Genomic DNA, 270,976 nt, shown 5'->3' on the forward strand with positions numbered 1-270,976 from the left:
AACGGCCTAAAAACTGCGCTTAGTGCCAGGCGCAGCGCAGATTAGTGGGTGTGGACCAGCGCACTTGATATTTTGGTGTTGGCGCTACAGGTGGCCTTAAGCATTATAACCACGCCTTTTAAGCATAAAATTATGCACAATCTGCTCATTGGGGAAGTGCAGTAAACAAATCACAAGTTCCCCTTTAAGCTCAAATTCCACAGAGCGATCCAGTCCGGTCAGAAAGCCAAGTGCTCTGCTCCCCCCCTCCCTTTCATCCCCGTCTGTCTGTCTCCATATATAGGCTATTATTCCATATTATTATGCTTCTCAAACCAATCTAACTGCAGTTTAAATACTGCAAGCATGTAAATACGCTACACTATAGCAAGATCAAAGTGAAAAGAATGTTCTAAAGGCATTGGCTAGAAAAATATAGCCTATCCATAATGTCATGATGAGATTAGATTGGTGAAAGTTTGTCCAGAATGATATCGTTTTCTCTCCCATGCTGCACAGGTAGGATGATGCACATAAATATAGCCTACATTATGTAAAGTCATTGCATAAATGTGTTTTTATTGTAAAAGTAAATGTGAAGTAAGGCTAATCTTATTGGAGGGAGCGGACATCACAGGACATCACAGTAGAACCGTGTTATGGCTGTCTCTCATCTAAATCATGTTGTATCTGCAAGGGATATCTATACCACCTGGGGTACATATATGTATATGTTTCACATAGGGTTGTGTTTGGATTTCTATGTTTTATTTTGGCCAATATTGAAATGTTCGAGAATTGCATGTTGTGTGAACAGAAACATTATTTCTATCTACCACTTTAGGCAATTTAGGCTGATTTGGTTGATATTTATTCTCGAAATGTATTAGTCTCAATGCATGCTGGGAGATTTGAGGGAGTGAGAGAGAGAGAGGGGGAGAGAACAGCTTTTTTTCCATTTGTGCTGCGCAGGGAGTGAGAGAGAGAGAGAGGGGGAGAGAACAGCCTCTGAATGACAAGGGCTCAAAACTACGATATAACTACCGGTACTTTTTTTCCATCGCATGAGAGAGAGGGAGAGAGAAAGAGAGGGGGGGGGAGAGTGTGAGATGGCAGAGGAGAGCTGTGCGTAAATACGCACAATATCCGCGGTGCACTGAATAAGGCCTGGTTTTGAAAAGCGCTAAGCGCTAAATTAACGCCAGGTGGGAAGATATCGTTAGGCCGGTATTTAAGGCCGAAACGCCCATTCTGGCACTGCGCCACGCCTCTTTGGCGTAAAGCGCATTTCGGGGCCTAAAACCATGTTGCTATCTTCCCGAGGCAGGCGCAAGGCACGTTTTTTTGCGTTTAACGCCAGTTTTTGCACCTAAGGCCTGTGGGAGAATAGGGCCCATGTTGGAATTAAGTGTTTACACTTTTACATGCTATCCCTTGGATCTTTTATTGTCTCTATATATCCATGAATAAAGTCAGTCAATCAATCAAAATCAATCAATCAAAAGCCTTATTTCCATTGTGGACTTTTTCTTACCATTAACCTAACCAATCATCACTCCTCATGCCTAAACCTAACCAGGCATCAAAGCATGCTCATTTTAGTTTAATCCCAATATGAGGTATGATTGAATGTTGCAGCTCTTAATTTTCTGACCAGGGTAGAGGGTAGGGCTGGGCAATATATCGATTTTATATCGCTATTGTGATATGAGACTACACTACATACAGTATCATCTTAGATTTTGGATATTGTTATATCGTGATATGCCATAAGTCAGTGGTTCCCAACCTGTTGCCTGGAATTCAAATAGGGTCGCCTGAAATTATTTAAAAAATATATAAATATATATATTATATATATATATACTGTATATATATATTTTTTTTTTTACACCAGACACAATTTAATACTACCGAAGATGATTACTGATTAGGATCACTTGCAATTTCTTATTTTATTTTTTTAGTTCTGAGTTTAAAGTGATAATCTCTAAGATTTCAGCTTTGTTCTCTTGGGTGACACCTATGGTGATGAGTGGTAATTGCAGGTGACATCCAAACAGTGTTGTATTATGTCACATTACTAATGTCATAATGTCACTATATACTGCAAAGGCTTCCATCAATGGACCATAGCCTCAATCAACATTGTGAGTGACTCTTAATTCATGTATTTTTATTTAGATCAAAATCTTTGAGATTATAACTTTAAATCAGTATTCTGAGATTAAACTCATTTTTTAGAGATTAAAGTCAGAATTCTGCAGGGGAAAAGAAGCAAAAAAGGTTGGGAATGGGAACCTCTGGCATAAGTGTTTTTTCCTGGTTTTAAAGGCTGCATTACAGTAAAGTGATGTGATTTTCTGAACTTACCAGACTGTTCTAGCTGTTATATTCAGGGATTTCCAATAGGCTAGTAGTGCATACAGTCCAGCTGCTCCACTCACAGCGGAGGGAGGGGGCTGCACTGTGTATGGGAAGCGCTATGATGTTCATCACTTTAACATTTTTATTGTTCCCCATGGTCTGAAAAAGTCAACATCAACATGGTGGACAGGCAGAAAAACAGGAGGCTAGCTTTGCTCATAACAGAGCTATTAACCAGCGCTTGCACTTTCTGAGAAGGCTCAGGGTCCATGGAGTGGAAAAAAACATCATGCTGCTGTTCTACAGGGCAGCCATTGAATCCATCATCCGCTATGGCATCACTACATGGTTTGGTAACCTGTCCGTTAAACTTAAATCACAACTCCAAAACCTAATTAAGAGGGCTGGTAAAATTATCGGTATGCAGCCCCCATCTCCTCTCCAAGAGATCTTTGAGGAGATGGCGAGGAAGCAGGGCCTCAAAATTACCTGCGACCCCAATCACATCCTCCATAAAGAGTATGAGATGCTGCCGTCAGGCAGAAGGTACAGGTTACCAAACTGTAAATTGAACAGGTATACATTTTCCTTTGTCCCACTGTCCATTAAAGCACTCAATAGTAAGAGATAACGCAGACCAACTAGTACAGCTCATCATGTTCTATTCTTAGGGAAGCGGTGCAATACTTAATAAATTTTCATTTCAACATTTTTCTCTTTTTTTGTAGAGGGCTGGTGCAATACTTTACCACTGGGTACGCTTGATGTATATGTACACTGTAGGAATGTAATGTTAATTGTCGTCTGATTGCACTGTCTATATGTCAATATGTATATGTCTAACGCTGTGTCTCTTGATGCCCAAAAAGAATTTCTCCCAAGGGAGACAATAAAGGCTAATTCAATTCAATTCAATTCAATTCAATTTCATAGAAGTTGAATTCACTTGCACACATTGTACTCACAATGGGATGAAAATATCAACATCATTTCAACATGGCGCCCACGATTATAAGAATTTAAAACACAGTTTTGACACATTTTTCTTTTCTTTTCAACAATAGTAAGATTTCAGACCAATCAGCATACCAATACATTAGTTGGTTAAACCAATACAACGAAACGTTAATGTTGTTATTAGCAGTTAGCTTAGACAGTTAATGGCTATTAGCATCCATGGTTTTGCAACTTGAAGCCTGAAACTCGAACGCACCTAGGTTGGAGATGATGCGTTTGCCATTTGCCAGCTCCTACCATAAACAAATGCAGCATAACTCGCAGGGGGGTCTAACTCCCATGGGTCCAGTAGTAGTAGTAGTAGTAGTAGTAGTGGTAGTGGTAGTTAACCTCGCGTCACCAGGCTCTTCTCGGCGAGAAAGAGCCTGGCTCCCGCCCACAATTGATTTTGTCACCCTACTGGTTCCCGCCTAGAGCCCGCCCTAGACCGGATGGCAGCGTTTCTAGCTCGTCAACTTTCACGTTAACTTGACAATTTGACCCAAGTATCAGAATCCTTTTTCACCGTTTTGACCGGTGTGTCAGGCGGTGGTGGCGGAGATGCCATATTGCATAAACGTTTTGTTTTATGTAACGCTAGCTTTGTTTTGATCAGACTCTAGTTTAGGTAACATCACCGCGTCAAGCTAACGGCAACAAAGACGTTGTTAGGCGCATTGCCATCCGGTGTTAATTCTGGGTCCGGGGTTTACGCCCCCATGACAAAAAGCGGGGTGGAAGGTGCCCAGACTAGTGGTAGAAGAAGAAGAAGAAGAAGAAGAAGAAGAAGAAGAAGAAGAAGAAGAAGAAGAAGAAGAAGAAGAAGAAGAAGAAGAAGAAGAAGAAGAAGAAGAAGAAGAAGAAGAAGAAGAAGAAGAAGAAGAAGAAGAAGAAGAAGAAGAAGAAGAAGAAGAAGAAGAAGAAGAAGAAGAAGAAGAAGAAGAAGGTAAACTAAACTAAATATAGAGTCACAGCTAAAAAGAAAGAAAGAAAGAAAGAAAGAAAGAAAGAAAGAAAGAAAGAATAAAAGAAAGAAAATAACTATATACGAGTTGCCAAACCCAGGTATTTCACACTACTCCATTAGGTAGAGAGCCTCAGACAGAGTGTGAGAGTTGTATTCCACTCAGTAAAGTCAATATTTGTACATCCTATTATTTCAGATCCATGTATGGTACGTTTGTTATTGTATGTTATAATGAGATCTTTACGGTCATATGGACAGCTGCTGTCTTGCTTAATGTTTCCATGAAGTACACATTGAGTTGGATTTTTGTATATGCTGTGCCATTTCTGAAGCCCCGTTGCCAGTCCTCTCCTGCCCTGCCCAGATCCACTGGCACATGAAGAAAGGCGGCAGAACTGTGAGGAGACTGAGGACAGAAAGAAGGGTCATACCCAGGAGATGCAGTTTGCACCCATTGCCCTCATTCACTGCAAATGGCATGCTGTGTCTTTGATAGAAAGGAGCTGATGAGGAAATCTCGGGGCCCAAACTCTCGGCATGGGTGCATGTTATTATTAACAAAAATAAATCCAGCCATTCAGAGGAGGACGGAGGGGAACAGATGACAGAAGGAAACATTTAAAACTCAGAGGAGAGGAGGAACACGTGACCATTTGGCTTTCAGAGAACAGCAGCAAACCAGGAATATCATCTCATTTGGTTCAGTTCTAGCAACCATTTTAGAGTTTGATCCTGTTTTTTCTTTTCCCATCTGCTCTACTGTGTTTCTTCACCTTGTCATTTTATTCCGGAAGACTCATTTCTCTGGGCAAGCACCATGGCTCAGCTGTGGCTTTGTGTCTGCATATGCATGCATGTTTGGGTCCACCCATCTGTGGGGCTTCCACCTCAACACCGCGGCTGGATGAGGCTGTGGGAGGAGGGCGAGGGCTGCGGGAAGTGCCAGCATAGTCTCTGCCGCCCGGCACCCGATGACTGTCCCGCGGGACGGGTGCAGGACAACTGTGGGTGCTGTGAGCAGTGTGCCAACGCGGAGGGGCAGCAGTGTGACCCGGACGGGTCTCAGAAGTTCTACGGCCGCTGCGGCGAAGGCCTGGTCTGCCAGAGGAAAATCACAAAGAGGGGGCAGAGGAGGGGTGGGAGACCTGACCCAGAGCCGACGTGCATGTGCCAGGATAAGGGTCCCGTGTGTGGATCCGATGGGTGGAACTACCCCAACCTGTGTCAGCTGAGAGAGGCCGCCAGCCGCAGTAAGGCCACCCTCAAGCTCGCTGGATGGGGACCCTGCTACTCTGGTGACTGCACTCATTTCTTATAAGCCTGTGTAGCCTACCAGTCCAAAGTGAATCCTTACTTTATGATTAATGTGATTTGCTTGAAATTAGATCTTTGCTTTGTGGATTTGTTGTATTTCCTGTTGGGGCTGGACATAATGTAGTGAGGGATCATTCAAAAGTTTAAACCAATGGATGAGTCAAGGAGAGAAAAGCAGTTTCATTTGATTTCATGGTGTGTGGAGGGGCATATAAAAAAAAAATCTGTGCTTTTATTGGTTGGAATTTACTGTATATTTACGCTTAGTGCAGCTGCAGCATGATGTCACTATGAAAATTACTGTTTTCCAGGAAGTAAATGTAATGGGAGTTAATTTCACAGGGACCTTAAATTTTCAGTAGAGAGAGAACAGCAGTGGCCCTAGAATTGATCCTTGAGGTGCTCCTTTCCACTCACTACCACAGCACCCCGCATTCTCAGAGCACCCCGAGATCTGTCCAACTACACAGGAAATGACATCGTGTTTGGCTGCGAGGTCTCAGCTTTCCCTCTTCCAAACCTGAAATGGAAGAAGAGAGGGAATGACAACTTCCTGCCAGGGGATGACCCTCACATCTCTGTCCAGGTTTGATAAGACTTTTATTGATTAGACGTCATTTAGAGATTCAGTAAAGGGATACTTTCACCAAAAAACAGACAAAAAGGAAGAAAATCACATATTATGGGTTATCTCAGCTACCATCAAACAAATGAGCAAATCTACTGTCTAACTGTGCATTACAATTGGCGGCAACTGTGCAATTCTCTAGTCAAGGGCAATGCAAATAGTTTACCATTTAGTGATGAATACAGAAAATATAATAGGCTACTTAGTATTTTTTCTTTTCAATATTTTATTTTTCAATGCTTTTTATAAAACAAAAACAAACAAAATTTAACAGTCTCAGCCAGGAAAAGGAAAACATATACACTACATAATCACATGTTATTATCAGCCACATAAAGTGCTTATGTGCTTGCCAGAGAAGTTTTACATACAGTAGGATCCCACACAAGGGGTCCACGGGGAGCAAGTCACCCGTCACCCCTAGCCTCATCAAGGTAGGCCAGAAATGGGTTCCAAACAGTCGAAAATCTCCCAGGTGAGTTAGTCCTCAGGAACGTGAGTCTCTCCATCCGTACAACCGAGGTCATGTCCACCAACCACAGCTGAAAGGAGGGTGGAGAGAGAGACTTCCATTCCTGCAGTATGAGTTTCTTGGCGACGATCATCCCCTGTGTCAGAGACTGCTGCACAGCCATAGGAAGGATTCAGAGCAGCCGAAGATGGCGAGTTCCGCCTCCGGTTGAAGGGTTATTTTATAGGCCTTAGAGTACCAGTCAAATATTTTCGCCCAGAATCCAGACAATGAAGGGCAAAACCAGAAATCATTGGACAGTGTGCCCTCCCGACACCCGACACCTATCACATAGTGGTGAGACAGAAGGATAAATCTTATATAACATATGCTTGGAATAATGGAGACGGTGAATTACTTTAAATTGGATCAGCTGGTGTCTGCTATTAATTGAGCAGAGTTGAACCATAGACAGAATCCTGTCCCATATAAATTCAGGTAGGTCGACACCAAGTTCCTGCTGCCGCAGACAGACAAACCTAGAGATGAGGTGCTTGGATTGAGGAGGGCTCAACAAAACATAAAAAAAGCATGTTCATCTGGGAGAACCCCAAAGTTATGAATCTTGGATTGAACATAACTTAATTTGGGGCCCGAGCAACTCCTACTGGGTAGACCACCACAATTGCTTCTACAACAAGGGGATAAATACATCTATAGAATCTTAAAAGTAGCAGCACTCAAGCAAATAACAAAAAACTGGCTGAAACCAGAGCTACCACAAATAACGAAATGGAAGAATACAATTAGCGACATTTATAAAATGGAGAGGATTAATCATAACATTAGAAACCTAACGGAATTGTTCGAGACAAGATGGAATATAATAAAAAGAGGGGATATAGAAATATAGAAAAAGGCATATTCTAAGATGCTCCCCGAGTGAAACCCAACTATATACCACTTTTTTTTCTTCTTTTATCTCTTTCTTTACTAGCTTTCTCTTTTTCTTCATTAACTTTAGTTTTTTTGTTTGTTTTTGTTTTGTTTCTTTCCTTGTGCTTACTTTACTATATATATATATATATATATATAGGTATGTGTGTTTCTGTGTGCAGGGCGGATGAATGTGGGTCCGTGAGTGGGTGGAAATGGGTGTATGTATGGATGTGGCATGTGTGTGTATGGATGGATAGCTGTGTATATGGGTGTGACTGTATATGTATGTAGGAATGAGGACAAATAACACTTGTAGAATTGTAAGTAGATATGTATTCTACAATGTCCTATACATATAAGAATGAGGACCTATGTGAGTATGTATATGTATGTGTATGTATGTAGGTATGCACGCATTAATGTATATGGTTTTTGTTTTGATTGCTTTAATTCTGTTTTTAAGGTACTGTAATGTGTTGGGACCGAGGGGTGGGTGGGGGGACATGCAGTAGATATGATGATCATCATAATATGTTTTTGTTGCACCTTTACTCATTATCTGTGAGGACTACTGTAATGGACCATCTTCTATAAATAAAAAGTATTAAAAAACAAAAAAAACAAAACATAATTTGTATGTATCTGTAAAGATGTGTTTGGGGCAACTAAAATTTCCTCTTCAGGAGATCAAAGGATGCAAATTGGACATCAATATAAGTCTCTGATGGAAATGAGGCCCTTCTCACTCCAGGTACGGCAAATTCCGTCTAACCGTGAGGGTAAAAAATAGTGATTAAAACAAATTGGTGTGTGAACAGAAACATCTGGTATATTTAAAACACTCCTAACCTGTTTCAGAATTCTGATAGAGTTTCTCATAACAAAACTTAATTTTTTAAAGGTCTCAGGCTCCTCAGGTTTAGAAAATAACATGGCTGGCAGGGAGGAATTGGCAATAGAGCCGGCCTCCATTTTTAGCCACAGTGGGGCGCTAGGAGTTATATTGCCAGGAGTCCCTTGTCGCCAAAACATCAGAGCCCTAACATTAGCAGCCCAGTAATAGTGTCTGAACACTGGCAAGGCCAGCCCTCCTTCAGATTTGGGTTTTTGCAAGTGAATTTTCGCAATTCTATGGTTCTTATAATTCCAGATGTAGGGCAAAATTATTGAGTCCAGTTCTTTAAAGAAAGCTGATGTGAGAAAGATGGGAATGTTTTGACAAAGATAAAGAAACCTGAGAAGTGAGACCATCTTAATTGAGTTTATACGGCCAATGGACAAAGGGAGGATTTTCCCATTTTCAATACATTGCTTAAGTCTTGAAAAAAAACCTCCAAAATTCAACTTGAATATTAACTTAGGATTTCTGGGTATGGCCAAGCCAAGATAGGTAAGGCGGTCCTTAGCCAGTTTGAATGGGAGACTTTCCAGGAAACCGGGAGTGAAAACATCAGAGAGAGGCATAAAGGAATCGATTTTTCTGAATTATGCAGGTATAATATTACATCGTCAGCATACAAACTGATACGCGTCTCGATACCCGTGACCTCCAGGCCCGCAAGACTTGGGTGACTACGTATTTTCAAGGCAAGGGGCTCGAGTAGGGGTGTCACAATATATCGTCCCACGAAATTTCGCGATAGTAAAACGTCACGATATGTATCGTTGAGATGAAATCTCATATCGTGAAAAAAAAAAAAAAAAAAAAAATCCCCCCCCCCCCCCCCCCCCCCCCCAAAATAGACAAAGAAACGTCTTTGTTTGTTGAAGTTCAATGTGTGGAAAGTAGTTCAGTTGAACAAGTCTCTGAAGAGACACATGAGAAGTTATACAGGAGAGAAACCATTCAATTGAGTTTCTGGCAAAACTGTTTACTTGACAGGAAAAACTGAAGATGCATAAAAAATAGACTAAGAAAAGTCTTGTTGTTTGAGTTTGAAGAAAAACTGAAGATGCATAATGAGAATTTATACTGCTGAGAAACCTTTTAGTTCAAAGTAAATCTAAGTGACGGTGTAACTCATTCTATTTCAAGATAAGCCTTATCTCCAATCTCATGTTTTTTCTAGTTGTTATTGTAATAACAATTTCCCACAACAGCATGTTTTGTATTTGTGCATTTCAAATAAAATACTACTTTTCCAGTCATATATTGTCATTATTCAAGTTTAAAAAAATATTGTTAAAATCGTATCGTATCGTATCGTTATCGTGAACCCAGTATCGTGATACGTATCGTATCGTGAACTGAGTGTATCGTGACACCCCTAGGCTCGAGTGCAATGGCGAAGAGGGCCGGCGAGAGAGGGCAACCCTGCTGAACCGAGCAAAGTAACGGAAACCTGGTTGACTTGTCACCATTGGTTATAACTGAACATGTGGGACTAGTATAAGCTTTACCCAGGATATAAATGAATCGCCAAACCCGAATCTGTGCAGTGATTCGAACATATAGGGCCACTCAACCTGATCGAACGCCTTCTGTGCACCGAGTGATATAATTGCTGCACCATTAGTCTTACTGTGATCTGCGTATATGGTGTTGAGGAGGCATCTGACATTGGAGAAAGATAACGTGTTTGGGATGAACCCTGTCTGGTCAGCATGGATGATGGATGACAAATGTTTATTTAGCCGGGTAGCCAGCGTTTTAGTGATTACCTTTCTGTCAAAGTTTTGTATACTACTATGTATCATACTTTCTGTCAAAGCGCTATGGGTCTGTAGCTGGCCGGGTCTACATCCTCCTTCACCTTTTTTAGAATGAGGGAGATGTTAGCTTCATACAGCGTTTCAGGCAGGACGTTGTCCTTCTTAGAGCTAGATGTCATTCTGAGTGGGGCAAGGATGTTGCAAAATTTCTTATAGAATTCGTCACCAAATCCATCCGGCCCAGCCGCTTTGCCTGATGGGAATGACTTGATGGCGGAGGTTATTTCTTCTAATGTAAAATCAGAGTCTAGGTCCTCTCTGGCAGGCTACTTAGTATTTAACTTGCTCCTGAAACCTGGTACCTCTTAGCACCTCACAAGTGCATCACATTGATTGAAGGACTTCTCAGTGCAATTTTTACACTTCGCAAAGTCATCCTGTGGGCCGGATTGGACCCTTTGGCGGGCCAGATCTGGTCCCCGGGCCGTATGTTTGACACCCATGGTGTACAGTCTTGTGATTACAGTTTTACATGTGTGAGATCATGTGCAAAATAAATCAGCATTGTTTTTTGGTGAAGTGTCCCTTGAAGAGAATAATTGATTGAAATATGATCTGAAAGTTCCCAGAGTATTTACTCTATGTCACTCACAATGTTGTAGATGTTTTTGTTTTAATTGATTGTGAGCTTGAATCCAGGGTCGACAGGTCTAACATTTAGACAATTTACACTCCTACCTTTCTTGTCATAATATATTTATATCACCTGTGTCTGAGGTTATGTCCAGATGTCATGCTTTCCTTTGTCTCAGGTTCGAGGGGGTCCCCAGCGCTATACCGTCTCTACTTGGCTGCAGATACAGGGTGTCCACATCTCTGATGCAGGGGTCTACTCTTGCATCTCCCACAATGCCTTAGGAGAAACACTGGCTTCTGCACAACTCACAGTATTGAGACAGGGTGAGAAAGGGTGACAATTGCGTAGCACTCCTTATCGCCTATAATAATTAATTAAGGAAATAAATGTTTCTGCTAACACAGCTATAAAAGGATTGGTAAACATCATATTTACAAAAATTAAGTTATTCTAAATTTCTTTATCTGTTCATCAGTGGTGAAGATGATGAAGAGCCATCTGGAGGAGGAAGAGGAGTATCGATCCGATACCTCAGAGGAAGATAGTGGTGATGGACAGCCAGAGTCTGGAGAATACCTGGGATAGTCTGGTTTTAAAAGCAGACAGTGAGGACACTTCAGGAAGAAAAGAACATTGAACTAACATAATGTAAATTATGTGACATGATGTTTGTCATTCACCGCTGACTGTTCAGTTATAAGATGAAAAAGTATCTCTCATATATATTCTGCCAATGCCATGTAGGCCCACTCTTGTTGACTGTTTGTATGTTGCTGTTTTTTTTAACATGCCACCTGCTTCCTAATCAATAATACAATATATGTTTATAATAAACAAATTAATAATAACAGTGGGCGTGGCCTGCACTTCCATATCCTCCTCTGCTCCTTCAAGTTTCTCACAAAGTAAAAGGGACATTTTGTTATTTCACTTTTCAACACAAGTGGGCGCTACACCCACACCCCAGAGCCACCCAGAAAACAACAACTCAGGTTCACTTGGAAAATAAATTGGCTCACTAATATTCAAAATAAATTACACCTTTTCATTTGGGTATGCCTCACATGAGATACAAATCAGCATCACAAACGCGGATACAGATCACACAACCACAACAGAGTGCAATGAAGCACACAGTTCTCCCCCACTCCCCCCAGAAAACACACATTGAGACAGGCAGGAAGGAGAGAGTGGAGAGGGTGTGACCAACCTCTGTCTGATTCCCTTCATCTCTCTCCCTGAGTGCCCGTTAATCCTCCTCTCATCCCCAGACTCCCAGCTGGCTGCGGTGGCTCCTTCTGAATGGCAAGTTGCATCAGCACCAAGGAACTTTCCCCCAGCCGCTGTCTGTTAAAGTCAGCTGATTGGAGATTACAGTCCTGCAGTGAAACACAGCCCTATTCTTCCATCTAATCTTAAATCACTCTCTCCCCTATCTCTCCTTCTCTCAATGTCACTTGTTAAGCCCCAACTCTCCTCCTTTAATTTCACCAACTTTGTCATCTACTCAGGGGCGGTTTTAGGATCAGACCTTTATTGGGGCTCAGCCCCCAATTCAAATGTGGCTGACCTCGGACCCTCCAGGGAAGTCAGGGGGCATGCGCACCCCCCCCGCCCTGATGAGAACTTCTGGTGCACTTTGAGAGCAAAATGAAGTGGCTAGATCTATGAAGAACTACACACATCACTTAATATCCTCTTTACTGTTCTGTGGCTTTACAATAATAATGAATGAAAATAATTGTTTCCCTATATATATTCTGCATACAGCTCACTATGGTAGAATACTGCTTGCTTAAATACAATGGTGGCCCATCTATTCCAAAATCACTTCAGGGGAGAACTCAAGTACAAAGTTTTGCTTTGTAGGCATAAACAAAAGTAAAATAATAAAATAACAAAAGGGGAATTTCCTAACTTTGATTGGAATGATGTTCGGCCAAGACAATACCTATATAAGCCATAAAGCAGGAGTTTGCAGTCAACTATTAATCTGTGGCAGTCAAAATCTATTTGTGGTGGTCAAAATCTATTTGTGGTGTACCGCCATAGTGTGTGTGTGTGTGTGTGTGTGTGTGTGTGTGTGTGTGTGTTAGTGTGTGTGTGTGTGTGTGTGTGTGTGTGTGTGTGTGTGTGTGTGTGTGTGTGTGTGTGTGTGTGTGTGTGTGTGTGTGTGTGTGTGTGTGTGTGTGTGTGTGTGTGTGTGTGTGTGATGCTGTATCAGTAACTTTTGAGAATTGGAGATTTGTGCGATTTTGACAATGTTGACGATTGGATGACAAGCACTATTTTCTAGAAATGGCTCAGAAAAACATTTATCTTCAATGTACCTGGACATCCAATACAATTTTATGTATTACATTCTGGGTCTAGACTAGAGAGTTTAACAAGGCTGTGATTATCATAGAGCTCACAATAGGTCATTTTATAGTACAAAAATAAAAGAAAAAAGGCCATATTTCATCACACATTAATGGGATTGGGCTCTTTTAATTCACAAGAGTCTCAGCTTTGTAGCTATACTTCTACAATTCCATGACTGTTTTGGTACCACAGTGTGCAGAAGTAGGGAAACAAAAAAGGCAAGAATAATATTTTCACGGCATGCAGAACACTGTCTTTAGGACCCTGGAATCATATACCCTATGTAGCTGACATGTCAGACATGGCTGTAAAGCTAAGACTCATGTGGTTCTAATTAGCCCAATTTCATTCAGATATCATGATGTGAGAGGTCAAAGGACGCAATTGAGTAGTCATGCCCATTTACATTTGTCAAAAACTTTGCCAAAATTGGAGCTATGTTACACCTGCTTCCCAGCAAGCTAGCATAACATGGCTGGTACCTACGGATTTGTCTGGATGTCTTGTATTTTTTGGGGTGTGCTCAGATTAAATGTAGAGGTGCTCAAGCACCCCTTGGGTCTAAAACCACCTATGCATCAACTTTTACACGCCTCAGAATTTGTTTCTCTCATATCGTAGTCCCCCCCCCTCACCCCGGAATGCCTCTGCGTGCTGTATTCTCAAATACCCTCCTTTTTAATACTTCTTTTGTGTTCTTTTGTCCTGCCTGTCATGTCTTTTCTATTCCATTGAAAATTGCCGTTGTTGTTATTCTGCTTCCCAGTGGGGAAACAGCGCCCTCTCTGCTGTGGCTATGGGTGGAAACCCATAATTACACATCCGGAAGAACAGAAATTACATGCTCTGGCATGACAAAAGTGGCTCGGGATTGTAAACTATGTAACATTTAAGCCTGTTTCGACAGACAACAAATGGGTTTAAGGCAAGTACTGTTTTATTGTGATTGCTACATGTATGAAAAAGTAGGACTTTTGAGAAAGGAGCCCGCAGTGGAATTCCGGGGTTGGGGGTGGGGGGGTGGTGTTGTGTGAGACTACGATATGAGAGTAACATCAGTAGTCTAATTCTGAGGCCAGGTTGTCACTATATTTTTGCCCCTATATGCTTTTCTTGAATGCCATGGGGGAAAAAAAGACAAAGCCTCCCCTGAGTGGAGCCAGAATGATGTTATGGGGGCATTTTGTCCTCCTGGTGTGGAGGCTTCCCTTCCTCTGCTAATTACCTTGTACAAACTAGAATCTGATATGGCGGATATGAGGTCCAAATAGAATTATTGTGGGCTAACAAAGAGATATTGAGATTCGGGGAATGAGGGAGAGACTGCAAGTGAGATAGAATGAAAGGTACACGCACACACACACACATACATACAGGCATGCACACATGCACACCCACACACACACAACCACTTGTCCTTCCCCTCCATTCCCACAGATAGGCTAATGTTATTACTGTGGTAATTATCCTCATTAGTGCCAGCAGCTGTAGAGGGCCCATCGCTTGCTGTTCAAACTCCACCCCAGCCCTCTCCGTCTTCATATCTCCCTTTATATTCCCTCCATCTCATTTGAGGCTTCGTCTCCATCCTCTTTGCATGCTAGGTGGAGGCAGTTGTAAAATATATATCTAATTTGCCTGTGTGACCCCTGTTTTCTAACCCTTTAGAATCCATTCTGTTGATGAGGGTTGCTAATGTGCACTATTGTGCTGTGTAGCACTGGCTCTGTGAATATGCAGGCACATCAGAAGGCTGTGTGGTGGGTGAGTGCACAGAGCAGTGGTGGGGTGGCAGGGGAAGAGGAGTGCAAAATTGTTTAAAAAAGTTAATTGTCTACTAACACGACATGATACAAGGATACATGGCTTTCATTTTCATGTATCAGTTGCATCATCCAGGGTTTCTGAGGTTAACGATGGGACACAAGATGGCACTGTTTTGTCAAGCAATGCCTTGGATGGTCTTCAGTGATTGTGCCATAGGTTTGCATTATAGGTTTTGGTTGATCCTCTAAACTTTGCTCTGTCCTCCCACCTGTTTCATATTGCTCTTTTTACATATCTACAACAAAACAGCATGCTATTCATGAAAAAAGTCCTTCCCTCTGGGCTGCTGTGACACTTTCCCAATGGGACACAGAAGAATAGAGAATATTAATGTTTGTATAACTAAGGCTATTGGCTATTTGTTTGCTTGATGTTTATTAGAAAGCAACATAAAAATGATTCCCTACTTGTTTTTGCCAAACTTTATGCCCTGTCTGCATCCTTACGCAGAAAATATGACATAGGCCGCTTTATACACAGCATCCCCCACTCTTTGAGATTGCATTTTGTTTTATTGCAGACAGACAGTAGGCAACTTGTACACCACTAAGCTCTGCATCAGGTGCTAATGTCATGCATAGCCTGTTTTTATTGTCTGATATGACTGGGGTCTGCCCTTCTCCTTTTCCTGGAAGCCATTGTTAAAGAGCTGGTTGTTAATGCTGGCGACCAGATGGGCTCTCTCTCCCACAGGTCTGACTGAGGGTGTTTACCATGCACTGGCCTGTGGATAACAGGTGAAACTAGCGCTGACTCATCGACCAATCAGAGAGCAGCAGATGTCTGGACTCTGCCTGTAAACCTTTATTTGGCATTTGGGACTGCAATTTATTTTTATTTATTTATTTATTTGTTCCGATCATGATGTTACATACATGATAATACATACATGCAATTCAATATACATTCCATGGCCGGAAAGGAGCAGGAAGAAGAAAAACTTATATTACCTGCCCCCTATTCAAAACTAAAATAAACAAATTAAATGGTCTGCCGATTCCAATTACAACATTTCAATAAGACAGCACATTTATAACTCATATGGGAAGAAATACAAATAAAGTTATGAGCCGCGAGTTTGAAACAAAATTTACAAATATTAGAAATATCTATGACATTTAGGCAACAATTTCATATTGCCTAAATACTCTTTGTTTATACAATTTTTTGAACTGAAAAACACTTAAACTAGCCTTTACATCATTAGGTAATGAATTCCACAGTTTGATACCTGTAACTGAAACACACATCTGTTTTAAGGTGGTCCGTGCATACTGATGCTTAAAATGATATTTCCTTCTATTGTCCTCGTCCATTGAACAAAAAACAAACAATTTTTGCAAATTTACTGGCAAAATACTGCGTTTTGCTTTGTACAAAACTAACAGTGTCTGTAATTCAATTAAATCTTTAAGTTTGATTAATCCAGATTTAATAAACAGTCTGTTGGTATGTTCTCTAAAGTCTACATTATGAATGATTCTAACTGCCCTTTTCTGTAATATAAACAATGGTTTTATGTTGCTTGGATATGTGTTGCCCCACACTTCCACACCATAAGAAAAATAAGGCAAAATAATCGAACAGTACAAAATCCTCATCGCCTTATAATCCAACACGTATTTTGCTCTGTTCAATACAGAAATATTCCTGGACAATGAAAGAGAAAGGGGAGTGGATTTGATATTAATAAGGTGCCAAGTTGTATCATATGGACCATTTGTTCTAATGGTTTATATACTATTTTGGATGTGGATATTGGGATATCTGAAGTGGTCGGTGAAGATATAACAATAGATAATGCCCCCACTCGCACTTCCACCAGCCCTCACCCTCCCCGAGTCCCATATGCTCAATAAACATTTACAGGAGGAAACTACAATACACCAAGTAAGAAAACAACAAAAAACTACGTAGGCCTATTTCATTGTCCCTGCATAAAGCTTAGACATTATTTCCAGAAATACTCCCTTGTACTTTGTGTGACAAAATGTCTCCAGCATCCAGCATTAGGTGAGCAAACAGTGAGCATTCCTTTCCCTTTGCGATATAGGCCATCTTGAATTACTGCAATCTGGTATCATGGCAACCGCGGGGTAAGGATGGGCCAGGGATTTGGTGAGGAGGCGTCTTTTAAAGCTTTGAATCAATCTGCCCTAATGGATGACCTGGGTCTAGCATGCATGTATGGATTAGTTTAGTCGGAGCACCTGTCCCTGTTCTCAGGTTACCAGCCACACAGGCACCTGGCTGACCCAACCTCCTGTGACTGACAATACGCTGGCCTTTGTTGACTAGTGCCCTCAGGTCACGGCTACAGTATATGTTTACTGCCACAACATTTAGCTTTTAGTATATGGCAACTCATGTCATGTGAGATAACAGGCACATATGACACTACACATTTCAGATATAATATCCAATGTAAATTATGTGTAAAACTCACTCTTTGATCAATATGATTTGAAATAGCTTGAGACTAGGGCTGGGCGATATGGAACAAAATTGGTATCAGTATTTTTAGACTTAATGGCGATAGACAATATATATCTGTATTTTATACAAAGTGGGCTAAATGTTCAGTTGTGAGTCAAAGCCACATGTGAGATGTCACAAGCACCTTTATTAAAACAAGACTGTGATCAAAATAAAATGCAAAGACAGGGGTTCCTCCCTGACTCTTGGTGCTTTCACAAAATATTTACACAATGAGATCAAAAAAGAATAAATAACCATCAGTAATGTGGATAGCTAAGGGGGTAAAGGCAAATAATAGAACAGCTAGAACAGTCTACAATATTCAAAATCGAAGACGATATCTAGTCTCATATCATGATATCGATAATCATATTGATATTTTGCCCAACCCTACTTGAGAAAAAGCCCTCCCTCTGAACTCGTATTTCCACAAACGTCCGAATGAAAACTGTGTTCTGCCTCCAAGTCTAGCTCTGGTCCTAATGAGGCCTCTCAGGCTGATTACGGAGTTAAGCTGCCAGAGCAGCCCAGTGGAGTGAGGCTGAGGTTGGGCTTAACAACCTTCGAAGGACAGCTTGTGTCTCACCAGACTCGACGTGGGAAGGAACCACCATCCCCGAGCTTTGCTCCCGAGTATTGAGATTTAGAGATGATCTTTATTCTCATTTCTATTTCCTAATTCAGCCTTTTTTTCTGGTACCCAGTCAGTCAGATATTATGCATGACGCATGTCTGTCTAGAGTGCTGTGATATTTGGAGCTGGGAAAATGGGGAATTAGAGTGGCTGAAAGGATAGCAAGCATGTCTTCTTTGACACTAGACAAGTTTTCATTCTCCTTCTCAGAAGCATATTCTCTATCTCCTCTGACCTTCTGACACCATATTTTGCAGGGGGGAAATGCCCCTTAGAGAGCATGGTGCAGGTTGGAGACCACATTGCATTAATATGTGGTGTAGGGTATATAGCAAAGGGATGGGGGGGGGGGGGGGGGGGGTTAATCACTGCATTTAGACTTGTTTTTGTAAACTGCAGGGGGCACTGTTCCATTTCATGGAAGTCCCTCTTGTGTGGTCACAGGGATGCAAACTAGCCACCTTTAGGTGTTAGGAGGATTTCTGAGTGGTTTTATGTCTGCCTTGGTATCTGTCACCTTTTTCCCACTCTATGACTTTGCATCCCTCTGTCAGCCCCATACAGAACATTCTCCTCTTGTGAGGTCACTCCTCTTGTGATGTCACACGCCCATTTAGAATGCCACCTTTTCCTCCATATTTCTACCCTGGGGGCCCGTGAAATACTAATCATGACCTGCACCACGCTCTTTAGATTCATGTGCGTTTCATTCTGAATTAAGAATTGAGGCAGCTCATCATTTCAAAGCATCCAAGCATCTCCGTCGTACACTCATGTGTAACCATTAACCAGTGTTCAAACAAGAGTCACCGAGCCAAAAGTCACTACCTGCAGGTACCTCCATTAGGGCTAAAATCATTCATGTTTCAATCAGGACTCCAGAGCAGGAAACACCCACTCATTTCACCCAGCTGGCATGACGCACCCTGTGGGCACACATCACCTCGCCTGGTAGCAGGGCCTCACTGTTAGTCTGAATTTGCCGTCATCTCCATTATCTCCCTGATGATGAAACGATTAGCTAGCAACCAACCGTTATAGCAACCACAAAGCCGGGCGGGTGATGGATGGGCTATGTGATAGACTCGGGCGGTTGGTTGGGGTTTTTTGTCCTGCATCTCTGACACCTCCTATCTTCTGATCCATATACACCCACTACTCCCCACTGCCCCTATCCAACCCCCATATCCACCCCAGTTACCCCCACCAGCTGCCTCTGACCCCTCGTCATAGCCCTGCCTCTGCTTGCCATGTGCTGGGAGTCAAAGGGGTCCCCCCTATCACTCATCAGAATGGAACCCCATGGTCCCCCTGCCCCGCACACTAAATCACAATCAATCGCCCGGCAGACAGAGATGGATTGGGACGTCCGCGACCCTGTACCTTTCAGGAAGGCCCCCGCCTTCCAAAGGGTGGCTGTCACTGACGGATAATAGAGGTGATTCCAGTGAGTGAGCGGGTCAAGTCGGCTGCCCCTAGACGGAAGTTATCATAGAGCAACGGATCCCGCACAGCACATATGTAGGTAAAGAGTATGTGGTAAATAAATGACTATGATTTTAAATCTAAGTCCATTCCAACCAAGCACAGTGAACACTACTGAATCATACTTACAAAATCAGGGGGTTTCTGAGATCTACTGTATATATCCATAATATCAATGTTGCTATAAAAGAAGCCAAAGTCTATGGCATTTATAATTAGGTGGCACAGTGGCTCAGTGGTTAGTACTGTCGCCTCACAGCAAGAAGATCGTGGGTTTGAATCTCCAGCCCGTCCTTTCTGTGTGGAGTTTGCATGTTCTCCCCGTGTTGGTGTGGGTTTCCTCCCACAGTCTAAAGACATGCCCTGTTTCTGTAGTATCATATTGTCATCTAGGAAAATGTCTATGTCGATTGATGTTATGTAAAGCCTTTTGAGACATGCTTGTGTGATAAGGGGCTATAAACATAACTGAAGAAGGTGATGCAATTCAAATTTAATTACCGGTATTTAAATCATATATACTACCATAAAGCTGCCTTACTTTCACATCCTGTCTGCTTTCTCCTGGACACCCTCCTTCAAAATAATACAGTCTTGACATTCTGCCTTGCATCATCGTGCATTTAAAGAGTCATTGTCTAGGGCTTTATGATTTACTTCACCACAGACTGAGTGACTGCATCATTCGCATGAGAATTGACAACAAATATGGCTGTTCAGCCATGAAATAAGCCCCCATGATGCCATTACAGGATGATTGGGAGTGAAAGATCGTATTATGTATTCACTGCCGAGGGCTCGAGGAGGATCATTCACATGTAGATTTGTCCTTCTAGAAGTGCCACAGCTATACAATTTCCATTTAGATAAGGTGTATACACAAATAAAGAAAGGACAGCCGATGAGACATTGGGTTCTACATTTGATTAACTAATCATAGTCTTTGTAATTCCACTTGGAAGGCCTTGAAGGGAAGTGCAGGGGTGTGCACCCTGATTAGCCAATGTATGATTGCTGCAACGATGGCACAAATCAATTCAAGTAACTCAAACTCCATAGACTGGCCATCAGCTGTGATTAAACAGACAATTAAGAGATGGTGAGTTGATGTGTGTTTAATCCCTCTGCCCATGCTCTCAATGGATAGCTACAGCGGAGTCCCTGATCAACAATAACTGTGAACAGCAAAAGACTTGCATTGGGAGGTGATTAGGCCTTAAGTCTCCCTCGAGTCTGGAAGCAGGTTGTTGGTAATTAGCTTGAATTTAAAGGTACACTCTGTTCTTATTGCCCATCACTGGAATGGTGAATTCATTATGTGATAGCTTTGGCTGATAGAAAAACATACAGTGTATATGTGACCTGGTCTATCAAAATCAGTCACATTGACCCCCAAAACACATTTTGAGTTGTATACACTGTTGGAAAGAGGAGTATGTAAGTTTTCTGGTGATACCAAAATTATCGTTGTACTCCAAAGATTGAATGAGATCAGGGGCGAATTTTCCACTGGGGACAGGGGGGACATGTCCCCCCCACTTTTCAAAACCTTGATTCTGTCCCCCCCACTTTTTAAACTGAAAAAATCGTGGGTAAACTGAAAAAATCATGCTTAATACGCTACTGTTTGACCAGCCATCATATTATGGCTGAGAATGTTAATTGAGTTGCTAATTATAAGCTATAGGCTACTCCAAAAGATTGCCACGGATTTTCTCGTCTGTAAAAAGTGGCCTCTCCAGACCCTGAATGCATTTCTAATGGCGCTCTGTATGGACTTTCCCCTTTCCAAGCCGTCCCTGAAGGCAGCACTCACAGAGTTTGGCTTTTCTTAAGACTAAATAATGATATCACAACAGTATTGTAACAGCAAATTTAACTTTTGTACTAATATTATTCAGTTTGTGGAGTTATTTTTCTGTGACAAGTATCATCCAAATGTTAATTTAAATTGAGATATTGCTCTAAATCTGGCTAAAAACGTTAAAACTTTTTTGCCAGCCCCTGCCCCTCTAGCATTCTCTGCACGTCCCTGCTGCTGTATAAAGGGTTAGGTGATGAGAGGAAGTGAATGAACATGGTTGAATTTAAAATAAAGCACACTAATAATAATAATAATGATAATAATAATACAACCAACGTCATTTCAATATGGCTCTGGCTTTCACATCAGTATTGTTCTATGCCTTGTTCATGTCACCTGCTTTCATATCAGAGCTCTGATGAGTTGGATGAGGTGGTGTCTAAAAGGCATGTATTTAGTGATGTGTGTAGTTCTTCATAGATCTAGCCTGTTAATCTTCCCCTCAGAGTGCACCAAATTGATGCATTTTACTTTAAAATGTAAAAAACAATCTTCCGGGGGGGCATGCCCCCGGACCCCCCTAGAGGGCCGGCACTCCAGATTTTATTGTGTCCCCCCAACTTGTGAAACCAGGTATTCGCCCTTGAATGAGATACACCGATCAATATTTTTTCATAAAATCTCGTTTCTACACAAACGGGCCAGTGCTACATGTGACTGATTTGGTCAGAGCAGGTCACATACTGTATATTATATTAATCTCCTAGCTAGATGCAATAGGCTACCTTCAAGTTAGGGGTGTAACGGTTCACAAAATGCACGGTTCGGTTCTGTTCAATACCACACGACAGTGGTATCACGGTTTGGTATGTTTTCGATGCAGAAAAAAGTAGAAATGACAGAGAAATTTCCTTGATTGTGATTTTATCTATTTACTTATTTATTTATTTTATTATTTTCACAGTTTAAATTTACGAAAATGTTCTTTTTAACACCTTTTGTCTTTTTGTCTCAGTTTTAGTTTACCATGATACCCTTGTACTGTAGAAGACTTCCACTGTTGCAGAGAAAGATTCATTCGGTTTGCAATGCGTATTGAACCTAAAGCCTCACACCTAAAGGGTTCTATACGAATACGTGTATTGTTACACCCCCACTTCAGTGACCCACAAGTACAATAAACCATTTCACATTTGTGGCATAGCATGCTAAGTGAGGAAGGTTCCCGTTGGTAGCATGCTGGCAAGCCTCACGACACGAGCCCAAAAGGGGATTTAACCCTTTTCCCACTTCAGTGCTAGCCCACTTCATGAGTTCAGGTCAGTGTAGTGCAGGTCAGTGTAGTGCAGCTGTGTGTGTGTATCATCTTCAGTGTGTGTAGTGCAGCAGTGTGTGTGTGTGTGTGTGTGTGTGTGTGTGTGTGTGTGTGTGTGTGTGTGTGTGTGTGTGTGTGTGTGTGTGTGTGTAACATTTTCATGAGTTCCGGTCAGTGTAGTGCAGCAGTGTGTGTGTGTGTGTGTGTGTGTGTGTGTGTGTGTGTGTGTGTGTGTGTGTGTGTGTGTATCATCTTCATGAGTGCAGGTCAGTGTAGTGCAGCCAGTGTGTGTATCATCTTCATGAGTGCAGGTCAGTGTAGTGCAGCCATGTGTGTGTATCATCTTCATGAGTGCAGGTCAGTGTAGTGCAGCAGTGTGTGTGTATCATCTTCATGAGTTCAAGTCAGTGTAGTACATCAGTGAGTGAGTGTGTGTGTGTGTGTGTGTGTGTGTGTGTGTGTGTGTGTGTGTGTGTGTGTGTGTGTGTGTGTGTGTGTGTGTGTGTGTGTGTGTGTGTGTGTGTATCATCTTCATGAGTTCCGGTCAGTGTAGTGCAGCAGTGTGTGTGTGTGTGTGTGTGTGTGTGTGTGTGTGTGTGTGTGTGTGTGTGTGTGTGTGTGTGTGTGTGATCTTCATGAGTGCAGGTCAGTGTAGTGCAGCAGTGTGTGTATCATCTTCATGAGTGCAGGTCAGTGTAGTGCAGCAGTGTGTGTGTATCATCTTCATGAGTTCAAGTCAGTGTAGTGCATCAGTGTGTGTGTGTGTGTGTGTGTGTGTGTGTGTGTGTGTGTGTGTGTGTGTGTGTGTGTGTGTGTGTGTGTGTGTGTGTGCGTGTGCATGTGCATGTGTGTGTGTGTGTGCGTGTGTGTATCATCTTCATGAGTTCAGGTCAGCGTAGTGCAGCAGTGTGTGTATCATCTTCATGAGTTCAGGTCAGCGTAGTGCAGCAGTGTGTGTATCATCTTCATGAGTTCAGGTCAGCGTAGTGCAGCAGTGTGTGTGTGTATCATCTGAAGGGTGTATAGAAACTCTACAGCCCCTCTCCATGACTGATCTCATTTGATAGACCTCATTATGCAAACTGCTCCCAACTCCTGCCGCATAATTAGTGCTTAATTAATTTGAGTGAAATCTTTCATCTGTCTGTGTCCGGCCAGCTCCTTCCTTCCATTTACAACATTATATTAATTTCAGAGGGGGGATGGGAGCCTGGCTGATGAAAAGGCTGATATAATTAATCAAGTATCTTTTTGCCCTCATTTTTTGCAGGAATAATAATAAGTGTGATGAGCAGAGTCTGATTAACCCTATTATACTGCCTAATTAGGATGATCATTTAATAATCAAGGAAGCAGCACGAATTATAAGAGGATGCAAATTATATGCCATCTAATGAAGAGTGTGTCAATTCAGGGAATTCTTTGTTTGGAAAATGTAGCATTCCAAAATGAAAGGTCAAGGAAAGGCCATTTGCTTGATGTACATGCATGAGGATGTATCTACATACTTGAAGTAGAACCAGTACTTCGCTCATTTCTCATGCCATCTTATACTTGTGTGGACAACAACACATCAACAGAACATTAATTGGAAATAGCCTATAGCACATATATATACATGTATATCTGCAGCCAGTTATAACAGTGAAAAAAGATACGCACATCCCAACCCGTTTCAAAGGCAGGTGCTGCCTGGACCTAATAGAAAACGCAGTGAAATAAACAAATAAAGGCCGCACACTGTAGCTCCCGTTTGCTTTTGTTTTATTCTTTCATTGCAGCCAGTTGCCAGCAAACTAATTTGCTCTAAAATAAAACGGAAGCCTTAAAATGAAAGTTAACATAAAACATGACACATTAGTGAGGTTATTGTAGAAATGCATTATCTTGGCCATTATTAAACAAATAGGGAGTGTTATGATCACCCCAGGCTATGACTGTGAAGGCAGCAGCTCCTTATTTCCCACTGGCCCTGTCTGTTTCATGGAGCTGACAGCACAACAAGCTGTACTGTAAACTGAAGGGCAGAGGTTCAGCACCTTGGACAGCAACCGGTCGCCTCAGTTCTCCCATGACAACGCTGATAACACTCAGCAGACAAACTTCAATAGCCCTTCCATTAAGGACAAAGCCTAGTACTGGGGTAGTTATCAAGAACAAATCATTTAGGCCTATTATTTCCGATGCAGCATTATGAATCTGAACTGAAGAAATAGGCTCAGCTTTGCATTTATCAATCACAGTGTTTTTCACATGGGTCTAATGCATCTTTAGATGAATATCTGAGATCAAACCCAATACTAGGTTGTAGCCTATAAGAACGATGACCATTGTGCAGCCCCACGTGTCAACAGATAAAGGATGGGGGCCCATTAGGGTCTGTGAGACTCCATCTCTCATGTTCCTAGATGATACATCTGCTGTCTACACTTCCATCAAGATAATGGTCACCTCATAAGAGTCTGTGAGCAATGGGCCTGATTTCATTTTTCTTATATGGAGTCATTGAAGTCATTATCAATATCATTACAATCTTCAGTGAGCCAATGAGCAGCAGAAGATGGACCTCGTTGTATCACTCTTTTGCTGCCTACTTGTGTGGGAAAGGCATTGACTAGCAAAGTAAATGCCAGTCAATAACCTATTATGCTCTGTACACCGGCTTGTCTGAAGGGATGTGTCTTCTCTTCTTTGTATCCCTGAGGTGTGTGTGTGTGTGTGTGTGTCTACATGAATGTACCTCAATTTACTCCTCTTCACCCCCATAGTGCAGCTGTGCCTCGGAGAACTCTTATGAAGTAATTGAATGAGCTGGGGCAGGCAGGGGGAAACCTGCGGTAGGCAGTGCATGTGGCGCCCGCTGGCCTTATTATCTGTAATACGGCAGCCCGCTCCCGCCTGCGCTTTGTCGTCAACCTCATGAATACAGAAATGGATTTGACGGACGTCAGAGGTTAGCACAGAGGGGAGAGAGAAAGTGCCAGGGACGTTTTAATCATCTCCCAGATAGAACAATCGCTTTATCCACAGAGGTGAATTAGTGTTTAACATTCCAGGGCATGCTTTCTGACAGGGGACCCCACCTCACACCACCAACGGACTGCACAGATTATCGAGAGACACTCGGATGCGTTTGATGAGTAAATTAGGGCTAAACATGCCCCTGGGACTTGAAACTGATAGGCAGGGAAAACGTCATTTTGATAGGATGCTATTAATCACCGTTCTTGGAAAAGAGAAGAATGGGCTACTTAGAAGCCATTGTTTAGATCTTTGCACATGTAAAAAAAAAACACAGATGACGAATAAAACCATCTGTGATTTTCCTTGAAGGGGCTTTTTCTGAACTGATTGATTATACAGGAACCATTTGCAGCTAATGATATTGTCTTTTGTAGCTGTTATGCACTGCATTTGAACCCAGACCATTCTAGTCATATCTTTGACACATTGAGGCTCCACATTCCACCTCCTCCTCTAATTTGTCATAAACATACAGTATATATGAATCCACTCCACTAATTGAGACCAATGTCTAAGCAGCTTTTCAGAAAGATGATGATGCAAGTGACATGGAAACATCTGTCCTTATCCTCATCAATATCATGGTCAAAAGTACAAAACATGTCTGAGGCAGTTCCAGTCGACATCGAGGTCCATTACTGTTTCGCTCGGCCACTCTACAGGGCTTTTTTTTCCTTCTTAGAGAGAGGTCTGCTGGGCATCCTTCTAAAGTAGCCTACACTTTAGACAGTCTAGACAGCAGCCTCTGCATTGCCCTCATAGACAAACAGGCAATTTCCCTGCTCACCTTCTGTGCTTTTCCAACAGCTGGGTACAGAATGCCTTTTGCTTTTACTGGTGCCGGTTCCAAGAGGAGGTCAGCCGCCATCCCAGAGCAACGTGCTGACTTCTCTGAGATTGCCAACAGCTACTTTTCTGGTTCTTCCAGGAGATGGCAGTCACAGAGAACCAAGCTTACTTGATGCAAGAGACTGCAGTGGTTCTCAACGTGGGGGTCAGGACCTCGAGCGGTGTGAGTGAGCAGAATTTTGTTCGGCCACAGCTATGCTATTTTATGTGCGATCCAGCTGAAACTTTCAGGAAGTGTAAAGAGCACCCGTGTGGGTGACCTGACGGAGCCAGATTTTTTAATTAGGTAATTGGCCTAATTACCTAATGATGTGATGTCACGCGAGCAATGATGACATAATCTGGTGACATCATCACTGATGACATCACTCACTGATGACATCATCATTGAGCGCTTGAGTGGCATCACTGGTGACATCACCAATCTAATAAGTGATCATCAGTGCAGAGCAATCTAGTAAGAAAGTGTTGTATTGACAAGGTTAAGGTTGGGACATTGTGCACTAAACAAAACACTGAAAGTAATAGGGAAATATCAGAGGGCATCAGGAGGAGGAGACAGTGGAACATGTGGTTCTGTTCTGAGGTGTATGGGGCGCAGAGAGAGGTGATGAAGGAGGAGGAGTCAGTGGAACATGTGGTTCTGTTCTGAGGTGTATGGGACGCAGAGAGGTGATGAAGGAGGAGGAGTCAGTGGAACATGTGGTTCTGTTCTGAGGTGTATGGGGCGCAGAGAGAGGTGATGAAGGAGGAGGAGTCAGTGGAACATGTGGTTCTGTTCTGAGGTGTATGGGGCGCAGAGAGGTGATGAAGGAGGAGGAGTCAGTGGAACATGTGGTTCTGTTCTGAGGTGTATGGGACGCAGAGAGAGGTGATGAAGGAGGAGGAGTCAGTGGAACATGTGGTTCTGTTCTGAGGTGTATGGGGCGCAGAGAGAGGTGATGAAGGAGGAGGAGTCAGTGGAACATGTGGTTCTGTTCTGAGGTGTATGGGACGCAGAGAGAGGTGATGAAGGAGGAGGAGTCAGTGGAACATGTGGTTCTGTTCTGAGGTGTATGGGGCGCAGAGAGAGGTGATGAAGGAGGAGGAGTCAGTGGAACATGTGGTTCTGTTCTGAGGTGTATGGGGCGCAGAGAGAGGGGATGAAGGAGGAGGAGTCAGTGGAACATGTGGTTCTGTTCTGAGGTGTATGGGGCGCAGAGAGGTGATGAAGGAGGAGGAGTCAGTGGAACATGTGGTTCTGTTCTGAGGTGTATGGGACGCAGAGAGAGGTGATGAAGGAGGAGGAGTCAGTGGAACATGTGGTTCTGTTCTGAGGTGTATGGGGCGCAGAGAGGTGATGAAGGAGGAGGAGTCAGTGGAACATGTGGTTCTGTTCTGAGGTGTATGGGACGCAGAGAGGTGATGAAGGAGGAGGAGTCAGTGGAACATGTGGTTCTGTTCTGAGGTGTATGGGGCGCAGAGAGAGGTGATGAAGGAGGAGGAGTCAGTGGAACATGTGGTTCTGTTCTGAGGTTTATGGGACGCAGAGAGGTGATGAAGGAGGAGGAGTCAGTGGAACATGTGGTTCTGTTCTGAGGTGTATGGGACGCAGAGAGAGGTGATGAAGGAGGAGGAGTCAGTGGAACATGTGGTTCTGTTCTGAGGTGTATGGGGCGCAGAGAGGTGATGAAGGAGGAGGAGTCAGTGGAACATGTGGTTCTGTTCTGAGGTGTATGGGACGCAGAGAGGTGATGAAGGAGGAGGAGTCAGTGGAACATGTGGTTCTGTTCTGAGGTGTATGGGGCGCAGAGAGAGGTGATGAAGGAGGAGGAGTCAGTGGAACATGTGGTTCTGTTCTGAGGTGTATGGGATGCAGAGAGAGGTGATGAAGGAGGAGGAGTCAGTGGAACATGTGGTTCTGTTCTGAGGTGTATGGGGCGCAGAGAGAGGTGATGAAGGAGAATCTGAGGAAGTCAGGGGTGCAGGAAATCACATTAAATGGATTAGTGAGCATGAGAGCGCAGAGCAGGGCTCTGTTAGCTTTTGTATACAGGGGTGTTTAGTAGGGTCTGAGGTAGTTTAGGTGTGTGTGTGTGTGTGTGTGTGTGTGTGTGTGTGTGTGTGTGTGTGTGTGTGTCTGCGTGTGCGTGCGCGCGTGTGTGTGTGTGTGTGTGTGTGTGTGTGTGTAAGGGATACAGGGGTGTTTAGTAGGGTGTGAGGTAGTTTAGGTGTGTGTGTGTGTGTGTGTGTGTGTGCGCGTGTGCGCGCGCGCATGTGTGCGTGCGTGTGTGTGTGTGTGTGTGTGTGTGTGTAAGGGATACAGGGGTGTTTAGTAGGGTGTGAGGTAGTTTAGGTGTGTGTGTGGTTGTGAAGAAGAGGAGGAAGAAGAAGAGACCTAAGAGGACCAGAGGGGCAGGATGGGGGAAAGCAGTGGGTGGATAAATCCAGAAGGAGGAGGTGAGGGGATGGGGGATGTCGGCTGGCATAAAACGCCAAAGACGAAGAAGAGAGCAATCTCTCGGCAGGGAAACAGTGGATGGATGGATCCAGAAGAGGGCGGTAATGCAACATTGAGGATGCCAAATGCCATAAAACACCAAAAAGAAGAAGAAGTAGAAAGAGAGTGGCGTCAGTGGAGGTCCAAAATGCATGACTCAGTACCCAATGAATAGCCAGGAAGGGAGCTCGCTACGTTTGAATGGTAAAATAAAGCTGATAATACACAATTTGATTCTTTAAACATCGGACCCTTTCAAAGTACATCACAAACTGTACATTTTGCTGCAACTCGACAGCGCTGCTTAATGACCCGATTACCCAAGATAATCCACAGACCTAGTTGTGAGCAGCTTCAGGAACTAGCTAGCAGCTAGCGGGTAGCTAGCTAAAGAAAATAGTTCCTCCATGAAACTGCTCATAACAAGGTCTGTGGATTATCTTGAGTAACCGGGTCATGATTTCTGGAAAGAGACATTGCTGTTGAGTTTTTCAAATGTACGTTTTTGCCGTTTTGAGCACCACAAGCCGAGTGCCATCCAGTTCCATTGTATTGGAGAGAAGGCAGACATCTCTAGGGCCGATATCTCCAAAACTCAGGCAACTAACACAAAACAATGTAGATGGATAAATAGCCGTACAGGTGAAAGGAAAAATATGTATTTTGGATTTTAGGGTGAGCTGTCCCTTGAAGTCACCCGCAGGGGAAGATTCCGCCCGATCGCAAGTAAAATAGCATAGCTCTGGCCAAACACAATTCTGCCCCCACACTCACTCTCACACATGCACATCACTTTCTTATTATAGAAGATTTGGTGAATATAGTTTTCAGCATCTAGTCCTCTGATAATTAATCAAATGAAAATGATTCTTTGGTTGAACTGATCACCACTCTTCATATGAACGCCTGTGACGGGCGCTGCCAGTTGGCATTGTTTTGTTTCAAAGGGGTCAAGGGGGCAAAAAGGTTGAGAACCACTGCAATAGACTATATGTGACCCACACAGTGGCATCATGCCATCAGTGTTGAGCGGGAATACAAGGATAGTCAACAGATTGGAAAGATGCGGTAACTTACATCTAAAATGATCATCTGTCTGGACCAAATGTATTTTCTCAGGGCGGAGGGGTCAGCCTGGCAGTAGTCTCTTAAAACAGACTGTCTCATCTACATCCGGCGAATGCAGCTATACACAGTCTGTATGTTACACCCCCAGAACATGCACAGGGAAGTTGGGAAAAAAAACCTTCAGACAGGAAAGAAGTTCGACGGAATCCGACCAATCACGACACGTGTGTCCACGAAAAATGCGGCATATTGGATTCTGATTGGACTAATGAGCGGAAGACCCGCCTTTCTGCGATTCTGATTGGACTAATGAGCGGAAAACCCGCCTTTCTACTTCCCATTCCGGTTGGTGCATGATTCTCCCCCACGAAGTACAGACGGTATGGCGGAAGCATTTGAAAATTGCGGAAGCCAACTCGTCTGTTCTAAGAGACTAGCCTGGCAGCCTCAGTCAGCGGGTCTTTCAGAAAGAAGCATATTTGATATCCAATGGCTTGGACTTGTTGATCTGCCTGGTATACTGTAGCACTGGATGCTTCTGTGATCTGCACACCAGGAGAAAAGTCCATCAAAGCCATGTGTCAAATCAATCTGAGGATACATAGAGGAAATCATACTGCCTATATATAGTGTCTTGATTCAAGTCCACTTTTAAAGGAAATCCATAGCCCTCATGTAATCACACCAAATTCTTCTATATTGTAAAAGGCAGTGAGGAAGAAGTTTCTGAAAGAGATACAGATGATCGTACCACATGGCCATCTTTAGCCCACCCTGTTAGGTTTGCCAGTGCCTCATGCCTTCATTGCAAACAAGAGGAACCTGAAAAAGCAGGTCTTCAAAAATAGCACAAGGAATTTGTTCTGTCATGAGGGACAATTTGTCATGAGTGAGGAGGACACATGCTCTCTGGCCAAGTCAGCACAATAGCATGAGCTGTTCTTTCAAAACAGTGGAAATAAAACATATTTTCAAAATAGCAATAATAAAGAATTAGAATAATAGACTTTCGCCTAGCAACAGTTACACGCTCATGCGCCTTGCTCTTCATTACAACCAAAGATGAGGTCAGTGGGTTTATATGACTGCACTCTGTATTACGTATGCACATTTTAAAACTAAAAGAAGTGTGAAATAAGTGATCAACAAATGGGAATTACAAACAGGTAGGTAGATTCAGAATAGAATAGCCTAACTTCATCAAGACAGCAGTTGGGGTGAAGCTTATGGCTGTTTTTCTCTGTCAAAAATAACAACACATCTGTTTTAGACAAACCCATTTAGAACTATTTAAAAACTGATCACTTCATTAAGCTGTGGCACTTTTGTTCTAACGTGTAATTGTTCTTGTGTCCGTGCCCGCTTGTTTTCAGCCAGGGGACAAAGGCTGGAGCTAGGGCTGTGTGGTGTCCACAGCTAGCCTGATTAAATCTGGGTTCCTCACTGTCTCTCTCCATGGTGCTGAAAGAGCCCTCTATCAGATTACACCCAGCCAGAATAGGACTCAGGCTAATCCATTACAATAATTGATTGACAATGCATTGAGGGTGGTCATGTAGTGAGCACCAATTACAGCCATGTCCTATTGCACTTTCAAATTGGCTAGGGTTGGCAAAACACACGGAGCCAATCATTCATTTTGGCAAATACAGGAGGTTTCTGTACATCTGGCGAAAACGAGGGATGGGTGATCTAATCAGTGTAAAGTGACCAAACTGCTGGAAAACTCACTCTATAGCTGTGACTAATGTGTGGTAGAAATAGCGGGATGAGACCTCTGTGTGTGACTATACCTTATTATGGGAAACTTTCCTACAATATCTTTATTAATCTTTCATCCTGTAGGTGGTGCAATGAAGTAAGAACTGGGCTCTCAGCCCAGAAGCTCTGCAGGTTTCTCTTGAGGTCAAACTCTAAATGCCAGACAGCAAACTACAGGCTAGGCATGTTTAAAATGGTCATCTGCACAAAGGTGTACAAATGTATCAAGACAGTGGTTTTACTAGACACTTTATTGCCTTTTCATATACTTTTTGATTTTATCTTAATTAAATTGACAACATTAAAAGGGTAGGGATGCATGATATATCAGCCATCATATCGGTATCGGACGATGTTAGTATTTTTTTTTATATAGGCCTATCGGATCAGTCCGATGAGCAAAATAACAGCAATGAGTTGACAATTTGTCAAAAAATCTGAATGGGTGCAACACGGGGTGCCTTGTTGGTGATACCCTTGTGAACCATTTAATGTATGCTGATGATCTTGTTGTTTTGAGCCCGAGTAGTGCTGGTCTCCAGCAGCTCTTAGCAATGTGCACTAAGTATGGGTTGGAACATGACATCAAATACAGTGCCAGTAAGAGTGTTGTTTTAATTTGCAGAACCAAAGAGGACAAACGTTTAAAATTTCCTGTGTTTAAATTGTCTGATAATAACCTCACTGTCAGTGATAAGGTTAAATATCTTGGCCATTTGATTTCCGAAACAATTGTCAGATTATTATATCTATAGACAGTGCCGCAAAATGTATGCACAAGCAAATACTCTGTCGCGAAAGTGTGCTCGGATGGAGTTTGGGTGTCTCTGTTTAGAGTTTACTGCACACCACTCTATACTGCCCACTTGTGGTCAGATTACAGGAGGGCGAGCATGCATAGACTGCAGGTGGCATATAATGATGCCATGAGAATATTGCTCAGGAGACCTAGATGGAGCTCTGCAAGTGAGATGTTTGTCACGGCAGGTGTTAACACTTTCCAGGCACTGCTAAGAAATTCGATGTATAGCCTAAATGTATCTGTCGACTTAATGTTTCACAGAATGTCATCATCAGGCTGCTGGCTAATGCCTACTGTAGTGATGTCAGATATCAGTCATCTCTGTGGAGACAATGGTACAGGTCACTTTTATGACTACTGCTCTTATTTATTTCACCCTTGTTTTCTTTCCTACTGTCTTTGTAGGGTGTCTTTTTATTGTTGTATGTAGGCCTATCTTTTTATATGTAGCCTACCTTGAGTCTCTGGATTAAAGTTTTGATTGATTGATTGATTGATTGATTGATTGTCTATATTGCCCCAAATTGTCATATCAAGGAAACAATGCGGTCTATGATTTATGGGCTTTTAAATGTTTTGGAAATAAACAAAGGCATTAGGCTACATTTTCACATTCACAGTGTTTACATGTGTTTTTCAGTAGCTACAAAATGTGATTATCATAGAAACTATTATTGACATCCATAAATAGCCTATCGGTTATTGGCCATAACAGCAATGTTAATTGGTTATAGGTAGGCCTATCGGCCAAAATGTTCATATTGGTGCATCTCTATAAAAGCATTGAAACTCCTATATATAGCTGGTGCCTGGTGCTCGAGGTTAGGGGTTAGCTCAGCCTGCAGTAGCTATACGGGAGAAGCAGCTGTATGCTAATTGGGCGCCGAGCCTTCAGTGCGTAGGGCAGCACCAGCACGCGCCACTGAGCAAACACGCGCATGCGCCCGTCCAGCCAAAGCTAGACGCGCTTCACAGACATTAATGACGGGGAAAGAGGAACTCGTTAAAATGCCATCAAAGCGTGTAGTCCAACAAGCACGACTAATAGATCTGTAAGCTCACACTTTTTATAGCCTACTTTAAGAGAAGCAGGCACGCAGCAGAGACAGAAGTCCTAACGAAAAATAATCCTATAGCCTATAGCCTACCATAATAAAAGTTAGGATATAGCCTATTAGACACCAAAGCAGCATTTTGGTCAACAAACCGGTCACTGGGTGGCAACGGCAATGGAACCCTATGGAGCGTGAGCTTTGGGAGGCTTGAGTGTCTGACTCTAGCCGGCTGACTCTGTTTACATTTTAAAAACTGCTACAGTTCACACAACTTTAACACGACATGCATAGCCTATTAGACATCAAACTCTTGAGCTAATTCTGCTCTCACTCAGAATGTCAAAATATAAGCGATGTCCTATAGTTTTTCAGATAGCCTATTAACGTTTGTTTGTCACTGAACTCATATATAGGCTAGCCTACTAGTTAACTGCCGGGGGGTTCCGCATTTCTGGGTGGCAAGGACGAATCAGCGTGACGTCACTGCCACCCAAGAATGCGTAACCGCGGCAGTTATAGGCTAGGTGTGCATGGCAAACAAACGAAAACTATAGGCTACGTCATCGCTTATATTTTGACATTCTGAGTGAGAGCATTAGCTGAAGAGTTTGATGTAGGCTATAATATAGGCCTATGCATGTCGTGTTAAAGTTGTGTGAACTATCGCAGTTTTTAAATGGTAAACACGGTCAGCCGGCTAGAGTCAGACGTTCAAACTCAGGCTCCGTTCCATTGCCGTTGCCAGTGGCGGTTTGTTTACCAAAATGCTGCTCGGCTGATCCCTCGTATAGCGGCTAGCCCATATGCGAATTTTCGGGTTAATAGCCTATTAGCAGACCTGATGAATTCTCCAAAAAGAAATGTTCACTGAATGATGTAGCCTACATACATAAATATTTCACTCTGACAACTTTTCCCGTTTCTATTCTCTGGTCTGGCTTATGCAAAATAGCCCATTTTCCCACTGAGGAGAACACACATGTTATTAGGCCTATAGCCTATATGAACTATTTCAGCAACTCTGCCAGTTAACAAACCATGCATCCAAACCCAAATCTAATAAAATAACGGTGTGCGTTCAGGCAGGTGAGGAGGCGCCAGGACAGAGAGGCCCATTGAAAGGCGTAGGCCTGCGTCTCAGCTCCGATTGTGTAATTATTTGACTTGGTCATACTGCAGCTTTATGCAAATGAGGGGAACAATGCACGACGATGGAGATTAATTCCTCCCTGGTCTGCGACTGAAAGGAAAAAGAATGCGCCCTCTGCCAAGTGGCGCACGGCAGCCTACATTTAGTGACTATGGGGGGGAAGGGGGGGGGGGGGACAATATTATGCACAATAGGCTACAGTGCAGTGTTGTAGTTTATGCCATGTGTTGTAGTTTATAGCTAAAGATATCAGCTGGAAATTGTTGTCTTATTTATTAATTTGTTTATTGTAGGCAGCTGAAGAATCAAAGCAATTGTGTTTAAACTGATTAAACTGCTTAAGAAATTAAACTTGAAAATCTATTAGGCAGTCCAGATAACAAATAATGCATAATCCAACTGATCCATACTTTGTGGTAGGTCTATGCTGAAGGCCAGTATTTTGTGGAGAACATTCAATCTTACCCCAAAAATTAACACATTCTGAAAGTTATAGCACATCATTTTTACATTATTAAACTGCTCCCACCAGGAGCAGACAACAATGGTAGCTACATTTTTGCTTGTGAAATTTGTGCAGCATTTTACAACACAAGCCTCGGCTGCGGCCTTCTTTGTCTAGCGCACAGATTCCGCCCAGCACGCGTCTAGCTGTGGGCCAGATTGGCCATGAGTCCCGTTTCATAGTGAAGAGGTCAATTTGCCTTTCAAACGAAGAAGGAAAAAAAGATATCCAAGCGTGGGCAGACGTGGCTATTGTGCACAAAGACCAGAGGGCCTTCTTATTACTTATGTATGCAGCGAGATGTCTGATTTATATGTCGAGTTAAACTACCGAGACAGACACGTGCCCCAAAATAAAGAAACACTCTCTCTAAATAGTGTTTATGCAAAACATCATAAAATAAAGCTCTTAAAACAAAATATAGGCTGCTGGGTTCTTTGGTCGGTCTGACGCTGTGTGCGTAAAGGTCATGTGTAAAATGGATAGAATACACACACACACACACACACACACACACACACACACACACACACACACAGAATATACTGTATATATATATATATATATATATATATATATATATATATATATATATATATATATATATATATATATATATATATATCTCGAAGTAAACAATGCAACGTGAACACCGATCTGCACAACAGGCATGGTTGTCAAAACTATAAGTTATAATTCTACAATTGTCTGTTAGGTAAATTGACGCACATGTCACAACGTTAGATGTACGTTGTGAAACTGAGCTGGCATTGTATTAACCAAGCTTCTCTCATCCCCGTCTTAATTCTAAATTGTGATGATTGTGATTGTGGCAGTGACAGACATTTCCTTTTGGCAGCTCCGGGCCCCCCGGAGGAGAACCACAAAGCCGTGGCACGTGTGCATTTGTATAGGGGCCCATCAGACCGTAAAAAGAGGAGGGTCCCGGCGTGTGCCTCTGTCGGGGAGGGGCCCGGCCCAGCGCACACATGAATGTAATAAACCGCAAGTACATCTGCTAAGCTATCTGCACATCCTCCAACGAAATCCACCAAACCCAGGCTTTGAGCCCTCCCACAACTAAATCCACTGGGATCTTGGTTCCATCCGATTGGTCGGGGATGCTACAACAGGGGGGGGGCGAGAACAATAGCATCATTCCGGCATAAAAAGAGTGGAGCTATGCCTTGGAGACGAAAACATTTCAGCAACAGAGGGATCGATAGAGTGGAGAGATAAAGTCCTATAAGCTTCTAGTGTGACCATCATTTCCACAAACCTGGATACTCGAGCCTGCGCCCGCCTCTCCAAAGTGCCTTTCCGCCGCCACTCGCAAAGATGCCCAAAGGATTCCTGGTGAAAAGAAACAAGAAATGTGCACATGTTTCCTATAGGACTCGGTCTGACGAAGATGACCTCCAGGAGCCTCATCCCACCCCAGCTGCCTTGCCAATGGCGAGTCGGGCGGACTCCTCCCCGCTGGTGTCCGTGGCGACGGTGGCGTGCAGCCCGGACCGGCGCGCCGCGGCATCGCCACTGGATTTCGCAACAGCGGCGGCAGACGCGACGGTGCCGCGGCTGGAGAAACCACCCGCGCAGTTCGGCAACCCCGAAGCGGTGTACCAAGCCCTTTACAGTCCCACCCGGCCCATCAGCAAGCCAGAGCACGACAGGGGATATTTCGAGCGAAGTTTCAATCTGGGCTCGCCTATTTCTGCCGAGTCATTCCCGACACCTGCCTCCCTCTCCGGCCTGGACCACCTCCTGTTCGCCCCGGTCGACCTGAAGATTGGCACCAGCAACAGCAATCGCAGCGGCACCACCAGCAGCATTGTCCCGGCCACGACCAACCGGGTCAGCACCAAAAGGCCAGCGGCTGAGGGCGCACCAGAGCGCAAGTCCAAACCCGCCTCCAAGAAACCCAAAGCCATTAGAAAACTCAACTTTGAAGATGAGATGACGACTTCTCCCGTGCTCGGTCTCAAAATCAAAGAGGGACCAGTGGAGGCGAAGCCGAGGGCGCAATCATCCGGAGGGAACAAGCCTTTGGGGGAGTTTGTCTGCCAGCTGTGCAAGGAGGCGTATGCGGACCCCTTTTCCTTGGCCCAGCACAAGTGCTCCCGCATCGTCCGGGTCGAGTACCGCTGTCCCGAGTGCGACAAGATGTTCAGCTGCCCGGCCAACCTCGCCTCTCACCGCCGCTGGCACAAACCCCGGACAAGCAGCACCGGCGCTACACCGGCGATACCACCCGCACAGCAGCAAAGCGTCAAATCTGAAATGGCCAAAATGCCTGGCCCGCTGGGTGTCAAGTCCGTCTCCGAGGAAGCCAAAGACATGAGTGAACGAGACACCCCGAGTCCCGGGCTGTCCGAGTCGGGTTCTGAAGACGGCGCGTACGACTGCCAGTATTGCGGGAAGAGGTTTAAGCGCCAGGCATACCTAAGAAAACACATCATGGGACACCAGGCCCTGCAGAAGAAAGCGCTGGAGGAAGAGCAGGCTCCAGCGCCCTCCTCTTCATCCTCCTCTTCCTCAGAGGAGGCGTCAAACCAAAGCCCCCTCAATCTGAGCCCGGTGGACTGCCTGCTGTGCCCGGTGTGCGGGGAGAGTTTCACCAGCAGGGCCGGTCAGGAGAGACACCTGCGCCTCATGCACTCCTCCCAGGTTTACCCGTGCAAATACTGCCCTGCCACGCTCTACAGCTCGCCGGGACTCACCAGGCACATAAACAAGTGCCACCCCTCGGAGAACAGGCAGGTGATCCTGCTTCAAATGCCTGTGCGCCCTGCCTGCTAGAGACAAGACAAAACTCGTGCCTTTGACAGGGGATTAAAAAAGAAGGAAAATTTAGGCTTTGGGGAGGGGGAAATTGGAAGATTTTGTGATTCTCATCGCCATACTGTAGAGGCCAATGACAGGCTTGATGTTTAAATGGTGTTTAATGAGGTGTCTTTCCATGCCAATCAGTGATTGTTGAATGCTTCTCTCTATCTTTGAATTACATATAGGCCTATTTTGAGATTTTGTCTCAAATTAGTTTATAAAAAAAATACAACAAAGCGTTAGTTTGACTGTTAAAGGGTATTTTTCTAGGACAGCACATGTGCTCAATGATAGCTTCTAGACCTAAGAAATGTTTTGAATTCTCCTAAATCTTTTTCCCCATCAAAGCCTTTTGGATTCACCGACTGTGACTGCTGTATCACACTGTAGCTTTACGCTAGTCTGTGAGTGACAGAACTTATCAACTTTGATGAGAAGAAATAGAGTGAGTGAAGCATTCCTTTTAGTAGAACCACAAATGCCTTTAGTATAAAAATGCCTAGTCCGAAATAGCCTACATACACATCCAAATTCCGCTGTATAACTGCCTTAAAAAGTCAACAGATTGTTTTAATTTTGAATGCTGGCACATATTTTATTATGGAAGATTGTTGCAATATTTTTCATCATAAGTTTATTTATTTATTTATTCTAATTATTATTTTATGTAACTTATTGTTGTGTTTGTTGTGATTATTATGTGAATCGTTCTGGCAGTTTACATGTCGTATAGCCAAAATGTTTTGTCAAATTTACGAGTTGTGATAATTGTCGTGGGTCGGTTTCAATCTCCACAGCTCTTGTAAAAAAGAAAAGAAAAAAGAAAGAAAACAAAAACAAACAAAACGTAAAGCTCTTACCTTAGAGGCAATCTTTTTAAGGACACGTTATTTTTCTTAAATGTTGGCTTTTATAGCGCTTTGATTGTATGTGTATATCGTTGTTGTCTATCAAAATAAAAAATATTTTCAAAAGGACAATTGGTCTCATGAGCAACTTTCTCATTGGGTAAAAACATCCCACATGGTGACCCTAACGAAAATCATTGTGTGTCAGTAATAGGCTGTGTGGCTAGTGTGTTAAAGGGACTTTATTGTTATATTTGTGTATCTTATGGTATGACTATATATTCCATAGTTTTAAGTAGCTCTGCTAAAATTGATCACAGGCACACAGTTTCTTGTATTTCTCCAAGTACTTTTCATTGGGGAATTAGTTGGCTTTAACCTATTTGGGATATATAGCCGACAAACGGGAATACCAAGTCTATATCACACTTGAAAGAAAGTGCATCATTTGAAGAGAAGAAAGAAGAGAGAAACCTGCCAAATTCCTCTTAGCAGTCTCATTATCTGGTCACACCATTCCCACAAAAATAAGCCTAAATAATTAAAACTTGCAATAGATTACCTTTATAATCGATACTTGAAAGCTGTGTGGCTTTAAGATATTATCCCACATTTCATAAAACTATAGGACACATTTTTTGCGATATCCCACACTGAGATTTGAGTCATATTTCACAGGACAAGTGCAGTTCTTATGCAGCTGTTATGGTATATATAAGGTATGACGACTAATTTCACACTATATTTTTCTCCAACAATTTCACTTACTTATTCATCTTCTATGCCCTCTAACAGTCACCGTCCTATCAAACGGTGGCCCGTAGCCTAATGCACATCTATTTAGGGCCATTTGATTGGAAAAACTTTGGCCTATTGCTGGCTTTCGATTCTCCATTTATCAAGCTTTTTTGGGCTACACAGATAAATCACATGAGCTGCAGTGGTTCAATAGACGCTGCTTGGCTGTCGTAGAGAAGCACTTAGGGCCCAATCATAAATCCCCCCCTAATACCATGTCAGGTCCTGACAGGACGACAGAGAGGTGGTGGATTAGAGCTCACCTCTGGAACAGGAAAACATCTGTCTATGGAAGACTCATGCAGCTCGATATAGGCGCTTTCAGCTGCCTCACCTCCAAGACCTGGAAGTATGAGGTCCGCTGGGTCTTTTTCAACTTAAGCCTACGGTAATTCAGAATAATGAAGACAGTGTAAACATTTTTGACTTGATCACAGCATTGCCACTGAATTTAGTACGAGTCTCTGCACTTCAGGATTCAGTTTCTGCTTCAGAACGGATAGCCCTTCCATTCAGTTCAATCTTGACAAATTCAGTAGAGGACACAAAATCATCCTCCCATTGAGCAAAGTCTGAGCAGGAAAATGATCATTTAGATTCTCATAACTATGTTTCACCTGCTATGCCCTGAGAATAACATACATTTCTTTAGGGCCCTTCAAACATAAACAAACATTTTTCTTTTTTACATCTTAAAAGTAATATTTGAGATGGACAATGTACTCTTTTAATTATTGCACCATAACTCAAAACACAAGCCTGTTTTGCCTCAATGTTGACAAACAACACAAATGTAAACAAAGTTTATGGCTTTCAAGTACATCTAAAACTAATTTTTTGCTGTTACAAACTGATATTCCTTGTATCAAGAGCTCTGTCAGAGATAAAATATACTCCAAAATATAAAAACAAGAAGGAAAAAAGTGTTCACGTTTGAAGGGCCCTAAAAAAGCTGCATAGTATACCTTTAAGGCAGTGCTGATATCAAGACAGATATTGGAGTGTGAAATCTGCGGCCAGTTTCTAACACAAAATAATAATAAAGTGTGGGATAGTAATCATAGACATTCTCTGTCATTTTCTATGACAGAGAATGTCAGCCTTGGAGTGCTTCTGGCCGTTCTGTTGCAAACTCTCCCCGCTGATTGAAGCAAATAGTGGTGAGCTGGGTGAAAACAAGGCAACATTAAGGTTCTTTCTCACCCTCATACACAGGAGCGGCTTTAGGGCTGCAATTATGGTCAAGTGCTTTTGTAAAATCTTCAGGCAGCCATGGCAGGGCACCCGTAGGTGCTGCAACCATTGCACCTGTACCTCCTGGTGAGGCTCCATTATGCCGGGCTGAGCAGCAGGGGAGACAGATGGGAGCGGGGTCAGGTTACCCCCGCTGCTGCTAGCATGGCGGGGCCAGGGTCAGGAAGCCCACCATAACAGCACCATCATGTCACCACCCCCTCCCTTACACACTCGTCCTCCATACCCTTTACCAATACGATCCACAGTCCACACCCATTACTCCACAAAATCTCTTCAGTTATACAGTCAGTCTCTAGTCAGAGAGAGGGGGGGGGGCGGCGATGGGAGGGCACAAACACTATGTAGAATTTCAAATTGATTTAATGAAATGTTTCAATTTTCACATTTCTAATAAAGATAGCAGGACTTCGGTTGTTAAAAACAGTTCGATATGTTGACAAGTCATGTTGAAATCTTCAAGCTTTCCCCACCTCTTCCTCTTTTACAAAGATTATATTACAGGCATTAATATATTTATATTCAGAAGGTAGTGGAGCCCTCGATTTGACACAATGTACAAGGATTTCTTAAACCAAGAACAGAAAAGAAAAAGATACTAGAACTAACACTAGCTCTTTTGCTTCACAAGTATAAACAAGTACATAAGACACACAATCCTTATCCTGGTCCAAACTAACGTCTCCAGCTCCCAAAGAGTAACATGGACCCCCGTCCACTAATTTACACCCTGAAATCTTGATCCCTGTTATATCAGCAACAAGGGTAGTTCCTTCAAGTGGCTTTTGGGGGAATATGAAAACGTTAATGTGACCCAGGTCTATGTCTATACATTCTCCAAAAAATAAACGCAAATATAGACTTTGCGCTCCACAAATTCCCACTGTTCGTACGCCCTGTGTTTCACTTTGGGGAGTGAACAGACGAATGAAGGAGAGATAGAACAAAATGACAGGAGAGAACAGGGGGAAAGTATAAGGCATAGTAGTGCAACAGATGGGAATAGTGTTGCAGCTTGGGTGGAGCCCTCGGAGGGTGCGAGTCTATGTATATACATGTGTGGGGAACACCTGGCTACCATGGCTACTCGAGGAGGGGGGGTGGGTTAGGGCAGGTAGAGTGCCAGCCTGGCTGTTGCTACAAGGGCGGGACGATTTCAGCTCTGGCATGCCAGAGAGAGAGAGGGACCACCTGTAATAAAGACTAAACGCAGCACTCCATGATCCAGACAGTGTGTTTTTGTCGTGGGAAGCACAAGACACTGACCTTTTCAGTCACAGGGGAGCAGAACGCTTCTCTCTAGATTGCTAACGAAGAGATGTGATGCAGCTCCGTGGCTTGTCTCACACAATGAAGACGAGAAACAAAAGAAATGTGATTATGGGTGGCGGAGGTGGTGGGGGGCAGGATCTTGGTAGGACAGACATTACACAGGCACTGTGAAATTTTCTTCAGAAACTTGCACTCACTCACTCACTCGCTCACTCACACACACACACACACACACACACACACACACACACACACACACACACCAGTGCATGAGTTAAGATACACCTGAGGCTCCGGCGGCATTTTTCCTCTAAACAGCACATGAATACACAATACAACACAACAGCAACATAATTCAATCAAATAGTAATCTCTATATACACACATCTAGAAAACAGACATCAGCAAATACAATTTTAAAGCAATTTACATCCAAGAACAAAGAGAAACATTCAATGCTAGGTTTATCAATGACAGTGAGTGCAAAAAGACGTCGGTGGGAACATTGGAATGTCATAATCCTGGCTTTGCGGGACAGGGGAAAACGATGGCAGAGGAAAGAGACAGGGGGAACTTATTCAATTACCGGACATGAGCCCAAGTTAACGACATCAGAAAACAATTACAAACGCAGTCTTTTCTCATTCCAGCAGGAGTTGCATAAATCAAAGCATGACAGAATCCATCGGAATTAATTTAAAAAGGAAAATTAGAGTGATAAAAACAACCAAAAAACAAATTTCGATTGGGTTCAAGTTAGAAAGATGTCATTGATTGTCCACTCTGGGTTCACAACAATAAAAAAAGAGCCTCCAGCTGCACATGCAACCAGTGCTCCATAAGCAGGAAGTGTGTGTAGCAGTGTAGTGGGTGCAGATCACCAGTCAGTCTCTTCTCCTCCCTGTGGGAAGATGGTCCAAAAACATGATCCAAACTGGTGCCAACGAGCAGGACATCAGACCGCAACAAAACAAGACATGTCGGCCTGTCACTACGGTTGAGGGCAAAGCAGTGTTTGACGCAGCAGTGAGAGGCCAAAAGGCAGACATATTTATAAATAATCTGTTTTGCACAGTTTTAGCATTATCCCATGTACAGCTATCATTCAGTGCTTTGTTATTTGACTGTAGAGCTACAGAAACACAGGGTAAAACACTCTCCCATTCCTTTACTATTGTATGGAAGTTGTTGCTAGTGCATGAAAACCAGCAGAAAATGAGAATAAAGTCATTTTTTAAATCACATCAGTCAAGAATTCCTATGATGTTAAGATTCTTTAGGTGAATGAACATAAATAGCTTAGTCTCATGTCCATCTCAAGCAGTTAAACATCAGAACAAAATGGAAATGTATGAAAGTAATCAATAATTGCCACTTAAATTAAAAATTGCAATGTGCTCCAGTTAAATGACACAAAAACAAAACAAAGGACGACGATAGACGCCAAATCTCTTGCAGTCACGACAGGGTATATGAGGTTCTTCAAGACTAGATTAAAGGCTGCATTTGGAGGCTGGGGGTTGAGGTGGGGGGGGGGGGGGGGGGGGGGTTATAGAAGAGCTCAGTTGGAGGATTTGCTTATAGCGCTGGCTGATCGGCGGAGTTTTCCGGAAACTCGGTTCTTTGTGGCACGGGGCATGGTGGGGGAGACCTGGTCGACGGAGTCCACCACGACGGTACTGACTTCGGTACTCGTGCTGCCGGTGAAGGAGCCTGGGACAGAGAGACGGGGGGTCGAGAGAGAGCTGGTCAGATGAGGCAGGGGTTCAGATGAGGCGGGGCTTTGTATAGCCATTGTATACCCCGGCATGCTCTGTCATGCATGTTACTCCATCAACAGTCACCAAACTTAAAGGTATAATTCACCCAAAAAAATTACAATTCTGTCATCATCTACTCACCCTCACGTCAGTTCAAACTCAGGTGAAGTTAGTCCATACTGTATATAACACACAGGGTGGTTGTCAGCACAACTCCAGAGCAGCCTTCTCCAAAACAAGTGAAGTCAGTGGGGACTTATATTTACATCATCATTTAGTGCAAATTTTAACTACAGCTGATTGATTTGCAACAAACAAGTTAGAGCATTGGTTCCCAAACTGTGGTCCGGGCTCCAACTGGTGGTCTGTCAGAGCATTGCATGGATTTTAGGAAATATTGCGATATTCAGTAAATATCACGATTAATTTCAGAGGCTGTAGTAGGCTCAGTTCTAAAGCCAGAGTGGAGTCATTGGTATCAAACTAGAAGACTAAAGCATCAATTGGTACCAACCATGTCATGCTAGCTTGTCAGGAAGGTGGCTAAATAACACTCCAAAGTTAGGCAAAATTTTGGCAAGGAAAAAACATTTTCAAAGGGGTCCTCTTTTTCACAGCCTAATATTGGCAGGTGTGTGTGTGTGTTTTGAACCAGTTGCCTTATGTTGTTATTTAGCCTTTCTGATGCTATTGCGTGGTTAAATCAGCAAATTTAATTTTATGGGGCAAAACTATTTTGGTATCCGTAGTGGAAGTGGTCCTTGGGAAATTTGGTTTGGTACATAGTGGCACTTGATCTGAAAAGTTTGGGAACCCGAGTTAGAGTAAAGGTCTTTCTATTGTGATTGTTTGGATGTTTTTGTTTTGTTTTGGAACTCTCCAGTGATTTCAGGTGTTTTGGAGAAGGCTGCTATGAAGTTGTGCTGGCAACCTCCCTGTGTGTTATATGGACTAACACATTTCACCCGTTTCATTTGGCATGAGTAGATGACAGAATTTTGATGACAGAATTTTCATTTTTGTGTTTATTCCTTTAAAGCAATATTACATAGTCTTAACATGGGGGTTATTTGGCACTTGACCATAATAAAAACCAGAATATAAACTACTCAACATTGGATGCAACTGGGATGACTTTGTGGTGTTTGTAGTTTTTGAATGAGGCCACACCAATAGCCTGAAAACTGATATTTAACATGTTTGGGAACAGATTCAACAACAGGTCCTGCTTTTACGACAATAGCAGTCCTAGGTCCATCGTCATTTCGCATATGAATTCTTGGTTTACACACATCTTTTTAAAATAAAAGTAGATTCGGTCTGCAAAACAAACTATCTCTCGTAAATGATATCATTACACTATGGTTGTTTCTACTGTATCAATCAAATTAAATAAATCACCGGAATGATCTTCTAATCTAAAATGTTGGACCCACAGTCCATTGAATATCACAGTAGCGGGATCTGTTGTTGAATCTGTTCTGCCTTAATCAAATGAACGGGAAGTAAAAATCTGAACGGTACAAACTCATCCAGCTGCATACGATCTTGAGTAGTTTATATTCTGGTTTTCATGGTGGTCAACTGCCAAACAAACCCCATGTTAAAACTACGTGGAATACGGCTTTACAACCTGTCAATACAAATACAAGAAACCATGTGAACTATGTTGGACTTGATTCTCTTTCACCCTTGCAATCATGATGTGAGAAAGCGATCAAAACATTTCAGCGTAAAGTGAGTGAATGACATGCCATCTTCACATGCTTTTAGAGAAATAAAGCCTGTTAAGAGATGCTGCTTATTGTCTCAAATAATACAAGCTTCTTCCAGGTGCTTGTATAAAAAAGGGAGGTAGCCCTCACAGCTGCATGCAGCAAAAAAAGAACAACTCTGGGCTATGGGAGAGCAAAATGTTTTTGGTGAAAATAAAAAAATACTTTAAAAAAGTTACTATTGTGAACAAGTGGAGCCTTCCCTTTGTTGAACACCGTCCTTCATCGGAAACCTTCACGTCAATGATTATGAGACGGCAAACAGTGAAAAGCTGGCGAGGACAAACAAATACTCTGGACGTCTCCTCCACTTCCTCGCTATGCCCCCACCCAAACCCAACCCCCCTCCTAACCCCCACCCATCTCAGCCATGCTTCGAGTTTAAACAACTTTCCTGCTTTGTCAAGATGGCATCTGGTTGCCTATTTTATTTCCCCTCCTTTTTCCCCTTCTCACTGCCGTTTTTCAGAGGCATCTCAAGTTGCAGCGGCTAAAAGGGACAGCAGATGGCTGGAGTAACAGACACTCAGCAGCACAGTGGACAGCAGCATCCAGGACCTCTGCTTACTGGGAGGGAGAGGAGGGAACATTGGGTGTGTATTGTACAGGGAGGAGGGGGTGAGGGGGGCTTCTAACATGCATTCTCAACATTTGCATATGAATATAAAAAAAAGGGAATGGGTGTGGCTAACTTTGTGTCGAATGCACAGACCAAATTCAGCATTCCCGCATCCATCTACTCTGCCCATTCCTACACTTGGGGTTGGGCAATATATGAATACTAGGCCGATTCCTAGGCTCGCCCGCTGCGCGGGCTGGCCTCGCCCACCCTGCAGCTCGCTAAGCTGGCACTGTCACAATGCCTATGACACCACTTCCGGGACAAGAATTTAAACAGAGAACATTGCGCACTTGCATGACATCACTGATGATGTCACAATGCCTCTTATGACATCATTGATGATGTCAGAATGCCTCTTATGACATCACTGATATCACAATGCCTATGACATCACTGATGACATCACTTCCGGGCCAAAAATTTAAACAGAGAACATTGCCCACTTGCTCCATTTTATAATAGAGAGATTATATGATGTCATGATATGAGTCTTAGATTTTGCATATTGTAATATCATATGGCACAAGTGTTGTCCTTTCTTGGTTTTTAAAGGCTGCAATGCAGTAAAGTAATGTCTTACCAGACTGTTATAGCTGTTCTATTATTTGCCTTTCCCAGTTAGTCATTATATCACATTACTGATGATTATTTATCAAAAATCTCAATGGGTAAATATTTTGTGAATGAACCAATACAATATCCTCGTAACTCTCTCCTATCCTATACCTTCTGAGCTCCAGCTGCCTCTATACCTTCTGAGCTCCAGCTGCCTCTATACCTTCTGAGCTCCAGTTGCCTCTGTATGCGATAGACAGAAGCCAGGCAGCTGTGGAGTGGGACACCCCAACAAAGATGATCCATCCATAGACAGCAGTGTTGTACAACTCACCAACCACCCATCCCCTTTTCCTTAGTAGCCATTAAAACGTACTATACTATACTGTCACCACTCCCATGGCCACACATCAGCTTCTAAACAATGCTCTATATCGTGCGGCCTTATGTAAGAACTGAACTTTGATAGTAAGTTAGAGTGAAAAAAAAACACACAGATTCAGACAAGACAGAGGCTAATGTGTCATCATTATCGTCATTATAACCCAGCATTTCCGCTCCTTACTCAACCCAAACTGCCTTGTGGTGAAGGCACATTTCACAGAGAGAGAGAGAGAGAGAGACAGAGAGAGAGAGACAAAGAGAGTCTATAAATGGGCCTGCTACCCCATTGGTCCCCTGCAGCAGTTCAAACAAGGCTTTAGACGACAAAGACGTCTTCCAGTGCGGCAGGTGTTAGTCTCAGAGTCTGCCTCAGGCAAACAGGCACACTCCAACAGGAGGAACCAGGGGAGGAGGAGGGGTGGTGGAGGTGGAGGGATGGGAGGGGGGAAAAGGACAGAAAGAAAAGAGAAAAGTGTTTGCCGGGGGAAGAGATAAAGGAGCGCCACATGCAGAAGCGGGGGCCAGAAGTGTTGCCGTATTGTTCATGCTGCTACTTAGTCAGGTGCTAATTGTCCCCACCGTGCATCGCTCTCAATTACCAGCCTGGCCAGTAGGACACCCCCAAATAAACAGCCTGGTATCTCTGTCCCCTTCCCTTTGTCAGAGCGCTGGCTAAATAAAGCTTGGTTAGTACTGAATGAGGAGAGGAGGGGTGGGGGGGAAACCAGCCAGGGTGAGCGAACGAGCCAAGGGCCGGTCGGTAGGCCGCTGGGCGGAAACGACAAGCTTCCGGTCCGACTCGGGGCTTACCTTCGTCAAATACCGTTAGCGGACCTTTAAGATATTTTTAATCTAAAAAGAAAAAACAACAGAGTAGAGCATGTAAGAGAAGAGTTAACACAGACACCATACCACACCCGCAACTTGAACACAACACAGCACTGCTGAAAAGTAGCTAATTAGGGGGGCATTCAGACAGCTTGTGTGGCGTCGTGGTTAGTTGTCACTGGAAGGATCAAAAGTCACACGGGGTTAACAGACATGGGTAATACACGGGATTAACAGACATGGGTAATGACAAGTTAATCCACAGAGATTAAAGATTTTATGCTGCGTTCCAGACAACTCTGAGGTTGGGATTTTATGACCACCTACTAGAAAAAGCACACGGGAACGCCATTCCCATTCCTACTTATAAAATCGGAAATGACACAACAGCGTCGTGCACCGGGAACGCTTGGAGGTCGGAGTTGTCTGGAACGAAGCAATGATGTCTGATGGTACCTGATGAATCTGTCCCATTCATGGTTCCCAGTGATTTTGGGATGTAGAAACTGACCCAAAGCATGAATGGTGGACAGTACATATAGGCACCAGCAGGCGGAGATATGTCCCAGGTATATTTACCACCAAATGCTACAGTTGGAAGCTGAAGGTGAGAGAGTTAAAAGATGCAGGAGTGTCTTCGATGTTCATGAGAAATACTGGAGAAAATTACAGTTTTGACTTATTTTCCACACTCTTGTGCAGACAACAACTGAAAAAGTAGGTTTAGTTTATGAACACAAAAGAGCAAACAATGAAAACGGAGCAAAGCAATGTCGTGTGTCAACAGCGAAGGTCTGTATGGCAGATGGCCTGGCTCATGCGGGACGCTGTGACACGGGACTGGAGGTTGTCAGATGGCCTGGCTCATGCGGGACACTGTGACACGGGACTGGAGGTTGTCAGATGGCCTGGCTCATGCGGGACGCTGTGACACGGGACTGGAGGTTGTCAGATGGCCTGGCTCATGCGGGACGCTGTGACACGGGACTGGAGGTTGTGGGGTGAGAGTGAGGGTGCGTTGGGATCACGGAGGAGGAAGCTGACAAGCCATACAGGTGAAGCGTGGGGCGGTTGACTAAAGCAGACCTGGGGAGCACTTCATTTAGCATGCAGAGTCTGTCCTTAAAGGATAAGTTCACCCAAAAATGAGAATTCAGTCATTATCTACTCACCCCATTGCCGATGGAAAAACGGGTGACGTTTTTTAGTCCACAAAACATTCATGGAGTGAGTTTAACAGCAAAACACTGTTGCAGAATTCTCCTACACAATTGAAGTGAATGGTGACCATCTTTCAAACGCAAAAACAACAACAGAAAAAGACACAAAGAAAAAATTCATCCCTACTGCTCACCTGGGATAATTCAAGTGTCCACAAGCCCTTGAGATGTTAAGTTAACTTGAGAAGACGTCATTTACACCCTGTTTTTAGCTGAAATCTGCACTGTAGCAGGCTACAGTATCTGCAGGCCACCTGGCTACAGTGAAGATTTCAGCTAAAAACAGGGTGTAAATGACGTCTTCTCAAGTTAACTTAACATCTCAAGGGCTTGTGGAGACTTGGAATATGCCAGGTGAGCAGTATGGAAGCATTTGATGTTTTTAGCTGCAAGCAGCAGCTCTATAGGTCGCTCTGTTGGTTGGTCGACAAAATTGGAAATTTGCATTATGGTCGCAGCAATTGCGAATTTGGGCTTTTTCTTATTATTATTTTTACACGTTGAAAGTTGGCTACCATTCACTTCAATTGTGTAAAGAGAATTCTGCAACAGTTTTTTGCTGTGAAACTCCACAAATGTCCTTCCATCGGCATGGGGGTGAGCAGATAATGACTGAATTTTCATTTTGTGGTGAACTTATCCTTTGAAGGAGAAACTTGCTTTACTTTCACAAAAACTGAGGAGCTAAATCAAGTCCCCCCCCCGCAAGTGTTATTCGATGAAGGGGGGATTCCCAGATGACTGAGTGAATGGATGGATGGTGGTGGTCCGTGGCGGGGCGTCATGCCTAGTGTGGAGGAAGCAGGCAAAGAGTCTTACAGTCCAGCCTGGCCCAGGGGTACTCCATGTCCCAAACCATCCCCGGCCAACGCCTGCACGCTGTCATGGAGCATGGGTGACATGTTAGTGGGCGCAATGAGAGCCAGAGCATGAAGGCTGGACACACAGATGGATGGACAGAACTAGCACGCTCACAACACACACACACACACACACACACACACACACACACACACACACACACACACACACACACACACAGATGAAAGGCATGGGAGGGCAATAGCACATTTCAGAAGGGTGAGAATGAGGAGCAGTGTTTTGTAAGCCAGCCAGCACAGCCACATTGAAGCTATGCTTGATGAGACACAATGGATCAGCTATGATAGACCACAGCAATGAGGGGATATTTCTGTGTTATATTTGTGGCCTAAGACCTTAATGACATCAGAACCTATCGTTGTGAAAACAAGCAAAACTGAATTTTAGGCACAAAGTGTGGTCCTTGTACAAAAACAAGACCAAAACCTAGTATATGTCTGGACAGTCAGTCAGTCAGTCAGTCAGTTAGTGACAGACATTCACATTTATAGGGCTGGCCCCACTGTTGCGGTCCAGCCAAAAAGATGTAAACATTTTTCACAGCTGGTATAAATACAAGAAATACAGTTGATAAGAATACATAAAATGGTGGCAGCAAACAGCAGTTGTGTGCGGTGTATGATGTGTGGACACAGTTGGTTTAAACAGCCTCCTTCTCTAGAAGATCGCCCGGCAAAGGGAATTAAAAAAATTGCTCAACAGCATTGTTATAATGGCGAGCACCGGGGAAACGGAGTTACAATATTCTCTAGACGAAAAGAGGCCTAGATACAATATGAATGGACAAACACACGTATTAATCCATTTAAACAAGTCTATTCCGGAGAATTACAAATGGCCGTTCAGAGTGAGTTTCCGCAGCGCTGAGGGTGACAACAGCTTCACAGACTTCATTATGTTATGGCCTCGGCTCTCACAGGGGCCACAGCACATGCCCCACGCTGCCAAACAAATCCTCATTTAGTGGCCAGAGAAATGACTCTCTCCTCAGGCCGGGCTAACCTCTCTCACCTCTCTCCGCCTGGCCACAAAAGAGCCTGCTGGCTGAAATAGCCCCACAACATCAGCTAACAGACATGAATGACTGGGGCTTTGGCTAATTACATGCTTTTCTTCCTTTGCTTTTCCCCCCGATCACACGTTCTCACCTGCTGCCCTTCCTCTCTATCTATTCTCTTCTTTTTGCACTTCTCTTTGAGCTGTCTGGTTCTGTGGAAGAGGAGGAGGAGGCGACTAGAGGTCAGTGCGGGGAGTTTTTACACCTCTGAAGAAGAGATGGGCCAACAGTATGGTAATGTGGCCGGCCACCTCCTGCCTGCCTCCAGCAACCCGAAGATCACACCCGCATCCTGGGAATTTGAAAGTCCTGAACGCCGTACACATAAACAGGCACACGGTCTAAAGAATCCAGACAGTTCATTTTCACATGCCAACATGCCCGATACAAAGACGACATACACTTAAAAAAAACACCTTCAGAAACACACACACTGACAGATTTGAAAATGACAAGCCATCTGTGGAGGGCTTCTGTTAAAGCACAATGCGTGTCCAGAATCAGATCCGATCGAGTGGGAAAGTGCGATGCTGTATTGATTTGGGCCCTGATGCAGATCGACCAGAGCTGCGACAAGTGAGAAGATAAGATATGTTTTATGTCCTATTCATCGTGGACTGATAAGAGTGGTGTGCGGACATCCGCTAGATGGGTTGTGTCAGCATGGCTACATGATCTGATTATCGCACACGTATGTGCACATACTGCAGCCCCCCTTAACAAGGCTGCTTATATTCATAGGAGAGTAATCAGATGGAAAGATGCAGTTTGTGTGAAACAAGGAGGGACGAACGAAGGAGCGCGAGCGAGCGGAGTGTTTGAAGTGGGTCAGACAGAGCCCGGCCTGTCCTTTGATATTCATCAGTGAGCGAGAGCGGGCATGGAAAAGCAGAGAGACTGAGGGGACAGTGGAGGCAAGGAGGGCAAACAGCTGTGCTGTGGAGGAAGAGTGGGGGCGATGTGTAGAAAGAGAGAGAGAGGAAGAGAGGGGGAAGAAGCTGAGGGATGAGAGCGAACGTGATGGAGTGATATGGAGGGAGAGACAGAAGACGCACAGACATGGAGAGGGGAGGGAGGTGCAGAGGCATGGTCCGGGTCTCACCTGTCCCACTCATTGGATAGTAGCTGGGAGAGGGGGAGAAGACCTGCGAGGCGAAGTCCTCAAAGGTCATGACCTCTCTGTGGTTCTGAACGATGGCCTCCAGGTAGAGCGCCCGCTCCTCGTAGCTGATTGGCTGCCGTTAAGGGACAAAATGGAATGACAGGAAACAGAGAAAAACTACAAGGCAACATAATAAATGACAAAATCCATTGTATTTCTATCCCAATAAATGGTGGATAGATTGGGTTTATTTGTATTTAAACAATCACTAAATAATCATTCTCACCAAATACCCAAATCTATCTGTCCATCCTTGTATAACAGCTCCTCAGATAGGAGAAGACATAACAGCAGTTACAAAGCAAATGTTTTCAGTGTAACAGCCACCTACAGTACTTTTGTGCGGGCCATATACAGCGTGATGTGAGAGTGAGCTAGGAGAATGAGCGGCAGCTTCACTGGGCAGAGCAGCACCACTATAGTTAGTTAGTAGTAGACGGACAAGCCCGTCTTTTATTGTCACACGAACACACCCAACACATGCATGCGGCCACAAACACACTCTCATGCTGACGGTGGCCGGTGAAATTTGTCCTCTGCATTTAACCCATCCAGGCTTGTCCTTTCCTCCAGGGGGCAGGCCAGGAGCAGTGGTCGCTTTTTCTTTCCAGCGCCCGGGGACCAACTTCGGATGTTGTCGTCACTGGTCGGATGACGATGACGATCTTCTGCATGTTTTTAGTGGGGGGGTTATGTACGGAGGAACCCCCTGGGGAGCACGGGGAGAACATGCAAACTCCACACAGAAAGGCCCTTTCGACGAGATAACCCACCTGGGCAGTAGGCACTGAAGATATGGGGGGGAACACAACCCCAGCGCCCACAGCGTCCCAGGCGAGAATCGAACTCAGGACCTTCTAGCTGTGAGGCGACAGCGCTACAGACTGCGCCACCATACCCCCTATAACCAGAGAGGAAGCTTCACTGGGCAGAGCAGCATCACTATAACCAGAGAGGAAGCATCACTGGGCAGAGCAGCACCATAACCAGAGAGGAAGCTTCACTGGGCAGAGCAGCACCATAACCAGAGAGGCACCACCATAACCAGAGAGGAAGCTTCACTGGGCAGAGCAGCACCATAACCAGAGAGGAAGCCTCACTGGGCAGAGCAGCACCATAACCAGAGAAGAAGCTTCACTGGGCAGAGAGGCACCACCATAACCAGAGAGGCAGCTTCACTGGGCAGAGCACCACCATAACCAGAGAGGAAGCTTCACTGGGCAGAGCAGCACCACCATAACCAGAGAAGAAGCTTCACTGGGCAGAGAGGCACCACCATAACCAGAGAGGCAGCTTCACTGGGCAGAGCACCACCATAACCAGAGAGGAAGCTTCACTGGGCAGAGCAGCACCATAACCAGAGAGGCAGCTTCACTGGGCAGAGCAGCACCATAACCAGAGAGGCAGCTTCACTGGGCAGAGCAGCACCATAACCAGAGAGGAAGCTTCACTGGGCAGAGAGGCACCACCATAACCAGCCAGGAACAGGCATGGAACAATCAGCCACGCCGCACAGCGCCAAATGAGAAAGCAGTCTCCAAAATAATCATAAAAAGGGGGGGAAATCACCACAGGCGTGACTCTCCCAGATCTCTCCTCTCATCCCTCTCTCCTCTCTAATAGAACCCCTGCTGGAGGCGGTGTGTCTCAGACGCGATGCCTGCCACTTCTCCGTGCCATCAGGGGGAAAATTGGAGCCATTTGAAATTCAGACTGACAAGCAGTGACTGGTGCCTGAGGAGGCAGCATGCAGGACGGATGGTCAGATTGGAAATGGAGAAGCACCCCAAAAAAAGGGGGAAAAAATAAAAGAAAAAATGAATGCTGATCAAAATGGCTGCCGGGCCTAATAGCCGTTATCAAATCATTATCATGGATATATCCTGGTGAGGCTGTTGTGGAATGGAGGCGAGCGCGGGATGAAATGCGGCGAGGGAAACTATGGAGCAAAAGGCTGTTTGAGAATGCATCTGTAATTGTGCTCAAGGCTGTCTGTTGCGGTCATGCTTCCTTGATGGATGACACCTGACAAATTGCCTGACCAACACATGCAACTCCACACTCACTCACACAAACACTCTCCCATCTCATTATGAGTGAGTTGCCAGGGTGGAAGTGGCACGGGGGCTGTTGCTAAGGCCAAAAAGCTGAAGCGGGCTGAGCTGAGATAGGCTGGACTGGGCTGAGGCGTTCTGGTCTGGGTTAGACAGATAGGACGAGACAGCGGCTGGGCAGGGGGCCGGTGGTGGGCAAATGCCGCCACAGCAGGGGCCAAGGCGGCCGTGACCGATGGCTGTGAGGGGGAGCGTGGTGAAGCGGGGGCGACGGGCACCTGAGCCGAGCCGGGACACGCCAGAGGGTCCAGTGGGCAAGCTGCTCACAGGGAGGGACAGGGGGCGGGACAAAGAGAGACAGAGAGAGAGGTAGAGTGTAGGGGTGGTACTGTGTATACTCGGGGGAACCGATTCAATCAGAAGATATTCTAAACTCAAAGCATTTTTGTGCCCCTACATATCCGGTTTAATTGTTACTTATACAGTAACACATTTTATCTTTATAACGACTGTCACCATGGTAACAGCTGAATACACACTAGCGCATTATCAAAGAGTGTCGAAAAGTACCATACTTTAGGTCAAATTAACAAGTAATCCATTGTTTCCCACCCCTAAACCACCAAAAAACAGAAATCTTTATAAAAGCCAAGATCTCCACTCAAGAGATGTCGAGCAGCATGCATCAAAGTCATCTCGTCCTGAGCGTTGCATGTCTCATAACCGGACGTGCAGCGTCACTCGTTCCCGTCGTGGTGCTGGACAAAGACGGGGCATCCCAGGCTCTGCTGCCATTGCACCTTGGGTCACGGCTCTGTGTGGCGGGTAATACCCAGGGTTTCACGGAGGAGAGAGGGAGAGAGAGGATGTTTGTAGACGAGAGGATACAATGTGCCAGGATAAGTATGGCCCGACCGATTAGGGAGTAAAGAAAAAAAAATCGGATATCAATCAGATCAGTCAATCAGATATGAATCAGAACTTCAATTAAGACAAATTATACATAATATACATACAATGCTGCCTATATAACTTAAAAAATTAAATAAAACGAGGCTAGGTGGAAACCTAGCATATGGCCAGTGCGGAAAAAACATTGACGAGCCTGTTTTTTTGTTTTTATTAGTTTATTTGGCAGGGACATATACTAAAACCATTAAACCCCATAGGGGAAGAGATGCTTTGCAACAGATTTAGCCATAGGCTACTTTCCTGGGAGCAGGCAGTGGCGTTGTTAATGTGGAGGGCTGTCAGTGATGTTCAAAGTTCTTTTCAGTTGTTTTCTTCAGATTTTTGTTGAAATCAAATCCATTCAGATAAAGTTAATAAATTGTCATGTCATCACAGAGGCTTCCTAGGTGACTTAGCAGTTAATTTATCAGTCAACATCAGTCACGCGGGAGTAGCCTGCATGGTTCCAGACCTTCGAAGTCCCGCCCACTCCACCGTTGTGGATTTGGCTGTTCTTGGTCTGGCATCGTCACATGCAAGTGCGTTTTCTCCGGTTGAAAATGCTGATTCAGGACCCGCAGGGTTCTCAACGTTAAATTGAAGACTTTTTAAGACCTTTTTAATACCACTTAGAATATAATGTAATGCCAACTTCACTGCCATACTGGCAAAAGTATGAAGGATATAATGGAAAATCAGTATGGTAAGAAAGCCCTAGAAAATAATTACCGTATTTAATTATATACTTGAATTTAATAAACCCTTTTATTATAATACTCACATTCATACACAATAACTTTGTGAGGTGTGTGTATTCTAATAATATAAAAGATGTGTATTTGTCACATTAAAAGGACCCCACCCCTCTATAGCCTCACTGTGCCTTTTCTTCAACTTCTACTGTTCTAATTACATCTCTCCTAGTTAACACTATTCCAACATCATAAGATCATCATGAAATAGCCTACGCTGTCCTCTTAAACATTTTTTAATGTGACCATACATTTTACATTAATCTTATTTTGAAAAAACATTGACAGGAAGTCTTGTCCTGTCCTTGACTGTTTCTTTCTTGACATAAGCCCCTTTCAGACATGAACTCCGGGTCAGGTCAGGGTTGCTTCCCCTGAGCCTCACCCATGCGATACGTGAAGTGTACCCTTTCAGACATGAGGCATGTTGCTTTCATACATGTGGCGCACGTCCGGGTGTAAAGTAAAGAGGGGGTGGGGGTGGGGGGAATTGGGGCATGACGACTGACCACACAGCTGCACTTCATGCATGGAAGACAGCAGTCTAGGCTAGAGCCTTAACGGCACAAAGTGAATCACATTCAACAAACTAGCACGACATGCAGAGTCTGATAACAAGTTGCTAAAAATACATAATGGACGATAATTGCCCACTAACGTTCGCGCATATAATCGTTTGCGCATAGCGCAAATTAATTAAACAACCCTACAACTCACGCCCAGATGCATCGATTTCCTCAAGTCTGATGTGGCGAGAGTTCAGTCCGAAAATGCATCAATCCTGCTAGAAATATACAGAATACAGGAAGCTAGACGTTTTTACCTTCAAAATAAAAGCAATTATTTATTACTTGGTAAACAAAAAAACAGAACAGTCAACTCACTACGGGTTAAAATTGACTTTTTGAAGGCAGCAGATATTCTTCCAGTTTATCTCTGTTCTGTATCTTTCGGATCATACACACAAAAACATTACATGTGCATTTACTTTATTTAATTGCCATTGTTGCGAAGGTTGTACCCGGAAGTTTCCATTTTATACTGACTGACTTGACACTGCTTGGATTTGGTGTTGAAATTTTGTGGTTCTGCTGCACGTATCGTTCACAAACGCTGTGTATAATAAACATGAAATCAAAGGCATGAACGCAACCAGATAACGCAACCAGATCCAGATATCCTACCTAGCGATGTCCAAAACTAGGAAGCAGGATGCCCCTCAAGTCCAAAAATGCTACATTTCGAAGGTGGTGTGCTGCGTGAAGCGTTGCAGAAATAGATCAAACCCAGCATTTCAATCAAGCAACATGTTGGCTGACACAAGGAGCAGCTCCAGCTTCATTTGGAAAAACTGAAACTGCATGATGTTTGTGCACTTGCTCATTCACATCGACTATTTATTTAATAATAATAATCTGTCACGCTGTCTTGTCTCTGTCTCCGCTGCCTCCCCCGCCTCCTCCCACTCACTTAGCTACTTTACAGCATTCTGGAGGGGAGGGGGACCAACCCGCCCATGCGACTAGGTAGAGAGGTTGTCTCAGAGCCGGGTCGTAGGAGCGCGCATAGCTCACCAAAATGTGATCATACATACACCGCCACCCGGGTCCCCTCTAGATAACTCCCGTGTTCCAGGGCATGTCTGAAAGCGGCTATCCAGTAACAGGTTTTATTTTGGAAATCGACAGGATGTTTTGTTTTATTATTCTCATGAATTCCTGCCCAGCTCGATCTGCTCTGTGCTGCTTGACGCAACTCAAAGAGAGAAGCGAAAATACACAGGCCGATTTGTTTAGTGGAGCAGAGCGGAGAGCCGCTTCAGGGACGTGTCTGGTGGACACAGGTGTTCACTAGACAGGCTGCGACCAGTTGCCTCGCGGTCGTAATGCAATGTTTCCTGGTGGAATCTGCTGCTAGAAGTGGGTAGACGCAAAACCATCTGAAAAATAAGTGGGTAGACTCCGTCGTCCTGCGTCTACCCTCCACTACACCACTGGGCCAACTGATATATCGGTCGGGCTCTAAACATAAGTGATAAAAGGAGGAGAAAATAGGGGAAATGAACAGAGGTGAGAGAAGTTAGAGGGAAGGCCTGGAAATGAAAGAGTGAAGGAGAGAGGCAGAGGCAGAGAGAGAGAGAGAAGCTCAGCGTGGGTCAACAGAGCCATATGGCTGTCCATTATCAGAGATGCAGATGACTGCAGGCCTGTTATTGAGATTCCTAAAGCAAATATTGACTCCAGCTGGAGCAGACGCTCTCTCTCACTCTGACACACGCCTCTCCTCCACTACTTCCTTCCGCTGCCCGCTATGCAAGGATGAGAAATGGATTACAGTGGGTGAGAGTTTAAAAAAAATAGAAAAAAGTTGGGAGAATAAAATGAAGGGAGATTTGTAGAATTATAAAAGAGAAGAGGGGGAAATATAATGACGGTAGAGAGAAAGACAGACAGCAAGGGAGGGAGACGGTAATAAAAGGTATTTTGGAGAGGAGTGAAAGAGAGAGCCGTAATCAGCTCACTTAAGTAAATGTACAATGTTATCTGTGTGTAAAAAAAATTGCTGCACAGAAATCAGACCTAATGCACAGTGAGGGGTAATCTTGTCCTCTCTCTCTCTTGTCTCTAATTACTAAGCCATGGGCACAGCTTGTTCCACTGCATATGCACACAGGCTGCGGCCTCCACGCAGTAACTTAATCAAGGGACATGGCCAACAATGACGCAAAGACTATATCCATGTCATGGACACTGAACCCACTGACACATTGACATTGACCTCCTTTTGGGGGGGGGGAATAATAGTTACTACCAGTGATGTGCGTCTGGCCTCTGGCCACGGGTACACGCGTGTGACACGTTTCTCTGGATAGGTGGACCACAGATGCGAGATTTACAGAGACATTCTTATGATAATGTTAATCTCAAATGTAATGTGTGTTTTTAATGAAGTTTCAGATTTCTCCCGTTTTCTCCCCGATAGACCCTTTTCACGGGGGCCATTTTGTGTCGAAAAGGCAGAATAAACACAGGTGCAAGCAAAACACTAATGAGGGTTTCCAAAATCCAATCATGGAAGTTGGAAACCCTCATTAGTGTTTTGCTTGCACCTGTGTTTACCCTGCCTTTTCGACACAAAATGGTCCCCGTGAGAAGGGTCTATTGGACTCGGCCAATTCCCTGTTAGGGTAGTCTCTCAAGCCAGTCTATCCCTTCCACAATCTTCGAATGCTCCAGAGACACACTGTACTTTTTTAGCCCGTTAACATTTGGCCAGAGGGAGAGAAAAAAAAGCTTCAGACCGTTGGAAGTTAGATGATATTCGATCAATCACGACACATTAAAACAAATCTGAGGCAGGTGATTGGAGAAATTAGCGGATGTACCTGCCTTATATCTGTTGGTAACTATTGGCCTCTGATTGGACTAATGCAGGGGTTCCCAAACTTTTCTGTCCAAGTATCACTACGTACCAAACCAAATTTCCCAGGGACCACTTCCACTGCATATAGCAACCCCCCCCCCCAATAAAATAAAATTTGCCATTTTAACCATGCAGCAGAAAGGCTAAATGACAATATAAGGCTACTAGATGGTTCAAAACGGACACACACACACCTGCCAACATTAGGCTGTGAAAAAGAGGACCCCTTTGAAAATGTTTTTTTTCCTCGCCAAAATGTTGTCTAACTTTGGAGTGCTATTTAGCCACTTTCCTGACAAACTAGCATGACATGGTTGGTACAAATCGATTCCGTAGGTCTTCTAGTTTCCTATGATAGCAGAAACTTCACTCTGGCTTTAAAACTGAGCCTGCTGCAGTCTGAAAGTAAATGTTCAAAATTGGGATATTTCTCAAATATCGCGATATTTCTGAAAATCGGCCTAATCTGGTTAATCCCCAGGGTTAATGTGTATGTAAAAACTGTTTTCTGTTAAAAAAAAAAAAAAAAAAACAATTCTCTGGCGGACCACCTGGGAGCCCCACGGACACAGTTTGGGAACCAATGGACTAATGAGTGGATGTCCCGCCTATCCACTCATTAGTCCAATCAGTCCATTATTTTCACCGGAGTTTCCCTTTCCATTTTGACCAAGTTTCCCCTGCAGGAAGTACAGACGGGTAGGTAGGAGATTTTTGCAAATTGCGGGAGCCGACGGGTCTGTTTTAAGAGACTACTGTTAGGGTGTCCCGGTCATTACTCCACCCCCCGCCGATCTAGGGAGAGTTGCAGAGGAGCACATGCTCCCTCTGATACATGTGCAGTCACCAGCCACTTCTTTTCACCTGACAGCGATGAGTTTCACTGGCAGGAGATAGCGCATGGGAGGATCACGCTATTCCACCCAGTTCTGCTCCCCCTGAACAGGCACCCTGACCGACCAGGGTAGGCACTAGTGCAGCGACCAGGAGGACAAATACCCTTAATCCAGCTTCCCAACCGTAGACATGGCCAATTGTGCCTGTATGGATGCCCAACCAAGCCGGAGGTAACACGGGGACTTGAACCTGCAACCTTTGTGTTGGTAGGCAGGGAATCTACTGCTGCACTACCTGGAGGCACAAATGTAATTTAGGTTAATAACTGGGTTATGAGAGCCAAACTGAACCACTGTGCTGAATGGCATCGCCCGCCATCGTATTTGAGCTCAAAAAGAGATTCTCAAGCAGCTCGGGATGATATGTAAGAAGGGAAATGCACAGATAGGCCTACATTTCCTCAGATGGACTGCAACCCAAGTCACCCGTGACATAACTGTCATTTACAGCTGAACTGTGCGGACAAGCAAGAGAAGGCAGTGTGTGGGAGGAGAGCGTGTTGCACCACTTTGGGAATTTCCAAAGAACCCCCTGCGTTCCGAGCGGCTGCATTCCTATTAGGGAGAGAAGAAAACCAATGTAATGTCTATGGAGCGTGTCAACCATTGGGAGAATAAATAATAATAAGAAAAGTCTCCCTGGTCTGAGTTAATGTGAAACAACTTTCAAGGTAGAGTAGCAGGGTTGCTATATAGAGGGGGGGGGGGGGGGGTTAGAGATTTGGCAAAGTGGTTTTAGTAGATAATGGTCGTTTTCTAACCTGTCACTTGCTGGTCCTCCCTCTCTTTCGACAAAGGCAGTATAACTTATGGCTGGGATGTTGGTGTCTGAGTGAGTGTAGCTGTGTGTGCCTACATATATATTTGTGACCACCCGGCGAGACACAATCTCACCAGTCAATTACACACTTATTTTTGCCACGCAAGTTGGCTTGTGTGTTTTTGTGTGTATGTATCTGCACCAGACAGGAGAGTTAAACAACATCATATCTGTATGCACGTCTGTGCATGTGCAAGTCTACATGCATGTACATGCATATGTATCTGTGGGTGCGTGTACGTTATGCATACATATGCATGCGTGTGTGCTGGCCAGATGGCAGGGGGGGTAGCCATGGGGGAACGGTGGGGGTCAAGCATCTTTGTGGATCAAAGCCAAGGTCAGGGCAGCTGCAGTGGCCCATGTTCAAGGTGAATGAAGGCCTCAGATGGCTCTTCATTAGCAGGCTGCTCCATCCCTGCTGGACCCCATCGGCCGAGCGCCACCACCAGCCCTCATCATCATCTCTCTCTCTCTCCACAGGGACCTGTCCTGAAAACGCCCGTCTACTGGGATCTGTTTTGTGCCGCGCGCAGCCCCACCCAAATGCATGCAGACGCACACACACATGCTCTCACACAGGCGTTTGCATAAGTAGGCACGCAGGCACACAACACAAACACCCACCCACATACACTCTGTTCTCCAAAAGAGCCTATGTTGACCTCTGAACTGGTGTCTCTCTGGAGAGCAGCTTCCTGACCGGCCAGCCTCTGCCTTTGTCTCCCTCGGCAGGCCTCACGCCGCCACTGGCCCCTGACCTACAACTCAACATCATTCAAATACGCGCCGCACGCACGCACACACACACGGCAGGGATGTTTATGCATATATGTCCATTAGGATTTAGCCGTGGTTGTATTTGATTTACACCAGGGGTTCCCAACCTTTTTGTGCCAAGGACCGGTAGATACGTGGAAAAAAAAGTCGCGGACCGGTTGTCAATTTTAATGGTTTTAGTTACATATATATTTACTCACCAGGTGGCGACAAAGGGTAAATAACAGTCTTTTGTGTTGTACTGTATGTAGCTTATACAGTATTTATGTTTTTGTTTTAACTACAAACATAAATAAATGTCAACTTGAAACTATGTTTCAACTACCACACACAGCCTATAATATTATAGCCTATGTTTATTTAAAAGAAAAAAAAATGGGGGGACCAGCTCGCGGCCCGGTACCAAATGGCCCGGTACCGGTCCGCGGCTCAGTGGTTGGGGACCACTGATTTACACAACAAGCACAGATCCTGTACGCGTGTCCCTCTAGAGGGAATCCGACAAAGCTCATCACCTAACGTTACCTGACTGACTGAACAACCGGAATTTTAGAGTCCATTTATAATAACACAGAAGTCAATTAGCTCCTAAAGGAATAGTTCACTTAAAAATTTAAATTCTGTCATCATCTTTGTCATGCCAAATTAAACACAGGTGAAATGTGTAAGTCAATATACAGTATCACACAGGGAGGTTGCCAGTACGACTTCATAGCAGCCTTCTCCAAAACAAAAACAGCCAAACAATCACACTGTGAATAGAAAGACCTATACACCATTATGTGTTGCAAATCAATCAGCTGTGAATAGAAAGACCTATACACCATTATGTGTTGCACATCAATCAGCTGTAGTTCAGATTTGCACTAAATTACTTTTTGGATCTCTGAAGAACTGGTCCCCATTGACTTCAGTTGTTTTGGAGAAGGCTGCTATGGAGTTGTGCTGTGTATTACTGTATGGACAAACTGTGTTATATGGACAAACTTCACCCATGTTTCAGCTGGCATGAGGGTGAGTAGATGATGACAGAATTTTCATTTTTGGGCGAACTATACCCTGCCTTAGGCTCTTAAGAAGTAATAGGTCAGTGGAGGAATGCCCTCTACAGACTGATGGGGGCTCTACATTCAGCTAAAGACAAAACTTGAAAACTAAACCTAGTCCCATTCATGATATACTTCGACATGTGTGGGGAGAGTGCCACTCCTGCGGTCCTCAGGCCTCCAAGGCAGCAGCCAAGGTTAATCCTGTTTGTAGAAGCACTGGTGCTAAAAGGGCCTCTCGTGGTGAAGAGGGACAGTTTAGAGATGAGGTGGAGGGTGCCTCTAGGTGCTTGACCCCCTCCTCTCTCAGCCCCACATCTGCCCATTAACCTGGGCCAATCAGCTTGACCTTGGTGAGGAGAGGAGCCCAGGAGTAGCTCACAGTGCCATTGACTCCCAGCAGTCACATAATTGGGTTGTTAAGAGGGAAGGGATGGGGGGTGGGGGGTGCTTAGGGGTGCTGATGAAAGCAGAGGCAGGCTAGGCTACAGCGTGTGGTCATTAATTTTTGTTGAAAGGCATGGTACCCCACCTCATACCCATATGACTAACACACACACACACACACACACACACACACACACACACACACACACACACACACACACACACACACACACACACACACACACACCATCCCTATAGATGCATTCAAGGGTTAAGGCATCTGTTCAGGCTGTGCAGAAGTTGCGAAAAGAAAAGAAAGTGCCTGAATCGGGATGAAGTGAAGGGTGACATAGGCAGGACACATGACACAGACAGTACTATATAAACGAGTCATTGCACACAGCCCGGATGTCACTGCAGGATGTTGGACACCGGAGGCCAGGTGGCAATGGAAGCAGCTTGGTGTAACGTGAAGATGTTTAAATCAGCAGAGCATCAGAATGCCATCTCCAGGAGCTATTGGTATGGAGGAATGGATTAGATGGCATATGGATGAGCTGTCACTCAACATGGAAAAGGCGACAAGAGGCAGAGAAATGTACAGATTGGAGGAAGAGGAGGAGTGGAGACAAGACTATCAAGAAAGTAAGTGGAGATTGGGCAGGGGGGAGTAAGATGGAGAGGGGGTAAAAAAAAGAGACTGTGGAATAGAGCAGAGCAGGTGTTGATTGGAGAGAGGCTGGGCGGTGAGTGCCAGCGGTACCTGTTGTCACAGCGAGGACCGAGGTGCCAAGCTCGTCTCAGCAACGGGCCTCAGAGGTGTGAGGTGATTACGGGAAGCGGGGAGAGAGATTTAGACCCAGAGAAAGAAGGAGAGGGACAGAAAGAGTGAATGTGGCAATAAAGCTGCTTTCAAGAATAATGGCAGAGTGGAAAGGAACAACAGACTAAGGTGGATGAAGTGAACGTGTGCATGACAGAAACAGGTATGTATGTGTGTGTGTGTGTCACGCTGCCATTCTATATGGCAGCCACTCAAACACTGGTGTCTCATTAAACAGCTTCTTCCTGCAGACACGGCGTCAGGACAGGAAATGTCATTACTACGAGTGGAGGTGTTTGCGTGTCTATTCTGAGTGTGTGTCTTATGTGTGTGCATGGGCATACACAGCATCAGATGCTCTGGACTCTAGAGGAATAGCTGGTTTCAGTGAGTCCTAACAAGTAGCCTAATTAGGAGGAGTTCCAGGAAACGGGAGCTCTTGTGCCCCAAAGGAGTAGGGTCAAACTGTAAGCCCAGTTTGAGGGCTCCTGAGGGGTGAGTTTCCCACAGCGCCAGCTTCTAAGCTCCAACCTCCACACCTCACCACCGTCCATCTGGGATTCAGACAGGGGGACGGGGAGTTATGGCCGTGACATCACTCCTAACCTGTGACATCATCACTGCCCGTCAGTGATTTCACACAGGTTTGCCACAGTTGCAGACAAACTCTGATGTCTGCTAGCTGGCATGACCAGGTTATTTACGAGCTGACTGGAGGAAGTAGTCGCCCCATTTTCTCAAGCATGCCAAGTCTCCGGCAGCCCACCGCTCCCCCGGGGGGCACTAAAAATCGATTAGCGCTCCACAGCAAATCATAAGATCAGCACCTACACCAAAGTCAATGTTGACCTCCTCAACTATATGCTGGGGAAGACTGATGATGTCCATCGTTGTAGGTTCACAGACTCGGTTATAAATGTTAAAGCAACAATTCATCCTCACACCTGCAGAGAAACATGACAACATAACCAGAAAAGTTTGTCCCTAGTGACATCATAACCATTTGTTGTGGGATGATTTGTTGAACACAACATGACTGCCATCAAAGGCCACCGGGCTTGTGTATTCAGATGAGCTGTGTCTGTAACCAATCTTTTTTTCAAAGAGCTCTGGTCTCCATTGATGAGCACTAACGGAGCAGCCTTAGATGTGAAACACAATGGATAGACATGATTAATCAAACACAGACCCATTATAGCCAGACTGCCACACAGGCCTCCACCGTGCATTAACAGAAAGTCATAATAAGATGAGCTACAAAAGGCTGATAGGGCTGAAGATTAACAGATACAGTGCTGTGACTGGCTGGGTGAGAGTTTTCTTTGAAGAACTCCTTTGTGGGCTATGATGGCACAGAGTGAGATGAATGCCTCTGCCTTCTGGATACATTATTAGGTCAGGACAAAGGTGGGTATCATAAGAGCTATCTGAGGTAAATATGTATCATCTGTAATAAATACAGGTACATTTCCCCCTCGGTTCCTCCTATTTGAAATGATCAGAATCGGGACATGGAACTCAAGCACCTATCTGTACTCAATTTGAGCTTATTAACTCTTTCCCCGCCATTGACGAGATTTTCCATCATTTATGATACAACGCTTCCCCACCATTGATGGAATTTTCCAGCAATCTGTGTTTTCACTGTTATAAGGTAGGGGCACTGTTCGCACCTTGTGAAATATTACAGAACTTCCAGGTTAAAAAACAAGCAAAGAAGAAGCTCCGCCAGAGACCAGAAGGAGAGGATAGAGCATTTCTCCTATTCACCACGCAAACTTTTTCTCTCTTCCACGTTAGACGCAATTGTATTTCTTCTTCCGGTTCAGCGCTAGTTGGCGGCCAATTTAAAAACAAAATGTCACTATGAATGAAGTTTGGCAACATTCAGAAGCTACACTGCGGCCAACTTCAGTTACATGTTCATAGCGTTACTGCTGCGATGAGCCAATGGCTGTACCCGGTCGGCATTTAACGTTAGTTACAAAAGCACGTCGACAGTGTTTTCTCACTGCCACTCTCACTACAGTACGGTTTGACAGATACTAGCTAGTGCGACCGGTCAGCACAGCCAGTGCTCTCAGTCCTCGCTGCTCGTTAAATATTTCCAAATAGGCGTTATTCTGATAAACTGGTCACATATTTGGAATGTTACGTTCTCACCCGAAAAAATATTAAAACTTTAAAACGGTTTGTTTTTTTGCTTGAAAACAGCTTTTTGGTAAGTCTAAAAATTACTACGGTAGGCGTAATCTACTTCCGTGTCTAAAACGGAAAGACGATTACAACATGACGTCATGCAGAAGCGTCCTTATATGGACAAAGAATAAGGTGAATAGGATATGCTTGCTGGTCAAAGGGCTGGTATCGGCAACATTAAACCACCCGATCATGTTGAATGACCTGGATTTATATAGCGCTTTTATCCAAAGCGCTTTACAATCAGTAGGTAGTCTACATTCACCCATTCATACACCGATGGCGGCAGGCTGCCACGCAGGGTGCCTACACACCATCGGGAGCAAGGAGGGTTAAGTGTCTTGCCCAAGGACACAACGACAGCAGCTGGGAGGGAGCGGGGATCGAGCCGCCAACCCTTGCGTCATTGGCCGACCCGCTCTACCTCCTGAGCTAAAGCCGCCCCCATGTTGACTCGTCCATAAGAACGTGGGCTGGATGACGGCAGAGTGGCCTCTCAACCATTGCGGCTGACGGATGAGCTCTAGACGGCAGATCCTTCGTGAAGCACAGGGAACCAGTCGCCTGCCCCGCTCGACGACAGGGAGGGCTTGAATTGTATTAAGGGTGCTTTTCTCACTCCCCTGCTGGTTAGCTTTCACATTAATGTAATGGAACGGAACACTTGCAGAGTACACTTGCGTCATCAACTACGTCTGTCTGGACTGTATCCTCATCCGTGTGTTGTCTGTGTTGTCTACGTGGTTCAGTACAGTTGGCATTCACATTCGCAAGTTTTCCATCCCTGGGCACGCCCTAGTGTTCCCCAGACCACCTTTTCAAGTGGACCCTGTCACGGTTTCACTGTTCCGCGCCCAGGCACGGAACGCAACGGTCACACTCACTAAATGAACCAGACCTGGGGTCATTTTGGGACACGTGTGCTCAGAAACGGTCCTGGGTCCCCAGTGAGAAAGCACCCAGTGTTGTACTGAAATCTGTGACCGCAGAGGGGTGCACATGTTCTGCAGATTTCGGTGTAACACCGGACATTATCTGCCCCAGAGACATTGGATTCAGGTCAGGATCCTTGAAATCTTTTACAAAAGTCTTTTACAAAGTCATTTACATACTTAAAAAAATGAAAACGACCAACATTCAAGCGTTGATAAAACTAGAATGACCGCACCGCAGGTATATGCCTCCGCCAACAAGTAAGCAGTCGACATCCATGTCTGTCCAGACTTTGACGTTTGAGCAAAATGTGAGGAAACTCTGTCAAGGTGTTACTGAGGTATGGCATTACCAAATTTGAAAATGGTGTTCGTGAGGTCACAGTGACCTACCTTTGACCACCAAAATGTAATCAGTTCATCCTTGAATCCAAGTTGACGTTTGAGCCAAATGTGGTGAAATTCCCTCAAGGCGTTCCTGAGATAACACGTTAACGAGCTAGAAAATGGTGTTCGTGAAGTCACAGTGGCCTTGAACTTTGCCCACCAAAATGCAATCAGTTCATCCTGGAGTCCAAGTGGACGTTTGAGGCAAATTCGAAGAAATTCCATCAAGGCGGTTACTGAGATATCACGTTAACGAGCTTGAAAATGGCTTTTGAGAGGTCACAGTGAGATTGAGGTTTGACCACCAAAATCTAATCAGTTTATCCTTGAGTCCAAGTTGATGTTTGAGCAAAATTGGAAGAAATTCCATCAAGGCGTTCCTGAGATATCGCGTTTACAATCTTGGAAATGGCGTTCATGAGGTCACAGTGACCTTGAACTTTGACCACCAAAATTTAATCAGTTCATCCTTGAGTCCCCGTTGACGTTTGAAGCAAATTTGATTAAATTCCGTCAAGGCGTTCCTCAGATATCGCGTTAACGAACATCAGACGGACAGACGGACAAACGCTATCGCCGGCAGAGGCATAACAATAAGAATGAATGTTTTGGTATAAAAAAATAGAAGCTCTGTTCTTTCTTTTGATATATTCACTGTTTACAAAGAAAATATTCTGTGGGTCTTGAAGGATTAGTGAAAATGGTCAAAAATGTTGGCAGTGGCTGGGAACTTAAAACAAATCTGGCAGGGAAAGAGTTAATGAAAGTCAAGGATGAAAATGGGAAGGACATCCTGGACTCTAGTCTTGGGTTTATCCAGATGATGACCTATGAGGCATGTCGTGTCTTCTTTCTCCCTTCCATCTTTCTTTCATGAGGTCATCTACAGTCTGATAATTACAGCTACTACAGATAAGGTGCACCCACGGCCGGTCCACCTGTACCCATCTCAAAGCACAGCAATCTCACTCAGCACCTTGAAAACCCTTTACCCGTTTGGCATGTCTAAGAAAGAGTCTGACAGCACAATTGCAAGAGGAGCATGCTAATTCTGGCTCGTGCCAAATGTTTCTGATTTTAACCCTATGATGACCTTGTTCAGACAAGCATTGATGAAATATTAAAACAAAAGGAACCATGGCCTCTGCAATTTTAATGACATTTGTGGCATGTGCAGGGGAATGACTGTGATGCGTTAACAGCAGGAATCTTGGTCTGCTTCCCCGCCAAGACACGCTGCCGGCGCAGTCTCTTGTTTCTCCCTTGCCCCCTCTATGAAAGGTTCATCGGGACAATTAAGCTGTCTGGCCTTATGCAAAATGCCAGGCATTTAGTGAGAATGATAATGATTATCATATGATCACAGTTGCCATGAAGGCATGGAGAGGGATAGTTACTTAGGGACGACTTAGGGTGACTTCATTTGCCCTCATATTTGCATTTTGGACATATTTCAATCAGTGCCATTGTGATTATAATGAGGTTTGAGCTCATCTTAAAACTCGCCCGCAGCTTAGCTGCTGCATGGCCTCGTCTGCTCTATTGGCATGCGCAGCGCACAATTTCTCAACTTCGCATCACTGATAACATCACTGTCACTGATGATGTCACAATGCCTATGACATCATCAGTGATGTCATAAGATGATTTTGGTCAACAATGATGTCACTGAAGATGTCATAGACATTGTGGCATCATCAGTGGGACAAAAATTTAAACAGATATTGCCCACTGACTCCCTTTTATATAATAATAAAGGAATTACATGCAGAGGTAGCACTGTTGGACCAATTTGTTCTTTGGATGATTTTGTCAATATGTTGGAAATGACAAGGATAACTAAATAGCTACTGTATGTTGTTAAAGAGCCAAGGAATAAATGACTGTCACTCAAAAGATGTAAAGACGGTTGCAAGATGCAAAGGCCATTTTGTTGTGCTGGGTGTTTCTTCTGTAGTGTGAGGAGACAGATGCCCATAACCCCTGACATAAGCCTGGGATATGAACCCCTGACATGAGCCTGGGATATGAACCCCTGACATAAGCCTGGGATATGAACCCCTGACATGAGCCTGGGATATGAACCCCTGACATAAGCCTGGGATATGAACCCCTGACATGAGCCTGGGATATGAACCCCTGACATAAGCCTGGGATATGAACCCCTGACATAAGCCTGGGTTATGAACCCCTGACATGAGCCTGGGATATGAACCCCTGACATGAGCCTGGGATATGAACCCGACATAAGCCTGGGATATGAACCCCTGACATAAGCCTGGGATATGAACACCTGACATAAGCCTGGGATATGAACCCCTGACATAAGCCTGGGATATGAACCCCTGACATAAGCCTGGGATATGAACCCCTGACATGAGCCTGGGATATGAACCCCTGACATGAGCCTGGGATATGAACCCCTGACATGAGCCTGGGATATGAACCCCTGACATGAGCCTGGGATATGAACCCGACATAAGCCTGGGATATGAACCCCTGACATGAGCCTGGGATATGAACCCGACATAAGCCTGGGATATGAACCCCTGACATAAGCCTGGGATATGAACACCTGACATAAGCCTGGGATATGAACCCCTGACATAAGCCTGGGATATGAACCCCTGACATAAGCCTGGGATATGAACCCCTGACATGAGCCTGGGATATGAACCCCTGACATGAGCCTGGGATATGAACCCCTGACATGAGCCTGGGATATGAACCCCTGACATGAGCCTGGGATATGAACCCGACATAAGCCTGGGATATGAACCCCTGACATGAGCCTGGGATATGAACGCCTGACATGAGCCTGGGATATGAACCCCTGACATGAGCCTGGGATATGAACCCCTGACATGAGCCTGGGATATGAACCCGACATAAGCCTGGGATATGAACCCCTGACATGAGCCTGGGATATGAACCCCTGACATGAGCCTGGGATATGAACCCCTGACATGAGCCTGGGATATGAACCCCTGACATGAGCCTGGGATATGAACCCGACATAAGCCTGGCATATGAACCCCTGACATAAGCCTGGGATATGAACACCTGACATAAGCCTAGGATATGAACCCCTGACATAAGCCTGGGATATGAACGCCTGACATGAGCCTGGGATATGAACCCCTGACATGAGCCTGGGATATGAACCTGACATAAGCCTGGGATATGAACCCCTGACATGAGCCTGGGATATGAACCCCTGACATGAGCCTGGGATATGAACCCCTGACATGAGCCTGGGATATGAACCCGACATAAGCCTGGGATATGAACCCCTGACATGAGCCTGGGATATGAACCCCTGACATGAGCCTGGGATATGAACCCCTGACATAAGCCTGGGATATGAACCCCTGACATAAGCCTGGGTTATGAACCCCCGACATAAGCCTGGGATATGAACCCCTGACATATGCCTGGGACAGGATACCTACTTTCAGGCAAACAGGATTACATAAACCGGTCTAACACCGTTCTCTTCCTTTCATTTATTTCCATCTATCCATTCTTCCCCTTTTTCTTTCCAGATGGTAGAAAACTCAGTCCTCCCCCCTCTTCCCAGTGTGAAAGCAAGCTTATGGTGGGGTCCCCTGGAGTGAATGAGGTGGGTGGGCAAGGGGAGACAGCCAGTGATGGAGGCCCAGCCATCTACCTGGAATAATCTTGAGGGATGAGGATGGCAAAGGGGGACATAGTATACATGTATACACACGTGTGCACGCAAGCACGCACGCACGCACACACACACACACACACACACACACACACACACAAAACCTTGGGTAAGAAAGAAAATGGACTTCTGTGTTGGCAACAGCTTTTCCTAATCCTCGCCCCTGGGCTATATTGTGCAGTCAAGCAGGCTATTACATGGCAACAATTAGGGGGGCTGGAGCCCAACACCTGGTCTTCTCCAATGCTGGCCGTTCAGTGGCAGCTGACTGTACAGTCTCATGGCCAGGTGGCCCTCCTTCAATGACATTAGCTAGTCACTCCAGGGTTAATCAGGACCCTGCCATCACCCAGTGGGCATGTATGGAGCCCATTCAGACCAGGGGGCTTTTATAGGGAACAGGGATGATGGAGACAATGTTGTTCTAAAAACTTGTTCAACTGAAGCTCTCGCAACTGAACTTGAGCGAGGGGCTGAGGGCCTCTTGGATTGGCGGCCTAAGTTCTGTTCTCCGTCCTGATTGGCTGGAGGGGAGCTCGCGGCGCGTCCGCTGTGCATCCTGCAGATTATAATGGACCTTTTCATGGGTGGACAAAAACAGATGGAGGAGCGGGAAGTGCTATACATCCACGCAGACGGGTGACGGTGTGGGGGGGGGACTGGTTTCTGTCAAATTCGGCAGATACAAAAACAAGTGGGTGTAGCTAGAGCGGCCCTGGCTATATCTGCCTTCACAAAGACTCCATTCCAAAGCCCCCTGGCTTGGAGATCTGAGGGTAAATAGCACTCATTAGAATAACAAAAGCTATAGATTTGTACCCAAATCTGCTAGAGTCTCATCAATAGTAATTAGAGGCTATACATAACTAATGAAGATGTGCACACTACATAAAACAAAGGGTGCTAGAGCTGTTGTTTATCTAAACAGAGGTTGCTGGATAAGTGGACGTCTGCGGCAAAAAGCTTTTCCTACATATAAATGACAAAAATGTTGATTTCCTAATCATGTGTTATTTGAATCCTAACTCTAATGTTATGATATTGTAGGACAGAGTTGCACGACTAAGAGTTACGCATCTTGTGCCGATTAGCAGGATCTGTTGAAATACTTGCCGGATTCTACAATCAACAATACTTTCTCTTTGTCTGACATCAAACACTATATTATTGTAGTCATTTGCACTGGACCAATGCAGAAAGACCTGGCCAATATCCCTCAGTGGTCCTCTTTCAGCCACAACCACCACTTGACAATGAAACACAGACTATCAGTATTAACACATCAAAGGGTGCTTCCTGTAAGAAGAGGCTGACAATGCACAGCGATGCACACTTAAATGTGTTGTTTTTGTTATTGCTTTGTTTGCCTTTGTTATTGCCTCGTCTCTCAATGCAGAAAATTCCATTTAGTGCAAAAAATGCAAATGCTGCGAGATACAAGGACATCCTCTAAAAGAGAACAACGGCCACAGGAGAGTGAAGGAGCAGACAGTGCCTTTGAACCATTTAAAGAGGCATTATTGTGCAACTTATAAATAATAAACTAATTCCTTCTTAAAACAGCCAATTAAGTCTGTGACATTAAACGAAATGTGGCCTTGTGTAAAAAAAAGAAAAGAAAAAAAAAAGAGAAAAAAGAAGCACAATCCTAGTCTCATTATAATAAAAAGGAATTGAAAAACTAATGGCCATTTATGGACAAAAGGAACCAATAATGTCATAAGGTGTCCTCACAAAAGAGTCCCCCAAAACCCCGGGCCACATCAGAGAGCGAGAGATTCCGGGGGAGAACTATGAGTGACATTTCGCTGACATTTCCCAGCAGCATTCAACGCAGCGCCGTCTCAAGGCGGAGGTGGAAATATCTATGGATATGGCTGAATGTGACACAGGCGTTAGGGGAGGCGGGGTCTTTCAGGGGACGGCCCTCAGCTCGGGGCCCGCTGATGAGGAGCCTGGACCCTGGGAGATTGAATGGTAATCACTGGAGCACAGATAATGGATGATTGAAGGCTCTTTCCACTGCCGCTGTCGGATTTCAATATCAGAGAGGCCCTAGAACTGGGATTCTTATCAGGGGCGTTGTGTCAAACAAAGGAGAGCCGAGCGTGAAATATGGGCTCCGACTCAGGCACACGACCACGGCCATTAGCACAAGGATAAAAAAGGCCGCGCAAACAAAGGAGGGCAGATTTAGCTGGACAAAGGCCTGTCCGCTGCCTTGTAACGAGAGACATGGAAGGAAGAAGGGGACAGACAGAGAGGAAGGGACAGAGGACTTGGTAGTCGGAGGAGGACAAGACAAGAGTTTTGCTGAGATGGCTGGAAGCTGAATAGTGACAGAGCCAACTGTTAGTGTTCCAAATGCTCTGCTTCTGAAGAGGAATAATGGACCAGCAGGGATGAAATGCTATGTACCCCCTCCCCTACCCCATTCATACACATCCAAACGCACGCACGCACGGTGGCATGAGGCTTCACATCTCTGCCAAGCCCATCACAAAACAAAACAAAATTATCCCCATTCATCCCCGGATTCCAAGTGCTGCAGCTTGCCAGGAAAGCTCATTAACCCTCCCTTCAAGAACCCTGAGACAAAAGAAGGGGGAAACAAAACATAACTAATCAATGAGAAGGCAGCCATTGTGGGGGCAAAGGCAGCCATTGTGGGGGGCAAAACAAGAACACACATCCATTTGGATAACCTGAGAGGACTAACAGCTTTTGCTTTAGTGTTGCACTGGCTGGCTACGGGGCGGAGAAAGAAAGTTCATTAATTAAACAGGGCTAGGGGGAACAGATGGAATGGCTAGCTGGATGCTAATCACTTAAAAGCAGACAGACAGGTTTTTACACCCGTGCTCGAAGCACTGCCACCGCACATCAATCACAATGAACACGTCTTCGCAAACGGAGATGCACTCACTACTACTAGTCCTGTGGTGACACAGGGGTCAGGGAGTTTGGCTGATGGACAGACACAATGACCTTCTATTAGCAAAGATACTTATTATACGCCTTCTTGTTTTGGGGGGCAGGGACATTTGTATTCTTCCCATGTAATTCTTGCCTTGATGCGAGTTAATACCCAGACCCACCCAGCTTTTTCATTATGTATTAGTTAGCCACATTGGGCTGAGTCATCACTGCAAAAAGCTGCCAGTGTACAGTATATGAAATGTGATGAAAAATCTGTGGAATCTTTCTCCAATGTGGTTATTTGACACTAGAGAGCTACAACAGCAATAAATCACCACAAGATGGTTATGAAATATCTCAAAATGGAAATAAATACCCAAAATGTAGCTGAAATAATAAGGATAAAAGCAAGAAATATGGTAGCACCCACCTCTGTGGAAAGACTATTGCTCCACTTCTTGATGTGAATGATTATGAATGATTATGTCTTGATTTCTTTTTCATTCCCAACACCGAATATACTTTTTTTTTTTTTTACCACTCACATTTTTTCAAGAATGTACGTGAAAATATTTTTTTTACAGCAAATTAAATTCTTAGGGCTTTAACATTATAGTAACAACATCAAACTAAGAATAACATGAATGTTATGGTCTGGTTTACGTAATGATACCTGACACCTGCCTCTCTGCTGGGGATGGGAGTTAAAGGGCCATCCCACACAAAACTGGCAATGTCCCTGGCTTTCACTTTGCCGCTCACAAACAGACAGATGTCAGGCATGAAGCATAACAGACGGAGAGAGGAGGGGAGGGGCAGGAGGGCGGGGGTTCAAGTTTAAGAATACTCAGAGCATGACATTCTTTGGGTTACACTATGCTACGCCATTTTTAATGATGATAGCTGAATGTCCAAGGTTTCTCACCAATTCATATACTGGAACGAAACTGTTGTTTCGGCTACTGTTACGACAGTTTCTCGACTTTCAAAATGATAATTTAGCCATGTAAATAATTATTATTAAATGCATCACAATTTTCTAACGTGTCAAATCGTGCCATTATCTAGCTGCTCTCACATTACACTTGTGCACAATGAGGAAAGCACATCCTTCCAATGGGCGAAAGCACAAAGGCTACCCAATTTACTCTGCAATATTCTACAAATGCAGTGAGACGCATAGAGTACAGTACAGTGTGCACAAACACACACAAAAAACACACAGTATGCACAAACACGCACAAAACACACACACAGTATGCACAAACACACACAGTATGCACAAATACACACAAAACACACAGTATGCACAAATACACACAAAACACACAGTATGCACAAACACACACAAAACACACACAGTATGCACAAACACACACAGTATGCACAAATACACACAAAACACACACAGTATGCACAAACACACACAGTATGCACAAACACACAGAAAACACACAGTATGCACAAACACACACAAAACACACAGTATGCACAAACACACACAGTATGCACAAACACATACAAAACACTCTGCTTTTCTGCCAGAGGTGCTACAAAATGAAGGCAATCTCCATACACATAGAAGCAGGGACACAAATGCACACAACAGTTTGACACCAGCAGTGTGTGCACGGTGTCACAGGCGGTGCTCTGGGTCCCTGCTGTTGGCCGTCTGGTTCCACGCCTGCTCTACCTGTGTTTAAGAGGGCCGGCCCCCATCAAGCTCAGAGTGCAGGCTGGGCGGGGCCCCCGGGGCTTTGAATGTGTGGGTGCCGTGCAGCGGACGCCTTTTGTTACAGGCTGGGTGGCGAGAGGAGGAGGAACTGAGGTGGAGGGGGGGGGGGGGGGGGGGGGGGGGACGGGGGGGTTTGGGAAATGAGTAATGCTATGAGTCATTCTGCATTAGCAGCAGGGAAGGGAGATAGGGAGGCGGGGGGGGGAGTCGATGAGAGGGGGCAAAGGGAGAGAATACTTTTGCATGTTGTATGAAGCTAGACGCCATATGCCATCCGAGCCCGGCTGCCTCCTGAGTCAGGGCTCGGGGTTTGACAGGCCTGGGCTTGCCCCCTCCGCACCCCCTCTCCGCTAACTAACCCCCCCACCTCCCTCTAGGCCCTCCTAGGCCCCTGTCTATTGCTGGTTGTGCGCGGACTGTGCTGTGTGTGTGTAGTAGGGGGGGGCACTCAGTGATCTGAACACATCGGACATTGTCGCGAGTCCCGGCAGGAACAGCTGGTCAGCTGGAGAGAGGAGTGGGAGGGGGTAGGGGTGTTGGGGGGGGAGAGGGGAGGCAGTGCGCTACACTGATAATGGGATTAGGTTAAAACATTCAGTGGGGGAACTCGAGACCCCCCCTCCTCCCTTTGTAGCCCCCCCAAATACTGCGTAAACTCTCAACCGCTCCTTCTATCAAAGCCAATGCCAGCCTCCGCCCAATCGGCGCTGGCCAACTCCAAGCAGGCACAGTTCAACTCAGAAATGTCCCCCACCATCCTACCCCACCCAACTACAGCCAACAGCCTCCATGCATCTTCCAACCAAAAGGCTCGCATCCAGAAATACTGATATCCTATTGGACGGTCAATGGCATCCATGGCACTACAACCCTTAAGCTTCTGAAACACCTCCCAACAAGACTTTGAGAACTGCAATTGTTTGGGATTTTATTCAGCAGAGCTTTTAGTTGGTTGACGCCTGCAGCCAACCGCAGCTCTGCTTTCCATAAAGAGGAAGTTGGCTAGTTACACTCAGCTCAGCCCATGATATGAATGCGGGGTGCTTAGCTCCTCACTGTGCCTAGCCAAGCGCTGTGTTCCACAGCGATATGGACTGCTGAGTATTATCCATGAGACTGCCGACAGTTATGGCACAACAGCTGGCAAATTAGACCCCATCAGCCATGCTAAATAATGCATGTGAGACAACACTAACATGGCAGATCCTATTCATGACACCCTATCGTGCGTACAGGCGTGCTTTCATCTCCGCTAGGTGAGGAATCTTACAGTATACAAAAGAACTGGCTGTTGTCGGACAAAGAGGCAATGAGAGAGCGGGACAATGACTCGCCCACAAGGGGTGTGAGAATATGTCATTGTCGATGTGATGACTGTAATGATGATGATGGCGTCCGGGGGAGTGCGGCGACAGCACACAAAAGGAGTGCATACGGGATATCATATCCATTATGTTTTCAGTATAGATCCATTGAAATTGGTATTTACATTTCTCTTTCAGGCGCCGTGGCCATGCGGGCGGCATTGCTGGGGGACTGTAGATATGCTGGCGTGAGGTGGAGAGGGAACACGACAGACTTCACTGGGCTTTCTGGGTGCCACTGAAAGGAGGCCTCCGTCTCCGCCTTCTGCTACTACACACAGACTCGCACACGCACACACACACACGCACGCACACACACGCACGCACACGCACACGCACACACACACACACACCTAAAAGCCTGGCTTGCATGACTGGCGATGGGCAGAAACAGATTATGGTTATTGATCGCTGTCTGGAGATGGATGTGTGTGTGCGCGTGCGTGCGCATGTGAGTGTGTGAGAGAGAAAGAGAGAGCAGAGGATGGGGACTAAGGGCAGCGTGCAAAAGCTATTGATTGTGTCCGGCAGGGAGGCTACGTCTCTGAATCAAGGTCAGCCCTGCTCTGTCTCACCTATTAGAATCTGCTACCCCGCCCCCCCCCCCCCGCCCACACACACGGAGGACATGCACACATCTTTGCTCCTAACAATACCCACTTGACGATGAGTGACGGATGCTACATCAACCCCAAGTGCTTGTTCAAGAGAGAAACAAGTCCTGGTCGCTGGATAAAGACATGATTGTGCGGTGACAGTGTCGGGCGAGGGGATCTTCATGCTAGGTGGCAGCAGACAGCAAGGCCAGGTTCATGTCACTGGGCATGAGACAATAGGGCTCACTCTATCTCTTGCAAGTCAATGTATCAGTCATACATCAGTTGCATGTAATGACAGCTACCACAAACAGAAGCACCGATAAATGGGATTTACTCACGCTTATCTGTTGCTATCGGTTATAAAATAAAATAAAAAGTGGTTACATATGGTACTTTTTGCGCTCACTAATATTCCAAATGCAACTGTGAAGGGGCGGATTGGTCAGAGACAATACACTTAGAACACACCAAGCCAGGCCAGCTGCTTTTTCCATCAGGCGTATTAATAATAGATGGTGCATTATGAGTTGTCTGTGAGAGGCTTGTGATATGATGTCTATGAGGCCATGGTTTGTCTCTTGACAGCCAAAATTGACACAAATTCTAACCAACAGTGAGAGCTTGTCACTGCTCGAGGAAACAGATGCCACAAACACAGAACTGTACAGTGATCTCACAAAACGGAGAAAGGGAGGGAACGAGAGAGGAGAGGTAGAGAGAGAGAGGGAGGGAGAGAGGGAGAGAGAGAGGAGAGGGAGTGCCTGCTATATCTGAAAAACACTCATGTAGCCCATCTGTCTGTGTGTGTGTTTGTGTATTTTCTGGAAATGTGGGCTGGTGGTCATTTTTCAATATCAAATCCTATTAGGCTGAGAGAGGCTGTGAGCATTGCGGCAGGCTGCTGGAGTCCTCTACAGCCTTGTGACGGAGCGGGAGAGGGCCACAGCGCCACACTGGCCTTTTATCTGGACACACGGGGGTCATATAGCTTCTCTTTGAAGAAATATTCAACTCATTAGCTTGGAGAGCGGCCTGGCAGGCAGAGAGCAGATTGTGGATTGTCGAGGCATTGTGAAGGGGTGGACTAAGGATGAGGATTTCATCTTTTGCACAGGAACAGCCGTCGCTAGCAAAAGAAGGCTGGGGTCAAGCAAACGTAAAGGCCCAATTATACTCCATTTTCATCCGTAAATAAGGGCGTCCGTTTCAAACGGTGTAATCGTCACTGCCCACTTACTTCCATGCGGCGTGATTTCTAACCCCACATAGGATAAGCAATAACCACGCCCTGTGGCGCCGGGATTGGCCAGGAGCAACACTGGACCCAGCTGCAGCCCAGCGATTTCATGAACCAACTGAATAGCTCTTGAGAACGGACAGCGATTTCGAGAGCGGACATTGAGAGCGGACATTGAAATGAATTATGGTCACCTACCTTCCTTAGCATAGTAATAATAATAATAATAAGCATAATAATTGTAATCTACACAATGTACACAATCTACAAAAAAACATGCAATAATATAAACGGTGTTGTGTTCACGTTCATAGTTCATATAATATAATGTATCATATCGTTAATTTCAAGCTTAATTCTTACCCAGAGAGAAGGTACTGCACTGAAAATGTAACAAGCAATAGTTTTTTAAACATCTTTATTTTAAAAGATGAAAAACCCCAGGTGCTTTAGTCCCAAGCTTCAATGCTCCTGGCCAATCCCGGCGCCACAGGGCGTGGTTATTGCTTATCCTATGTGGGGTTAGAAATCACGCATTATATTATATGAACTATGAACGTGAACACAACACCGTTTATATTATTGCATGTTTTTGTAGATTGTGTACATTGTGTAGATTACAATTATTATGCTTATTATTATTATTATTACTATGCTAAGGAAGGTAGGTGACCATAATTCATTTCAATGTCCGCTCTCAATGTCCGCTCTCGAAATCGCTGTCCGTTCTCAAGAGCTATTCAGTTGGTTCATGAAATCGCTGGGCTGCAGCTGGGTCCAGTGTTGCTCCTCGCCAATCCCGGCGCCACAGGGCGTGGTTATTGCTTATCCTATGTGGGGTTAGAAATCACGCATAATGCGTCTTTCACGTTGGTATCATGTTAAGCAATACATCCACCAGTGGGCAGTAGAGAGTCAAATGCATGAGTGTGTGTGTGGTTTTCCTCCATTGCATGCGTATCCGTAAGCTTTCAGATGACGGACAGAAAACGGACGAAATTAACGCAGAGTACGGACAGAAGGCTCTGTCCGTCTCCGTCTCCATCTTTAACGTAGAGTATAATTGGGCCTTAAGACGCAGGTATCCCCAGAAGACAAGAGAATGTCGGCAGGAAAGGAAGAGGAAGGTGCAAAAGACCAGGTACTAGTGATGCGCGGGTCACCCAGAACCCGCCGGGTCCCGCGGGCTGGCCCACCCCGGAGGCGGTCTGAGTTGGCAAATTATGAAAATATCGCGGGTGCGGGCGGGGCAGGCTCAGAACATGACAAAGCAACATTATTAAATAATTTAGAGCAGTGAAACACGCAGAGTAATTAACCTTAAAACGTGAACCCTCTCTCACACACACGTAGGCCTACACACAATCAGACAGACTCCTGCTGCACTCTCTATAGCAGACCTGGGCAACTGGTGGCCCGCGGGCCACATGCAGCCCGCGAGTGCCACCTGTGTGGCTCGCGCTGGAATTGCAATTTTTTTTTTTTTTTCAATGCACCTGAACGCAACATGCAAGATACCCGCTGAATAAGTGTCCAAATGTTCATGTTATTCTGGCCAATACTCCACTTCTGTTATAACATTTCAGTCTGGAATATGGAATATCTTTCATTAATCTTTATGACTAAAAGGCTAAAAGTAATCTCATGTGTAAGAAATGACTGTTCTACATTGGAGTAAAAATGTAAATAATTAGCTTCTTGGTTTTGGATTCTTTTTAGCTTCAAGAGTGCATTTTTTGTTCGTATGACCCTCAACACAGGCTTTGAGAATCCCGGGCCACTTACTGATACTTATGCTTAAATTATTATTATTTAAAGAAAAACATTTTGGATAGTGGAAATTCTAATTGGCTGGTAACTTTAAAATCTAGCAGCCATATTGGCAGGTGGTCAAAAAAGTTAATTTCAAGCCCTGCAGGGAGAGCAGGTTATGATATAGGAGTGAGTGAGAAAAGGATCAAATATTGGTGTTTAAGACTGAATAATGACATCACAACTGTTAATTTAAAATGAGTTATTCCTCTAAACCTGACTTCAAATGCCCCAAATTTTTTCGCGCCGGTGCCGTTCGGCCCCCAACCCTCAGCAAAATCTGGGACTCTGGTAGCGAGGACATTTTTTTGTGGTCCTCTCTATCATCAAATTCCTGGGTTACGGCATGACAATATTTGTTCGGCCCCCGGCAACAATCTGGGTTTCTCATGTGGCCCCCCATGAAAAATAATTGCCCACCCCTGCTCTATAGCCTACATGGAGTAAAGAAACGCTTCAATGAGGTAGCATATGTGCTCTCAAAACAAACATTTTGGAAGGATTATTCACTGAAATTATTATTTGAAGTGTCCATAAAACTAATGCCACCGCAGATTTTCTGTTGTGGACTCGACTGTGATCTATTTGTCAACTTTACTGCAACGTGAGTAGGCTACGTGACCAATTGAGAGCATGAGGTAATTAAAAGAAATCAGACAGCGAGTCTGAAGCCATATCTGCAAGCCGTCTGCGCACCTGCTGCACTACTACGTTTAGTACTACTGCAACGACCAATTGAGAGCGCATGAGGTAATGAAAGGAAATGGGGAAGAATAAGAACCGTTTCTGTAGCCTTAGCCTACCTCTACCTGCTACCTCCATTTGAAGACCTTGGATTAATTGAAGACCGACATGAAAGCAGCCGCGCAACTCATCCAGAGCAGTACAACTGTTGTCGTGCACGGCAGCATGTGAGTGTCTGTGTGTATGTGTGTGTGTGTGTGTGTGAGAGAGGGGGGGAGAGAGACAGAGTTATTAGCTACTTTTCACACCTTGGAGAGCTCTGCTGCGCTCCTCCGGAGTCCAGAGACATATTACATTAAATTGGCCATTGCGGGCTGCTGGGTTCAGAATTTTCAGACATTTTAACAGGCTGGGCGGGGCGGGCTGGCTCCAATGACGGGTTGGGTTGGGGCGGGCCTTAAAAAACCCTGACCCGCGCATCACTACCAGGTACAATACAACAGCTACTCCCGTGATGAGAGCAAAGAAAAGAGCGGATGCACTCGCAGGTCAGGCTTTTATGGGTTCATTTTGTTTTGCCATTGCAGTTCTTTGCCACAAAAATAACATTGTAAATTGCGTCAGCTAAAACATTCCTCGATTCTAACTCTTTCCCAAAATACCAAAAAAGTGGCTTCACTCAGATATACCTGACATACATAAAACTTAACATTGATTGCGTTCCCTTCGTTGATTCATTGCCTCTCTCCTCGTCACGTCAGGCTCCTCCAGCCGGGCAGACAAACTGCAGCCACGCTGGCAGTGCGCTCCGTTTGGAGCATCCCTTCATCAGCACTCTTGGAGTGTGTGGGGGCCTGGCAGCCTATCGGTGCCAGAACTCCAGAGGCAGTGCTTATCTCCTCTCTTAGATCATGTGTTTGTGTTGCCGGCGCCTCTGCTAAGGAATGCCAGGTAAGGCTCTTCTGGCCCAGCATAGGCCCAGCAACACCCCCCCCCCCCCTCCCCCACCCGCCCCCCGAGGCAGGCAGAGGCAGGCAGGCCTGTGGCTGGCCCCCCTCCGGCACTGCGAGTCACACCAGGGTAATTCACTTGGCGTTGGGTAACAGACATCTGTCACTCAGGATGCCCCCGGGGACACGCACACAAGGCCTGATACAGGGTGGTGGTGGTGGGGTGGGGGTGGTGGGTGGGGGGGGGGGGGGTGTGATGCACTGCGAAACACATGCAGGCAGATACATACTTACACACTCGACTGTAAACAACACACACTGTTGTGGGACAATTACAGAGATAATACCTGTGTTGTAAATGACTACAATACAAAGGCTTACTGATGTTTATTTTGAAAAAAAATCCTCTCGTTTTCAAACTTGGACCGTGCCGATGTCAGATACTAGACTTCCACTCAAATGAAACCTCCTCGGGGGGAGGTTTCTATAGCAACCGCCAGAGGGGCAGCGTGGTTCTGGTGAGGCGGTGCTGTACATGCTGTCCGAGGCGGAGCGCAGCGTTGAGGGAGATCAGGTTTCTCCCTCCGGGGGCCATCCCCACTCTACCCCCCCGCACCCCCTCCGCCCCCTGCCCCCCAGAGCTGCTGGCATTCACATGCTAATTCATCTCCATTGGTGATTACACTCCCTTTAAACCAACTGACAACTACAGCTGGAGTCAGGCGCTTAACGGCACACTGTTGGATGGACGGGGTGGAGGGATGAGTGCGTGCGTGTGCACGTGTGCGTCTGCTTGCGTGCGTTTGTTGACGCCGTATTTTCGGCTTCTCCTTGTTCCATAAAACATCAGTGACAGATGATGACACATTATCAGTGCTCCTACCCAAAATAGCCCCGCACCCTCACAGGCTGTGAAACAGCCCTGTTCTAATAGCTGTATGTAAATCTGCCAGCCCATAAAGATCAGTGTCAGCACTCAGCCGTGTACGTTGGCTGACGTGACACGCACACCACATGTCTGAATCAATCTACCCAAATGGGCCACTGGTGCTGCTGAAAATCTAAGCTCAGCTAAGCTCTTTGCTGTTTGCAAAATATCGAGGAGCCAAAGATATTAACAAAATCATAAGGCTACAGGAATCATCCGACAAACATTGCTAAATTTATCCTCGCAACCTTTAATGGTCACAGCTGTATGAACCAAAATTGGAAATTGCCGAATTCTTCTGGCGAGCCGCTCCCCGTCTACGACAGCGAACAGTGAACAGAGCAGAAGGCATCGTGGGTAAAGGATACAAGCTCTGGTAGAGAGTCAGACGGGACTTGACAGCTCTGCTGGCATTGATACAGGTGGCCCGCACTAAGCTTGGCAGTAGCATACCAGTGATGATGGCGCCGTTAAACAGAGGCCCAAAGAAAGGGACCTGAGGGAGGGAGGGGGAGAGAAAAAAAGAATAAGAAAATTAGTTAGGCATTTCAAAACAAACACACTGATCCAAACTTAATTTGGTCAGTGTACTCTCATTGTATACTTAACTGCATCCAAAATTGGACAGGGTTGATTAAAAATCTTCTTTTGAGGTACCGTTTCTCCATCTGTTTAGGGCCAGGGTTCAAGTTGAAATTGGATTTTGCCTAACTTTGCATGACAACCACACATATCTAATGTGAATCAATGTTGGGTAAATGAAATTAAAATGACAATCAATACTAGACAATGGTCTCATATTGAGCTACCGAGCAAATACAAAGGGGCAATATGCATTTGAGCGGCAGCGTGTGTGAGTGTGTGTGGGTACACGCGTCTGTTCGGGCATATCGGAGGGGCCCTTAATCACTGGAGCTCAATGGTCGTTGACCTGGAAGTTGACGTGAATGTCAAAGTCTCTCCAAAAGGTCCTGCTGTCTTCAACACAGCAAAACTCATAAAGACTGCTCAGTCGCCAGTATAATAATTACTCATAAGATACAAGGAAATACATGGAGTTAAAGAGAGAAAAAAAGACAGCTAAGATCAATTAACTTAATCAGATGCTAAAAAATTCATTGACATTGTGTCAAGTAAGGTCAGAAACCAGATGGCTTGACGGGTTTTTGGCGATGGTAGGAGTTTCAATGGAAAAAGTGGAGTTTTGGAAAGATGGTGTTGGCCTGGCGCAGGGGGCCCAGCACAGGCTGCGATCACCACACTGGCAGAGGCACATTGGCAGGTTAGTGGAGCGCTAAAGCTGATGTGTGTCCTGGCTATCTTCTGTCCTCCGCCCCACTATGCTAAAGCCCTGCTTTGGCCAGAGAAGCTCTTTTTGCTTTAGATGGGGGCTGTGGCTATTGTTTGTTTCCCCATAAAGCTAAGCTGCCAGAGGGCAAGTCACAGTGACCAAGTCCCTATTGTTTCTTGGAGGTTATTATGTGCTGCTCAGTCATCTCTTGGAAAATGGACATGTTTGAAGGACAATGAAGGACAATCATTGTCTGAACAGTGACGGATACAAACAGCCTCCAGACTATGCAGGGAATCAAATGATTTAGGACAATATCTGTTATCTATGTGTTTAGCTGAAAAATGATCAAGGTGAAAGTACTTTTTCCCTCGAAGTAATGGGGACGTTACACTACATCTGAAGCCAGCCATTCTCAGACAAAGACATTTCAATATCCTCCGGCTGGCCACACACTGAGTGCGGTGCTATGGAGTAGCCAAGATGAAAGCTAACCGAGGCAGGGAGGCTAACCAGCTCTGAGAGCACATGCCCACAGTGTGGGTAATAATGCACTGCTGGAGTGGGCGAAACAGAGCCTTCGGGCCCTATCTTCGCAAAAGCGGTAATTTAGCGTTTGCGCTCGTTTAACGCCGTGCGCAATGCAAATTGGGGGCGGGCACAAGCGCCTGTTATAATTGTATTGGGCATCGGCGTGCCACATGCCAAAGCAGGCGTTTCAGTGCTAAAATGTGGGGATAGATGGCATTATCCTATCATCAGCAGCGCGCAATTACTTTGCGTTAAAAGCTTTGAAAAGGACCTCTTATCCGCTAAAACACTCGCTGTGCTTGAGCGCAGCATAATCTCGGCGCCCCGCATCGCAGAAACGTCATTACGCATGGACGTGGCACACCAGGACATCAAATTCTGCTCTGGTCTAAAATTGGGTAACCAGCAAATTATTCGGTGAGGCAATCAACTATAATTCACTGAGAAACCTTTATCACATTGCAAGGAGGGGTTATGGTAAATTAATTGAGAAAACCTGTACATTGTAGTCTACTTGCAATAGGCTATTCACCTTCACCTGCTATAACCCGGAGGGTCGTTGGCATCACAGCCGATCTGTCACAAGCTCTCTCCATCTCTCTCTGTCCTCAGCACGAGTAAAGTTTTAATTGAGTCCACTGTAAATCCTCCAATCTTTTCTTTTGTCTCCGCCGTTTCTATTGTCCCACCCCAGTCAACAAAATAACCCGAATTGCATCAAAACTCAGATGTTTTTAACAGGTATATGATGTGATGGTGTCGTTATGAGATAGGGATAATATATACAGTCAATAGGCCTACACCTATCCAAATTACAGCATGCCACCATGCCCCCCGCGAGACAGGAATCTGATTGATGTAACATGGAACAATGCTGAAAATAGCCTATGCGTTTTTTGGGTTTAGTGTAGTTAACAGGCACTGCACTAGTCTCAATACAAAAACAGAAAGAAATACTACTAATAATACTAATAATATATGATAATCATAACAACAACAACAACAACAACAACAACAACAATAATAATTTCCCAATTCCTATGAGTTCCTTTATTTCATATGCATATTGCCGAATGCCGACAACAGTTGCAGTGGTGTACCTGTGGTTTCTTCATGATCTGGATGAAATACATGTGGTTCTTCATGGGGTAGATGATGATCAGCACATCTCCAAAGTCCGTGGGGATGATGCCACGCCGGTAGTCCCTGGTGTGCTCCGACCACACGATGTGCACCTCGTCGTTTCCCAGGTGACGCAGCTGCCACACAAACAAAACCAGACCAATCAGGTCACTCTCATCCCTATGGTGATAACGGATGGGAAGGAACGCTGAATAACCTTAGCATAGGGCAGCTATGTCATTGCATTGATCAACTAAGCACCTGCTGTTGCAGATAGTTTCATTGAACCCACAACACCTCCAGAAGGCTGACAAATGAACTAAGGCAGCCATTCGCAACCTGTGGGCCACAAAGGTATTGCAAGTCGGCCGCCAAATCATTTGCAAAAATTACGATTTTCGTGATTTTGTCAAAATTATTATGATTATGTATATTAGAATACATTTCTCCATTGTTGAATGATACCAGTATTTAATTTGTAATCAATAATTAATTAATTATTCATTAACTATTGCAGACAGCCCCTCACATTTAGTTTCTGATTACTCTGTGGTGCTGATGGACAGCTGCTTTTATTGTTAAAATAACAAGTGCTCTGAGAAGGCATTATTTGGCCTCCATACTGTTTACGGTCGGATGTGGGCCACAAACATCTCTTAAGATTTTCAAGTGGGTCATGAGTCGGAAAAGGTTGGGAATCGCCGAACTAAGGCAGAGGGTATGATGATTGTATAAGGAGAGGACTAAGAATATTATTAATTAATAAATATTATTCACTGCTGACAGGTCAGTAGAGCTTCCATAAATAGAAAACAATGGGTTTTGATCATTACGTGGAGCAACAGCTTACCTGTTCCATCTGCTTCTCTAGACTCACTGTTTGCGGATTGTAAAGATAAAAGGTTAAGACAGCAGGTGCTACAAGTTGACTGTTTATAACTAATCACAAACTTCTAAAAATGGTCTAAATAATGGTTTATGGCCTTTGGGGTGTGGGTCCTTTTATAGCTTTTTCCATTACAAATTCAAATTACAAACACAAAATGCACAAAATTGAGCATTTTAAAACGAAATAATTCAAATGCAATTAACTTTCCCCATCAGACATTAAATTGCTTCCCATTTCCAAGCTATTCACAAACACAAATGAGACTGGCCAGGACAAAAAGATACACTTAAACGACAGGAAATTGACTGATGGGTAAACACCTTCCACATCCAAAGCAAATAGATGGACACAGCTACCTTATTCTCTGACAAGTGTAGATCACTTACGAGCTAGTAGCTAGTGATTTTGAATCTAGCTGTCCTACCAGAGCCTGTGGTATCACGGAAGCTTAGAGTGGGCCTCTACTCAGAGAGGAAAACATCTGCCAATGTACTGTGGGCCTAATGAGCCATTAAGAAAACATGGCCTCGCCACCAAAAATGCAATTAACGCATTTTAATATAAGCCCTTAATTATGGTAATACGGTAATGTTAAACAAATCCACGGCATGCTGATTACACCGGCGCTCGCCAGTTCAGTTTGTCTGTCCAAGGATCAGCAGGTACCAAGCAGGTCAGTCACTGGGATCATTTCAGAGAAAATGTTGAATATGCATTTGGGGTAGCCAATCAACCTGGGGATGTTAATTTGGGTTAGGATATTTGCATTTGGATGAGCTGAACCACAAGGTTAATGAGAATGTTTGTGCTGTAGTCACTCGTCTTCCACATCAATCTATTTAAGCTCTTGATAGTAACGTCCAAATGTGTCTGACTTTTTTATTACTTGTTTTTTTAAGTAAAATATGACCTAAGTCAAAGGCTCTTGTCCAATTAGCCCTCTTTGACCTCCCAGCATGCCAGTGGGCTTCACACTCACAGATATAACAGAGCAAAGGTCCCCAAGAACACAAGTTCCTCCTTATAAAAACACAGTGCAGCAGGCAAGTTAAGCTGCCTGAGGGTGCTGAGTGTGATCGCTCCATCTCACACACACACGCACGCGCACACACGCGCGCGCACACACACGCGCGCGCGCACACACACACACACACACACGCACGCACAAGCCGACATGGCCTGACCCCAGCCCTGCAGGTCGCTCCTATAACCGCATTACTGAAGCCAGCTGCTGCTAGGCTGGCTCTGCACTAAAGCCCACAATTGGATTGAGGAATTCATGTTTTCTCCTCTTTTCTTTGTGATTTAGCTGGGGACATGTTTTTTTCTTTTCTCTCCATCGTCTTCAAACAGACTATCTGCCCGGTGAAAGCTCCCCCACCCGTCTCTCCCCCACAGTATGCCTCTATGGTTACAGGGAGCCAGGCGGGTGGCTGCTGGACTAAAACTTTGATTTGTAAATTGACGGGGGAAACTTCCTGCTTGGACACAGATAAAGCCTGCTTCTCATCCCGATTCTTCATCCCCCTCTCTCCTTCCCTCTGCCCCCCATCTTTCTCTAAAGCCTCCACGCGTGCAGCCGGCTTGCGGGGACCTGCGCGGCCTGCGGCTAGTGCGGGGATCTGTGCGCGGGGAGCGCGAGCAATTACAGGAGCTCCCACTCAAATGAACGAAAGCGGGCTGGCGGCACACTCCAGTCGGGCCTCGGCTGCCCCTCCAGCGCCTCACTCTGGCCGGCCAAAATCGAATCGGCAGTCGGTCTAACACATTTTGGCAGCCGCTGAGCACAGGTTCAGTATGGGGTCGGAAGGAGTAGGGGGTTATTTTTTGAAGGGGGATCTGTGGAGGATTGGATATGAGGAGAGCCTGGTGAATTTCCTCTCTCAGCAGGGGGCCGTATGAGAAGATTGGCAGCACGGGCAGGGGCCATGCGGCTCATTTCTTTGTGCTAACTGCTGCCGCTCACTACAGCTCAGAATCGCACTGCAGAGCCCGATCGATCGCTCCCGCGGCGGCGGCAGGAATTGGATAAAAGGATCCTGCCGGCATCCGGCCGGCGCCTGCCCTGGCAGGGAGGGCTAATGGCTGAATCCAGGCCCTGGTCACAGCACATGGGGAGGGGGGCAGGGGCTAGCCGAATCATAGTCATTACCGCAGCGGCACATGCCCTCTGTTCACTCACGCGCCTGCTACCTCTCTACTCCTCAGGTCTGCCCGGCAAGGCTCGCTAATCAATGCCCGCACTCTGGAGTCACACCTCCTGATCACAGCTTAACACAGAGCAGAAAGCTGCAACAAAACAGTGCTCGGGGCAGGTGGGACTGTGTCGCCATTTCACTGCTTCAAACTTAGGCAAAGCAGCATTTTCTCCACATACTCTGCACCGTGTTAAAGCCTTGTTTTTAGCTGGAGCAATGTGCTCAAACAACTACAGTGTAACCCGGTGGGGCAATTGCGCACCGCATCATCAATACACGTTCGCTAAAACTGCTTGTTTTGCCAGCTGGGAGGCTCAAACTGTCATTATAGTGTCTGGCAACATGGAAACGACTATATATATTTAGCTGATTGATGGATAGTTTCCCATTCAGGAAACTATCCCGAATGGGATAGTTTTGCCCGCTTCTTCCAGTTCACTTTTAGGACATGGAAGAATTGTCTCCAGCACAGCGCTGTTGATGAGAGAGGGGAAATCCTCCGTGGTGACACAGCGCGAGCGCAAGCTTCCCTGTCTTGCCGGTTGCCCCTCTGCCTCTGCCTGCTCCTCTCTCTCTCTCTCCTCGCCTGTTCGTACGCCCATTTTCTCTGTCCGACAGTAAAACCCCGGAGAATTATATTCATGTATAGAGTCGTTTCCATGTTGCCAGAGACTATAATGACAGTTTGAGTCTCCCAGCGGCAAAACAAGCAGTTTTAGCAAACGTGGAATGACGGTGCGCAATTGCCCGACTGCGTTACACTGGTAGTTGTTTGACGATATTGCTCGAGCTGTAAACAAGGCTATCTCGGTGAGTACTCAACCAATTTGAAAAAAATATGTCACAATGACATATGTGTCACTTAGACACATACAGTGTGGAAAATAGGTTGGGGAAAAATGTAATTATCCTTTAAGCAATGATGATTCAATACTTGATCTTGATCATGGATGGGCATGAATGGACAATGTCTACACACTCACAGATCATCTCACATAGCCAAGCAAAATGTTGTACCTTTTTGGTGAGGGAGTCATCAGAGTCGGACGGCATACGTGTGGAGACGTGGAAGATGGCTTCCACATTGGAGGTAGCGTAGTAGGGAGCTGTGAGGCCTGTGCTACCATTCCTCTGGAGTCCGCCCATAAAGCCGCAGTGTGTGGCCAAGTCCACCTGTGGGATACATGTACAAGTTAGTTGACTGTATCTATCGCTGGGAAAGTGAGTCATAGGAGTGCTAAGTACGGTGTGTGTGTGTGTTCCTGATGCGGTTGTCAGTACCTCCCATCCCAGCCCAGATACAAAGTCTTCATAGGCTTGGCTGCCTGCACTGTTGGACAGGATGGAGCACTTGTCCTCTTGGCCTTCTCCGATGTAGAACACAGCAATCTTGTGCGTCTCTCGACTATTGGATGAAACACACAGGAGTCAATGTTACAGCAGCAACGCAACTCAAACAGCCTCTCTCTACTCCTTAAAGACCACATGAAGTGGGTCTCAGAAATGGATGGTGATGTATCGTATCAGACTGAAAACAGATATTGCCTGAGATGAAAGAGGGTTGAGAGGCGGGACAAAACGTGTCGATGATTTGATTTGATAGTTCTGGGCACTGGAGCTGGAGTTGGCGTTGGCGAATCCTGGCGTGTTCCGCCCCCAAATCGAGCGTGTTCTAGCGCTATGCGAGTGGGGTCTGCAGAGAACCAGGCAGCCGGCTGCTTCTGTGCGGACTGGTGCGGACATGCCAAGGCAAGAGTTCTGCCTGCCGGCTTGGAGCGCCGACTAGCCACGGTAAAGAGCTACGGTAAATATTATAATATTCCTGGAATGCGAGTTTAACGAACCAGTTACATGTCCTATGCATTCTACATCAAATGAAGACATTACTGTTTGTTTTATTTAGTATGTTACATATTGGTCAAGTTATTAGTTTAGTTTATGGGCTAGAAATTCTGTCAGGTTACAGACACTAGGCGGCCATCTTGCCTGCAGAATTTTCTCCTTGAAATGAGATTGATTGACAGCTGCCATGTCGCGATATGATTGGTTGAAATGGGTTAGAAATTTGATAGTTCTTTGTTACGTCACCATACTGTAGATTACTGTTATGAATGAAATCCTGAAAAATGAACTTTTTATGTGAAAAAGTGTGAGAAACTAAAGAAATTAGATTTTTGTGATTTATTTTTGGTCATACATTATTAAATAGGTGCACTTAATACCCAGGTAAAATACACATTTTTGGGTTCAGCTCGTCTTTAACAAGGGGATGGGGCGTCAGCCCCATGGTGCTCAAAGCCTGTGCCCCCCAGCTGTGTGATGTGCTACAGCTGATCTTCAACAAGAGCCTGAGTCTCCAAAGGGTCCCCGTGATGTGGAAAATGTCCTGTATCGTTCCTGTACCTAAAAAGCCAAGACCCAGTGGCTCCAACGACTACAGGCCGGTAGCTCTGACGTCCCACATCATGAAGACCCTGGAGAAACTCGTCCTGGAGCAGCTTAGGCCTATGGTCAAACCATCCCTTGACCCCCTCCAGTTCGCCGACCAGCCGCGTCTGGGAGTGGAGGACGCTGTCATCTACCTGACCAACCGCGCCTACGCCCACCTTGACAACCCGGCCAGCACTGTGAGAGTCATGTTCTTCGACTTCTCCAGTGCTTTCAACACCATCAGGCCGGCTCTACTGGGTGAGAAGCTGACGGCGATGCGGGTGGATGCCCCCCTGGTGGCCTGGATTGTGGACTACCTGTCTGGCAGACCACAGTATGTGCGCCTGCAGAACTGTGTGTCAGACAGAGTGGTCAGCAATACGGGAGCACCACAGGGGACGGTCTTCTCTCCCTTCTTCTTCACCATCTACACCACAGACTTCACCTACCAGACAGAGTCTTGCCACCTTCAGAAGTTCTCTGATGACTCTGCGATAGTGGGATGTATCAAAGATGGCGACGAAGATGAGTATCGGGGTGTGGTGGCCAACTTTGTCACATGGTGTGAGCAGAACCACCGCTCAATGTGTCAAAGACAAAGGAGCTGGTGGTGGACCTGAGGAGGGTCAAGGCTCCGGTGACCCCTGTTTCAATCCACAGGGTCAGTGTTGACATAGTGGAGGATTACAAGTACCTTGGAGTGTACATTGACAATAAACTAGACTGGGCTAAGAACTCTGATGCACTCTACAAGAAGGGGCAAAGCCGTCTCTACTTTCTGAGACGGCTGAGGTCCTTCAACGTCTGCCGGACCATGCTGAGGATGTTCTATGAATCGGTAGTGGCTAGTGCCTTCCTGTATGCTATTGTGTGCTGGGGCAGCAGGCTGAAGGCAGCGGACGCCAACAGACTCAACAAACTGATCCGTAAGGCCAGGGACATTGTGGGGCTGGATCTGGGCTCTCTGACTGCGGTGTCAGAAAAGAGAACGTTGTCCAGGCTACGCTCCATCATGAGCAATGACTCGCACCCACTCCACGGCGTGCTAGTCAAACACAGGAGTACGTTCAGTGAGAGACTGATTCCACCTAGATGCAATACGGAGAGGCACAGGAAATCATTCCTGCCTGTGGCCATTGGTCTATTTAATGCCTCTCTTAAAAGAGCACCTCGGAGACGCTCAGTCTCCCTGAGACTGAGCCAGCCGATAGGTTAACTGTGCCTGGCTGAGCCACGTGTAACGTATAGGGCAAGCCGACTTAATATAAGTCCAGTGTGCAATAAAGATAATTGGCACGTAATGTATACTTACTCTACTTATTTTGCTTACTTTAGACGTATTCTACTTATTTTTGCTCTATCGCATTTACTACTGTTTATTCTATGCTATGTTGTGTTCTTATTCTGCTTATTTTGCTTATTATCGCATTTACTACTGTTTATTTTATGCTATGTGTGTTCTGTGAGCGAGCTACTGTAACTTGTCCCAATTTCCCCCCGGGGATCATTAAAGTCTTTCTGATTCTGATTCTGATTCTGATGCTTTGAAATGTGAATCCAATGAGTCAAAAGCCTAATCAACAAGACAAACTGAAAGCATGGGTATATCTGAGTCAGTGAATGAAATCAGGAGACAGAATATGAAAAAAGTAAGTTTTCCTCCTGTACCTCTCCTGCTCCAATATGATAAAAAAATAAAAGAAAAACAAGGAGTGAGTGACAGCATAGTCCGCCTGCTGGTTTGGCGGTTGCCATGGAGGTGCATGGCGCTGGGGTAAATTGGGGGCATTTTGCATGCTTGGACACAGGTTGCTATGAGCCAGCAAGGTATGGCCATCTGGGAGAATGAGGCCCAATCCTGGGGCATTCTTTAATAAGCCTCTGTCATTAGCAGTCTGGAGTGCCTATTGATTGCACTGAGAGAGAGAGAGAGGGTGGGAGGGAGAGAGAGACATATACACACACACACACACACATACAGAGAGCTAGAGAATAGACCGAGAGAGAGAGAGACAGATACATACAGTAGAGACACAGAGAGAGAGAGAATACCTGCCAACACTCCTGATTTTCCTTTTTTTTAACTCTTTCTCTACCTTTTGCTCCCGATTGATAATTTCCCGATTGGTAATTTCTTCCGTTACAGTTTTTCAGAGGCTGTAGTGGGCTTAGTTTTAAAGCCAAACTGAAGTTTCTGGTATCATATAATGAAACTAGATGACCTAATGCATTGCAGGCGGGGCCAATTGCGGCCCTCTACTTGTCTCTCAAAACGTACTAAATGTGGCCCTCCGCACAGTATTGGTTAATCAAGCAAGTTCACTTTGTGTTTTTCCCCTTCTCCTAATGATGACAGCACTATCATACAGTTTGTAGACGAGCACCAAGTAGGAACAACGCTGGTGGAACTAATGTTTTCAGATGGTAAACAAAATCCTTAGCGTACAACTGTATTGTGTGTGTGTGTGTGTGTGTGTGTGTGTGTGTGTGTGTTTTTGTAACCCATATGATGCAAGAAGCAGCTGCCCCCCCCAACCCCCCAATATTTCCTCATTATATAATCTGGCCCCCATTTCAAAAAAGTTTGGACACCCCTGACCTAATGCATCCATTGTTACCAACCATGTCATGTAATCTTTTCAGGAAGGGGGCTAAATAACGCTCCAAATTTAGTCAACATTTTGGTGAGGGAAAAACAATTTCAAAGCAGTCCCTTGAACTCGCTCACCCCTGATCTATGGGTACCCACGAGTTTCCCCTTTTCAGATAAGGTAACATTCCTCATATCCAGACAGAGACTATGCCTGTGATTAGCAGGAGATGGTGTCAGTTAGGAAAAACATGGGGGAGGAAGGGAAGGAGAAGAGGGACAAGATGAACAATTGAAAGACTTGTCACCTTCTCAGTGTGAACTTCACTCATGAGAGGCAGGTTCATGAGCGGGCTGCAGTAGCAGATTCATGATGGACAGAAGGAGCTATAACAAAGACGATGGGATAAAGCAAGTCACCCCAACTTCCAGTGACTTCCTGTATCTGTGCCACCGAGGTATCGCCACTGCCACGCCCACTTAGGAGACTGGTCAGCCAATGACGTTTCATACCATTGACAGACAGCCAATCATAACCTGATGACCACGCCCATTTAGGAGACCGGAATGGTACCATTTCTTATTATTGGCGAAGCCTGCAGTGGAGTGTCTCTCTCTATATTAAAGGTATCTGGCTATAATACTTGGCTGACTTGACCTAAATTGAGGTTCTAATTAGCAAAACAAAACCTGTATCTAAGATCATGCTGTGTGGTCTTTGGAATTTTAGATATACTTAATTTATCCAGGGCACATTGTGTAATAGACACTCCAGATTCAATCTTCAATCTAAAAGAGCATACCACTGCCTGGAATCCAAGTTCTTCAGTTCCCTCAAGAGCTTGGAGTTTTTCTTCAGTAGATGGAAGCTTTTCCTGCATAATAGGAAAAGAGACTCGGTTACAGATGAAATCTCTAATCCCAACTGCAGAATTTAATTGATGAAGCTGCTTATAAGCAGGAACAGCCATGTTAAGTGACATTGGCAATTTACTGGAAAATTGTGAAAATAAATTTGCCTTCAACAAGTTTCCTTTTGCATTCGATATGAAGAGAGGCAAAGAAGGCACAGGTGCAAACAGCAATCTCCTACTAGTCGTGTGGATGTTGCACCTTCACCATTAAGAGGTGTGAGCTTTTAATTTACGGGGAAGCACTGCAAAGATGTGACACACCAAGGCAGGTGCAAACAGCTGGGCACATTGAGCCTGTGGAGAGGAGATTACCAGACTCCAGACCCCAGCCTGCTTTTAACAGCTTTCCTTTTTCTCTCCCTTCATAGGGGGCTCTAGAAACGAGGCTACAGCTGGCTCACTTTGAGGATGAGGGTGAAGTAACGGACATACAATAGCAATATTAATGGAAAATTTCTGTATTTTTCAACCTGGACCATATTTCCGTAACTGTTTGTGTCTAAGTAACTAATCTGAGCGAAAATGTTTGAAATTGGTGCAGTATTGACCAAGATTGCTTGAGTTGGCAGCTGCTTTATGATGTAAATGGACCATTCCGCCCCTCTTGCCTCGGAAAGCCTGTGCACATACGTCCTCTAAACAAGCGTGTTTTTGCCACTGACAGGCTTGGATTATTCCATTACATTATGATAGAGATATTTACCTTCTGCTTGATCTAACTCTCGCAAGAATCTCGCTCAAGTTTTGCAAGAGCTGCGATGTTGCAGGAAGTCAGCTGTGGTGGCAAGCCGGGAGGAGCCATGTTTGGCTTAGAGTAACAGAAAGCGTAGCTTATCGTTATCTGAAAGATTTTGTAAGTTATGGCTGAATAGAGTACCACAGGGATGACATATTTTTGTAGGCTTTATCCAGAAATTGCCGCCATTTGGTTCTTCAGTGGAAAAGTCTATGGGGTTTTAGAATGGGATTTCACTTAAATGCATAAAATAAGGTCTGTGGTTAACAAAGGTTTATGGGAATGCGAATTTGGGTTCAGTATGATACTCTTCACAAACGTGAATAACTTGTATGCCTTTTGAAGTGTTTTATAAAAATTGTGTAAAAAAAAAAAAAACGCATTTACGTTCCAAAAGTCATAAAAGTTATTCACGTTTGTGAAGATTATCATGCAGAACCCAGATCCACGTTTCCATAAACTTTTGTTAACCACAGGCACAGACCTTATTTTATGCACTTGTGAAAACCCTTAAGTGAAACCCCCATGTTAAATCCCATAGACTTTTCCACTGAAGAACCCCGTTAGTATACTTTCGGACTCATTCCTGCGGCTCTCTATATTTAGATGATTTCGAGAATATGGACGAGACATTTGAATTCGAAGGCCGCCTGTATTTATTTGAGCCCGCCCGAGTAACGTTATACGATACAAACTGAAGAGCAGGGGCATTGAGAGACAGAGAGAAGCAATGGGAGCTTCTATCTCTACCAACGTGAAGGACAGCAACAGGCAGAGAGAGAGGGTGGACACACTGTAGCAACGTCAATACAATTGCTCATTTTCTCTCTCTTTTACAATAACAATGTGAGCCTGTGTCCATTGCAAAAATAAGCTTGTTTAGTGGATGTTCATGCACGGGCTGCTGAGGAAGGGGGCATGCATGCAAAACGGCTGTAATCTTGGTCAATACTGGACCAATTTCATTTTTTTGCTCAGATTAGTTACTTAGAGACAAAAAGTTACCAAAATAGGGTCCAGGTTGAAAAATACTGAAATTCTCCTTGAACAGGCTACAGAGGCTATTCTTAGCACTGTTTTGTGTGGCTATCCTACTAGTTAAATTTAAGGTGTAGTTTGTTGACAGGATGTTGAATCATGGTGATGATCATTGGGCCGATTCATGATTTTTCACAGCCACTCTTTGTCGTGATGGTACATAACTCTAGTCTGATGTATTACCTGATGGTACATAACTCTAGTCTGATGTATTACCTGATGGTACATAACTCTAGTCTGACGTATTACCTGATGGTACATAACTCTAGTCTGATGTATTACCTGATGGTACATAACTCTACCTGATGGTACATAACTCTAGTCTGATGTATTACCTGATGGTACATAACTCTAGTCTGATGTATTACCTGATGGTACATAACTCTACCTGATGGTACATAACTCTAGTCTGATGTATTACCTGATGGTACATAACTCTAGTCTGACGTATTACCTGATGGTACATAACTCTAGTCTGATGTATTACCTGATGGTACATAACTCTACCTGATGGTACATAACTCTAGTCTGATGTATTACCTGATGGTACATAACTCTAGTCTGATGTATTACCTGATGGTACATAACTCTACCTGATGGTACATAACTCTAGTCTGATGTATTACCTGATGGTACATAACTCTAGTCTGATGTATTACCTGATGGTACATAACTCTAGTCTGATGTATTACCTGATGGTACATAACTCTACCTGATGGTACATAACTCTAGTCTGACGTATTACCTGATGGTACATAACTCTAGTCTGATGTATTACCTGATGGTACATAACTCTAGTCTGATGTATTACCTGATGGTACATAACTCTAGTCTGACGTATTACCTGATGGTACATAACTCTAGTCTGATGTATTACCTGATGGTACATAACTCTACCTGATGGTACATAACTCTAGTCTGATGTATTACCTGATGGTACATAACTCTAGTCTGATGTATTACCTGATGGTACATAACTCTACCTGATGGTACATAACTCTAGTCTGATGTATTACCTGATGGTACATAACTCTAGTCTGATGTATTACCTGATGGTACATAACTCTAGTCTGATGTATTACCTGATGGTACATAACTCTACCTGATGGTACATAACTCTAGTCTGACGTATTACCTGATGGTACATAACTCTAGTCTGATGTATTACCTGATGGTACATAACTCTAGTCTGATGTATTACCTGATGGTACATAACTCTAGTCTGACGTATTACCTGATGGTACATAACTCTAGTCTGATGTATTACCTGATGGTACATAACTCTAGTCTGATGTATTACCTGATGGTACATAACTCTACCTGATGGTACATAACTCTAGTCTGATGTATTACCTGATGGTACATAACTCTAGTCTGATGTATTACCTGATGGTACATAACTCTAGTCTGATGTATTACCTGATGGTAGATAACTCTAGTCTGATGTATTACCTGATGGTACATAACTCTACCTGATGGTACATAACTCTAGTCTGACGTATTACCTGATGGTACATAACTCTAGTCTGATGTATTACCTGATGGTACATAACTCTACCTGATGGTACATAACTCTAGTCTGATGTATTACCTGATGGTACATAACTCTACCTGATGGTACATAACTCTAGTCTGACGTATTACCTGATGGTACATAACTCTAGTCTGATGTATTACCTGATGGTACATAACTCTAGCCTGCTGTATTACCTGATGGTACATAACTCTAGCCTGCTGTATTACCTGATGGTACATAACTCTAGTCTGATGTATTACCTGATGGTACATAACTCTAGTCTGACGTATTACCTGATGGTACATAACTCTAGTCTGATGTATTACCTGATGGTACATAACTCTAGTCTGATGTATTACCTGATGGTACATAACTCTAGTCTGATGTATTACCTGATGGTACATAACTCTAGTCTGATGTATTACCTGATGGTACATAACTCTAGTCTGATGTATTACCTGATGGTACATAACTCTAGTCTGATGTATTACTTGATGGTAGATAACTCTAGTCTGATGGTAGATAACTCTAGTCTGATGTATTACCTGATGGTAGATAACTCTAGTCTGATGTATTACCTGATGGTAGATAACTCTAGTCTGATGGTACATAACTCTAGTCTGATATATTACCTGATGGTAGATAACTCTAGTCTGATGTATTACCTGATGGTAGATAACTCTAGTCTGATGTATTACCTGATGGTAGATAACTCTAGTCTGATGGTACATAACTCTAGTCTGATGTATTACCTGATGGTAGATAACTCTAGTCTGATGTATTACCTGATGGTAGATAACTCTAGTCTGATGGTACATAACTCTAGTCTGATGTATTACCTGATGGTAGATAACTCTAGTCTGATGTATTACCTGATGGTAGATAACTCTAGTCTGATGGTAGATAACTCTAGTCTGATGTATTACCTGATGGTACATAACTCTAGTCTGATGTATTACCTGATGGCACATAACTCTACCTGATGGGACATAACTCTAGTCTGACGTATTACCTGATGGTACATAACTCTAGCTGATGTATTACCTGATGGTACATAACTCTACCTGATGGTACATAACTCTACCTGATGGTACATAACTCTAGTCTGACGTATTACCTGATGGTACATAACTCTAGCTGATGTATTACCTGATGGTACATAACTCTACCTGATGGTACATAACTCTACCTGATGGTACATAACTCTAGTCTGACGTATTACCTGATGGTACATAACTCTAGTCTGACGTATTACCTGATGGTACATAACTCTAGCTGATGTATTGCCTGATGGTACATAACTCTACATGATGGTACATAACTCTAGTCTGATGTATTACCTGATGGTACATAACTCTAGCTGATGTATTACCTGATGGTACATAACTCTACCTGATGGTACATAACTCTACCTGATGGTACATAACTCTAGTCTGACGTATTACCTGCGGTCCCAGGAGTTCATCCCGAGGTCATTAAGCAGCAGCCGGCAGAAGTAGAAGGGGGCTTTGGGCTCCTGGTGGGTGGGCTCCCTTTGGCAGGCGGCCCGGACGCTCACGTCAGCGTCCCACCTCCTCACCTGCTCCTCCTCCTGCTGCATCTGATGGAGGATGGCCTCCAGGATGGCTCCCTCCTGCTCCAGGTTCATGCCGCAGGGCGAGGGGGCCGGCTGGTTGAGCCTGAGCTGGGGCTGGGGCAGGCACTCCGGGCTGCTCTGCCCCAAATCCTCCAGCAGCCGGTCCAGAACATCCAGCACCTCCTCCTCCTCGCAGCAGCCAGAGAGGGAGTCTGAGACCGAGCAGCGCTGGTCAGAGGCCTTTGTTGAGGAGGCGGGCTGCTTTCGGCTGTGAGTGACGGTACTGCTGGTGGTGGCGGTGGTGGAAAGAGGGCGGTCGACGCCATTAAACACCCCAACACCATCATCTTCCTGGGTGGTGTGGTAGAGGATGGAGCCGTCCCACGAGTACTTGCCCGAGATGTCGCGGACAATGACGCGCACCTGCGAGTAGAGATTAAACTGCATGAAAATTCATCTGAGTATACTAACCAAAATTATCTGTATGTCATCAGAGGTATTGTTCAAATGTGCTGACATTTTTCAAAAAGTACTGATACACTCACTGAAATAATTTCACCAAGTTTTATATAGAAAACTCCAGAGACTGTTGCTAACTTTGGTTAATGATGGACAGTATTTACAGCAGGAGTTCCCAATAGGTAGATCGTGATCTACCGGTAGACCTCGGGCCAACAATAAGTAGTTCGCCAAAGAAATCCAAAATGTATTTTTTTTATGTATGAACTATATCCAACTCATGTATAGCTAACTCAGTATACATTATTCAATCATGTTAAATAAATAATATAATACTGTTAAAATGTGCTAAATATGGAAAAGATAGCTCATGACTAGTTTAATGTTTTTGTAAGTAGCTCTCATTCTAAAAAAGTTTGGGCAGCCCTGATTTACAGTGTTTTTCAAAGCGCTGTAATCAAACACTGTTTTAATGATCATTAGAATTTCAAATGGTAATACTAACCGTCAGGAATGTTATCACGGTTTATCATTAAACTGTTAATCATTTCATGCCTACCTGGGAGGAGGGGTGCGGGGGCTGTCCCACGGCGGGGGCCTCGGCGGGGACCTGGAGGAAAGACACCAGCGTGCTGTCGTTGAAGACGAACAGCTGCAGGTTGGGGCTCTTGAAGACCTCGGAGGACAGCTCCACAGACTCCACGTACGGGTTGTCATGGTTTTCGCTCACCAGGCTGTGGAGGAGGGCGGCGCTGCCACTCAGCGGATGGTGGCCCAGGTGGTTGACGAGGTGCGTCATGACCATCCGTGCCGTTAAGGGGATCAGCTCCATGTTACGACGTCTCTTTTCTGGAGGAAGAGGAGGGGGCGGGGGGAGAAAAATACTGACCATACTGACTGAGAGAATCTTAAAGGGATATGCCACTTTTTCGGGAGTTTAGCTCATTTGCCATATCCCCCCCACATATCCAAGCAAGGTACACCATGCCTTTACCATCACCGTCTGAGCAGTATACAGTGAGCTACAGTCGTGAAGTTAGTAAGTATCGCCTTAGAACGGAGGCCAATGGTACACCCGTTCAAAATAACCAAAAACACAGATCTAATAGCGCCAAAATACATGTTGTGCTTCGGGTACTTGGAAAAAAGTGAAAAGCGAGCACACTCCCAAAAATTATGCAACTTCGGTGCAGGGCACATGTAATATCCAGTCACAACAGAAAAGTCAGCACACAACGTGACGAGCTGTTGGTTCCTAAAACTTCCTCGGACCGTGATTTTAATATTGTTTGCAACCACTTTTTCTCCTGTTTCGCAGGACATTAAAACATTTATTTTGAGCCATTGGCACATTCTGCAGAGCGACCCTCTAGTGGGCCATGCCTTCACCAAGCCTCCTCTGTTTGCCCTTAAACGGGCTAGACATAAGAGACATGGTAGTCAGAGCTGACTGCTATACCCCCCCGGTACATTTCTTGTCCAATATACCGAGCGGTAATTTTCCTTGTTTAAATTGCATTCACTGTAATGCCATGATCAGAGGTGATTCCTGCTTTCATCCCCACTCTGGGAAGAAATATTATATTAAAAGTAGAATTACATGTAAAACCAAATTTGTTGTATATTTATTAGAGTGCCCGTGTGGCCTGTTCTACATAGGTAAGACCACCAGAGAACTCAAGACCCGACAACAAGTACAAGAAGTATTTTGGCGCTATTAAATCTGTGTTTTTGGTTATTTTGAACGGGTGTACCATTGGCCTCCATTCTAAGGTGATACTTACTAACTTCCCGACTGTAGCTCAGTGTATACTGCTCGGACAGTGACGGTAAATGCACGGTGTAGCTTGGTTATGTGGGGGGATATGGCAAATGACCCTAACCCTAAACTCCTGAAAAAGTGGCGTTTTCCTTTAAAGGGAATATGAGAAACTGTAAAATGTAATCTACAGTATGATACAGGTTTCTGATGCGGTCAGAATAAAGCTTGGTGTGTATGGGGTTATCTTTTGACAACCATATTTCAAAAGCCCAACATTCATGTGTAGACATGCTGTTGCCCTTTCTATGCAAAGCCGAATCTCATTTATGATCACTATAGGACTATCACTATAGGACTAGTTTATCCATTTCTCACAATGGCCTGGCCAGCACACCTCTAAGTAGGTAGCATCTAATGATGAGACAACTTTGAAAAGCCCATTGAGTCGTCTTACAATGGGCGAACGGCGAGACTGGCCGAGCGCCAATGAGAAGCACCACCATCTTTACAGGCCGCTGGATAGGACGCTACTTAGCCAGACACATTGATGTCAATGTGCAGGTTTTTACTCCCAACTTGAAAAGCTTTATTCTGCAGTGATGCGGGAAAAACAAGAAGACACTCCTGCATTGTGACACTGCTATCAATACCATCATCCGCCATCAAAGTGGAGAAAGCTCTTTGGAAAGCAGGCCATGCTGCATTAGAGATGTGCTGCTCCTTTGATGTGACTTGATCAATATGAGACAGTGTGTGTGTGTGTGTGTGTGTGTGTGTGTGTGTGTGTGTGTGTCGGGGGGGATGCATATAACCAGGTCGGCATTCTTTGTTTTGCCCTTTTGATGATGTTCTGTTGTCTCTACCAAGGCTCTGTGCAGCTGTGCACCAAGAAGGTGAGAAGTTTTCAGGCAAAAGCTACTGCAAAAAAATCTTCATTGTTGCAGTGGACATTTGCACTGTGTATTTGGGCTCAAAGGACTTCTCTGAAGTTGAGGACATGCAGGGGGAGAGGAATACAATGCCTAATGGAATCACAAGGTCACAAAAAAAAAACATTTTTATCTAAACCCCGTAATGGCTCCTCTCTCTGGGGCTGAGCACTAATGTGAACATTCCATTCCCTGTGATGGTTGATTTCCTCTTCATACTTTTAATAAGATATTGACATTTAATGGAGAGGCTCCAAATGGATGGACTACGGTACTTAGAGGTTACATTTCCCTGCAATCTCTTTTGGATTTTCGGATATACTATATGTCTCTGTGGTCTGTGAGAGGTCCAGAGTGGTGCTAAAATGGGGTAGCGTGTGAATGGGTGACCAGGGATTGCAATTTAGGGATAAGCTATGAGGGTGACAGCTGATATTAACCATCAACTGCCATTATCACTCTCTTGTGCACATGTAACCGCGCATACAGACACATGCACATACACCCCTCCCCCCACCTCCAATCAATCTTGCTCCATCGGTCATCTGCCAGCCTGGTGGACTCTCCTACGTAGCAGGTAGTAAATGGGCATCAGGATGTGAATGCAGAGACGCCATGGTCAGGTGTCCTTACCCTCTGCTACGGTGAGAAGGTTGCCAAAGTCGGTGGCGGCAGTCTGGGAGGTCAGGGGCTCACAGCTCTTGACCTGACCCAACATGAGGTCATAGTCGGTGGACAGGTCCGACAGGCTGAGGAGGTAGTGGCTCTGTTGGGTGTGCAGGTTGGAGCCAGACACACAACAGTGCAGCACCTGAGAGGGGAGAAAAATTGGGAGGAGGGGTTTGACTTACAGCAATTATGTGCTGATTAAGGGGCCGTGTCCACAGAAAGCATTTTCTTGAGCTGCCAACGCCTTTCTGCAATTCATTTTCTATGGTGAAGATGCGCGAGGGGCTCTCTCTTCACAGCAAAGCGCCTGGTGTTTCAGCGCTCTAAGCGCCTCAGTGGCTAGTGTTTTTTGGCGGATCTCTCTGGGCGCCTCAAGTAGAATATGGTTACACTTTTGGAGAAGAGCGCTGCTCATCGATGTCACTTTTTTCGACCGACCAATCAAAATCGAGTAAGAGGCGGAACTAAAGAGATCAACAAACATGGGGGAGGAGAGGCTGATTGAGTGATTGAGTGGGTGAGAATTATTAATTGCATTATCTTGTTGACGTCAGCTTGCTATTTAGCTTGTTATGCTAGCTAGCTAACGTTAGCTACTAACTGGAGCTGACGTTAGCCAACTGTCAGCTCCGTGTGCTGTGTGTCTGTGCGCTTTGGAAGCGCTCTGGGCATTCATATTAATAAATGGAACAGGCTCGAGGACTCCAAAATTGGAGCGATTGGTCTCTATAGTCTTTTTGAAGATACGTTACATAGGGATTGGTCTTGTTTTTCTTAATGTTTTTTTTATATCTTGTTATCTATTTGTACCATAATTTTGTAATGAAAAAAGCTTTCTGTGGACACAGCACCTAATTGCCTCAGTGTGGCATTTCTACACTATAGCAATGACTGACAGATGCAGCAGTAAGGTGGCTAAACTTCAACTGCAACAGTGCTTCCCCTGAGCGGGCTGTTTTGGCTCGAGATGATCCAGGAGCATAGGGGGGGGGGGGGGGGGGTCCATTTATATCATAAGCCAGTGGAGGAAGGGGGGAGAGAGGAGGGGGTCTTCATAGCCACTAATCCATTTCTCCTGTGATGTGTGAGTGTATCGATCTGCATAACAGATGGCAGAGCATCCGTTGGCAGCGCTAGATAAGGCGCGCTGGGGCAGTTGATTACAGCCATTGGACAGGTTTACACTGTTTGATTTAATTAAGACTTTATCCTTGTGCTCAGCTCCCACCGCAAACATGCACACTCAACCCCCCCCCCCCCCCCCCCCCCCCCACACACACACACACACACCTGTATACCGTACAATCTGCTTTTGGAGGTAAGGTATGCAACTATGCATGGCAAGTTGCATGCAAGGGGGCAGAGCATATGCCTAGTGTGTGTATGCATATGTGGGGGCCTCTCATTCAGAGCCGAGGCAACTTGGTTAAAGAAGCCATGCAAAGGCTAATCCCATTCAATACACACATACGCTCACACTTGGCTAAGAGGCAGGCTGGCCCTGTCAGCTGAAACAGTATTGTGTGGGGCAATGCAGACAGTATGTGTGGATGCTTCTCCCAAGCAGACCTCTGGGTGCATGGGGGAGGGATTACAGCTGCCACACCAAAGCCCCAAAGAGCCTCCTCTGTGGAGAGGTGCAGAGAGGTGGAGAGATGGAGCGGGAGGGGAAAAACCCTCAGCTGTGCTTGACAACTAAGTGGCTGCACTTCGCATAGCAACAGTTCCTGGAAGGTAATACACTGTGGAACAAACATGCTGCAGTTACAGGGGCAAATATGGATAGATGGGTGCGCTTCTGCACACGCATACATCAAATAATAAAGAGAAACGCAAATAGATACACACACAGGCGTGTACACACAATTGCAAATGCACATTCTCTAAGACACACACACATGCGCACGCACGCAAGCACGCACGCACGCACGCACACACACACACACACACAGAGTGGAGGTGCAGCTGGCTGCTGAGGCAGGCAGGGAGGGAGAGCAGATGGAGAAGCTTGAGTAGAGCCAATGAGGTCCAGTGCAATGCTGCTTTTTACAGTAAGCTGCCTCATGCTGTTAGTCACCAAACAGGCAGAACACACAAGTTCTGCCAATGCCAACATCCAGGCGTGACAACTTTATTCACGAGTTTGTGCTTGGACTGTACATAATCTGGTATTTATTTTTCTTCTTCTTTTTAACGTGACGCTGAAAGTAATCAAAGATGAAGCATGCAAACCAAACAGACAATACATCTTCTGTGACGTGATGGCATAAATGTGCAATGTTTTCTGTTAGAGAAGCTATTTTCTGCTTGGCATGGGGAAAAGATAGCAGCTAGCCTATGTATGTGGAAGTGTGTGTTTTTCTGGCTTGGTACTGCGCTGATACTGTCACACCTTGTAACGCCTTGCATAATATATTACTTCCAATTAAAACCAGAGGGGTCATGTCTTTTGTGTGCTGTTAGACAACCAATCACACCTAATTGTCTTTTCTTTCATAGCAGCTGCAGTCGCTCTCATATTAAGACATATTCCATTCAAATCTCTGGGACAAGCGTTTATAGCCTGAGCTTATCAAGTGGACAAAGGGTTCTGTTTGAATAATTTGACCATTTCTTATCAGGGGTGACATCCTTACAAAGGTTTGCCGTTGACCGCATCTGCCCAGATAGGCGGGACTGAATAATACCTCATTCGTTTGTGGCTGAACTCGGCCTTCATCCTCTGGGTCAGACCATAAAATAAGGGGTTAGAGCAACAAATACAGAGAAATAGATTGAAAACGTTTGAGTGTTGCCCGTTTCAAATGAATGTAATACGCGCTCTAACAGCACAGATTCCGAGGGATGCGTGTATTATGATAAATACCAACCACATGCGTCAGCTAGCCAGGTATCTGCCAGTGCCAGTGTGACGTTAAATGAGGCATATTCATGGGGTCACGGGTGGAGGTGAGACTAATTATTGTGACAAGCTCTCAGCCATTGTAGTGGGGCAGGGGGGGTGTGGGGGGGGTGTCAAAGCTGAGGCGGTTGTGTCTGCCGGCCTCGGCCAGCTATGTTTTAGAAGCTACTGTAAATCAACCACTGGTCAAAAATAAATAAATCAATAAATAAAAATGTCCCACCTTCTGGGATGCAAAAGTGAGCATTAAAGGTGCTGTAAGCCAGTGGTTCTCAAACCTTTTTTGGCTTCAGTACCCAATTTCCTTGATTTCTGAATCCAAGTACCGTACCCCCTTTACCCGACTACAACATTTTACTTAGAAAAACAGCAAGAGAAAACCATAGCATATGATGCAATGAATGAAACATTGCAAAACATATATATATGTGTATATATATATATATAAGTACTAATAGAATGTGTACTTTCTCTGTCTAAAAGAGTTAGTTTGTAGAGTTAGTATTTATGTAAGCATTAGCAGTTGAATACAGCATGGTTTTAGCGTCAGAAAAAATATTCAGAGATAAACGGCTTTTTGTGAAATTGGATAGAACAGTCACTTTAACCATTCATTTTTGGCTCTCTCTCTCTCCCTCCCCCTCTCGCTCTCTCTCTCTCTCTCCCTCCCTCTCGCTCTCCCTCCCTCTCTCTCTCTCTCTCTCTCTCTCTCTCTCTCTCCCTCCCTCAACTCCTCCCTCCGTGGGCGTTCTTCTTGGCTGCAGCGCCGTGTAACAAGCACTTTCCTACCTGTGCAAATTCACTTTCTCATACTCTCGACCTCTCAAATAAATTTCTGAATAGAAATTAAATTACTCTAAATTAGAGCGAAAAAGAAACAAAAAAGAATGGGTTGAAAATCCCATTCTAAAAGCCTTTTATGGCTGTTTCCAATTTGGTGCTATTTTGCAAGGCAAAATGGCCTGCTGCTTGTCACCAGCCTCACTGCCCCGCTGCCGCTGTGCCTGGCTGTGCCTGTCTGCGTGGCCGCTCCCCGAGGAAGCCCGGCTGGACTCGCCCGCCTCCCGGAGCCCTGGCCGAGAGCTCCGATGAAGCCCCTGCGACTCTGGTCATATTTACGCTGCGTGCCTCAAAGTGTGCTCCATCCGCAATCCACGATGCAAGTTTGCAATCCCGCACCGCCAGCAATCAACGCGAAAACGAAAGCGCCTCCGCCAATCCATTTTCATGAGAATGGAAATGGATCACACTGCTTTTTGCTTGCCTTCCTACTTCCTTGTCGCCACTTAGTGGGTCGGTGGAATGGGTTGTACACGTTGTACACGTCCAATACTTATATAAGATATGTAAAAGGGTTAGATGCACAACCCCCCGTTAAAAAAAAAAAATCGATGCCAAAAACGTGTTTACACGTTGTTGGCAGTCAACAGCTGGATTCTGAAAACGTGTTTACACGTTGTTGGCAGTGAATGTGTTAATTGCCAACAACGAGTTGAGTCGTCAAACACAATCCAGCTGTTCACTGCCACCGACGAGTTGAGTCGTCAAAAAAAAAAAAAATTTTTTTTTGACGGTGCTACGTGGATCAATGCCCCCCGCGTCTCCTATGGAGATATTGGAAGTATTGAATGTGTATAATCTATTTTACCGACCAGCTAGGTGGCGACGGTCCTCTCCCGACAGATATAAAGTCAACCAAAAGCAGCCGCCTCCCGCGGCTGCTTCCTCCAAGGAAGGAAATCAAGGAAATGGCTTGGCGATTTTACAGTCAGAAACGAACGAGCCTCATTCTCATACTGTAGGCGGGGACGGTTTCGCGCTGCTGCGGTGGGGGTTTCCTGAAATGGACTGTGTGGCTACTGTCCATGGTGGGCAGCATAAAGCCTAGAGTCGCACGGGGCTTCATCGGGGCTCTCAAACCCAAGAGACGAGTGAGACCTACAGTATCCACACTCGCTGCCAGGGAGGCAGGCTGCTCAAACTCCCTGCCAGGCTCCCAGCAGCAGAGCACTCACTTGTGACAAACGCAGGCTGAAAGCCACTAGACACGCCCACGGAGGGAGGAGTTGAAGGAGAGGGCGTTCGGAACTATATTGTTTGGATGTCTGATCTCTCACTGATGCCAAAAATAAATGGTTAAAGTGACTGTTCTGCGTGTTTGATTGAATTTCACAAAACTGCGATTATCTCAGCTTCCTGTCTCACACGCTAAAACCATGCTGTACTCAACGGCTAATATCTACATAACTACTAACTCTACAAACTAACTCTTTTAGACAGAGAAAGCACACATTCTATTAGTACTTTTGTGAACTTTGTGTTGACAAACTCCAAGCAGAAAAGAATCCTCGGCTCTTGTAAAATGAGCCAGAATCCTCAAAAAAACGGCTTGGCAAAAGCTACCTACAGCAAAAAAAAAACGGCTGGCAGTCAATGTGTTAAGAAAGAACATGAGGTAATTACACGACATACATGGACTATCATATCCCATATCCCCCACAAAGAACATCAAAACACAACAAAACAAAACAAGAAAACTGCATAAGATACACAATAATCCAAGAACAAACAAGACTATTGGACAAACAACCAAACAAAAACAATGCATTCAAAGTAAATACATAGATCTTGCCCTGTTGGCAGCTAGGAAATGCATAGCTTTAAATTGGAAAGCATCCAATCCCCCAGCTGTAGTTCACTGGTGGAATGAACTCTCAAGCTACCTTACATTGGATAACATTTACTACAAGAGCAAAGGCAGATTCTTAGACATCCCCAAATTATGGCAACCACATACAGAGTTTGACTTTAAGAACTTTTTACCCCAGTGTCGTAGGCTTATCAGGATAGGAGCTAAATGCATTGTTTTTGTTTGGTTGTTTGTCCAATAATCTTGTTTGTTCTTGGATTATTGTGTATTTTATGCAGTTTTCTTGTTTTGTTTTGTTGTGTTTTGATGTTCTTTGTGGGGGATATGGGATATGATAGTCCATGTATGTCGTGTAAATACCTCATGTTCTTTCTTAAAGATAAAAAAAAAAAAAAAAAAAAAATCACTAGTCGTGAATGTGTTTTTATTATATTTATTATATAATTGTAATAAATATTTTTTATTTATGTTTATATATTTTATTTATTTATGTTTATATATATATATTAAACAAATTAAGAAATGGAGTGAAAGAGGTGCAATTAATGCCTTCCTGAGCAGATTTATTTTAACGTTTCATTTATTTTCAGGATTTATTCTTACATTTTCCATTTTCCCCTTTCTCTCAAGTACCCCCTGTAGTACCTCCACGTACCCCTAGGGGTAAGCATAGCAACTTGGGTACCTCTGCTGTAAGTGATTCTGGAGGAAGGATGGGGCAACATAGTTCCCAAGTAGTCAAATGCTGAGGCTTTGGGTTGGTGATCCGGTCCCGAACACCAACCCAAAGCATCAGTATTTGACTAGTCTGACTCGATGGAAGCAGGCTGCGGGTATAAACTCTGCCATTGGCTCCGACCATTTTAGCCCGAGCGAAGGGAAATCGTATTCCGCTCCATGCGTGTCCGCTCTCAAATGCCTCCACAGCCGTGAAACGACGACGACGCTAGCTAGCAAGCTAGTAACCAACATGTTGAAAATGGCAAGTTTTGACGAATATTTGGATTGTGCAATAAAGGAGGCCTGCTTGGTACTTTCAGTGGATGGTTGTAAAGATAACGGAGCATTTTTTCCCCGCTATACCAGAATGAGAATGAGTTGAGCCAGACTTTCTCCTGAAACGAAGTGTAGAGATAGTCTGGCAAGCGAGACTAGTATTTGACTCCTTGGGAATGAGAACCATGTTGACTCAATCCTCATTGTGGAGTTCTCTCTCCTGATTAAATGAAGTGGGATGAAGTAAACCTTCTGTTTACTGCAAAGTAGAGCCAGTGGGAGACCCATGTCCCTGAGCAAATACTCTATATCAGTAGGGCTGGGCAATATAATCGATACGGCAATATATCGCGATATTTTATTTCCCGATACTGTATCGATACTTGGACGCCAAGTATCGCGATATAATAATAATATTATTATTTTTTGCAGGCCATGCCATGCCAGGCCTCTGCATCTGGTGATGGCCACCCCTAATCGATACTGTACCGATATTTCCCATATCGATGCGTTCAGTAACACTCAACACTCAGTAGTTTTGACTAAATTTGTCCACTAACTTATCAGTATAAAGTGATGTACATATTATTACACTACCTGGTTGGTACACAGTGTGTTGTATCTTTAATTCTGTAGAATATCGCAATATATCGCAATATGTATCGCATCGCAATATATCGTGATACAATCGTATCGTGACCCAAGTATCGTGATACGTATCGTATCGTGAGATCCTTGCCAATACCCAGCCCTATATATCAGTGATTGCTGTCAGAATATCAGAATATAGATGTATTTAACACTTATTTTAACAAAAATATGTCACTTACAGCAGCTTTAAGTCCCACCAAACCTCCTCACAAAAACGCAACTCTTTCAGCCAGCGTCATTAGGTCCAAATAAACCATAGATCTTTTTAAACAGAATATTTCTGCAACACTAGGCCAAATATTGGAACTTTTCCATTAACACAAATTCACTGAAAGCAGACAGGAAATATTTCCCACCACAGTTCCAATCACATTTGTGGTACCCGGATATACAGTAGGAGCTGAGTGAGACCTCTCAGGTGCCAGTCGGGCTACCCACCCTGTAGATGTAGTCCAGCAGTGGGATCTTGTGGGCTGCAGGGTGTGGGTGCAGCACAGGCATGGTGATGGGCTCCAGCAGCAGACTGAGGGGCATGGCCATGCACCAGTCCAACAGGCACAGCAGCAGGGACACAATCAACTGAGGAGGAGCCAGACTTCCTTTAGTTTAACATACTCAGTTGGGGCAGCCAACAATGAGACACAGAAACAACAGTTTTCTATCCCCCCAAAAATTAAGGGGCTAGCTCGTAGCTGTTTGTGAAGCCAATGCGTAAGCGGAAGTAACTTAAACCTGTATTCTTTTGAATGGCCTGCAGCCACTGGCTGCAAATGAAGTCCAAATAGGTGGAAGTGAATGGGAAAATGCCTGTACTTCTCACTTGACTAGCGGTCGGAATACCCGTGCAGTGTTCGGCCATTAATCTGCGCAGGCTCAGCCATCGCAAATTCACACATTAATCGGCCCTAATAGAGCTCAACAGTGACCGCCCACTTTTTCTCAGCTCCCGTTCCATGAGAGAATTCCCCATTCATTTTCTCCACAGACATTTTGAAAAATCCTTATATAACGAGTTTCAAGCCTGGAACCAAGCCAACCAAGTGACCATGAAACATTTCACTTGAAGCAAAAACAGAAAATAATAAAAAGCATAAAAAAATTATACACACACACACACACACTTTGCATTCTTATTATAGTTCTGATACACGTTGGATCACACAATCATTGGCCATTTAGTCAGGCCTCACTCACAGAGTTGGCATGCCGCTTCTCCTCTTTCCCCAGAGGGTTTTCATAGTCAACTTCCCTGGCTGATTCCAACACCGCTCAGGTGTGCTCCTCCACTCAGGTGTGCTCCATCAGTAGCTAAAGAATGGAGGTCTCCATGGTGCTGAACTTGTGTTGACTCATTTTGGCCACTAATTAGCCATTCTTGCCTATTTAGTCGGCCCTAATTAACCTGATGCTGCCAAATGGTTTGTTTTCACAAAATGATTTGTCGTGTGATATGATCTCGCGCAAATCCAGCTGCCTTGCAAGGTTAGGCCCTAATTACCGAATTCAAAAACTCTGGCTCCATTAGGTCACCCGCAGGGGTGCTCTTTACACTTCCTGAAAGATTCAGCGTGATCGCACATAAAATGGCATAGCTGTGCCAATTTCTGCTCACTCACTCACTCACATTGACTTCACATTCTTATTATAGGATTTATGGCACCAGTAAATACTTCCCTAATGAGCTTATGGTCTGAATCGACTCTTCTTCAATACAGCAAGATGCTCATTTTGTAAATTATGGTCCCATTTAGAGTAAAACAGACGATGAAAAAGACTGTTTTGGGGGCGTGACTGACAGGTCGCCTGTCCAGTGATCGTGCAGCTCGCCACTCATCGACCAATAGCAGGTCGTGCTCGTCCCAATTCATGTCACTTCTGCCTCCAAATAACCAAGATGGCGACGGTGAAAATGCCAACCTCGAGGCTTGCTACTTTTAAAGGTAGACTTAAACAATGGCTGAAATCCAACCAGTCATGTGTCCACAGGTATTATGCTTTCTTCTCTTTCTTTTGTGTATTGCTACTATGTATTTTTATTTTTTGTAAGTGTAATTGCTGTTATGTATTTTAGAGTGTATTGCTGCTACTTATGTTTTACGTATTTTTGAGTGTACTGCTGCTACTTATGTTTTACGTTTTATGTTTTCTGTGTTTTATGTCTTTCGGGGACAATGGATGGAAATTAGCCTCGTGCTAAATCCGTCAATTTTTACACTTTTATTATGTTCTAGGTGATTGTATCTGCTCCATGGTTTCTGTGTTCATTGATTTTGCACTGTCCCGTCCAAATAAACAAAATAAATAAATTCAAAACAGTCCAAAAACCAATGGATGACGACACGGTAGCTACGTCCATATATTTATATGGTCTATGACAGAAATAGAGAGACTGTTCTAGTTGCATCGAAAAAGAAAGAACAAAATGGAGGCTGATAGATGAGAGCTGTAAAGGGCTAAGAAACATAAAAAGAGCCACTCCAGTGTAAACATTCCTCTGCAAATGCACCATTCCAACTTGACAGAGGAAGGTCCTTTAGATCTCAGCCATTTCATGCTCCCTCTATTTCCTCCAGGTACCTTTTTGTCTGCCTCCACCGTTGAGTGCTCTGCGCTTGGCAACAGAAAGGCTATGGTGGCAACAAAGATCTGTGTGGGGACAAAACAGGGAGACAGAAACTTGGATGGCACACTTTGTAAGGCGAGTCAGGGCCGTGTGCTGAAATGAGTTGTTTGTGTGAAGTAAATCATATTACTGTCATCCAAAAGCTACAGTGGCTTAATCGCAATTTCTCTTCTTGCTTACAATGTGCACGGTTCCATAATGGCTGGTTGTAATTTAATTGTTGTGTGTGTGTGTGCTACCTCGATGATCTTCTTGGGCAGAGTGGTCTCCAGCCTCTGGAGATGCTCCCAGTGGCAGATGAGCAGCTGAAACACGTCACAGGCTACCTGAGCCACTGCCTTGTTCCCAAACTACGCTCACACACACACACACACACACACACGCACGCTCACACACACACACACACACACACACACACACACACACACACACACACACACACACACACACACACACACACACACACACACACACACACACACACACACACACACACACACACACGAGAGTAGATCATGCAGAGGACTTGGCTCCATGAGGAAGCAGAATCAATGTAGACAAAGTAAAGCTTTTCAACTTGGCTTTTACTTCTGAACCTAGTAGTTTTTCTATTACGGTACACATGAATACTCTCAGGAAAGAGGAATATCTCTATTAGTATAATTAGAGAGCAGATTTCACGGCGTGGCGTGGTGCACTCATATTAGACTTTCATTCAAAAGCTACAGTGGCTTAATCACAATTTCTCTTCTTGCTTACAATGTGCATGGTTCCCTAATGGCTGGTTGTAATTTAATTGTGTGTGTAACTGCTAGTTGAGCAGGTGAGGCCGCGCAGCGGGCGAGGCCGGCCTGCAACCCCGCAAACATGCGAAACCTCGAGGGCAAACCAACGAGGTACGGTATGAATGAGTGATGAGGAGGAAGAGGAGAAGGAGGACGAGGACGAGGCATGGTAGGAATGAGCACTGCCAGTTCAGCGGGCATGGCGAGTGATGCTATAAAGGAGTGCACTCTCTGTTTCTAGTTTGTCTAATTCCACTGCCTGGGCATTGTTGCGTTGACCCTGTTGACTTACTGTGCATTCATACTGTGATCAAAATGATCAACAATTCACCAGAAGTCATTCATTCCCTATATAGTGGAATAGTGTGTGATTGATTGATTGATTTTATTTATGGATATAGAAGACACTAAAAAAGCATCCAAGGGATAACATGTAAAAGTGAGACACTGATTTCCAACATGGTCCATGGTCTTATAAAAACAGGACAGACAGTAACACATATCAAAAACAAGTCGCAAAATCCAAAGACAATAATAAACATAGCTAAAATAGCTAAAAAAACAAAAACGGAAAAACAAACAAAAAACGGAAACGGAAAACAAAAACAAAAAAACTGATTCCCCCTCCATTTTGTTTTTTTCCATTTAAAACCATTGAAAATGGGTTATAGTTGATTACCCTGACCTGGTCTACCGGTATTTATGTTTTTGTCTGTTTTTTTTTACAGTTTTAAATACTGAATCTTGGTGAAATTATCTCTGTCTTAACATGTTGGCACCAGAAAAGAAAATTTGAAAACATACAGAAATACCCATTGTAATAGGTGAGCACATCAACTATGTGTCATATATTTATTTAGGTAGAAATTCAATTTTTGATGCATTAATATTGTTTGGCCAGCGACTCCTTATATTTTTCTGTATGCGGCCCACAACCAACAAGGGCAAATTCGGCCCCAGACCATGTGCAGCGTGTGGCAACCACGGGGGCAGGCATCCCTGGGTTGTGGCTAGTTGGGGTACAGCCACGGATGGAGTGACGCCAACTCGTGGCAATTGTAATTCCATGTAATTTGTGTTACTTCTTATATAGTGTCATGACGAAAGAAAAGATACAACAGGCCAGGGTGAGATAAAGGATACATCCCCCCAATATTCAAGTAGCTATAATACAGTGTGTGTGTGTGTGTGTGTGTGTGTGTGTGTGTATATCCTGCTACAATGATGATCACAAGTACCCAATACATTAGATGCAGGGCGCATGATGTTGCCCCCATTCACTTCTATAGTAAACTTTCGTTGACTAATGAAGTTCATATCCAAAATATAACTTAAAATAAAGACTTTGTTTTTCAACCAACTCAATGATCATGGTGTTTAACACCTTACTCACTATAGAAAAGAGACTAAGGCCCAATCCCAATTGTTATTGTTACCCCTACCCCTTGTTTTTGAGTGTCCCTCATTTTGGCCTTTGCCCTTCAAAACAGAGCCACAAGGGGTAGGGATTGAAAACAATCACCTAGGAAATGGGACACCACTCATTACTTCATCATTAGTTGACTGGTTTGCTCAGGAGTAACTGGAAAAGATGATTCTGATATTATAGGCTAGCCTATATAGGTCAGGATAGTATAGCCTATTCAAATTGATTGAGTTGATGATTCTGACATTAGCCTATAGGCTAGCCTATATAGGTCAGGATAGTATAGCCTATTCAAATTGATTGAGTTGATATTGTAGCTACATAATATTCTGTTTTTTTACATTTGATTCTGGCGATTGGGTTGCTTCATAATCGGGACATTAAACTATTCCATGTGGTTTTCGCTGGGTCGGGTGTCCAAAAATAATCTATTTTGTAGCTCTATAGTCACGTTTCAGTGTTACAGCTTTTTACACGGATCTGCTGGCGGGCTGGCTGGCTGGTGCTTGAAGTGGGCGCCCATAATGTCTATGTTAAAATAGTCGCAAAATACCTAAGCAAAACTTACAAAAATAAATGAATGTCTTCCTTTAATGTCCATACAAAGGATCACTGGGTCGGAAGGTTGAAACACGCATTTCAGAACTCGATATTTGCAAAGATTGCTGTCCCTCTTCCACAAGGAGGAAACCAGTGCCCGCAGCCAATGCAATTGAAAACACAACCAAACATACCACAGTAACGTCTGCTAATTCATCAAGAAACAAATTCCACACAGCCAGAGCATCCTGAGTCCTTTGTATCGACATTAAACTCAGAAGTTGATTAATAATAAAACTAATTTCTGGCTGATTAATAGTGGTTTTATTTCAGCCCTTGGTGTTTAGCACTGTGGGTCGTGCTGCAGTCCGTGTGTGTGTGTGTGTGTGTGTGTGTGTGTGTGTGTGTGTGTGTGTGTGAGAGAGAGTGTGGAGGTGTGTGTGAGTCAGTGTGTGCTCATCGAAATGAAGGCAGCGTCTTAAGCGGGTGGGGTCAGCGTGTATTGAAACACACCACCCTTTCGGGAAACGAGAGTGAAAGTCATCCAGCGTCCCCACACAAGAAAAGCGTCCTTTCCGTTACAAATGACTGACTGATGTTGAAATAATCGCGTGTTGACCAGCGTGCTATCGCACGTGGTAAAAAGGTTTGGCCACCCCTGGCTTAACCTATACCTAAATTAATCAAGATCAATTGGGCTTAACCCACAGTGTTGCAATAAAAAACCTAACTGGAGCCCTTTGCAGTGTGCGAACTTAACGAAAAATAACAACAAATACACAGTGTTTGATAGAACTAGTGCGGTGCCCGTTCGTCCCCCCCCCCCTCGGGTCCCCAGCACACACCCATTAAGTGTGAAGTAGTTTGGACGAATGGTTCTCGAGATATGCAAAGGACGCACACACTCAGACAGACACACTCAACCCCCCCCCACCCCACACACACACTCTCTTTCTCTATACAGATGTACTCTTTTATTTTATTTTTATTTATTTATTTAAGATTCTGGTTGTTGTTTGGTATGATGTATGTCAATGGTGGCTGTGTGACATGTCAGCTAGGCCATAGCATTCTATAGCTGGAAATTATTGTTCACTAAATATTATGAGAGGTGAAATGACAGGGAGGTCTACAACTATAAGTAAGATGCGTAGTGATGTGAATTGAGACTAAACAATTACATTATTTGCCACTTTTCAAGAGCGGAGAATTAATTACATTTTTTTCCTTTATTGTAATTATTTTATTTCGCTTGTTGGATGTGATTCTGCCTAAATGCCTAAAACGTAAAAACGGTGGAGGGACATTGCTGGTTGGAGATGGGGAGGAAAAGTTTAACAATATATTGCCTGTGACAAAGTTGTGAAAGAGTCATTTTCCACAAGATTACCTCTTCAGGCACTGTGCAGATAATCAGCATAATTTTGTTTCCACTTCAAACCCAGCCTCCTTCTCTCCAGACACATTGGAAGAAAGACTTGAGCCACTGACAATTTTCTTTCAAATGTGGATTTTTTCAGTGATTTGAAATTCTTTGCGGAGAAATACAATTTCCCATTTCTTCCAGCTGAATGCCTCTCAACATGTAACAAGGGCAGACAATGTGGCAGTGCAGAAATGGCTAAACACAAAAAGGGGCCCTGAGAGTTCAGCACCTGCTTTTAGAAAAGGCACTCCCCCCCCAACCACCCCCTACCCTCTATTTTGGGGCTAGCCTGTGTGTGTCAAGTTGTGCAGGGGAGTGATTACTGCTCCATTAGAGGAGGGGGGGCTCGCTGGAGCAGGAAGCTGGGAGATGTAGCTGCTTAAATTGGCCCGCATCCACTGAGAACGAGCGGCCTGGAAATTACGCCAGCGCCCCGAAGCCTTTTCCAGTAAAAAAAAAAAAAAGTCTACCACTGGTTCTCTGCATCTCTTCAGTCGGCGAGGGGGAAGAGGGCTCTTCCTCTGAGCATGTTTCGCTTTCGCTCTCACTTCCTCGCCTACACTGAAATTGTTCTGCAGTCCTTTTATGTAATCAACTATCATTTTGGTTGTGCTAAACGCTATTGGGCTTGTGTGTATTTGTGAAACAAACAAAAAAAGGTAAAGTGGACAGTGTGAAATCCTAGGTTCCAATGTGTGTCCCCAGTGTGTTCAAAGATGGCCGTCAGTGCTTCATGCCCTTGCTTGGGGTGACAGTTGGGGTGTTCAGCACACGACTCACAAAAACAAAACAAAAAAGGTGCTGATGTATTTTGTAAAACAGTGTTTGCATATTTCAGCAGAGTTTTACCAGGAGAACAGCCACCAAGCTGAGACCCCAGAGGATCACTCACCTTCAGTGTTACTCCCAGCACGTTGATGGCATCTTTCACCTGCTGGTGGATCTTCTCCTGCATCAGCTCCTCACATACCCACAGACCCAGACTGCACACAGCTATGCACCTGATTGACAGGTTGAACACATCCTTGTATTTAAATCAATGGAAAATTACAGACAACATCTAATTGAAATACAGTACAAGAGTTAACGTACATCGATTAATAATTGTGATACTAACATGCTTTACAAGTATTTAATGATTAACAAATGATTTGTCAAATATAAATAAGTATTATGTGGGTTGCTATTGTAAAGTTGCAAGTGATGTTTTACAATGCTTAGTGAATGTTAGTGTTAGTAAGTTTGTAAAACATAAATTAAAAGTATCTGGACTGTGTATATAATATGTATCCATATGTATTCACACAAAAATGTCTAATACAGCCCACATCATACCTGGCTCCTTCACAGTGTTCATTTGTCGCCGTCGCCAGCAGGACATTGATCAGATAATCCTGAATGACAAAGACAACACACCTGATGTCATCGAGTCTAGTCCATCCACTTTATGTAAGGTCCAGTTTGTGACAACAGTTAATTGATAACATCAACTACAGACACTTCACACAATCGCTGCACCATAAAGGTACCTTTTTGTTCTACTTGGTATTATTAATGTAACTATTAATGTAACAAAGGTACAATTGATGCACTTTATAGGCTAATAACCGTACTGAGTGCAGTACCTACCTACTATACATGTTATAATAGAGTGCCAAAGTCACGCCCTCTTCCGGGTTCGGCATGGGACCGACGAGATTTCATTCCCCATTCAGTTTTCCATAGGGAAATGTATACGGTATGTATAGTTTTTGTTATGGGCCAAGTGAAATGTTCTATGGTATCTCCTGATTCTGAATACAGCTGAATTGATTGGATTGACCAAGTAAAACTCTTTTTATTTATAAGGATTTTACGAAACGTCTATGGAAGAATGAATCGGAATGAAATCCCTTAGGTCCCATTCCGAACCTGGAAGAGGGTGTGACTTTGGCACTCAATACAGGTAAAGGTACAGGTAAAATTTCCATGCGTTGTCAGTGTATTCCCAGTATGGCAGATGCGCACTATGCACCTTGATGTCCTCTGTGTCGACGGCGATGTCATCAGTGCCGGACGTGGTCCGCAGTAGTGGAATCTGGAGGTAGTGGTTAGGGAAACACACTAGGGAGCCCAGGACTGTCTGAGCCTCCATCCTGGGAGCCTGGCAGAGGACAAAAACAACATGATATCATTAACTCTCTAATGCTACATCAAAACAGCCCACTTCCAGGAAAACCATCAGCTCACTATCTAGGGAAATAGCATCAGTTGGATACAGCAAAACTAATTGTGTCTTTACTCATGATTCTGCTGAACAAATTTAATAGATTTTCTAATGCAGACATAGTTCCTTTAGTTTGGTGAATAGCTGGATTCAATGTCACAGGTCCCTTCTTTTGGCTGGCTATGGCTATCACTTGCAACATACCGTATGCTATCAAGAAATAGGTAAACTGGGTTATTATTTGTCCTTAAACAGTAGGTATCTTGAGCAAAACGTGACCCATTGAATAGAAGTACAAATTACATTTCTAAAACATTTTAGATATGCATAATTTTTTCATTAAAAGGGTTTAGCTTTTTTCAGAGCTTTTCCAGTCCTGTAAAACATAATTTTCCGATTCCGGCTTGACCCAGTTTCTCAATGACGGTAGGAGAGGCAACAGTAGATGTTCACTGCACTTGAGACAGAGAAATACATAGGAAAGTAAAGTGTGTGTGCATGTACCTCTGAGGAGCGCGAGCTGAGGATGCAGGCAGCAGCAGTGATGAAGTCTCCAACCAGCATGGTGAAGCCTGGCAGGCCGAGGAAAAAGAACCGCGGAGAGCAGGAGCGGATCATGGTGTTCAGAACCTCCTGGTGACACACACATGTACAGTACTGTATATTGAGAGCCAAAGTCCCTCCCCATCCGGTCGGGACCTGTGCCCACCGATGTCTGAAAAAATATGAATGGTGGTGAACGACGAGAGACGATACTTTTTTTTATCCCGCCATGAGGTCCACTACACATATGTTTGTCCATTTAAAAGATTACTTTGCAAGTCAGTCAGTTTGTATTAATAAAAAACACCAGACTCACAAGGTCAATCTCAAGAGGGGAATGTGTGGTTCCATTTAGAAGGAGCACTTTTAGTTGTTCAGCTTTCTCTGTCCGAGCCACACAGTACTGGAACAGTCTGCCTTTACATTTAAGGAGCTGCCCAACATTTGGAATATTTAAAAATACTTTAAAAAATTGGCTTAAAGAACACCAGAGTTGTACTCATTTCTAAATCCCCTGTGCACCACTGTCATCTATCTACTGTATGTGTGGACATTGCTCTCACTCTGTATATTTAATCCTACATTGTTTCTAACCCATTGCTTTGTTTTTAATCATAATTGCTATATTGTTGACTTGATATTGTTTTGTTTTTAATTTTAATTGTTTTATTGTTATACTGTGACCTGTTGACCATATTGTTAACTTGTCCAGGGACTACAGATTCAAATTAGCCTCTTGGCTAAATCTGACACATTTACACTGTAGTGTGAACTAAAGTGTGGATTGATGTGTATTGTCCCTGTCAAATAAATCTTAAATAAATAAATAAATAAATAAAGCCAAGAAAGTCGCGGTTTGTCATAAAACTGTTGCACTATGAGTTCTAAATCAGGAAGACTACACACAACCAGTTGCGTGACGTCTCTCCCACCAGGCCGTGTTGCTGTGACGTATATTGTGCGATATGAGAGATGTAGTTGATTGAGAGGTTTCATACAAAACTAAATGTTACGTTTCAGTTTCATGACAAACTGCGACTTTCTTGACATGCAAAGTTATCTTTTAAAGACAAGCTGAACCCAAGTGGCACGAGGGTCGGAGATGTATCAGACTGAAAACAAATCTTGCCTGATATGATGGAGGGTTGAGAGGCGGGCCATAGCGTGTCGATCAGTGTTCATTTTGGCAGCTATTTTAGATTTTGTCTTAAGCCCAATTTATGCTTTGTCTGTCGACACTTTTGAAACAGTCGCCGACAGAAATGAGGACTTGAGTCAACACTTTCAAGTGTCGGCGAGAGGTGTCTGCTACCTAGTGAAATTTCACGCACTTGACTTCCTTATTTTGGTTGAAATGAATGAACGTGTCCCCGCTATTTTTATCAGCCTGTCCTTGATGTATGACTTCATGAAAATCACAATGAACATTGTGACAAATTTCACGTCACCGTTGAACCGAGGTGAACGTTTACTGAAGTATAAATGCAACACCATGAGTGACACCAGTGTTTCCCCTACCATTCTACAGGCCTGGTGGGCCAGGCCAGAAAAAAAGTTGCATAAAAAAAGAAAAGAAAAAAAAGAATCTGCTTCCCCCAAAATTTCAATAAACCTTTATGGCATATTATTACAATACAACAATACTGTTGTTGACAGTAATAGACCAAATCACCGTGACGTCACCATGTAAACAAATTTACTTCCGGGTACCACTTGGGGAAGGCGGCAGGTTTAAATGTGCGTGTTGTCAAATAAATGCTGTCAAACCCTCTCGTTGTTTTCGGCCGACTACTTTCAATTTAAATGGTTAAACGGTTGGTAAACATGCTTGTCCGACGTATCTAGCCTTTCTTCTGTGTTTGTTTTATGTAGTGTTAGCTAGCTAATAACGTTTGTTTGTCTGTCAAACTCGCTGTTTTTTTACGTTACAGACAGAGTAACCTCGCGTCACCAGGCTCTTCTCGGCGAGAAAGAGCCTGGTACAGACAGAGCTACTGACGCCACGTCAATTTAATTTAGCTTCAAGTCTACTCTAGTCTGGTCCAACAGGTAAATTAGCTAGTCTGGTCTCCACTAACGTTAGTGAAAGTGTTGTTATGAATGATATTAAACAACAACACAACACGGACGAACCATTTTTGTCTTCTTTGTCTGTTTTTGTCTTCAACACGTCAGTTTGTGCCGTCCACCGCCATTATAATGTGTGGACCTCAGGGGTACCCGGAAGTAAATGTAAACATCCCGCTGATTTGGTCTATAGAAGATGCCAAATCATTCAAAACAATAAGCATTTTGCTTTTAGGAGCATTGTGCCAGCGTGCAGCGCTGTTCTAAAACATGTCAACGTGTGTCATTGCCTGGGAAACGCACATCCCATAATACAACTGTTCGCATCGCCTCCCATAATAACACCGTTGCAGTCGGGTTACATTTTGAAATCCCTCCAGGCCTGAACATTTTTCTAGGGGAAACATTGGACACTTTCTTTTTCGTCTGCGACCATGTGCTGAGCGTCACTTTCTAATAAGTATAAATTAAGCTTTAGTCTTTTGACGAAAACGTTGATTAGTTTTAGTGACATTTTAGTCATTTCTATACTTGATAGTTTTAGTCTAGTTTTAGTCGACAACGCAAAATCTTTTAGTTGATGAAAAGTCATTAAATTTTAGTCAACTTTTAGTCAAAATGTTTGCTGTCTTTGTCAGGTTGTATCAAGTGTTGAAATTCATAAAGCAATATTTAACTCTTAACACTTTTACTTGTGTAATATCCGGATTCCTTATCAGTTTGATAGCTCTATCCTAGACTCTCCCATCAGTGTTAATTTTGGCAGCTATTTTAGATTTAGTTTTAGTCTTTAGACTAAAATGCTTATTAGTTTTAGTCACATTTTAGTTATTTGTATGCTTCATAGTTTTAGGTCTAGTTTTAGTTTTTATCAGTGAAAATAGGTAGTCGACGAACATTTTTCGTCATAGTTTTAGTCTACGAAATTAACACTGGTGTCGATGATTTGATTTGACAATTCTGGGGACTGGATTTTGCATTGGCCAATCCTGGCGTGTTCTGCCCCCAAATCAAGTGGGATTCAGCGTATTGTGGCGCTACGCGAGTGGGATCCGCAGAGAACCGAGGAACTGGCTGCCTCTGCGTGTAGCGCTGTTTGAAAGCTGAGGCAAATGTGCCGCCTGCCGGCCTGGAATGTCCGAGGGGCCGGGGTAAAGACCCACAGACGTTAACGTTATTCCTGGAATGCGAGTTTAATGAGCCAGTTACATGTCTTTGCATTCTACATTAAATGAAGACATTACCCATTTGCTTTATTTTGTATGTTACAACATACTTATTGGCCAAGTTATTAGTTAGTGGGCTAGAATTTCTGCCAGGTTACAGACTCTAGGTGGCCATTTTCTCCTTCATTTCGAGGAGACAATTCTCCTCGAAATGAAGATTGATTGACAGCTGACATGTCGTGAGATGATTGGTTGAAATGGGGTTGAAATTTGATAGTACTAGCTGACGTGACCATACTGTATATTACAGTTGTGAATGAAATCCTGAAAAATGAACTTTTGATGTGAAAAAGTGTGAAAAACTAAAGAAATGTGATTTTTGTGATTTTTTTTTCATACATTATTAAATAGGTGCACTGAATACCCAAGTATGTGAACTAAAATAAAATAAGTCATTTTGGGTTCAGCTCGTCTTTAAATTGACAACATTTACATGTGTACTGTACCTCATGGTACAATTCAAATGGGATTCAAAAAGGTATAGTTTCTCGCTGTTCACCAGCATTCATATTTTTTAAGACCTTGGTACGCATGGTGAAGCAGGAAGAGACGTCGACTTTGGCTCTCTACTGGACATCAATATGTTTTAATCTCATGGCATCCAGTCAAATATAAACATTGCCCAGGAGCAAAAAGTCCAGAGTGTTTCAAAAATAGTTGATATAAGAATGAAAGCAACTCACATTCATCCAGTACAACCAAAACTCAAAGTATTAGTAATTCTGCTATATGGGATCTTGTATTGGGTGTGAGCATGAAATCTGGTGAAAGGGGTGAAGTAACAGAAAAAAACTAGAACGACCGCAACGCGGACTTATACCTCCGCCATTAGTTCATTCTGGAGTCCAAATCGCCATTTGAGGCAAATTGGAAGAGATTCCGTCAAGGCGCTCCTGTGATGTTGCGTTACAGAGCTTGGAAATTGGGTGTGTGAGAGGTCACAGTGACCTTGAACTTTGACCACCAAAATGTAATCAGTTCATCCTTGAGTCCAAGTCGATGTTTGAGACAAGTTTGATTAAATTCCGTCAAGGCATTCCTGAGATATCGCGTTAACAAGCTTGAAAATGGCGTTCGAGAGGTCACAGTGACCTTGACCTTTGACCACCAAAATCTAATCAGATCATCCTTGAGTCTAAGTCGATGTTTGAGGCAAATTTGATGAAATTCCGTCCAGGCGTTCCTCAGATATCGCGTTAACAAACATCGTACGGACGGACGGACAGCCGTACGTACGTACGGACGGACAACCCGGATCCATAATGCCTCCGGCCTGGCTATCGCCGGCGGAGGCATAAAAACATTTTGTAAATGGGGTTCGATGTGAGAGGCAGGCCAAAGGCAGATACAGGTAGGCTGAATATCGTAAGTGTGAGGAGGAGAGTAAGGCACTCAACAGTCCATCTCACTAAAAGACTGGGGGGGAAACGGTGGAAATGAAAGACAAGAGGGCAGAGGCAGCAGATGGATTGTTCACAGAGGATGGAGGGGGGACAAAAGACCTCAACTTTCGTGAGTCACATACAGTACATACACGGGAACACACACAAATGCGCGCACACAAACACACACACACGCAAACCTGTAATTAAAGCCAGGGACAAGGTATTGTATTGTTGAGGTACAGGCAGCTCAGTGGCAGATGGGTGCTCTTTCAGCATTGACATATGCTGTACTGCAGAGGGTTCTACACAAACACGAGCTCTCGCTATAGAACGGCCAACGTATTTGCATACAGTGCAACACTTACTAGAGATGTGCACTGCAAGCTGGTTAACGGTTTGCTGCATGGTATGTTTGGATAGATAGAGAGAAGTTAATTTGTCTATTAGAAATTATCATATTGCATAAAAAATGTCTTCATGGTATGAGAATGCACTGCAGTGCCTAAGGATGGCAGGAAAACTGCACTCTCTCTTATCTCAGACATGCGTGTGCATGTTTGTGTACAAAGGCAAGGTCCAGACTGGAAACACCTGCCTGCTTGGCAGCCATAAACCTGTGTCAATCGGACAGTTCAAACATGAGCCTGTTTCTAGCTCAGCCCAAGGCCACCTTAGCAAACACCAGACACACGCACACACAATCTCACTCTCTCTCTCTCTCTCTCTCACACACACACACACACACACACACACACACACACACACACGCGCGCGCGCACGTGCACACACACACACACACACAGCACTGTACCCCCTACCTACCTGTGACATTAATCACCTCAAATGAAGCCTCAGTAAACAGGGAGCGAGCGCGAACAAAGGAGGAATAGAATAAACATGCGGGGGCAATAACTAGGAAGTCAAAACACCACACGCTGCGGCGCATGTGGAAAATTGGTGGGGAGAGCTTGAGGCTTGGAGGCCCATTTTACCCTCATTTCGCTGGTAATTGACCTCTGAGGCATAATGCGCAGAGCAGTCGGTGGTAATTAGCATGCGACAAACTGTTGCTTGATTGCCTGAAATGAGCATTTTAGAGGAAGCCACAAACGTAGAGTACAAAGTGTTTTCTATTGTATGTGTAAATACAGGGAACCTGATTTGAGGTGTGTGTGTATAGAAATGGGAATTGGGCCCTGCGTGTCACTCTGTGTTGGCAGCAGGAATGGCCCCTGCTTCAACAAAGGGTGCATTAAGGCAGTCCTGAAAGGAGCCACCTCAGGCCTCTTCATGTGGCCCTGTCTCTCCACCTCAGGCCTCTTCATGTGGCCCTGTCTCTCCACCTCAGGCCTCTTCATGTGGCCCTGTCTCCACCTCAGGCCTCTTCATGTGGCCCTGTCTCTCCACCTCAGGCCTCTTCATGTGGCCCTGTCTCCACCTCAGTCCTCTTCATGTGGCCCTGTCTCCACCTCAGGCCTCTTCATGTGGCCCTGTCTCCACCTCAGTCCTCTTCATGTGGCCCTGTCTCTCCACCTCAGGCCTCTTCATGTGGCCCTGTCTCTCCACCTCAGGCCTCTTCATGTGGCCCTGTCTCTCCACCTCAGGCCTCTTCATGTGGCCCTGTCTCTCCACCTCAGTCCTCTTCATGTGGCCCTGTCTCTCCACCTCAGTCCTCTTCATGTGGCCCTGCCTCCACCTCAGTCCTCTTCATGTGGCCCTGCCTCCACCTCAGTCCTCTTCATGTGGCCCTGTCTCCACCTCAGGCCTCTTCATGTGGCCCTGTCTCTCCACCTCAGTCCTCTTCATGTGGCCCTGCCTCCACCTCAGTCCTCTTCATGTGGCCCTGTCTCTCCACCTCAGTCCTCTTCATGTGGCCCTGTCTCTCCACCTCAGTCCTCTTCATGTGGCCCTGTCTCTCCACCTCAGTCCTCTTCATGTGGCCCTGTCTCTCCACCTCAGGCCTCTTCATGTGGCCCTGTCTCTCCACCTCAGTCCTCTTCATGTGGCCCTGTCTCTCCACCTCAGGCCTCTTCATGTGGCCCTGTCTCTCCACCTCAGGCCTCTTCATGTGGCCCTGCCTCCACCTCAGTCCTCTTCATGTGGCCCTGTCTCTCCACCTCAGTCCTCTTCATGTGGCCCTGTCTCTCCACCTCAGTCCTCTTCATGTGGCCCTGTCTCTCCACCTCAGTCCTCTTCATGTGGCCCTGTCTCTCCACCTCAGGCCTCTTCATGTGGCCCTGTCTCTCCACCTCAGTCCTCTTCATGTGGCCCTGTCTCTCCACCTCAGGCCTCTTCATGTGGCCCTGTCTCTCCACCTCAGTCCTCTTCATGTGGCCCTGCCTCCACCTCAGGCCTCTTCATGTGGCCCTGTCTCCACCTCAGTCCTCTTCATGTGGCCCTGCCTCCACCTCAGGCCTCTTCATGTGGCCCTGCCTCCACCTCAGTCCTCTTCATGTGGCCCTGCCTCCACCTCAGTCCTCTTCATGTGGCCCTGCCTCCACCTCAGGCCTCTTCATGTGGCCCTGCCTCCACCTCAGGCCTCTTCATGTGGCCCTGCCTCCACCTCAGGCCTCTTCATGTGGCCCTGTCTCTCCACCTCAGTCCTCTTCATGTGGCCCTGCCTCCACCTCAGGCCTCTTCATGTGGCCCTGTCTCTCCACCTCAGTCCTCTTCATGTGGCCCTGTCTCCACCTCAGGCCTCTTCATGTGTCCCTGCCTCCACCTCAGGCCTCTTCATGTGGCCCTGCCTCCACCTCAGGGTTCACTCCAGCATTACTCCACTGTAGTCCACAAACAATATGCAACTTGGGATTAACCCTTCACAACTAATTGCTAGTAGTAATACTACTACTAGTATGCATACTACTACTACTACTGATAGGTACTGTAGGGCAGTGGTTCCCAACCTTTTTTGTGTTATGTACCCCTTGAGCTGTTTTTCCATGACAATAGTACCCCTCACTCATGCGTGTTGATGATTACATACAAGTAAATATATACAAAATATATGTTTCACTGAACTGCCGGTGTTTGGGCTTTTTAGTTGTTTTTTTTGCCATTATCAGTAGCAGAACAGTGTAGCAGTTGACACTTGCCAGCAGAACTAGTTGCGGCACACACATCACATTTTAACAATGGGGTTATGAAATGACTTGGAATATATATATATGTATTTATCTTTTTGGAAGTAAATTGTATTCCCCAATCATTCCAAGTACCTCCTGCAAGCTGCTCAAGTACCCCTAGGGGTACACGTACCCCTGGTTGGGAATCACTGCTGTAGCCTGGGTAAACCCAGCCCCCAGCGACCTGCTCTCAGACAGACCCTGCTCACTAGTCACAAGGCGTAGTGACTAGTGAGCAGGTCTGAGAGCAGGTCACATGGGGGCTGGGTTTACCCAGGCTATCACTGCTGTAGGCTATAGTCCACCTGTATATCTATGAGGTAGATCAGGGCCGTCAAGTCAATTTCATCCCGGGCCACATCAGCATTAAGCTTGCCCTCAAAGGGCCAGTTGTAAATGTAATACCATATAAATATATCTAGCCTACTTGTTATCATATTACATAATTGTCTCTGAATCGATTATTGTTTTTTTAGTAATATTTTAATAATTAATAACTAGCACTTCTGAAAGCAGAATTATAGGGAAAACAATGGCAGTCAACTAGTAGCCTACAATTATTAGCACTAATTCGAATTCGAATTGTATTGCGCAAATTGTATTCTTGGCTAGTTCTAGTGGACCACATAATAAAGGTACCGGGCCGGATTTGGCCCCCACGCCTTGAGTTTGACACATGTGAGATAGATGTTTAATCATCAACCAAGATTGGGACTTAATGGTCAACTGTCACATTTTAATCTGGCAGTATGGAAATTAAACAAGGCCTTCAAGGATAAGTGGTGCAATCTAAGTGTACCTGCATGACCGATATACATGTTTGCTTTCACCTAAACAAAGTGCTAAATTTCATTTTTATTTCATGTGTGCACCTCGCTATACTACACACACTGTGGTGCTGGCTGTGCACCACAGTGGCATGTCGGACAGTAGTCCTATTAGATAGATTACTGCTATTGTCCTGTGGTTGTGCCTTTGTGGGCCCAGTGACCTGAGACAGACAGACACTCAGGACAATAGACCTGACCTTGGCACTCTGTCAGTTGGAAGAAGAATCCCTACAAGTGAACTGTCGTCTCCCTCTGAGCTTATTCACATTTAGCTGGTGGGGATTTACACTGGGATTCCCCCTGTTGTCTCCAGGACATGGCGGGAGATTGTGGATTTTATTACATGATTCACATCAGGTAATCTAGACTAGAGAAAACGCGCCTGCAAGATAGAAAGGATTTTAAGACACAATATTATGTATGTAAAAGTAAAAATGTTTTAAAAGGCAACATTTAACAAGAGTTACATAACTCCCTCCAAGGCATGCACACTTGTATTGGATAATGTGCACACAGGCCTATATTGAACGCTACTTTCAATATCCCCATGGAAAGATTAGTTCGAGATCAGGCTGCAACTAATGGTTATTTTCATTATCGATTAATCTGTCAATCATTTTATCAACTAATCGATTCGTTTTTTGGTCTATAAAATGTCACACAATGGTGAAAACTGTCGATCACTTTTCCCCACTTTTCCTCCTCAAATGTCTTCTTTTGTCCTGAGGAACAGTCCACAACCCAAAGATAATCAGTTTACTGTCATATAGAGGACTAAAGAAACCAGAAAATATTCACATTTAAGAAGCTGGACGAGAGAATTTTAGCATTTCCCCCCCTTAAACATTAGTCTAGGCGATGAAGCCATTATAAAAAATATTTGTCAAATAATTTTCTGTCGATCGACTAATCGTTGCAGCTCCAGTGCAAGACAAAAAACAAAAGAGTGAAGAGATGCAGTAGAAAGAGAGAGAGAGTGAAGAGATGGAGTAGAAAGAGAGAGAGAGTGAAGAGATGGAGTAGAAAGAGAGAGTGAAGAGATGGAGTAGAAAGAGAGAGAGTGAAGAGATGGAGTAGAAAGAGAGAGAGAGTGAAGAGGTGGAGTAGAAAGAGAGAGAGAGTGAAGAGGTGGAGTAGAAAGAGAGACAGAGTGAAGATATAGAGTAGAAAGAGAGAGTGAAGAGATGGAGTAGAAAGAGAGAGAGTGAAGAGATGGAGTAGAAAGAGAGAGAGAGTGAAGATATAGAGTAGAAAGAGAGAGAGAGTGAAGATATAGAGTAGAAAGAGAGAGAGTGAAGATATGGAGTAGAAAGAGAGAGAGTGAAGAGATGGAGTAGAAAGAGAGAGAGAGTGAAGAGGTGGAGTAGAAAGAGAGAGAGAGTGAAGAGGTGGAGTAGAAAGAGAGAGAGTGAAGAGATGGAGTAGAAAGAGAGAGAGAGTGAAGAGATGGAGTAGAAAGAGAGAGAGTGAAGATATGGAGTAGAAAGAGAGAGAGTGAATAGGTGGAGTAGAAAGAGAGAGAGAGTGAAGAGGTGGAGTAGAAAGAGAGAGAGAGTGAAGAGGTGGAGTAGAAAGAGAGAGTGAAGAGGTGGAGTAGAAAGAGAGAGAGAGTGAAGAGGTGGAGTAGAAAGAGAGAGTGAAGAGGTGGAGTAGAAAGAGAGAGAGAGTGAAGAGATGGAGTAGAAAGAGAGAGAGTGAAGAGATGGAGTAGAAAGAGAGAGAGAGTGAAGAGGTGGAGTAGAAAGAGAGAGAGTGAAGAGATGGAGTAGAAAGAGAGAGTGAAGAGATGGAGTAGAAAGAGAGTGAAGAGATGGAGTAGAAAGAGAGAGTGAAGAGATGGAGTAGAAAGAGAGAGAGAGTGAAGAGATGGAGTAGAAAGAGAGAGAGAGTGAAGAGATGGGGTAGAAAGAGAGAGAGAGTGAAGAGATGGAGTAGAAAGAGAGAGTGAAGAGATGGAGTAGAAAGAGAGAGAGAGTGAAGATATGGGGTAGAAAGAGAGAGAGAGTGAAGAGATGGAGTAGAAAGAGAGAGAGAGTGAAGAGATGGAGTAGAAAGAGAGAGAGAGTGAAGAGATGGAGTAGAAAGAGAGAGAGAGTGAAGATATGGGGTAGAAAGAGAGAGAGAGTGAAGAGATGGGGTAGAAAGAGAGAGTGAAGAGATGGAGTAGAAAGAGAGAGTGAAGAGGTGGAGTAGAAAGAGAGAGAGTGAAGAGATGGAGTAGAAAGAGAGAGTGAAGAGATGGAGTAGAAAGAGAGAGAGAGTGAAGAGATGGGGTAGAAAGAGAGAGAGAGTGAAGAGATGGAGTAGAAAGAGAGAGAGTGAAGAGGTGGAGTAGAAAGAGAGAGAGTGAAGAGATTAGGGATGGGGCCGATCCGATCCAATATCGGTATCGGGTGCCGATATGGCACTATTTCACGCATTGGAATTTATTTTTATTTATTTTTTGCAATTCCAGCGCGGGCCGCACAGTATTTGCTGGCCGTAATTTGCCCATGTATAATAGTATCCTTCTTTGCCTTGTATATTTTCTTAATTTTGTCTGCTTTTTGCAAGGTATATTTAAAATATAAAAAATATAAAAAAAATAAAAAAAAATCTTTAATTGGCCAAATATTTGCCTATACTGTATGTTCAAGAAAAATATTGGTATCGGCATAATATCGGTATCGGCAGATATCCAAATTCAGGTATCGGAATCGGATCGGAAGTGAAAAAAGTGGATCGGTGCATCCCTAGAAGAGATGGAGTAGAAAGAGAGAGAGAGTGAAGAGATGGAGTAGAAAGAGAGAGAGAGTGAAGAGATGGAGTAGAAAGAGAGAGAGAGTGAAGAGATGGAGTAGAAAGAGAGAGAGTGCGATGGACTTGAAAATGTGTAAGTGATGGTGGGTAGAGAGGAAGGGGGCGGGCAGGGGTAAGAGCCACTTTCTTATGTTAAGCAGGCGTGCGGCTGTCCTCCATTGTGTGTCGTGAGGACTCTTTTCTCCGGCCAATTCGAGCACGCTTCAGTGGCCGTCCTGGCTCGGGCCCCCCGACGCATTATACAGAGCCACAACAAAAGCTCGAGAATGCTGCCTCGCCGCTCCCTGTGCCCCCCTCATTGCTCTACTCTGTACTGCGTTCCCCAGGCTCGCCTCCCGCTCCTTTACACACACACACACACACACACGCACACGCACACACGCACACACACACACGCACACATGCACACACAAACACGCACACACGCACACACACGCGCACACACACACACGCACAGGCTGGGCCCCCGGCCGACGTGTCAGTCTAACGGAGCGCGACAGACGTCAATCCTTAATTAATCACGTATACCGCGGCGGGGGCTCAAAACATTATTTAACGACATGGAAAACATTCTAATAAGCTTGTCGCGCTGCCAAGGCGCAATAGAAACCTGGCCAGGAGGGCATAGAGACACACACGCACACACACACACACACACACATGCACACACACACACACAAAACAAAGGAATTTAATCACAGTGCCCCCTCCCCCCCTTCCCCCCGAAACACCCCCCACTTTCATCCATGTCTTTTGTTTTTGGGGGGCTCCATCCATCTCCATTCAGCCTGTGTCGGTAGGAGTGGAGCTGGGCCAAATTTAAATAGGAGCAAGGGTGTGGCTAAAAGAGGAGGAAGAGGAATTAGATGCCAAAACACAGTAGCATTCTTCACTACCACTGGTTGGCAGGCGGCAGGTAGTTTACAACAGCACCAGCTGACTAGAAACCTCGACGACCCCAAACTGCAGTGAACCTATGTGAGCACCCCCAGTCCCCACTGCTGGCTGCAACTGTCCTCAAGTTGACCCTGATGAGCTGTAATAGGGCCTGAGATTGGATACATATTAGACATATTAGTTAGTTAATAAACGCTAAACCTAATGCAAAGCAGGACCCAAGAAGTGGATAGGAATCATTATGACTCACAGTCACAGGAAAATGACACATGACGCAGGCAAAAAGCAGACGACCATAATGGCAACTGTAAATCATGATTTCTCAGTCTATAGAGAGGATCGATGCATGTAATATAACTTTGACTGGCGCACCATCTACTGCTGCAGAGGGGAACAAGCCTCCCCACAAAGCAGCAGAAAGGTAACTGGTTCTCCATATGTGTGTGCTGCCCCCTGGTGGCCGTACCTGGTCGTCGCTGGTGAAGCCCTTGTGCATGACGTGGTACAGGTGCACCAGGAAGTCACTGTTGGGAAGCACATCCTGGTGCTTGGTCATCATCTCACAGATCAGCTTGTAGGCATGCAGCTTGCCAGCCTTGTACTCCGCTGGCAGCATGGTGGCCTGAGGGGAGAGGGAGAGAGAAACTGAGGTCAATGTTATTGTGAGCAGTCAAAGACTTGATCATACTTGAGCTGTATTTATGGTGTTTGCATAGAAGCCCAGTGCACCCTCTTCCCATTTTACCATCATCCTATAATACTAATCCTATAATAATCCTACAATAAGAATGCAAAGTCTCTGTGTGTGACGGCCCTGCACACCAACATGGGCGGTGAGCGATGTACTCGCTATCGCCCAGTCAGCCCTGCCCCGCTGCTACAGCGTGGTTGGCTGCCTTGCTGTATTTCCGTCTTCAATTGGCCGATTTCTAAATGCCCCTCCTTCCCTTGCTGCCATCTGTCGCTGACCAGCTTGCAAAGCATGCTGGGATACCTGGCGTCAGGACATCGCAAGCGACAAGACGAGAGGAGGGGCCAAAACCGAAATAGACCAATTGAAGAGGGAAATACAGCAAGGCAGCCAACCAAGCTGCAGCAGCGGGGCAGGGCTTGACAGGGCGAGTGCGAGTACATGCGAGTTTATCGCGTTTGGTGAGAAGGGGGTCTGAGTGCATGTGTGAGCAGAAAAGCTATGCTATTTTACGTGCAATTGCGCTGAATCTTTCAGCAAGTGTAATGAGCAATGAGGGTGACCTAATGGAGCAATTAGGCAATTAGGGCCGGCTAAATCAGCAAAAAAAGGCGAATTAGTGGCCAAAATTAGTGAACACAGGTTCAGCACCATGGATAGCTCCATTTATTAGCTACTGATGGAAGACACCTGAGTGGAGGAGCACAGTTGTGCTGGAATCAGCCAGGGAAGAGGACTATAAAAAGCCTGTGGGGAGAGAGAGGAGAGGTGTCTTTCATCAGCAGCGAATGAATGGAGCTCTCCATGGTGCTGAACCTGTGTTCCCTCATTTTGGCCACTAATTAGCATTTTTTTGCCCACTTAGTTTCATCATGTTTAAACTAAGGCCGATAGCGCACCTTCTTCACGTTTTACCATACAATGTTGGCCATCATCCTATAAGAATCCTATAATAAGAATGCAAAGTCTCTGTGTGTGAGTGTATGTGTGTGTGAGCAGAAATTGTGTTCGGCCACAGCTATGCCGTTTTACGTGCGATCGTGCTGAATTCTTCAGGAACTAGCGAAGCCGAATTTTGAATTTGGTAATAGAACCTTTTCACGGTGGCCATTTTGTTCCATAATTGGAAGTTGGAAACCGTCATTAGTGTTCTGCTTGCACCTGTTGGTCCTGCCTTTTAGACACAAAATGGCCACTGTGAAAAGGGTCTATTAGGGCTGACTAAATGGGCAAAAAAGGCGAATTAGCGGCCAAAATGAGTGAACACAGATTCAGCACCATGGAGAGCTCCATTCGTTAGCTACTGATGGAAGGCACCCGAGTGGAGGAGCACAGCTGTGCTAGAATCAGGCAAGGAAGAGGACTATAAAAACCCTGTGGGGAGAGAGAGGCTGCCAACTCTGTGAGCGAGGCCTGACTAAATGGCCAGTCACACAGGGATGGGTATTCTGCTAGTAATCATAAGCTAGAGCAGAATGACGGGTGAAGAAAAGATGGGAGGGGATGAGTCTTACCGAGCTGCAGGTGTTTATTTTGTTTGTAACTGTAATGTTTATGCCCCGCATGCCCTGGTTTAACTGGTTTTCCCAATATAGACTTAAACATTAAAGGATAAGGCCGGTGTTTTTTAATGCATTGCTTACACAGTAAACAAATCCTATGAAAATAATAAAATCAGCAATGATTTTGTTTTGCCAACAAATCTTGTCCATGTAGCCGGCGCCCAATAAAGCCATGTCCCAGTAGCCATAGAACTCAATGGTATATAAAAAAAGATGAAAAACAAACAGAGCCATGCCGTTGCTCTGGGCAACATACAGGGCCCTATCTTGGTACAGGCGACATCCCCTATTTGCACTTGCGCACCTGTTTGCGTGCCGTAACGGTAGCAGTTCGCCGTGCGCAAGTGTCCAGGTGTTATGCCAAGTTTTGCACCCCCGCCCGGCAGCAGCTAAACACATTCACACCTCACGGGAGCATATTGTAATGATTATACAGAAATGTAACTGTTTAAAAGTGATATAATTGTCTGGGTAGACGTGATCTCCCTGTTTTCGAAGTTAAAACAGCCCCGAAATATGGTGGGGATGCAATTCTCGGCGGGGATGCGGAAACGTTCACGGCACCTGCCGCAGGCACAAATTAGAGCTGTGCAAAATCATCTGTGCCCCCAAAATGCCAGCGCAAAATGGGATTTGGGCGGTCTTAAGCACCAGAATTATTCACAGGTGTGGTCAGGCAATGCCTGGGCGTTACATCAATCAAACCAATCAGATTCCCGTCTCGCAATCGCTTTGTTTGTGCGAGGCATGCAAAATGCTCTAATTCTCTCGATGCGTAATAGGGTGGAGTGGACTCACTCGTGCCGAGGACAGAGAGAGATGGAGAGAGCTTGTTGACAGATCGTCTGTGGTGCAAACGACCCTCCGGGTTAGGGGATGGGTGAAGGTGATTGCAAGTAGGCTAATGTCCATTGTCCAACAAGTTTTCTCAATTCATTTCCCTCTTTGCAATGTGATAAAAGTTTCTCAGTCAGTTATAGTTGATTGCCTCACTGAATTATCTGCTAATTTTAGCAGCAGAATTTGAAGTCCTGACGTGGCACGTCTGTGCGTAATGACATATCCAAAAGGAATTTTACTCTGCACTGCGCTGCGCAGCACAGAGATTATGGTGCGCTCAAGCGCAGCGGGGTATTTAGCGCGTAAGAGGTGCTTTTAAAAGCTCTTAGCGCAAAGTAATTGCGCGCTGCTGACGATAGGATAATGCCATCTATCCCAACATTTTTGCGCCGAAACGCCTGGTTTGGCATGTGGCACGCCTATGTCTTATAACAGGCATGCACTTGTGCACGCCCTTAATTTGCATTGCGTGCGGCGTTAAACAAGCGCAAACACTAAATTACCGCTTTTGTGACGATAGGGCCCACAGTATTTCATCATCGCGATGCACCGGGACAGCCAACTTTTTCCACAAACAACTTAATAAGCCAGCTGTAAACACGTTTGCGATCTCAGGAAAGTAGTTCCGTAGCACTGAAAAAAGTACCCGGCGTTGTGAAGAATTTGTTCCAATTCGAATTTGATTTGGTAATACGACAACAGCCTGACTTCGTGGTAACAGTTACTGATTTAAAAAATGTAAACGCTATATTTCAAGGTTTTTTGGGGCCGGTGTGCATGCACAGCAGGGCCCTTACAAATGAGTCAGTCGCCCCGACACTTTATGCACGACTCCAGACGAGGTAATGTCTTTCCACTTTCCAGTCCGGTAGGTGGCAGTAATGCACCTCTAAGCTGGTCTTTCCACACTCCAGTCCGGTAGGTGGCGGTAATGCACCTCTAAGCTGGTTGCCACGGAAACCATCAGCTGTATCTGGCAACACTAGCTCATTGCAAACCAGGGCATGCTCCAGGTGGCTAATACTGTGGCTAGCTCGTTACAAGGAGGACGCTGCAGCTTATTTGTGCCGACGTCCACCACAACTTTTTTGCATGCCACAGTAAGGGTAAGTGCACTTTCATTTCCCCTGTTTGCTTCGTAGCAAGGCATTATCAAGCTAGGTTCCTAACGCCACACTTCTCGTGGAGACATAGTTTGCTCATAATAAGCAATTGCCCGAACGATTAAATAATTAATATGCTACGTGAACGTTAGCGGGTACTTTTAAGTGCACTTTCATTTCCCCTGTTTGCTGCGTAGCAAGGCATTATCAAGCTAGGTTCCCACACTTCTCAACTCTATGCACTCGCGGGGTGGAGACATAGTTTGCTCATAATAAGCAACTGCCCGAACGATTAATTAATGAATATGCTACGTGAACGTTAGCGGGTACTTTACTCCACACTTCTCAACTCTATGCACTCGCGGAGTGGAGACATAGTTTGCTCATAATAAGCAATTGCCCGAACGATTAATTAATTAATATGCTACGTGAACGTTAGCGGGTACTTTAGCCTATGCAGTAGGCTAAGTAATAGGCTATAGGCTATCATCTCATTGTTGCTAGGTTCCTAACTCCACACGTCTCCACTCTATGCACTCGCCGAGTGGAGACATGAGGAGTCTTTGTTTAGAAAGAGCTGGGGGGAGGGGGGTGCTGGCGAGTGGAGTCCGTAGCAGTTGAGGAAATCTTGAGTTTGCTCATACTGTATAAGCAATTGACAACGATTAATTAATTAATAGGCTACGTGAACGTTAGCGGGTACTTTAGCCTATGCAGTAGGCTAAGTAATAGGCTATAGGCGATCATCTCTAATGTCTTAATTATAATAATTATGGTAAATAACAAATATCATATCGGTTATTGTATCTTTTGATGTATAATATATGCATGTCGTGTTAAAGTTGTGTGAACTGTCGCAGTTTTGTCGAGTTAACTGGCTAGAGTCAGCCACTCAAGCCACGCACCACTTGGGCTCCATAGGGTTCCATTGCCAGTGACGCGGTTTGTTTACCAATATGCTGCTGGCTGATCCCTTGTATATAAAATGATAATGATTTTCGGAATATCGTATCACGGTTATCGGCCAGGAGAAGCAGATATGTATTGGTTATCGTATCGTTTCAAAAAATCCATAATATCCTGCATCCCTAAACACAAACAGGGAGAAAAGGTGCAAAACTTAGACTTGAATTAGTAGTATAGTTTTAGTTGTCCCTGCAGCATAGGCAGGAAACTATTAGCTGCCAAACCTAGCTCCACCTCTATCTGCACAGATTCCTCCGTGCTGGCTCTCTTCCCTTTCTGCTCCTCAGGTGTCCTTTGCTGGCCTGAGTCTCGTCGCCCCACTCATCCAGTCGTTCGTCATCGCCCTGACCATTCGTCGTCACCCTGTCCCAATACCCGCTACTTCTCTGCCTGCTTGTCCCCTCGCCCCACCCCGCCTTCCTCATCACCTTCCTTCGGCAGGAGTTTCATCGTATGGCAGCACGTATGGGTATGTTTAACAGTCACATGTATAATGGCCTGGGTCACATCTTCAAAGGCTCTTTGAAGAAATATTAGAATTGTATTAATTCCCATCTTCATTATGGTTTAGCAAGCACCACAAACTTACAAATGTATGCTACTTTCTTCAACTACTCATGAAGCTTTCTTTTTTAAAGGAGTGAAATACTTTTCTGTTGCTGAGCACTTCCCATTGGACCAACTTCAGCTGTGGAGCAGAGATAGTGTAAGTACAATGTAGTCCGTCTAGGGCAGGTGTTGTCAAAGTGTGGGAGGTTGAGCCTCCCCTCTCAGAACATAGAGACCACCCCCCTTCCCCCCCTCCATTATTACTATTATTGTTGTATGTTCCACTTGAGTTCCAAACATGTTGTAAACATCTTTAACCGCCAACACGCTGTCACCTTGTCTTTTCCAATTGTTGCATTTACATATTGACTAGCCCTCCTCTTCTCTTTCTCTTCCTCAGGTATCCTTTGCTGGCCTGAATCTCGTCAGCTCTGATGGCCCTGCCTGTCCAACCATCCTCACCACGGCTGTTAACCGTTGGATCTCATTGCTGCTGCCGGCCTTGCTCATCCAGTCATTCGCCATCACCCCGGCCATTCGTTGTCCCCTCGTCACCACCACCGACCGTGCGCACTGACACACAGACACGCTCTCTCTCTCTCTCTGACTGCACGTTACCTGCTCTCTCTGTCTCTCTCTCTCTGACTGCACGTTACCTGCTCAGATCTGCGAAGAGTCACTCATCAGAAGCACTCCGCAAATAAACGCCAGCCACTGCATGGTAACCATAGAAACATTAGCAGAGTCCTAACTCTTACTTTTTAACTTCATAATCTGACAGTCACCTGTCACACCAGTACAACCACACCAGTCACCAGTATGACCTCTACACCCATGACTGCGTGGCAACACAGACCTCAAACACCATCGTGAGGTTTGCAGACGACACAGCAGTTGTGGGGCTGATCTCTAATGTCAATGAGAGAGTCGGCGATCGCCCTGGAACAGTGCTGCCAGGACAACCACCGCTCCCAGTCACCAACAATGGCACAGTGGTGGAGAGGATGGAAAGGTTCAAGTACCTGGGAGTCAACATCCACCAGGACCTGACATGGGCCAGACACACCGCCACTGTCGTCAAAAAGGCCCAACAGAGACTACACGGACTCAGACGCCTAAAGACATTTGGTCTGAGGCCCAAAATCCTCAGGGACTTCTACAGAGGCACCATTGAGAGCCTGCTGACCGGCTGCTTCACTACCTGGTACAGGACTGTACCACCATTGACCGCAGGGCACTGAGAAGGGTGAGGCGCACAGCCCAACATGTGACAGGATGTGAGCTGCCAAAACTGCAGGAACTGTACAATCAGCGGTGCCTCAGGAGGTCCTGGAAGATCATCAAGGACACCAACCACCCGCATAACAGCCTGTTCTCCCTGTTGCGCTCAGGGAGAAAGATACGGGGTCTCAAAACCACGCACAAACCCTTTGCGGGACAGTTTCTTCCCGCAGGCCCCAAGACTCCTCAATAAATAAACCCTCAATAAACCCTGATTATTGACATTTGCACAACTCTTTGAACCTGGACACTTTTTTAGACCCATTCCATCATTCTATTTAATACCTTATCACCTATTTATTACCCTTCGTATTTTAGTGTTTGCCACAACTGCCTTACTAAAGCCGTTTTCACACATGCTTACAGGAAAATTACCTGTAAATCAATATCGGCCATTTCCCGGAATTTCCCTTCACACCTGAGCGCTCGCATGTGTGAATATAGTCGTCAAATAGCCTGTATGTTGGGGGGCGGGCTTATTTTGGGGGTCGGCAAAACTCCGATGGTGAAATAAGTTCGCTTGTCACATAATAAATCACACTCATTTGACTTAAGAGTATGTTGTATCCTTCACATTCGCTCATGGGCTGCAATGCAGAGTAGTATCCAGGCAGCGTCAAGCCAGCGTAATAAACACAGCCGATTTCCCCCCTCCCCTCTCTGCTCGAGAGGGGCCAGTCCTTCAGTCCTCTGCACTTCCCAGCAGCCCGACACAGGACAGACACAGCGAGAATGGCAGCGGCTTGCAAGCCGCCCAACGCTTGTATGTATGTAGAGAAAGCAAATGCACAAAGCGAAATGTGGAAGTAGTTTGCTTTGATGTGCGCGAATGATTAGATGATGCACGCTGGAAGTGAACGTTAAGCAACGTGTGTACATCTCGCCCATGAGAGAAGGACCGGCAAATGACTGGACCCGTTTCACACTTGTGTCCCTTATCGCGGCATACCGCTCTTCTGACTGGCTCGAAACTGGTGAAAAGTCCGCGATGACGGGGTCGCGCTTATACCGGAAAACAACTTTCACACTCCAAGGCATTAGAGCGCTTTCCGGTCATTTAACGGTAAAAAGCGCATGTGTGAAAAAGTATATTCGTATATATACATACTATATTGCCCTATTGTGTGATTGTGGCTGTGATTGTGTATGCTGTGATTTTGCACCTATTTACCATGCACCTTGTCTGTAACGGAGCCTACAGCTTAAGAATTTCACACGTGCGTACTTGTACCACAAAGTGACAATAACAATCTTGAATCTTGAAAGACATTGAAAAAAATATTTAAAGCCCCATTCAGTAAGTTTTCCGAGTTTTACTGTTGGAGAAACTGCGCCCTCTGGGTCCAATAGTATCGATAACGATATCGCCGTTCAAAGTCAACAAAACACAGCGCCAGAAAGCTCTATGTACATGTTGTGACATTGGGTACTCACCACGTGATGAAATAATAATCCATAGTTCCGTGAAACATCATTTTCGTAGCAAATCCGAATCGAGTTACTTCCTTGTTTTCATGAACACAGCTCTTCCGCTGTACAGCGCATGCGCGCATGCTTTTCTTTTTTCTTTTTTCTTGCTACGGGACACGGCAGACAAACTGCTTAGTCCCAGTGCTGGCCAATGGAGGGCGGTGTTGGATAAATAAAGACGAGGATCTCCTTATTACAAGTCAATCTACCATGTCCTGTGACTAAAAAGCTGTTATATTACAGTAAAAAATGTCAAAAATCTTACTGATTGGGGCTTTAATTTAGAGAGACAGTTAATAAAAACAGCTTACATTGTTCGCCAATGTGTTTTATTATTATATTCCAATAACATGATTGTCTTGATTAAAAAAATAAGATCTGCCCTTCAAAAACGATTTTTCATTTTATTTTCCCAAAATGTGTCTTGGAAAAGGGGTCGTCGTCTTAAGGTGCGTTCACACCGACCTATTAAAGTTTTTCGCTGGCGTCGAGTTTACATACAAAGTCAATGCAAACGAGCGATTGAGCGTATATTCGCCTGGGAGAAAAATCGCTGGGCGTCCGAGCGGCAGAGATAGAGCGATAGGGAGAAAATTCGCTCGTCGCTCGAGATGAAATATCCCAACTCGAGCGAAAATATGCTGGCATCAGTCGCTCGCCGCTCAACGCTGATTGGCTGCCGTGTGAGAGCGAGTCAAGGATCACACTGGCTTGGAACAAACCACTGGTTTATTGTGTGGCAACAAACCACATTGACAGCTTGACAGCTGACATGAAGTGAAGTCTGTCCTACCGGTATGGAGCTCGCATTAGGAGCACGCTGATAGGCTTTAGCTTGTAAACAATGACGGTGGCTCGTAGTGGACAAATATCATGACATTGCGTAACGTTATATCCCCCACATGTCCATCATTTCGTGTGCCTGTTGATGAGCGATTTAAACAGAGCGACAGAGCGATTCCAAAGGGTTGACTTGAGCGACAGAGCGAAAAATAAATATCTCGGTGTGAACGCACCTTTATAATCGGAGCACACACTATGTTGTATGTGTTCTGTTGATTATTAAAATGTGTTTCTACTTTTTCCCAAATCAAGACAACCATTACACACATGTTAGTTATACACAAAAGTGGGATTACAAAATATGCCTGCCTAGGAAACAAATGTGTATGGCTGGTACAATTTCAAATCGGCCAGCCTCTTTGGCTGGCGGACGCACAAGTTAATTTCCAACATGGTCAGGAATGCCCCACCACAACTAAAGCTGGAGATTGGCAAGGACCTCATGGGTATACATGGGTGACGATACCATGCACCGACCCTATGCCAGGTTTCGACCTGGCCTTGTTGTTTACAATTGGAGTCAATTACTTCTGGGTTGACGGCTAAAAACGTTATGTGGGAAGTCAGAAAGTAATGGCAGTAGAGCGTTCGCATTGTTGATTTTTTTTTATTTTCCTAGGATTTGTTGATGGTAAGCAATGCATAAAAAAAGACAGGCCTTATCTTTTAAATTATTTTATGGTGTTAGGGCATCATTGCTGTAGTTCTTTCACATTGCACTTCCCAGAGATGATTTGGTAATCAAACAATGTTGACAGTACTGTGACATCTTCTGTTGATGAAGTTTGCCTGCATGCTTCTCATGTTAACTACTGTACCTAGTTCTTCTTCTATTTATTCCAAACCATTGTCGTTGCTGCAAATGTAAAATGCATCACTTATTGTGCCTCACTATGTTTATTTAACACGTCTTATGATTTCTGTAAGTCTGTTGTGCATACCGTATGTATTTATGTGTTTTATGTTTTCTGTATATGTTTGTGTGTCGTCTGTTGTTGATACCCTGAAGAGCCAGGAGGCCAGCATTCGTAGTGGTGGGATAAAGGCGGGCCGGGGGGGAGAGGACTGGTTGTCCACACTGATCCCAAGGTTGTCCCGGATCTGGAAGCACACAATCCACAATCTTTGTAAGCCTCTGTGTATGTAGGAGCATGAGGGGGAAGGATGGATTGATGATAGATGCATAGATTAGATGCAGAAAGAGAGAGCAAGAGAGAGAGAAAGCATTTATTTATGTGTGCAGGGTTCCCATACCAAAATGCTTTATTTCCCTTTCTGAAAAAATGTTGCAGACTGAAATGTAAAAATCAATCAATTAATATATAAATATTTCATGATTTAATCCTCAAAAACATAAGCTAAGATGTTAAAAATTACTTTTTTAATAGTAACCCATTTGTTTTATTTTCATGCCAGCAATTAGAGTAATGCGGAAAATATTCTACAGTGTCAAAGCCTTCGCCAAATGTGCCGAGGGCTGCACCGCAGCTGGCGAGCCTGCGGCGAAAATGTGTCTCGATGCAGCTGATGTAAACAGCACAATATATTATAATGTAGATGGGGAGATAACAGAAGAGAGTGAAAGCTATTACCAAGTATATGCACTACATTCTCTCCTTGGATCAACTTCTAGTCATTGAAATCCTAGTGAAAGCACACAATATACTCATTTTGCTGGGGACTCCTCTGTGACGCCCTCGTCAAGCTGACGTTTTGAGTATATAGGTCAAGCTGGCGTCAGCAAGGGTCCAAGTCGAGGCTGACATTGGAGCATGTTCCCAGCTTAAGTGTCAGTTTCCCCCCAGTCTCATTTGGTAGGTATATACAGTATGTGGAGGTGTTGTGGGCCTCTCTACCTTACCTTAGCCAGCTTGTGCCAGAGCTCATAGAGATAGGAGAAGACCTTGGCGTGGATCTTGGGGCAGCGGATGCTGTTGACGTCTCCCAAGATACCCAAAATCCTCCTCCACAGGACGAAGGCTGAGTCAGCATGCCAACCGGTAAGGCTCCCACCCGCGATGATGCTGACGTCATCAGCCAGACACTCACTACTGTCTGCATGGCCCAACAGAGGAAGGAGGGAGGGTGGGAGAGAGAAGAGGGGTGGGTGGCGTGTTTTGAGTAGAGAACAAACTGATTGATAAAAAACGATATTTGAAAATGCTGGTACCTACAGTACTACAAAGTGAACACCTGTGAACTGAACTTAATTTAACTGAAGAGGAAGGATTCAATCAACAAGCGTGGAACACAGTTATCAAAGCAATTTAAACTTTGGGTGGTCTGATATTTGACTGTGTACCATCATAAAAATAACATAATAATAATGACACTGTCAGAAAGTAATCCCTCAAAGCAGTCCTGTTATTGTTTAAGCAGTTGTTGGCTGAATCCTCGATCTAGCTGTGCATCAGTCAAAGCGCGAACAGAAATCGCTAACAGAAATCCAGGGACCTGTTTCCCAAATGTAACCAAGCACTGGGAAGATCTTTGTCCATTGGGATTGATCTTGGCAACAAAATACTTTTGGGAAACATGTTCACATGCAACATCCAGATGAACTCAGGTGGACAATGCTGAAGAATAGGAAGAGACTGCCACCTAGTGGACAGTAGAAGGATGAACTGGTACAGAGGGAGTATTATGATGTGTAGCAGATCTGAGGTAATTCATACTTTTAAAAGAGTTTGGCTGATTTCAGCACATTTGCCATTTTATGCACATGTGACAGACAGTCTGGTGAATAGAGTAATAACAACTAGGTAACCGTGAAATCGCACAAATCAAGAAAAAAGGTTACTCCATTTGTCATATCTAACAAGGTTAGATGTTTTACAGTTTAAGCATAACTAAATACTTATATAATTTGTTAGCAAACTAAGCTTGTCCAGGGCAAACCAAGCTTATTCACCAATTTCAGGTTGATTTTCTCTGAATGTCGCTTTGAGGATCACAAACATTCAAATAAGCATATCTTCTATTTTGAGATTGCAATGTATGACAAGCTTACAATCTACACTTTCATAATCTATAAAAAAAAACTGACTACTGCCTACTTGTTAGCCAAAACACCAGTCCCTGTCACATATATCATAAATTAGAACAACACAATCTCGGAAAAGTAATTGAATACAATTCAAGAAGTACACCTGGATCTGCTATATGGGAGGTGGGGGGGGAACGAAAATGAGTGGTGTAATGCAGGCTATGAAAGGAAAAGGAAAGTTACTCATCATTCGAGTTAAAGGAACAGCTCACCCTAAAATCCAAAATACATATATTCCCTCTCACCTGTAGTGCTATTTATCCATCTATATAGTTTTGTGTGGCCTGAGTTTTGGAGATATCGGCCACAGAGTTTCTGCCTTCTCTCCAATACAATGGAACTGGATGGCACTCGGCTTGTGGTGCTCAAAGTGCCAAAGAAATACATTTGAAAAACTCAACAGCAATGGCTCTTTCCAGAAATCATGACCCCGTTACTCAAGATAATCCACACACCTTGTTATGAGCAGTTTCATGGAGGAACTATTTTCTTTTGACCGAACTATAGCCGCTAGCTGTTAGCTAGTTCCTACATGAGACTGCAAAAGAAAATAGTTCCTACAAAAATATGTATTCTGGATTTTAGGGTGAGCTGTCCCTTTAAGGCTGAATAACAGACATGTATGGACAGTCTATGGTAAACTGAGGAGAATATGGTCTACAATGAGGACGGAGTAGCAGCTAGGGAGCAGTACCCAAGTGGTGTGGCATGTGTAAGACAGACTGATGCATGGTGTTGTCCAGGGGGCACTCTGTGTGCACCAGCAGGGCTGGTGAGGCGGGGGGGTTCTGGGGGTACGGGTAGTGGTATTGGTGGTGGAAGTACGGGGGTGCAGAGTGGGGAGGGAGGGCACACTCAGGACCTAAAAACAACAAGGGGACAGGGATAAGGGGGGGGGGGGTTGAGGGAGGGAGCACAGGGACAAAGGTGGGAGGTTCACAATGATCACAATGTAAGATACACACGAACAGCAGTACAAGGTGTGGAGGAGAGCGGGGTAACAACAGCCTGTCAATCAATGTTGATGGAGATAGGGGCATTAAAGGGTACAGTATATACAGTATCTATATATATTTTTTACCTGGGCATTATTTTCCTTGTTTTTGCCATCAAGATGATTCATTGTGTTCTAGGTTTTGTCACTTATGGCTCATTTCCACCACATTTTACTGCCCTGCACAGCTCGTCACCAGTCGGCTCTACCCGTTTCGGCCCGATGGATGTTCTGCTTCGACCGCCGATCATCTGGCCACGCCCACCCCCGCCCACAGCTGGTCGTCATAGCGACCGCATATCTGTCCTCCGCCTATAGCCGAAGTAGGCTATAACATAACGTTACAATTAAATCCATCCACAGAACTTTTAAACTGTTTATGAAATACTGGTGCCTCTAAATGACCTACAGTGTACATGGGCAAATGTGACAATGGGCCAGGAGAATGGATATCACTTTGTTGTTAGTCAAACTCACATGTATGCGCTGCGCGGGGACGGGAGAGGCGCAACAGAGTAGCCTCTACCCCGGCGGCCTCTCACCAGGCAAGACCGCGGCTTCACCAAAGACCCGCCTGCGGCCTAGCGGAGCACTGCACTCAACTACAAGGGCTTCCTGAGCAGCAGCACTTTTTCTCTCTCAAAACAATTGAAACCACCGCCACGATTTTATTTCACGAGAGGCGAAGGCAGCAACACAAAAGACTGATGGAAATAACACAACAGAAGAGAAGGTAAGCCCACTAAACTGGTATGCAGCATTGCATTGACAGTCAGTAGATAGACAGAGTAAACACGATTCTGCCTGACCAATCAGTCGTCAACAATGTTTTCACGTCACCGTATGGTACCGGGTTCACAGCCTAGAACCCCAACGAAGCAGGGACGAAAAGTAGCACGACTCAACCCCAACTCAACCCGGGCTGGGACGGTTTTTACTGGTGGAATGAGACCATTTATCGAGTCGAGCGGAGCGGGACCGCGCTACTACCTGCGGTGGAAATGGGCCATTTCTTCACTGTAAATCTAGATGTACCTTCAGTTCACTGAGGGCGATGCTATTCAACGCACGCACGCACATACACACAGCCAACATAATATGTAACAGTAAAACCCAGAAGCTAGTAAAACACATCCTTTCAAGTTTCAACACAACCACACTCACACTGCAATGGGGCCTGCCTACATCCGATATCAGATTATCCATTGCCTGAAACTTGCACTGTTACTTTAACTAGCCTCAGGGAGTTGGCAAATAGACCATTCAAGTGTCCCCCCCCTAAGTCAATAACATTCATTCACTTCAACCTCCTATTGGCAATTACAAGTAGTTAGGATTTAACATACTGATTTGTCATTATGATAAAAACTAGGAAAATAAGGCCCAGGTTGAAAATGACTGGAATTGTCCTTTAAAAGCTGAAGAGTTTAATGCTTAGGGAATCTCTTCCTTATTTTCCTATGAAAATATACAAGGCAAACATTTGAAAGCTTGTGTGTTCTTTCCAAATACATCGTTTGGGGAAAAACAGCATCACAAAACTACTACTGTATTCTCTTTTCACAAAAAAAAGAAAGAATCCAACCTTCACCAACACTAGCCAGAGTAGCTGGCACCAGTAAGCTTATATGACTGATTCTGTCTGCATCTATGTTTATTTAGTCTATATAAGCCAAGACCACAGGTCACTGTGCCTTCACGAAAAGCCCAACACATAAACATAGGAGCTGTCAGCAGCTGCCAGGTGATCAGCTTAAAGCAGGTCTCGAGTCTCAGTCAAGGCTAGAGGTGAAAAGATGTCTTTCATTGAGGTAGCAGTCGCAGACACCATCAAGCCGCTCAAGTTTTCTTCATACAGTACCAGGCCCACTCTACCAGGCTATGACTACGGCTAAGCCCTGGAAAGGTGCGGTTGCTGGGGGTACCAAAGCTCCCGTGCCAGCAGACAGGACACACACCTCAGATGAAACTGTGGACCTGCTGAACTCTTCCAACTCCACCAGTGGTGAAGTTTTACATTGCTCTGTGTAATTAAGCCCTTTCAGACAGCAGATGTTCATATATTCTCTGCTGTTTTAATTAATTGCAAATTATTGAAAGGGAAACTGTACAACTGATTGCTGAACCAAAAAGCTAAATCATGGTTAGGGATGCACTGATTTTTAGTACCAGTATCATACTTGCCCGACAGCGAACGTCGGGTTAGCTGCTGCAATAGCCAATAGTGGGATGACGTTATCATCATCCCCCCCTTTTTTTTTCTACAAAAAGTGCATCACATCATCATCAGATATAAAAGGGAGCAAGTGGGCTTTGTCTGTCTGTTTGTTTCAATTTTTGTCCCACTGATGATGTCACAATGTCTATACATCATCAGTGATGTCAACAGTGACATCATTATTGACCAAAATCATCCTATGACATCACTGTTGATGTCATAGGCATTGTGACATCATCAGTGATGGTGTCTCTCAGGTTCCAGGGGATCGAAGCTGATGGTCCCTTAAAGAGGGGGGGGCGCGACAGAGACAGAGCTTTATTGCAAAGAGAGGCCTTTTGGATTCACGCCCTGCAAACAGAACACCCTAAAGGCCTCAATGAGGAGCTACTACTTAGCTGGGGTTTTTTAAACTCCTTTTTTTAAAATATATTTTCTATTCTTGTTCTACTCCTTCCACTGATATATTCCCAATGTATTTATGATCCTATCTATTGCACTGAGAACAATAGGACCCTTTTTATCTGTTTTACTACAAGTAAGGTTAACCAACCTCTCTTACAGTAATTGTGCTTCCAGCCCTGGTTGGCACTAGAGCCTATTCTACGTTTTGGTATTTTGAGGTTCTTTACACAGAGCCTTATTGTGAAGTACTTCCGTCTTGGACGGTTTAATTGTATAATTGTTTATAATACAACTCTTGTACTTGTGATTATTGTACATGTAAATGTATTATTCTAAATGTTTTTCTAATTACTTCTTGATAATCAGATCCTTGCTTCTACTGGTAAGGCATATTGTGTTGTAAAATGTTTTATTTAATAATTGATTGTACTTCCGGCATGATTGTATTTAGCCGTATTTTTTTGCCTGACACAGCACAACGCTGAGGAAGGTCTTTGACTGAAATGTTGTCTGCTGCCCAGGTTTGAGGAATTAATTAAATCCTATGAAAGGACATTTGGAGTGCTGGCTTCTCTCTTCACTGAACTCTTTGCTTGCCCTGCACCCAGTGAGTTTTTAATCCATTTTGTGTGTGCTCGCTACCCGTGTTTTTCTATCATCAGTGATGCCATAAGAGCAATAGTGATGTCATCAGTAATGCGAAGTTGAGCAATTGTGCCCTGCGCATGCCAATACGTCACTCGAGCACTTCATGTGGTGATCAGTGATGGTCACTCGAGCAATTGTGATGTCATCAGTGATTGAAGTAATCAAGTTGAGCAATTGTGCGCTGTGCATGCCAATAGAGCAGGCAAGGCCACGCAATAGCCGAGCTGCGGGCGAACTGCGTATGCGAGCCTGCGTAGCGGGTGAGCTGCAGGGTGGGTGAGGCTGCAAAGCGGCCGAGCCGAGGAATCGAGCCCACATAGTGCGCAAGATTTCTAGTTGCTTTAAAGTGGTATCGAGTGCAGGTGTATCTGTAGTTTAATGAGTACGGTACATCATGAACACAGTATTGGACCCGATTCCAGTATCGGTACTGGTATCGTTGCATCCCTAATCATGGGCACCAAGTAAATATCCCCAGGTCACCTTTTACACCCACAAAATGCAATTCCCTCTAAGGCCATGTTCACATTACAGGCCAATCCGATTTGCTGATAAAGTCATTAATCATCATTATCTTGATTGGTTTCCCAAATCTGATTTGGGAGTGTGTCCGCACTGCCACAAATCTGATTTCCAAGTCGGATCTGTGTGTCCAGACCTAAACAGCCTATCTGCATGGGTTGCTATGTTAACGACGTGGGCGTCAGTAAATACGTACGTTGGTGACGTGGTTTTCCTGCGCAGAAGCATTTGATGACGAGTTGCGAGTGACGTTCAAATCAGATTTGGTGGATCTGCGTGTCCGCACTGAAGACACATCAGTCAAAAGCACATTTGAAGCAGATTGGAAACTACCTCCATTATGTGGTTTGGGACAAGTGACACAAATCAGACACACATCAGAGCGAGAGTGAAGCAGGAGCGTCCAGACTCATAAAACCAATCTGGATAAAGTCATTAATAGGTCACTAAAGTTCACAAATCAGATTTGGCCTCCTAGTCTGAACATGGCCTAATTGCTCCCAAGAACTTCATACATTGCATTTCTTTGACTGGTTTATCAATAGTTAGAGGCTAAGAGTTTGCCCAGCCTATGTTATTTCATCTTCACAAAACATGAATTTTATACCAGGGCTATACTACAGAATTTGATTGCTTTTGTGATCAATTGTTCTATTCAATTCTATTGCTAACTACATAGAGTCAGGGATAAGCAGATCACAACTAGTTAGTCCGGGGATAAAGTCTAGCTTGAAGGTTGCCTGTGGAATTACTTATCCCAAAAGTAAGATTCCAGTTTGCCCAGAGCTGCACAGGATTTAGAATACAGTAAGCTCTGTGTGAAACGCTGTCTCAACAGTCCAGACCGGGTTGTGATCAGGTCCTCTACCTGCTAGAGCCTCATTGTGGTTGAGCAGCAGGCTCCCCTGGCTCTGGGGGTCTGTGGTCACGTCCATGTGGGCCGACTGGGTGGACTGGGTGTCTGCCTCCTCCTCAAAGGCCTGCCATGCCTGCCAGGCAACCTCCACTTCTGTTAGGTAGCCGTTGGACGTCTCACTGCTTACACTCTCGCCTGGGTAGGGAGGGACAATGAGGTTAATCAAGAGGCTCAGTGCAGAGGAGTGTAAGACAGAAGCTGCTGGTTGTGCAATTAATGATTAGTGTTGTGGAGTCTGACTTTTCTCTCTGAGCTTGGGCCTGGTGGAGTTGGTCTGTCCTTCAGCATTGCAGTCTACCTCAGCTGAACTGCTGCACCGCCGGACCAGGATCTATGAACATAGAAACCAACAAGTAAGAGGAGACACTTATAGGGACCAAACTTATTTCATTGCTGTGAGATGAAAATTGCAAGATCATTCCTCTCACCACTGGTGGATCGCTGCTCTCTCTCCTGCCCTCTGACGTCCTGCTATCAGAGCCGCAGGAGGTGGGGGAACACTCTCTCTTCTGGGCTGGAGTATAAAGAGGCCCAGGGGATGTTAATCATGAGGCCAGCTCACCAAAATAAAGCATCTGAAATACCTTTACATCTGACATGAACATGTCTTGGGTTGTAATTGGACAGAGCACAACAGATTTTTTTTTAAATCCAGGTCTAAACGCAACCAGGACGCACTGAAGATCTGATCCCCCAAAACTATCTCTGGAGGTGGTCAGAGACAACGTCACATTATTAACGTCACATTATTACCAATAAGTATTTACTGTCAATTTAAGGGGCATAAATGTTACAAGAAGTGTCATATGCAGGAATCTGTGTTTTGGCATGCATTGGATGTACATGCAATCCTGCCAAACTATTGCATGTTTAATTGCCGGGTGTAGAGGGAGCCTACAGAACGTATGTGCTAACAGTTAACTGATCTACTGTGGGACATAAAAATGAGCAGCCTGCCTGTGTGTGTACATGCCTGGTAAAGTGTCGGCCAGTTGCTGGGTGATGTCCGAGGTGCTGCTGCTACGTGGCAGGGGGCTCTCCCTGCCTCCCAGCTCCTCCTCTCCCCCACACTCTGACAGCTGACACTCCTCCACATCTGACACACAGGAGAAGAGTGCATACAGTTAGGCCAGTACCTCATGACACACATACGGGGCCAGGGTAGAGGGTTCCTAAATGGCAAAAAAAACTTGGTGTGTGTGTGTGTGTGCGTGTGTGTGTATATACATACATATATATACATATATATATATATATATATATATATATATATACGCACACACACATATGTAGTAGGTACTAGGAAGGGATTTTTAGCTGCAACCACCTCTAATAAAGGTCACTCTGTCGGCCCACAAAAAGTTCAGCACCCTTTGCCCTAGGCGGCTGAAATTTGGCATGTAGATCAAGTGTGTGTAAAGGTGTGTTTGTGTTCATGCCAATTGGCTAAAAGGGAGGGCGGGGGGGCAAATTAAGAAATGTTGTAAATTTGCATATGTGGTTGCAGCTTTCGCGAAATCACGCTTGTTTCTTCAGGCAGCCGAAACACATCACCTGTAGTAGCAGCCAGCAGGCATGCAGGAGTAGCCATAGTGTCTGTTCTAGTGCCATTTTATGCATCTGCTATCAACGTTTTGGCTTGAATAAAATAGTTCATGTTTGGAAGTAAACAATTCCCCTTCCTACTACTAACTTCCTACTTTTACCAATCACATATCACACAGAGCTCCAAGGGTCTTGTCCTTTGTTACTTTTAGGGGATTTGCAGACACAATATACGAGATGAAGATCTGAGACATTTATGAGAACATTGGGGGAAAATTAGGAGATGATGAACACATGCAGTGGTTATGCAAACACAAATTAGAAACTGTATTCCTACACACTGGACAGAGCAGCGGTCCTCAGGAGGAATGTAAAATGTCCCACTCTCAAACCACAGACAGACTTACTGGCATAAGCGTAAGCATAAACATCTCTCGGGCCGGTGGCACAAAACACCTGGAATTAAGATTTTCCTTAAAGTCCGATTTGAGGTTCCCATTAAAAAAAAATCGGTTGCACAAAACACCGTTAAGTCTTCTCCTTAAGGTTAAACATTTTAAGGAAACCTTAAGGAGAAGACTTAAGGGTGTTTTATGCAGCCAATTTTATTTTAAGTAAACCTTTACTCAGACTTTAAGGAAAACCTGAACTCAAGGTGTTTTGTGCCACCGGCCCCTGGACATTGACACTGGCAGCAAAAGAAGAAGAAAAGGGCTGAGTACTGACAGAAGATGGATGGGAAATGCAGGGTGGAAGTCACAAACACATGCAGCTCTCAGAACACACTTTACCTGAGAGTCTGTGAGAAGCACAAGCAGAGTTACCAGAAGAGATACCAGGCAAGAAAGAGCTCACAGTGTGGAGCAGCATAGGAACACTTTTAGTAGTGGGCAAAGCCTCGTAAAGATGGACACAGTTGCTGATGGACTGGCTTCGCTTAGCTTCCATCAGGGAAAGAGAAAGAAGAGGAGAGAAGAGGCAGAAGAGAGAAGGGAAGAAGAGAGCATTCAATGACAGCATAGTACAGCATGCCACAAGGGTGTTTCCATTAACTCTTTCCCCGCCAGATTCTTTCACTAATCTTTCAAGACCCATAGAATATTTTGTTCTTTGAATATGTAAACAATGAACATATCAAAAGAAATGATAGAGCCTCTATTTTCATACAAAAATAAAATAAAATAAAAATATTTTAGCTTCATTCGTTCTTTTTTTAATCAACACTTGAATGTAGGGCGTTTTCATCAAAAACAGTCATTTTGGTAAATGGACTGCATTTATATAGATAGCGCTTTTATCCAGAGCGCTTTAACATCCCTACATTCACCCATTCACGCATACGTTCATACACCGATGGAGGCAAACAACCAGGAAGGGTGCTGGCACAACCATTGGGAGCAAATTATCTTGCACAAGGACACTTCGACATGCGGATTGGAGGAGCGGGGATCGAACCACTAACCTCTTTTATCGAAAGCGATTAGCGGACGCTCGACCTCCTGATCCACAGCCGGCCCATTTTCAGACAAAAAGCTGAGAAACAATTATTTTGATAAAGATAGTAATTTTCAAGGATCCTGAACTGACTCTAATGTCTCTGAGGGTGGATACTAGCCGGTGTTCCACTGAAATCTGCAGAACATTTGGGTGGTCACAGATTTCAGTGTAACACTAGGTCTAGTCTAGCAGAGATTCAGGCCACCCTCGGGAGACGAGAGACAGGGGCCGAGCACTCGTCGAGCCGTGTAGACTTTTGGAGCTCATCTATCTGCTGAAATTGTTTCGGTTGTTTGGAATTGGTTGAGAGGCCGCTCTGCCATCATGGAGTCTGCGTTCCAGCACCATAACTGACGAGCGAGCTTTTCCTATGCGATCCTATGGGAGTTCTATGGCTTTCCTGGAAGTGCTGTGCTATTTCACAAGGTGCGTAACAGAGGCTTCTATCGTATAACAGTAAAACCACAGATTGACGAGAAATCTTGTCAATGGCGGGGAAATAGTTAACAAACAGGTTATTGATATCAAGAAAAGAGTAAAAAAAAAAAGCACAGCAGTACCAGAGGTTGGTCTACAGTAAATACAGTCAGATTCTGTCAAAACTTAAAACTGATAAATTCCAGGGGGGGGATCACAATTGTGGCTCTGTCAATGAATCTCATATCGGATTGAAACCAGAGGGGGGGAAACAGATTGAAACCAAACTCAGAGTGAAGTTACTGAGACAGGAAATTAACAACTAAGCAGTGAAAATACATTAACAGCCTCACACAGAGCATAGTACTCATTTCAATTTGTCACTTGAGGGCTCTTCACCTAGACAAAGCAATCTTGCTATGCCAGATTTGTCGAACCATAAAAATCCCCCTCATTTTCATTAAATCTTTGGAAGAAAAAGAACAGGGGTGAAAAAGAGAGCGAATATCTGCGTTAAGAGAATTAATTTATGCAGTGGGTTGCTTTTGTTTCCAAGACTAGTTTAATTAGTTCTCTTGCGCTTAAGACAAGAGGAGAGAGTGGATTTGTCTCTCAACAGCGATGCTGCATTTGAGTGTTGCACCAGTAAACCGAGATTAGCCCATGTGACTACACTTTCAAATGTGATTTCGAATGACATTACTATTCAGTCTAGACAGCTGCAACAATTAGTTGATTAATCTATTAGTCCATCGAAAGAAAATGTATCACCAACAATTGTTTTGAATAATCGATTCATCATTTAGACTCAATTTTAAGGGGGGGAAGACTAAAACTCTCTCATTCCAGCTTCTTAAAATGTGAATATTTTCTGGTTTCTTTAGTCTTCTATGACACTAAACTGATTATCTTTGGGTTGTGTACTGTTGGTCAGGACAAAAGAAGACATGTGAGGATGTCATCTTGGGCTTTGGGGGGAAAGTGTCATTTTTCACCATTTTGTGACATTTTATAGACCAAACAACTAATCGATTAGTCGAGAAAATAATCGTCAGATTAATCGATAATGAAAATACTCATTAGTTGCAGCCTTAATTCAGGCACACATCCGTATTGGTACTTTTACCACTTATGACCATTTCTGCAACAGCAGAACGTAAACTCAGAAAAAAGTGGGTCTCCATGGCCGTAGAAGCATGAGTGCGTGCACCTTACCAATATCCTGTATTTCCTTTTCCTTCATGAGGACAAGATCTCCTCAAAACAATATTAGGTTGCATTTGCATGCGTAAGTGCAGCCAAGTTTTGACAGTGGTCAATGCTGAGGCATGGCCATTGTGTCTGGATACCACTTCAGTTCTAATCTCAGAGCAATGAAAGAGGACGTTTCTATTCTCTGCCTTGGCCACTTGAATGAGCATCTTTCACTGGGAGAGATAAGATGGGCTCTGATACAGCCCACCCCTGTTACCCGTCTATGCATATTAATGAACATTAATTACACTCTTAATGAAACTATCAGAAACCGCTGTGCAATTGATGTGCGGGTCTTCTCTTGAGGATTGGGGAGGAGGGACGTCATGTCGAGGCGTTTGAAGATCAATGTGTGACAAATCCAATTAGGCCAGAGAAATGGAGGGAACTGTTTAATGTCCATCTCTGCCCACACGCAAATATATACAAACAGACGGAATAGGTGCACACTAGGGCATTCACAGACTAGTCGACTAGTAAAACCACTAGTCGACACTGTGCTTAGTAGTTGACTGGTCGTTTTAGCAAAAAAAAAGTTTTTTTTTTTTTTTTTTTTTTATCTTTAAGAAAGAACATGAGGTATTTACACGACATACATGGACTATCATATCCCATATCCCATATCCCATATCCCCCACAAAGAACATCAAAACACAACAAAACAAAACAAGAAAACTGCATAAGATACACAATAATCCAAGAACAAACAAGACTATTGGACAAACAACCAAACAAAAACAATGCATTCAAAGTAAATACATAGATCTTGCCCTGTTGGCAGCTAGGAAATGCATAGCTTTAAATTGGAAAGCATCCAATCCCCCAGCTGTAGTTCACTGGTGGAATTAACTCTCAAGCTACCTAATGTAATGTTGGATAACATTTACTACAAGAGCAAAGGCAGATTCTTAGACATCCCAAAAATATGGCAACCACATACAGAGTTTGACTTTAAGAACTTTTTACCCCAGTGTCATTAGGCTTATCAGGATAGGAGCTGAATGCATTGTTTTTGTTTGGTTGTTTGTCCAATAGTCTTGTTTGTTCTTGGATTATTGTGTATCTTATGCAGTTTTCTTGTTTTGTTTTGTTGTGTTTTGATGTTCTTTGTGGGGGATATGGGATATGATAGTCCATGTATGTCGTGTAAATACCTCATGTTCTTTCTTAACACATTCACTGCCAGCCGTTTTTCAATACTGTAGTTAGCTTCTGCCAAGGTTTTTTTTTGAGGATTTTGGCTCATCTTTCAAGAGCCGAGGATTCGTTTCTGTTAGGATTTTGTGAACACACAATATCTCAAAAGAACTAATAGAATGTGTGCTTTCTCTGTCTAAAATAGTTAGTTTGTAGAGTTAGTAGTTATGTAAGCATTAGCAGTTGAATACAGCATGGTTTCAGCGTCTGAAAAATTATTCTGAGATAAACGGCTTTTTGTGAAATTCGATAGAACAGTCACTTTAACCATTCATTTTTGGCATCAGTAAGACGTCAGACATCTAAACAATAGTTTTGAACAGTAATTTCCTCCATAACAGCAGGAAACCCCCCTCTGCTTCCAACTCCTCCCTCCGTGGGCGTTCTCCTCCGCCCTCCTTGGCTCTGCAGCGGGTCTGTGACAAACGAGTTGCTGCTGCCTGGCTGCTGCCTGGCAGTCTGGATGGGGCTCGCTGGATGGGTTTCGCTCGTTTCTTGGCGGTCCGGTTGAGAGCTCTGATGAAGCTCTTGCGATTCTGGGCTTATTTATGGTGCGTGTTTCAAAGTGTGCAACCAGTCTATTCTTGGAACCCCCCACCGTTGCCACCGCTGTGCGTCAGCGCGAAAGTGAAAGCGTTTTCGCCATCCATTTTACAGTATGAGAACGGCTTCCTCGCGCTTTTCCCTCCAGTTTTGGCTCGCCTCTTTCTACTGTGGAGAGACATGTCGCCACTCAGTGGGTCGGTAAAATAGATTATACACATTCAATACCTCCAATATTGGTATAGGAGACGTAAAAGGGTTAGATCAACGTCCCACCGTCAAAAAAAAAAAATCAATTTTTTTGACGTAAAAACACGTCATTGGCAGTGAACGTGTTAAAGATTAAAAAAAAAAAAAAAACGGTTAGTCGACTAGTCGACTACCTTTAGGGACGACTAGTCGACTAGTAAAATTCACTAGTCGTGAATGCCCTAGTGCACACACACGCACACAAGACACGCGACAGATGTGCGCGCGTGCGCACACACCTTCTAAGACTTCCTTTGGGCTCAAATGTATCTGCTCCTAGCTCAACAAGCTCTTGGTTTTGGAGAGATGGGTTTTCTAGCCATTGGGGAGGCAGAGCCAGGGCCAGGAAAGGAAACGAACAGGGATAGTGTCTCTCTTTTATCCTTCCCATTAATATTCTGCCTAGTCAAAATGAAGACAAGCGAGACAGTCAACTCTACTAGTTCCTACTCTACTGCCTTCCAGCTCAACTTATAATTAGCCTGCCACATCCCCATCAGATAAGAGGTGTTTGCTGTGTCTGAATTGAACTAATGACAATGAGCATCTAAAGCCGGCCTGTGACATGTTGCCGGGGGAGTCAGTGTGTGTGCCTGCCATCGAGCTGACAGGGAAACATGTTGACATTGGCCGGTGACATGTGAGGGGAACAATGGGGGCCATCTGCTGGCTTCTTTGTCTTTGGTGTCGGGCCTTTCGACGGCACCTGGGCTAACGTACACATGACCTGTCTGGAGGCTTTCACATGCAGTCAATACATCGTCTGCTAAACCATGTGCTTTGACTCTGTGCCCAACAGATAGGCTTATCAGCACCGTGTTTTGGCCCACACAGAGGCATTGGAAATATTTGACTTTGTGCAGATGAATACAGCATGGATAAAGCTGACTTAAAGCTATAATGCGTAACTTGTGCATCTCTGGCAGTGAGAGTACGTGCGCTGCATTCATGTGGTGTCAGTAAAATGTGTTCCCGACCGTTCGTTGTCACAAAAACTGGAAACAGCTATCAACATGTTTAGACACTATAACGATATAATAGAACATTATCTAATTTGTAGTGACCATGTCGTTTCCACATTACGATTTAAAAGCCCATGAACACACCGAAGTTGGAAGAATGACTTCCCAACTCGGGAAGTGAGAGCATCCGAGGAGCACATAAAGGCAGCATTTGTCATAGGCTCCAATGTAGCCTACTCGCTCGCTACTGTTTTGGCTGTAAAACAGTGGATTAAATATTTTGAGTGAGAAATGACTCATTTCACTATCAGAATTTGATCCATTCATTCCAATAATTTAATCATTTTATCCACATTCAAGTTAGCAGAGGGCTAACCGGAACTAGTCTCTGGTGCACATGCTCCAGGATAGCACAGGAACGTCTCCACAGACAGCAGATCATAAACTGCGGTCTACTGTGGAATACAGAGAGAGTAATGTAGCGCTGATAAGCTTCATCAGCATTTTGGTGGCAAGGGCGTGAAGGTAACGGACATTTATTTACATGTAAAAGTTACACACTAGAGCTTTAAAGTAGAGATGCACGATATATCGGCAATCATATCGGTATCGGCCGATGTTGGTCATTTTTTAACATATCGGTCATATCGGTATCGGTCAGATGTTGCAATGTTAATATCGGTTATCATTATCAGCCAAATTCTTCACATTGATATGAAATAATGCAGTAAATCTATGATTCATGGGCTTTTCCAAAGGCTTTGCAAATAAAGAAATGCATAACTTTTTCAAATTCCGTGTTAACATGTGTTTTTCAGTATGTACAAAATGTGATGATCATAAAAATGTGGTTCTATACAGATCATATCGACATCGGTAAATATCGGTTATCGGCCATAACAGCAATGTTAATATCGGTTATCGGCATCGGCCAAAATTTTCATATCGGTGCATCCCTACTTTAAAGTACATACATGTGTCTGATCTTACACAAGTTGTCCCTTCGTATTTTATTGATGCCTTTTTTGATGGTAGAGGAACACACTGGATGCATCTGTTTTCTGTGCATGAGGTGCTCACCGGAGGCCTTCTGCCGGACGTTGTTGCGGGCCTTCTCCACGCCAGGGGCTCCTGAGGTGGTGGCAGAGCGAAACCTCATGGGCTCCTGAACCCCTTGGCCCCCCTGCTCCCCTTGGTTCCTCCAACTTAGTGAGAACGAGCGCGCCACCGCCGCTGCCTTCTGGGAATCTTGGATCACACCTGACACACAGGAGAACAACACAGATCATCACATCGCTCAGCTTTATATATGGAGTTAGGAGCAAGAGAAACTGCAACAAACTATCACACAGTGTGCCATGCCCGTCCCTCCCTCTTTACCACGTCCTCTCTGCTTCTTCTCCTTCTGTTCGCTGAGTTTGTCCAGAGGCAGGCTGGCCATGTCCAGGCCGTAAACGGAGCGTGCCAGCACGGCCGTCAGCGAGTCCATGATGCTGGCCCACTCCGTCACCAGCTCCTCCCAGCCGGTAAGAGAGGACAGCACTGCCAGCAGCTCGTCCCATAGCTCGCGGGAGATGAATACGCACAGGTTGGCTCGCACCCACGCCACGATGATGGTCTGGACGGGTGAGGAGAGAACCAGACATTAATTAGCATTGACGGACAGGGGCGCTACTAGGAACTCCATGCCCCATGATAAGATAAGACACGAGGCATCTCACCCTGATGCATGTAATTACCTCCGCCAGCAGAGTTGGCTGGGAGGACTGCCTGTTTGTCCGCAGGATATCTCAAAAAGTTATGAACGGATTTGCACAAAACTTTGTAGAAAAGTAGCTCATGGGCCAAATTAGAACTGATTAACTTTCCACCCCCACTGGCCAAAAGGGGGCGTGACAATGGGTGCGGCCAATCACAAAAAAGGCGTCTAACTTTTCAACGGATTCACCACAAAACTTTGTGGAAATGTTGGCGGAGGTTTTGTCATAGTAGTAGTTCATTCTAACAAAACAATGCAATTCCTAGAATTCCTAGATTTGTGGCTCAACAAAAACACATAATTTTACACAGATGTTTACATTACCGGTACATCTTATCATGGATATATTGAATTGTGAAGCCCATGTTGTGTATCAAATTGTATCGTAAGTTTTAGATATGATTTAAAGAAATATAATTTTCAAGGTTTTCAAAATCAAAGTACAAAACTGCTGTTGAATATACAGGTTTCTGTACAGCAAATTTTAGTGGTTGACCACATGATACTGTATAGAGGTATGTGATCTAAAATAAGACTTTGAAGTTTCATGTTTCATAAGTTGCTACATAAAGATATTTACTGAAGTGTTGGGGGCTAAATACAGGGAAACATCTGTAACAACCCCACTTATGAACTCTTATTAACAGTTTCCATGTAGGCACTCGCTCTAGTTTAATAGCACAAGGGATAGTGATATGAGATCCTGTGTAGCGGTAATTGAAAACATCTCAAACCAAGCAGGTGCAGACTTACCCTAAAGAGAATAGCTGCTAAACTTTCAGCGAAGACGTCTTTTCTTTGGTTCTCCTGTGGCCTCTTCATCACTGCCTCAGTGATCCTCAGCAGCACCTGCAACATCTGCTCCCTGCACAACACACAATAAGGCAGGCCAGAGTCAATTCAATGATACCTTCCCTGTCCAAGGCATTTATTTCAAGCAACATATTGCAAAGAAATTTGCCATCAACAGGTGTACAGGAAGATACTCAGAAATAGATTGTGAAAGAAAATCAGACTAAGCTTGAGGTTGTATGAGGAATACCGGTAAATAACAAAAGTAGCTGAAAAGAAGGTGTGGCTAGTATGATCCTCCAGGCCAAACACTGTATGTGTTTGGATATGTGACTGACCATGTCTGTGTATTCATGGTGTGCTCCATGATCATGTGTCGGTAGATGCTGAGCACGCCCTTGCACACCTCCACCTGGTTATCCAGGAGTTTAGGCACATCCTGGCATGGCTCCAATAGGAACACATTGGATGAGTTGGTCAGAAACACCTGAGCACATGGAGCGTTGCAGGAAAAGAAGGTCAAGGTCAGAGCAAACAGACACACACACTCACATGAGGAAATATGCAGCTACCAACTAAATAAAAAAGGAGTATTAGCATTGCTGATGCTGTTCACCTGATGTAATGCTCACATGATAAAACACATACACGCGCACGCACGCACGCACGCACGCACACACACACACACACACACACACACACACACACACACACACACACACACACACACACACACACACACACACACACACACACACAAAAGCACCTCTGAGCACAGAGACAGACCTGTAGTGTGGGCTGGATGCCAGCTTTAATGTCCCTGTTCTGCGCCTCTGTGAGACTGCCCCGACTGATGGCGCTGCTGAAGGAGTAGGTCCTCCCCCAGCTAGACGACCGTCTGTGGCCATGACTCTCCAATGTCTGCTAGAAGACAAACAGGACAGAGATTAAGCCCCAGGTAGACAAATACCATACATGTTCTTTAGCCTATGACTATTGATATACAGTACCGTAGCTCTGTTTCCGAACTGCTTGTTTAAAGACTAAATGAACCCAACGGAATGCAAGTAGTGCGAGGGTCGTAGACGTTTCAGAGACGGAAACAAATCTTGTCTGAGATGACAGGGTTGAGAGGCGGACCATAATAGTGATTTGATTTGAAAATTCTGGGGACTGGATTTGGCATTGGCCAATCCTGGCGTGTTCCGCCCCCAAATCGAGTGGGGGCGCTTTCACACTGGCCATGAAAGCGGTAAATGTTGCGGAATATGTAATCCGCGTCTCCGATATGAAAGTGATGAAAGCGGAGTCGTGGATAATTGTGTTATGCCTTTCGTTCCGCCAGTGGAGGTAGTCATAGCGCCGGATCGGGCTCCATCCCGCCTCCACCTGAAAGCGTCGGAGCGGCGATACAGAACGGTGCGAAATGCAAATGGTCAGCTCATTCATAAAAAAATGACAGGGAAACCACCTCACACTAGCCTGGTAAACCAGCCCGTCACGTGAACTCACATTTCATTTGGTTCTGCAGAACTGCTTGGCTCTGTGTGAAAACAATTTCTGTGGCAAGGCTCCCGGTGTTGCGGGCCCTCTGAATGGCAATATTGTGCGATCTCTGTGTGAAAGTGACTTGGGATTCAGCGTGTTGTGGTGCTACGCGAGTGGGATCCACAGAGTACCAGGCAGCCAGCTGCTTCTGTGTGGAGCGGAGCAGACAATCCGATGCATGAGTGCTGCCTCCGAGGGGCGACCCCTTACGTTAAAGGAACAGCTCACCCTAAAATCCAAAATACATATTTTTCCTCTCAGCTGTAGTGCTATTTATCCATCTATATCGTTTTGGTATAGTTTCTGATTTGGAGATCGACTGCAGAGATGTCTGCCTTCTCTTGAATAGAGACTGCGTAACGCGTCATCATTCAGAAACCACGCCCAAGACGGGGGAAAACACAAACTCCTGTACAATCCTGGCGTTCTCCTATGTCACGTGCATGGTTGCGTGTTGCACCAAAAGATCATATATACGGAAGATGAACACTCAAACTTACTTCTTGACAGCTAGATCCACATTTTACTTCTCGCCAATTCTCAATGGCTTCCTTGTTTTGCTCAGGAGTACAAAAAAACTGACGATTTTTTCCATTTGTTGTCTGCGCAGCCCACCACACAACAGCTTTTAGCTATGTTTAATTCAAGGAAAATGATGCTGGTGTGTGGAAATGAACGGAGCTTTTTCCCCGTGATGGGCGTGGCCTATTTCATGCAGTGTCTCTATACAATGGAACTGGATGGCACTCGGCTTGTAGTGCTCGAAGCACCAAAAAAATACATTTGAAAAACTCAACAGCATTGCTTTCCAGAAATCATGAACCGGTTACTCAAGATAATGCACAGACTTTGTTGTGAGCAGTTTCATGTAGGAACTATTTTCTTTTGCAGTCTCATGTAGGAACTAGCTACAGTAGGAACTAGCGGGTGTAGTTCGGTCAAAAGAAAGTAGTTCCTCCATGAAACTGCTCATAACAAGGTCTGTGGATTATCTTGAGTAACAGGGTCATGATTTCTGGAAAGAGATATTGCTGTTGTTGAGTTTATCAAATGCATTTCTTTGGCACTTTGAGCACTACAAGCCGAGTGCCATCCAGTTCCATTGTATTGGAGAGAAGGCAGAAACTCTGTGGCCGATATCTCCAAAACTCAGGCAACTAACACAAAACAATATAGGTGGATAAATAGCACTACAGGTGAGAGGGAATATGTATTTTGGATTTTAGGGTGAGCTGTTCCTTTAATGTTATCCTGGAATGCGAGTTTAACGAGCCAGTTACATTTCTTTGCATTCTTAGACATTACTGTTTGCTTTATTTTGTATGTTACATACAATTGGCCAAGTTTAGTTAGTTTATGTTAGTTTAGTTACCGGTAGTCTTTTTCTCGTTTTTTTTTTGGCATACATTATTGATGAGCGTTCTGGAGGTGCCATGCGTCTAAATGAGTGATGGGAGGTTGCCCACTTGATAAACACAATTAGAATTTTTTTAAACACCCAAGCTAGGTTTCTACATAAAAACTAACCAAAAGTAATGCCACAAGCTACACGTACTAATAAAGTATAAATAAATGTCAAGGATATAAATGTATGTCTGCAAAACCAATCATTTATGGACCCAGTCATGCTGGTCTGTCATACCATGTCTCTATCCCCTAGTGCAGGGGTTCTCAAACTTTTCCATCCAAGCACCACTACGTGCCAAACCAAATTTCCCAGGGACCACTTCCACTGCGTATACCAACCCCCCACCCACCCCCCGCCATAAAATAAAATTAGCTGATTTAATCATGCAATAGCAGCACAAATGCTAAATGACATATAAGGCTACTAGCTGGTTCAAAACGGACACACACACCTGCCAACATTAGGCTGTGAAAAAGAGGACCCCTTTGAAAATGTTTTTTTTCCCCCACTCGCCAAAGTTTTGCCTATTTTGGAGTGTTATTTAGCTACCTTCCTGACAAACTAGTATGACATGGTACATACAAATCGATTATTTAGGTCTTCTAGTTTCATATGATACCAGAAACTTCACTCTGGCTTTAAAATTGAGCGTGCTGCAACCTCTGAAAGCAAATGTTCAAAATTGTGATATTTCCCAAATATTGCGATATTTCCGAAAATCGTATTGACCGACTGTATTTAGTTAGTTCCTGTGAAGGAGTGTGTTTGATGTTCAGACAGTGGCTGTACCTGTGCCTGCACAATGTCAGCCTCTGTGCTGAGGATCTGTTCAGAGCGGTCATCCACCTCGTCCTCCTGGCTGCTCTTGTCAGGCTCTGTCATGAAGCTGGGCTTCTCCTGCAGGATCCACTTTCTGTACACTTTGATCACCTTCCGGGTCGCTGACGCCTCGCACGATGGCAGAAGGAAGGCCTGGGGAGGGAGGCCAATGTTAAAGTTAATGAAGCTTTGAATAGTTTTGAAGGGTAGCTTTCAAGCAATGAGTATTGTAGGCAACAGACGAAGCTCTAGTGCTTCACAGCACTGCCGCCATTTTGGCCTGGGGGAAAAGAAACACCTCCTTGCACCAATGGGACAACAGCACAGAACGATGTGTGCAGAATGTTGCAGTGGAACAACCTATTAGCCTTTGGTTCTTAGCAATGTAAGTTATTTGTTTCAAGTAAAGGTCTAGAAGTAATGTGAACGAGCAGCCACTAGAGGGCTACAGAGCACAATTTATGGCAGGGCAGCTATGCAGGCTGCCATCCATAATAATTGTGCAAAATGAAAATTATATGAAATACTTGCAATGCAATGGTTATATACAAGCTCACATAAACTAATATTGCTTGCTACTTTTGGAGAATTACTTGAATGAGCCGTGTGTGAAATTCCCTCTGTACCTGGTGAAAGACCTCGTTGACAAAGTTGACGTTGTCCCTGGTGGACAGTAAGATGGCTTGCACCATGTCGTAGACACAGCGGTGCTCCTCCTCGATGCTACACAAGCTGGAGTCGCTGGGCCGTCGGTCTGACAGCGTGCTGCTGTTGGAGTGGCTCTTCTCCGGCTCCCCCGTGGGCCCATTGGTCTCCCCCTCTGACGCCTTCTCCTTCTCCTTCTCCTGGCTGCTACTGCCTGCAGTGACAGTCTGGGCACACACAGAGAGTGGCAGTGAGAGGGATTTACAGTCAGGTGGTTGAGGGTTTCCACAGAAAGATAGTGGTGAGACCACTACTGGTACTGCTGGATCATGCTCAAAGAAATCTATCTGCAGATTAAAAGGAAAAGTTCACAGTGCATTGAAGGGGGAGAAGAAGAACAATCTACAACCGTGTCAGTGTAGTATTTAGGTTTCTTTCTTTTTAATATTCTGACTCTTGATGCAAGGCATGTGCCAAAATGAAAACAAAGCAACAGCAAACATCTTCCTTTGTTGCACAGTGTTGTTAACTGATTCAAGGGCTCAGGGCTAACTGGTTTTCCAGGTACCACATGTTAACGGATCTGGGAAAGACTGCTGTTTGAAACTTGTACTGGTTAACCTGCATCAATTTAAAAATCAAATTTTAAATCTTTCATTGATACAATTCTTTTGATGAATGTTTTGTATATTTCTTATCTCAATTCATTTTAGTGGTGCATTTTGGTGCATTATACCCATGAAAACACAAGAATGGCAGCATAGTAAACTTATGCCATCTGCTGGTAGCATTAGACAAAAAAATATTTTTCCAATAGCGAATTCTTTAAATTGATTATAAATAGGTTGACATTTTATAAATGTCAGACATTCTGCGTCACATGCAGCACATCGGTTATTAATGATATGAGACAACATAATTTTTTTAGGCATTTTATTGGCACAACCAATTGTGCGGACTCTTACAGTATACAGGTACAGAAGAACTACAGCCGCAGCCTTTCTACTGCACTGTATGATTGCATCACATCTCTAAAATGAGGAGCCATCAAGATGTGGCAGTACATAAACCTCTCTATGTGCCCTACGTGCAATGCTTTTAATCAACTCCAAGGGATGGACCATAATGACTGGAGCATGCAGGATTGAACTGTGGCAGTGACATAATTTGTGTGACAGGGCTTTGTAGTAAATGAAAATTATTGTTTTGCATTTTAATGGCACCAGATCATTTGAAACACTGAAACACAATACAGTCAGGGGGGGATGTATAATTGCACCTTGTGTTGTGTAATGAATATGCAAATCATCCGATTTATTTTGACGGTCAGTTTTGATAATATAAAGAAACACTCAAAAATTCTCCTCTGCTGTGTTTAATACCATACCAACGCGTTTCGGCAGAATATGCCTTCGTCAGGGTGTATATGGTCAGTCTTGAACACAAACATGCCAAGTTTCCCTCCCTATGCGATATGCTCTGATGAAGGCTTATTCGCCAAAACATGTTAGGCTGATGTCGGGCAGTAATAAAACATGTATACTTGTGTAGTATAATTATGATTAATAGTATAAGTGAGGTTATGGGTTTTGGGTTTTTCATGAACTTGCTGAAAGGTGGGTTAGTAGTTGTAGTAGTTTGTAGTTTTTGGCTAAGCACCCAGCCAGAAGAAGGGTGCTGTACATTTTGCTCTTGCTATGTAACTGGAAATAATGTAATAAATGTTGTCCGCCAAAACCATTGCAGTCCCCTTCTGGATAAATCAGTGCTAAATATGACACCTTGTTTTGAGCTGTAATTTTAGTGCTACCCTTGGGCCAAACCTAAATTCATATACTTTGCGACGTTCATCATCGTTCAAATTTGGCTGGTGGCTTATTAACATAGGTTCCTGTGATGTGATGAACTCAAAATGCTAAATAATAAAAAATTATTTCTGGTTTCCAGGGACTTTAAGCTTATCAGTGTGATATTGAAAATTCTGGAATCCAGTGGTGAGATGCATCAGGAGAGACCACTTCTCCTAATTTCATAAAAATCTGATTAGCAGTGTGTGAGATAGTGTGTGTGATGGACTAATGGAAACCGATCAATAGTCCTACAACAAGAGACTTGATAGCTTTTTTTCTTCATTATGCATAGAACAATCCAATGAGCCATTTGTCCTGGGGCCAAGCCCACCCCCTTCTCTACAATGACAGAATGAGAATTCAACACGCTCACCTGGATGAGTTTGGGAATGACCTCGGTGCCGTTCTTGGCACTCGGCGCCGCAGCAGCAGCGCTGACATACTTCTTCTCCAGGAAGAAGGTGACCAGCCAGGTGATGAAGGCCACACGGGGTGCCAGGTACTGGTCCCTGGTGCAGAAGGTGCTCTCATTGTTCCGTGTCACCGGCACGTACAAGGGCTTTGGTCTGTGGTGGGGGAGGTCTGACAGAGGGGATGATGGGAACAGAGCGGGAGGAGAAAGACAGAAAGAAAGTGAGAATGTGACAAAGTCAAAGAAAAAGACAAAAAGAAAGAAAAAGAGAGAGGAACACAAGAAGACGGAATGAGAGACAAACTTAAACTTCAAAGGCTGTGGGTGTCTTCATAGTCCTTCAGCTGAAGTGTGCATGCATGCAGCATGTGTGTGTCTCATCATGGCAAAATGTGGTCCTGGAGACACGTACTGTAGTGGCAACTAGCACAGTAGCGGTTTTGAGTACAAACAACAGTGCAAGGTGCAGCCACAAAACTTTACAGGTGTGTAGTTGAGATCACAATGAAGGCCAAGTTCCAAGATGGATGTGATCCAAGGGGGCCGGAGGTAGGGGGGTAGGTAGCAGGGCAGGGGCCATTGCCCCAACACTGTACACCCCTGGCCCACATTTGTTTAAAGTAGCAGGTATCGCGGCTGCTGTGATGCCATTGCAAGATGGTCTCTAGTTATTTTGTACTTAACACATTGAGTGCCAGCCATGTTTTCATTCCTGTAGGTAAGTTGTGCCAGGGGTGTTTTTGACGATTCTGGCTCATTTTAGAACAGCCGAGGATTCTTTTCTGTTAAGAATTCATGAACACCAATCATCTAAAAATAACTAATAGAATGTGTGCTTTCTCTGTCTAAAAGAGTTAGTTTGCAGAGTTAGTAGTTATGTAGATATTAGCCGTTGAGTACAGCATGGTTTCAGCGTCTGGAAATTTATTCAGAGATAAATGGCTTTTTGTGAAACAGTCACTTTAACCATTCATTTTTGGCATCAGTAAGACCGTCAGACATTCTAAACAATAGTTTTGAACAGTAATTTCCTCCATAACAACAGGAAACACCCCTCTCATTCAAACTCCTCCCTCCGTGTGTCTTCTCCTCCTTCCTCCTGGCTCTAACAGCGGGCGTGTCAGAAGCGCGTTGCTGCTGCCTGCCTGCCTGTCTGCCTGTCGGGCAAGACGAGTCTGAAATGGATTACTGTAAAATCGCGTCGCCATTTCCTTGAATGGCTTGCTCCCGCGGTGTGTGTGTGTGTGTGTGTGTGTGTGTGTGTGTGTGTGTGTGTTCGCGCGTTGCTCCGCGGCTCTGGGGGGAAGGGATCTCTGTCCGTTCTGTGTGTGTGTCTCCGGTCTTCTGACTGTAAAATCGCCAAGCCATTTCCGCGGGAGGCGGCTGCTTTTGGTCCCGTGGCTTTTGGGTCCCGTGGCTGTGGCTTCTCTCTGTCTCTGTCGCCACTTAGTGGTCGGTAAAATAGATTACACACATGCTCTTGCTCCAAATAGTTATCTCGAAGATGTAAAAGGGGTTGATTGATGTCCCACCGTCAAAAAAAAAAAATGTTTATGTAAGACGAGTTAGCTCGTCCTTGGCACTTAAGCGCTGGATTATGTAAGACGAGTTAGGTCGTCTATGGCACTTAATGAGTTAATGGCCATATTTCAAACTAGCTCTGCAGTTTAAGGTCCCATATTATTGGATTTAAATTGTTCCTCCTTAAACCAAATAGGTTTGACCTGACACACACAGAAGAGCTGGTGTTGTCCACCACTCAAGGTCCATTATTGTGACTGTTCTGCCTGTGAGGCTTTACCCTGCTTTCATGTGCAAAGTTACATGACCACCATTCAAACTTGGATGATGACGATGAAGGTGTAAAATACTTATATCCACATGAACCTTTATTGCATTATGTTATACCTTTATGTAGTTAGTCAGACTAACCACCATACAGTAACTAACATATTATGTTTCAAATTAAAGTTTGTTAAATTAGCATGTCAACACACTACAGCATAAGTCTAACTAAACTACATTTATTACAAACCATTACAAAGACTTCTTCAGATTTGGCTTTTCAGTTTGCTAATTGGTTTTCAAAAAACATTGTCACCATTTATTTCCGGTTGTATAGTAAATATTAAAAGCATATGCACAGCATCATCATCAGCATATGCAGATGTTGTCATGGACATGTGTTGCAGAGAAGAAAATAGCATAAAATGTCTGAGATTTTATTCCCCAAATAGCAGCTCTTGCGTTCAAATACACCCTAGGTAACCTTACAATAATATACTACTCACACGGAAGACCTCTGCAAGCAAGCAAACATACACATGTGGGCTTACCTAATAAAGGCTTGTAGAGATTTGTGAGCTTGGTGAATGAGGGGAATAGGTGTGGCAGGTAGTACTTCTTGAACAGGCTGAAGAGGAACCTGAAGCCAGTGTCCTGGTTCTCTTTGTTTTTCCATTCTAAACTGGATGCCTGGTAGACAGACAACACAAACACAGACAAGGTCAGTCTACAGGGAGAGGAGATGGATCCAGCATCACTCGGCTCGTGACAATTTATTGTTTGCAACACAAAATTATGAAGGTTCTTCTCAGTAATTTGTGTTACAGCAATGTGTGGCAGCAAATATTTGGGTTTGGGCTCGGTAGGTAAAGGATTAACAGACGGAAAAGATCACACTCTGAGAGGCACACACTTTACGATGAGTAGGATTTGGGAATCACACACTTGATGACACGATAAAGACGAAAGGAAAACACAAGCTCTCTGACACGACTACAATGTGAAAACACAAGCTCTCTGACACTACTACAATGTGAAAACACAAGCTCTCTGACACTACTACAATGTGAAAACACAAGCTCTCTGACACGACTACAATGTGAAAACACAAGCTCTCTGACACGACTACAATGTGAAAACACAAGCTCTCTGACACAACTACAATGTGAAAACACAAGCTCTCTGACACTACTACAATGTGAAAACACAAGCTCTCTGACACGACTACAATGTGAAAACACAAGCTCTCTGACACGACTACAATGAGAAAACACAAGCTCTCTGACACGACTACAATGTGAAAACACAAGCTCTCTGACACTACTACAATGTGAAAACACAAGCTCTCTGACACGACTACAATGTGAAAACACAAGCTCTCTGACACGACTACAATGTGAAAACACAAGCTCTCTGACACGACTACAATGTGAAAACACAAGCTCTCTGACACTACTACAATGTGAAAACACAAGCTCTCTGACACTACTACAATGTGAAAACACAAGCTCTCTGACACGACTACAATGTGAAAACACAAGCTCTCTGACACGACTACAATGTGAAAACACAAGCTCTCTGACACTACTACAATGTGAAAACACAAGCTCTCTGACACTACTACAATGTGAAAACACAAGCTCTCTGACACTACTACAATGTGAAAACACAAGCTCTCTGACACGACTACAATGTGAAAACACAAGCTCTCTGACACGACTACAATGTGAAAACACAAGCTCTCTGACACGACTACAATGTGAAAACACAAGCACTCTGACACTACTACAATGTGAAAACACAAGCTCTCTGACACGACTACAATGTGAAAACACAAGCTCTCTGACACGACTACAATGTGAAAACACAAGCTCTCTGACACTACTACAATGTGAAAACACAAGCTCTCTGACACGACTACAATGTGAAAACACAAGCTCTCTGACACTACTACAATGTGAAAACACAAGCTCTCTGACACGACTACAATGAGAAAACACAAGCTCTCTGACACGACTACAATGTGAAAACACAAGCTCTCTGACACTACTACAATGTGAAAACACAAGCTCTCTGACACTACTACAATGTGAAAACACAAGCTCTCTGACACGACTACAATATGAAAACACAAGCTCTCTGACACTACTACAATATGGAACCAAACCATACATGTACATGGATCATTTTACCCTTTACACTGTCTTTCGTTTACAGGACAGTGTCTTTTTTCTTTCTATTGGCAGTGTCTCTTTGTATTGTGTAGCTAACCAGCTCACACTACAGGAGTTCATTCAGATTAGTTGTCCTTTTAGTCCTTAAAACACACACACTACAAGTTAACCTGTGGCAGCTGTCCATTGCGACTGCCCCATACTAACAGTCTGTGTTTCCCCTAGAAAAATTCTCAGGCCTGGAGGGATTTCGAAATGTACCCCGACCGCAACAGTGGGGGCCCTCGCTGGCGACGCTAAACTTTAAGCTAACCTGTTTGCATCTATGTTTGCAATGGCATCCCAAGTATCATCATACTATTATGGGATGCGATGCGAACAGTTATATTATGGGATGTGCGTTTCCCAGGCAACGACAAACACATTTGACACGTTTTGGAACACCGCCGCTGGCACGATGCTCCTAAAAGCAAAATGCTTATTGTTTTGAGTGATTTCGCATCTTCTATTGCTGTCAACACCAGTATTGTTTCATTGTAATAATATGCCATAAAGGTTTATTGAAATGTTGGGGAGAGCAGGGACAAAAATAAAAAAATATTATTATTATTAATTTTTTTGTGTGCGCATTTCCTCTTCTGGCCTGGCGGGGGCGTCGTTGGCCTGGCGGGCACGCCAGGCCTGTAGAATGGTAGGAGAAACACTACTAACAGCGCATACTCTGTGTTGTATCTTGAAAATCAGTTGTGATGGCAAATAGCTGTGTAGTTGTGTCTTCCCAGCTTGCATGTTTTTTACCTGGATGACCATGAACTTGAGCAGGGTTTGGAGGATGTAGCAGGTCTGGTCATCAGCCACCTTTTCTCCAACTACAGCCGGCACCAGCGGGGTGATCTCCTCAGGCACCACCTTGGCTGCTCAGATAGGCAGATACAACCACCAGTGTCAAATGAACAGCAAAACAGGAAATCTTTCCGCACAAAAGGACACCTACTGTATTATTATACTGTATTATTATGACATAACTACTGTGTGTTGAGTTTAGTCTGGTTTACCTCCATAGCCTTCACATCACATTAGGCTGTGTGGTTTATGCAAATAAGGTGCATCGTATCCACCTTATTTTTGAATGGCCGGCTGTAAAATAATTGTGGGCGCAAGGTCCGGTTTAGAACGTGACTGATTGTTGCAGCTGGCGCATTTCCTCGTTAAAACTCTGGAAAACGCTGGGAAAGTTGCTTGTCACAATAAATAACACTCGTTTGACGACTTATTTGAGGGAATGTAATAATTTTATCTATCACATCCGCTATTTCTGTTGCTCTTTGAACAACTCGGGATATTTATCGAGGAGATTTTTGCCAAGCTGGACGCGCTACGGGCTACAGTATGCTGTGTCTGTGTCAGCAACGTAATGATTGGGGGGGGGAGGGGGGGGGGGGGGTTAGTTGGGGAGGGGCTGGGAGGATTACACCGGAAGAAGTGCTCATATTTCACATAAGGCATCTAGAAATAATGTGGATACAATCTTTTAAACGAAGCGAAACAAAGGCAGGGTGAGACACTGCATGGGTTATTGTAGGCATCAAATGTTTTCGCAAACATATTTCACTGAGCCATTTTTGCAGAAAGTTTGAAACGAGCTGCCACATTTTCCTGATGCTTCAAACCGGGGAAAGACAGCCCACGAGTGAAAGCGTTCGTCCATATTCGTCCAACGTCATTGGTGTTCGTCCAAGAGGCACGTCGGGGAAGTGGCACGATCATTCAGGAGGCATAAGGAGAGTCCATGTTATTATGTATGTACACATTAAATGTGTGTGTGTGTGTGTGTGTGTGTGTGTGTGTGTGTGTGTGTGTGTGTGTGTGTGTGTGTGGCCTGTCTCACCATCAGGGGGGTTGGAGAAGGGGTTGTAGATGATGGTGTCCAGGGTGCAAGGGCCTCTGGTGGAGGGCACAGCGGGGAAGCCCGGCACCAGACAGGCGAAGATGAGGAACTGCTCCTCGGCACAGTTGTCCCTCAGGGCTTGGAGCCACAGCAGGAAGAGACGGATCCCCTCGCAACGGATCTGGAGAGGAGGAGTCAGAGTGAGAAGGGAAGGGAGAGACAAACGAGCCTATTCGTTTTATATGATTAGTTTTATAGTTTTATATAGTTATATAGTTAAGATGTAGTTATATAGTCAGTTAGATAGATATTTATATAGTTACATAGTTTTATATGAGAGATTCGGTTTGAGAGCTTCTGTGTGAGTCAGTTTATATTCCATTGAAACCTCTTGCCATGGAGTGATCCAGCACCGGAGTGAATTGAATCAAGGCTTTTTTTGGGGTGAGCACATTGGTTGTTGAAAATTCTATGTCTGTGTATACATATCATGTGGCTGTTAAAGAGGACTTCTTTCATATCTAGCGGCAAAGAAAACTGCACTTACCTTGAACGAGTTTCCAGTGTGCAAAAGCTTTTTTAGTATAGAACCTGGAAAAAAAGAGGAAAGGATCAACCCTGAAACATCCGACAGAAGTGTCCTCCAGCTGATGCTCACAGACACAACGTGCTACACAAAGCCGACAGGGAGGGACCTACTTGTCACCTCCACTGAGGCATATTGACCTTGATGGGTGGTACTGACAAAGCAACCAGGACTCTGGGGATGCTGCTCATTTCCATCATGGAAATAAAAGTAGCAGCAACATGCATTGATGAAGTCACTCTAGTTCGGCTGTAATCAAATGAAACATTGCTCTGATTGCTAAATGCCTCGGGTGGAAGGGCTCTGTGTCTGTGTGTGTGCAGGGCTGCTTTTGTTGTTGTCCTCTCATCAGGTTGAATCAATGACGTTCTCTGTACTGGTTAAATAAGGAGGGGAAGAAATGACTTCATAAGTGTTGGGCTTAGAGAGAGGGGATTAGAAAGAAGCAGGTAGTGGCAGTGTGGGGGGGGGGAGATAGTGGGAAGATAGATTTTCTTCAGCTAGTACTGGTCTGTGTTAAATGCCTGTGACCTTGCAAAGAGGACAGGGCCACTAAGCCTCATTGATGTCAGTACTGGCCAACTCTACCCGCTACCTTTCATGTGCTTTGAGAAACTTCTTTGTTGAGGCTTTCTGTCGCAGTGGTTCATAGGCAAAGACTAAGTTGTCTTGGGAATTCAATTAAAGCTCAGGTATAAAGCTCAGGTATGGGCCTTAAATGTAGCTAAGATGTGAATCTATTGGGGACCCAGCCATCCCACATGACAGAGGCACAGCATCCCTGGCATGTGAGCCAAAGACGAGTGGTTGAGGAAAAGCTGAGTCTTTGTATTTGGTATTACAAGCCAAAGTAGTACATTACATTACATTACGTCATTTGGGAGACACTTTTATCCAAAGCGACTTACAATAACACATTTTTGTCAGCAATAGAGCAATCAACTATGCAACACAGTCTATGACAGCTACAATAGTGGTAAAGTTTAGTTCCCCCCCCCCCACTAGTACAGCGGATAAACACAATAATTGTGCACTTTTGGAAAGAAATGTGAAATGTATCACATAGTGAGGGAATACCATAAGGTTTATTTTTAGATGTGGAGGGAAGTTAGATTTGACCAAAATTCTAGTTTCCCCAGGTCTAATGTACAAATGTCCTTATAACACTTCAAAAAAGAATGACATTTCTCACATAGTGAGTGAATACCATAAGGTTTATTCATTGTCAGATGTGGAGGGAAGACAGATTTGAATCCAAGATGGCCGCCATTTCGCCGAGTCCAATGCACAAATGTGCTTATAAATTTTTTGCACTTTTTAAAAGAAGCATGACATCATCAAGGATCTCAGCCATCTTGGAATTGAGGCCAAATCCACCTTCCCTCCACATCTGACAATAAACCTTATGGTATTCACTCACTATGTGAGAGATTTCATGTTTCTTTCAAAAACTGCACAATTCCTCTATTTTTGGGAGCATATCCGCTCTACTAAAGGGGAGGGTCAATTTGTAACACCCATCTCAGCCTAGACCATTTAGCTGCAAATGGCTGACAAACACAACAGTTATAATTGGGGTTATCGCTTCTTGCAAGGGTCTTCCTGCTTGCATGGGAGTGAAATCATGCCAGCATAATTCAATTACGGTACTTATTTGCATTTCAAATGAAATGCTCATTTGCATTTTTCTTCCAAGACTAATTATTTTCCCCTACTATGGAAGTCTTAAGCATGGCTACTATGGAAGGCTTAAGCATGGCTACTATGGAAGGCTTAAGCATACTTGTGGGGACAATCTTTTTTCCCCTCGCACTTTTAGAGGTTGCAGTGGCATGTGGAGAAAAAGAGACAGGCCCTGTATCACTGGTTGGTCCTACGTAACAGAGAGATTCACTATTGTGTTGCTATTCTAGGTAGCAGAATGTATTTTATATCGTGGAAAATCAGATACATACCTATACTGTGAAACTGCCATCGACTGTAGATTTTCTCTGGTAGAAGTTGTAGAATTTTCTGGGGAACAATAAGAATAAGTCAAGAAAAGCAATTAAGTATAGCCAAATTGAAAGCAGAGTTGTGCAAATGTTGGCAACAAGGACAGCATTAGGCTGGTGTGAGTAAGGAGGGAGTCATTTCTCTGTGACAGCAAGTATCTATCCACCCTGCTGAAGTGTCCTTGAGCAAGACACCAAGTTCCTTTCAGCTCCAAGAGGGCCGTTCTGCAGCTGATCCTGTGTTCTGCAGCTGATCCTGTGCGCTGACCAATTTCTCCAATACAAAGAGAATGGAGGAGGGGCCAACCATCCACTTTGCTGTGTTAAGTGATAGCTTGCTGGACCAAAGCAGCGTGCACTTCAGGATGCAGTGGCCTCGCCCCCTCTCTCTCTCTGGCTGGTCTAGCAAGTGTGTCCTGCACAGCCCAGTGACACAGGACAGCACAGGTGTGTGTCCTGCACAGCCCAGTGATACAGGACAGCACAGGCATGTGTCCTGCATAGCCCAGTGACTAGGGGTGCTCCGATCCGGCTAAGCCACGATCCGATCCGATTCCGATTCCTGGGGTCACGATCCGATTCCAGAATCGATTCTCGATTCCAACGATTCTCGATTCCAGAATCGAGAATCGATTCTCAATTATGTAGTTTTATATTGCAATAACACACAAAGGTAAATATAAGACAAAAAATGACAAATGTATTAATGCTGAACTTCAAATTCAACTTCTGTATTACAGTCAGGGCCTAAATTCATTTTGCAAACTATTATGTTCTTCAGATAAGATGGATTTATAGGCTGGGGGGGATCTGTAGACTTTTGGGGGGAATATATTAACCAGAGTTCTTAAGTGCAAGAGGTGGTGGCACCGTGGCAGTACAGTACACAAATGACATGAACATTTGGACACTTATTCAGCCGGTATCTTGCATGTTGCGTTCAGGTGCACTGTAAAAAAAAAAAAAATTAAACGATTTTAAGAATCGATTCTTGGGAGTTTGGAATCGATCCAGGAATCGTGGCATTAAGAATCGCGATCCTTTCAGAATCGATTTTTTGGAGCACCCCTACCAGTGACACAGGACAGCACAGGCGTGTGTCCTGCATAGCCCAGTGACACAGGACAGCACAGGTGTGTGTCCTGCATAGCCCAGTGACACAGGACAGCACAGGTGTGTGTCCTGCACAGCCCAGTGACACAGGACAGCACAGGCGTGTGTCCTGCACAGCCCAGTGACACAGGACAGCACAGGTGTGTGTCCTGCATAGCCCAGTGACACAGGACAGCACAGGTGTGTGTCCTGCACAGCCCAGTGACACAGGACAGCACTGAGAAATGTCATCACCTCGCCAACCGCCGCTTTACAACTCAATTAGCGCGCCCTGACCTTTCAGCAGATTATCAATATTCTTGAATAGAGCGACAGGTTAACTGGGTCCCTTTGGAGAGATGATAAAGACCCTGGGGGATATGTGTGTGTGTGTGTGTGTGTGTGTGTGTGTGTGTGTGTGTGTGTGTGTGTGTGTGTGTGTGTGTGTGTGTGTGTGTGTGTGTGTGTGTGTGTGTGTGTGTGTGTGTGTGTGTGTGTGCGTGCGTGCGTGCGTGCGCGAGTGGTTAATGATCAGTGCACCGGGAGCAACTGATGCCCCACTTGGCTCACTTCTCATCGAGCCCTAATCATTGACCCACTAAGACTTCATGATTGCAATTTGCAGGTCAAGCCCGTCCTTTACTGCTTTACGTATGCAGCTCTTCCCCAGCCGACCAGGCAACCGACTCTGGCCGGTGTGATGAAACACTCTGTTCCCATGGAGAGACAGACAGGGGAGAGACAGACATGGAGAGACAGACATGGAGAGACAGACAGGGGAGAGACAGACAGGGGAGAGGACGATTCAGAGGATGAGAGGAGAAAGTGCGTGCGAGGGAGCTGTGAAGATTAAGTCCTCTCCAGCCAAACATGTGAAGTGAATTCAGTGTGGCGTCTGAGTGAGATGGAGGAAGACAAAAGGAGAGAATGACAGAGAGAGAGAGAGATGGAGAGACCATGACGTATGGTTTAGCGGCCTGGGAGAAGAGGGAGACAGCCATGCCCCAATATGCTGACAGCTGGTGTGGTCCGGAACTCCTCTCATGTTTGGAGTGCGGCTCGTCTCACTTTGTCAACAACAACTTCCCCCCCATTCCTCGTCATTCGCCACCGTTCTCTCTCCCTCCGTGTCCTCGGAGTCTAAATCCCTGTCACTCTCGGCGACAGGGCGCAGATAGGGAAAGGCAGACGTCACTTAAGGGGGCGCTGGAGGACTGTCTGTCCTGTTCGACTCCTCTCTGATCCGGAGGCGTGATGACATACGCGTACACGCGTGCGGCTGCACCTCGCGCCATTGATCCCGCCTGGGATTATTACATCTCCTGTACAGGCCTCCTTCACTCCCCATCTCCTTGGAGCAGCAGACACATTATGCTAGGTGGTAACACAGTGGGGAAGCCTGCCTAAGCCTTTCCCTGTGTCTGTGTCTGTGTGTGTGTCTGTGTGTGTGTGTGTGTGTGTGTGTGTGTGTGTGTGTGTGTGTGTGTGTGTGTGTGTGTCTGTGTGTGTCTGTGTGTGTGTGTGTGTGTGTGTGTGTGTGTGTGTGTGTGTGTGTGTGTGTGTGTGTGTGTGTGTGTTACGCACACACACAATAACACCTTCTTTCTCTCTCCTTACACAGCACCGGGAAGAGAGAGTGGGGAATGAGAAGGAGAAGCTGGCGCTCAGAAAGACTCCCCGTGGAGCCGGAATAGCTGCCGCAACGCTGGGGAATAGCCTGGCTGATACGAGGTGAATGTGGAGTCTGGCGGACTGGAGGCTGGTGGAGTTACTCTAATCTGGAGCCGTACTCCAGCATCACGATGGGGGCATTACTGCAGGCCGACTGCAGCCTCGCCACATTTACATGATCCGCACTTAGGTTTCCAGCCGCAGGGCCCGGACATGACGCAGAATACACTTTTCCCAGAGGTGGTTGGCAAGGGCTTTACACCGCTAGAGACAGACAGACATTCTCAGTCAAACTTTAGACATTGTGGTGTGTGTGTGTGTGTGTGTGTGTGTGTGTTTTTGATCCAACTGCGACGTGGCTTTGAAAAGGGTAATGAAACCTCAAATCCTACTGTAAAGCCTGGACATAGGCTACTTGGAGAAACAAAGGACTGACCTACAAACAGACAGCTCACCTAAAGCTGTACTTGCAAGTTGGAACAATCAGTACGTAACAAGGTTTATGGTTGAATAGTATGGGCACTCCTTAGGCAGTCAAATAGAGTGTGGGGGAGTAAAGTCAAAGTTCATTGTTAATAAAGATCATGTTAGCTAGGCCTCGCATTACCAGGGGAATAAATAGTGCTTCTTTGTTTCAATGCTCTGTAAGGTCAGTCCACACAGTGCGGACCAAACCTAAGCCACTCATTTACATGCTAACCAAATGACTTCTCCTCACCCTCACTACCCTCACTATTTACTGGAAAAGGCATTGCAGTCATCAGACATAAACAGTGCAGATCTCCTGTAACCTCAAAAATAAAATGTTTACATGCCCAAAACACTGACATTTTATTGGGGCTTTATTAACTTAAATTCCCTAACTTTGAATACAATGAATTATTATGCAGAAATTTTTTCATTCCACTCTGTGACCAGTGGGTGGCAGCAGCAGCACAAAGCAATGCAACTCCTGCCCTGGCTTCTCACGGGCAGTTCCCTCAGCAATCTAATGTTCCTCTTTTCTCAATGTGAAAGTCAAGCTGGAAGGAGTCCTTCCTTTGTCTTGCAATTACTTTGAAGATCAGGCATAATTGTTTTTTGACAGGGAAAAGGAAGGGACTTCAGTTCCATGTCAGCAAAACCATACATTTTAAAACGTAAAAAAACAACAAAAAACACCGAAAGCGGACAAATAAATGCTGATATCCGATGTAAAAATAAAAACATAACTAGCAACCTGCAGAATCTAAAGCAGAGTTCCAGCATTTCAGTTCCCTGTACACTGTAGGTCCTAAGGCCAAACACAAGCACAGGTTAAAGCATGGAAACGTCATCATTCATTTGGCCTTGCCTGTTCCATGTGCAGATCCAGGCTACACATTTGCATTTAAGCATTAACCAATCATCTCCTGCTGCAGAACTGTAAGCCTTAATCAGGATTCAATACCAGCGAGGGAGAAAAAAATATTTCGTCTAATGGTCCTAGAAAAATCTAGGTAGCATGTAGAGGAGACGTTCAGTGATTCCAGCACGTGCATCAGAGGCCATTAGCCTGAGGGGAAGACAAAGACAGAAGAGCAACTGATGGCTGCTCATGATACAGGCTGACATTCAATTATTCATGACCTATAGGACCATTTACATATACATACGGCCATCAATCACGTCCAATCGTCAGCCCGCCATGAGCCACGACAGGACCAGACTGTAAATAATGTGTGCTATGTTATCTCCCTCCTTCATGACTCTGTCTCTCTCTCAACAGCCTCTGATTACTACTGTATACTAGAGCCTGAGTTTCCAGAAAGACGCCGTCTCACCCTCGACAACAAAAATATCCCAGTTACTGCATAGTCCTGGCTAGCGTAGTCCCAAAGTGGGGTGAAACTGAGAATTACCAAAAGTAAGGATGATGGATTGACGAGGCTTTACCCACATACGGCAAGAGTAATATTGTGTCTAAAACCTACATGGGGGAGTTTCCCAGTGTGGATGACAAGAGTGGTCGGGAATTGAGAATGCTGAGTCAGGACCGGGTGACAGACGACTGAGGTCACGGTGGGGTCACATCCTGGAGAGAAACGGTCTAGGGAAGTGGACCCGCGCACATTTCCCTCCCAGGTTTTCTGGTCATGATGGAGCCGTTGCTTCATCTGTCCCACAACCTCTGGGCTTGAACTTCTCACAGACATTGGTAAACAAACCAGAGTCCCTCAAGGCCTGAGCACTATGTCACCTGACTGAGGAGCTCAATCTGGTCTTGTGACAGCAACAACAGTAGTCTCTAGACAGCAGTGGTTCTTAAACTTTTTAATGTCAAGGACCCCTAAACTGACACAAATTTGTCCACGGACACACAGCTGATAAGATTTTGTCCCAGGGTCCCCCATCTGATAGGATTTTTGCTTTTAGATATTTTATTACAGAAAGTGTATGAAACCCATGACCAAAACAATCATACACTCTTCTGTCATTGCATTACTTATGGATGGTATTATAGTGAAAATAAATTATCCCCTTTTTGCTGAGGACCCCCTGGAACTCCCTCAAGGACCACTAGTGGTCCCCGGACTGCACTCTGAGAACCAAAATGGTCTAGACCAAAGAGCGGGGATTTCATCCTCAAAATTCCACCTCCACACACTTGCTGAGTGATTCGTGTCGGTCTTCAACAGCTTTTCACTACCATTTCTCATCCACCTACTCACATTTGCTTGCAATTTAGCTGCACAGCAGAAAAAAAACATAAGAGGTTAATTGGAAAGAATGTACCTGACACCAATTCAGCATAGAGACGGAGGCCAGAGGCAGACAGACATTAGCCACGGTGAGATACAGCGACAGACACGTCCCACACACCTACGTGTACTAGTTGTTCACACCAAACTCTCTTTATAAACACATCAACGCTAATCATCTCAAGCCTATTTGCAAACAAAAGACCCGTGGAAAATTCAACTACTCCGAAACATGGCCTAGTTTGCACAATTCCACATGGATAAGATGGCAGCGGTTTTCCCTCCGGTGTTGTCCAGTTGGCTTCCCTATGATTCATGAAATGACACTACGTATCATCTCAGAGGCACTGACATGACTGTTCCTGCTCTCCCTCAGCTTTCAAGGCATTTTAACTGAAAGCCGCAACTGAGAATAAATGGCTGGATCGAGTTTTCATGGGCAGCAGCCTTGATTCATTTCAACACAGATTGTAACTAAAAGATGACTCTGTCTATGAAAATAACAGAGAACACAAGTCTATCAGCTGAGCATTTAGGTCAGTGAGTGACTAGGTCTATGAAAATAACAGAGAACACAAGTCTATATCAGCTGAGCATTTAGGTCAGTGAGTGACTAGGTCTATGAAAATAACAGAGAACACAAGTCTATCAGCTGAGCATTTAGGTCAGTGAGCGACTAGGTCTATGAAAATAACAGAGAACACAAGTCTATCAGCTCAGCATTTAGGTCAGTGAGTAATAATAGTTTGCTCAAAACATGGACTGGTTTTAGTGATCACATCAGAATAGACCCATATCTGCTCCTCACCCCAACCCTCTTTTCAGGCAGGGCATTCCATACGATTCCGATACACAAGGTCCTGATTCGATCCCGGTTCGATTCGATTTCCAATTCAATAGGATACGATACGATTCAATATAGATATTTCAGACAGTTACAATACCAATTTTGGTTGGATATGAAAGAGATTCTCAAGGAACTAATGCTGTAAATTGTACAACACTCTAACCTGGTGCATTATTAAAAATATTAAAGCAGCTACGAGCAAGATTTTCAATTGTTATTAAACAGTCTAAATGTAATATTGATGCATCACATCTTACCTATAATAGTAGCTGAGACCAAAGCCGTGTGAATCAGAGATTGCTCTCTTGATGATTATAGAGTCTGTGTCTGTCTTCCGGCAGGCCGGATAGACCAGGAAGTGAAACGAAACGGTTTACGGCAGCTGCCTTCAACCGTTTCGCTCTGCCTAGCAACAGACCATAAACAAGGAGAACACCATGCTCACTACATCCAGGGGCTTGCTACTCTCGCGAACATCTCTCGTTATATTCTAACAGTTTGTTTGGAAGTTATTTTGTTATTTTGTGGTTATGGCCGAAGTGGCTGCCACAAACCGTTTCATTTCACTTCCTGATCTGCCCCGGCCGCAGACAGACTAATCATCAAGACAACACTGTCCGATTCACTCGGGGTTCAAGCGAGACTACTCGGCGTTGGTCTCGTCTACTATTAGAGGTAAGATGTGAGGCATCGATATTAAATTTAGACTGTTTAATAACAATCGAAAATCTTGCTCGTAGCTGCTTTAATGTTTACAGATGTTTACGAGAAACAAAAACCATGCGAGTCTAATGTGGTAAAAGCTTCAAGCATCCACAGGAAAAGGCATTATATTAAAAGATCGATATTGGGATTTATGAATCCATAGTTACTTCAGAATATCGATTCGTATCAGAAAAATATATAGATTTTTTTTTACCCAGACCTACTTCTGGTGCAGCATCGCTAGCTGCATTGGCAGATGCCTTTGTGGCACCAGACACAAAGAGACCGTGGAATGGAATGGCGGCGGCTGCTGGTGGCGGTGGGGGCGGGGCCGCTCCGGCAGAGTTTAGGGGGAGGGACAAAAGATTACCCCCTCTAGGCAGCCATTACTGCGGCAGGCTCGGCATGGGGGATAATGACCCCCCCACAGCAACCCAGAAAAAAGGGGGTCACATACCTCATCATGATGGTAAGGTAATCCCCACACAGAGCACAAACACACTGGAGACATACGTGTCAGCCAGACAGGAATGCAAGGAGGGATAGGTGATGGAGACACTGGGAGGCCCTGTTACCCATCTGCTTGGGAGGATGAGATGAAGACTGGAGCTTTCCAGGGAAATTCTTAGTAAGAGCTAAGAGGGGCAGTGGTGTTGGGCTGGGTTTGCTCTTCTTAGCCTGTCATACAGCATTAAAGTGTGTCGCAAAAGCATGGAGCCGCTAAATGTCTTTTGTCCCTGCAGGCACCCATACCTAGCCTGAACTACACACAGCTCTGTTTCTTAGACAGTGGGTGTAAGTGCTTGAATCGCCCACTGATTTAAATTCAATGTAGGCTATGCTCTACTGTGCTAGTACAGAAGTAGCACAAACGCAGATAGTTAGGAGGATGAACATAGCACTCGTCTCAAAAGCTCATTTCACTCTTTTCGCCACTGTCATGTTCCTGTGTGACATAATACAGAATGTACAGTAACACACATATTTGTGGGCACAAATGTATCCATTGATACTACATTCACATCCGACATGCCAAATCTCATTTGGTGTGCAAAGAGATGGTCCACAGTACACAATGTAGCGGAGCTGAGGATCAAAGCAACCCTGTATCTGTCCTGTACACACTCTCAAAGCAAGCTTATCTTCTCAGCACAGTGTAAAAGCCCACGCCGTCGCAGGCCAGGGCTAAAAGGGGACACGCGAGGGTTAAGCTGCTTTCAATATTAGTTCTTTTTGAAAGGATAGCTCCATAAATATGTAGGAGGCGAGTGAATCCAGGCTATATTTACAGGTCAGCTGACTGCGTGTGGACAGGTGGGGAGACTGATTTGACATACAGTAGCGGGATGGAGAAGCTGGAGGAAAGCCTGGTTTCCTTGTAGACAGACAGGAAAGACCAATCTTAACGGACGCTTTCATCTAGTTTCAATACAGCCAGCTAAAGACAGACATCTTTTTTTTAAGATGATTTTTGGGGCATTTTGCCTTTATTTAGACAGGACAGTAGGCAGACAGGAAAGGTGGGGAGAGAGAGAGGGGATGACATAGGCCAAAGGACCTCGGGTCGGATTCGAACCCGCGTCAGCCACGCGAAAGACCGAGCCTCCGTGGTACGCGTGCTACCAGGTGAGCCACCAGGACGCACTAAAGGCATATTTTCCACTAGTGCAAGCCATTGGATAAACACTACTGTACCTGTAGCGTACAATCAGCGGACTACCAAACAATGGCACATACTGAACATTCTGAACACTGTTAACAAGTACATGATGCATCATCCAGACAGAAGCGAAAAAGATGTAAGATGATAACATGAAAACACAGCCTGGGTTGCATAGTCCATTAGGAATCCATAGCTAATGTTAGAGTAGAGTGTCTGTCCTGACGCTACTGTAGCCCAGACTGAGGGACGGGTCAGTGGGCCTGAATCCAGATCCTCTTCCTCTGTGTTGTCTGGGCTGGGCGGGCCCTTGTTGACAATATGTTAGGGACACTCCCACACACTGCTCTCAGGCAATCTGTAACACTAAGACAAGACATAGAACATAGGACAAATAGACTGTCCTCCTCCTGATCTGCTGCCATCCTTACAGCCCTGCCCTGAGCAAATGTAACTGGAGAACGGACTGTTTGTATTGGAAACTGGAGCTGGCCTCGCAGTCAGGTGGGAAAACAAGGTGGGGGACTTTAACCTCCAGGAGCAGCGTATACGCGCTCTCATAAGACAGAGGGAGGCTGGCCAGTAAAGCCAACCAGGCGTTGCAAATACGTACACAGACACAATGAGACACCTCTTCTGCTTTACATGCACACCTGGGCTTTAAAAACAACCAACGGCAGGCTGCCCACACCACCTCTGTGAGGCAGGAAAACAATCACGCCAAGGCTTTTTTAAACTCAACATCCAATTGGTTTCTCGGCTATTTTGAGGCAAATTCAGGAAGTAGCTACAGTTGGGGACAGTTGGGGTAACGCTAGTGGCACCATGGAAACTGCGGTCCCTCCCCCCAGTGTTGCAGAGTTCAGTAAACAGGTTGAGGCTGCTGCAGCAACTATCAGCGGGAATCAGACATGGAGACATCAGCATGGGAAAAAGACAACAACTTACTTCAAAAATAAAGAGGATAGAGTCCAGCTCCTCCCTTTGTGATTTGTTCCCTGGAAGAGAAGGAGGGTTGTTGGGTTTTTAAACACAAAGCTAGCAGGCACAGTGTATCGTTAGCATCAATAATGCAACAAGAATAATACAGGCATTAGCCCACTGGTGGACACTTTTACCCAAAGCAATTTATATTAGACCATGAGTGCATGCATACCCCCACTGGGAATGAAAACCCTAAGCCTGGCAGTGATAAGTGCCAGGCTCAACCAATAGAGTCAGACATGTCCTGTCCAACAAATGCTGGTGTATGAAGCTCAGCACTCAGGGGGAGGAGGATCAACCTGTGAGTGTGCATTACAGAGCCCATGCATTACTTAACAGCCTCACAATAAGGGGGAACAGAAGAGGTCAAAGCTTAGCTAATTCTTTTCCTTTAGGACTTATGAGATCAATGGTGGAAACAACAAGCTCTACAGACTTACAGCTAAAGTGTCTATCAGAGTGTTATGCAGGGGAGTCTCACTGAGAGCAATGCTCTCTTTTTCAGGAGTGCCCTGTTCACATTCACACAGTCTGATCTTCTGGCCACTGAGCAGCTCCACTGGAGCAGTTGGGGTTAAGGGCCTTGCTCAAGGGCACCTCAGTGGTGGTAATGAGGGAGGGGCAAGCATTGCTTTTTCACTTTCCACACCCAGATTTATCCTGCCGGTCCCGGGGATTGAACTGACGACCTTCTGGTCACAAGCTCACTTCTTTAACCGTTGGGCCACTACTGCTCTGTGTGTGTGTGTGTGTGTGTGTGTGTGTGTGTGTGTGTGTGTGTGTGTGTGTGTGTGTGTGTGTGTGTGTGTGTGTGTGTGTGTGTGTGTGTGTGTGTGTGTGTGTGTGTGTGTGTGTTGTGAGGGGGGGGGGGGGGGGGGGGGGTAGTGAAGCTGGTTGCTGAACAGAGGCCACTGAATTTCCTCACCTCTTACTGTCATTACCATCCTGAGCTTGCGCTTAAGGCTACCATAGGTGTGCCGATGATAATGATTCCAAACATTCATTAAATTTGTACCAGCCACTTACATTACGTACAGTATGCCTATATTACCATACAATCAGTATTAAATATAACCTAAACTCTGTAGGAATCAATAGAGTTCACTTAGAGTTCAGCTATTCAACTGAACTACATGGTTCTCTAAAACAATGAAAGCGCCTCTTATTCCAACAGTGTGTCTGTGTGGCCTGAGGTGCAAAGTTATGTTTGATAATGAAGTGCGTAAGGTCTGGGGCTTTTCCACTCATTATTTCAATTCACTCTCCTCCCCTGGTCCCTGTATCAGACTATTCCCTGGTCCCTGTATCAAACTATTCCCTGGTCCCTGTATGAGACTATTCCCTGGTCCCTGTATCAGACTATTCCCTGGTCCCTTTATCAAACTATTCCCTGGTCCCTGTATCAGACTATTCCCTGGTCCCTGTATCAGACTATTCCCTGGTCCCTGTATCAAGCTATTCCCTGGTCCCTGTATCAGACTATTCCCTGGTCCCTATATCAGACTATTCCCTGGTCCCTGTATCCGACTATTCGATGGTCCCTGTATCAGACTATTCCCTGGTCCCTATATCAGACTATACCCTGGTCCCTGTATCAGACTATTCCCTGGTCCCTGTATCAGACTATTTCCTGGTCCCTGTATCAGACTACTCCCTGGTCCCTGTATCAGACTATTCCCTGGTCCCTGTACCAGACTATTCCATGGCCCCTGTATCAGACTATTCCCTTGTCCCTGTGTCAGACTATTCCCTGGTCCCTGTGTCAGACTATTCCCTGGTCCCTATAACAGACTATTCCCTGGTCCCTGTATCAGACTATTCCCTGGTTCCTATATCAGACTATTCCCTGGTTCCTGTGTCAGACTACTCCCTGGTCCCTATATCAGACTATTCCCTGGTCCCTGTGTCAGACTATTCCCTGGTCCCTATATCAGACTATTGCCTGGTCACTGTATCAGACTATTCCCTGGTCCCTATATCAGACTATTCTATGGTCCCATATCAGACTATTCCCTGGTCCCTGTATCAGACTATTCCCTGGTCCCTGTATCAGACTAGTGCCTGGTCCCTGTATCAGACTATTCCCTGGTCCCTGTATCAGACTATTCCCTGGTCCCTGTATCAGACTATTCCCTGGTCCCTGTATCAGACTATTGCCTGGTCCCTGTATCAGACTATTCTCTGGTTCATGTATCAGACTATCCCCTGGTCCCTATATCAGACTATTCCCTGGCTCCTGTATCAGACTATTCCCTGGTCCCTGTATCAGACTACTCCCTGGTCCCTGTATCAGACTATTCCCTGGTCCCTATATCAGACTATTCCCTGGTCCCTGTATCAGACTATTCTCTGGTCCCTATATCAGACTATTCCCTGGTCCCTGTATCAGACTATTCTCTGGTCCCTGTATCAGACTATTCCCTGGTTGTAAATCAAAATGGTTTCACTGCATGCTGCTATCTGAGACTATGGAGGGATAAAAACCACAGAGCTCGTAGCAATGAACTTGACACCAGCTGAGAATGCCATTGCCAAGCTAATCATATCATAATAGTGGTTTTCAGGTTACTGGGATAGCCAAAGGATAACAGTTTCACAGTTAAAAACAAACAAGTTTGCTCATCCTCACCTTTTTGCTTTAAGTTACTTTCCAGTGTAATGAAATTTTCATAGAAGATAAAATAAATCTGAGAACAGTTGCTCTCGAAGAACGTCTTCAGTTCACTCTTCTCAATGCAATCTGCAAAAAAAGAAAAAGAGAAAGGTCATCAATGACTTCTTCAATGCAAATAAGTTGAGAAAAGGGTCTAAAAATACAGCTGAGAAATGGCACGGAGCCTATAGTGAGTACTTGGTAGTGAGGATATATTTTGCTGTGTGTGTGTGTGTGTGTGTGTGTGTGTGTGTGTGTGTGTGTGTGTGTGTGTGTGTGTGTGTGTGTGTGTGTGTGTGTGTGTGTGTGTGCATGCGTGCGTGCGTGTGTGCGTGCGTTTGAAGAGAAGCAAGCACACACACACACACACACACATACACCTGTCCATGGGGACTCGCTTCACAATGTGCCACTGTGAGTCTTGTATCTAGGACATCCTCACTTCCTCTCTCACTGCTGTGGACCTACACTCACTATTCACATACATTCACATATGGCGTTCCATTTCCAAGATCATTTATTTCCCCTACTTAAAACCAGACCCAACTGCACACACACATTGATGGCTATGTTGGTTCTCCAGCCCTCCTTGGAGCCTGCAGGCTGATCCACACACCCCTAGGCTTTCAGTGACAGTTTGGCTTTTTCTTTCCTAAATGTTCTGACCTGACAGTACAGCATTCAGCTGTGCTTGTATGAGCCAGAGGATTAGCTCACCTTCTGTTGAGATTCTCCCTCTACCACATGGCACACTCTCTACCACATGGCACACTGGAAGAATCCCCCTCTACCACATGGCATACTGGAAGAATCCCCCTCTACCACATGGTACACTCTACCACATGGCACACTGGAAGAATCTCCATCTACCACATGGTACACTCTACCACATGGCACACTGGAAGAATCCCCCTCTACCACATGGTACACTCTACCACATGGCACACTGGAAGAATCTCCATCTACCACATGGCACACTGGAATAATCCCCCTCTACCACATCGCACAATGGGAAGAATCCCCCTCTACCACATGGTACACTCTACCACATGGCACACTGGAAGAATCTCCATCTACCACATGGCACACTGGAATAATCCCCCTCTACCACATCGCACAATGGGAAGAATCCCCCTCTACCACATGGTACACTCTACCACATGGCACACTGGAAGAATCTCCATCTACCACATGTCATACTGGAAGAATCCCCCTCTACCACATGTCATACTGGAAGAATCCCCCTCTACCACACGTCAGCAGCAGCAGCAGCAGCTGTGTTTCTCTCTCAACTCTCCTCAGTCTCCTCAACTCTCTCTGTCATTAGGTTCAAGAGCCCACACAAATCTTACGTTATATCCGCCAGCAATTAAGTATATCCGTCAGTTTTCTGCCAGCTAGTTAAATTCAACAGACACGTTGTTGGTCAGGATCTGTAACGTTAATGTTATTAGCTCTGCACCGTTGGTTCAATATTGCTGGTATGACACTAGCCACTGCTTCAGTCGCCTGGCTCATGTAGAGCTCAGCTGTCCTGCTGTTAACGTGCATTGCAGCGGCGGAGCCAAGCGGCATTACGGCACCACAGCGACTTCAGAAATCATTCATTATTAACGCCCCCCCCCCCCCCCCCCCCCCCCACCCCCCACCCCCCGTCAAACGACGATGCTGTCGTCCATCACGATGGCTATTTGGTTGACATCGCACAACCCTAGGAAGAACCCCCCTCTCCCTCACAATAACATTTGAACTCTTGCTTAATGGATGGGGTTCATAGAGAAGCGCAATTGCAATGATATCTCAAAATAAATGAATGAATAAAGAAACTAAACTAAACAAGAAAGAAGCACCTGGAACCAGGCAAAGAAGAATGCTTTTGTTCCCTGGCTGGCATGCTCTGATTTCAGTTCTGGCTCATTTGGAATAGATACAGGGAATACCTAGGCCTTTTGAACATTTAATAACACTGGCTTAGTAGCCTGATAATGCTGACCCCATTTGTGATTCAGGCTGGGAATGATATTCCCTTCACAGTAAGATGTAGGCTAATCATGTCAAAGGTCACAGGAACTAGGCAGAAAAAAAGACAAACAGCACTGTAATGCTGAAAATTACATTAAAACATACTGGAACAACCTAGCCAGATTTGTCCTGTACTGTGAAGACGAAATCTGGTATAATGTACAGATGTAATACTTTAGCCTACATGGCATTAAATAAATAAATAAATAAATAAATAAATAAACAAACAAACAAACAAACAAACAAACAAACAAACAAACAAACAAACAAATGAATGAATACAAATTCCATGCCAAACAAGATCACATAGGTGATAGCTAGGCCTATTCAGGCTGGTGGGATTAAATGTTTCAACCTTGGTAAGACAGAGCTACTCTTCCTCCCAGGGAAAGACTGCCCTCTCGCAGATCTCTCCATCTCCATTGACAACACCACTGTACCTCCCTCCCAAACAGCTAAGAAAACAGCCTTGGGGTGATCCTTGACAACAAGCTGTCTTGCTCAGCCAACATAGCTGCGACAGCACGCTCCTGTAGGTTCTCCCTCTACAACATCCGCAAAATCCGTCCCTTTCTCACAAGAGAAGCGACTCAACTCCTGGTCCAGTCACTTATCATCTCTCGCCTGGACTACTGCAACATGCTCCTGGCCGGCCTACCTGCCACTGACATCCGACCGCTTCAGCTCATTCAGAACGCTGCAGCCCGTCTGGTATTCAACCAACCCAAATTCTCTCATGTCACTCCCCTCTTCCAGGACCTCCACTGGCTTCCCATCTCGGCATGCATCAAATTCAAGACACTGGTACTGGCCTACAGGGCAGTACACCAGTCAGCTCCCCTGTACCTGCAATCTATGGTCAGGTTCCAAACCTCTCAGCGCTCCCTCCGCTCCTCCACAGTGCAGGACGCCTCGCCCCTCCTTCGCTACGGGGGCTCAAAAGTCGCTCATCCCGATCTCGACTCTTCTCGTCCCTGGCACCTCAATGGTGGAACGAGCTTCCACCTTCGGTCAGGACAGCTGAATAACTGCAGATCTTTCGGAAAAGACTAAAGACACACCTTTTCAGGCTCCATCTGGGCCCTTCTTGATCTAACTTCTTTCTCTCTCTTTCTAAAAGAAAAAAACAAAAAAAAACTACTAACCTAAACTAAACTTGTACCACTGTTCCTTCAGAAGTTGTAGTTGTCATAGACTGTGCTCCATAGTTGATTGCTCTATTGCTGACAAAAATGTGTTATTGTAAGTCGCTTTGGATAAAAGCGTCTGCCAAATGACGTAATGTAATGTAATGTAACATACGGTAATACCCGCTTTAAGCTGCCACGGTTAAGATAAGTCTTTTAGCGAAAGTTTGCAAGTCAGCAACAAATCCACCTATTATAGTGGTGTTTTTGAGGGTCAAGTATGAGATGCTGTTTTCATCATAACCTAGTGGTTCAGAGGAGTCGAAAAAGACACATTTAGGGGACATTCAAACCAAAAGCGTTTTTGGAGCTGCCAGTGTCTTTCTGCAATTCATTCTCTATGTAAGGACATGCTAGGCGTGCTCCTCTTTTAATGAACGCACCTGGCGTTTAAACGCTGGTTGAACATTAGAGGAAAAGCGCGCTGCTCGTCTTTTCCACTCCTCCTACCTTCTCTCCTCCCAAGGGATTCTCGACCTCCGCAGCTGCCAGAATTGACAATAATCTGGCTTTTATGTTGACTAGTGAACAACATCAAACAGACAAAACCAGCTGGCTACCGTCCGTGTGGTCGTTGTGCTGCTATCTGTACTGCACGCGACTGCAGGGGGAAACAGAATGGAGTACAAAAAAAACGCTCCGTGCGCTGTGTTTTGTGCACAATGGAAGCGCTCTCAACATGATTTTCATAGCGTTCTGACTTTAAAAAAACGCTTTTGGTGTGAATGTCCCCTTAACCGTCATTGAAATGTCATTCTGTGAAGCGAGTCAACTGCCCTCTCACACACTCCTCACCTCTTTTGTGCGCTTCTTGCTCATACTAGAGAAAGCCAAGCTAGACCTGCAATGAAATGCGTGACGACTCCTACAGCCAGTCTAGCATAATGAGTGCATATTGGCTTTTTCAATCTGGCACAAAATATTGACTTTTCTAGTGCGCAGCGTGTGCATCTATGTGTATCATCCTACAACACACTCTTTATGCACCGCGTATCTGTGTAACACCAAGCCAGACCTCTAGATCTTTCATTTGCACTTTAGATAGGCTCTCTGTCTCGCACACACAGGAACACGGCTCTTGCTCGAGCACCATCTCCCAAAGGAGGTAACACTTCATTAAATCCTCCTTGCTCCCACAAGTCTTGCTGTACAATGCTGGCTTGCACTAGTGAGGGTATGGCATTGAGCTAATCATCACATCTGCTCAATTTACATTTTGGCTCTGTCACACTTAAAGGATAAGGCTGGTTTTTATGCATTGCTTAGGCTAGCTGATAATTACCGGTAAAAAATAATTCTCAGGGGCGTCCGGGTAGTGTAGTGGTAGATTCCCTGCCTACCAACACGAGGGTCGCAGGTTCGCGCCCGTGTTACCTCCGGCTTGGTCGGGCATCCATACAGGCACGATTGGCTGTGTCTGCGGGTGGGAAGCCGGATTAGGGGTATGTGTCCTGGTCGCTGCACTAGCGCCACCACCTCCTCTGGATGTTCAGGGCATCTGTTTTGGGCAGAAGGGAACTGGTGAGAATAGCGTGATCCTCCCATGTGCTACATCCTGCCAGTGAAGCCCCCACTGTCAGGTGAAAAGAAGCGGCTGGCAACTGCACATGTGTTGGAGGAAGCATGGTGCTAGTCTACGGCTCTCCCCAGATCGGCAGAGGGGGCAGCGACCGGGGTAGCAGGGGGAAATTGGCCAACTACAATCGGGGAGAAAATGGGGGGGAATCAAAAATAAATAAATAATTAATAATAATAATAATAATAATAATAATAATAATAATAATAATAATAATAATAATAATAATAATAATTTCCCAGATTCAAGATTCAATTTATTGTCCCACGGGTGGGAAATTTGTCTTGTGCTAACACCCATACTGCAGCCATAAGAAAATACATGTACAAACACATATTCATAAAACAGACAACAAGTTCAATACTGTAAGTACAAATAATGAGTTAAAAAAATATATAAAAAAGGTATCTGCCCACTGAAATGTCTGGCAAAACCACAGTCAGGGAAGCCTGATCATCACTACCATCAAGGCACACATATACATTAGACACACAGTGGAATGATTCGGGCAACTCCGCACGTTTAGGGACTACATCACCCCACTGCAATGCAGTCTTTTATCATTTAGTTACATTACTTAAAATATCCATGTATATGGATAATTGTGCTGCTAAGTTTCATGTCTAGATATCGATATTCGATAATTGTACAGCCCTTTATCTGGCTCTATTTAAAAGTTTAACTGAAATCTGAATAAAAGAATAAAATAAAATAAAAGATGAAGAGTATAATCTGGCGTGCATCTTTTTAATTGCTACCAAAACAAGCAGAATTCAACTGGGCATGCACAGCTCTGCAATAACTCTCCTCACTAGAGAAGGAAGAGTCTAACCCCTAGAGTTCATTGAGGTCCAGTCCAGCAGTGATGCCCAAAGTGGTACCAAGAGCCAAGAGGGATCTGACAGGGTTCTTATCACAGCCCATCACATGGTCCACTTATCAACAGCACTCATTTTGTTGGAGGGTTTCCTGCCTGCTGGTTGGCCTGCAACTTGCAAGCTCAGGAAAACATGCGGACTCCTCAGAACAACTGATGCACGCCCAGAGAGCACAGGAGAGGAAGGCCCACAGTGGAAGAGGAAAATGTGGAGGGTCTGAGGTCAGAGTGCCAGGCATGTGTGTGCAATGTATATGGGTCATTAACCCATTGATACCTGATGCAGCATTTGTATGTGTATCCCTTTAAGACCGACGCGGTTCGGGGTCTTAAAGGGATACACACACACAAGGGATATACACGCAAATGCTGCATCAGGTATCAATGGGTTAAGAAAGTATGGGCATGTTTGTCTATATCAGGGGTGGGCAACTATTTTTCATGGGGGGCCACATGAGAAACCCAGATTGTTGCCGGGGGCCGAACAAATATTGTTATGCCGTAACCCATGGATGGGCAACTTTGATGATAGAGAGGGCCACAAAAAAAATTCCTCGCTACCAGATTTTGCTGAGGGCTGAACGGCGCCAGCACGAAAAATTTGGGGCATTTGAAGCCAGGTTTAGAGGAATAACTCATTTTAAATTAACAATTGTGATGTCATTATTCAGTCTTAACCACCAATATTTGATCCTTTTCCTCACTCACTCCTATATCATCACCTGCTCTCCCTGCAGGGCTTGAAATTAACTTTTTTCACCACCTGCCAATATGGCTGCTAGATTTTAATGTTACCAGCCAATTAGAATTTCCACTAGCCGAAATGTTTTTCTTGAAAGAAACCAGAATATGAGTGGGTTAATTTAAGCATAAGTATCAGTAAGTGGCCCGGGATTCTCAAAGCCTGTGTTGAGGGTCACACAAGAACAAAAATGCACTCTTGAAGCTAAATAAATCCAAAACCAACAAGTTAATTATTTAAATTTCTACTTCAATGTAGAACAGTCATTTCTTACACATGAGATTACTTTTAGCCTTTTAGTCATAAATATTATTGAAAGATATTCCATATTTCAGACTGAAATGGTATAACAGAAGAGTATTGCCCAGAATGACATGAACATTTGGACACTTATTCAGCGGGTATATTGCATGTTGCGTTCAAGTGCACTGTAAAAAAAAAAAAAAAATGCAATTCCATCGCGGGCCACACAGGGGGCCTATATGCATCAGTGAAAGGAGGGTCACTGGTCAGATAACATCAGGCTTGAGCAACTTACTCCCATATTACAGCTGACAGTAACTTGCCTCTTAGTAACTTCAGGTTTGGGAATGCATAACTTGAATTTAACGTTTACCAAAAAAACGGTCACAGAAAAGACGATCAAAAGCTTCTATAATTAAACAACTTTTTTTTCAGATTTCCTCGCTATTTCCTCCCCAATTGTACTTTGCCAATTTCCCCCTGCTGCCCCGGTCGCTGCTCCACCCCCGCTCTGACTAGCACCATTAGAGATGCGCTGGCTGTAGTTATAACCGCGCTGACCGCGGATATCCCGCAGGCGGGGCGGATCATAAAAATAAACATTCTGATTCATAGCGGATGGGTTGCGGGCGGGTGAAATTATGTATCATTAATGAGGAACATTAATATTAATTACGTTATCTAGTCTATGAACGTATTTTAAGCTTAATTTTTCATCAGGCACATGTTAGCCACCTATGTTAGCCAGCTATTGTTAGATAGCAAGGACCCAAGGTACTGGGGCAGTAGTAAACAAATAGCCACGTGATGGGATGCCTTCTTTCTTAACTCCTTATATGGTCAATGATGTCACCAGAAAACAGGAGTCTCCACTGAAGACGCGTTGGAAGAGAAGACGCAATGTGCTAGTATTCTTTTCTGATACAGCTCAATCCAGTCTTCATCTAAACTTAAAGCTATAGCGTTAGCCTAGTATGCTACATGGGCAAGTGCTGGACTGGATTATAATACAGCATGGACGTTTATTTGGAGTCGACTGCAGCGATCGCACCAACGGCAGCAGAAACAGTAAGTTAATCTACCCAAATAAAAAAATTGTACGAAATAATTTGCGCGGATTTATGGCGGGCGGATGGCTCATGCATACACACGGATTAGGGTGCCATAAAAGCTCATCCGCGCATCTCTAAGCACCATGCTTCCTCCGAGACATGCGCAGTAGCCAGCCGTTTTTTTTCTTTCTTTTTACCTGACAGCGGGCGCTTCACCGGCAGGACATAGCATGTGGGAGGATCGCGCTATTCCCAACTGTTCCCTTCCACCCAAAACAGGAGCCCCCGACCGACCAGAAGAGGCACTAGTGCAGCGACCAGGACAAATACCCTGATCCGGCTTCCCACCCACAGACACCGCCCGACCAAGCCGGAGGTAACACAAGGACACGAACCTGCACCCCTCGCATTGGTAGACGCCCACTACAATTAGACAACTTTTGAAGTCAGTCACTTTCAAATCAATGCTGAAAGAAAACAATAGCCACTCCACTCCTATTTCAACATTTTTTGATAGTAGATAGTATGTTCACACCAATGTTTTTATGTTTGGTCAGGTTACATGCACCGGTCCAAACATAAAAACAACGTAAAAACATTGGTGTGAACATACTCACGGCTTCTCTCTTCAATCTGTGGTTATAACTGGCGCTGAAATGGCATGGAGATTCCTTCAGGAAATACTTCCGTTCAAGTGCCCACCCTCCGCCTTGTCTCGTACTGGATTGGATGTTGCCAAGCTATCACTCCGATCGACACTGGCCAATAGGGACGTGCGTTACTTCTTTCTGCTGTAGGTCCCGCCCTTATTGTAACAGAAAAAGTTTTGCAAACAAAACTTTTCATTTCGCAAAAGAAAAGTTGAGCTTTGTAAGGAAAGGTAATGGTTTCGCAAACAAATGTTTTGGAGTTGAGAACAAAATGTTTGTGTTTGCATGCAACTTTTTTTAATTCACAAAAATCTAAAAACTTTTTTTTTATTTTATTTTTTAAATTTTTCTTTGATTGGATTGTTGATAGTTTTGTTTTCAAATCTATGTTTTTGCTTACGGATCTATTTTTTGATTACAAAGTGGATTTATTTTCTCACAGATACAGTCTTTGGTTACAGGATGTAAACTTTCAGTCACAGAATAAAGACACATACTGTATATCTCTCCTTAGAACACGGCTCTCTTGAATACTCGATTCTGATTGGTCAATCAACAAGATTCACCGGTCATTATTTCTCGACAACCGACCGCTGCTCTGCCACACCTGGATTAATCAGTTGTTAAGAGCATTTTGTCTGCAGACACTACTAATTAGGCCAACCAGTTGCAGCTGTGGTGTCTTGTGTGCCAATTACGAATGAAACCGCTTTGTCGTTGAAAACGCTATTAGAAAATCTATTTGAATAATTATTTTTGTCAGATTACTGAAATAATTTAGTTGTAGGCAGTGTTCTAAGCGGGATAATGTATAGTGAGCCGGTGATTACTGGAAATAATGACCTTCAGGTGAATGATTAAGCCCTCCGCTGCGCGTCGGGCTCAATATTCACCTGTCAGTCATTCTTTCGCCAGTAATCACCGGCTCACAATACATTATCCCTTACATATTCAACCTAGTTAGACCTATTTTAATTAGCTTCTACTACCTACAATTACTTTATAACTACAACATAAATCCATTGAGATAGTTTTGTGTAATGTTTTAATTGATTAAAAAACAAGAACGCATGACAACTAAAAGTTGGGAATAAAAAAAGAAACATACAAAAATACTAAACATACACAGCATCATCAGCATAAAATACATCACTCTTGCCATCATCAATTGTTGACACAACTTCCAAGCTCTCAGTCATATTTTCGCATAATTATATTTCTGACAGCACTTCCAGGCAGAATAGGCTTTTCTCATCGATGCACTTGAGCGAGATGCTGAGGCGCACAATTTTATGCTTTTAGATAGCAAAAGAGTTATGCACTTATTTAAACAAAGTCATGTGAAAGCAATGAGTGAAAACAGCTACAGTGAAAGTGATGAATGGAACAGTTATATGGAGACTATGTGGGTACTAGGGGGAGTATCAGATACTATGATATATTGTGACAAAATTGTAACCAGTGAGTGACAATGTAAAATCATCATATTGTGAGACCTATAAAGGGCTGAGTTTAGGCCCTGTTTCTTTCAAAGGATGTGTTTGGCTGCAGGGCTGCAGTTGCACATTGTGAGTGAGTGGGCTGTATCCAGTGGGACCCTTCATTCAATGGGCTTCTGTGACGTGTCAGGTAGCAGCGCAGCAGACAGAACCTGTTCTGCGGGCCCTGGGAATGCAGGGGATGACACCGTATCCTCTGAGCACAAGACGACAACTGTGTCCCTCCGCTGACACCCCTCCTGCTGCGGAAGTCTCATGTCAAAGAGAGGGGAAAAGACGCTCGGCTGATTCACAGCAACAGCGGCCGCGCATGGCCGCCATCCCCCCTCTGCTGGCGCGAGAGAAGAAAACCTTGTGTCTTAACACTGCTGATTGGAGCTGAATGAGCTGATAGCTCGTGCTGTTGTTTTCAGAACCCCGGTTTGTGGATGTGAAGTGAGTGCCAACACTCGGTGATCTGACACACGGCAGCACCTCTCGCAGAACGGAGGGTGTTGGAAAACAAGGAGAAGGGAGAGGAGAAGGAGCGGGGGAGTTGCTAAGAAAACCGAGCCACCTTAAGTTAACAGAGGACAAATCAGAGGTCAATTGTTGTTCCAAATGGTTTCCGAGTACGGCAATTCCACTTGGTCAATCTGTAATCCACTTCTTATTGACTATGAGACTAAATAATGAGTTAATACCCACTGCCCAGTAGCTGCCTAAACTAGGCTGGTTACTCTGCAAGATAATTAATCATTAAGTCAGTCTAACAGACTAGGGATGTCAATTTTCGGTTAATTTCACTTTCGATTAACCGACGCTAATAATCGATTAACCTATCGGTTAATTCATAATTTTTTAATATTAAAAAAAAAAAAAAAAAATGTTTTTTTTTTTTGTTTTTTTTTTTTTGTCTATTTACTCAATGAACTCATGCCCAAACAAGGCGTGTCTATTTAGATGCTGAAATGTTAATGCTTTTTGTGTTAGAATTTCTAACACAAAAAGCATTAACAAGCATTAACAAAAAGCATCAACATTTCAACACAAATTCTTTTTGTGTTAGAATTTCTAACACAAAAAGCATTAACATTTCAGCATCTAAATAGACACGCCTTGTTTGGGCATGAGCTCATTGAGTAAATAGACCAATTTTTTTTTTTTTTTTTTTTTTTTTTTTTTAATATTAACTGATAGACCGACAGCAATAACCGAACAACGACGTTAGCGACGGTTAATCGATTAACGGTTAACCGTTGACATCCCTATAACAGACCAAAATATAAAGGAATAAAAATAAATGGCCTAGATACCGCTGGCAGTATTAACTTAACGGTCTACAGAGCTGCGATCATCTTTCCTGGAAATGAAAAATAAATCAATTCAAGCTAAGGAGATAGAACTGGTTGGGGTTGGATGAGGTTGTTCTCCATTGTGATGGGGACAATGTGTTTCCTGTTAGCTGTCAGGGAAGAGCAGATGTTCCCGGCCGTCCACATGTGGGAAAACCAGCTGGAAAATAATCACCTGCAGCCAGAGCTGAAGGCCAGAATGAAATATTCAGGAGGGCAGGAGAACAGCATCTTCTCAACATGTTCTGTGGAGGCTGCCGTCATTCCTACCGATGGCTCTCTCAGGAAAAATATCCCACACAAAATGTCAGGGCAGAGATGTAAATGACATGATGTTCTGATCTCTGACTGGCTAAACATGGAGGTCTGATATGTCCGCAGGCATCACGTCACAGTGGATTTTTCCCAGTGTGTCATTGACCTCTGATGACAAGGAGGAGCGGCTGCTTAGGACTGACTCTCGACTCCTTATAGTACCTCATAACTATGTAGTGACTCCTTATAGTACCTCATAACTATGTAGTGACTCTTTAGTACCTCATAACTATGTAGTGACTCTTTAGTACCTCATAACTATGTATTGACTCTTTAGTACCTCATAACTATGTAGTGACTCCTTATAGTACCTCATAACTATGTAGTGACTCTTTAGTACCTCATAACTATGTAGTGACTCTTTAGTACCTCATAACTATGTAGTGACTCCTTATAGTACCTCATAACTATGTAGTGACTCCTTATAGTACCTCATAACTATGTAATGACTCTTTATACTATAAAGAGTCATTACATAGTTATGAGGTACTAAAGAGTCACTACATAGTTATGAGGTACTATAAAGAGTCATTACATAGTTATGAGGTACTATAAGGAGTCACTACATAGTTATGAGGTACTATAAAGAGTCACTACATAGTTATGAGGTACTATAAGGAGTCACTACATAGTTATGAGGTACTATAAAGAGTCACTACATAGTTATGAGGTACTATAAGGAGTCACTACATAGTTATGAGGTACTATAAAGAGTCATTACATAGTATGTAGTGACTCTTTATAGTACCTCATAACTATGTAGTGACTCTTTATAGTACCTCATAACTATGTAGTGACTCCTTATAGTACCTCATAACTATGTAGTGACTCTTTATAGTACCTCATAACTATGTAGTGACTCCTTATAGTACCTCATAACTATGTAGTGACTCCGTATAGTACCTCATAACTATGTAGTGACTCTTTATAGTACCTCATAACTATGTAGTGACTCTTTATAGTACCTCATAACTATGTAGTGACTCCTTAGTACCTCATAACTATGTAGTGACTCCTTATAGTACCTCATAACTATGTAGTGACTCCTTATAGTACCTCATAACTATGTAGTGACTCTTTAGTACCTCATAACTATGTAGTGACTCTTTATAGTACCTCATAACTATGTAGTGACTCTTTATAGTACCTCATAACTATGTAGTGACTCTTTATAGTACCTCATAACTATGTAGTGACTCTTTATAGTACCTCATAACTATGTAGTGACTCTTTAGTACCACATAACTATGTAGTGACTCTTTAGTACCTCATAACTATGTAGTGACTCTTTATAGTACCTCATAACTATGTAGTGACTCCTTATAGTACCTCATAACTATGTAGTGACTCTTTATAGTACCTCATAACTATGTAGTGACTCCTTATAGTACCTCATAACTATGTAGTGACTCTTTATAGTACCTCATAACTATGTAGTGACTCTTTATAGTACCTCATAACTATGTAGTGACTCCTTATAGTACCTCATAACTATGTAGTGACTCCTTATAGTACCTCATAACTATGTAGTGACTCCTTATAGTACCTCATAACTATGTAGTGACTCCTTATAGTACCTCATAACTATGTAGTGACTCTTTATAGTACCTCATAACTATGTAGTGACTCCTTATAGTACCTCATAACTATGTAGTGACTCTTTATAGTACCTCATAACTATGTAGTGACTCTTTATAGTACCTCATAACTATGTAGTGACTCTTTATAGTACCTCATAACTATGTAGTGACTCCTTATAGTACCTCATAACTATGTAGTGTAGTGACTCCTTATAGTACCTCATAACTATGTAGTGTAGTGACTCCTTATAGTACCTCATAACTATGTAGTGACTCTTTATAGTACATCTTAACTATGTAGTGACTCCTTATAGTACCTCATAACTATGTAGTGACTCTTTATAGTACCTCATAACTAAGTAGTTACTCCTTATAGTACCTCATAACTATGTAGTGACTCTATATAGTACCTCATAACTAGTGACTCCTTATAGTAACTTATAACTATGTAGTGACTCCTTATAGTACCTCATAACTATGTAGTGGCTCCTTATAGTACATCATAACTATGTAGTGACTCCTTATAGTACCTCATAACTATGTAGTGACTCCTTATAGTAACTCATAACTATGTAGTGACTCCTTATAGTACCTTATGTAATGACTCCTTATAGGACCTCATAACTATGTAGTGACTCCTTATAGTATCAACTATCTAGTGACTCCTTATAGTACCTCATAACTATGTAGTGACTCCTTATAGTACCTCATAACTATGTAGTGACTCCTTATAGTACCTCATAACTATGTAGTGACTCCTTAGTACCTCATAACTATGTAGTGACTCCTTATAGTACCTCATAACTATGTAGTGAGTCATTAGTACCTGATAACTGTGTAGTGACTCCTTATAGTACCTCACAACTATGTAGTGACTCCTTATAGTACCTCATAACTATGTAGTGACTCCTTATAGTACCTCATAACTATGTAGTGACTCCTTATAGTACCTCATAACTATGTAGTGACTCCTTAGTACCTCATAACTATGTAGTGACTCCTTATAGTACCTCATAACTATGTAGTGAGTCATTAGTACCTGATAACTGTGTAGTGACTCCTTATAGTACCTCATAACTATGTAGTGACTCCTTAGTACCTCATAACTACTGGACGTTCGCGGACCATGGACATTCCGAACTGCGTTCCGAACCGCGGGGGCTGATGCGTACGGGTCACGGATTATCCGTGATCCGTGCCAGCCCTAGTATTTACCATGTTTTTCAAAGCACTGTAATCACGGTACCACTGTAATCATGGTACCACGGTAATCACGGTACCACGGTTTTAACGATAATGAAAATTTGAAACGCTATGGTTATCATTATCACGGTTATCATTAAAACCGGTTATCGTTACATCCCTACTCCTTATAGTACCTCATAACTATTTAGTGACTCCTTATAGTACCTCATAACTACAGTATGTAGTGACTCCTTATAGTACCTCATAACTACAGTATGTAGTGACTCCTTATAGTACCTCATAACTACAGTATGTAGTGACTCCTTATAGTACCTCATAACTACAGTATGTAGTGACTCCTTATAGTACCTCATAACTACAGTATGTAGTGAGTATAGTGACTCCTTAGTACCTAGTAACTACCGGTATGTAGTGATGGGATGATGGTGCTTATATCATGATAGGATTTGCGCTATGGGGTTTCTAATTCGATACAAGCACGATCCGATGTAATAAATACAAGTTCAGTGACAACAAAGTGTGACTGTGCACAGTTTTATGTTTATTTCTGAGACACAAATATTTCTAGCAATGGCATTGGCCTGCTAGAATGTCAATAATTAAAAGATTACACAACAATGTTCAGTGATTAGTTACTACTATATCAGAATATAATGTAGCTAATATCACAATAAATGTTTTCTGCCTGTATTGCTGACAAAACCCAACATTTTGTAATGTAATTAAATAATCAGGGACCCCAGCCACCCTGGCAACGGTCTCATCACCCAGTTACCTTCAGGTAGACGCTACCGCTGGGAGCGCTGCCCTGACAGAACAACAAACACAAGGTTCGTACAAGTAGGCTGGTAAACAGCTTCTTCCCAGAGGCGGTACGATTCCTAAATAAATGAGTAGCACCAGTGCACTTTATATTATTGTTTGAAGTATTTTGTTGTTTTTATTACTGTATTTTATTCTATCTTTTATATCTCTTATCCGGGTCTTAATGTGCGGACTTGCTACTCGGAATAGCACTTAGCACATTGCACTTTATTGATTTGATCTGATTTTATTCATTTCGCTTACTTTTATTTACTTCTATTCCTTTTACAACCGTTGCACTGAGCCGACATGCTGACTGTACCCATGTTTTACCCTGTTCTTTTTTTTGTACTGTCCTATGTGTGCTGCTCTTATATTTTGTGTGGCTTGTGAACAAGAAATTCCAATGCATTTTGATGCAAATTTTAATGCAAATGGCGAAATAAACTTGAACTTGATGTAATCCCAAATGACAGAATCAATTTGTTGGGTTAAAGAGCATAATCTTTAAGATTATAACCTACTGCATAATTGGTGCATAATGTGTGTTGCTTGCTATTGCTATTCTAATGTAATGAACTGGCTTGGACTTGCCCAACTAGCACTGTGACAGTGCACACAGTGGTGTGTGTGCTGGTCCACCATGTTAGCTGAACGGGTGAAGGTCATCCAGTCAGCAAAGTCTATCTATGGCATATTTACACAGTCAAAACCAAACGTCAGACGACTCTGCTCCCACAGCTCCCTGTTCAAACTCAAACAGCACACAACACACGCCATAAGAACTCACATTTACTGCTCAAAAGTGTGTCAAACAATCTTTAACCCCCCTGGGGAAGTTTAAATATGTGCCATTTCCACCACATCAAGCAGAATCATTAATATGCCATGTTTAACATGTTATACTCAAAAAGCAGGCCTTTGATCAAACACTCGCTCATTAGCATTAGCTCTAGGCTAGCTAGCACTGCAGGTGCACTATATTCTTGGCAGAGTGGAGAAAGAGTGATACGTTCCTCTGGCGCAGACACACAGAGGGCTCTTTAAGGGAGCAGGCAGGCGGAGAGATGCCTGGAGGGCAACAACACAGCTGAGGAGATGAGGGAGTGGCAGCTAATGTGGAAGCTGATGGATGGGTAGCCTGCCTCCCATTACGCTTGTCTACACAAAGGGGACCAGGGGGAAATGAAAGTGATTGTAGGAGACGGATAATTTCATTTTAGAGAGCAGAGCGGTGTTTTCTTTGAAGAACAATGACTTTTTTTTAAGTCCGTTTGGTGGTATGCCTGAGGCCAGAGGGAGATGAAAGAGAGAGAGAGACCCCCACCCAACCCCTAAAAGAGCAATGTAGGCAGCCAGAGAGCCAGAGAGGGAGCATGTCTGCTTGCCTGCAGTCAGTGCATCTCGGTCAAGAACACCTGTCTAGAGTTGGGAGAAGAGAAAAGAACAGGCTGTCATTTATTCACATTTTGACAGCACATAGCTTTTGGTGTGCCCTGTAACTACATATATTAACCGATTAATCGACAATGTAGGCTATGTGCTATTTTATCATTTTTTGCACCACAAGGGCAAAATTTAACTTTCACCACTTTCAGAGGAAGAAGAAAGCCAAGCAAGCAGGCAAAAAGTCCAGTGTGGGAGAATTACAGCCAAAACAGTATTCATTTTAAACATTAATACAATGTTGAAATACAGCATGTCTAACAAGCACGATGGCAGGAATGCAGGAAAGAAGGAAGGTTGGTTGATTAACTTGTTGAGTAGGCCTAAAGACGTGTAAAAAAAAAAGTATTTTCTATCTTGTATGTCAAAAGCAGTTTTTTATATAATCATTAATCGATTAATTGATCGCTAACATGGCCAATTAATCGATTAAAGAAATTGATTAAAATGTGCATCCCTAATTACAATGTAGGACTCTGCAATGCTCCACCCCTCTCTTCTCCTGACAGCAGCCAACAGAGTGTGTCAGTCAATCCCATTCTGGAGACAGGCTATTTAAAAACATTGTGCCAGGCAGAGTAGATGAGGGAGGAGAAGATGATGAGGAGAAAAAACAGCAAGAAATCACTCAAATCAAATCAGCAGCAGAGACAGCTCTCCACGGCGAGGCAAGGAGGTTGACTTTTGACCCCTGTTGAAAGGAGGTTAATCATAAATCCACTGCAACCAGCGCAGGCTGAGGTGGGGAGTCCATCACATGAGGCCATTTACGGAGAGTTGGGGAAGTGGACAGGCAGTATGAGCCTAATACTGCTGAATGGACTCCACGCGGCGCTGCTCTGGAGATGTCAATCATCATTCATCACTCACTGGGCCAAATTGGTGTCCCTTATCGGGAGAGGGGGGGCCTCTCTATCAGTATTGACAAGACACTCATCTGATTTATGGTGTTGAGCTGATAAAGCTTTCAGGCCACATCATGACTAACAGCCCTATAAGCACTGACTGGGCTGGCACGTTTAGAGCTGCCACTGCTCATCAAGGGAGACCAACATTAATAACTGGCTTTGCCCGTTCCATGCATCATCCTCTCTGAGCGGTGAGAATGATTAACACACTGTCAGACTGAAGCAATGGAGCCAAGTATCCCACACAAGCTACAATTTATATGTGCTGTGCTCATCTGTAATAAATAACCCCACTTTGCAATGAAATGTCAACAGGCTTGTCCTCCCAAGCAGTAATGTGATGCTCAGGATAAATGCTACTGCATGGTGTCGTCGTATAATTACTCAAGGTCGAGTATAAAATCAAAAGCCACACTAAAAACAAATCCAAGAAAGTAAATTATAATCATAACACTGCTTTTTGGTGTGTGTTAATTTCATTATGATGCCACTGTGCCAAACATTGCATGAATGCCTCTTAACTTGGAGTCGGTGTCTAGCTGTGTAACAAATTGAGGCCTACGCATCCACACGGAGCCTGGCGTGAACCGGTCATGGTAGCACTAGCAAAGGTCTGACCTTATTATCCCATGAACTCACAGATCAGAGAGTGGCTCTTGGCAACTGAACGTAGCACTGTGGAGCTGCTAAACTGGCAACTGCTACTTTTCCACTTCCAAATCTCCACATAAACACAGGGTTTCAATCAGCTAGCAAGCAACTAGTAGCCAAAGTGGCAAGTATTAGTATACCTAGCAAGCAGCTAGCATGCAAGGTACAAGACACAACACAAAACAACAAAAGAGCATTGAGAGCTGAAAACAGGGTTGTATCAACTCACAACATTATAGTATTTTGGCACAGCTTAGCCTGCCTAAGTATTTTTCAGTGGAGTCTGTAACAAATCTGCATAACAATCCGCTATTAAGCCATAGCAAAGTGTTTATTATCCTTAGGCTTTAAACCTGGAAAACCATTGCAGATTAGAGGGAGCCATGCTGGGAGGCCAAATACAATGTAATCCCACTGTGAGATCAGATCTTCATAAGAGTAAATACCATAATAAATAAACCACGCGTCTTTGGCTAGGCAACTGTTGAAACAAGACTCTAAAGAAGTGTTGTACTGGCGTCCAGGTAACTAGTATAACTGGACAAACTGGTTTTGTTGACTTTCATGTGCTGTGTAAAATAACACAGATATGATCCACTGCCAAACACACAGAGCTTTCTCTAGCTCCCCAGCAGGCCAGCAGCTCAAAGAAAAAGCCCTTTCATTCAGCACTGATCAAAACAATGTGAACTATGTCATATTTGAAATTTGGGTTTTAAGGATTCTCATAAACACATGACTGTAACAACACAGACTGAATAGGCTAAAAAAAAACAAGGCCAAGAGATAGGGATGCTCCGATCACGTTTTTTTTTTTTTTTTTGCCGCTGATATCTGTCCGATACGATCGTCATGCCAATCTTTTTTTTATATAGCAGCTGGTAGGCTATAGCAGTATTATATGCTGCCCCCCCTCCCACGCCCACCCCCTTATAACAGCTTTCATCAGGGGCGTCATGCAAACCAAAATTCTGAGGGGGCGACATTCGGTGGCGACCAAAGGTCCCCAGCTAAAAAATGTCAGTGGCGACCGAAGGTCTGAATAGATCTGCAATGATTCAATCAGTCTGCCCAGATAAAGTGTGCTGAATCCACTCATGATTGAATCAGTCCATTTAGCTATTTCTAAAATGTTTGCCATTTGAAGCCAGATTTAGAGGAAGATCTCATTTTAAATTATATTTTTTTTATTAGAGTTTAGAGGGATTAGAGTGTTGTGATATCATTATTCGGTTTTAACCATCAATATTTTGCTCCTTTTCTCATTAGGGTAAATACTGTATATGTATTTAGAGATAAACATTCGGCAGCGACCAAAGGTCCCCAGCAGAAAAGTTTTGGTGGCGACCTAAGGTCTGAATAGATCTGCAATGATTCAATCAGTCTGCCCAGATAAAGTGTGCTGAATCCACTCATGATTGATTGATTTATCTATCAATCGTCCATTTAGCTAGTTCTAAAATGTTGGCCAGATTTATAATATCTCATTTTAAATTATCATTGGGATTAGAGTGTTGTGATATCATGATTAAGTTTTAACCATCAATATTTTGCTCCTTTTCTAATTACGGTAAATACTGTATATTTATTTAGAGATTTCGGTGATTGTGCTTTTATGGTTATTAGCTTAGTCACTTCCACACTAGCTTCTACACTGCTGCCACTTTTCTTGAAATAGCTCAATCTTGCTTCACCCAAAATGTTATTCACATAAAAAGACTATATCCAGTATCCACAATGCAAATTATTTAAAAAAACTGCATCTTGACCTGGAGACATCAAATGGATTTACCTGTGACAGTGGTGGTAGTGGTAAAAACAGCTCACTGCCATAACAGCTCTGGCTAACATTACAATGCTAACTTTAGCTGCATGGTAGTACAAATATAGCCAACTAACTTGCTATGCAAACTATACCTATAATAACTAACAGCATGAATTTTACTTCCCCCTTCATTTCTTTTTTTCAAAAAATCTGAGGGGGCAACTGCCCCCTCAGTTTCAATGGGCATGACGCTTCTGGCTTTCATAGCAGTATTATAGGTCTAACAGTTTCCATTGTATATGACATCCATCGATGTCCTGGTTAATACGTTTTTTCCTACTGTACAGTACCTCAATATTTGCGTGATCACCATGTAAACAAAAACCATGTGCTTCTAGGTAGCACCTCTAGGTAGCTTCTAGGTAGCACCTCAGACTCCGTGTTGCCAGATTTCAGGTTTCCACAGACCTGTATTTGCTTGGGTTGTTTGGTGGGCATTTTGGTGTTTTTTTTAGCAGTCTCGCCGAAGATATAACTTGATCAAAGACGATGGGATTTTGAGCAAGACGGCCCAACTTCAACTCAGTTCCTGTCATTTTGGCGCGCATGTTTTGCCCATGGCTTTCCACGGACACGCCCACTTAGGAGGTTTTCGGTAGGTCTGAGTCTAATGGAGTCAATGCGAAAAGTCAACGTGATCTCAGATTATGACAGATTCTTTCTCCCCCATATTCATTAAAGTAAATATCCGGCCCATTCTCCGAAGCCACATATCTTCAGAATATTCTGACACTAAAATGGCATTTTTCAGACAGATCAGGAGAAAAATAAACGTGTTCAAGACCTGTCTCTATCTCAGCAACACACTCGCAAGATATGGCAACAGGAACTCATGTTAGCAGGGAGCAATTAGCTAAAGCTAAAGCTGAAGTTCATTAATGTAGTAGCTAAATCTGTGGCTAGAAAAAATCCTTTTTTAATGGAATATCTTAGTTTTAACTGTATTGAGCTAACAAGGGGCAGCTTTGTGTTTATACAGTATGTGTGGTTTGTGTGGAGTTTGGGAACTCACGATCTCTATTTCAAGTTAGCTTGCTAGGTCAGCACTAACCCTGCGTCACCAGGCACAGTCTTCTCACAACACTTCAGGGGAGAGGTGACCACGTGACCATTGAGGAGACTTGCTGCTACCATTTGTTAGAATTGGCGGAGCCTGAGGTGACCCATCTAGATAGTAATAGAAATCAGAAGATCTATGACTTTATCCTTTTCAGTTTCAGGCCATGTCCACACGGAGACGAGTTTAGGTGTATCCGCTAAAGTTTTTTGTCATATAGACGTTTCGTCCAGATGGAACCGCATTCTGGGACTATACGTTCTGGGAGTATACGCTAATTTTTCAAAACGGGTCCCAGAGTGATTAAATCTGAAGACGCCACCCTTGCATTTCCGTGTTTACAACCCATACGCATCTTTCCTGAAACGATGACGCCATAGCCCCACCTCTCTCCACCAGCAACAATAACAATCATGGCAGTAGCGTTCGTGCTACAGCAGTGGGGATCTTGCAGCAAAATATAATGCTCCTCTATTACCAGTTACCACCGTCAGCAACAAGTGGACACGGAGAACAGCGTGTAGCCTACAACATCCTCAGGGCTCCACACAGCTGACTCTTCCCATCCACCCCTCCCCTCCCTTCATCGGATATTTCCCAGAAGGCTTAGCGGCGGCTACATTTTTACAATAACACAAACAAAATCAGGCTTAACGTGTTAGATAGAAATTATATTTATTTTTAATACAACATGCAATTCTGGAATATTTTAATATTGGACAAAATGAAATGAAATTAAATGTAAACCCTGAGTGTAACCGACATACTCGGCTTGGCCTATATATAGCCCTCGTAAATACAATGTGAATAAGGAAGTGAGAGGTTTGGGGAACACGCGGTTGTGTCCACTCCAACAAGACTTTAGCTTACTTGACGCGACTTTTTCCAATAAAAACACATTTATGCCATGAGTTTATATAATGTATATGTTGCATCATTTAGCCTGTGCTGTGATGTGCAGGAGCGGCCAATACGCTGGGATGTGTTTGCAACATGTTTAAAGATCATGGAAGTGGATGATATCCGGAATGTCACCGATAGTTAACGTTCTATATTGTAGGCTACAGGGAGACCATCAGCCCTGCTGAACAGCTCTGCATTTGCCTGTATAGGTTTAATCATTTTATTCATCGACATGGCAAACCTCCCCGCAAAGCCAAGGGTTTAAGCTGCTGCTACAGTGAGATACACATTATAGACTGTGCGCCCCTAGAGGTTGTATGCCATTATTGACGAGATTGTCTTTCTCTGTTATTCTACAGCGGTTTCAGTGGTTTCATGTGGATAGACACATTTCTTGAAACGTTTCCATGTTTATGGAAAACTTTTCTGAAACGGAAAAAAAAAAGATAGCTTCCGTCTCCGTGTGGACATGGCCTCAGTCTTGCGGTCTTGAAAGTTCAAGTTTCAATCAATGCAACTAGCTAACATTTAACTTACAGAACTGTTATTTACAGAAGTTGGGTTTCCATCCAAAGGTATCGCAAATTCAGCAAAAGAAAATGCGAAATAATGCTTGTTTCCATCCGCTGCTATTATGCGAATTATAGAGCTGTCAATCACCTCGTGTTTGAGGCTGTCTGAGCTGCTGATCAGCTGCTAGACCCTATTAGACCTATTAAACACATCTAACGTTATTCATTTAAAGTTTCTTGATGATCTACAAGTAGACAAAGGTACCATAACATAATTTCTGGATTACCAGGTGCGACTCGACAAGCATAACGTTATAATCCACGGAGCAGATAGTAAGTGAATACAATTTCATTCAATTCTAGAAGTGAGTCGCCTTAAAGTTAATATCCCAGTCTTCTTCTGTTTACCACGGCGGGCATTGTGCTGTGTACTGTAGCCTATTTACCATTATTTACCCTGTGTAGCCCTATTGTGTAGGCTACACGGCATGTCATGTTTTGTAGTGATCAAGGCAAACTGCGTGGTTTTGAATGGAGACAAATGGAATATCGCTTAATCTGTTTCCACTGCACTTATCGCATTTTCCTTTTATCCATACACCCGACTTTTCCACCTCCCTCAAGCGTGAACACTTTTTTGTGATATTTGGAGGCTTTTGCGAATTTTGCAGCGTTTCCACTCAGTTGTTTTATTCGCAAATTGAAATTTCGCATAAATACAGGTGGATGGAAACCCGACTATAGTTTAGTGTCGCACTCTGATGTTATAAACAACAGGATAAGAAAGAGTAAATACCAAAGCAAACTAATGTTACCGAGCTAATGCTAGCAAGCTAACTGCATTGTAAATTCACCTTAAGAGCTACCGTTAGCTAGCCACAGTGCAGCACGGGTCTACTGAAGGAAACTATGAACACATGACGAGCTGCTTAAAGCCCCCCTCCAGTCACTTTTCTACCTGAGTACAGTCCTGCTGTACAATAGAAATGATAAACTGCACCGTCATCAACTACGTCACCAGTCTAATCTTTTGCACTAAAGTTTGTCTATTGGTAAGATGTTCCACTGCAACGTCAGACTGTTGTCCAAAAAGGATAACTCTCAGCACGCTCTGCTGCTTCTGCTCTGCGCTGCGCTTCCGCGTCCTGTGTGTTTTGGCCGAGCCTCGCTCACACCTTCAATATGATCTCCGTCTCCATTCCAGCCGGTCAGACCGGAAACAGTATGGCTGCCTCAACTCCGCTAAATGTTCACCCAGAAGCCACATATTGTTATAAATATCAGCATAACCAGCCAACAGATATCAAAGCTGGTGGGCATATAAGCAAAATCAATTGAAAGAGCGTAACTCGAACTGGTTAAAGGTGACTGACTATCGCTGCGTTTTGAGCCAGAACGAACTATGTTAGCGAACGTAGCTAACCCAAGCTAATGGCAGATTGTATTCACTGTAATATATTGTATATTATTAATATGACAGGTCCGCATACGTGAGCATTGACAACCATAAAGTCTGACATCAGCACCCCCTTCTATAGCACGTGAGCCAATTTAAGAGTTTGAGCCCAAAATAAGGGTATTTGTCAACCAAATACAGTGTTGAACACTTTGGCTAATTAGCAGAGCAGGAAAAAACATGGCTACACATGAAATTGCTTAACACGTTCACTGCCATTGAGGAGTTGACTCGTCAAGCAGAAACCAACGGTTGACTGCCAATGACGAGTCAACTCGTCAAAAAAAAAAAAAAAAAAAATTGACAGTGGGACGTTGATCTAACCCTTTTACATCTCCTATGAAAATATTGGAGCCACCGAACGTGTACAACCCATTCCACCGACCCACTAAGTGGCGACAGTGCTCTCCAGAGTAGAAAAAGCCGAGCCAAAACTGCAGGGGAACGCGCGATGAAACCATTCTCATACTGTAAAATGGATTGGCGAAAACGCTTTCGTTTTCGCGCTGGTTGCTGGCGGTGGGGGATTGCAAATTTGCATAATAGATTATGGGTGCAACACACTTTGAAACACGCAGCATAAATAAGACCAGAATCGCAAAAGCTTCATCAAAGCTCTCAACCGAAACCCCAAGAAACGAGCGAGCCCATCCAGACTTGCCCAGCGGCCGCCAGCAGACAGGAGCAGCAGCAGCAGCAGCAGAAACTCGCTTGTGACACGCCCGCTGCAGCCAAGAAGAACACACACGGAGGGAGGAGTTTGAAGGAGAGGGGGGTTTCCTGCTGTTATGGAGGAAATTACTGTTCAAAACTATTGTTTAGATGTCTGACGTCTTACTGATGCCAAAAATGAATGGTTAAAGTGACTGTTCTATCGAATTTCACAAAAAGCTATTTATCTCAGCTTAAATTTTCAGATGCTGAAACCATGCTGTATTCAAGTGCTAATGCCTACATAACTACTAACTCTACAAACTAACTATTTTAGACAGAGAAAGCACACATTCTATTAGTTCTTTTGAGATATTTTGTGTTCACAAAATCTTAGCAGAAAAGAATCCTCGGGTCTTGAAAGATGAGCCAGAATCCTCAAAAAAAACCTTTGGCAGAAGCTACCTACAGTAAAAAAAAAAAACGGCTGGCAGTGAATGTGTTAAAAATGACAAAACTGACTGGAGGGGGGCTTTAACGTCCTGCTCAACTGTCTGCTGCAAGGATGACTATTGCTTCTCCCACAAGGTATTTGATCCTGGCAGTGACATACGTTAAAGATGGCATGTGTCTGTCTCACACACTGTGTAATGACAATGCCGAGGTGTTTTAGCTGTCTTTGCATCATGATTTGCATGATGTGACCATTGACCACAACTCCGCCTAGAAATGGCTCACGTGTATTGTGTCATCTATAGACCCTTTTCACAGGGGCCATTTTGTGTCAAAAAGGCAGAATAAACACAGGTGCAATCAAAACACTAATGAGGGTTTCCAAATTCCAATCATGGAAGTCGGAAACCCTCATTAGTGTTTTGCTTGCACCTGTGTTAACCCTGCCTTTTCGACACAAAATGGCTCCCGTGAGAAGGGTCTATTGGTTTTGGCAATCGGTGCATATAAAGCATTATCGGAAGGCTGAAAATCAGCCGATTCTGATCGCTGGCCGATTGATCGACCTTGTGCAATGAGATAACGTTCAAACCTCTTTGGATGTCAAATGTTCCCCTTCAGTTTTGAAATATCAACATATCAACATGTCTAGATTACAAATAAAGGATGCCAGCAGTTAAAAACATCATAAAAAATATCTTCAAACATATTAGGTAAAACTAGTTTAAATATTTGGCACCCAGCCTATTAGAGGTAGCCTTCTGAAGTGTCTGGAGACTGATCACAAATTATTCAACTGGTCTTCTGGAGCGCTAAATAAACAAATGCCACAGGTACAAATCAGTGAATAGTATTATTTAATTAATTAATTAATACTTCTACTAATAATAATAATAATAGTGAGAACAAATTGTAATAATAATGAATATAATTACTTATTATTATTCTAATTAATTTGCAAAATATACAATGAGTACAACTGGAGTAAAGAAAGGTCTCATTCCACATTCTCAGTTTTTCCAGTTATTATTTGTTCCACTGATTAATTAATTAATTAATTAAATAATTTAACTATTAGCCCTGTGGTGGATTGGTGGCTGAAAGTGCATTGATGCATTAACAGACACGGCCTGTTCACAAATTTGACACACACAAAAAATATATATATATGATCAGTGTTAGCACCTCTATAGTACATACTACCGGGAAGACCTACCGGGCTTAGAGATGAAACGATATGAAAACTTAATATCACGATTATAGCGACCAAAATGATCACGGTTATGAGTATTATCACGGCATTGTTAAAATATGCTCAAAATGTTCCAAAAGTACTACACTCACTGAAATCATTTCTCCAAGGCTGCACGCCTGCATCTGGGAAACGGTTGCCAACTTTGGTTGATGATGGACAGTATTTACCATGTGTTTCAAATAGGGATGTCAACGGTTAACCGTTAATCGATTAACCGTCGCTAACGTCGTTGTTCGGTTATTGCTGTCGGTCTATCAGTTAATATAAAAAAAAAAAAAAAAAAAAAATTTTTTTTTGGTCTATTTACTCAATGAGCTCATGCCCAAACAAGGCGTGTCTATTTAGATGCTGAAATGTTAATGCTTTTTGTGTTAGAAATTCTAACACAAAAAGAATTTGTGTTGAAATGTTGATGCTTTTTGTTAATGCTTGTTAATGCTTTTTGTGTTAGAAATTCTAACACAAAAAGCATTAACATTTCAGCATCTAAATAGACACGCCTTGTTTGGGCATGAGTTCATTGAGTAAATAGACAAAAAAAAAAAAAAAAAAAAAAAAAAAATTATATTAAAAAATTATGAATTAACCGATAGGTTAATCGATTATTAGCGTCGGTTAATCGAAAGTGAAATTAACCGAAAATTGACATCCCTAGTTTCAAAGCACTGTAATCATGGTAATCACGGTACCATGGTTTTAATGATAATGAAAATTTGAAATGTTTAAAAGTTATCGTCAGGAATTTTATCACGGTTATCATTAAAACTGGTTATCGTTTCATCCCTATACCGGACATTATGCAATGTGGTGACACTGCACCATTAGGCAGCTGTGTGGAAGCTGGCTGCTGTGCTTTATCATGATGGCACACAGTGTTTGCAATGCTAATTGCCTGGGGGACATGGCACAGGACTTCTTTATACTGCCAGGTGCTTATCTTCAACTGTCACCAGTTTAGAGGCCACTACACCCATGCCACAGGAATGAGAGAAGACAACTGATGGGCCACTAGAGGGAAAAAATGCTAGGCAATGCATGCCCTTTTACTAACCATAAAAATAAAAATAAAAATATTAATATTCCTACATTTTGCTTTATATGAAAAAACTAGCCTCTATAGATAAAGTAGAGACCATCTAGCGATTGGATAATGTTGCTCGGATCACATCCCTGTCTGTCAAAATGACAGACAACGAGAAAGTCTAACGCAACCTCTGCATACCTGTAACGTTTCATTAGTGCATTTTGCACGGTTTTGACGCTGCCAAATCCTGGGGGGGCTGGCCCCCTTGCTACACAGTAGCTACACGCCCATTTTCAAACTCAACCTTCATTTTGAGGTCAACTACTAAAGTTGACGCGTTGGCAAAATCTGTCCACAGATAGACAGACATATGGCAAAGTACTCAAAACAGTTTCTGGGGTAGTTCCCGCGACAATAGGTGTCTCCAGGATGACATTTTGTCATTATCTCACACTCTCACTCACACACACACACACACACACACACACACACACACACACACACACACACACACACACACACACACACACACACACACACACACACACACACACACACACACACACACACCAATACCAGCCCCACTGTCATGGCTGTAATAGGCCTTTTTCGCAGCAGCCATTTTGTGTCTAAAAGACAGGGTAAACACAGGTGCAACCAAAACATTAATGAGGGTTTCCAACTTCCAATCCATTTAGGTGTTCCAGTGCTGGGGCCCTCATTGTTGTTGCACCTGTGTTTACCTTGCCTTTTAGACAGAAAATGGCTGCTGTGAAAAGACCCCATTCTCTCCCACACTCACAATGGCGCTAACTGCTCCTTTAGTCATTTACTCACCATGTAAAAATGTACTGTAAAAGTGTATTGCATTTGCAATATTCAGATATTTGCCAATTTACCGGTATCTGTTGATCTGGCAGCTGTGCTGTCTGATTATCAGGGCAGGAATGATACCAAGGCCAAAAGGCCAGTGACGTGGATGCCACGGTGTGTGGCTGTAATGCTCCTTCTCAAATTATAAATATGAATTGTAACCAGGGTGGGAATTCCATCATTTTAAGGGCAAAGCAAAAAAAATAGGGCACAAGGCCACATGCCAGGGCACAAAGGCAATTGCTCTACTGACATCGTGAAGAGCGATTTCTTCTTAAATGTGTGTTAAAATGAGCCAGTTACACATCCTTTGCATAGAGCAGGCTACATTAAATTGAGCCACTGACGCTTTTAAAGCAACTGACAGTAGCAGGCTGGTAGCAGGGCACTACCAAGGTGGCCTTAGGGATCTCAGGGCATCACGGCCAGAGGGAGGGGCCTCCATGTAATTCCCACCCTGATTGTAACAATATATCGATACAATGGATACGATATGGCACACCCTGTCCCTATGGGTAAATATTGGTAATCGGCCATAAGCAATGTTAATATTGGCTATATTGTATCGACCAAAATGTCATGGGGGGGCGGGGGGATCCTGTCTTATCCATCCTAATCCATGGTTGTTTACTATGGCAGTTACACAGCAACTTGACACAAAGTGTCAATATGAAGCCTGCACAGCACGGGATAAAAGAGGACAAGAGGCTGAAGTTCTCCACATCTCTAAGCGGAGTGTTTACCCAAAGGGGAGAAATCAGAAGTGGAGAGATCTGAGCCTTCCCTTCAGACAGGCAGAGGACTTCCTTGAGAGCGTCTCCACTGTGCTGCTCATTGTTTCCTCTGCTGCTTCACCTCGTGATCTGCTCTCTAAGAGCAGCTCTTCTGCTTGACCCTCACCCCACCTCACCCCACCTCACCCCACCTCACTCCAGAGCTCACACCCAGAGGCAAGTGAGAAGATGTGATCACTCACTAATCTCTCTCAAAGACCAGTGTAGACCTGGCTTCAAAATTCTCCATTTGTTTTGTCTTAACTCAGATACCTACACACCCACCACACATCCGCAAACAAACACACACAAACATACCTGACTGTTATTAATAAAAACACTTTGCTTACACATATTTACTGTTGTTCCCATGCAAGCCACCTACAGCTTCAAAGTGAGCAGCATGTTCACAGCGTGTTTACAAAACAAAAGAAAGCAAACAATACCTAACTTGTTACTCTCCTGTGGACAGGTGTTGTAAATTAGCGTTTTGCTACAAACACTAAAAACACAGTCATCTGGTCCTTGTGTATAAATGTATATTATAATTCTTTTTTTTCTTCAATATTTTATTTTTCAATTTTCAGAACAAACAAAAGCAAGACAAACTCAGATATACACACACACACACACACACACACACACACACACACACACACACACACACACACACACACACACACACACACACAAGACACATATCTAAATGTATATTACTACTGTGATGTCCATGTCAAATAAAATAAACGTATCATTGGCTACAGTTTCCTCTTCAGTTGATTGGGTGGTGTAGTGCAGTGGTGGTTCTCAAACTTTTCACATCAAGGATCCCTAAACTGACACAAATTAGACCACGGACTCATTTGATTAGATTTTGTCCCACGTGGCACGTACCCCATCTGATAAGATTGTTGCTTTGATGTGTTTTATTACAGAAAGTGTATGAAACCCATCACCAAAATAGAATACATTCTGTAATTGATTGTGTTGCATAGGCAATGTATGGAATTATAGCGAAAATTATTTATCCACCTTTTTGCTGGGCAGTGGCACTCCCTGAAACCCCCTCAAGGACGCCTGGGGGTCCCCCGACCGGCCGACCCCACTTTGAGAACCACTGATGTAGTGATTAGGGAGACTGTCCTTGAAAAAGGAGTCCGGGGATTCAAGTCCCCGTGACAGCAAAGCAGCCACCCAGCTAAGACACTAAAAACATACTAGCTCCAGGGCCGCTGGTCTGTAGCTGACCTGACCTCTGACCTCTCTGTGGAGGGGGACAAGTGAAAAGACAAATATTTCCTTCAAGGATCAATGAGTAACCCCACAAAATAAATAGTCCTCTGTACAGCTGAAACTGTGAATCATTTCCTACACTGATGCTGGTATTCTGACCATCAACTTCAGGCCTATTTTCGGAGGAACTCGAGCAGTGGCATGCAACAGTGGTCCCCAAACTTTTTGGCTTCAGTACCCCCTTTCCCTGATTTCTGAATCCAAGTACCCCCTTTTTGCTTCGAAAGCGGCAAGAGAAAACCATGCTGTAGCATATATGATGGAATGAATGAATAATAACCCACCTTTTGAAGAATATAACATTACAAAATAAGAAATGAAGTGAAAGAGTTGCAATTATTGCCTCCTGTCCTGAGCAGATTATGTCATTTCATTTATTTTCATGATTTATTCTTACATTTTATTCCATTTCCCTCTTTCTCTAGTACCTCCAAGTACCCCTAGGAGGAGTATGCATACCGTACCATAGTTTGGGAACCACTGCGTGTAGGCAGAATGATTTTGGGCACAGCATGAGAATGAGTTTGAGAAGGATTAGTGAATAGAGAAGCAGCGAGTGATCAGGTGGTGTGCTGCACTCCTGTAATTAAACAGCCTGGGCTAGAGATACAAGAGTCGTGTCATCTCCATTCACTCCAATGGGCCAGTTTTCTGCCTTGCAATAGTTCCCGGAAGTAAGGTTCTGGATTAAGCAGTGCTGTAGAGATGCAGCAGAATGGACCTTTTGTGATGTACTTTGAAAGGGTCAGACCTTTAAGGAATCAAATTGTCTATTATCAGCTTTATTTTATGCAACATACTGCCTGAAACTATTCCCCCACACACACTATAGCTACGTGAGTCACGTGACTATCAAGCATTTTGGACTTCTGTTGGTGCCATTCTCTCTTTAAATCACTCTGGCCTGGGCCAAATGCAGCCAGGCATGACCAGCCATTAACATGCAGCAGCTTTCACACTCTCCAACACAACCAACACTCTCAACAGCCTAGTCTAGGCTAGGTCTACGTCTACGTCTAGGCCCCTTTCAAGTACAGTACCGCTGCTATTACTACAACTTGGGTCAACAAATGTGACATTTCTAGCCTTGACGTTACAAAGCCACAGAGACAGCAAAACACTGAGACACTGCAATCAGATTTGATAGAAAAGCGACTGTCTTTTGTGGGTCTAAGAGGAAGCCAACAAGCCATGGATAAATGCTGCTAGCCTGCTGTACAGTTTGATATAAATGCTGCTAGCCTGCTGTACAGTTTGATATAAATGCTGCTAGCCTGCTGTACAGTTTAAATGCTGCTAGCTCCTGTACAGTTTGATATAAATGCTGCTAGCCTGCTGTACAGTTTAAATGCTGCTAGCTGCTGTACAGTTTGATATAAATGCTGCTAGCTGCTGTACAGTTTGATATAAATGCTGCTAGCTGCTGTACAGTTTGATATAAATGCTGCTAGCTGCTGTACAGTTTGAATGCTGCTAGCTGCTGTACAGTTTGATATAAATGCTGCTAGCTGCTGTACAGTTTGAATGCTGCTAGCCTGCTGTACAGTTTGATATAAATGCTGCTAGCTGCTGTACAGTTTTATTTTTTATCTAAACTGGCATGTACAGGAAGTGGAGGGATCATCTAAACTGGTACTGTATGTACAGGAAGTGGAGGGACATTTTGAAAGCTGAAATACTTTGATTGAAATTTCTGAACTTCAGTCAATTGACAGCGCTTGGCTTTTCTGCTATTAACAAATGGGGGGTTACAACATAGGACATTAACATCAGCCATAAAGGATGGACCATGTAGACTGTGTATGGTCAGTGCTCTACTATCTCCTTTACATTAACATCAGCCATAAAGGATGGACAATGTAGACTGTGTCTGGTCAGTGCTCTATCTCCTTTACATTAACATCAGCCATAAAGGATGGACAATGTAGACTGTGTCTGGTCAGTGCTCTACTATCTCCTTTACATTAACATCAGCCATAAAGGATGGACCATGTAGACTGTGTCTGGTCAGTGCTCTATCTCCTTTACATTAACATCAGCCATAAAGGATGGACAATGTAGACTGTGTCTGGTCAGTGCTCTATCTCCTTTACATTAACATCAGCCATAAAGGATGGACAATGTAGACTGTGTCTGGTCAGTGCTCTACTATCTCCTTTACATTAACATCAGCCATAAAGGATGGACCATGTAGACTGTGTCTGGTCAGTGCTCTATCTCCTTTACATTAACATCAGCCATAAAGGATGGACAATGTAGACTGTGTCTGGTCAGTGCTCTACTATCTCCTTTGCAGATAGCCAACCATTGCTCAGAAGTTCTTTCCAATTCTAAAAATCTAATTGTCAGGTAAACAGCTATATTACTCAACATTTTGGAAAGCGCTAGCCAGTGATGCTGATTACCCTACTGAAAAACGTCCCTGCCCTGAATGATCTTTTCTCATGTTTCATGAAATACACCAATACTCTTGACATGTTATTATCATCATAACTGAGAATTATGTGAGGAACATGCTCCAATGTCCGCCTTGACTCGGAGCCTTGCAGACGGCAGTTAGTCCTATACTGGAACTTCAGCTTGATGAGGGGTCGCAGGAGAGTCCCCAGCAGAATGAGTAAATTGTGTGATTTCACTAGGATTTCAGTGACTAGAAGTTAGCCCAAGGACAGAATACAGTGCATATATTTGGTAATAGCTTTCACTCTCTCCTGTTATCTCCCCATCTACATTATATTATATCGCGCTGTTCACGTCAGCTGTGTTGAGCCACATTTTCGGGGCGCTGCACAGTCACACCAGCTGCGCCGGCAGGCTCACCAGCCGCATGTTTTCCGTTTTAGTCCGGGCTGTTTAGCCTATCGCTCCATTACAGGTCAAAGGTTACAAAGGCTATTGTTGTGAAGACAGTGGTCATTTTACATGTGGTATGATTTACAACTACAACCACAAACCAGCACTAAAAAGAGGCCACATTATCTCCTCTTGGTGCATGTTGTCGACAACACCCCATCTCTCATCACTGCTTCCTGTCCACACAGGAACCAGCAGCACCAGGAGGAAATCCTTCCTTGGCTGAAAGCACTGTGAAATGAGGGAGGTAGTTGGGGGACAGCAACATGTCAGCCTTACTATCAGCTGCTGGACAAACAGACCAGCCTTATCTTCAACTGCATATGGGCAAGAAAAACACAGGGGAGAAACAGACTGCCAAAGCTCAATATTGACATCCAGCTTGCTACTAGTCTTGACATTGAAGCTGTGCTAGGTCAAAAATAGGGCAAATATGACCCCCAAAAAGTATATGTTTTACTACATCGGCATAGCCAATACATTCATTGTTGTGCAGACTGCAGAGGTATGGCTGGGTGATATGGTTGAAATCATTATCACAAAGCCCCCCCCCCACCCTTCCCCCGTCATTTTGTGTAAGAAAAGTGTATTTTGTGTCAAATTTGCTTGTTATCATCAATTTAGAAAGCAGAATTGTGTGTTAAGATATCACAAAATGACCATATCATCATATGTTTCCACTGAAAGACGAAAAACAATCATATTGAATGAATTATCGCCGAGCCCTATGCAGAGAGGGTCTGTAAATTGAATTAAGAACTGTTCACTCTCGTGAAATTCACGACTGGAGACAGAAAGTGGTAAAGTCAGGTCACTCATCTTTCTTTGAGCCACTTTTTGACCCCTGAACTTGCTCCAAATCATAGGTGAAAATGATCTCCATAACAAAATTCGGGGGAACTCAGTACCGTAAATTCCGGACTATAAGCCGCACCGGTGTATAAGCCGCACCTGCAAAGTTGACTATTTTTTTTCTTATATAAGCCGCACCGGACTATAAGCCGCGGGTGTTTTAATGGTTTTTTTTTTTTTTTTTTTTTTGTGTTTTAATGTTTAATTACCATATGTAAGGGTTCATGCACAGAGGGGATTGTCGGGAAAGAGATGGCTGTTTGAGGAAGCTCCCATTTATTAACATTTCAACAAAACAACATAACACAACACCACCTGTGTTGTTTTTTACAGTGCACACAGTGTCATACAGTGTGGTGAAAAGAGGGCAAGAGAGGAAATTAAAACAGAAGTGGATTTATAGTTAGAAAGAGTGCTAAAAAAGAGATTTTTTTTTTTTTTTTTTTGGAAAAAATCCATAGATAAGCCGCACCGTTATATAAGCCGCAGGGGCCAAAAAAGGCCAAAAAACGGGAAAAAAGGTGCGGCTTATAGTCCGGAATTTACGGTAATTAATGTTGAGTGAACTTTAATATTTGGACTTTCCTCATAATTTAGCCTATGCATATCATCCACCAGGGAAAAAAAACAATCAAAATCAAGTTTGAGCTGGCAAAGCTTTTGAAATTTGGTTGATTTGACATGGAATGACTGCTATGACAGCAGAAAGATATAGACTTCCTACATGTTACCACAAACTTCTAAACTTCTCTGGGAGGGCTACAGAGTAACTGAACGATGTGTAATACAGATTGCTTAAGGAGTGAAAGGTCAAGTAAATGCTGAGTAGCAATATTCTGCTACATCCAGTGACTAACTCAGCAGGGGCCTAACATGGAGCTGAGGGTAACCAGAGCATCAAGACATTGTGTAGAGAGTAAAACAGGCTTCTGCAAATTAACTGCCAAACTGCAAGCCCAAATCACAACAAATTTAAAGAACTAAGGATAGCATAAGAGAAGAGTTAAACCCACATCTAAATTGCATTCCTCATTTAAGTCAACAGCCACCAAAGGCCAATATGATATTTGATGGATATCTTTGTTGTGATGGAATCAGGCTTCTACTCTACTGTAAAACTATATCCTCTGTCTGTGCATGATATTGTGGCCTCACCTCAGGTTCAGTAAATGTCAAAATAGATAAGACGCATGCTATCTCACTCAGATGCCATCTGCCTTATACTGAAACAGAGACTTTTTCAAAGTAGACTCAGGCATTCTTGGTGCACAAGGGCAACTCTTCAGAGCATCATGAGACAGTTTGTTAAAGCAGAACCTAGTCACCCTTGCAAGTGATTAGCTTCTGTCATAGAAAAACTCGTATGTGCAGCACAGGTCAGGCAGCTTCACACTACAATTCTTATGATTACTGGAGGAAGACAGATGTGGAGCTACATGCAGTTACACAAGACCTTTATGATTTCATAAATCACAGTACTTCCTTGTCTAGTTAAAGGGACAGAGGACGCTACTAGTATTGCAAATCAACATGATTGATTTGATTGATTTTTTATTTATTTATTGTAGCTGTAAGAGTTAGTTAAATTAATGCCATATATTTTCGCCAGTTCTATAGGGAACTCAACAGCAGCACAACCAGCTAGAGAAGGAAAGACCTCAATGATACACGCTTTGTTATTGTGTGAAGCTGAATCTTGCTAACATTGTCAAGCCACCCAAAATGCAATGGTTGTTTTTGACAGCGACAGATGTCATAACGAGACAGGATTAACGTTAACGTTAGCTAACGTTTGGCCAGTAGTTAGCTGCCTGCAAGGCAGGTTAGCTCACGTTAGCTAGCCTCCATGCATTCCCAGTGTGAATGGCTTAGCGGTCGTCTCATTGAACACATTGTGTATGGCAAACACTGCAGATGAGAAAGGTAACCAAGCTGTCCAGCGAGTTAACGTTATCTGCCCAGCTAAAACGTTAGCTTGCTTGCTAAAGGCAGTGACAGCCAGTCATTAGTCGGCTGATGCCAGCTAACGTTAGCTAGCTCGACTAGCTCAGGCTCGACGATGCTGCATCCTGCAGCCTGGTGACATTACTCACCTAACAGTGAGCGAAGGTGTTTCAGTCGGGTCAGTACATCCTTCTTTGGGTCCAGAACTTTCTGTGTAGATTTCTTGACGTCTCCATGTCCCCTTCGAGTGAACATTCCGCTATAAAATGCAATCGTGGAAACTGAAATGATCTCTCTTTGACCATGCACCAAGCCTGCTGTGTGACAGTGTCACTTTCCTCACCACCTCTCTATGCTTGTTCGGTAAACACAGCCGCTAGTCTCCTCCTGCTTCTCTCTGTGGGTGTGTAAACACGGAAGCACAGCCTGACAGAGGAGTGGTCAGATGATGTGAGTACGCCCCCTTGTTTATAGTTTCTCTCACATTTTCTGAAACTGGGCTGAGGGCTCATCATTTTCTCAACACTCTAAACACAAAACCACTAACAACACAAAATGCAAACCTCCACGAAGCACTGGCAAAATTAAGCACTGCATTAAAAACTTGTTTAACCTCTTTTCACAATGCTATTTTGCAGTAAAATGACACACACAACCATCAAATTAATCTTTCACACTGATGAAAACATGAACAACTGTCATATGCCTTTTGCATGTTCAGAGGTGGGCCTATGCTCCATGCACTCATGCACAGCAGCCTGTTATAAAAGGCTCTTATTGATTTCACACTCTGGGATGTCAGTCACAGCATTCCACCACATCAGCATTATTGACATTGTTAGGCAAACAACAGATGACTAAATAAAAGGTTAGCCTATTATAATTAAATGACAATAACCAATGATCTGAATTGAGCCATTCTGGTAGGAAATGCATACACATCATGAGAATACTTAAAATTTTATTAAACTGAATTCCTACTGTATCAGAGGTTAATTGAATCATTGAATTACTGCTATATCCTGTATCGAATCGTTACAACTGTATCATATATGGCAGACCATGTATCGAGATGTATATTGTCTGAGAGGGAAAGATACACACCCCTAGTAAAACATCACACGCAGTCCAGCCATATAGCCTACTAGGTTTTCACCTAGTCTGTACTGTAGTCTTGGGTCGTGGGTTGGTTTTCCTCCTGTCCTCCCCAATAACACCATTTTCACAATAGCCTGTTTGTGTCTCGAAGGCAAGGTAAACACAGGTGTAACCAAAGCATTAACGGTTTCCAACTTCCATTCCGTATTCCAGTGCCAGGGCCCTCATTAATGTTTTGCTTGCACCTGTGTTTACCCTGCCTTTGAGAAACAAAATGGCTGCTGCAAAAAGGAGTTTATTTTTTGAGTCCTCAGCCACCACTGTGTAGCCTACACAAATTACGCCCAAATACTTTATTTCAATCACGAAAACTTTACAGTATTTCAACACTTGAATATGTGTTGGATTCAAGATTCACTTTAATAGCCACACAAGTAATTGGTTTACAAATTAGAAATTTTGCAGTATGCAGTGCAGCGGTCACATCAGTAGGATAGAAGACCAAGCAATACAGAAAAACAATCTCAAATTATAGAGTGCAAAGTAAAAAGTCCTTTAAAGTGACATACTGTAAGGGTTGGGGAGGGGGAGTAGTGTCCGTGAGATAATGTCCACGGGGGGACCTCAGCCCGTTACTGAGTCGGTTGTGCTCAGGGAGCATTGGGGGGGATAAAGTCCTGATTTGTGGGGGCTTTTGTGTCTCTTCGAAGAAGCGGATGGCAGTTGGGAAGAAACTGTCCCTGTGTCGTGAGGTTCTGGTACTGCCAGATATCAGTCCTCTTCCATGGGGGAGGGCCTTAAGGAATTTATGACCTGGGTGGGAAGGTCAGCCATGATTTTCCGTGACCGCTTAAGCATCCTGGCAGTGTGTCAATCCTGAAGGGATGGCAGGCTGCATCCGACCACCTTTTTAGCAAGGCGGATGATGCGCTGCAGTCTGGAGATGTCCTTGTGGGCAGCAGCATCATACCAGATGGTGATGAGGAGGTGAGGATGGACTCTATGGTGGAGGTGTAGAAAAGCACCAACGCTGCCTTTGGCACCTTGAACTTCCTCAGCTGCTGAAGAAAGTACATCCTCTGTTGTGCCTTCTTGGTGAGTGTGAAGTGTTCTATATACAAAACAATGCAGAAGGAGAAAACCACAAAAAAGGCTTTCTCTGTCAAATAAATAAATAAAAATTGAAGGATGAAAAAAATGGGGCTGTATCCTGCCTCCTATTGGGTCGGGCAGCACCTCATTTACATGACAAGCCAAGACTTGTCGTCTCTCAGTTCTGCTAATTGGATTTAAATTTACAGCAAAACATTCAAGACAGACAGAATGTAGCTACAAAACACCTACGTACATACCTCAAACGGGGCAGGGGGGGGGGGGGGGGGGGGGGCGGTGGCGCGCTGAATATTGTGGACTCGGGAAGAACAACAGTTGTCCCAAAATGACCCCCCCAATCAAATAATTGCATACAAACTGGGATGCCAAAGTGCAAATGAGAAAATAAGACACAAAGTGCTGCATTTCGGTCCATCAGTCACAAGATCAACTGGTCACCAGTATAAATACAACATGAATAGCCTATGTAAACACAATTATAGCAGCCTTATTTAAGCAACATAACTGACAATGCTATCGTAGACAACATAATAATCAGCAACATTCTGAAACATCACATCACATCACATCATCGTCATCATCATCATCATCATCATCATCATTAACACCATCACCACTACCTATACCTTTCCCCTGGCCTGCGTTTAGAAGAGAAATGGCGGTGGGAATGAATGAATGTATATCTGTTGGTTTTTACAGGGGAAATCTGAACCGGGAGCCAGAAGGTAGTAACTGAAACTCAGAGTGAACCGGGTGGACGCTGGCTGATGATGGATTGAGCCTTTTGCCTACCTGTCTGTTATACAGGTGGGAGAGTTTACAGTTTGCTGGACACCAATGATTTTGCTGCTTACTTTCACAATCTTGGAAAGAGCATTTTTGGCCTCTAGCTCTCACTGCAACATTGTTTTCCATTGTTCTCAAAAACAAGAGAGGTCACCTGTGGCCTAAAAAAATAGTGAGTTTATATGTGTGATGAGTGGATGTAGCCAATTGGAAAATAAATGTAATTATTTGGGACAGGTGTGCTTCCAAATGAAATGAATGAAATTTTAGTTTTTGAATGTTACGCCTAATGTATACTACGGGCTAGATACACATTATTGTGTGTAGTGTTTTGCAAAACATGTTAGAGAATTGCAACTGCAAGCTGAGTGAAAAGTAGAAAATGTGTTTGTAGTTTTGCAGACTTGGTTTAGGGATTTGATTTGATTTGATACATCAGTTTCAGTGATTGTGTCCGAAGTTCCAATTTTAGTGTGTAAATAATTGTGGAAACTGTAGGCTAATATTACACCATGCACATTTAGTGGGGATTTTGAATTTGAATGACCAATTTTAAACATAAAATATTTAAACAAATTTAATGTCAGTCGCTTATAATAGCTTTTGGCATTCGGTAAATCCCGTTGTAGCTTTACTTAATTGTATTTTCTACTTTTATCCTAAGTTATTGCACACAATGTACAGTAATTGTTGTTTCACCCTGTTTATTCACTTACCATGTCTGGGATTGAGAAAGGTTAAAGTGCAGTGTACTGGCCACAATCAAATTTTAGGTTAATTTACTGACATACATACAATTGACTTATTTATTTATAATAGGAAGTGTGATAAAGCGAGATTGGTGTGGTAGCTGCAGTGACTCCCAAGCGCCCTCTGGTGTTTGAACAGAGTAGAAATACTACAGTAAGGTTAGCAAGTGTTTGCATGTGGAGAGCTCATAGACTGGAAAGCTTAAAAAAAACAATCAGCATTTCCCAATAACACATAACTGTTTTCAACATTTATGAAGGACTCATTTTATTTAGCACCAATGTGCTATTATGTGTAGGCCTACATAATCCCTCATTCAGGCCTGGTGTGCGAAACAAGGCGGAGGAGTCCACCTTCAAGTAGAGAGGGGTAGTGGAACATGCCAAGTGTGGTTTTGAGTACAATAAAATGTATACATCTATTTGAGTGTCTTAGAATGTTGATCGGGACATTGCCATATATTTGATTGGTCATCCAGTTATTCAGTGATGCTAATGTAACAAATTATTGTGTTGAATGTAACCCTTGATTTGTTGGTTCTTTAATTGACACTGATTGTCAGTCCTCCTGTGTTTGTAGGAGGGGCTTGGGCTATTAACAGGCAAGCACCCTTGTGAGGGGGTTCACTTTGCCATGATCCAGGAATAGACAGGACTGCTGGCCTGAGAGCTATAGGGCCCAAGTTTGCATGGGTTAGCTTAGGCTAAGGGTTCCAGTTTAAGTTCTGATGTCTTCATTCTGGGGGTTTTCTGAGTTATTTTGTATTTTGCTTTCAACCCAATTGACAATTCCCCCCCTTTTTGTTGCAACTCAACATATAGAAAGTGCCAGTTACTCCACAATAAATATTTTGTGGTGAACTTGAAGCCTGCCTTTGCCTCTTCTCCTGCTCGCCATCCTTACAATGCCAATGTCCATGAGATAAAGAAAAGAGTGCCCCGATTTAATTTTTAACATTGATTTATTGAATGTTTGTCATTAGAAGAACTTAACTAATGTTGAATGCAAGTGTAGTGTTACTAGGAATCTCGCGGCCTCGCCCTTCTTGCAGCTCGTCGAGCTGCCCCTGCAGCTCGCCAAGCTGGCCCTGCTCACTTATGGCATCAGTCATCAGTGGGATTTATGACATCACTGATGATGACATCAGTGGGATTCTGGGTGCGGCTGTGGATCAGGAGGTAGAGCGGGTTGTCCACTAATCACATGGTGGTGGTTCGATCCCCGGCTCCTCCAGTCCAAATGTCGAAGTGTCCTTGGGCAAGACACTGAACCCCGAATTGCTCCTGATGACTGTGCCAGCACCCTGCGTGGCAGCTGGCCACCTTCGGTTTTTGAATGGACGAATGTAAGCACATTGTAAAGCGCTTTGGATAAAAGCGCTATAACAGTGGGATTTATGACATCACTGATGATGTCACAGTGGGATTTATGACATCACGGATGATGTCACAGTGGAACAATCACAGTGGGACAGACACACAGAGCCTGAGCTCCCATTTATGTTGGGGATAACCAAAACAGGATGGACTACAGACAGAATAATGTTTCAGCCATCCCCAGCCTAACTATTACATATATATCAATGATAGACTGATGATTCAAAACTAGCTTACAGGGTCATGCCAGACTACCTTTTAAAATGATGACAACCAGTAACTGCCTACTAATCCTTAATAGGGAACACACATAGATGCACCCATATTAAAATGCATCTATGAATGGATAGCCTTTCTCCCACATTAAAGACACCTGTCCTCTCTGATATTCAAAAAGCCAAGATGCCCCATATAAAGTGGAAAAAGACATACGCTTTAGCCTGTTGCTGTTCAAGCTCCTGCCATTCAATCCTGTAACCTGGAAGCTTTTATGTTTTATTATTATATTTTTATTACGTCAATACAGTGAAAATGTTAAATAGGCGAGGTCTCCTGCAGTTACAGTAAAATGTCTATGCTAAATTGAACAGAGTTCAGCGTGCTGATGACTTCAATGGATTTTCAAAATAGATTTTCATGGTTGTACAGAGAGTGAATTCCATCATGGAAATGAGAAAATTGTGTTAATGTTCTGAGATCTATCTTAAGTTTGAAGAAATTGGATGCATTCAGTAATCAACCCCAATAAATTGAGATTCCATGCAATCTCGTAGTTTCGCTTGTCTGAACCTATCTGTCTTATTTTGGAGGCAATTCATTTTTAGTCTAAGCTGGGAAAATTATTTTATTTACTTGAGGCAGACATCTTAGACACATCTCATTGAATATGGAGCCTATACTGTAGTGTTAATAAGGAGTTCAAGGTTGTGACTAATATATTTTCAGACTCAATGATAGACTAAATTATGTATTCTAATATGCAAATTGTATTTATTTATTTATTTAATAAAATACATTTGACCTATTTACTATTGTTACAAAAAAAATAAAAAGGGGGGAGAAAAGTGAAAACGAGATGGCCGAAATTACCAGGAGGTGGCGCCTAAGTCACAGCTGCTTCAATTTGAGCTGAACATACTAATCTGAATGGGACAAGACTCCTGCACCGATGTGACCCTGAATTAAGCAGATATGGGAAATGGATATCCAAGCTGCAAATATGATTGGGTTTCAGTTTGCTTTAATAAAAAAAAAGTGTTGTATCAATGCAGAAAAGCAAGGAAACAGAATTTCACACAACCGGGTGGGCACTAAAGTCAGATGCCACCACACACACTTTAAAGGAAAGGGATCATATAATTATATATATATATATATATATATATATATATATATATATATATATATATATATATATATATATATATATATATATAGAGCATAATGCATTTTCAGTTAGTAGGCCTGTATGCAGTCAGGGTTATCCTGAACTCAAATATATCAGGCCTTTGGGGGTGGGTAAAACGTCTGGGGGGGGGGGCGCCAAAACTTCCTCTATGCAGCCCTGTGGTCAGTATTGGCTGTGAAGGAGTCTATTGTCAGCAAAGAGGATAGTCTATTCTATTTCTGCTGTGCTGCCACCCCCACATATTGATCAGGGACTATGTTGTGAGACCATCTCTCTCTCTTTCTCAAGGTTCTTCACAATGGATGTCTTGAATGGCGTTAGAGGGACCAGGGGCCAGAGAGGAGGAGTAACAGAGGAGGAAAATCAGCGCCTTTGCCCTGCAGTTTGGTATGACACTCATTATCTGAAGTGGGCCATTCTGAGACAGGGGGAGCTTGCCTGTCACAACAGATGTTGATTACACAAAACAGGGTAGTTTGGAAGGATGCATGAATAAAATACAAGCTCTCTCTCTCTCTCTCTCTCACACACACACACACACACACACACACACACACACACACACACACACACACACACACACACACACACACACACACACACACACACACACACACACACACACACACACACACACACACACACACACACACACACAGGGTTATTGTTGGTGCTTTGTCATCAGTCTTAATTGATTGTAATCACCATTCCTTCTTGGCAAACCTCCCCTGTTCTTGAAGTGCAGGTTATTGCTCATTATCTATGATGGCATGGACCTACGATAATCTATCAACAATAACAATGGGACTGAGCGTTTTCTTCGCTCGCTAATACTGCACCTGTTAGTATTGGGGGTCCAGCTTGTTTTTCAGATGATATACCGTAGGCTAAGACAATTTAACTTTATAGTCTGCTGTAGAGCCCTACATTGCGTTCTAGAAAGAGGACTAAAGTGCAGACTTGGACAATTATGGTACCAACTGTGACATTATTTTTTGAATGGGATCATTTATTTTAAAATGGGATTCCCAGACTGTAAACCAACATAATTTATTATTTTCCACACAGGCATGGAATTGCCAATTGCCAGGGCCTGGGTGTGAAATTAAGGCCTCCAACCAAATGGTGGCACTGCAGCCTCACAAATGCAGAGCAAGCTTTTCATGGACAGGCTGTCGGACTGAATCCAATCCAAGGTTTGAAAAGCACTTGTCTGCTCTAAATTGTTCTTATAAAGAGCTTGGAAATACTTGACTTTTCTCCTTGTGTGGTTATGGATTTCCTTTTTGTACAATTAAGTGCCATTAAAAGCTAATGTATCCTATTAAACCACATTAAGGTGTTGGGGTGGACGGTGGCACCGTTATCCATCCACATATTTTAAATAGGAGCCCAGTTTCTTTGCTTTTTATTTTATTTTTTATTTATATTTTTTTAATCAATATTAGACCATTCAAAAACTTCTACATGAAATGGACCCAAGGATCTCTACAGGGCTGGTAGCAGACAAGAAGATTCTCTGGTTGTGAGACCACCCACAGCGGTTTGAGGCAGGCGAGCTGAGATGAGATGGGACAGAGATCATATGCACAAGGGGCAATCTGGGCAGAAACAGGACACAAGGCACACACACTCACAATAAGATATCACCTCTTCTGCTTTAAGTTGCATTTTTGTGTGCCAATGCCTCTACTCCTTTTTAAGACAAAAGGAGGATTCTATAAACAATTACAAATACATTAGGCTTGTTTTTTTTCTTTTACATCACTGATGATGGATTTGTGAAAGCCTATACACCATAGAACAAATGATCACATTTATTAAGATTTAATAAATATATGTGTTGAATTAAATATGATTCAAAGTAATATATTGTAAATATTGATGCAGTCACTGAAACTTTACTGTAATTCAGTAACTGTTGTTGTGAGGCAAGAGGTTGTGGTGAGGCAGCCTGTATGTTGAGATAGTGGCTCCCACCAGGGGTCGTCGCAGTGCCCTTAACCACCAAGGTTATCTCTCAATTAACAAGTTCAAAGCCCCACATCCACACTTGCTCTGCGTTTTATCTACAAAATACCTCCTATTTTGCATTTATTTTAAACAACAAAAACAGGAAGCGTCATGTATTTTGTATACAATTCTTCCCTGGGCTATCATTTTGCATATTTTTGCAACAATAGCGGTGCAAGTATGAAGCTCAGCACATGGATAAGAGTAATTTGTGAGTCTAGTGTTTGTAATGCACACTGTAATGCACACTGTAGTTTGGAGCACATCTCCATATAGGTTAATGAGGGGGCACTCTGGAGTAATTAAAATAAGAGCATTATAAGGCCTGAGTTTCACATAAGGTACTCATAGCAACATACCCCATACTTAATTAAAACTCTATGGTGACAGCATATTGTATCTCCTCAGGTAATCTGCTGTGAAATTAATAAGGAGGGAGAATTAAATCAGTAATGTTGGCTATTTTTTGCAGTATGCATGACAGGGGTCTCTATCTGGAATGCATGATCCATGTTATGCTGAAAAATAGTTCTTCAGTCTCCCTCTCCGTAATCTGATTCCAATTTACCTTGTGGTCTGACACTGCAGTGACAAGCGAGGGGCCATTTAATTGAAATGCCTGTGCTTTTAATTGGATTCTGTTAAGATGTAAAATTACCTCCGGAATAAGAGTCTTGTATCTGTTAAGGCTGATACAGGAACGGTTTCCAGTGTCGATCAGTTAAGGAGCTGAAATCATGCTTCCAACAATGCATCTCTGTGCAAAGGGAGAGAAGAGAACACTCTTGCATTTAAAGACAAATTGCTCAATCTGTGGCCTTGCATTTCAAAGACAGACATTTATCTGGCAAATGGATTGTAGTTTTAAACATGGTAGTGATTGAGAGAAAATGCAATGCTAAAACATGCAACTGTAAGCACCAGCCATAGGATTCATGGTATGTAGGCCTAATAGCAATTTTGGTGAGATCCATAAAAATAAACATAAACAATTTCTCAAATACCTTAGCAAACAGTTATATATATATTATATATATACTGCTCTCTGGATGTAGACCCACACATACAATAATACAGTGCCATGTGGCCGTCACATATCCATTGCATGCTAAAGGAACCTGGCATTCATGATATCATAGCCAGGTTGAAAGTGTCAGCGTCTGACATGTCCAGTTCAGATAACATGTGGGTGGCAGACAGACAGTTGCCTTCACCTCTTCCAACCTCTCTAGACTGAGATTTCTACATTTTCCCTCATCCTAGGTGCTGTCACCCTGCTGCATCAAAACATCCCTGCTCTCCCACTCCTGCCTACATGCGCGACCCCTCCACATGTAAGCTTGGAGTTGATCCCTTCCACTGATTAGTTTGCTGGCAGAATGAATGGCTGTGTGGCCAGGTGCCCTGTGCCACCCGGCCTGGCTCCACCTGTGTGTGCTTGGATCAGCAGGTGGTTGGCACACTGTCCGGCGTGATACTGAAACCATTATTTAGACAAAACAGTAGTCTGTGTGTTCAGCAAAGCCATGTTTTCTACCTCAGGGAGAACGTATGGGGGTTCGATCATGCAATTTTGTAATTATAGAGAGAAATTATAGCAAGCCTCTGTTTATCCTAGGGATGTAATTTGGCCCATTTGGAAATAGTGCTGCTGGACAGGAGATATATTGAAATAGTGTTGCTGGACAGGAGACATATTGAAATAGTGCTGCTGGACAGGAGACATATTGAAATAGTGCTACTGGACAGGAGACATATTGAAATAGTGCTGCTGGACAGGAGACATATTGAAATAGTGCTGCTGGACAGGAGATATATTGAAATAGTGCTGCTGGACAGGAAACATATTGAATAGTGCTGCTGGACAGGAAACATATTGAAATAGTACTGCTGGACAGGAGACATATTGAAATAGTGCTGCTGGACAGGAGACATATTGAAATAGTGCTGCTGGACAGGAGATATATTGAAATAGTGCTGCTGGACAGGAGATATATTGAAATAGTGCTGCTGGACAGGAGACATATTGAAATAGTGCTGCTGGACAGGAGACATATTGAAATAGTGCTGCTGGACAGGAGACATATTGAAATAGTGCTGCTGGACAGGAGACATATTGAAATAGTGCTGCTGGACAGGAAACATATTGAAATAGTGCTGCTGGACAGGAGATATATTGAAATAGTGCTGCTGGACAGGAGACATATTGAAATAGTGCTGCTGGACAGGAGATAACTAACCTAAACTTGTACCACTGCAGTGTTTCCCACAGGATTTTGAGAATTTGTGGTGGGGGACCGCAGACCTCCTAGGGGGGTGCGGGGGCATGCCCCCCGTGAGATTTTTTTAAACATTTTAAAGTAAAATGCATGAATTTGGTGTACTTTGAGAAAGCTTAAGAACAAAATTAAAAGGCTAGATCTATGAAGAACATGTCATCATTACTGTGCTGTGGGTTTACAATGACAAACTAAATTTCTCCCTATAGGTCAGGGATACTCAACTTGCTTTGCCATTTTCGTGAAATGATAGAAGGCGAGGGGCCAGTTAATAAACAAACAATATACATTTTTCTGTAGCGGATTGTAGGTTTTTGGGGTGTCAGCCGGAGTTTAGGCTGACAGTGTTGTGCACACCGGATAGTTAGTTAGGTTAAGTTAGTTAGGTTAAGTACATACATAAGTGCCTGGGTAGCGAGCAGATGGCGGTATTTGACAATTTAGCAGCTAAATCATAGATTATTGAAAGATATTCCATATTCCAGACTGAAATGCTATAACAGAAGTATTGGCCAGAATGACATGAACATTTATTGGACACTTATTCAGCGGGTATCTTGCATGTTGCGTTCAGGTGTACTGTAAAAAAAAAAAAAAAAAAAAAAAAAAAAAAAAATTTGGGTCAACATCTTATTGTGGCGGTCAAAATATTATTGTGGCGGCCCGCCACAAATTCCTTTATGTATGGGAAACACTGCACTGTTCCTTCAGAAGTTGTAGTTATCATAGACTGTGCTCCATAGTAGATTGCTCTATTGCTGACAAAAATGTGTTATTGTAAGTCGCTTTGGATAAAAGCGTCTGCCAAATGACGTAATGTAATGTAATGTAAAGATATATTGAAATAGTGCTGCTGGACAGGAAACATATTGAAATAGTGCTGCTGGACAGGAGACATATTTAGCATGTGGGAAGTGTAAGTTGTTGTATTTTTAATGCAAGGAGGCACTGGATTAAAGGGACAGTTCACCCAAAAAATGAAAATTCTGTCATCTCCTCCCACTCATGCCAGCTGAAACACAGGTGAAGTTTGTCCATATAACACACAGGGAGGCTCCCAGCAAAACTCAAGGGAATAACCATTGACTTCAGTGTACTACTGAAGTCAATATTATTATTATACTAGTGCTGATACCCGTTGGAGCATGCAATCACTGTTTGTCTGTCTGTCTGTGTGCCACCTGCTGGTGGTATGTGTGTGGTGTGTGTGTGTGTGTGTGTGTGTGTGTGTGTGTGTGTGTGTTTGCGTGTGCGTGTGCGTGTGCGTGTGTGCGTGCGCGTGCATGTGCCTGTGTCACCTGCTGGCTGCTGTGGATAGTGCAATCACTAATTGTCTGTTTTTTTTTATTGTCCATAATGACCTAAATAAAATATCCGACGGTGGCCAAGAAAATGGAAACAGAGATACATAGTAGGTTTGCCCTTTTATGTATAAGATATTATTATATTATATTATATGATATTATATTATATGATATTATATGGACAAACCTCACCTGTGTTTCAACTGGAATGAGGGTGAGTAGTAGGTGATGACAGTATTATCATTTTTGGGTGAACTGCCCTTTTAAGTTGCAAACATGCTCTCAGATTCTGCAGTGAGGATACTGGAAATATTAGATCATTAGTAAGTTCTCAGATAAAAACCCCTCTTCTCAGTATATACTATCTATGATATACTGTGTGTTTGTGTGCTTGTTGTGATGTGTTTGTTTGTTTACTGTGGCCCTGGTTGTAGCCACAGGGGTGTGAAATAACAAGCACAAGAGGGATTTCACTGGACTGAAAAGAGATGTTTTTGTCAAACAACTCGGTCCATTTCCATCCCCCAGCAGACTTTGTTTACTGCCCACTATTCATAGCTTACCTCATTCTAAAAAAAGAAAAAGGAAAAAGAAGAAGAAGAGAAAAAAAGAGCATCATTATATATGGTTTCCCACGGGGATAGGTATGTGTGTTCAGGTTTGTTTGGCATTTGTTTTTACACTCCTGTTGAGGGAAACCTGTTTTATCGCTGTTATCAATGGCGCCCGATGCTTCATTGCAAAGACAAACAGCCCTGAGCCCTCTTTCTTTTTTTGGGGTGGGGGACACAATGACAGGAAATCAATGCTCCGTTTCCCATGAGCGCCTAATTAGCCGGACACTTGTGCCTCGTCGAAAACACACGGGCCAGATCTCTTTGTCTGCCCAGTGGATCAGGTGAAATGCATGAGAGACACCTTCAGAGCTGATAAAGTGTCAGAGGTGAGGAGTAAACACACAAGTGACACTCACGGTGTAGCACGTCTCACACCCACTATACGCTTTGGCAGACTTGATTTAGGCTTTATCACCCGTGTCACCAAAGCATTTCGAGCATCGAGGGCACTATGTATGCTTATCAAGTCAGCATCCTTATCTAGCAAATGCAGGAAATGATATTTTTGATACATATATACATGCAATAAGATATTATACAGCATTTGGATTCATATTAAACGCAGCGGAATAGTAACCGCTTTTCACCAGTGAGATTTCACTCAGCTGGCTATAACACCAGGTCAGGAAACAAGTGCTGAATGTGGATTTTTCACTTGAGTGCCATGCAGAAGGCAGTTTTCTAAAATGGCCCTGACTCAATTGCTCTCTCACTGGAAATTCTAGACATTCAATGAAAAAGCGAAGAGGTGGAAGAAAAAAAAAATCTAAAATGTCCAATCCTGTTCTATAACCTGTTAGAGTGACACTTGCGAATTTCCTCTGTGGACAAGGTGGCAGTACAAACGCAGATAGATGAGGGGGAATAAAAGGGCCTTCTCCTGACAAACTTTCTGGAAATGTCAGCCTTTCATGCTGTTGAGAAGACCTATTTCATATCTATTACAGCAGGCATTCTGCGGGCGATATTTAAGATTTCACTCCTCCCCACACTGCAAATCCTCTGCCAATCTTCCCGCCCTTAAGAATCTCTGCCAACCCCCCCCCCCCCCCCCCCCCCCGACGCATTATTCTTCCTACCTCCCTCTCTCCCCCTACCTCCCCCTCGCCCCCTACCTCCCTCTCTCCCCCGTTTGATGTGACAGAACAAACTGCGACCTATTAGGATTATGCCTTTGAAAAGATCTTTGAAGCCGCTCAAGGTTTCTTTAAACTGGGGACTGACAATATGAGCTGTGTGGCAGCCGACGCTCAATGGAGTGATTGCTAGTCCTCCTCAGCCAGGCCTGCTGTCACACAACGCATACATGCAAACACACACTCATACACGCACGCAGGTACGTGCACGTAACACTTGCCCTCCAGCCTTACCCAGTGCACTGCAGTTGTCTTCTACAGTAAATGTAGTGTGCTCACAGTCAGATGTGGGTTTTGTTTCCGTACTCTATTTTGCAGGGCTTTGTTAAGGATTGTCAGGGATGAGTTGGCTCTGAGCCGCTGCCGTAGCTGAACTGTTGCCCAGGATGAAAGCAAAACCAAAACATCAAGACAATACCTTGCAGGGGCGTCTGGGTAATGTAGAGGTAAAAGCACTCACCTACCACAGCGGAGACACGGGTTCAATTCCCGTGTCTTGGTCAGATGTTCCTACAGTACAGACACAATTAACCGTGTCTGCAGGTAGCAAACCAGTGGGATATGAGTCCTGGTCACTGCACTAGTGCCTGGTTGGTCGGGGCGCCTGTTCGGGGGAGGGGGAACCAGGGGGAATAGCATGATCCTCCCACCCATTACGCCCTGCTGGTGAAACACCTCGCTGTCAGGTGAAAAGTGGCAGCTGTCGACTGCATGTATCGGAGGAAGCATGTGCTAGTCTAGGGCCTCCCCAGATCGACAGAGGGGGCGGGTGGATCGAGGCCCAGGACAGCAGGGGGAATTAGCCAAGTAAAACTGGAGAGAAAATGGGAGAAAAAGCAGAAAAATCTTGCTAAAAACAAAGACAATACTTTGCATTTTTCCTCTGATTTGTTTCTGTTCTGCACAGTCATGTCAAAAGCATCGGAGCAGACAGGATGATGAAATGTGAAGGACGGGGTAAACACAGGAGAATGTGGGCTGCATTGACAGACTGTTGAAAATCAGCATGAAAGAGAGAAGTCATAACCCACTTGTGTCTGTGTGTGCTAAGATGTCTGTGTGTGCTAACGATGTCTGCGCCAGCGTACGTGAATGAGACTGTTGTGTCTCCTCAAAACATAATGGCTTGCTGTGGGGGCAGTGTATCTGGCTGGAAATTAGAGGAGTTCAAGGTGTCTCGCAGAAGCTTCTCAAAAGCACAGAAGAATTTTCATTTGATCTTTCTTATGGAGGCGGGGCCTCCACAGCCACAGTGCATCTGACGGCACCAGAATGACGGAATGCCGCAATATCATCCATCTACAGCACCAGAGCGCCCCGCCCAGCGTGTACGTTCTCTCGGCGGAAGTGTACGCGTACCGGGCGGAAGTGTAGCTGGATGATTTACTTAAGATATTCCAATTAGATATGTTCAGTTTATTTTGGTATTTGAAAGGTTTTGTTTAATGTGGAACATTTAATCAAGAGAAGAAACTAATATTCAAAAGAATAATACAAAATTGTAAACTATAGCCTACTAAACAGCTGGTTACAGAGGGACATCACAGTGTTTGGCAGAGTTTTACTCTATGGAAATTCTTCACAGAGTAGATTTACTTATCTGGCTTAGGCTACTCTTTTTTTTTAAAGAGGCTATTTTTTTATTTTGCAAGTATCGTGCATTTATGGTATTTGAAAATGAAACCAATCAGTAGGCTATATTAAAAAAAAATAACTCAAAAAATAAAGAACTAGCCTCAGTGTGGTAGAAAGTGCAATTGTGTTCTGTTGTTTTTAAGATTACAATAAGTGTTAAAGGGATACGCCACTTTTTCGGGAGTTTAGCTCATTTGCCATATCCCCCCCACATAACCAATGTACACCATGCCTTTACCGTCACTGTCCGAGCAGTATACAGTGAGCTACAGTCGTGAAGTTAGTAAGTATCGCCTTAGAATGGAGGCCAATGGTACACCTGTTCAAAATAACCAAAAACACCATGCCTGGCAGCCATCTTTAGAAAGTAATTCCGGCTATGTATTTACCTTAAAAAAAGATCATTCCTCCACATTTGGATTAATATTTCATCTCGCCAAAATACATGTTGTGCTTCGAGTACCCGAAGCACAACATGTATTTTGGCACTATTAGATCTGTGTTTTTGGTTATTTTAAACAGGTGTACCATTGGCCTCCATTCTAATGCGATACTTCACTACCCTAACTTCACGACTGTAGCTCACTGTATACTGCTCGGACAGTGATGGTAAAGGCATGGTGTACCTTATGTGGGGGGATATGGTAGATGAGCTAAACTCCATAAAAAGTGGCGTACCCCTTTAAGATCAAAATGTATGCACAGAAAAACATAGAGTATTTATATATTTGGCTTCACGGAGTTAACTCGCGCATGCGTACTTGCATGGGGTCTGTACACGTACACTTCCGCCGGGAGAACGTACACGGTGGGCGGGGCGATGGCGCTCCGGCGCTGCAGATGGATGTATCTCCATCTGACGGCACCAGAATGACAGAAAATGCCGTAGGGATGCAAAGTCGAGCGAATTAAGTAGAAATGACATCCTGAATGCCGCCTCTACACTTTCCTTCAGTCACATAGACATGGCAGAGTGCAAACACCATTGCTATGCACGTCCCACAATCCACGAAGAATTTGCATTCTTTTATCTAATCACTCCACTGAATATCCCTTATCGGACCTGTCTCGCCCCCTGAGGTAGCCGGGGACAGATGCCATATCCAATATTCAAACCGGGTGATTCCTGGAGAGATTTATCATTGTGAATTTCACAGGTGATCCCATTTAGATATTCACTGTCTGTTTGGCGTGGTGTCTGTGGTGTGTGATGTCAGTGAAAGACAGAGCAGCAGATAGCTGCTGTGTGGAGAAATGAAGCCATGGGGCACACAGGGTGAGGTCTCCTCAGTGCACATACAGAGAGAGAGCTGCCACCATAGAGCACATATTGATCTGCCATTGCATCTTATCTCTGTGACTCTAGATTAAAATGCTCAACACTGGCTCCCTCTCGCTCTCTGCCAGGCTGACGGCCTTTCTCTCTCCCAGAGTGGAGGAGGTCTAATCTCCTCATGAAGTAGCGGGAGAAAACGCACAGTCCTCGCCACAGAAAAGGATGCACAGAAATTAACCGGCTTAAAATGCCTCCCATCTAAAGAATAACTTGAGAATCAGGTTTGATCCTCTCCTATGCTTCTTCCAACGCTGGTTGTTGTTGTTGTTGTTTTTCTTTTACACAGTGTTTTGGTCTGTGAGATTGTTGGACCTTTCCCCTCTCTTTTCCTCTCCTCCAGGCGCTGTTATCATAATCCAAACAATTGGCTGTTGTAACTGTATGTGTTCCTCTTGTGGGAAATGGCTGGAAATCAGATCCTCTCGGGTCTCGTTTAATGTCCTGTCCAAATGAGCAGGGAAGAGTGGAAGCCCTGACAAAAGGCCCAGGAATAAAGGGGAGGCTGGGCACAGTGGGCAGACAGGCCGATGAGCTCCAGGGCTCCAGGGCTTTGACTTTGGCCAAACAAACATTTGTTTTTCAAAGTGTTTTTATAGTCAGATGGATTAAGGATGTGGCCCAAAGCCCCCCGCTAGCCCTGCCCATCCCTGGTCTAGTCAAACGGTGCATTGAGAAGAGGGGTCGCACCTGTTAGGGCAGCTCAGAGGAGTGGGCCCAGGATGAGATTGAGCTTTGTGGGTATCAGAGTCCAAACAAAGCTGTCAGCCTGGGCTCATTCATCTTTGATGTTCATTGATGAGGAAACTGGTGGGCCTCAACAAGGCATTGTTTCTTCTAAGTGGTGTCCATTGATAGCCAGAAAGCCACGTTTGTTTTTAGCCTCTGACGGGTGGAGCTCATTTTAAAAGGCTAAATGGTGCATTTAACCGGTCCAAAACACTGTGCTTTGGAGCGCTCCTTGCACCATGGGCTCAGGGCTGTCTTCCTCCCTTCCTAAATGGCCTATAAACAATAATAAAATGCTAATCATGTGTGAATGGCCACAGCACCGGTGGGCATAGATGTATCGTCAAATCCTGGGCTCTTCCAAATCCCCGCTGTGACAAATCAAGATCCAGAAACGAGGGCATTTGACTGCTGTCATGTCTACTTCCTGGCCCATTCTGCACCTCTCCACTCTCTCTTTTGTCATAAAACCTGGATAGCCTTCATAAAGCGAGTTTCTCATGCCATTGTTCAGCTAATCATATCCTCTCCAACAATTTCAGGATGTGACAAGATAAGATAGGGAATATTAATGCCATATCGCCTCATCTCAAATTATGAAAATGTGTGGATGATGGGGGGGGGCATCTAGGAGGAAATGGAAATCAATTTATAGCGCTTCCATTTTGTATATTGCCTTGAAAAGAAAATAGTAATTTTCCATGTTATCTACCTCAAATCCTATTAGAATCAGGTTAATTTAGTGGCAACAATTTCAAAACGTCTCCATATCATTCCATCAGCTGATGTCTTTGAGTGCTCTCTGTTTGTAGGGTGTAACTGCTCAAAATTAATATCATGTCAGATAGCGTATCTGACTGATGCATGATCTTGGATATCACTTGCAGAATGGTGAGTGCAGGAACACTCGATTAATTATAATTATACTGTATGTCCACACTGCATCCTGTGTGCTCCACAGTTAAATAAACTGCAAGTAACTGTACTGTATGCAATCCCCTCTTTGTTACTACATGTACAATGAAATGCCCAGGTATTTACCATTGAACTACATTAGCTTGACCTTGATCATGACATGTTAGGCATTCACATTTCTCCTAACATGCATATCCTCACACTGGCATTATTACTGGCAATAACAGTATAGTATGTACTATGTAGTTTATTCTTCCTGCTGACCATCATGAGTCTTCTGCATGAGTTCAGTATCACAAATGCTTTACAGGCCATTCTTTGCAGACGCTCCGCCCCTCGTGAAGAATGATGGCGAGCCGGAGCTGCATGCTCATAATTTAGCACCATGGATGCTTAATTCATGAATATGAATGTGTCTCTCTCAAGGGCCGTCCCCTATTGTTCTGAAACAAGAATCAAGGACTCTTGCCTTGTTTCAGAGCAGAGGTGTATCAAGGATGCACAGCCACATCTCGCCTTAAATAAGGGTCTCTGTTTGCACCGTCAAAGCGCTGGAAGAAGCACCTCTCACAGAGTTTCTCTTCCTCCCCCTCCTGATTGTTTGCAGGCTTGATTCTCTTGGATTCTCAAATGATAGGCTCATAGAGAGTTCCAGACTTTGTTGACATGGTTGGCTGATTTGTTAGTGCCAGTAAGTGCGAGGAGATATGTAAGTGCAATCAAATAGTTCTATGGCTTGTCTAAATGATGGTGGATGGGAAAGGAAGTTTGAATTTTCACTCCTCATTTGTGGTTCATTTGCCAGAGTGTGTATTGTCTGTTTTCTTTTCTTCTGGAAAGGAAATAGATGGCTTTGTCACTCAGTATGCATAAACTGTTGGTCTGTTTGTTGTATGCTGTCAACGGAAATGATAGCAATTCTCTCTGTCTTATGAGAAAGACAATTGTTACAAAGTCTCAATAGTAGTTTTCACAAAAGGGATTGTTTGGCCATTCTGAAGTTATTTTTCTCAGACATTATACTACATAACTCCATACGGTTTCAAATGCTCAATAGTCAGAGCCGCAACTCCCGTCAAACAAGAGATATGTTAAGAGGGAAACAAACACAAACAAAACTTGACATGTCTTCGTCTACGCATACACCCCTCGTTATCACTGATTGGACGCAGTGTGACATGTGACAGTGTGACGCAGTGTGACATGCTTCCCCTACTTGTGCATACAGTCTGTATATTTTAGAGGTACTATTTCGCAGGAAATTGATAGAAGTGGTGGCAATTATGAGCTACCCATCCATCGCTAATAATATAGGCTACAGCAGAGACTGCAATTGTTCTCGTTCTCTAAAATGACAGACTGTCATACATGCATGTGTCTGTCTTGCAGTCTCATATCATTCAGCACTTGAGCCAAAGATATAATTTCTATCAAGGTGCAGGAGAATAGCATGCACTGCTGTGCGCAGTGGAGGTGTGTCTCCTCCCATCTTCAACAGAGGGAGACAGACAGACAGAGACAGATACAGAGACAGAGATAGGGTAACTCTTTTGTTCACCCCCCTCTCTAACTGGTAGTGTTTGACTTCCCCCAGCCAGGAGTGGGTAATTCTGGAGCCCTGTGTGAGGTTGTTAGATCAGTGAGGCACAAGACAGCACCATTCTTTGCAGACCCTTGACAGCAAATATGTGGTAATGATATTGTCTCCTGCTGGGTAATAACACACAATTCAGACTGCCACATACTGCAGTCGCCAGGGACAAGATGGAGGGGAGAGGGAGAGGAAAAGAAGAATTACAGTGAAGGACTGGACGAAAATGACAGGAGAAATGTCTTCAACCTGAAGTGGTATATGGGAACAACTGTTTTACTCTCCCCTTCTCGGGGTGATGTTGCCCGGAATACGGTAGCCAGTGTTAGCTTTAATGGGGAGAAGGTGCTACACATTTTATTATAATTTATTATTATTATTATTATTATTATTATTATTATATAATGGGACTTTTTAAATCAGTGGTTCTCAAACTTTTTCACATCAAGGACCTCTAAACTGACACAAATCAGACCACGGACCCCCATTTGATAAGATTTTGTCCCAGGGTGCCCCATCTGATAAGGTTTTTGCTTTTAGATGTTTTATTATAGAACGTGTATGAAACCCATGACCAAAATAATCATACATTCTGTCATTATGTTACTTATCGATGGACTTATAGTGAAAATAAATCATTCTTCTGTTTTCTGGGGACCCCCTGGAACCCCCTCAAGGACCACTGGGGGTCCCCGGACCCCACTTTGAGAACCACTGTTTTAAATGACCATTATGTTTTCACTTGGGTGTTTTAAGCAGGCCTAAATGGTAAACACTGTAGTTAGTAACAGTGGCTGTGGCTTCAAAAGACTAAAGGCCCTTTGTGTCCATGTAACACACTGCATAGTTAGTGTTGAGTATAAACAGCATTTCCCACCATGGAGACCTTCCATTGTTAACCAGACCACACTGGCAGCTTCAACCTTGACCTTTGTGTTGCTACACTTGCTACTCGGCTTGTAACTGTCAACACCATCCATCACCGGCCAATCAGGGCCTGGGCTGGGGGCTGGTCCCCCTGCTGGACTGTGAAATTGTGGCATGTGATCCTTAATGTGTGTGAAGTAGACAAGGCCTTGACACAATGCAGCGAGCCTCAGGGGGGCTCCTCTGGCCTAGTCTATTAGCTTCCCGCTGCGCCCCTGGCTGCCTGGACTTAGTCCCAGGGAGAAGCTGGAATAATAGCGTCGGTTATACGCATGCCTCCAAGACACCAGCCTTAGCCCTCCTCAGGCCAGGGGCTCACTGTCAATCAAAACCCCAACCAGAGAGAGAGAGAGAGAGAGAGAGAGAGAGAGAGAGAGAGAGCGAGGAAGTCATGTAGCAAACACTTCTGCCTATTTCAGTGAACCAGTGATTCCCCTATATGCAATGAATGAATTGCGTTTTAATCAAGACATAAACTGGCAATTACTGGCAATGTAGAGAATATTTAGGGCAGCGGTGCCCAACCTTTTCCAACTCATGGCCCACTAGAAAATCGCCAACATTTCCGCGGCCCACATCTGACCATAAACAATATGGAGGCCAAATAATGCGTTCTCAGAGCACTTTTAGGATAAAAGTAGCTGTCCATCAGCACCACACAGCAATCAGAAAGTAAAAGTGAGGGGCTGTTTGCAATAGGATAATTAATGAATAACTGATTACAAATTAAATAACAGTATTATAACAAAGGAGAAATGCATTCTCATACATAATAATAGTATAATAATATAAAGTAGTCCCCCCTCCCCCCCCCCCCCCCCCCCACAAAATAGTAAGGTTTTGCAAAGGTTGGGAATGGCTGATTTAGGGCTATCTTCAGAGCCAAATTACTCTTTTTGCTTCCTCAAAATGACCTTATCTCTGGTCTCTGCTGCTAGTGTCCATGATCTTGAATCCAGACCTAGCCTCTCGTAGAGCATGAGGGAGAGGGAGAGAGAGAGAGAGAGAGAGAGAGAGAGAGAGAGAGAGAGAGAGAGAGTCTCTCTCCTTATTGACGGTGAGAGCAGCATTGTGCAACGGGATAAACTGAATGAGAGCACTGTGTAAAAAGGTAGCCTTGATACTTTGCGATTGGGTGAAAAAGGGAGGCACATTGAAACGGAAGAATTCGTCTTTTGTATCAGCCCCCTCCGCTCATGAGTTGAACCAGGTATTCAAATGGGTTCAATCTCAGCCGCTCAGATTAGCATAACACAGACATGAATTGAGTGATTGAATTGGGCTAGGTGGAGTGGAAAAAAAAGAAAAATAAAGTGTATTTGGAAGCGAATTAGTGAAATGATGGAAACACCAAAGGGTACATTATTTATTTTTCACACTAAAATAATTATGGAATTAACCTTTCCCTCCAACGTGCGGCCCTCTAAACCTTCTTTATCACAATGAATTTGATGTACTGGACTCTCTTGGAAAAAACTTGACTCCCCTGAAACCGCATTAGCCATTATCTCCAGGAAGCCTGATTTTCCTCACCTCCATAACTGTTTGTCTGTTTCGTATTTGGTCTGGATCCGTCAGCTGCTCTGCACTGGTGGGCTAAGCTCCGCCCCCACACGACCTGTTTTGCTGCCTGTCAGTGATGTAACACTAATGCCCGTGCACATTCCCCATGACTGGCAGTGACCACTATAGAGTCACAGCACTACAGGAGGGGGAAAAGCAATTTCATGGTTGACTCCGTGGTTAATGCGCTGCTGTAATCTTTAGAGAGCTGTGTCTTTTTGTTTAAGTTTCACAGAATAAAGGCTTTATAAATAAAGGCCTAAGCTCAGGGCAATTAGTCACTGGGCTAAAAGGTGGAGGGAAGCCATCCACTGGGAAAGGGCCATGGTAACTAAGTGAGATAGTCAAGGGGTGAAAGTGTGTGTGTGTGTGTGTGTGTGTGTGTGTGTGTTGAGGGGGCGTGTGTGTGTGTTTGTGTATAAGAGAGTATCATGGTTGGTTGAGTGAGCGAGTCCTTTCAAAAGGCCGCTGCCTTTCTTTTTGAGTATCTGTTGCTCTATGTGGTTTACGCTGACATCAGCTGGTGTGTATATGTTGGAGTGGTGTTTTTTTTAAATTTACCTTACTCAGTGTACCTTTTACGTGTGTGTGTGTGTGTGTGTGTGTGTGTGCGTGTGCGTGTATGTGTGCGCGCACGCACGCACACGCACGAGTGTGTGTGTGCTGTGCCCACACCGCCAGGTAAGCCTCTCTAATTGCTGCGTGGTGCATTAGCACTGTTCGCCGCCTCTCTCCCTGGGTCTTTGTTTTTCCTCTCAGCACCAGTCTGCAGGCCGCCAGACAATCAGAGCAGAAGGGTCATTTTCTGCAAGAGCTCACCTCCCTCCTCCCAGCTCACCTCCCTCCTCCCAGCCTCTAAATTAACACTTGACGTCTGCGAGGCTCGGCCCCTGATCAGGCCGCGGGGAGACACAATGTCAGAAAACAAACACTCAATCATTTTTGCTTCATTTCCCCCGACTGACGGAGAGACACACTCACCTGGAGGGCTGCGGTGACACTCCCCCGCCCCACATGCTCCCAGTGGATCGGCCCTGGTGCTTCCCTATGGGCAGAGGTGAGAGGTTCAGACCAAGTATGACTAAGGAGGGATCCTAAGGAGAGCTGGTATTTAGGTCCTCTGTATCAAGAAGCGGCCCCGTGGGACAATTGTATATTTTACACCTGTTGAGGTCAGATTAATTGATTGATTGAAAAGTTTATTTCTATAGGGGCAGATACATAAACATAGAGCATTCACAGGAAACAGTCTTTGTTATATATCCTGACATTTATAGCCTAAGCTAGTTTGCAATGTTTGTCCCTAGATGTTATAAGGCAATAATTATATATTTATTATTAATTTATAATTGTAATTAGTCACCTTTAAAAGCTGATCTCCATTCCTCCTGTTGAAAGCATAAGCATATACCACTATATACACTTTACAATAAGGGTACATTAATTAACAGTTAGTTCATGTTTAATAATGCTTAATATTGCTTAGTAAGAATTAACTAATGCATTAACTATGTTTATTAAGGGTTGGTTAACCCTAAGCATTAACTAACTTTTACCCTAACCATTAGCTAACCATAACCTATTAAATAATGTATAAATGAATACTTAGTTAACACCATTAGTAAATGATTCACTAGACACATTAGTAAACTGTTAATTAAGGCTTAGTTAATCGTTATTATTATTAGTTAATCATCATTATTAAGCATGAACTAACTCTCCTAATTACTGTACCTTTATTGTAAAGTGTTACCCCAAAAGCTAACGGAATGGAAATGTGAATATGAAGCATGCAACGTTTACTGTGTATAGAATGTGTACTGTAACTGTGTGTGTGTGTGTGTGTGTGTGTGTGTGTGTGTGTGTGTGTGTGTGTGTGTGTGTGTGTGTGTGTACTGTGTGTGTGAGTGAGTGTGTCTAGTTAACAGGTAGGCTATTTAATGTAAATACTTTGTTTTGCATTTGAACAATTTTACAAAACTCAATATTTCTTTATTTTCCTCAGTGCATTCATCTCCATTCTGCCATTAGAAAGTAAATTATTTGTTTTCCTGAGCACATCAACAACAACCCTCGTTTGTAATTATTCCTCACTGGGGATACGCACAACACTATAGGACTCTGCAGCGCTTTAGAGTAGTATGATACTATTTGAAGCCTACTTCAAATGCGGTGCCCCCCAGCGAGTTCCAACAGTGCCAGTGTCTATTTTATTATTTGCTTTATCTCTTTGTTGCGCAAGAGTTTATTTGTTTACATGAGAGGGATTGGAGGTGTGGTGATCTGAGCAAATTGCAGGAGAAAAGTACTTCAGATGGGAATGACTGTAATTAGCGTGCTCTTAAATGTGGAACGCTCTCCTAATGTTTTTGTTTACGCGGGGCGGCTGATCTGTGACTCGGCGCGGGGGCGACACACAGGCAGGTTAAAATCACTTGTCATGCCAGAGATCATCATTATGAGCTTACAATTGGTCAGTGTTGAGGCACAATCAACACAGTGCCAGGTAGACACTCCACACTCAGCCTGTGTTGGGAGATTCTGCGTGTAATTTTGTATTTATAGTTTTCCGGAGTGGATAATTTGAGTGTGTGTGTGTGTGTGTGTTTATGTATTTGCACATATGTTATTGGCTAATTTATTTATTTATTTTATAGCAGATAGCTAAGCTGCCTCTTCCTAATCTCGGCATCTACATTGTAGCATATGTTCCGTGACAATCACTGAGAGTCAATTAAGAATGTGCTGGTGTGCCCAGTTATCCAGTCAGTGATTATATTTCACTGGAGGATAATATCCAGGTAAATTAAGATTTCTGTTTAATTCAGCACCGGTTGTCGCTGCATCTCCATTTCACATCATGGAACAATTGAGATCTTATCATGGATTAAAGTGGGGGATATTACAGCTAATTTAAAATATGCACATCTACCCCTGCAAGCACAGCTTAAGCATCCGCCAGTTATTAAACATGATATCCTGGAAAGGAGGTGAAAAAAAGAACAATTAAGTGCCTCACACACACAAAACTCAAAAGGCTGCGCGATACAATTCATCAAATTGGCAGAGGAATTCAGGGCGGAAACACAGACTCAAGAGAGTTCTTGAGACCGACGAGGAGAGGCGGCGAAAAAAGGAGGAGAGGCGAGGAGAAGAAGCGAGAGGAAGTTGGGGACATTGAAGAGGGGGTGCGTCGGTCAGGTGACACCGTGACAAAGTTGTGCTTGTTTCAAATGGAAATCTTCCCAGACTTCCTCCCTGCTGCCCTCTCTCTCTCTGTCTCCCTCCCTCCACCCACCCAGAGCCCGCTGCGAACGCTAAGCTCCAGCATCTGAAGTGGCAACACTTGAGATGGTGAAAGTGACAACATCTTAACATAAGCTGAGGGCGGCTAAAGCGAAAGTCAGTGCTAACCCCCCGACCAAGCAACCTCTCTCTCCACCCACACCCTTCACTCCCGCTCTCTCATCCCTCTTAACCACACCCGCCACACCCCATCCCGGGCTACACAGTAGCCATGCTGGGGCTCTGTGGACGTCCAACCTGCCTTCCACAATGGCAAAGTTGCAGGTAGGTGAAGGGAGGTGATTGCTCATGATCCAAAAAGTTGAAAACGAAGGGGGAAAGGTTGAGGGGGAAAGTGGGAGTCTCTCGCTCCTCACTCTCCTCTCTCTCTGTGTTCCACTGTAGTCTCTCGCTCCTCGCTCTCCTCTCTCTCTGTGTTCCACTGTGAACTGTCATTGTCGGTCCTTCCCTCTGTCTCCAGTCACAGGTGCCTCCAAACAGAACTGGAAGCATGTAATCCGCCCAAATCCAGCCTCTTCCGAGGAGTGTAAAACCAGGAATGTTCTGTGGGGGTCAATGGATTAGACAGAATTCATGGTGGTAGCTTGGCTTGAGAGGCGGAATTAGAGGAGAAGGGAAAAAGGGAGAGGAGTCTGAACTGGTTTTGTATTAAAATGAGCTTACCAGGTGGTCTCCCTCCCAAAAGTGGACACAGTGTGTCAAGTAATCTGAAAAGCCCCCGGGTGTTTGTTGCTCATTGGCCAGAGGCCTGGTAAAAAGGGAGAGCGAGGGACTGAGAGAAAGAGGGAGAAAGAGCGAGTGGGGGGGGGGCTGGCTAGGGAGGTGGCACTGATGTGGCCATTGAGGCCTCAGTGAAATGTCTGTCAGGCTTGGTTTACCACAATCACAGCAGTGATTAGGCCCCTTTTGATGACAGGTTTAGTTTTCTGTCCTTTGGCGAGAAAGTGAGAATGGACAAGAGGGGGTGTAGGGGAAAGCGGGATGGGGTTGCGTTGGGAGACTTGGGGGGTGGGCGTTTACGCACTGTTGCAAGAAAGCAGGCGGGGTGGAGATGGGGCGTTGGGTGGGGTCTCTGGGTGTGTGTGTGTGTGTGTGGGGGGGGGGGGGGTATATTAATGTCTTGCACTGGGGAGCTCCTACGTAATTTCCCAGCGGGTCGCGGGGTCAGGTTTGTATTTAGTTAGTGGTAATGATCTCGTTAGGGATCTGAATGGACCACCGTCTAAGCCCATTGAGGGCAGCGAGTGTGCCTCCCCATCCCCCACCTCTGCCTGCCTTGTGTGGGCTTACACAGCCCATGAACTGTGATTAATGGACTTCCAGGGCTTAATAACTTGCAAAACAGTATTAAACAAGGGAGGCCCCCGGACAATCGGAGAGGCTACCCGGGCGGAGGAGGAGGTGGCTGTAAACAGCGCCCGGCAACAATTGCAATGCATGGCATTAAGTGAGATGGGCCGCTCACAATGCTACAGCTGGCTAGTGGCAGAGAGCCAGGCCTGGGAGAAAGCTCCACTGGTGCTTCCAGGTGGCCCGGACCGGGCCGGGCCTTTTCAGTTTTGTAAGTGTTAAAAAGTAGAGGGGGAGAAAGGCTACGTTTGTGATGGGGAGACAGTGAGAGGAAGCCATTGAGCAGAGACAAGAAAGAGATTAAAGAGGACAGGGAGTGATAAGCAGATAATAGGGGGGGGGAGGCACATTCAATGGGACAAGTAATCCTTGACATGCAAGCACAAATATGAAGCCTTTTGTCTCTTGTGTCTAATTCAAGCCAGGATGCTTAAAGTGGCAAAGCAAGATTAGCGACCCACATATAAACAAGTACACAGAGACAGATAAAACACACTCATCTGTCCAAGTGCACACACACACACACACACACACACACACACGTGCGCGCGCGCACCCACGCACACACACACATTTTGTCCCCAAGTCCCACCCTCCCGCCCCTTGACACCTCCCACATCTCCTGGCCGTCTTATATTCTTTTTTCCCCACCCTTGTGCCCTCTTGTCTGCAAACAAATGATCCCAGCAGGACGTCCTGAGTACTGATGTGTTCAGACCACCCTCCACTCTGTCATATGAGCTTGTCCTTTGGTGTGCATTTTATGCCGGTATAATGTATCTCAGATTTGTAATTACCGGTATAAGCAATGGGGACCACTTGTGCCAAAGGGAAAGCACTTTTTAATGGACATGAGGACTGCATCAGGCTCGCTCTTTAAGAATGGTGTAGAATGCACATGAGCTTGTCATGGCTTAACTTGAAATTAATCGGTGAATTCTGAAAAATTAAAATAATTTGTTTTTTGGGGGGTGGCGGGAAAGTTACATTTTTAAGCTTTTTTTTGGGTAAATATTTTCGTTTCATTTGGTGATATTGTCAGGATTGTTGTGTGTGTTTTTGGAAGCATCTTTATAAACAAACAGCGGAGATGACAGTGATTGTCAATGCTGAGACAAACATAATGCCAGCATGGTTTTACCAATTGCAGTAAATAGATACTGGCATGAAACAGCAAAATTGCACAGTGTGTGTTCAATTATAGGCAATTATGAGACAATTTGGAAAGCATTTGATTAAAACATGAACAGGTAGTTTCTCCCATCATGAGCCATGTGAGATAAATGTTTTGTTGGACACAATGCTATTTTTTATCTCAGAAAAATACATCCACTGCCAATAAAACACTGAAGGAAAATAGCATGTTGAAATATTTGAGAATCATTTTGCATTTTGCTTTTAATCTCCTTTCAGTTTGCTTTAGGGCATTCACAGACTAGTCGACTAGTAAAACCACTAGTCGACACTGTGCTTAGTAGTCGACTAGTCGTTTTATAAAAAGTTTTTTTTTTTTTTTTTTATCTTTAAGAAAGAACATGAGGTATTTACACGACATACATGGACTATCATATCCCATATCCCCCACAAAGAACATCAAAACACAACAAAACAAAACAAGAAAACTGCATAAAATACACAATAATCCAAGAACAAACAAGACTATTGGACAAACAACCCAACAAAAACAATGCATTCAAAGTAAATACATAGATCTTGCCCTGTTGGCAGCTAGGAAATGCATAGCTTTAAATTGGAAAGCATCCAATCCCCCAGCTGTAGTTCACTGTTGGAATGAACTCTCAAGCTACCATACGTTGGATAACATTTACTACAAGAGTAAAGGCAGATTCTTAGACATCCCCAAAATATGGCAACCACATACAGAGTTTGACTTTAAGAACTTTTTACCCCAGTGTCATTAGGCTTATCAGGATAGGAGCTGAATGCATTGTTTTTGTTTGGTTGTTTGTCCAATAGTCTTGTTTGTTCTTGGATTATTGTGTATCTTATGCAGTTTTCTTGTTTTGTTTTGTTGTCTTTTGATGTTCTTTGTGGGGGATATGGGATATGATAGTCCATGTATGTCGTGTAAATACCTTATGTTCTTTCTAAAGATTATTATTATTATTATTATTATTTACTTACTAACAGATCTCAACAAGTTAGGGTAAATGGGACTCTGTCTAGTTTATTATCATCCTCCACCGGCTCGCCTCAGGGTTGTGTTTTATCAGATTTTTTGTACATTTTGTATACCAATGATTGTCGTAGCTGCTATGCTGACAGATTCATTATCACGTATGCTGACGATTCGATCATCATCAGCCTGCTCGACGATGTTGAAGTTGACCACGGCCAGGTAATTAACAACTTTGTATCTTGGTGTGAGGATGCCTTCTTACAGCTCAACGTTTCCAAAACAAAAGAGACGTGTATTGATTTTAGACGATCTCCCCCTGTTCCCCAGGGAAGTATTGTAGACGGTCAGACAGTTGACCTGGTCACTGAATATAAATATCTAGGCACACTAATCGACAGCAAGTTGAAATTCGATCTAAACACTGATATGCTGTGCAAAAAAGGTCAACAGAGCCTTTTCTGTCTCAGGAAACTTGCAAAGTTCCAGGTCGATAGGACCCTGATGAAGCTGTTCTATAGCGCCTTTATTTAGTCTGTCATCTCCTTCTCTATTGTCTGTTGGTACAGTAACCTCTGCACCAAAGACAAAAACTCCATTGGGAAGCTAGTGAAGACCATATTTTTAACAAACAGGTGCTGAAAAAAACTAGGGCCATCCGCTCAGACGATGTCCATCCGCTGAGCTCAGAGTATGAGCCACTCCCAACCGGCCTCCGGCTCCGTGCTCCCCTAGCCAGGAAAAACAGATAAAAAAATTAATTTGTGCCTGTTTCCATTAAAGCACTAAATGTTTGCGAGACTAGAAGGTAAGGCCTTTATGATGATGATGTTCAGTTTGGCTGAACTCATCTTATACTAGCATTATATGTAAGTAGCAAACTGTGAATCTTCCTTGGTCTTCTGCTTTCCTTTATACAATATGTATTGTAGCATTTTTTATTTCTTGTAATGAGTAGTGCTGTAAAGAGTACCACTTTGGCCTTTGGTCTGCTACATTCTTTTATACAATATGTACTGCTGTAGCTTTTTATTTTATTTCTTGTAATTGTGTATTGCTGAGTGACATAACGAATGACAAAACGACCACTTTGGCACTTGGCCTATATCCTTGCACTTTGCACTGATCACTAGCACTTTAAACTGCTACTTTGTACTTATATTGTGTTTAACTTTGTCTGCACTTTATGTTTCTGTTTTTATCCTTTTATGTTTTTATCCAGGATGTTGTTGATGTTATGCCCGTTTTCTATGTTTTTATGTTTTGCTGCAATCTAAAGTGCCCTTCTGGAACATACGAATAAACTTGAACTTGAACTTTATTTCAAAATTCTTCACATGGAGATTTAAAAACAAATGGTTTTAAATGTTTAAACATATTTTTGTTCATTTGATAACTTAAAGTAACCAAAAGCAATAGAGAGATGAGGCCTGGTGCTGTTTGGCATTGTCTTATCTAGACTGTGACTCAGCTCGAAGTGACCCTGGGCTCGTCCTGATCTGTTTTCCCTACACGTCAGAGATCAGCTTTGGACAAACGCTCACTCTCCCCTTCACTCCAGTGTAGACGTCCAATATGTCTCCCCTTCACTCCAGTGTAGACGTCCAATATGTCTCCCCTTCACTCCAGTGTAGACGTCCAATGTCTCCCCTTCACTCCAGTGTAGACGTCCAATATGTCTCCCCTTCACTCCAGTGTAGACGTCAAATATGTCTCTCCTTCACTCCAGTGTAGATGTCCAATATGTCTCCCCTTCACTCCAGTGTAGACGTCCAATGTCTCCCCTTCACTCCAGTGTAGACGTCCAATGTCTCCCCTTCACTCCAGTGTAGACATCCAATATGTCTCCCCTTCACTCCAGTGTAGACGTCCAATATGTCTCCCCTTCACTCCAGTGTCGACGTCTAATATGTCTCCCCTTCACTCATTACATTACATTACATTACATTACGTCATTTGGCAGACGCTTTTATCCAAAGCGACTTACAATAACACATTTTTGTCAGCAATAGAGCAATCAACTATGCAACAGTCTATGACAACAACAACTTCTGATGGAATAGTGGTAAAGTTAAGTTAGTAAGTAGTTAGTACGTGTTTTTTTTTTTTTTTTTTTTTCTTAACTCATTGAGTGCCAGCCACTTTTGGAGAACGGACGCTCCCAGTGCCAGAGTTTCAGAGCGTTTTCAGTGATTTCTCGAGGCCCACAGAATATTGTGTGATATTACTATGTAAACACCGAACACGCACAAAGAACGATGAGACTCTATTGTATCAGCAGCAACAAAAAAGTTTATTGATATCATTTTCCGTTCTTTAGTTATCAGCCGGAGAAGATAGGTCAAAAACAGCAAAAACAGGCGTTTCCATCTAGAAGCTGAGATATTGAGCCTTTTGTGAAATGAAGCATTTCAAGCAAATCACTGACTCTGAAACTAATATTTTCTGACCTGAAACATCTGAACAGTAATTTCCTTCAATATAACAGCACCCCCACCCCCCTCTACTGCAAACTCCTCCTCCGTGGGAGTGTCTCTGGTGGCTCTGCTGCTTGTCAGGCGAGTCTCTGCTGCTTGCGGATCCACGTTCGGATGGCGGCCGCTCGTCGGGGGGGTCTGGATCGGGCTCGCTCGTTTCTGGGGTTTCGGTTGTGAGCTGGGATGAAGCTGTGTCCGATTCTGGGCTTTCTGGGCTTTCTGCTGCGCGTTTCAAAGTGTGCTGCACCCAGAGTCTATTTTCAGAGCCCCCCACCGTTGTGCGCCGGCTCCCAGCGCGACAGCGAAAAGCCAAACCATTCTCATGAGAATGGTTTCATCACGGCTTTTTCTGCTGTTTTTACTCAACTTTCTCTAATCTGGAGAGCACTGTCGCCACCTAATGGGTCGGTAAAATAGGTTATACACATTCAACATGCCCCAAAATTTTACAGGAGATGTATTAGGCATTGATCCACGTCCCACCGTCAAAAAACGCAATTGACGACAATCGTCGTCATTGGCACTCTACGTTAGTAATCGAATTGACGACGATTGTCGTCATTGGCACTCAATGAGTTAAGAGAGAGAGAAGGATGTTGGTTTCAAGAAGGGCCCAGATGGAGCCTGAAAAGGTGTGTCTTTAGTCTTTTCCGAAAGATCGGCAGTGATTCGGCCGTCCTGACCGAAGGTGGAAGCTCGTTCCACCATTTGGGTGCCAGGGACGAGAAGAGTCGCGAAAGGGATGAGCGACTTTTGAGCTCCCGTAGCGGAGGAGGGGCGAGGCGTCCTGCACTGGTGGAGGAGCGGAGGGAATGGTGAGAGATTTGGAGCCTGACCATAGATTGTAAGTAGTATTGTAGTTGGTGTACTGCCCTGTAGGCCAGAGCCAGTGTTTTGAATTTAATGCATGCCGAGATGGGAGCCAGTGAAGGTCACGGAAGAGGGGAGTGACATGAGAGAATTTGGGTTGGTTGAATACCAGATGGGCTGCAGCGTTCTGAATGAGCTGAAGCGGACGGATGTCAGCGGCAAGAAGGCCGGCCAGAAGCACGTTGCAGTAGTCCAGGCGGGAGATGATAAGTGACTGGACCAGGAGTTGTGTCGCTTCCCTGGTGAGAAACGGGCGGACTTTGCGGATGTTGTACAGGGAGAACCTACAGGAGCATGCTGTCGCAAGGAGCATGCTGTCGCAGCAATGTAGGCCGAGCAAGACAGCTGGTTGTCAATGATCACCCCAAGGTTCTTAGCTGTTTGGGACGGAACTACAGTGGTATTGTCAATGGAGATGGAGAGATCTGCTAGAGGGCAGTCTTTTCTTGGGAGGAAGAGTAGCTCTGTCTTACCAAGATTGAGCTTAAGGTGGTGGGCAGACATCCAGTCGCCAATGTCTTTGAGGCATGCAGAGATGCGTGCCTCGATTTCACTACAGTGTAGACCTCCAATATGTCTCCCCTTCACTCCAGTGTAGACGTCCAATATGTCTCCCCTTCACTCCAGTGTAGACGTCCAATATTTCTCCCCTTCACTCCAGTGTAGACGTCAAATATGTCTCCCCTTCACTCCAGTGTAGATGTCCAATATGTCTCACTCTCCCCTTCACACCAGTGCAGATGTCCAATACGTCTCACTCTCCCCCTCACTCCAGTGTAGATGTCCAATATGTCTCACTCTCCCCTTCACTCCAGTGTAGATGTCCAATACGTCTCACTCTCCCCCTCACTCCAGTGTAGACGTCCAATACGTCTCACTCTCCCCTTCACTCCAGTGTAGATGTCCAATATGTCTCACTCTCCCCTTCACTCCAGTCTAGATGTCCAATACGTCTCACTCTCCCCCTCACTCCAGTGTAGATGTCCAATATGTCTCACTATCCCCTTCACTCCAGTGTATATGTCCAATACGTCTCACTCTCCCCTTCACTCCAGTGTAGACGTCCAATACGTCTCACTCTCCCCTTCACTCCAGTGTAGATGTCCAATATGTCTCACTATCCCCTTCACTCCAGTGTAGATGTCCAATACGTCTCAATCTCCCCTTCACTCCAGTGTAGACGTCCAATACGTCTCACTCTCCCCTTCACTCCAGTGTAGATGTCCAATATGTCTCACTCTCCCCTTCACTCCAGTGTAGATGTCCAATACGTCTCACTCTCCCCCTCACTCCAGTGTAGATGTCCAATATGTCTCACTATCCCCTTCACTCCAGTGTAGATGTCCAATACGTCTCACTCTCCCCTTCACTCCAGTGCAGATGTCCAATACGTCTCACTATCCCCTTCACTCCAGTGCAGACGTCCAATATGTCTCTCTCTCCCCTTCACTCCAGTGTAGACGTCCAATACGTCTCACTCTCCCCTTCACTCCAGTGCAGACGTCCAATACGTCTCACTCTCCCCTTCACTCCAGTGTAGACGTCCAATACACATCTCACTCTCCCCTTCACTCCAATGTAGATGTCCAATACGTCTCACTCTCCCCTTCACTCCAGTGTAGACATCCAATACGTCTCACTCTCCCCTTCACTCCAGTGTAGACGTCCAATACGTCTCACTCTCCTCTTCACTCCAATGTAGACGTCCAATACGTCTTCAAAATATTTGCCCAAACCCTTTACTTAATCAGCGGCTGAGAGGTGATGCTCCACCACTGTATGCTGCCCCCTCCAAGTGTGTGTGTGTGTGTGTGTGTGCGTGTGCGTGCGTGCGCATAACAGAATGTGAGAGAAAAAGAACATTGTATGGGCAATTCTGTAGAAATAGTTCAAATTGTAGTCTGCATCTAAGAATATATATATATATATATATATATATATATATATATATATATATATATATATATATATATATATATATATATATATATATATATATATATATATATATATACTGTATATACACACACACACACACACACACACACACACACACACACACACACACACACACACATACATACATACTTTTTTTTTCTCAGATTTGGCCAGAAGGACAAAATCTCATCAAATGGAGATCTGTGGCCCTAATGTGACTAGATTAGGGGTCCTTGATATGTAAAAGTTTGAGAATCACTGCCATATACTGTATATAGTTAAACGTATATCTAGTTACAAATTATGACATGTTGATGTGTGTGTGGGGATACACATTATTACATGTGGATATTCTCTCTCTGTCTCTTGTCTCTCCGCCCCCCCCAAACACCCACACACCCACAGCTGTCGCCTTGGCCCTGACGAGGCCGAGAAGGGATCCACTGCTGTGCTAAGCCTCTGGCTCGCTGCCCCCCCTCCCCCCACCCTCACGTCATGAATAATGGAACAGAGAAATACATTTATCTTTTAATAGCCCCGGCCCCCTGGCTGCCACCGTTCAATCTGGCCCGGACCGCCAGAGCCTTTCTGAACACCTCCCACCTCCACCAGCCTCACCCTGTTTCCTCCGATTGTCTCTGTTCCTTTTTTGAAGTTGGTCGTTTCTTTAGTGTCCTGGAGATGGGTAATCAGGCTTGATTTGGGGGGTCAGAGCATCTTGTGAAGGGGCGGTCATCCCCAAGTTCGTGGTTGGGTCTGTGTAAGAATTACTGTAATTTCATCAGCCATATTTACATCCCGGTTTGGAATTTAATAGTCTCAAAAATGTAGTAGATAGAAATTTGGTCATGCCATGAATATTGTAGTGGGGTTGTATAAGGAGATTGTATAATGCAAATTGCCAGGTATGGGGTAATTGTAGCGGAGACATAAGCCCTGTTCGGAATCGTTCCCTATGACAGGAATAGTGTCCGAATTCTAAACTGTTAATTTGATTAACTATTTAGTCCACTATAAAATACCCACAATGCACAGCGATTTCTAGTAAACAGCGAATGTACCCTACATTTTCGCCGGTATACCACAATGCAATGTGGTTGTCTTTACCGAAGGAGAAGAAGAAAGTCGTTAGCTCGCGAGCTAACAAGCTTGTGAGCTACTTGACCAGCAAACTGCTATTAGGAGACAGCAGCATAGTTCCACAAATGCACGCCATTAGAATTTCAATGATTTATTTAGGATTTAGCAGTCAAAACATGCAACATCAATACTACCTGAGGACATCTCAATCTGCACGCGTGCTCAGTTGTTTATGTGATAGTGGGCGCGGATTGCTTGCGTCACATCTGGTGATGCAATGATCTCCAGGAAAAAAATCTGTGTAGTGTCCGAAACTCATTTTGATCATTCCCCATATAGTTCCCTATATGATAAACACTATGGGCCCTATCTTCCCCCTGGCCTTAGGCGCTAAACTGACATTAAACGCAAAAAAAACGCGCTTTGCGCCTGACTCTGGAAGATAGCATCATGTTTTTAGGCCCCGAAATGCGCTTTACGCCGAAGAGGCGTGGCGCAGTGCCAGAATAGGCCAGAATGGGCGTTTCGTCCTTAAACGCTATCTTCCCCACTGGCGTTAATTTAGCGCTTAGCGCTTTTCAAAACCAGGCCTTATTCAGTGGGCCGACTCCCCTACCAAAGCCACACACAGACAGACATGGGAAATCTCCCAGCATGCATTGAGGCTAATACATTTTGACAAGAAATAGCAACCAAATCAGCCTAAGTAGGCTAAGTGGTAGATAGAAATAATATTTATGTTAACACAACATGCAATTCTAGAACACTTCAATATTGGACAAAATAAAACATAAAAATCAAAACACAACCCTATGTGAAACATATATGTAATCCAGGTGGCATATATATCCGTCGCAAATAGAACGTGGTCTAGACGAGTGACAACCGTGTCCGCTCCAACAAGACTTCGCTTACTTGACATGTACTTTTTCAATAAAAACACATTTATGCCATGACTTTACATAATGTAGGCTATATTTATGTCCATCATTTAGCCTGTGCTGTGATGTGCAGGAGCAGCAGGTAGCCTACAAGTTATAAAACTACCTGCCCTGAATGAGCCGAGTGGGGGTGCTTGTTCACTATTGTGAAAGTTATGTGGGTAACACTTTACAATAACGTACACAAATACTAGTAGTTACTAGTAAACTAACCATTAACTAATAGCCAGTTAATGAGTAGCTAATGAAAAATTTGGCATTAGTCAATCACTAGTTAATCATAGTTAATGAGTAGGTAGTCATTAGTTAATGATTAGTATCTAATTTCCTGAGTAGAGTAGTTAATCATTACCTAATGATTACTAAATGTCAGCTTGTGAATAGAGTAGTTAATCATTACTTAATGATTCCAAAATGTCAGTGCGTGAATGTATTAGTTAATCATTAGTTAATCATTAGTTAATCTTTTTGTGTACCCTATTGTAAAGTGGTGCATCATACTCAGTAGTTTATGAATACTGAATCATTCATTACCTGTCCATTAGTTACTCTTTTCGCACCCTAATATAAAGTGAAAGATATCCTTATCAAATAAACACTCCCTCCAGGTGAGATTCGAACCCTGAACCCCAAGATTGTTAAATTGTAAGTCTGGTTCTCTACCATCTGAGCTAACCAGCCTGTTATTTGGTAGAGCCATACTATAGGTCTGTAGAGTCAGAGACTAAGTATTATGTCCTATCCACATACTACTTTCTGTTCAAGTACTTATAGTTTTTAAGATATATTCCACCCAAATACTACCTTCTCTCCAAATACTTATAGTTTTAAAGGTATATTCCATCCAAATACTACTTCATGTCCAAGTACTTAGGTATGTTTCAGCCAAATACTACTTATGTCTAAGTACTTGTAAGTACTTGGGCAGAAAGTAGTATTTGGGTGGAATATACCTTTAAACTATAATACTTGGTCTCAGGTTCTACATTCGTTAGTATGGCACTAACAAGCAACAGGCTGGTTAGCTCAGATGGTAGAGAACCAGACTTACAATTTAACAATCTTGGGGTTCAGGGTTCTAATCTCACCTGGAGGGAGTGTTTATTTGATAAGGATATCTTTCACTTTATATTAGGGTGCAAAAAGAGTAACTAATGGACAGGTAATGATTCAGTATTCATAAACTACTGAGTATGATGCACCACTTTACAATAGGGTACACAAAAAGATTAACTAATGATTAACTAATACATTCACGCACTGACATTTTGGAATCATTAAGTAATGATTAACACATTCACTGCCAGCCATTTTTTTTTTTACTGTAGGTAGGTTCTGCCAGAGGGTTTTTTTGAGGATTCTGGCTCATCTTTCAAGACCCGAGGATTCTTTTCTGCTAAGATTTTGTGAACACACAATATCTCAAAAGAACTAATAGAATGTGTGCTTTCTCTGTCTAAAAGAGTTAGTTTGTAGAGTTAGTAGTTATGTAAGCATTAGCAGTTGAATACAGCATGGTTTCAGCGTCAGAAAAATTATTTTGAGATAAACGGCTTTTTGTGAAATTCGATAGAACAGTCACTTTAACCATTCATTTTTGGCATCAGTAAGACGTCAGACATCTAAACAATAGTTTTGAACAGTAATTTCCTCCATAACAGCAGGAAACACCCCTCTCATTCAAACTCCTCCCTCCGTGTGTGTTCTCCTCCTGCCTCCGTGGCTGCAGCGGGTGTGTGACAAGCGAGTTACTGTCTATGCTGCCTGTCTGCTGGCGGCCGCTGTGCAAGTCTGGATCGGCTCGCTCGTTTCTTGTGGTTTGTGTTGAGAGCTTTGATGAAGCTTTTGCGATTCTGGTCTTATTTATGCTGCGTGTTTCAAAGTGTGTTCCACCCGTAATCTATTATGCAAATTTGCAATCCCGCACTGCCAGCAATCAGCGCGAAAACGAAAGCGTTTTCGCCAATCCATTTTCATGAGAATGGCTTCGAGGAAGCCATTCTCATGAAAATGCTTGCCTTCCTCTAGTCAGGAGAGCACTGTCGCCACTTAGTGGGTCGGTGGAATGGGTTGTAAACGTTCGGTGGTTCCAATAATTATATAAGAGATGTAAAAGGGTTAGATGCACATCCCACGGTCAAAAAAAAAAAAATCATTTTTTTGACGGAGTAATACGTCATTGGCAGTGAACCGTTGGATTTTTTTTGACGGAGTAATACGTCGTTGGCAGTGAACGTGTTAACTACTCTATTCACGAGCTGACATTTAGTAATCATTAGGTAATGATTAACTACTCTACTCAGGAAATTAGATACTAATCATTAACTAATGACTACCTACTCATTAACTATGATTAACTAGTGATTGACTAATGCCAAATTTTTCATTAGCTACTCATTAACTGGCTATTAGTTAATGGTTAGTTTACTAGTAACTACTATAGTATTTGTGTACGTTATTGTAAAGTGTTACCGTTATGTGTTTACAACCAGGGTTCGAGTTATGGGGGGACCTATGGGGTCTTGGACCCCATAGCTAGAGTCTGGGACCCCATAGTCCAGAACACCTGTGGGACCCCCACAAATATAACTTTTTTATTTTTATTTATTTTTTCCTTTTTTGTGTTCCAAATAACACATTTTTCGATGGAAGAATTATTATTATTTATGTTAACTAGATAAATAGGCTAAATAAGAAACATGTTTTCAGTTTTCCCAAAACAACCGTTTGAATTGTTGTGTGAAATAGGCTGCATTTCACCTCCAAGCCACCATGTGCCGCCCATGAGCGCGTGTTCTACTGCTACAACCGAGTTGCAGGGAGAAGAAGCCACAACATGCAACCATCACGTGATGTAAACAGCCGCCTGAGCCAACAAGATCTTATTAATCTTTAGTATAGCGTTATCATGCCACTGAAGAAAAGGCTGAAGCTGCCAACGGGGTGTACAAGCCTGGATAGCTTCGGTTTCAGAAAGAAACAAAGAACGACTTCAGACAAGGGACAACGACCTGTTAGTGCAACAGCTAGGTTGCTACTAGCTAGTAGGTAAGCTAACGTTATGGTCTGATGATGAGAGGAGAGGAGAGGAGTCTGAGATTTTTCATTTTGTAAGTATTACGCCTACAGTTGTTTTTGTTCTAACAAGATGCTGCTACTGTATCTGCTGAAATATGCTGCTGTTTGTTGCAATTTGTTTTTCATTCACAAGTTCTTGATTACCTGTGCACAAGGGGTTTGTTCGTAAGGTTAGCCTACTCTGGTAACTTCCGGTCTGTTGTTGCTATGCAACGGTAGCGTAGGGGATGGCTGCCCCATTCATCTGTTTTCTTCTTGTTGTTGTTTTTAGATAGCGTTTCTTGCTGAGTGCAGAGAACTGCTCGGAAAGCAAATTGTATGAGCATTATGTATTTATTTTTGTAGTTTTTGATTTATAAGTGCAGAGACAGAGTTAAATAAATGTTAATTTAAGTTAAGCAATTTTGTCTCATTTGTCAAATTAAATTGTTGTATTTTATCAGATGCAAGTGTAAGACTGAATAATAACATCATACAACAGTCTAAACCGAATGTTAATTTAAAATTAGATATTCCTCTAAATCTGGCTTCAAACGGCCACAATTTGAGGAAAAAACGGCCCAATTTTTTTTCGGCGACCCCCTCCGGGGGCCGCCGATTTAGGGGGACCCCATAGCTATCTGACTATAACTCGAACCCTGTTTACAACATAAAGATCATGGAATTGGATGGTATCATGAATGTCACCGATAGTTAACGTTCTATATTGTAGGCTACAGGGAGAGCGCATCAGCCCTGCTGAACAGATCTGTATTTGCCTGGCTGTAGGTTGAATTGTTTTATTCAGGCTATGATCTGTGATGTGCTGAGATATCCAAATTGGCATGAAGAGATGACAGCATGCAGCCGCAACCCGGACTGGATCGAGTGGATCGGAGCTTCGAAAGGAAGAAGGTCATTGCGTAAATACAGTTCACCAATGACCACAGTTGTGAATAATTCTACGCCTAAAAGGCGTAGTTAAATGGTTAAGGCCGGGTTTAGCGTCGAGGGGAAAATAGGGACTGCGCTTGACCACGCCCACTAAATAGCGCTGCGCCTGGCGTTGAACGCTATTTTAAGGCCAGGGGGAAGATAGGGCCCTATATGGAATAGTGAGTGAGTGAATAAATGAGTGAACGATTCCGAACGCGGCTATAGAGTTTGGGACTGTGTATTCAACTTTGACGCTGGAAGAATGGCCCCACTCTGCTATTGATTTGACTATCGAGCCGAGAGAGAGAGAGAGAGAGAGAGAGAGAGAGAGAGAATCACCAAGGTTGTATTAAGAAAATGTGGGCTACAAAGTTACAGTTCATGACATTTTTCACAATATATTAAAATATTTATCTTTTGCTTCCAAGACAAATGGCTTCATTTTTAAAGAGAGGAGAAATAGGAAGAAGTTACATCTTCAGATGTTTGAAAAATTATGATGGATGCACACACGGACAGTCGGGGCACAAACGCAGACACATGCACGGCAAATAGCCTACATAAACTGAATATACGGTTCACAGTATTGTTTACACTGAAACTGGCTATGTGCATCAAATAAAGAGGCTCTGTTCAACTCATGTTGTCACACTATTTCCAATAAGACGCCCTGCCTGATCTCAGATCAGCCGGGCCCTTAATGCGCTACGTATCGGCGCACCCTAATGTGGGAATAACACAGACTTACTCTGTTTAACTAGGATCAGGAGGATTTCAGAGCAGCCCCCTCATCCTCATTGCCTACACATCTGTATGTGTGGGGCTCTGGGGAAGGCACATGTATCGGGATACCTTAACCCTCTGTTTGTCTGCACTGATTCAAGGCTCAGCCACACCTCGCTGTGACACCTGCTGCGGCACCACAAACAGCTCCTACAGTCATTTAGCACTGAAACTGTCACACTGCGACTGCGTTGTTAGAGGCAGTTAGTTTAGAAAACTTACATTCACACTAAAAACAGTCTGTATTTTTGTGTTGCAGTGTCAAACAAATGTGTCTGCCTTACCAGCCATGGGTTTACAGGATTACATTGAATAAAATGAAATCATTTCCCCCCCTTTGAGGCCTTTGCCTCACTATCTCTCCAGTTCTTTATGAAATAAAAAGGATTTTTTTTTAATGATAGACCCTGTTTACTTGACAACATGCTACTGGAATGGTTTCCATTTTAAAGGCCGTCTTTCTTAGCATGCTAAATGAAATGCTACATGTTTAGTATCTTTAAGATACTCCCACCTCCCCGTCTGTACTTCCTGGATGGGGAAGTTGGTCAAAACGGATGTTAAAGCGGGGCAGCCGCTCATTTCTCTAATCACCTGCCTCGGTTTTGTTTACATGGTTTTGGTTACAATTGGTCGAATACCATAAAACTTTCTTCTGGTCTGAACGTGTGTTTTTTGTTTGGAAGACGACAACTTCCTCTGGCCAAATTTGAATGGGTGGAAGTACAGACTGTCTGAGCTAGACTGGCTTGAGAGACTACTACATTTTTCATGTCTAATAATGCATGATTTCAAATAATTGTAAAGTATTTATTGGAGCAATTTCTTTGATAATTTATTAACATAATTTTGCTGGATGCACATCATGTATAATGTTTGTGTCTTGTGGAACTTAGAAAACTCAATAAATAAACATTACAAGTTTATTAAAGATGAAGCAACTACTATGGCTTGGTAGGCAATAATTACTAGAATCAGAATTTCATCCCCCTCCCTCATAATTACAAATCCAAGGTACATTTCTGAGAGATACATAACTAAATGTCTCTATTTTGTGGTCAGAATATCACATCATTGGGAACAAAACACACTTGAGCAACACAAAAGTTGACATCACTTCCAGCAAACAATTACAAGTTCAAGCACACACTTCTTCCCAACACGCCCCCTCCCCCCCACTTGCCCCACGCACGCACGCACACATGCACACACACACACACACACACACACACACACACACACACACACACACACACACACACACACACACACACACACACACACACACACAAACACACACAGGCCTATCCATGAGAAGATTATGCATCAAGCACACACTTCTTCCCAACACGCCCCCTCCTCCCCCACTTCCAACGCACACACACACACACACACACACACACACACACACACACACACACACACACACACACACACACACACACACACACACACACACACACACACACACACACACACACACACATATCCATGAGAAGATGATGCACCAAGCCGGTGAAAAATTAGGCCAATGTACAAGTGCCAATAATTGCAGTTCCTTGAATGGCCACTTGATGCTGGCTGCAAAATGGAGTCATTCCCCATAGACCTTATTCACAGCGTGGCCATCTTGGGATGACGTCACCCGCTGGTTGGGAACGCAACGAGACTCTCATCCAAACCCCTGTCTGAACATGGAGCAGTAGACCAAAAGTTTGAGTTCTTCGACTGTGTCATTTCGGGTTCAACTGCTCCACAGCGGCAGATGTATCGGTTCGGTGCTCAGTGGTGCGAGGCTCAGGGCCGTAGCCAGGGTTCCGAAATAGGGGAGGTCCAGCAAAATTGAGGTTTTTTTCCCCCCTTTTTAAGCCATATTTAGAGTAATATATCATTTTAAATCAACATTAGGATTATACTGTTGTGATGTCATTCTTCAGCGTTTGAAGCTCAATTTGGGCCGTTTGAAGCCCAATTTGGGCCGTTTGAAGCCAGATTTGGGCCGTTTGAAGCCCTATTTGGGTCGTTTAAAGCCAGATTTGGGCCGTTTGAAGCCTGATTTGGGCCGTTTGAAGCCCAATTTGGGCCAAGTCCAATTTTACAATGAGATGCACCCACTTTAAACCTGAATAAAGTAATAAAACCACTAGTAAACCAGTAGGCGGCGCCTGGCCTGCTGTTCAGTGAGTGGCCTGGCCTGGCCTGCAAAAAAAAAAAAAAAAATTTTTTTTTTTTTTTTTGGCAGGCTGAAATATTAGGGGAGGTCCGGACCTCCCCGTCCTCATAGCTAGCTACGGCCCTGGCGAGGCTGTACGGCAGTTTACAATTTAGACCATCGGCTGCGCTTCCTTGAATATCGTGGATATAAGACTCGATCCAGTTGCTGTAGCCCTTTTTTTTTAATCCTGTACACATTCATCTGCCCATTTATCGATGTGATCAAACGAAATTAGTGTGACAGAACTCAAACTTTTGGTCTACTGCTCCATGTTCAGACAGGGTTTTGGATGAGTCTCGTTGCGTTCTTAACCAGCGGGTGACGTCATCCCAAGATGGCCGCGCTGTGAATAAGGTCTATAGACCCTCATGTTAAAATCCAAGACTTTACAGGAAAAATAAACATGTTTACAGCCTGGTTAACGGTTTTGGTCTCTATAGCTACATAACAACTGTACGTGGGTGAATTTTTATATACCGGTACTCATCTGTTTATACCAGGGGTTTTCAAAGTCTGAGACTATGGGCCTCCCCTCAGATAAAGTTTGGAAAAAGATGCCTCCCCTTAGTTTACTTGCTTAGTCTCGCTAAATTGATTATGATATTTAAGTTAAGTTAAGTTATGCAGAAGATCAGATCGTCATCGTCATCCGACCAGTGACGACAACATCCGAAGTTGGTCCCCGGGCGCTGTACGAGAAAGCGACCACTGCTCCTGGCCTGCCCCTCGGAGGAAAGGACATGCCTGGATGGGTTAAATGCAGAGGACACTTTTCACCGGCCACCGTCAGCATGAGTGTGTTGTGGCCGCATGCATGTGTTGTGGTGTTCGTGTGACAATAAAAGACGGGCTTGTCCGTTACGAGAGAGTTATCCTTTATTTATTGCCATGGGGAAATTCATCCTCTGCATTTGACCCATCCTCTACTAGGAACCTTCCTAGAACTAGGAGCAGTGGGCAGCCGCAGTGCAGCGCCCAGGGACCAACTCCAGTTATTTTACCATTGCCTTGGTCACGGGCACTGACAGGAGTATTAACCCTAACATACATGTCTTTGATGAGCCAAAATAGCCGAATATTGCTGACATCCTTCAGACTACACAAAATACATAAAAATGGATTGTCTGAATGCATTTATTTGTTTCTGCCTCTTGGAAAGTGGGAAAAACACTAAAATTCTCCAAATCTACTATATCTCTGAACTATCTCTTTAACCAAATCACAGGCTATTCTGTGATTTGATTACTTTTGATAACTTTCATTCACTGAGCCTCCCCTCAAAGTGGGAGGTGGGCCTGGGGGGGCCCGCCTCCCACTCAGGCCCGCCTCCCACTTTGAAAACCTCTGGTTTATACAGTCGACACTACAGTATGGCCGCAAAAAGAAGTCCGATGGGACAATGACCAGACTTCTCACTTGATTATTACCTCAACAGACACTTTTTGAGTTTATGGTCCCAATTGCTAGTTTCAAGTCTTCAATGCAGTATGGTGTTCATTTACCGTAAATTCTGGACTATAAGCCGCGGCTTTTTCCCCGTTTTTTGGCCCCTGCGGCTTATATAACGGTGCGGCTTATCTATGGATTTTTTCAGAAAAAAAATAAATAAAAAACGGAATTCTCTCTTCTTTAGCACTCTTTCTAACTATAAATCCACTTCTGTTTTAATTTCCTCTCTTGCCCTCTTTTCACCACACCGCGGACACTGTGTGCACTGTAAAAAAAAACACAGGTGGTGTTGTGTTATGTTGTTTTGTTGAAATGTTAATAAATGGGAGCTTCCTCAAACAGCCATCTCTTTCCCGACAATCCCCTCTGTGCACGAACCCTTACATATGGTAATTAAACATTAAAACACAATTAACACATTGACTGCCAGCCGTTTTTTTCTTGCTGTAGGTAGCTTCTGCCAAGCCGT

At 44.0% G+C, this 270,976-nt stretch overlaps 3 protein-coding genes across 3 annotated transcripts; 2 read left to right on the forward strand and 1 right to left on the reverse strand.

The window, feature by feature from the left end:
* Positions 1–5,126: 5,126 nt before the first annotated feature.
* On the forward strand, positions 5,127–11,643 carry LOC310773088 (kazal-type serine protease inhibitor domain-containing protein 1-like; the record flags this gene model as incomplete). Its single annotated transcript, XM_083633007.1, has 4 exons — positions 5,127–5,604; positions 6,049–6,209; positions 11,082–11,253; positions 11,406–11,643. 4 exons carry the CDS (start codon positions 5,127–5,129, stop codon positions 11,513–11,515), a joined length of 921 nt encoding a protein of 306 aa, XP_083489133.1. The 3' UTR covers positions 11,516–11,643.
* A 25,225-nt stretch (positions 11,644–36,868) lies between these two features.
* Positions 36,869–38,329, forward strand: insm1b (insulinoma-associated 1b; the record flags this gene model as incomplete). The annotated part of the gene is made up of 1 exon (XM_083633550.1): positions 36,869–38,329. The coding sequence occupies one exon, from the start codon at positions 36,869–36,871 to the stop codon at positions 38,327–38,329; it is 1,461 nt and encodes a 486-aa protein (XP_083489676.1).
* Positions 38,330–41,613: 3,284 nt separating this feature from the next.
* Positions 41,614–225,717, reverse strand: ralgapa2 (Ral GTPase activating protein catalytic subunit alpha 2). Its single transcript, XM_083634146.1, has 41 exons — positions 225,545–225,717; positions 189,556–189,666; positions 186,891–186,940; positions 177,209–177,266; positions 175,215–175,258; positions 174,668–174,848; positions 173,578–173,693; positions 171,157–171,295; positions 168,782–168,990; positions 166,540–166,785; positions 165,884–166,066; positions 162,925–163,062; positions 162,477–162,625; positions 162,100–162,211; positions 160,968–161,205; positions 160,668–160,847; positions 152,897–153,019; positions 152,352–152,437; positions 152,164–152,254; positions 151,876–152,058; positions 146,915–147,082; positions 145,036–145,229; positions 144,177–144,275; positions 134,336–134,491; positions 121,502–121,630; positions 120,806–120,934; positions 120,127–120,185; positions 119,684–119,792; positions 114,854–114,964; positions 114,569–114,637; positions 112,430–112,570; positions 104,757–104,934; positions 101,992–102,281; positions 100,843–101,396; positions 95,997–96,068; positions 91,455–91,578; positions 91,191–91,346; positions 87,065–87,223; positions 84,511–84,638; positions 52,714–52,838; positions 41,614–44,241 (listed from the first exon to the last, which is right to left on the reverse strand). The coding sequence occupies exons 1-41, from the start codon at positions 225,648–225,650 to the stop codon at positions 44,090–44,092; spliced, it is 6,045 nt and encodes a 2,014-aa protein (XP_083490272.1). The 5' UTR covers positions 225,651–225,717; the 3' UTR covers positions 41,614–44,089.
* Between the last annotated feature and the right edge of the window lie 45,259 nt (positions 225,718–270,976).

Source organism: Poromitra crassiceps (assembly GCF_964638095.1).
Source record: "Poromitra crassiceps genome assembly, chromosome: 3".
NCBI classification, from domain to species: domain Eukaryota; kingdom Metazoa; phylum Chordata; class Actinopteri; order Beryciformes; family Melamphaidae; genus Poromitra; species Poromitra crassiceps.

What these genes read in the sequence shown, in the direction of transcription:
- ralgapa2 (XM_083634146.1), bottom strand. Translation starts at nt 225,650, where the DNA reads ATGTTCACTCGAAGGGGACATGGAGACGTCAAGAAATCTACACAGAAA. An exon ending in CTATCCTCTTTATTTTTGAA is followed by an intron (nt 177,267 to 186,890) that starts GTAAGTTGTTGT and finishes ATTGTTCCCCAG; the next exon opens with AAAATTCTACAACTTCTACC. An exon ending in ATGGCAGTTTCACAGTATAG is followed by an intron (nt 175,259 to 177,208) that starts GTATGTATCTGA and finishes CTTTTTTTCCAG; the next exon opens with GTTCTATACTAAAAAAGCTT.